Source organism: Malurus melanocephalus, unplaced genomic scaffold (assembly GCF_030028575.1).
Source record: "Malurus melanocephalus ecotype Western Australia unplaced genomic scaffold, MMel_1.1 scaffold_8, whole genome shotgun sequence".
Taxonomy (NCBI): domain Eukaryota; kingdom Metazoa; phylum Chordata; class Aves; order Passeriformes; family Maluridae; genus Malurus; species Malurus melanocephalus.
In genome coordinates, this window is record NW_026623240.1 from 4,308,599 (window position 1) to 4,579,799 (window position 271,201).

At 40.3% G+C, this 271,201-nt stretch overlaps 13 protein-coding genes and 1 long non-coding RNA gene across 25 annotated transcripts in view; 9 read left to right on the forward strand and 5 right to left on the reverse strand.

Annotated features, from left to right (window-relative positions):
- MCOLN2 (mucolipin TRP cation channel 2) overlaps positions 1 to 6,063 on the forward strand; it is a 28,016-nt gene extending 21,953 nt beyond the window's left edge. For 4 of the 7 annotated variants that reach the window (XM_057374634.1, XM_057374643.1, XM_057374653.1 and 1 more), the window contains one exon: positions 5,664 to 6,061. In XM_057374634.1, the coding sequence (XP_057230617.1) occupies positions 5,664 to 5,766 (103 nt within the window). In that variant the 3' untranslated portion in view covers positions 5,767 to 6,061. Of the gene's footprint in view, positions 1 to 5,663 lie in introns of all 7 variants that reach the window. The other 3 variants (XM_057374683.1, XM_057374672.1, XM_057374661.1) reach the window with 2 other exon arrangements.
- LPAR3 (lysophosphatidic acid receptor 3) lies at positions 6,034 to 18,204 on the forward strand. Its single transcript, XM_057374713.1, has 3 exons — positions 6,034 to 6,098; positions 8,598 to 9,355; positions 15,048 to 18,204. The coding sequence occupies exons 2-3, from the start codon at positions 8,620 to 8,622 to the stop codon at positions 15,395 to 15,397; spliced, it is 1,086 nt and encodes a 361-aa protein (XP_057230696.1). The 5' UTR covers positions 6,034 to 6,098; positions 8,598 to 8,619; the 3' UTR covers positions 15,398 to 18,204.
- Positions 18,205 to 44,499: 26,295 nt separating this feature from the next.
- SSX2IP (SSX family member 2 interacting protein) lies at positions 44,500 to 66,243 on the forward strand. Its single transcript, XM_057374726.1, has 15 exons — positions 44,500 to 44,568; positions 44,818 to 44,943; positions 52,467 to 52,600; positions 53,325 to 53,491; positions 53,738 to 53,938; positions 55,555 to 55,665; positions 56,917 to 57,052; positions 58,643 to 58,718; positions 58,796 to 58,967; positions 59,787 to 59,937; positions 61,110 to 61,246; positions 61,653 to 61,820; positions 63,929 to 64,040; positions 64,885 to 65,005; positions 65,187 to 66,243. Exons 3-15 carry the CDS (start codon positions 52,558 to 52,560, stop codon positions 65,338 to 65,340), a joined length of 1,749 nt encoding a protein of 582 aa, XP_057230709.1. The 5' UTR covers positions 44,500 to 44,568; positions 44,818 to 44,943; positions 52,467 to 52,557; the 3' UTR covers positions 65,341 to 66,243.
- Positions 66,244 to 69,902: 3,659 nt separating this feature from the next.
- LOC130578547 (vitellogenin-2-like) lies at positions 69,903 to 91,206 on the forward strand. The gene is made up of 35 exons (XM_057374739.1): positions 69,903 to 69,986; positions 70,100 to 70,120; positions 70,226 to 70,377; positions 70,879 to 71,130; positions 71,651 to 71,812; positions 71,897 to 72,045; positions 72,647 to 72,797; positions 72,930 to 73,087; positions 73,179 to 73,344; positions 74,190 to 74,315; positions 74,661 to 74,879; positions 75,796 to 76,013; positions 76,151 to 76,248; positions 76,522 to 76,646; positions 76,760 to 76,861; positions 77,482 to 77,601; positions 77,688 to 77,877; positions 78,577 to 78,670; positions 78,776 to 78,961; positions 79,498 to 79,642; positions 79,762 to 79,984; positions 80,063 to 80,238; positions 80,582 to 81,508; positions 81,986 to 82,036; positions 82,904 to 82,993; positions 83,796 to 84,008; positions 84,105 to 84,247; positions 84,638 to 84,776; positions 85,265 to 85,400; positions 85,845 to 86,031; positions 86,356 to 86,444; positions 87,499 to 87,596; positions 88,296 to 88,455; positions 89,858 to 90,019; positions 90,877 to 91,206. The coding sequence occupies exons 1-35, from the start codon at positions 69,917 to 69,919 to the stop codon at positions 90,993 to 90,995; spliced, it is 5,817 nt and encodes a 1,938-aa protein (XP_057230722.1). The 5' UTR covers positions 69,903 to 69,916; the 3' UTR covers positions 90,996 to 91,206.
- A 3,485-nt stretch (positions 91,207 to 94,691) lies between these two features.
- On the forward strand, positions 94,692 to 117,176 carry LOC130578563 (vitellogenin-2-like). The gene is made up of 35 exons (XM_057374762.1): positions 94,692 to 94,734; positions 95,086 to 95,106; positions 95,276 to 95,427; positions 97,161 to 97,412; positions 97,552 to 97,713; positions 97,830 to 97,978; positions 98,381 to 98,531; positions 98,637 to 98,794; positions 98,873 to 99,038; positions 99,531 to 99,656; positions 100,655 to 100,873; positions 101,282 to 101,499; positions 101,614 to 101,711; positions 102,130 to 102,254; positions 102,881 to 102,982; positions 103,569 to 103,688; positions 103,784 to 103,973; positions 104,311 to 104,404; positions 105,164 to 105,349; positions 105,555 to 105,699; positions 106,473 to 106,701; positions 106,785 to 106,960; positions 107,215 to 107,529; positions 107,816 to 107,863; positions 108,024 to 108,110; positions 109,419 to 109,631; positions 109,724 to 109,866; positions 111,142 to 111,280; positions 111,994 to 112,129; positions 113,356 to 113,542; positions 114,785 to 114,876; positions 115,354 to 115,451; positions 115,531 to 115,690; positions 116,760 to 116,921; positions 117,052 to 117,176. The coding sequence occupies exons 1-35, from the start codon at positions 94,695 to 94,697 to the stop codon at positions 117,162 to 117,164; spliced, it is 5,172 nt and encodes a 1,723-aa protein (XP_057230745.1). The 5' UTR covers positions 94,692 to 94,694; the 3' UTR covers positions 117,165 to 117,176.
- Positions 117,177 to 117,212: 36 nt separating this feature from the next.
- On the forward strand, positions 117,213 to 123,324 carry CTBS (chitobiase). The gene is given in 10 exon segments (XM_057374750.1): positions 117,213 to 117,298; positions 117,301 to 117,362; positions 117,364 to 117,436; positions 117,439 to 117,572; positions 117,872 to 118,010; positions 118,977 to 119,185; positions 119,809 to 119,980; positions 120,256 to 120,353; positions 121,035 to 121,196; positions 122,165 to 123,324. Coding segments are annotated over 10 exon segments (1,314 nt in total). The 5' UTR covers positions 117,213 to 117,219; the 3' UTR covers positions 122,351 to 123,324.
- A 1,246-nt stretch (positions 123,325 to 124,570) lies between these two features.
- On the reverse strand, positions 124,571 to 137,531 carry SPATA1 (spermatogenesis associated 1). The gene is given in 11 exon segments (XM_057373183.1): positions 124,571 to 125,246; positions 126,118 to 126,216; positions 127,233 to 127,402; positions 129,237 to 129,362; positions 130,158 to 130,275; positions 130,940 to 131,000; positions 131,406 to 131,412; positions 131,956 to 132,033; positions 132,036 to 132,064; positions 135,480 to 135,586; positions 136,449 to 137,531. Coding segments are annotated over 11 exon segments (933 nt in total). The 5' UTR covers positions 136,485 to 137,531; the 3' UTR covers positions 124,571 to 125,144.
- A 610-nt stretch (positions 137,532 to 138,141) lies between these two features.
- On the forward strand, positions 138,142 to 141,996 carry GNG5 (G protein subunit gamma 5). The gene is made up of 3 exons (XM_057374787.1): positions 138,142 to 138,327; positions 139,445 to 139,600; positions 141,754 to 141,996. The coding sequence occupies exons 1-2, from the start codon at positions 138,247 to 138,249 to the stop codon at positions 139,568 to 139,570; spliced, it is 207 nt and encodes a 68-aa protein (XP_057230770.1). The 5' UTR covers positions 138,142 to 138,246; the 3' UTR covers positions 139,571 to 139,600; positions 141,754 to 141,996.
- On the reverse strand, positions 141,827 to 148,140 carry RPF1 (ribosome production factor 1 homolog). Its single transcript, XM_057374774.1, has 9 exons — positions 147,705 to 148,140; positions 147,570 to 147,626; positions 146,389 to 146,469; positions 145,920 to 146,015; positions 145,512 to 145,665; positions 144,910 to 144,992; positions 143,904 to 144,085; positions 143,691 to 143,817; positions 141,827 to 143,350 (listed from the first exon to the last, which is right to left on the reverse strand). Exons 1-9 carry the CDS (start codon positions 148,011 to 148,013, stop codon positions 143,309 to 143,311), a joined length of 1,131 nt encoding a protein of 376 aa, XP_057230757.1. The 5' UTR covers positions 148,014 to 148,140; the 3' UTR covers positions 141,827 to 143,308.
- A 5,858-nt stretch (positions 148,141 to 153,998) lies between these two features.
- Positions 153,999 to 159,614, forward strand: LOC130578589 (uncharacterized). Its single transcript, XR_008965902.1, has 3 exons — positions 153,999 to 154,272; positions 154,604 to 154,682; positions 155,819 to 159,614. It is a non-coding gene; the product is annotated as an uncharacterized LOC130578589 (long non-coding RNA).
- Positions 159,615 to 161,846: 2,232 nt separating this feature from the next.
- LOC130578622 (uricase-like) lies at positions 161,847 to 187,031 on the forward strand. Its single transcript, XM_057374838.1, has 8 exons — positions 161,847 to 161,931; positions 178,783 to 179,001; positions 179,772 to 179,888; positions 180,016 to 180,094; positions 183,214 to 183,400; positions 183,874 to 183,997; positions 184,335 to 184,418; positions 185,424 to 187,031. Exons 1-8 carry the CDS (start codon positions 161,917 to 161,919, stop codon positions 185,553 to 185,555), a joined length of 957 nt encoding a protein of 318 aa, XP_057230821.1. The 5' UTR covers positions 161,847 to 161,916; the 3' UTR covers positions 185,556 to 187,031.
- Positions 166,001 to 199,694, reverse strand: DNASE2B (deoxyribonuclease 2 beta). 4 transcript variants are annotated; one of them, XM_057374804.1, is made up of 7 exons: positions 199,631 to 199,694; positions 177,315 to 177,467; positions 173,499 to 173,676; positions 172,185 to 172,266; positions 170,993 to 171,154; positions 169,272 to 169,469; positions 166,001 to 168,729 (listed from the first exon to the last, which is right to left on the reverse strand). In XM_057374804.1, exons 1-7 carry the CDS (start codon positions 199,645 to 199,647, stop codon positions 168,374 to 168,376), a joined length of 1,146 nt encoding a protein of 381 aa, XP_057230787.1. In that variant the 5' UTR covers positions 199,648 to 199,694; the 3' UTR covers positions 166,001 to 168,373. The 4 variants fall into 4 exon arrangements, with proteins under 4 accessions (XP_057230787.1, XP_057230804.1, XP_057230795.1 ...); XM_057374821.1 differs by lacking the exon at positions 199,631 to 199,694 and adding an exon at positions 189,562 to 189,624 and having other exon boundaries at positions 166,002 to 168,729; XM_057374812.1 differs by lacking the exon at positions 199,631 to 199,694 and adding an exon at positions 179,996 to 180,057 and having other exon boundaries at positions 166,002 to 168,729.
- Positions 194,278 to 205,317, reverse strand: SAMD13 (sterile alpha motif domain containing 13). Its single transcript, XM_057374852.1, has 4 exons — positions 205,201 to 205,317; positions 203,759 to 203,839; positions 199,631 to 199,742; positions 194,278 to 194,431 (listed from the first exon to the last, which is right to left on the reverse strand). Exons 2-4 carry the CDS (start codon positions 203,809 to 203,811, stop codon positions 194,288 to 194,290), a joined length of 309 nt encoding a protein of 102 aa, XP_057230835.1. The 5' UTR covers positions 203,812 to 203,839; positions 205,201 to 205,317; the 3' UTR covers positions 194,278 to 194,287.
- Positions 205,318 to 216,019: 10,702 nt separating this feature from the next.
- The window catches only part of PRKACB (protein kinase cAMP-activated catalytic subunit beta), a 72,829-nt gene continuing 17,647 nt past the window's right edge, over positions 216,020 to 271,201 (reverse strand). Inside the window, exons 1-10 of one of the 3 annotated variants that reach the window (XM_057374862.1) lie at positions 249,900 to 250,098; positions 233,247 to 233,308; positions 232,300 to 232,428; positions 229,189 to 229,287; positions 228,112 to 228,194; positions 227,456 to 227,582; positions 225,101 to 225,196; positions 223,462 to 223,584; positions 221,289 to 221,453; positions 216,020 to 218,306 (exon numbers count right to left, since the gene is read on the reverse strand). In XM_057374862.1, coding sequence (XP_057230845.1) covers positions 218,181 to 218,306; positions 221,289 to 221,453; positions 223,462 to 223,584; positions 225,101 to 225,196; positions 227,456 to 227,582; positions 228,112 to 228,194; positions 229,189 to 229,287; positions 232,300 to 232,428; positions 233,247 to 233,308; positions 249,900 to 250,083 — 1,194 coding nt within the window. In that variant the 5' untranslated portion in view covers positions 250,084 to 250,098 and the 3' untranslated portion in view covers positions 216,020 to 218,180. Of the gene's footprint in view, positions 218,307 to 221,288; positions 221,454 to 223,461; positions 223,585 to 225,100; positions 225,197 to 227,455; positions 227,583 to 228,111; positions 228,195 to 229,188; positions 229,288 to 232,299; positions 232,429 to 233,246; positions 233,309 to 246,297; positions 246,320 to 249,899; positions 250,099 to 271,201 lie in introns of those variants that run through there. The other 2 variants (XM_057374870.1, XM_057374880.1) reach the window with 2 other exon arrangements.

Sequence of the window (271,201 nt, forward strand, 5' to 3'; positions counted from 1 at the left end):
GGGCCGGGCCGGGCAGGCTGAGCCCCCGACAGCGACAGCGGGGCYGGGGCGCTCCTGGGGCGGCGGCGGCTCGGTCAAGGGGGCAGAGGAGGGAGCACTGTTATCGGGGCTGGGCGAGCTCCGGGAGGAATGAGCCTTTCCCCCCGCAGTCGGGCAGGCAAAACTCTTTGCGGTTCTGTACAACTCTTGGCGGTGGTGCCGGAGCGCCGGGCACGCCCCGGGCCGTGCCGGTGAGCGGAGCGGGCAGCGGCCGGAGCGCAGCCCGAGCCCGCCGGGACACAGCCGGGACAGAGCCGGGACACAGCCGGTGCTGCTGCTCTGTCCCGGAGACATCGCGGGTGTGCAGCCACGGACACGCTCGAACAAAAACATCCACGTGAGTTCGCATCCGTTTGAGGCTCCGCTCGCACAGCGCGGGTGCCGTGCCCTGCTGAGGCGCGGGCAGCTGGGACGGAYCGCGGCCGCTGGCAAAGGGGCTTCTGTGAAGGGGGCTTTTTTAGTAGGGTTATCTCAATAGTTATCTCAATCTATGCAATAYAGCGCAAGAATACACTGCTATTATTTTGCATTATATATTTTGATAAATTCTTTCCCTTAAGGAAAGAAAGTTGGAGGGGGAGGGGAGAGGGAGAGGAAGCAGTTTTGTACCCTTGTGTTTCCAGAGGCCATGTACTTAGGTCTGCTCTCCCATCTGTGATATGAGTCTAGAAAAAGACATTTCTTGTTACAGRCTGGCAAGGTGCATTGCTGTCGCTTTGTTCTTTAAGCTTTGCTGAGTGTGTGATTTATTGTATGTTCTTACGGTCTTCTAAAAGTTGCAGTAGGAAGCACAACTCAAATCCAGTTATATGGTGAAAAATCTGATTTCACTAAGCTTATCCGTGTGCTGAAATTAAACTAAAATCAAACAACCTCACAAAAGAAATTTGTGCAATCTGTAAATAAGCAACAGCTCTTACATCTCTCAGCTTTACATGCTGGTATTTAGCTTTTTTCAGAATACTGGGTGGAAGTTTCAGAAGAGTGAGACTGGCTGTGTCCTTATCCTCTTGTGCTACACTGACYGTTCATTAACCATTTTGGAATGGCTTCCAGCACAGGCTTTGTGCTATCAGATAATGAAGTAAGATCTCTGAAGTGTAAGATTTTATACTGTAGAGAATATATTTATCTTGAATATTGGTCTTAAAGGCTGACATACTTGAATTCTACTATTGTGCCATTAAGTTGATTCCTGTGCCTTGAGCTAATACATTTTGTAATGTGCCATTTTTACCAGTTYCACGGTAAAAATTACACACAAAGGATATACTTGCTTGTAAACCCAGGCTCTGAATCTGTTAACAGATCAGATACAGTCAGGTGACTTGTATCAATTAGTAGTGGTGAGATTTAGGTCCTTATCAGTATATGCTGAAAATAAACAGTAAAAGCTGTCTTGTTTCAGACTGTGCTGAAATAGTCTGTATCCACATTCTCTAGGTGTTGTGAAAGGATTGTGATTGTTCAATGATAAAATGGAGCTGGGAGTGATCAATGAGTGGAGCTGGGAGTGATCAATGAGTGGACCTGGAAGTTCTGCAGAAATGGGAAAATTACTTTAGAAGCAGAACAAGTATTTTCTTTTAGGCATGTTTCACAATGTATAGGCTTTTTGAATGACTTTTAAATACTTTAAATGCTGTGTCTGTTTCCGCATTATAGGATGACCTGCCAGCTCCTGCCAGAACCACACTTAAAGGAGACTAAATGAAGGCTTTGCAGCAAACTTTTTAGTTTGAACTCCATATATAGATCTAGTAAACCATAATTTCAGAAAGTCTTAAATTACCAAAGTCTGAAGTCTAAACTTGTGGTAACTAGTGAGTTACTTGCTATCTGTCCCTAACAACTTTGTGCAATGTATCAGAGCTTTCAGAAGCAATGTAGTGCAGTCGAGCAGCTTTGTCCTAAAGTGATTTCAGGAGCCTGTACTTTGTAATACCTTGGAGGAGGTGCCCCTGTACCTCTGTTTCACAGTTCAGCTATCAGTGTCAGTCTGCAGCAGTTTGCAGGGGGAACAGCACTGTCACATACATGCACAGGGTGACACTTGTGTGCCCTGACAGTGATTTTTGAGCCTCTTATCAGGCTGTGTGTATAGAGCACTGTCTGTGGCTGGTGGTACTACTTCCTCTCTCTGCAATTTTAAATATTTAGTCTTGATGTTCTACATTTTGGTAGGTTTAATAATTTTCTGGAGACTCTTTCTTTGTACCATATGGCATTGGTGTTTTATGCAGGATATATGATAAATAAAAACCTTAAATGCTGCTTCCACCACTGATATCTAAGTTGCCAAAGAATCATCTTCATTCCCTTTGCCCCACTCCCTTCCCAGTCCAAAAGATGACAGCATAGAAATGGGCTATCACTGGAAATATCCAGAACAATGGTGGAAATATGAGAACTGCTGTATTTTCCATCAAGTTAACATTATGTAGCTGAAGCAGGCTTGGAGGAAAAGTGGATGTGGCACTTTGCTCTCCTTAGTCTAAAAGGTATTGAAGACCAAGCTAATGGGATAATGCTGCTTGGGAATGCTTGATTTGATTTTGGCCAATATCAGAAWTTGGGGCTACTTCAGTTAAAGAAAAAAAATAGAGCCAAGCACAACTGTAAGTAGATTCCCTTACTAAGAAGTRAGATCTCTGTTTGAAAAACTTATTAATTTGGCCTCATAGTGTAACTTTTTTTTCAATTTTTAAAGCTCCATTTTAAAAATGTTTTTTAAAAATTAAATTCTCAGGTCCTTGAAGTGTACCGTGTACCATGCTGTTTCAAGTACAGGCAGTGCCTGCAGAATTTCTGTAATAAACAAAATGTGAAACAGTTACATTTCTGAGATAATTTGTCTCTGTAAAAGCTGTTAAATGAATGTTGGCTTCCATTACAACCTCTAACAGTACCAGATTTTAAAAAAGCTTTAGTTTAGATATATTTGTGTRTAATTTTGTGTTTTGTATGTGCGCTTCCTTTCAGTTTGTTTCTCTAAATTGATTTTTGGTTGTAATACCAATTAACTATTAAAGACAACCAAAAGTGAACCAGAGCCCTTACCTCACAAAACTCTTTCTTACAGTTACATATTAACATTTTTGGCCTCGGCTGTGTTACACRCCCTTTTCTGCCCTGGTATTTCTTTCTAAGCTGAGGTAACCTGAATGGGTTTCTTGGGTTACGGTGCAGTCATTTGGTTGTGTTTTCCTCTGTGGCCATACATGTAGCAGGGTGTGGAGGGGAACAAGGAGCCAATTCCCTCTCAGAACCAGGCTGCCCAGCACCCTGGCTTTCTTCTGCCTGTGCCTTCCTCTTGGGAATAAGGTGAGAGATAGCTTTTCAGTAATGAGAACGTAAAAGCAGCCCTGGTGGTTTATCCAGAAGGAGAGGATGGGACAGAGGGTGTGTGTGTCTGCCTGTGGCACGGGGTGCGGGGGGCAGCCCTGGACAGGGGCTGTGCAGACTGCAAGCCTCCAGACACTGCTTTGGTGGTGCTCTATCAAGGGCAATCTGCTGCTTGTAGGTAAATTAAAAAAGCTGAAGTGCTGTGTGCTAGCTGGCAATTGCTGCTGGTGTTTATTTGCAGTGACTGTCTGAATGTGAAGAGAATATTTCAAGCGACTGTGCTCCCTCTTCTGCCACCTCTGCCTGGGATGAGAGTGATAAACTCAGCTTTCTGCAGAGCAACTTTCGTAATATGTTCCAAAAGCTCTTGGAGATTTGTATTTAATACCTGGTCTTTGCCTCCCCCGTTCCTCTTCTCCATTAGCAAAGTGCTGGGGCAGAGCTGGCACCTTGCCTGCTTTGCAGGCTGAGCCTGGGCACAGCTTGCTCCTCTGCGCCGTCCCACGGACCTGCCCGGACTGTACTGGCTTTGKGATCTCTCCTGTTCCAGACTCTATCATTTTGGATGTTGAAATGCTCCGAAATTCTGCACAGAAATTCCTGCACCAGCTCAGGGAAGCCTGCAGTCAGCCAGGCTGCTGTTGTGCCTGGGCAAACATCTCTTCCTCTCCCCTGAGCTGACTTGCAGCCCTGCTGAAGGGTTTCACCACTCTTGTCCAGAGAGCAAGACAGCTTACGAGGAGGGCATTTCAGTCCAGCTCTAAAGTTGGCTTGAATCCTCTGACAGCAGTTTGCTGTGCCAGCCCTGGCCTGTCTGCTCCCTCCCTCTTGCATTGATCCAGAAACAGGGCAGAAGCCATCARTGTCCCCCAAACTGATGCCAGCCCTTCAATAAAGTTGTGGGCACTCTATTGAAACATCTTGGTTTTTAATGGACAGAGAAGAGACAGAAAATCATGGGGATGTGCCATGCATCACATTATGGCTAGCAGGCTAGATTTTATAATGACTTTATCATTGAAATACTCTTTGTGTTTTACTTCAGAAATATCTGCATTAATAATGAGTTACTTAGCTTAGAGCTGATCTATAGGCCAGATTTAATTTTTAATCAAAATTACTTAAAAGATAATTTTAATCACAGTTTCAATCAGTAAAATCCTTGATTTAAATAACTGATATTAAACTAATTATAAATGTACAGATTTTTAGTAAATTTATTGAAGCAAACAAGGTTCCAATTCYAATAACAACCATTAAAACATACTAGCTTGTAACTAGCTGAATCTTTTGTCCAAAACATTATCCTGGTGATGTTTTATTTCATTAACTCTTTATTTAGGTAGCTAGTGCAATATATTCCTACACACTCATGCAGATTCTTGATTTTTATTTAAAGAAYGGCAAAGAATGTATTCTGACTTAATACAAGTTATACTTTCATAGAGGYATTTAAAATCAATTAAAATATGCAAACTGTAATTAAGACAAACAAAGTTTGAGATGTGATTGATTGGAAAGAATTCTTAAAACATGCTTTTGTGTTTGAAAACAGTTTAACTGAAATCCCAAATCCTTTGAGGTTTTTTGGAATAGAGGATTTTTCCCACTCAAAAAAAAAAAAAGCTGGAATGTTTACTTAAGAGTGGTAGAGGAGAATGCAGTTCACAGGCCACCACTTTGTGATCTTTATAGGCACTGTTGGTTGAACTGAGGCAATTACATAGATTGAAATGAGGAGAAGAACCCTTTAGACAAGGGTATGCTTTTGGCGCTTGCAAAGTTTTGATGTATTTGCCTTCAAGTAACAGGGCAACCGTTAGCTCAACTCACCTGTGGAATCTGAAACATGGGATAGCTGCTGCAGGTCTGTGTGGTGGRATAGGAAATAACAAGTGGCATAGAACAAGAGAATAGGGATTGTTTGCTGTCCTTTCCATTAAAAAACCCCAAGAAATGTCAGGCTTGGGAGAGCCAATTTCAAAGCAAAATAAGGCGACTCTTCCTGAAGTGAGTAGCACAGCTGKGGAGCTCTCTGCTGTAGCCTCTAGAAGACTCTCTTTGTAAGTCTGGACTTACAAGTTTAGCTGGTTTTCTACTAACTTTGAACAATATTTTGCTTGAATATTCAAATTCTTGTGTATTTAATAATCAGATCTGAAATATGTAATATTTAAGGATTTTTTTTTTTTAATAAAGGGTTATATTTACAGGTTATTTTTTTCTTCTTAAGTTTAAACCCGCCCTGATTAAGATAAGCATCTCTGATTTGGCTGCAGGAGAGAAGACCTGGAGAAGAAGGTTCTGCCAGGACATGTGACATGCCGGGAACTATGGGCTATTTTATCTCGTGCCTGGTGTGGACTGGGGCAGGACCACTGAGGATTCAGCTGCACAGCTCTGTCAGGGCTGCACAGCTCCCCTGAGACCAGGCTCATTCTGCTGGAAGGATTTCAGATGAAGGTGTGAAGAAAACGACTGTCTGCAAGGCCCCTGGTGTGGTGCTGGTACAGACTGCATCTCCACTTTGAGTGCTGGGATGTAAACTAGCTCTGGTTCAGCTTCTGCTTTGGTGCAGCTTCCATTTGGAAATCTCCAGAGGCTGCCCTGTGGCCCTGAGACCTCAGCTGGATGTTTTTTACTCCTCACCATACATCAACACCTCAAGACATCTCTTTCAAAATCATTTGTCATTTGAGCTCTGCTGTGTGATAGTAAGTGTTCGTAGTGTAATGATGTCAGTGGAGAATTACAGATGTGTGAATATTTTTTCCCTTTGGTTGCTACTTCAAATGAGGATGGGATCTCATTAAGCTGAAGTATTTATAATAAGTTCATAGTTGATATTTTGGATTTCTTTAATATTTTCAGCAGATGAGATGCAAAAAGCATCTGCAGATTTCTTTACTCTCCTGTCACTGCAAGGGAAGATTCATCTGTTGAGATGATTACACAGTAAGATACAACATGTTCAGTAAACCTTCCCTATAATTTTCACAGTTTTGTTTTTTATTTTCTTTTTTACCCTGCCATTCTTGCCCAAAATGCTGCTTCTATTTGCAGGCATTTGGGCAGTTCTGTGAAAGCTTCRTGTCAAGCTCAGTCCTTTGCTGCCTTGGTGTGTCAGAGCAGAGGCTTCTCAGGGTTGGCAGGGTTCCCAGCACTCTGCTACTCCAGTAGCTGTTGTCTGCAGCTCCTCAGGGACTTCTGGTCATTATGAGACTGAATTTGATTTTTGAGTTCTTCCTAGGTGAGAACAGGGAATGTGCTGRCTGCCCAACTCCCCCATGTTGCCCTGAACAGGGAGCAGTGGGCGTTGAATTCCAGTTGACTCATCGCAGCGGATCCGCATTGCTGAGGCTTTTTTATTTTTAGATGGAGGGATGCTCTGTAATATTTCAGCATAAGGGATGATTTACTCGTTTCCTTCCACTTCTTGTCCTTAAGTAGCTGTTCTTAGTTCTATGTGCTTAAATTTGATGTTTAAAGTAATAGTCTTTCATAAAAAGTGGCTGGCCGAGTTTTTGAGGATAGTGAAGTGGACAACAATGTCAAATGGCCTGCTTTCATGTTGACTGCTGGGTGGGAATTAGGAAAAATCAAGGAAAAAAAAGCTAAGAAGGTAGTTCAGAAAAATGAGATATTAGAAAAGGTTACTCTGCTGGAAATATTAATTATGGAATAGTGTAATTTAATTTAAAATTAGTATAAACGTATGAAAGAACACAAATAGCATAACATAAATGACAAAATATGAACCTTTTTAGCTTGAAGTTTGGAAGGAACCTTTAATATAAAAGTGGCACGTTAGCCAGCCTGCTGGGGATTGTTTTAATTTGCTTCCCAGTCCCTGGGGAGATGAGATATAACTGTAAAATAATCACAGGGTAATAATAGACTAAGTGAACCTGATGTTTATCTGTCAGCAATTTTAGTTGCAGAGGTGGAAAACCTATGCTTTTTGTTAATCTTTCTGCCTGTTACTTCTTCCAGGTTTTTTGTTGGTTGCTATTCTGTATAATATCCAACGTGATTAGGGTCCTGTGCCATGGCTGTGTTCTTGGGTTTTGCCAAAACTATACAGTAATGTGAGAAAGTGATTGTGAAAAGCCCTCTTCAGATAGAGACAGTGAATGTGAAGGCTGGTGATGATCAGACACAAACTCTCCCTTCTGGGTTGTGAGACCTGTCAGATCTCCTGTAGATTAGTCCAGGTTCAGTTTGGTTCATAGAAAAGGTGGTGAAATTGCCAAGGGAGCTGACATTGACCTCRCCAGAGTAGCTGAAGTGTGATGTAATCTGGAACTTGGGCTCGCTTTCCATCATCAGGTTTAATAGCCCTGTGTCCCAAACAGTGCTGAGGGGGTATAAGAAATAAACCCCAGCACTACTGCTGTTTCTGGGGCTTACTTTAACTTGTGGTTGGGTAGGGAACTGGATTTTGGTTTTAAAGATCACTGGGCTGTGTGGTGCTCACAAGCCTGTGGGTTGACAGCCCAAGAAAATAATTCCTGGCTTTAGAATAGTCGAATATCTAAAATATAATTTTCTCTTTTCAGCACATTTACTTTAGYCCTCTAGTAGTAAATAACAGGTATGTGTTCAGAATATATGTGCCTGTAGTATCTTCTATGTATACATTTTTTACATTTATTACTATATAATTGAAAAAAAAAACAATTTTTTTTTCTATAATGGGCCTTTTATTGCTTAGTCAGTAAAATGGAAGAGTTATGATTTATGCTTCCCTATCCTGACTGGCTACACTGAGAAATGGAAATAATGATGGGGCTGTGGCTCAAACATGGGATTTCACAGCAAGAATGGCTTGGCTGTTGCTCAGATTTTCTCCATGACCTCCAGAAAGTCATTTTTAACTTCTTAACTTCCACCTTCTTGCCTGTACAGTATGACTGCTAGTGCAAAGGAACTGTGCTGGAGTCTTTTAAGTAGGAAAAATTTTTAAAATTCCTGATTCATCCAAGCATCATGCACCATGGTCCTCCAGAATATCTTCTGCATCAACCCCGTACAGTTTGAATGTTTATTTAAGGCCTCAAGTATATAATTTTTGAATTTTTATGTAAGACTTCCAACCTTCTCCTGCCCTTGCAACAACCCTTTGTCCCTCCAAAAAAGAAGGTATGGTGGTTGAAGCAAGGATTATTAGGTGATTGTTAATCTTCTTTGTTTTTCTCTTCCACCCTTGCTAGGATGCAGGGGCTTTAATCCAGGATGAACGAATGCTACTATGACAAGCGCATGGACTTTTTCTACAACAAGACGAAGACAGACACAGCGGATGAGTGGACAGGGCCCCAGCTCATTGTTGTTCTGTGCTTTGGGACATTTTTCTGCCTCTTCATTTTCATTTCAAATTCATTGGTCATAGCAGCTGTGGTCAAGAACAAGAGGTTTCATTTTCCCTTTTACTATCTTCTGGCCAACTTAGCTGCTGCAGACTTTTTTGCTGGAATTGCCTATGTCTTCCTGATGTTCAACACGGGCCCCGTGTCCAAGACATTGACGGTTAACCGCTGGTTTTTGCGCCAGGGTCTCCTGGACACCAGCCTGACGGCGTCCCTGGTGAACCTCCTGGTCATCGCTGTGGAGCGCCACATGTCCATCATGCGGATGAAGATCCACAGCAACCTCACCAAGAAGAGAGTCACCTTCCTAATCATATCCATTTGGGCCATTGCCATTTTCATGGGTGCCGTTCCTACCCTGGGTTGGAACTGCCTCTGTGACATTACCGTCTGCTCATCCCTGGCACCCATTTACAGCAGAAGTTACCTGGTGTTCTGGAGTGTCTTAAACCTGGTCGTGTTCTTCATTATGGTGGTGGTTTACATAAGGATCTACATGTACGTGCAGAGGAAAACCAATGTCTTGTCCTCGCACACAAGTGGCTCCATCAGCCGGAGGAGAACCCCAGTGAAGCTTATGAAGACTGTCATGACTGTCTTAGGTAAGAGCCTGCAAACCATGGTGGGCAAGGCTGGCAGCGCTGCTGGATTTGTGTTGATTTGGTTTGGTTTTTATTCAAAACAAACCAACAAACAAAAGAACCCATAAAAACAGCTCAACCCTCCTAACACAAAAAATCCTCGCTGAACTTACAAGTGCTGGAGGCATATAGACATCTGTGTGATTTAGACAGTGAAATAGCTGTTGTACTGTGCAGAAACGTGAGATAGAGGACTGGTCAGCACACAGAAGGAAAGTGTCCCTATTGTGTAGGCACCTTGTTACAAAACACAAATTGTGAAGGTGTTTTGGGTTTTGCTTTTTTTTTTTTTTTTTTTTTGAGTGGGAACATGCAAAATCACTTTGAAGAAAGGTTTCTGAAGGTTTATAGCTACCTAGTAGTATATTTTCAAAATAATGTTCATTAATATTTGCACAAGGCCATGAGCCCTAATGCTGGATGTCAGTAGTGTTCTTTGCACACCTTCCTCTTGGCTGTTTCCTGAACAYAGAAATTTCTTCCCCCTGGAAATGCACCTTCTCTAGCGAAAGGAGAGAATGTCTGGTGGGTCTGTGGCCTTGACAGAGGTTTGCTTTTCAAGGGAAAGATTCCCCCTCATTCTGTGGATATTGTGGTGCAAAATCTCTAAATCACAGCATGAGATTTGACCTGGATTCTGCTCCAAGACACTGTTCATACCTGAGCAGCTCAGATCACTTCATCAGGTAATTGTGATGTAGCTGCWCATTAAATTAGGGATGGACAGAGCAGATGACTGATCCTTGGAACGAACACCAGCTGTAGCAGCCACTTTTCCCTGGAATAACTTCAATCTGAGCAAGTTGTGTCCTGGAAAGCAGGTACCACGTGAGCAGGGTTCCAGGTGGGACTGGAGATAGACTGCTTTGAGGCAGGAGGATCGAGCAGACTCCCACTAACTGCTGCATTGGAAAGAGAACTTTTAAAAGCAGTTTTCTGCCTTTCTGGTGCAGGCAGAGCTGCACCCTGCAGCCGATGTGGTTATTGGAGGGAGAGGGATGGAGGCTGCCTTTTGTTCATCCCTCCTGGTCCTTGTCTGTGGTGTTACCACGCTGCTGTGTGAAAATAAATCCCACTTAAAATCTCATTTTGAAATTAAGCTTTCTTTTACTGGGAACCATTAGGACTATGGGTTTTATTTGAAGTTCAGCATTAGCTTCCTCTTACTCAAAGAATATGGCTTTTCAGCCATGAAATTGAACTACAGTTCAGGCAAAGCCTTTAATGATATTGTGTGCTGGGCCTGGCAAATTTAACTTAGAAAGCCTGAGTGCTACTTTAGAGATCATAATTTTGTATATTTACTTTGTCAGTCAGAAACAAAACCAAAAGAGAGCCTGCTTTCAGTCAGAAACAAAACCAAAACAGAGCTTGCTTCCAGAGATGTTGAATTAGTGCTGATGTTCCCGGGTGTACAGTAGACTTCAGACTCCTGGGTCAGAGGAAATGAATCTTGGCATATTCCTTTATATCACTTCTTGGACTCTGAGAAGCTTTTTAAAAATCATTTATTTCTAAGAATGAGAACTTTATTTTTTAAAACAGTTTCAAATGTTCTCTCCTGCACTCGGTGCAAAATGTATTAGGAACCAAACAGCTTGTTTTCTGGACTTTTCCAGTTACCACAAGAGTCACCAAATAACCAAAGTMAGTCTTCCAAAATTCTGCTTGCAACCACTGATGCAAGAGCCTACAGCTACATGCAGCACGTGGGTTTTGCCCAAAGCAGTTATTTTTAATGCTTTGTTCCAAAATATCTGAAAATKCTTTGGAGTACATGCCCAAAATGTTCTTAACTAAAAGCCTTTTCCAAGATTCTGTGCTGAATGAAGCATGAAAAGCCCCAGCATTCTTGTTCATGTGCTCTATTGGTTTCATGAGAGGCTCAGGACAAAATCCTTCTGCCATGCTGCTGTGTGGAAGGAGGCTGTGTGTAGCTGGGTAGTGCTGCCATGCTGCTCCTCCCAGCTTCTTCCTGGCTGCCCTTCCAGCAAAAYATCCTTATCCTCTCTGGGTGTTCTCCTGTGGCCCTACAGTTGAGAGYTGGGGAAATTCAGATTTTATTGTGGTTTCGTGGACTTATGATGATGGTGATCACGGCTGCAGGTGGCTTTTGGCACCATCCCTTAGGATTGGAGAGTTCCTTCCAAAGGCTGTCCTCTGCATCAAATCCTCCATCACAGCAGAGGAGTAAGGCTTTCCCTTTGGCATGCTGGACCACAGCAGGTTATCTAGCTGAAACTGGAAGGTGTGAAACAGAGCAAAAGGGACTAAAATCCTCTTGGGTTGAAATTGGGGCCTAATCCCAGCTCAGTCTATGACTGTGGCTTTGAAGAGGGTGGCTGCAGGTGTGTGGGTATGTGATTTTCAGGTGGTTGTGTATGTGGTAGCTCCTTTGAACCTGGCAGTGAGATTCCTGCTGAAATAGCAGCTTTGGGGTRGATGATTTTCAGTTTCAGTGAATTTATAGTTTAATTGGTAACTTGCTGTTTTAACTTGGTCMCACATGTGGCAAAGGCAGCTGGAACCTACTGCACTTCTTTTTTTTTCTCTCAGCATTGGCATGCTTGGGGACAGCCTTGATGTGCAGGGTTTTATGAAATTATGCTATTGAAGCATCAGTTCCTCCAGTTTCACAGGAATTAGTTTTTAAGTAGAGATGATGTAATCTACAAGAAATTCCRTGGCTAAATGTAATGGAAAATCCTCAAACTAACCTTGAGGCATTGTGACACCTGATCTACCATAATCTGGTGGAAAACTCAGAGTTGTTCTTCTAACCTATGTGGCAGCCAGGCTGTATTTCATGTCACTTTTGTGAATTTTAAGGACTTCCAGAAGTTAAATTATTTTTGGAGAGTGGCACTTTGTCAGGGAGAGGAGCTCCTATGGGATAAATATTCTGCAAACAAGAAAATTGAAAAGGGCKGAGACTAAGGTATATTTTTATGCTTAACCATGGTTCCCTCTGAAAGCTTGGTGGTAAAAATAACAAAATCCAAGCAAGGCTGTGAGTCTGAGACATGCCTCGCTTTCATCTCTGTGGTGCCAGGAGCAAAATGTGTTTTTGGTGGAGTCGAAGYGACAGCCCCACAAAAGCATTATCCAGTAACTTGGACACTGTTGCTGCATTGCTCTGTCCTTGTTTCCCGTTGTGCGAAATGCGCAGACTTTCCTGCAGGTGTCTTTTATCTTCCCTTACTTTTGCAGCTGAAAATTTTTAGGCTTTTGTTTGTGTAGGCAGACAGAGATATATCCTAGGATCCCATGGACTAATCCCGCTTGCAGTCTTGAGGTTGTGTTTGAAGGGGAGATTTCCGTGCCTTTTGTTAAATGTAGCTTTTGGGGTCTCTTTCCTCTCCTGCTGACTTCCATAAAAGCTTTGTACCTTGCACGCTTTGTGGTACAAGTGGTCAAAATGAGGAAGGTTTGTTGCTGTCTCAGTTTCATGGAGCTGGTGGGTTGACAGCTTTTCCAGTGACACTTGGTAGGGGGTGAAATCTCTGTGTCCAAATACTTGCTGAGACACTTAACCAGGCACAGTATTGTCTGGGTGGGTGGGTTCCAGCACTTGTTAAAACTGGTGGGATTTGCCACCCAGGACAGCAAATCAATGCTGTTTTCTCCATTGCAGATGATAAGAGAGAGCTGGTGCTCTGCTCASAGAGCATGCAGGAGCCAAACCAGTGTGTAGGACAGAGACTGACCAGGGAAAACAAGTGTTGTGGGAGCAGCATGCTGCTCCAATGCGATGCCAGTGGGCAATGGAGGAATGTTCCTGATGGCAACCAGTGTCTCAAAGCTAACACCAGGAAATTAGTACTTAGCATCACAAACGTCTTGCTACAGCAGAGTAGAAAATTCAGCTTCTGAACAAAGTGGTCTCTTTCTGTTCAATATTGCCTAGAACTGAGTAAATCARTTGGTTGAATTTTGTCTGTAGTCTGGGAGCACGAAGTTGCAGCCCAATGCACAATACCTTGTCCTGGATACGTTTTTCAGCAATCCTAGTGCTTGCTAAATCACAGCAATTCACTTAACATACCATTGCCTGTCCTGTGGGCAAAGTCCATTCAAGAGCTCTGTTGGGAGAAGTGTCAGTGCTGCTGGCACCCACCCATGGTGGGGTGGCTGAGGTGCCATTGAGCTGGCCCTGGCACTGCCTGGGTCCTGTGTGATCCAGGCTGCCCTCCCACTGCTGCCTTCCACAGCACGGATATGGGAATAACAGCAGCTTTTAAAGAATGAGGTGGACTTGCTTATTCTACCAAAATCGTTGAACAGATACCCACACCCCCAGGAGAATATTTAGTAATGTAAATGCTATTATTTGTTGAATTATTTTCTTCTCAGTTCCAAAATGGGGAAACTCTGCTGTGACAAGTTATTGGAATTTCCTCAGTACATTGTTCAAACTGTGACTGCTGGGCAGAGTTGTAATTTTCTATTTCTGTATGTCAGACAGCAATTGTGGCTTGTGCTAAGTTAGTATTATCATGCATATGGCTACTCCTTCCCTGGGCTCTGGATGAGGGATCACAGGGTGCAGTGCAGGGGGGAGACCAAGGGGCACATGGGGCACTCCAGGGCCCCTCTCCAATTTGTGGCCAAGGCTGCATTTGGTAGAGATGTTTCCCCTCCTCACCCCTCCTGCCCACACCCCTGCACTTATGGTGTGGCTGTGCAGGAACATGGGAAGGTGCAAATGCAATACTGAACATCCTTCCAAACTGTGGTTTGTTCTGTGTTGTGCTCAGTCTAAGGTCTCTTCTCCCTTATTCTCCCTCTCATGTTTTTTTTGTCTCTCTTGCAGACTCTTTTCTTCCCCCACCACTATGCACACACTTCCTCATACTTTTTGGTTTTGGTTTCTTCCACCGCCCCTTTGTGTCTTTGCCCTGACTGCTGTATCCTTGGGCTCACCTTCATCTGTTTATTTCCTCCTCTCTTTTCCTGTAACCAATTTCTTTTCCTGTAGCTGAGTTGCTGTGTCTCAAGGCTCAGCATGCAGAGCCTGGGAGGGAGCAGTGGAAGGAGGTGGCTTCAGCTCTGACTGAGGAGCTGACAGGGCTGCAGGCAGTGCCATGCTCCCTGCTCTAGCTGTGGGGTGCCCACCCAGGACAGGGTTAAATTATGGGATGCCTGTCTTAATAATTGACACTGCAGAGTCAGCTGTAGGGGGGCAGCAGATTTTAGGGCATGTTACAGCAGTGGTGGAAGTGAACCACCTGATGTGTTCTCCTCCAGTACGCGGGAGAGATGAACAGAGGAAGTGTGCTGTCAAGTGCCAGTTCTCTGCTTTTGTTCCAGAGCTCTTGTTTATTTATCGGCATGGATAAATCACTGTGTGATGACCTTTTCCCACTTGTGTTGGAGTTGATGCTGTCAGCAGCTCCGATCCTTGCTCCCTGCAGTCATCTGAGAGCTGCCCTGCSTCCTGCTCAGGGCTATCTTGCTTTGTAGCAGATATAATTTTGCTACTGTCATTAAAATTTTGTCCTCTCCTGCTTTTATAATTTTTAGAAGTTTGCAAGTTTAATTRCAGTGTAGATTTCTGATGAATTCAATAATATTGTAAGATGTTAAACACTCCAAAATCCTAGAAGTTCGAAGTCAGGTTTGGTTTTCTTTTTATTGTCTCCCATATCTCTAGGTGCCTTTGTTGTCTGCTGGACCCCTGGCCTGGTCGTCTTACTGCTTGATGGTCTGAACTGTWCTGACTGTGGGATTCAGAACGTTAAAAGGTGGTTTCTTCTCCTGGCCCTGTTGAACTCTGTCATGAATCCAATAATTTATTCTTACAAAGATGATGAGATGTGGGGCACCATGAAAAGGATGATTTGCTGCTCCTCTGAGGATAGGAGCCAGGAGAGACGCTCATCTCGGATCCCCTCAACAGTTCTCTGCAGGAGCACGGACACCTCGGGCCACTACATTGAAGATGGCATTATCCAAGGGACAATTTGTGGAAAAGGAGATCTTGGTGACAAAGGAAACTCCTGAGCTATGCAAGGGACTGACTTGGCTGGAAAAGGAGAGGGGGAAGGGAGAGGTTTTGTAAGAGAAGATTGACTGGCAAAGCTAGTAAACAATATATCCACTTTGTTCCAGAGCCGCAACTCCAGTGTTAACAAAAGTTCTTATAAATAATTGCCTGATGGAAAAACACTTTGTAATGAAGAAAACTTTCTGTGCTGCCATCCTTTTTGTCTTTMAAGTACATGAAATTGTTTTTTCGTGTGAATGGAATAAATACCTCTCAGAGACTTCTTGTTCGTGGAAACAAAATGTAAGCAACGTAGTGACACCCTCCTTAAGCTCCTACAGAGAGAATAAACCTGCCAGACTGTGCAGGTTTGGCATTGAGTATTTATGCTTTGAACAGTTTCTGTCCATCTTCCTTGAGGAGGATTGTAGGCTTGGTTGGACAGAATTGTGACCTGTTYTCTTGGTTTATGAAGTTCATGAAATTGTTCATACTTACCTCTTCTCTTCCTCGTCCTTATCTTGTTCTCAAAGTAGGTAGTTTGTTGTTTATTAARGCTATGCCAGAAACCTGGCTGTGATGGGAGACCCAGACCTGGCAKCAGCGTGTGTGAGTCTGTCTGCCCATGGATTGCCAGGATCCCAGAGTACAGAAAGCACAAAAGCCATAATTTCTTCCAGAGTGGGGTGAATGCTGCAGGGAAATGGTGCACACTCGGCTGCTGTTGTGTAGGCAGGCATTGAGGGTGGATTAACAAAAGCAGCGAGGCTGTGTTCATTATATTCATTTCTTACTTCCCCAGATAACATCAAATGGGTGTGCTCTCTCCTCTTTACCTGCTATGCCAATGAGAGAAATGAGATCCAAAACTCTGGCTTACAAGGGGACTTTTAAAGGAAGTTTAAATACCCATAATATACAGGTTCAATCAAGCTACTTAAAATAGAAATTAATTGACAGGCAAAAAAACCCTGAAACCAGTTTAAACCCCTACAAGACTACAGCATGCATTGATTGTCGGACCTGTCTGGACCACATTTAACCTCTGATTTGCAAACAGATCTTACTGGAGCAGGCACTTGAGGAAGAAGCCATGAAACAGCGAGCAATGGAGAGCTTTCAGCATTGGGACTGATGAAATCTAACGCTGGTGCAGCCACAAGCCAAACAGCTGGAGCTCTGACTCATGGACTCTGCTCTCACAGAGGGTCCAGCAATACAGAGCTCCAGGGTAAACTTCTTAAATTCAAACTTTCAAATTAAAAATGGGATTGTAGATTTCTCACTACTATAAAAAACCTGGCTCATGCTCTCTGGTTTCCACAGCAGTGAGCTTCCTGCTGCTGTTTTAACTTCAAGAGGATTTACCTGTGTTGTCTCCTGGAGAAAGTCTGATCCCTGGTATTAAGGCAGAGGTGACCACAACCTGAGATCACTTTGAAAAGTTTTGGAAGTTTTGACCACTTGGAATTATCAGAGAACAGCACCAACAACCAACACCAAGAACATATTTCATGAAGTTGAAAGATAAAGATCAGCTGTGGTTTGGACAAATTCTTCCTTTGCTGCCACTTGCTTGTGGATATCTGGATTGTGTTGGTCAAAGCAGAGTCAGATCTGGCTCAAAGGCTGAGTGGGGGATTTGCAGAATTCACTGGGGRACTTCTCAGCAGCCCTTAGGGTAGCTGACAACACAGCAAGGCTTGTTCAGAGAGCTYTCCCATAACATGCATTATCCTGTAGGGATGTGGTCCAGTATTCAAGGCACAGGCTGGTTTTGAATAATGCTGAAAACGTTTACACATTTGTTGCTATTATAGTGCAATTTTTTTTGTGCAAATACTACTTCACTGCTTTGGTGTTGTGAAAAGCGTGTAAAGTGGTGCTTTGTAGAGGTGGTGTGGTGGGCTGGGCCTGGCTGGAGAACAGGCACCCACCAAAGCTGCTCTGTCAYTCCTCTCCTCAGCTGGACAGGGGAGAGAAAATATGATAAAAGGTTCATGGGTCAAGCTAAGGACAGGGAGAGATTGATCACCAGTTAAAGACTTGGAGAAAAATTAAGTTATTACCGATCACATCAGAGTAGGATAATGGGAAATAAACCCRGACCTTAATACTTTCCTCCCACTCTCTCTTTTTCCTGTGCTTAGCTCTAGTCCTGATTTTCTCTATCTCCATTCCACAGTGGTGCAGGGGGACAGGGAATGTGGTCAGTCCATCAGTTGTTGCCATTCCTTCCTCCTATGGTGAGGTTTCCTCACACTCTTCCCCTGCTCTGTCTTGGGGTCCCTTCCACAGATGACARTTCTCAAACTTCTCCAACAGCCTGGGTCCCCCATGGAGTCACAAGCCCTGCCAGCAAACCTGCTCCAGCATGGGCTTTCCACAYTGTCACAGCCTCCTTTGGGCATTCCCCTGCTCCAGCATGGGATCCTCCACAGGCTGCAGGGGAACATCAGCTCTGGCACCTGGAGCACCTCCTGCCCACCTTGGTATTGGCAAAGTTGTTTCTCTCACACATTCTCACTCCTCTTTTCAACTGCAGTTTCACAGGTTTTTTTTCCGTCCGTCTTAAACACGCAGAGCCACCGCCACCGTTGCTGATGGACTCAGGTTTGGACAGGGGTGGGTCTGCCTTGGAGCCAGCTGGCATTGGCTCTGTCAGACACAGGGAAGCTTCTTGTGTGTTCTCACAAACCCAGCCCAAGGGGTATTGCAAAGGCACAGCGTGCAGCACCCCTGTSCTACAGCTACTGCAGTGCATAGTTTGTCTGAACCAGGCTGAAGCTCTGTATACAAAGCTAATAGAAAATAAAATGCTACTTCAAAGTAAAATTCTTGGTTTGCTTCCTGTTTGAATGGTGATTGAACAATGTGGGAAAATGTTTTTCCATATTACTGTGGGACCAGGGTAGAAGTGGGGGTTGTTTAAATGAAATATTCCTATTTATTGGCAGTACTAGGCAGTGTATTGGTTGATTCAGGCCCTGATGAGAGCTGGGATGAAGATCTTGAACATCTGCAGCAGTGGAGAAAACACCAGATCGCTCCTGCAGAGCTTGGGATTCAGGATGCAAAATAACCACATGCAGATGATATATCCAGGTAAGCAGGAAAAGGTGATTTCTGTGAAGGTAAAGGACCTCGTTATTTGTACAGCTCCTCATGCAGTGGACTCCTGGTCTGGGTTGGGTTCTGCCACAAGTAAGTGGTAGGGTTTGAAGTCTTTTATCCTTTCTGTTGTCTCATTAAAAAAAAACAAAAAAAAACCAAAATACAACAACAACAACAAAAAAAATCTCAAAAGCCCCCATGAAAACAAACCCAAAAATCTTGCAGGCTGGTGCTTGGAGAATGGTGCTATTTGCAATGACATGCCYTTTGTTCCTGCAGGATGAAATTCCTCGGAGCTGCTACCTCATGGTCTACTGCTATAAATTGCAATGTGACATGASTGGAACAGGAAACTGATCTTGCATCAAACTTTCCTACGAACTGCTGCAGCACAGGCTGTATAATGTTTCCAATATCAAACTGTCTAAACATCTACCTACTCACATAGCCAGGGATTCCTTATTAACTCCATAAACATTTATCAGAACAGTTTGTCTCAAGGAAACCATTAAAGCACTATTTATACTTGAGTAGAAAAAAAAATTAAAATAACAAAGGGCAGTTGGTGAAGGCAAGTTCTGTGGGGTTCCCTTGTTCCCTTTTTCACTAATACTCCAGAATATCACTACCAGTTGACTTTGCACGTGCCTGCTCCTATTTATATGTGTCAATGTACATTCTGCTGGGGAATGCTTTARGGTGAGCACCCACAGAAACCCCAGGACATCAGTTCTTAGGAGGAAGAGGAAGGCAAGGGAAGACTTCCCACTAAGTTAGATAATKAYGAGGTTCTGCACATTTCTGGTGATKCTGGAGGTCTTYCTGCRTCTGAGAGCCTTTGAGAGCTGTTCTATTGCAGTAAGCAGCAAGCAGATACTTCTAAGACAACATCTTCATAGCAATTATGGTTTGAAAACATTTGTGATATTCTCCTCTTTTTCTCTCTCCAGCTGCTCCCAAACCAAAGTTGCTTTTCCAGTTGATCACTGGGTCCAGGAAGAAACGCTCCATGGCTTTTCCCAGGGCAAAGATGTATGGTCTGTCCTCTGTGATTTGCTCTCCCATACAGCCTGTGTGGTCAGGATCATTAGAGATGCTTTTCAGAGAACTATTATTAAAAGCTGGGAACAATGAGGTTTTATTTTACACGATAGATCTTTTGAAYCTTTCTGGATAAGCAGCTAGACTGATCATTGTTAAATAGCTGTGTGCGTGGGAGAGAAGTTTCCCTAATATCTGTGCTGTCAGTTTGACCTAGGTGCTGTGGGTGATGAGTTCCTCTGGGACAGCAGCCAGATTGCTAAAGCTTGAGTGCCTCTACAATATGACCCTTCCACTACTTTGGGGCTGCTTTGCCATGACTGCTTTTACCTCTGTTTAGGTTTTTCTTTGCAAGCTTTTTCTTTTTTTTCATAATTCCTGGAGACTGGTGAAATACATCTTTGTGCATATGGCAGCTTGTGCATGTATTTGAACTGCAATAATTACTGCAGCTACATGATGGTGCCTTTTTCTGATCAGATCTTTATTTTGTATATATTGATGTATTTTTTTTCACTTRTAACTCTCTTCCAAGTAGCAGTTATAGGAGCAATACTTCTGATGTGATTCTTTCACAGTTTTAGTGAACTCTGCAGGGAGATTCTAAACTACTGGTTATTGGAAGATGATGGAAAAAGGGTCGTTTTAAGTTTTTCATATTTCTTACATTCTTTCCTTCTGGTTCTGGCTATTGGCTACTRACCAAACAGATTCAGGGCAGGATCAGCCTTTGGTCTTGTCCAAAGCAATGGCTGCTTGCAAGATTAGCACCAAAAAAATGAAAATCTACGGAAATGTTAAAAAGAATCCGGCAGGGAAATTCTGTTTTTTATCCCAATCTATAATTGTAATTAAATCTTTTGAAAGAAGTGATCCTACTTTCCCCTTTGCACCCACTCCTCCTTATTCTGGCACAGCCAGAACTGTAGTAGGTCTGTAAAATAACCCTGGATGACACATGGTGCTAGTAGCTACAGAAGATTTTTTCACTTGTCATGAGCCAGCAGCTGCATTATTTTCTCTGCTTGCTATGTGGAGTCRCACAGATGATTTGTTTTCTAGAAATCTCTGTAAAACACAGTCCTCCTGAAATGCTGTACTCTGCAGTGCTTCTACCRGGGAAAAAGAAAAAAATTCGTCTGGAAATGAGGAATTAGGTCATGGTAGTTTCTCCCCACCCACAAGGTCTTTTGGAAGATAGGGAATTTAGACTCTTACATGCTTTGAGCCACTCTTCAAAACATCCTGCTTATCTTTCAAGTACCATTTGGTCCCTGGTTTCTTTTGTAYACATTTTTATAATATTAAGAGTGTTTTTTTTCATTGCAGGCAGAAGCATCTGTCTCCTTCCAACCCACTCAGAAGTGTTGCTTTGCAGCTCACAGGTACGCTGTTGTGAATTGTCTTGTACGTGCATCCACACATCTCCTCCTGCGTGTGTTGAAATGAATCAATGTTCAAATGACCCTCTGCTGTGCTTTTCACAGACAGCAGTGTTAGGGACAGCTCTTTTTTTCTGAGCTAGTCTACTGAAATCGCAGTTGTACATTTAGGGTTCTGATATACGGCCCTATAGGAAAGGCAACATGCAGAATAAGAAAAGCACAAATCACTTGTTAATCTGTTCTCAGCAATAGCTGTATTTTAACTTAAATGTTATTTTTATTGAAATCATAGATAYGGCTTAACTTCTCTAAAAATATCTCAAAGAAGTAAACAAAAATTCCCATTAAAATAGCTGCAGCAAACCAAACAACAAACCCCTCCCCCCCCAAAAAAAAAAACAAACAAACCAAACTGAACATTGTGCATATCTGTAGGCCAGGAGTAAGTCAGCACRCTTGCTATCCCTGACCTTTAGTTTACCTGACTTGCTTTGAGATACATGAAATTAAGGAATTCTTGTTTCTGAGCACAAGTAACTGTTTTGGGGTTTGGTAGGTGATCTCCTGAGGATGTGCCTCACATCTAGACAGATTCTTTATCTTCCCTCCTAAAACTTCTGTAGAAGGTGGTTGTRTACTGGCCTGGGAGCATCATTGTCTCTCACTAATTATTTCATTTCATATAATAGTTAGGAATATGTATCTACTGTTAAGATCTATATCTATGAAATGWTAATATTATTTTCCTTGTGCTAGACTCTCACAGTTCTGTGGCACCCATTTTAYCCCCAGGTTCCATTTGTATTTATGCAAACAAGTGCTTGGTGTGTTGGCTTTACTTAGATTTCTGTCAGGAATATGGTCAGTTGCTAAAGGATGTCAGMATGCATGGAAGTGAAAAGGCTTGATCTCCAGAGATGGAAATGTTATTAATGCTTAAATGATTCTATTTGAATCCCAGTTAACGCATCAGTTGTTATGAATGTTATTGTATTGGCTTGTGCAGTGCACTCTGTGATACTGGGCTGGGATTTTCCCACAGGTATAAATGAGTTAATTTAATTAGAAACGTAAGGGTTTGTGCCCCTGAATGGTGAATTCGCAGTKTCTCACCCCATGCTTTAACTTTGTGCACAGTCACACTGCTCCAAGGGGACTCTTTCCTGTGAAAGGAGCCCTGTGTGTGTCGGCATTTGTGAGGTGAAGACATTTAATGGGTTTTAAAGATGAAACATTTGTGCCTATAAGCACAAATTTACAATGCTGKATTATGTCCCAAATTTGACCTACATTGTTTTGTCCTATTTTCTCCTTTATAATCTCTTTGCACAGTCCGTGCAATTTTTTTGTGTGTTCTGCTTTGTTCTTCAAAGCATAGATCAAACGACACTTCTCTCTAAACAGATAAATTCCAGCAGTATTGGGTCCTAGAGCAACCCTTCAATTTCACAGACCAGAGAGCCACAAAAAGAAATAAAGCTGGTTGAGCAGAGATTTTAGTCTTGAGTTTTTGCAAGRTCAGAATAATAACAATAACAAAAATAGTTATGCTTGCATGCATTAGTTAAAGATGTTGGAGAAAAATGCTTTGCTAGAAGAAAAGGAAACCCTGAGCTTATGACTGATTTTTTGCAGATAAAATCTGAGTTGGAGTTCTAAACTTCTAATTTGTGAGTTTTCTGGACAGAAGCAAAGAAATCTGATTGGCTTCCCTGAACTGGAGAGAAGCTGCCATGTGCATGCAGCTCTGTCCCAGCACGCAGGGATCCAGGCAGGAGGGTGAGCTCCTGAACCCCTTCTCCCCCCTAAGCCCACATTTCTGTCCCCATGRGCACCAGGAGCTTTGCTGATTTACAGAAACAGAACCAAGGATGGAGGAACTTGTGCAGAGCACAGTGTGAGCTGTGGCTGGACACTCTGTCAGGTGCTCGTGCCTCCTGTCCCCGGTGGTGGCTGAGGCTGCACCACAGTCCTTCCTTCTCTGGATCCAGGAGCACACTCTCTGTCCTACTGTTTATTTTCCCAAAACCTGTTGGTGATGCAAYACCTTTAGATCTTTGCCTTTCAGCCAAGTTTTATTGAAAGYGACTGATTTTTTGAGTGACTAKTCAGGTGAAAAGTGCCACACTGCCMATGCSTCATTCCATTCATAAATCAGGATAAAACTGTKTTATGGATGCAATTTTTTGCTTGCATGTGCATAGATGAGGACTGGCAGGAAGAGGATGAAGGCAATCCCCAAACAGCTTTCTAGCAAATGCCCAGCACCCTGATATCCTACCACTGCTGTGCATTTAGTGTTCACACCCAGTCAGTGCCAGGAAATACCAGAGTCTGCCATCTTTATCCGTTTTGTGGTCAGCAAAATTGTAAAGAATTATTGCGGTGAAGTAGCTTTGACTCCTTCTCCCTGTAGGGGTACGAACATGGCTTCTCTAAAAGGTAGCAGGATGACTTGCAAGGAGCTGTGAGTCCATCTGTAAACACAAAACTTTATATGCAGGAAAATCAGGCTCCCATGGTTGCTCACCTGGTGTATGGTCTGCTTACTTTGTGATGCCTGAGGTTCAGAGGTTTTGCAAAGTGACTCAAGGATTTATTTCTGTGTGAGTTCTGAGACCTTTTTTTTTCTGCGGGTAGTGGTTCAAATGAGCCAGAAATCACAGAGGGATTGACATGAGGGAGCCTCAGGGCATGCAGATGCTCACGGAAGATTCCCAATGTAGAGGAAAATTTCTCTTTAACTAAACCTKATGCCACTGACTCTTCATTGGGCTGTTCATGCACCAGCTGTGGTTGTAAGCCCTTTTTGTCTGAATGGGAGTGGCCATCCTGGTGCTGTGGGTCCTCAAAGCCTCAGCTGTCGTGTTCAGCGGCAGCAGGACCAGGTTCTGGTGTTCAGTGCACTGAAGGGTGGGAAGCCGGAAAGAATAGTGGGTGACACCTGAGTATCTCAAGGGATTTAAGCCCTAATGACTCAGTGAGGGTTGCCAGACAGGAGTTTCTGGTGGATGACAATTCACTTCKCTCTCTGTCCCCTTTTGTCTTGCCCTCTGTCCCTTCCCACCCTTTGCAACAGCAGTGCAAATTTCAGAGTTGAAGTGCAAAGAACTTCCAGCCAGTGAAGCCAAACGTTGATTAGAAGAGCTGCCAGGGATGAGATAACACTTGGATTTGGCATGAGCAGTTCATCCTCCCCTGGGGCAGTCAGGCCGAATATTTTGACTTGCTACAATAATTTCCTGTGGGCTGATRGCCACTGATTCGATACAAATGGTAGTAACAGGCTCCATCAGGAGCTGTCCTGAAGGGCTGTTGATTCATTTAATCCCACAATGAAGATTGAGTGAGCTATTATTTCGAAAGGCRAACTGGATCCAGCATGTATTTGTATCAACACACCAGAGATGACACAACCAGTGCCTCGCCCAGCCCAGCAAAGTGGGGTTTTGCTAATGTTTTATTTGGTCTCCATGTTTGGCTGGGAGACAAGCAAAKCTCTTTTGATGTGTTGTCTCTATGAACAGTAAACTAAAAACATTCCCTGTGAGAGGGTGGCACTGCTGTGTTCCGCCCACTTGATTTCTGTGCACCTCTCCTCTGCGTAGGCTCTAGTGGGAGATGTCACTGTGAGAATAAGGACCTGGGGCTTCCTGAGTGACCGGGACTGCCTGCCCACCAAATGCAGCTGGGAGCTCCTTACAGTTCCTGCCACATTTTGGGAGCAGTGAGGGGAGCCTGTGGGTGGTCTGGCTGAAGGAGTCCTGCTGGTCCTGTTAGACCATGAGCAGGAGCTGCTTCCCACCTGCATGTGGGCTCTTGGCAGGCTCCTCATGATTGCACTCCTTGGAGAGCTCACAGGCAACCAGACGTCTTTCCAGGTATGAGCTTTGAATTTTTTCCCCCTTTAGGTTTCAAGGAACATGTTTTACATTGTCAAAGTTGAACCAGCTTTCTTTGATCCAGAAGTGAAGTTGACTCAGCTCTGCTTTACCTGGCTTTATTTAAAGACCATGACTACTACTTCTGAAATGTTACTCATGAATGGTGTTATTGCATTATCTGCTTTTCCATCTGTTTGATGCCATGGCCCCAGCAGCACAAATGCCATCACAGTAGCAGCTGTCAAAGGTCTATTTAGGCATTTTCAAAAAGTAATAAAACCTGATACCACTAAAGATAAGCCAAGTTTTGTTATAATAAAGTTTTCTTTGGGTGTGATTTTAGAAATGTTACTACTTATAGCACCTCTGGAGTTTTAATGGGGGGAAGTTGTATTCATCTATTATTTTAAGTACAATTATTTGCTTATGCCTGGTTTAAACAATGTTACGTTATTGTTTATAACCCATGCACAAATGTATAACCCTGTGTGTAAATAAGCCCTCAGCATTCTGTTTGGTCACTTCCCAACTCTGGAAGTTCACACAGGATAAAGAAGTATCACTTGGGCCAAACTCACATCYCATCTTCTGGGCAACCCCCACGACTTCATGACAAATCAAAAGTCTAATTGTAAACATAGCTCATGAAGCAGGAGACGCCCTGAACCAAGTCCTGTGTATTACTTAAAAGCTGTAAAATGACAATTCTGCAGTGAATAGTGCATTTAAATATGAATGATAATTGGAGCAACGAATGAAATGAAAATGTGTTTATATTAATTGAGGAGATGTGAAGACTCCTTGAAGACAGGTGTCCTATTAATGAGCACTGCCTAAGGGGCTGCAGCTCCTTCAGAAGCCTCGCAGCATGGACKGGGCACAAGGAAACAACCGAAGAGTTCTGCAATGCTGCAGATCCACAGTGCTGCACACAGACAAGCTGMGTGTCTGCAGGAGGCCTGGGCACCCTGGCCCTGCTCTGGCTGCTCTTGCACCCCTGTGGAAAGCTGCAGGAGAGCACAGTTCTTCCAGTCACAGCCCAGCAGGGGCAGGGGGCGGGATGTAATGTCCACCAGCTGCTCTTGGGGTTAGGTCTGTGCCATGAGTAGTCACAGAGGTCAGGGGTGCCCTGTGGCAGCTTCTTCCCTGAGAGCTGAAGGACACAGCGGCTGCACCGGCAGCTTTCCCGGCATCTCAYGGGCATGTCCCTGCTCCCCACTGTGGGTGTCTAAAAAGCGCACTTGGACAAATGCGTTTGAGGGCTAAAAACAACGGGAGGCGGCTGTGCTGGGGCGCAGGCTGCAGTCCGCAGSCTGTCAGGTGAGGTGCACTTTGGGGGTGGATGGTTTTGTTCYCTGCCAGGGGGCAGCCGGCAGGAGCCGCTCGGGGCGGTGGCACGGCACGTTCCCTGCCCGGTACRCGGCACTCCCGGTCCCCTCCTCCCGCCTGGAGCCCGCCGGGACGGCCCAGCACCTCGGGGGCATCGCTGTGTGCTGCCTGCTGGCCCTGTGCCACCCCAGGGCTCCCTGACTACCCTGGGGACTCTGCACGCAGGGCTGATCGTGCCCAGCCCCTGGCAGCCCCTCACCGGGGGATGGCGGGGTGGTTTAGGGAGAGGGCAGGCAGAGGAGTGTAAAGATGGGGCTGTCGATAAGGCTCCAACCACCAAACCGGTCTGGAACCGTGTGATTTGGCACAGCGCAGGGAGCTGTAGCTAACAACACAAAAGATGAATGATTGCAGGTCATGGCATTCATTCTCCGAATTTAAAAATGATTAAGCTGTCGGTGAGGACAGGCAGCTGCAGGTTCGGGCTGCCTTTGTCCCCCCAGCCACGGCTAACATGACGTCTGGCTGGCGAGCGGGCCCCTCTCCTCCTGGCCCGGAGCAGGGCTGCTGCAGAGTCTCCTGTGCCCTTCCCACCCCGGCCTGGACGGGATCGTGCACCGCACGAACGCCAAGGGCTCTGCTGCTGCTGCTGCTGCTGCTGCTGCTCAATCCCCGCCCGAATCAGCCGAGGTGCGAAGCTGTGACATGACACGGGGTAAGTCACAGCCACCGCACCTGCCCGGCTGCAGCAGGTGGAAAGGGCACGAAGAACAAACGTGGGCTCCAAACAGCCCCGTGCTCTGCTCTGCTGCCGCCCTAAGTCACRTCAGGCCACAGACACAGAGTCTAGAGGCTTCATGGACCTGCCTAAAYTGAGTTTAGTTCTGTATTTAAAAATACAGATATGTTTAGTTAAAGTGAAATAGTTAATGACTAGGAGCAGGGAGGTTTTTGTAATGTTATTGAAGGGAAAATAAAAATAAAAGGGCTGGTTTACAATTAGAAAACTGTAACCTRTATAAAACTATAACTTATCAGGATTGTCTTATCTAATTTTACAGTCTCTCTCAGTGCTTGAGGGGTAYCACATGTGTCTACAAGTGAATGTGTCCTTGGAAAAGAAACAGTAGCTACTGTCATTTCCTGCAGAGTGCTTGGAGTGAAATCCTGAGAACACTCTAATCAGTGTAAAAATTATGACTTTGGAATTGATGCTGCATGTTTTGAGCTAAGAGTCTGTGTGAGTTTTGCCATCAATCTGCAGGTTCAATGCTTTGGTACAGTTAATGTGGCACTTCAATGCCTGAATCCTGTGAGCAGGAGGCTGAAGCTGAAACAGGAAAAAATGAAACCACCAATATTTGCTAAATGGTCCTTTCTTCTGATTGCTGATGATCCTTTAGCCCTTTCGTTTGTGGAGTCTAAATGTCTACCAGCTCCTTTCAGAGCTGTGGTACTGCTGACCCAGGAAAATTAATTATTTAATTTTGTCCTCCAATTCTTTATCCCCATTTCACTGAGCAACCCTTTGAGAGCCCCCTTACTGTCTGTGCATCTGCTTTTAATGTGCCTTTGCTGCAAAGCTCGCAGAGGTGCCCCCCAGCTGATTTTTTACAGCAACAAGGGATGGTGCACAGACCTTCGGTGCTGTCAGTTGTGGGGAAGAGGGGAAGTCTGGGATGCTGAGCAAGGCTTAAGGCTGCCAAGCATGGGAGAGAAAATTGTGCCTGATGGAGCTGCAGTTTCAAGTCAAGGGTGAAAGGAGTGCGTGACAGCAGACTCAGAGAAGGCCAGTGTTTATCTGCCTCTTGCTTTGTCTGTACGTGGGAGAAGGGTGGGATGTATCAAGCAACAGCATCTGTACACAGGCTATCAAAGTGCATTTGACACTGCATAAAACTCATCAGAAAGCCTATTTAAAGTGCTCGGTGATGGCCACAAGCCTTGAACTAGCTATGAGTTTCTCTTGAGGGTTCCTCAAAAAAGGAACCTTCTGCATGAGATTATGGCCACAGTGTCCAAGCACTGTTGCTGTTGCAGCCTTCTTTGGCTTCCCCTGGAGAAAGTTGACTGTAGTTGCATTTCAGTTTACAAAAAAAAAAAAATAAAGCAAAAAGAAAGAAAACACCCAAATGAACAAACAAACAAACACCCAGGGAAGTAATCAAGTAMAAAAATAGAAAGAACTGTCACAAAAATAAAGAATTGAAACACACTGGGTCACAAACTAGATAGAAGCCATTGGTGTTGGGGTGTTGCAAGTAGAGMAAAAAAATCCAGACTTTTTTCTGGTATCTGTTAATAGAAGGATTACACCAGCAGCATGGGGCCTGACAATGGCAGGTCACATCCAGGACATTGGGTTGAACTGGACAAACTGGGCGGTCTCCCGAGGAGAGCAACAAACCTGGCAGCTGTAGAAAATATGACTGATAAAAGTGTGAAGTAAGCAAGCTGGGTGCTAGACCTCTCTCATTAGAGAGGACAAGCACCATTRCTGAGTGTTTTAAAAAGAGGTGAATATGCATGTTGGAGCCTCAGGTGTGGTGAGCTGTATCTTAAAMAGAGCAATCTTAGTTTTCATCCAGTACTGTATTCTGGATATTCCTGTGTTATGACAGGTGCTGGATTGGGGCTGTAAAGTTTTCACCCCTCTTGTTGTGCAGGATGAAGGGGGAGGAAGGCAGGCTGGCAGCCACAGCACGAGACCTCATAACCACTGCTCCCACTTCTGCCTCCACTGCTGGTCCTGAGCAGCATTATCTGCAGGTAATAATCTTATAATTCCTGTCCTTCTTGAAAGGGTTAACAGCTAAACTCTTGAAATGGGCTGAGGTCTCTGTGAGTGGAACTAAAGATCTGCAAAGTARTATTAATGTTGCTGTTAAGGCGGCAGGATGGATAAACTATCCTGGCTCATATATAAATATTTGCACTTACAAACAGGAGCAAGGGTAACTGGAGAAAAATGTGAAAGACTCATGTTGTTACTGTTTTTTGAAGTTTGCTGTCTTGCAGTGAAATACCTTTTAACTAATTCTATGGCAACCACTGTATAACAAAGCCCACATCGCCTTCTGCTCGGTTACTTTGACCAGCACYGAAATGCAGGTTGGTCACGGAATGTTGATGACTGCCAGTATTTTAGCYAAAGAACAAGTCTGCAGGAGCTGGGTCCTGCTTCTTTCTTTGCCCAGTTTAAGAAAATAAAAATAAAATGMAAGTGTTATATACCAGGCAGTTACAGCAGGGAAGATGCAGAAATAACCTGCTTTATCACTAAAAGATAGCTCTGAGCATCTGAGTGCTAGGCTACTCAGTAATTAAAAATCATCTTAGACCCATGAAGCAAGCTGTGCCCTACACACTCCCATTTCAGACAAAACAATAATAGAAAACAGCTTTAAACAGATACTAAAAACACCAGACATCCGGTTAATAACCATAGGGTACATTAGGCACATTAGGGTACATTAGGAAATAAGAGGTTTGCCTGTTTATTTGCGCTTTTTTTGGCAAAAAGTAATAACATAATTAATRATCCTCTCCTCTCCAGGGCTGAACRTGCTGCTGGTGCAAGGCTGAGATGGAGAGCAGCAGAGGTTCAGGAGTGCCAGTAGCAAATCCTGTGGAAAAAAGCAAAGGCAGAGTTGTAAAGGATCATCTTCTCAGAATCAGGACTGGGAGTGGTGAACCCCAGACCATCCTGCTCTTTTACCAGCGCCTTGTGGGTGGGGTGGGGTGTGATGGGATGAATGTAGACAGAATTCTGAAAGGAGAGGGTGCTAGGGCAGGAAACCCTCCGRCACAGCAGGAGAATGTGGATGCTGTGGCTCGGGTGGTGCAGAGCTGTTTTCTTGCTGCTCTCCACAGTCATTGGTGAGGTGGGTCCGGTTTTGCCAGCCTAGGGGAATGCAACTGCCCTTGGAGACTGGAGGCAGAGGGTGAACAGGACCTAGGGACCACCACCACCTCTGAGGCAGAACTGCTCCTGGCAATATATTCCCAAGCACTTAATTAGATTTAATTTTAAATGCCTCTCTCACTGTGATGTTCTCTGCTTCCTCCAGGAGGTTTGGTTCATTAGGTCCATTAGTGCAATTAGGAATTCAGCACAGCAGACCATTGGAAAAACATCAGTGCAAAGGGCAACCCATGACAGCTGATGTGGCTTCTGTCTTACTCCACCAGAAAAACTGCAGGGGGAAAAAAAAAAAAAGTCTGAGTGTGCCCTTTTCTGACAAAACTTCCTTTTGCCATGAAAAACCGAGGGTGTTCCTGTGGTGCTGCAGTTTGATGGCAAAGCAGAGCTTACAAGGCCCTGGCTGCAGCTGGGCTGGGTGGCAGCGCATCCTGGGGCCCAGCCACTGTTGTGTCTCCCAGTCCTCACACCCTGGGGAGACCAGCCATGCACAAGGAGCAAGAAAATGAATATCTGGAGGAACAGAGACACTGCTGTTCATATAAAGGGTGTCAGCATGGGCCCTGCATTCCCTAAAATGTGCTTGTGGGTCAGTGGCAGCACACACACTGTCTGCTGGAGGTGGAGGATATTTATCATGAGCCGCATCCCGTCGTGGCTGCTCTTGGAGAGGAGGGGCCTGGGAGTGAATCAGGAGTCAAGTTTCAGTCTCCCTTAAGCATCACTTCTCTTGTCTCACACCTGGAGTGTAGCTGGGCACCATTTTGACCAATCTGGAGGCCAGAACGGAGTTATTTCTTGCTGGGTGCATTTGGAAGAAGTGCATTCTCCACGTTGTCCTGCTAGTAATCTGCTGAATCAGAGGATAGTCAGTGCAATGAGAGGAAAACCACTTGTCAGGGAAAGAGTGATGGCATGTGCTAAAGCTGTTATGAGAATTTTGCATGGCTTTGGACAACTAGTTTTTGTTTGATAATGTGGGGGTTGATCAAGATCCACTTTTAGATTTCAGTACGGAATAATCTAAGGCARCAACTCTTGATGTCAGTGGGAAATGAGCCTATTTGTGCTAGACAGAATTTGGGCATGGCAGACCAGAACAGCCATATGTTGCACAGTATCTTGCCACCCTCCCATGTACTTTTCTAGTTAGTTCCTTACAATTCAATATGCTCAAAGTAGAAGCAGGCTGTGCTGTGTTTCAGGAACTTGTGCAAGCAGAAAATCCTGTTAGGAGAATAAAGCTGCCTAACCCACGGATTGCTTGTTGCATGCTCAGTGCCATCAATCACTGCTGTGCCACGGCAGCTGGGGAAGGTGTGAGGGTGCCAGAAGTGTTTTGGCAAGGAGCGATGCCATCAGGGCTCGTGGCCACAGCTCAGAGTGCAGGAGCCACAGCCCCTGGGTCACCACCTTGCCCCTGCCATGGATGAATGCTTTTGTGGGAGATGTGGCTGAAGGGAAGGTACAGCTTCACTGAGCCGCCACGTTTTACAGCTTGGTGTGTTAACCTAGAGCTTGGCAGGTTTCCTCTTGTGTTAGTATGCAGGGCAGTCAGCTCGGGTAGCTGTTTGGCTTCCAGGAAGGGCAGGACATTCCCCTGTGTCTGGATTGGCTCCAAGGGCCACAGCTACATCCAGCTGCTGTTCAGGCTGCAAACAGTGTGTGCAGGGCATGTACCTTTCAGAAGGCAGCACTGACTCTTCTATTAGTAGGACACTTAAGAATCTTCCAGACATTTGAGTATTTTTCTCATACAAACTTTGTTAAATTGCACAAATTCTTCCTGAGACCATTCACATCACATCCACAGTCTATTCAATTCACTGTCAGTCACCACATTCCAGCTTTTAAACTTGGCCAAACARCTACCCCTTGCACTATGTATGCACAGTGTTACATGGGCTGTCATCCYCTGCCAAAGACTGTGAACAAGTCAGAGCTGAGGAGAAACAGAAAAAAGCACTTAATTTAAAAAACAAATTGACAAACCATAGAAAGAAAGAAGAATCAGGTCAAGTTTCTACTGCAAAGGCTTGGGCTATAAYTAAAATGCAAGTATGAAACTTTCTAGACAATATACACTCCTACAAAGACGTCTTTTATTAAATCTTTAAAAAGCTAAATTGTACAATAATCCACACCCCCAATTCAATTAATAGGATATTTATTTTTCTATTTAATTTAGTTAAAAGTCTGCAGTGGAGACTAATTCCTACAGCTGTGTGGATTGTCATCAGCCATACTTTGCACAGGAGCCAAACATCACAGCCCTGAGAACTTTTCAGATGGCTGCATCTCATGTTGCCATGGAAATGGACCTGAGCTCACTGAAAGCTGGGTAATGGGCTTTAAAACCATCACTGCTTCTACTGAAAAATTTCTGGGGTGACCTTAGGTAGTAGTTGTGATATTAATAAAGTCTAAGCTTGTGGAACACTGCTGTTTGATGGTTTTATTTTGTAGAAGTGTTATGTTCATGTTTGTATTTGAATTATCTGGTCAAATATAACCCTTCCATTTGCATTGCACTGACTGACCACAGTGTTGCAGCAGTCAGACACTGCTCAGACCCAGCCACAGGGAGAGCATCACCAAGAAAATGGAACTGAGGAGGAGGATTGTTTGCTTTAACTAACCAGGCATATGGACACAACTGACCTTTTCTTTTATCAAGCCTGTCCTGTTGCACAACCATTTTCCATTAGTCCAGAAGTGTTTGCTTGATCCACTGCCATTACAATATATGATAAAGTTCAGTATTATTATGTCCCACATTAATGGCCTTTCACTTTGCTGTGTTCAGCAATCTTCAGCTTTGCCCTAGTTTCACGGTGTTCTTAATTGTACTGAAAATGTTTGCCTCTAGCATCATAGTAACATCTTACTAATCAAACAATACTGGCAAGGAAAATTAGGCTATGCAGATAAATTTGACCATGAGAATTTAAACTGTAAAAAAGTTAAAGCTTTTAAAGGAAAAATTGTGCCTTTAGTCAGCGTGAAATGCAGGACTGCAAACAAAGAAAATAAGAGCTGGAAGCCATTTCTCAGTCTATGGTTTTGTGGAAAAACCTTCTATACTTGTCAAGAGTCCTGTGAAAACAAAGTGCTTAGATGCCWGTCTTAACCTTGAGATATTTTAATAGATTTCTCTTAGGTAATTTACTTTCATTGAATTAGCAGAAGAGTAATTTTTGACTTTTATATTAACTCTAGAAGAACAGCACTGGCCACCAAAAACTAGCATAGCTTTTTTAATTAGTCTAGCATATCACAATATGATCTTGAAATCCTTTTAAATCTGAGTCYTGAGCGTATCAAAATATTATAGCAAATTGAGGTATACTCCTTTAATTCCTGGAAAAACTGGCCCTCTTAGAAGATCTGCAAACATCATACATTGAAATACTGCTGAAATTAACAGTGTGCATGTACTCTCCACCTTAATATGTAATCTCATGGCATGCTTATTTTTATTTACTGATCAGCTGATTTGTGGGTGGATTCATGGCATTTCAGGCTATTTGCTTTCAACATGTCCTTTGCCARTTCTCTGTCAAATTAACAGAAAATTCTGTAACCATTTCAATCCATTTCCCAGATCCGATTTGCCTCCTTATGGTGCCTAACAGCACTGCTCAGTAGTATTTCCAAGCCTATGCAGAAGGTTCCTGCTGTATTTGTTTAAAAAGATGCCTGAACTTGGTCCATTATAGTTAGAAGAGCTCTGTGGCAGAGATGGGGTTTGAACATTCAGAGGGGAGGCTGGTAATGAAGGAAGCTAAGACTTCTGTAGTAAAAGTCATTAGGCATGCAGCCAAATTCAGATTTTATAATCTTCCTTTAGGCCATACTTGTGAGACTCAGGGTTATTTTAATTATATTGTTTCTTTCAAGTAGATTTTGTAGGAAGAGGATTGCACTGTTTTCCTTCAGTGACTGCTTTTTTTTTCAGAGGCTCGGAGGCCAAGGAAAAGATCTCTGGTGGTTAATTAATTTCTGCAGAACCTCCTCACACCCATAATTGTATAGGGTTCATATTTGAGAGTCAGGATTGTGACAGGGAGAGCCGACCTGGTGCAGGCTGCCCCTGGCAGAAGTTCTCTGAGCCACTCTCCCATCAGTCACTCCAGCTGCTCCTGCCAGCCACTGCCAAACCAACACATGGCCTCTGGGTGCTCAGGAGACACTGAGCAGTGGGCAGGACAATGGTGATCCCCAGAAGAGCCAGTCAGTACAGAGTTCTAGGAAGAGCATTTCACAAAATTCATCTTTCTTTCACCATGATCTGAAAACTGCATCCCCTTTTYCTCATGTTAGCTCCCAGTTTCAGTTTGGATGAAGTCAGGGACAGATCTCCCACTGATTTCAAAGCAACAAAGTCTTGGCATTCAGARGAAAATCAATATGAAGAATAATGAYGCAATATAAACACTTCTGTTATAAATGCAGAATGTAAATAACACTCTTTTATAGCATTTATTTAAATCCCCAGGCACTGATTGAAAATAGGTCTCCAAATAAGCTAAATAGTTTGGCACATTAAACTCTCAGCCCTTACAAATATTGGTAGTGTTTCAAAGAATGCATTTTTAAGTGAGCAATAAAAAGCAATTAGGCATGTAATTGTTGTTTTAGAGTTTTAATCCAATTCCCACTGCAGTCAGTGGGAGTCTACAATCACTTCAACGGGGACTGAGTTGCGACTACACATTTGAAGTCAGGGAAGGGAAAAAGAGGGGGATAGGCAAACCTGACCAAAATCAGAATTGGGAATTTCATAAGCCTACATGAAATGGACAAAACATTTGAGATAGAAGACATCTTTTTGTGGGGCAGAAWGCATCTACTAACCACAGCTGAACCATATTTCCCTCCTCCCCTCCATACAATGCTGCTCCTGTCACTGAACATCCATACAATTAATTTATTGGATAGCAAACTTTTCTGAACTTCTCAAAGAAGGTAACTCAGTTTCTCTCAGTCAGATGTCACACCACCTAATATAATTAATTGTATTTCTGTATTTGTCAAATGTTGAAAGACMATATTTAAACCTGAAATGGGCTAAACACTGCAGGAGTTATATTTGACTTACATTTAGGATAGATATTATTGCTATCAACACAGGCAGATGGAAAGCTTCAACATACTTCATGCCAATACTTTCACTGAAAGTAAAAACTGTATTTCATTTTTAAGGCAGAAATATTATCTTAAAACCTCCTTTTAGTCTAGGAAGAAATGAATTTTCTACACAATGAATTTTCCTAATATAAACGATGGCTAGTAAGGAGACATGATGCAACTGACTTCAGTGACACAGATTCCAAGGATTTATAGCAGCCTAAGTATTACTTCTGGCGATTTATAAAGCTGCACACAGACCTTCTTTTAGACAGCCAGAGGAATCAAACACAGAAGATAGCTKCAATGATGTATTACTGTTTGTTTGACCTCACTCATCACAAGAACAGGGCCTTTAGAAAAAATGTGTTCACACCAAGGCCGACTCTGCCCTYCCTACAGCTACTTGCCAGCTGCAACAGGGCCTTGGAGAATTAACATTTTAAATACTGGACTTTAGAAAATGTATTCTACTCTTTCTACAGCAATGCAAATACGCTCCATTTCCAAGGAAAAGTACTACCACCATTCAAAAAAAAAGCAGTCAAGGACAGACTAAGAGGTGTATGAGCAGATCACAGTACCACAGTGAAACCCTGGAGAAGCAGTGCTTTGAATTTGCTGACTGACCACTGGATGCCACTATTGTTCCACTGAAATAAAGCAGTGTTCTGGCTGGCTTACTACCCCAAAGCATTTAAATAGCACCGGGATGTGCAATTTTCTGTTGAAAACAAGCAATTAGATTTGAAATTATTAAAGCATTTTACTGTTTTTAGAAATTTGATTTCTCTCCCTGTTCAGAGCCCCTTCCCTGCAGGAATCACAGCACYAGTCTCTCCCTTTGAAAGCCCTGGCAGGTTACCTTCGCGTTTTCACTAACGAGAAGCCATTTCAAATCCACGCTCTCATCATGCAGAATGTTTCGGCATTATTCAGGAAAAGAGGAAGACATGAATGACCTAACATTAGCCTCCAAAAWTTCAGAGACCTGAACTGGGGAGATGGTCATGGTACGGTGGTCCCCAGTTGGCCTCCATCAGTAATAAACTCAGTGTTGGATTAGACATTAAGATTATAAGACAACAATGTTAAAAAATTGTGAAATTTTCTCTATGTGAGTGGATCTGGGTTATCTTGCTTTTAAAATCTCTTTACCATTTTTAACACTTTAAACTGCATATATATATAAATATTTGAAGCCAGACCAGTTCTGTCTCTGCCTGCAGAATTACTGTATTTCTCACCATCCTCAGGTCTGTGTGTGCAGCTCCTCAAGATCTGTGACCTTCCACAGGGAAACCCTGCAGCTCCCAGGACAGGGAGTGGTGCTGAGGTTTTCCCATGAATGCTCTGCAGTGTTCCCCCCTGGAAGGGCTTTCCTTTGACCCCAAGATAAACAGGGGGTGTAGCACTGCCCCCAAAGGCTCCACACGCTTGCATCCTGTGACACTGGATCTCTGTACTATCTCATGCTGATGTTTTCCATGATTAAATTCCCACTTGGAGCTGGCACTGAGCCTGGCTCTGGTAACAGAAAGTGTGAGCAGCGATGCTGCTCGAGAGCTCCTCTGCTCCCAGCTTTTCCTCTGTCGTTTTCCTGTGTGTTCTCCACACACCAACACCATTCATCCTTCACTGTCTGTGACATGAAGCCATGTTGAGGGTATTTTTTATTTCCAGGAGACAACTCKTGTCAGGAAGGAATAGACATTCTCCTCTTAACTGCTCTACTTGATATTCCAGAGGCAGTCACCTCCAGCAAGAGGTGAAGTCAACAACTGCAGGTAGTAACGCCTTAAATCCTCTGCTCTAAAACTTTGCARTAAATCAAGGAATTACATTACATGCTGGCACCTCACTGTGCCACTAAAAAGAAGTTTTTCCCTCTTTCCTACAGAGGGTATAAGAGGGAAATACAGGTGCCTTTTTCCTTATGAAACCCACACACATTCCTTCTATTGGCAATTTCACACACACTCACAAAATACTAGATGTTTGAAATTATAATCAAGATTGCTTTATTSTAGCTGAGGAATCCCTAACCTCATTTTGCAACTGCCTTTCAAAACCCAGAAAGTGTACTTTAGTCACCAGGGAAAGRTAACTGTCAGCTATGTGGATATGGAGACAGAAATAACAGCATAATTTATGATTGAACCTAAAACAAATCACAATGATTTTTTCTTTTGCAGTTTTCAGTAGTTCAAGTGACTTCAGTATGAGAACAAACCTTTCCCACCATGCTTCCTGATCATATTTATATGAGAAAATGCCGTTTTTTAAAACTGTGGATTCCTTTTATGCTCCAACCCAGATGTTTAAAAATGTTTATTTGGCCTCATTTCAAAAGAGCACTATTTAACTTTTTGTGAATCCAAGTGTACAATGCAGAATATCAGTTTTCATTTTAAAGGGACCTCTTATAATAATAATAATTATAATAACAATAACAATAATAACAACAATTAAAAGTTCTAGAGCACATGTCACAGCCTGGCAAATGACTGCAGAGGTGCATAACAGAGTTGTTGCCTTGCCCACAGCATACAAAATTAGATGTTGTTTCTGCAAACAGAAAAAGAAAAGTCAAAGAAAAAAAACAAAGCTTGTGGAGTGGAATGTTCAGATGTTTCCTGAAATGCAATTTCTGATAACGATTTTACAAAAATGATTTTACTTAAGGACATTTTAAAAGATACATTTAAAGCAGTTCACTTTATTTCTTCAAATAAAAGAAAACCTTTCTTAAAGAATTACCCTAGAGACCTGTTAGAACAAGTTACTCGTCATTGTCTTTCCAGTTCTGGACAGAGAGTTATTGTACCAGCTGTATTTGGCTGCATACCAGCTGTGTTTAAACTGTGTGTGCCGGTGAATGAGAAGTTTCTTTGTGCAGGCTTCAGATTAAGAGCTAAGGAGAAAACAATTCACATTACCAAGATTTTCTTATTATCTTTAAATGTTTAGATTATAAAATATTTTCTTTGGTTTTGTTTTGGCCTTTGCATTTCTTTTGCAGGCCCAGTGTACAAGAAGCAGGCCAGCTATCTACAGAGACAGCATGTCTGGGCAGAGATAYCTGAGAGATACTGCTCACTTCCATATTACTGTCCTTTAAATTTATTTTAAACTATAAATCTTTGATTGTATTTTTAAGATATTAATTTGAATATTCCATTTTTGCTAAATAGTTAAAGAGTTTCCTTTCAGCTGGTAATCTGTCTTGAAATTTCCTTTTTTTTTTTCCTATTGCAGGTGATGGCACTAGTGCATGTGAAGTTTAAGTTGTACATAGGCACTTGAACATCAAAACCTGCCAGACTGAGCAGGATGGAGAATCACATACACAATTGTTTCCTAATTCTTTTGCTGAGCTCATCCTAAAAGAMAAAACAAAGGATTTTGATTTAAGTGCCTTTAACTCACCCTAGCTCAGACTATTCTCCAGCACAGTGACATGAAGCACCTCTATAGGGAGAGGCATTTTTCAAAACCAGTTGCAGCTGAGAATGCTTAAAAACTGGAGTATCAGCTGTGCTCTGTGGACAACTGTAGTTTAATGGCTCTGCAGGGTAATCAGAGATCAGCTAAAGAGAGWAAGGATTGAAATGATTACATTATGTTGCTTTTCTAGCACTTAGTGTTGCTTTGTGGGCATCAGAATGAAAGGCGTGTGCTGTGGGAAAATATGAATCTTGAAATTTTGTTTTCCTAAATATTTCACTGTATGGTTGATAGCACTGGGTGAAAACTTTTAATTCTTCTTTTTTTTTACAGTCAATAAATTATGCTACAGTAAACTTTYTCATGGAAGGAGAAGATTTGTGTTTGCATGGCGCATCACTCCTGGTAGCTCAGGCCTGTGCTGCTTCATAGGACTGAAWAATGAAGGGTAAACTCAGCTAAAAAACTCAGCTAATAAGGGGCATATTTCTATTGAAATGTAATGTTCTAATGACCTGAAATTGGAGCAAAGAAAATAAATTAGAGTCCTTGGTTATGGAATGGATTTCTCTATAGGTACACTCAGTAGTTTGGTGCCTCAGTTCCCACATGTTTAAAATTAACACCACTCCTCTTTTTTCTCTCATAACCCTTCAGAGTTTGGGGTKCTGTGTTTATTTTGGGGTGCTGAACTATGAAACAGATTTGTTCGTTTGATGACAGTAAAAATGGTTTTATTTTCATGACTGGTGAGAGATCAGATAAACCACACACTCTCTGCAGACACCAAACTAACACATTTCATTCATTGTTTTCCCCTGAAGTGCTGTTTTGCTGCTTTTCATGAGCTGTGGGAGCTTCTCTTCATTTCCCTGGTGCTACCTTTGGCTCTTGTTCCTTTACAAACACACCACAACCATTTCAAACACTTGAGTGGTAATGTTTGGTAATGGCATTTGCACAACAATCTCAGCAGCTCCTCAAATGAAGGAGAGCAGTTAGATGCACAAGATTCAGTGACATTTAGCCCTGTCTATAGTGTTATTTCACAAGTGTGGGATGCTGAACAAATTTTCGTGAAGCTTTTTCAGATGGAGGTTGAAGCAGACATGCAAAATACTGCACATTTTCTCTGAAGATGGTGTATGTGTAGTACAGGACAGGGTGGGAAGGGAAACAGCATAGGTTGCTATAGCTATTAACATCAAAATTTTTCATGAAGTATCTGCATCACTGAAACTCTTCAACCCAATTGAACTAAGTGCCATTATCTATGCTGCTCCTTACCTCATGGAAGAGGTCCTCTTGAACTACCAATAGTCTGAAGGATTTCAGACAGGAACCTGAGTTGCTGCAGGCATTGTAGCCATTTGATGTTTTGTCTTCCTCCAAAGGTCTTTGGGGAAAATCAAAWGAGACCTTACCTGGTGCCTGTGTCCCAGAATGGAAGGAAAAACTGAGTGCCTATGGTGCCCATATYGTGGGTGGAGACAGTTAAATGAGGCAAATATCTGCTCCCATCTTTAATCAGAAATAAGGTTGCAGAGAGAGAAATGGGTGRGTGTACCTCACTGAAAGGGATTAGTATCTAAGGCCTCATTGACACTAAAATTGGGGAGTCCCATTCCTTTTCCTGTTCYTTCTTTTCCTTCTCTTCTATCCTAGATTGTATTGTACTTGCTGTAACATATTTAGAACAYTCTGTGAGCCAAATCACTGGCTAAGCTGCTGGAACTGTAGCCCAACCAAAAAAATTAAAATAAATAGAATTAATGAGCTGAACTGACTCAGATGAGAGCGCAATAAAAACCAGGGCCTGTGCAAAAGCATAACTGTGAGACAATTTTGGGGAGGAGCAGCAAAATAGGGGTAGTCCATGTTTTACTTGGCATCTTGTCACTCACCCTGAGGCAATCTTGTTCAAAAGTTCTGGCTGTGGTTTCTTTTCTGTGGACTCAGCATCCTCTTTGTGTTGCACCAACTTGAATCCCTGAAGCTTAGTTTGCTTTCCGTGGCTTTGGCTCAGCACAAAGCCTTGTTGCTCTGACAGGTAACARCACCATCTCATCCGTGGATATTTTTGTGACTGTTGGTGTCCTTGGTCAAACCCCTGGGGAAATACAGACATCTTTTTCTCTGCTTTGTTTAACCTAACAGGGATTAGCCTGAAATCTCACTGTCCAAGTGCAAGAGCAAAGGAAAGTTTCAGCCAGAAGTTGAATGTCTTTTAAATACWGAGCCAAATGACTCTCATGAAGTGGGACACTGGGGAAGAGGAGGGACTGGATCACACATGAGAGCTTAAGAATGTGAAGTCCTGTAATCTGCCGCAGGTCTCTGCATCTTTGGATCCTCCAATGGGCTCCAGGGACATCTGTTAAGATGACTGCATGACTGGAGCTTCTAAAGTGTGAGCTGTAACAGAGAGCATTCCTTAAAGCGCTTACTAGTGCAGAGCACAACCCACAGACTGGCTTATGGGGTTATTTTTATGCGTCTCCACAAAGAGACATGAAAGCCCTATGAGCTGGGCTTTGTAGAGACGCAGTTCTTACACCCAGAGACAATAAAGGAGTCACAGGCTGCCACTGGCCTATTGCATAACAGGATCAGACATTTTAATGAGCTTCTGYTAGTCCAGGGTTCGTCAGCCCTGCTGATTTGTAATCAAGCAGGACACTGCTATAGAAACCACTCCAGCAAACAGCATTTTTGAATGCACTTAAGAAGATGAGTTTGAATTCAAATGCAAACAAACTGTGGATCAGTCCATCTCTTTCTGAATTGTAGGACCCTGTTGTCCTACTGTTCATGTTACGGTTTAATATAGCTTGAATTTAAATTTTTAGAGGTATTTTGTATATTTCACTTCATAAAACAATTTTATCTGGTTTTTTAGTATTTTTCCCATTATAATTCTTTATCCCACTTTTTGCAAATAATTGCAAAGAGGCAATGATAAATACATCTTTAAAATTTCTCTAATTTATTCTGCAAAATATGTTTATAAAAGAAATTGAAATAAAATTAATTTTTAGAATAACAGTCTATATGGCASAGTGGAACAGCTATGAAATAACACAAGTTGTTTGTTTATTTTTAAACTGAATTATAAAGCAAAATAAAAGGAATCTCCAGATAATTCAGTTGATTGAATTCAAGCAAGCCCAAGTAAAGAAGGGGAAAAAAAAAACTGTTTAAGGAGTTACACTCTTAAAATCTGGGTTATTGTCAAAGACTTGACATCCACTACAGGATATTTATGATATTAGTCAAGCGAGAACAAGAAATATTTGATGTTATCCTCTACTGTATCCCTTAGGAYCCCAACCTTCCAAAGACACCCCCCTTTCTCTATACTAAAATCCTCCTTATGTCACCCCTRTTATGAATCACTTTAGACAGCTGTAGTTCTCACTGTAGTTTACAAAGACTTCTTTGTACCAAACTGGTGCATTATCAGTGAAAGATTTTGTTGGGCTACAGTTTTTCATAAAATTTCCTCTGATACTTTTGCCTGAATGCATCCCACAAAGACTTCTCCTTTCCTGGCCAGCCTTTTAAAAAAACATAAGCCAAACCCGATCCATGATGCAGAGCAGAGTGCTTGGGGAGTTCTCCTTTGAATAGCATCAACTTCAGGAACAGCTGCTAAGATCAAATGGACAAAGGGAATTCGGCACCACCCACCCCTGTATTATGTTTTAAAGCTCCAGGAGCTTAATCCTTCCTGTGAACAAGGTCTGTTGTCCCACTCGCCATTACCACTAACATATTCTGTGTAAGTCTGCTTCCTCCTCAGAGTGCACCTGCRGCAAAGCTGCATTATAAAGGTCCAAAGTCTCTGTGTTAACCTGAGTAGTAAAATGAAAGCTTTCTTCTGCACTGTGAGGAATGATTCCCCATGACCTAAATAACACCAAAAAATTTAGTTGTTAAAAGTGTTTATTAGTACTTTTGCAAAAGTATTAAAAGCCAAGGCAATTATCAGTATTTCTGCAAGCTGACAGAACGTCCTTCTGACACAGCAAGAAATGGTCAGTTTACTTGCCCCATATTTTTTCACCTGCCTGGAGAGGTAATTATGGTCTGCTCATAAATGAGAGMAATAGCTTTATTTCCAATATATACGAGGAGTATATTTTATATATACTTCATATATAAACTTAAATTTTGTTGACTTTTGAAAGGCTGATTTTTACCTTACTCAGCATTTTTCCACTCTCAAGCTGACCTTTGAAAACCAGAAACGCTGAAAGAAAAAGAATCTGGWAACAGGGCAAGCAGTGTGTGAGACATGTAGGGAGATTTATCACAGCTATATTTGCAGCAGGAAAACCTACAAGGCTCATTTTCTTTGGCAATTCCATCCCTTGTTACACACAGAGTTTTGCTCTGTCGGCTTGGTGACCTAACAGTGAAAGTGCCAATGTACTACTTGTGTCCTATGTTACCTCTTCATTCTGTCTACTGCATTCTAAGCCTTTTTTCGGTCAGGATTTTTTTATTATTATTATTTATTTATTTTTTTTTATTTCTGGATCTGGTCTATAACACCCTAGCTTTTGAAGACAAAATGGCAAGAATAATAATCAATCTCTTCCCATAACCAAAAACCAAGAAATAGTCTCCCAATGAATTTACTAGGGTAAAAAGCCAACATTACTTCATTAGCAGTGCTGGATGCATGGGGAWTTCTCCTTAAAGCATTCATGAAATGCAGCCTAACAGACCAGGTTATAGCTGTGGAACTAATGCATATTCATCACATTTCTATTACATATTCATTACAYTTCCTGAATACATGTGCATATGCTAATTATTTCCATTAGCTTATTTGAATATGAGGTTTTTTGAGGGGGGTGTCTTTGGTGGTTGTTTGTGAACATCCCACGTCTCAAAATTTCCCTTTATGGTCTTGTATTTTCTGATGAATCTCCTTTCCTTGAGATCACTTTAATACTTGCAATTACTTGCACAGAATCAATCCTCCAAGAAAGTACTCTCCTCAAAGCTAAATGTAAAGAGAATATTAGACCTGTTGTGGTGACCTCAATTGAAAAAATACACACCAGATTAAGGTTGATAATATTGAAGATTATTATTTATTAACCTGGAAAAATTCAAATTTTGAAAGGCAACACATCACATATTTAGTGGCATGATGTTGGAAAGTTTAATCAGTGTTCCCAGGGCAATAAAGCATGTGCCAGGCTGGGTATCTTGGTGCTCCCCACCATCACTCCCAGCCACAGAGAGGGCTCTCAGGTCTTCCAAAGGAGGCATTTTTGTGATACGGGACGGGGAGAAGAATCCATGGGGAGTATCTGGGGAGAAGGACTTGGGGGCTCTCGTGGATGAAAAGCTGGACATTAGCCAACAGCGTGTGCCCAGCCCCGAAAGCCAACCCTATTCTGCCCAAGAACCGTGGGCAGCAGGTCGAGGGAGGGCATTGTCCCTCTCTGCTCCCGTGAGAGCCCACCCGAACACAGGAACGGCGCTGTCCGGGAGAGCGGCTCCGGAGGAGACACGAACATGGGCCGGAGCACTCTGCGATGGAGACGGGCTGGGACAGCTGGGTTGTTGAGCTCGGGGCAGACCTCACCGCACCTTCCCTTCCTGAAGGCGCTTGTAAAACAGAGAGAGTGACTTTTTACACCGGCCAGAGTGATGGCACAAGGGCACGGGTTTGAACAGTCGGAGRAGCCGGGCCCGCCCCCCGGGCCGCGGGCAGGTGGCGGAGGCGCGGCCGGGCCCCGCTGGGCCGCCCCGGGCGGGCAGGTGCCGGTGATGGTCTCCCGGCAACCGCCGGCCAATGGCGGCGGGGCGGGGCGGGGCGCGGCGCGGGTTTAACCCCGCGGGGCCCGGCCAGGGCCGCACCGGCCGCGGGGCTCGCTTCCGAGCCGCTTCCCTGCTCCTCCCTGCGGCCGCAGCAGGTGGGGGCAGCGCGGGCTCCTCCGCCCCGAGGCGGGCGGGGCGTTGGGCGCGGCGGGTAACGGCGGGCGCGGGGGCGGCGGCCGGGGCGGAGGTAGCGGCGGTGCTGCGCTGGGCTCCCCTGGCAGCCCGGGGCTTGCGGCGCTGCCGGGCTCTGGGCTCGCCCCGGGCCGGGGGAGGGCCCCGTGCGGGGGCAGCAGGCTGTGGCCCGGGCGGGGTTCTGGGTCCTGACATGTGCTCCCTTCTCTCAGGCTCCGGCTGACCCGCGGGGACGAGCGAGAGCCGCGGCGGGGCTGGGCTTTGCCGGCTGTCCCCCCGGCGCTGTGAGGCCCAGCGTTTGCTATCTCTGTGAAACTACAAGCGGCAGATGCTCGGAGGTGAGAGCCGTAAAGCTTTCTACTGAGTCAGGGAATTTGTGACTGCTCGGGCTGAGCTGGCGGCTCACGTGATGTGAGAGTACAGGCTCCGTAAGTGACTTGGGCTTTTTTTAAACGTGGTTTAAAATTTCATTTATTTGCAGCAAAGCACCTTTCAATTCGAAGATCAAATCGTAATGCGAGACCAGYTTGTAGTGTTACTGCATCCCCAGGTTATGTAGAATGCTCTGCTGCTTGCTGTGCTGAGTGAAATAGTTAAGCAGGCTCCCCAAGCTGCCAAGGTATGATAGGAATTTCGGTACAATCACTTAAAATAAGAGGCATTCAAAGGAAAATGTGAAYGTATTAGGAAATTTTGATAATGAGCTTAGAAAGGAGACATAGAGAAACGATTTGATACAGTTAATGGATATTTCAGATTGTAAGTGTTTACGGGAGAAGATGTTTCTAGGGATTTTTTGCGGGTGGAGGATGGGGGCAGAAAGCTGAGGCACTAATATCAGTTGTAATTTGGACTGGAAAGATCACAGGAGACAGTAACACTAGGCTCATGGGGCTCAGTGTCTTGGTTCTGAAGCTGGCAGCAGATGCTAAGGAAAAGATGTTGAGTATAGCTTGGTTGTAAAGCAATGCTTTTATCTGTGTATCCTCCCAAGATGCTGCAGTCTGGAGCTGAAGGATTTCTGAGCAGAGGCTGAATCTGTCTTTGTAAATGTAATAGCTGCTGATGGATTTTCTTTTTTTAAATTGGAAGCAGTTTATATATTTACTATTCACAGCACCTCATAGTGATGCAAGCCCACAGTTTAATTGTGTTTTATATGGAAAAAAAAATGCCCTTATTTTCCAGCTTTTGCACTGAATGTTTCACTATGTTAAAAGAAACAAACAGTATTTGTTTACTGTGTGTTGGTCCTGTTTCTCCAGCTGTTTCCTCTTCTAGCTGAAAAGTGATAGTTAATCAGTTTCTTGTGTGAAAGCATTGCTTGACCTTTCTTGCACCACGTTCAGGTATATGCTCTCCTTTTTTTACAGGGAAGGTTGTACCTGTGTGATATTTAAGGTGGAGAAGCATAGTGTTCATAGAGAGACATTATGGTGGTGTCTGTCCCCTGCTCTGGTGTTCTGCTGACTGCCTGGGAGCTGTTATTTCCAGAGGACTAATCACAGGGACCTGGGATCTCTTCCTGCATGATAATGCCTAACTAGAGCCTGTTGGTTTAAGTACATAGCAGAGTCGTCTTTTTCATGGTTAGTTCGTGTTTATGAGCAAGGAATTTCAGCTGCTGGTTTTTTATCATCCATTTGTTCAGTATGAGGGCAACCTTCTGCAGTTCATCATTTAGTCTGTGCTTATTTTTGTGAATAACTCCATAGTACATGAGTGCATCACCTGTTCATCACCTTTTAAAAATTTACTGAACAACAGAGATGCCTGCACAGACCCCCTTGGAACTGTATTTCTCAAAGTCTCTTTGGGACTTTAATACACTTTCCTTACCTTTCTATACCTTGTTCCTACACTTTGCCCCTCTTCATTTATAATTGGTCGTTAACAAATTAAGAGCTTTTGGGGGGAATATTGTGAAAAGCTTTTTGAAAATGTAATTATGCTGTCTTGCACAGGTGTGTTGGATTATCCCTTSTTCCAGAGCCCTGTGGTAGACTTGTTAGTGTTTCTTCCTTCCAYAGAACGTTCGCTGACACTTCACCAGTCCTATTTGCAGGCAGTTGCAAAGTCTGTTCTATGACATGTTTTGGTTAACAGAAGCCTAGAATTTACATGAGAATTAGTCCTTGAATTCCCTGGTAATCTCTAGAGAAAGGATGTAGTTATCTTCTTGCATTCYATTCCTGATTTAACTTGCAGGTTATGTGCTACTCTAATTTGTAAGCTTCCTAATTTCTGATTATCTGGAATACTAGTTCTGACACTGCCCAGTAAATATCTCACCAACTTTTTTTTATTAGAAGCTAATAAGATTGTGTTTTTTCTTTTAAAAAGTTGTCTGCTTCCAGAGACAGATAGCTCTAAAGTCTGGCTAAAGCTGACCTTGGGGAGAAGAGGAGGACATGCAGAAGATAATTCCTGAGATTTTCCTCTTGTCTGTGACATAGGGAGATTTGGTAACAGAATGTTCTGCTCCAGCTACATCTAATAAGTGGTTTGTGAAAGCAGAGAGAGAAATGCAGTTTTGAAGATTAACAATAGAGTTACTGTGTAGTGGTAGGAAAATGCTAAAGTGAAATCCATCATGTTAGTTCAAAATGAGGTAGGAATTTGGGAGCCAGATAAAATGTTTCCATATGTTTCATTTTTTCAGTGATTGMATTAACAGAATTTCAGTTATCTCTGTGTGTAAAATTTAGAGTTGAATCTTGAGGTAGTACTTCAGATCACATTCCTTGTAACTTGAGTGTTTGAGACAAAGACCATGACAGCACAATCATTGCACACTGAATTTTGTCAATGTAAGAGTATATTCTTGTGTGATTATATGTGTTGAGAGGATTGAATATTGATTTTCTTAAAACTCTTGGTAATTTTAATTTGTTTGCCTGCTTGCTTTTTTTTAAGTAAAATGGTGTGGAGAAATGTAGTTTGAAATCCTGAGTGTGATGGATTCAGCATGAATAGAGACTTCATACCCACAGGCTGGGTTTGACTTGCTTTTTCACATTACTTTAGACAGTTTTGGGAAGTCCAGCTGGAAATTTGGTATTACTTGAAGTTCCCATGGAATGTGGGTAAGTGGAGGGATTCTTTCACCCTCATTTTGAAGCTAATAGATTAATGATTAAATTACCACAATTTTGTAAGCGTAGGAAGAAAAATCTGGGCTCAGCTTTAATTGCAAGACCCATCATTAAAATTACAATATTAAATAAAGGTCACTGAAACTGTAGTAGATTTTTAGAGGGAGAAATTCTTTTTATTGTACGATTATCACTGGRTATAATATACAAGTTAGTGGTAATKATAAACTTATTTAAAAATCTGTAGAGACAATAAATAACAAAACTCTATGGAGGAAATGCAGGGACTTTCATGGTGACTACATGAATTAAAGCAAGTATATGTCATGACATTATCAGGGATGKATTTGTAAACCTACAATGTCATGACTGGAGTGTACCCTAAATTTACCTAGACTTTTGTATCTTTGTGTCTATCCGGATAAAAGCCATCTGTGTGACATCTGTGGATTACTAGACAAATGTAAAAGCTTTAAASAGCTTCATAGCTCCCTTTGGGTATTATTTTAGTAGAAAAGAATCACTTTGGTCTTTTAAGTAAATGCTAAGTATGTACCACCCGCAATTTCACAAGTTGAAACACATGCATATCACGAGTTATAGTATTTGAAATATACAGAAAAGGAATGTTAGACAATTTCTGGTTGATGCTATCTCTTCAAACTTTCTTCTGAGACACTGCACCTCTCCAGAGGTGCCTTTCCATATCCTCCCTGCCTTGGAGAGGTAAAAGTTTTCTGGGTTAGCAGATCCTGCATTTCTCACTTGTATCACGCCCTGTGTAGGTTGGGGGTAACCAGATGGTGCAATATGATCACAGCACTGTGCTGTGACAATTCTCTGCTGGTTGAGTGAGTCTTACAAACCCAGTTACAACTGCTCCTTTTCAGGTTTAAATGTGATACTTAGAAATTTTAAACATGCTGTGTTATGTTTACAGTTCTCCTTCTGCTGATTATGATTTTCAAGTTTTTATATGGTCTGAACTCAGGCTTTCTTAATCTGATTTCTGTCTTAAATCTTGGCACACTTATTGTCAGTTYTTCTCCTGTCCCCCGAAACATAAACCAGTAATTTTATGAACAGCTTCTTTCAACTCTTTGGGCTTATGCAATATGCTATTTTTGAACTTAAGTCTTGTTCTTGAAAAGAAAGATGTATTYATTAGTGAATTACCTAGAAGTTTCTGAAAATATTTCTGTAGGTTTTTGGCTGAAAATTCCTAAGGTGCTTTCAAAGAACTTCTAGTATGTTATTACCATGACAGCTCTTTGGGGGTTTTGTACTTCACTTGTTCCAGCTAGCACTTGAATGCCTTGGTTTAAATACTGCTTCCTTGGTATTAATCAAGCTCTCTGAGATTTTAGTGGGGTGTTTGGTTTTTTTGGATATAAGATTTCTTTTTGCAGTGAGATGGCTCTGCTGTTATATTCACACTTCTGAAGTTGGCTCATTTTTGGATATGCCGTCTATGCCTCGGCCTCTCCAGGAATTTCTTGCTTGGGAGAGGAAGCATCACTCTTAATTGGGGCAATTATCTAGAAAGCACTGGGTACTTACAGGTTTTTGGGGGAGTCATTGAACCTGCTAGGGAAGTAATTATAACAAATCCCTGTGTACAGGGAATGGTCACAGATGGAAAATCATGAAGTGGTTACAGCAATTTTGCCTGTTCAGTGGTTCTTTTCTCTCTCCTGCAGTCAGTCAGATTTCTGACATTAGTATGAAATGCTGGAAAACGGCAAAATAAGATTTTTGTTTCCTATTGCATGCTTTCCTTATCAGGCCTGAGGGGGAGGAAGAAGGATGGGCCCAACTTTCTTGCTACTTTGTTTGGTTAAAGCCTTTTCTGTTAACTATGACAGCCTAGGAAGATCCTTAAAATACATTTCAATCTTGTGAGTTATTTTATTATTCTTCCATAATTACATGAGATATTGCTTCAGAGTTACCCATTTTCATCCTCTGCACGAATATGTTCGCTGCTATATTGAGGTGGTTWAAGAGAGCATAGGTACAAGTGTACAAAGGTGAAGGGTCCCTTCTGAATATATTGTATCTAAATTTAACTTCACATGTACTCTCTTCATCAGGAGTGCTCATCTTTTGTTCTTGCATACTTCAAGAGATGCTTTTTTTTTTGGAGCAACACATCTCAATACTGGGCACTGGGAAGGAAATGTGTCTGTTGGATATTAATCACTGCATAGCTTTAGAGGTCATTGCTGAGGTGCTGATCTGGCAGTAGAAGCCATGTGGAACTTATGAGATGATCTTAGCCTGAGGCTAAAGGCTTGCAGCATTCTCTTTTGCAGTTGACACAGGATTGTCTTGTTCTTCACATCTGAATTTAATTCAAAATATAGTAAATAAAGATGAATCAAGTAAAAAATTGTGACCACTCCCTGAAWTGATTACTTCTTCAAAGCTACTGCACTTGTCTGATGACCCATACTGATTTGTGATACTTTGGGGTAGTGGTCTAGCAGACAAATGAAATTTTTGAGTTTGGTGCTTTTCAAATCTGAAATTGCTGAGGGTGTCTTTAAATCTGTTATATTTAACTGTTCAGTGGACTTCTCAAGACAAGAGGCTCTAGAATTTTCAAGGTTGAGAGGACAAGATGGTTGTATTACCTGGCACTTATTTTACTTATGTATTTTTGCTTCCTCTGTCTTTACTAGGCTTCCCTTCAAGCCTGAGTTTGTGTGTCAATTTTCTACGCGTCCTGTTGTTAACAGTGTGTCACTAGAGAGTAGTCTTGCTAAAGCATTTGCACTGAATGGATCTGCATGTGACTTGCAGGGTGCAGATTTAGAGAATCATTGCATTCCCATACCTGGATTAGTCCAGCTTGCAGTYAGACATTGTTTAGGGGGAAAGATGCTGTGTCAGAATAGCATTGTCAGAGCAGMGAGACCTGTGGGTCGATGAATGTGGGTGATAAGACCTCATAGTGTCTTAAAGAAGTCTTTTGTTTTTGCAGTAGCAGCATATCTGAAATGAAATTAGTATTTCTGTGGACTTCCCAACAGCCTTTGATGGAATATGAGTCTTGAGGTTCTAAATCATTTGAAGTTTCTTATTAGAGTGCAGGATTGCAATGTCAGTAATGAGAACATACTTGTACCTTAATTTGCTGCATTTTTCCCTTATGTTTGTGTGTTTATCTATCTGATGGATAGAGCAGAAATGAAAGTAGCATGTATGAAGTGTGTTTTCTTAATACTTACAGACTTTGAATGCCATTTTAAAAGCTTTTTTTAAGTTGTGGGCATCTTGGTTTAACAGGGGAAAAAATGAATAATATGCATCTATTAGTAAGTGTAGGGAGAAAGCAGAAAAAAAAAACCCCATTTCTTAAACAAGAACAGCAACTAGGTTGTTATATTGGCTGGTTTTTTTGCTGCCTTACGTGTACTTTCTGATCTGAAAGTTTTCAGAAACTACTAAATTACAACATAAGTGAAGAATAACTCTTTATCTTTTTTCCCATGTACATTTATGAACCTGGAGAAATCTCCCTCCAGCTGGATACTTATTTATATCGGGTTTTTTAGTGCTTAGCATTCTGTAACATGATTGTTCACCAGTATGGTGTTACTTTGGATACTGTATTTTGTGCTTTGTCATGTTGATAAGGATTTTTACTGTCTCTGTGTTCTCAAGAGATTTCAGGGATAACAAAACACTTTCTCCCCCTTCCCTTCTTCACTCCCCCCATTGCCCCCCCAAATGATAGCTTTTTTCCCACAATGATAAAAATGTAAGCATTTGGTGTCAGAAATTTAGAAGTTGCTTATCCAGAGTGTRTTTACTGGAACATTAGCAAGGGTTTAGGGAAGAACAACACTGTGCTCTTAAAGTCGACTGAATCTACTAGACTTTAGACTTTTGTTTCAACCAACATTTTGGAACAAAGGGCCTTTTCTGTCAGGTGGAAAGTTTGTTTCCCTGWAGTATCACTGTTCCCATAACAGCTGATGGGTTGTGCTGTCCAAATCTTAAGCGTCCAATCTGGATTTAAAGTTTCCAGCAGAGAGATAACTAATGCTATTATGTGCTTTCTTACTGTGGGGTGGAGGTGGGGTGAGAGGACAGTCAGTTTGTTCTTTYTTGTGAAAGGGTGGCTTGCCTTGCCTTTGGTTTCCAGAGGGACARTGCTGTACTGAGTGGCCAACAGGGTAAGGCTTGTCCTGTTCCCTGCGATGATTTTGGACTTTCTGCAAGGAAGCAAGTGACTTGCTAGGCAAAGGCAAGAAAACTAAATGTTTAAGTTAATTTAAATGGTTAAATATTTAATAAAACTTCCTTTGCAATATGTCCTCTCTAGAGCCTTTGTAATAMATCTCTTTAAGTAACAATCCCATTTAGACACACATATGTTAAGACTTCATGTAAGTTTGATGTAATAAAATTGCTTCCTGGTTATATGGCAGGAAAAAACTTACTATGTGGCTTGCTGTTTTCTCTGATGTACATCACTAGAAACTACTGAGTTCTCTACAGTGTAAGTCTTTATTTTCATGTGTGCATGGCATTTTGCCTTTAGTTAATGGTTTACAAGACAATTAAGCCTAAATACAGATAGTTGCATCATTTTTAGAATATACCATTTGCTGTACTTACTGTGTTCCAAATCCAGTGTAAAGAATTAGAAATTTTTCACGTGGTTCAAGTTCAGTAGTCACTCTCTCCTGTGCCTGCTYTAACCTTCTGGCTGTATTAGCTGCTTTTGTTAATCTAAAATGCTCTTKCTATTTTAGGAGATGCCTACGTAACACACGTTGCCAGCAATTGTACTAAATACTTCACTGCTGAACCAGTTGCTCAGGTAGCCAGCCTGTCTCTGTTGCTATGGGAGATTGGAAGTCTGTTACTGTGCCGCTGGTGTCATCAGGTAAACTGCTAATATTTCAAATTTAGTCCATTTGCTGATTTTACCAGTGATGTGATAGCTGCTAAAGAGAGAGAATGGAGGTTTTGCATTACATATTTGAGTAGGTAATCAGSATGGTAAATAATATAGTACAAACAGTTTTTTTGTCTTGGATTCAGTCCTTACAGAACTGTGTCCTTACTGTGAAATACTGTACTTTCACATATGTGGAAAGGTTTTAAGGACTTTCAGTCACAYTTTTATTTTTTGTGATCACACCCATCAATGTATCTTGTGTTTTCAAAGATTTCTTTTGCCTCATAAATTGGTTACAAATTTGTTAAAACAGTAAATATTTTCTTGCCTATTCCTGTCTAGTGGAAGAGAAAATGACAGCATACACTTACAGAATGTATGGCATCATTACTCTTAAAAATTTTACTGAATGCACATCTCTTGCACCTGTGTTGTAGTRAGTGAATAAAAAGGAAGTGTGGTCATTTTTTTCATGATGACTGAGTAAAATTTGAAAGATACAATACCTTAAAATATTATGGAGTCTTAATCTTCAGTGGACGTTTATATATTTTTTATATATTGTGAATTGTTAAATGTTAATCTAGATGGAATTCTGAGCTCTAGAATCTAAATGTCTGTAAGAAATAACTTGAGTACATAAGGATTTGATTTCATGTGATGTGCTAAAATAATAGCCCTGACTTATTTCTTAATGTTTAACCTTTAGATCTCAAACATATACTTTCATATACCTCAGAGAGAAAGAGATCTTCTACAAGCATGAACTCACAAGTGCTACATTTGCCACTGCCTTTGTCCAAAAACATGCACAGCTTTTACAGTGCCTTCTGCACAGAAGATAATATTGAACAGAGTATATCCTACATTGATAGGGTAAGCCAAATCTTTTTGTGTATTAGTGGTTGTGTTCAGGTGAAAATCAATTGTGGTAAAAAAGATTGACTGCATTAAGGTTTCTTCCTCAGTRCTCAGAAGCAGAAGTTGGTAGGAAGCAGGATTCAGGGTTTCCCCTTTATACAGGATTTCACCTGATACTGTTTCTGTCTTTTGGAGAATTGTGTGAGATTGATCCAATTATTGATCTCTTTTTTTCTCCCCCACCCCCTTGTCTTTTACCAGGAGTTAACAACATTGGGATTTCCTTCTATCTATGCGGAGTCCAAAGGAAAAGAATTAAATTTAGTATCTATCATAAATTGTATGAATGACTTGCTTATACTGCAGCACAAAAACCTTCGAGCTCAGGAAGAAGCAGAAATGCAGCATATGAAACTGGGAAGTGATATGGATCACTTACAGAACTGCTATGCTAAGTTAAAGGTAGRAAACAAGATCATTCCATTACTATTATGCAGATCTCTACATTCTTAACAGCAAGTTCTCTTTTGGGTTTTTTTTCTCCCCAGTACTAATTAGCAGTTGTCTTCTCACATGTATTTTGGGATTTTTTGAAGTCTTTTTTTCCAGATGAAAATGCCTTAAAGTTAGTGAAATATGAATTAATAAGAACTTCTAATTACTTAGAATTTTAGCCTTAATCAAGGAAGAGGGAAGACTTTGAATTGGAAATGTTTATGTACACTTTAGGTGGAAATGTTAAGCACTTCAGTTCCTATCATTTAGTATTGCTTAAAAGGGTATGCCCAGCTCTAAGAGATAAATTCCCAATGTAATTGTAGCAAGTAAAAGCATAGATAACTCTTCTAGTGCATTACARGGTTTTTATCTCTCTTTTCTCATATTGTTAGCTTTTTCAATTTTTTKTTGTTGTTGTTTTTGGATTCCTTGAACATCCAACTACAAAGTCTCTTTGTAAGAATTGTCAAACCAGAAGCTACTAAGCTTCATTTTATCACAGGAYAAACACATGCTCAAGGCCAGTCACTGTGGAGTAGCTGATATAGTGCAAGTTCATGGGTGCACCTRTATGTGCAGTCATATGAGAAAATTCTTTAGTTTCTCCTAATTCTATCAAGAAAATAAAATACAGAAAARGAGAAAATATTTCAGTGCATGATTTAGTGCTGTTTTAGGCTTGCTTGTCAYTTGGGCTGGTCAGCACAATCTCCTTGAGGAATATTTCTATAGATTTTCAGAATCATAATAGTACTTCTGCTGAGATTGTTCATCTATGTAAAAGGATTTTGGTGGCATTAATCTGTAACTGCATTGATTTTTATACAAACACTATAAAATGTTAGGTTCTAGAACACTCCAGTTGCTTTTCTTAGATGAGTGGCTTTAAGGGGAGAGAGAACTCGTTAGTACTACATTAATCCCTGGGCATTTAATTTGGCTGACAGCTTGTGAGGTTTCTCATGTAGATTCCTTCACATACCATACAGCAATTCTCTTGACTTCCACTCTCTGTGTTACTTGTATTTCACTATGGYTTGTTTAGAAGTTCCTGTTGCTAAAACATATCTACGCATTTTTATCTTACTATGCATATGAAGGAAAAGCTTGTATATAGTATTTGGCTGTCACTTAAGTTGCCAATTTCAGGTCTGAGTCTCGTTTGTGGACAAAACTTTCTAAAATGCTAGTTTTGCATTGTCATAATGAGATCATCTGTCTAGCCCTCTCTGTATATGTGAAACGTTCATTTGCATTGTTATGGTCACAGTCTGTATATCTGTGTTAATTGTACYTTTGATTATTCAACAGAAATGTTCCAGTAAAACTGCAATTCCAAATTCATACAGGTTGCTTAGTGTCCACCTCACTCTCAGAGTACAGATATGTTTACAGAATCTTGGCTTAATGAAGAAGTCCTAGCTGTAAAAGATAATATCTGTTAAATACCAAGCTATATCTCAAGTGAGGTGGTTTGGCAGTTTGGTTTACATGGCTTGTTTGTTTTGGTTGGTTGGGTTTTTAAAAAATTCTCTTGCTRTTAATTCTTATTGATACTGAACTATCAACGCTTTTTCTAGGATCAGTTGGAATTATCTAAAAGGGAAATAGTTGGGCTTCAGGAAAGAGACAGACAACTGCAAAGCAAGAACAGAAATTTGCACCAGTTACTTAAAAATGAAAAAGATGAAGTGAGTTGTTTTGTACATTAACACAAGTCATTATATAGATATTGAAGATTTTTTTTATTTTTGCATGGAGTCTCGTAACTGCTCATTTTGAATGTGTTTTCTTGTTGTTGGTAAACGTTATCTTTCAAGGTCATTGGCATGTTGCATATGGATAAATAGGTTCTATAAGGGATAGGTGCAAGTCACAACAATTATAGAGGGTATTGCAGAAATGTAGATGTGCAGATTACTGAGACTTTCTGTAAGATTTATCTGAGAATGTTCAGAAATATCAAAAAGTAGGAGGGGCAACAGGATTGTCACTCAATTATGTATGGAGGGGTTTGGTTTTTTTTAATATTGTAGGGGAGAGCAAAAGACCAATAAGAAGGGAGGTGGGAGGAAATCCATCTCCAAACCAAAGTCTCATTAAACTTAAATACCTTGAAACAATCAAGATCAGAAAACACTTTGACATCCATGGCACTGCTTAGTTTGGGATTTGTTTCCTGTGTGCTCCTTCCCTAGCATTGTACTTCATATGGCTCCTGTGTTTTTGTGAATGTGGCTCCTAAGTTTCTGTGAATGTTCTGTGTACATAAACCTATTCATACAGTTGGGAATGACAACACTAACTGTATATTGTGAACTTCCTTAAGTTCCAGCTTACGATATTGAATGTGCTGTATGTGTAAGGTTAAATCTGAAAATTTAAAGGTCCCAAACAATACAACCCTAGGAATTGATAGCACATGTCAAAAAATTTGCTTTATGATGTTTTAATGTTCTTTTTAAACCAAATGAAAGACTATTCCAATGTCCTGCTGTCCMAAGGAAGTGGAGGTTTTTTTTAGTGTAAGCCTAACAAACAAACTTTAAGTGTAAGCCTAACTACTTTATAGTTAGAGTAAACCTAGATCCTGAACATGAATTATGGAAAGTAAAGACAGACCTTTCTCTGCTCAGTTCAATAAAGGTATTAAAGTTATGTGACTAATCAGAACATAAATTCAGTTGTACTTCAGAGGAATTATAATATTATAATCTGTTGCTTATGATGTGGGCTTCTGCTGAAAGGAAAACTACCTCTCCTGAGATAAATCAGAATCCATGAGTTGGGAGAACTCTTCTGATTCCTTTTGTCACTTCCTTTCACCAGCAGTACAGTTTAATAGATGAGTTGTTTTGCCTCGTGTTTTGGCTTTCTGAAAAAATCTGTGTTTATACTTTAGGATAAAGAAGAAACACTTTTTTTTGTGGCATTGCTTTTAGGTTCAGAAATTACAGAACATAATTTCAAGTAGAGCTACACAATACAATCATGATATGAAGAGGAAAGAGAGAGAATATAACAAATTAAAGGAACGTTTACATCAGTTAGTCATGAATAAAAAAGACAAAAAGCTAGGTAAGTAGCTCTTTGAATTTTATCACAGAAAAATTAGCATATTCTTTATATTAACCAGAGCCAATTTTAAGCATTTTTATCATTAAAGGCCATGAGGCTGTCTTGCAGACTTTTGTTTGGGTGTTAGAACATTAGAGAAAATATGTAATATTTCATGTTAACYGTGTAAAACTTTTCTATATTGTTTTCCATAAGATTGCTTACCAAACACAAACCAAATGCTGATCTTTACAAAATTAGTTGGGGTGTTGGGGGCATTTTTTTTTGTTTGGTTTTTTTTTTCCTTACTAAGGAAATTTATTTGGATTCAATTCCTATGCTAGAGCCATGTCTCTGATTTTTTCCTATTGTTGCCATTATAGGATTTTGGATAATGTCATAAACACTGTATTGTTCCGAGCAGTTGCCTTCAGGAGGGTACACTGCATGAGCTTTTTACTCTGGAGATATTACACTCTGCTTGTGGTTAGCACAAGTAATGAGAGGTTTTAGAGAGGAAGTAACTCAAGGCAGATGCACCATCCAGTACTATGTGAAATGAGGAGAAACCAGATCTCCTTTATCATAAGAGTACTTGTATGTTATATTGCCCCAAAACTGTATTCAAGGCATTCATCTGTGCTGTTTGCCATAAATATAGTTTTCTGTGAGAAATGGCTGAAAATGGGTATTATGTATTTAAAAAAAAAAAGTTACCTTTTGGTTCATATATCTGGCCTTAAAGTATTTTATCTCCAGTGGAAGAGAAGTCCTGCTCTTTTCCACCTGCCACCCCCAAACTCAGCTGTTTGCCAGCTGTAGTGCATGTTTTAGTAAGCTAAACCTGAAGAAAATTATTCATGTTGTTGCCAAGATGGTTCTCTGCTGATTTAGTTTTCTTACCCACAAACCAGGTTAGGACACAGCAGGAGGAACACCTGTTTTTTGGCTGCAGAGTCTTTAGCTATCAGTTCAGTAAGCTCTAGAAACTTCACCCTGAGGTCAGCAAAACTGAAGCATTCTGGACCTCAGTTGGCTGGTATTAGTTCAAGTATCAGGGAGGTGAAAACAGCAGTCCTTTAAAACTAGTTACCATTTGCTTCATAGCTAAGTAGCTTGGATCAGTAATCTGTAGTCATATATTGGGTTTGGATTTTTGTTGTTGGTGTGGTTGGGGGTTCTTTGATTTTACTCTATTTTTATTCAAAAATAGCTAGAGAAGTTTTTGTATTGAGGAATACCTTATAAACATTGGTAAGTTCCTTACCCTAAACAGGAGATAAAACTGGCATTATTGCCAGAATGAGCATAGAGTTGATGCACTGATATAAAGGTTGAGATAGGATGGTGTCATTAAAAATGCATAAAAAAAAGATGAGAGGGTGTATTCTCATCCTTCTGAGTTTCCAAACTCAAAAACGATCTTTTTTTTATTTGACTATGTTATTTTTGCTTTAAGCAGGGCAATGTGGTTTCATATGGGTCTGAAGATTGAGGGGGATATTTGAGTAATGTGGGCTCTGTAATAACTACATGTAAATGCAATGTCATCTAAAAGCTTTWTGTATTTGCATATTGTTTCACATTTTGAAATATCCTTTTCATTTGTAGCTATGGAAGTTCTAAATTATGTTGGTAGAGCTGATGGGAAGAGAGGTGCATGGAGGACTGATAAGACAGAAGCCAGGTAGTTGTCTTAGAACAACATTAATTGAAGCATGTAATAGGGCTGTTATGTTGTTACTGTAAGATTATTTCTTCCAGAAATGAAGAAGAAATGTACAAAGTTCTGTTAAGTGATTATGAACAACGCCAAAAACAGCTTTTACTGGAAAATGCTGAGCTAAAGAAAGTTCTTCAGCAAATGAAGAAAGATATTATTTCACTWCTTCCACCACAGAAACAGAAACCTAAAGAAAGATCTGAAGATGGGCTGGTGAGTGCTCTTCAGTTAATTTTAAGTCTCCRTAGTAGTTTGGTATAGTGCTGGAGTAATTTGATAGTTATTTAAAAAAGTGAACTTACTTATGAGACTTTCAGTGGATTGCACATTTTGTACTTTGCTTGAAATGCACCCATGTTTAAATGTTCTACTCTCTGTGAATTATGCACAGTGTATTCTTTCCAGTCAGTCAATGAAAAGACTGTAAATATTCTTTGAATTAATTTTAAATGTAGTATCTACCATGTAGATAATGTATGTATGTAATGTATTGTATGTAATTCTATATTTCAATGCATATTGGATTTTGCCTGCCTGGGGTTTTTTGTTTGTTTGCTTCCAGATTTTAAGTATTTCTTTACACAGCATGTTTTTATAGAACAGTTCACTGCCATGGCTGTGTAGAAAAGTACTAGATTCTGTCCAGTTCTTTGTAAGGTGTGAATAAACTCTTCTTAACTTGACTGAATGACTTGGCCCCATACTGGGGCAGCTGCTGCTTAAGTTTGACAGCAGAACTCAGCACTCTGAACTTGTMTAGCTTGAAGATATGAGCATGAGTGAGTGAGTCTTGCTAGGGACTGCCTGGGCACTTGTCTCCTCAGCATTGTGCTGTCAGGGAGCTGAACTCTCAGAGTCAAATTTCCCTGGATGGAAAAATATTTCCTTTAAATAAGGGTTTTCCTTCTCTTCTTCTCTTCAATTCTGTAAATTGAATCTGTGCACATATTAGATAAACAAATTATTATTATTATTAGATAAACAAATATTTGGAGTGGTGAAGTGGTTTGCATCTTATTTCTGCTCCTACAGGTGCTTTCAGACCAGGAGGAAGATATTGGAGAGTTAAATAAAGAGAATATGTGGGAATTATCTTGTGAAACTGTGCGAGAGCAGCTTACCAACAGCATTAGAAAACAGTGGCGAATGTTGAAAAATCACGTTGAAAAGCTGGATAACCAAGGTTGGTGCCTGACTGYATTATGTGTGCCTATAAAATAGATTTTTAAAAAAGTAATGCAGATGTGCTGGTTTGAAATAATTGGATGCAAAATATGTAATTCACTTTCAGGAGTCTTGTCTTGCCTCTGAGACTTCTTGTGGCATTCTAAAACTAACTGATGGTGTGGTGCTGGACTCTCCTCATTTCCAGCTGTTAAACAGCATTAAGACAGCTAAAAATATATAAAATTCTTTCCTAGTATTAGTTTCCTATGCAAGTAAATGCAACCACCACCACAGAGATGTTTGCTGTCAAGAGTAAGAAGKCCATGCATGCAATTGCAAATAAAAGAGCAGATGGCCTTTGAGRGTATGTTTACACCCTGGAAAGGATTTCAAGAATGCTTGTAATACTTTATTTGGTGTAAGTAACTGAATAATAAGCATCAGGAAAAATGTTACAATTTGCTCTTTTCTTGGAGTAATTTTCTAGGTTTTCTTAGTTTATAGGGGTGACTATAATATAGGCCTTTAGGAWTCCATTAATGTTCAAATACTGGCATCAGGGGATCAAAACTTGGCTCACTGCAATCATTGTGATTTAGCTATGCATTAAATTAAATAGAACAGTATGTAATTGTAACAGTACAAAATACAAGCATTCCTATAATTCATTCCCTTTATGGAATGAAAACATGCATCCCATGTTWGCTAGCTCCATTTCTCTTTCACGGGACATGAAGGGAAAGGCTTTCTTTTTATATCTGTGATAAATATAGTTACTGTCATATTTTTATGAACATATAAGCCCTTCAAAAATGGGCTCAGAAGAATAGGCTAACAGCATGTCAGTGAAAAAAACTCTTTAATTGTCTTGAATTTTCTTTTAAATGACTGCTGWAACAAGTGAGGCTTTTGTGTAACACTTACTGCAGTGTAGATACTTCAGGGAGTGTGAAACAGCCACATTTTGATTGCTGGATTTTTTCTGAACTAGATTAGATGGATAATTACATGTGCAGCCCTAACTTTGGATCTCTTGTCTCTGATAGAAATGCCTTTAACTATGCTGTGTATCTGTCTTTCAGTATGAAACAAATAGTCTAAAACCTTTTGCTATTCCTAGGAGCCTCTGATGTGAGGTGTTGGGRGTTTTTTAATTTGTTTTTAAGATGCCTTTTTTTCCCCCCTTAGTGTCACGTGGACATTCAGGAGCTCTGAATGAAAAAGATGTCATTTCAAGAGAAGACCATGAGCTGGAAACTGAAAAGCTAGAGTTAGAGATTCAGCAGTGTAAAGAAATGATCAAAACTCAGCAACAGCTCTTACAGGTAGAAGGCTTTATTTTTTCTTTTCTTGATTGAATCCAAGTGTGTTTCATTTAACATGCCATGTTTCTTGCCTTTTAGCTTTTCTCCATTCTTTGATACTGCTTTTAAAATAACCACTTAGGTGGTTGTCTGAGTATTGGTGTGCTAGTGGCTTGGTTAATGATTTAATGACTTTTTAATCCTGGTAGGATTAATTCTGGGGGCTAAACAAAGGTAAGGCTGCCTGAACAGGGACATTTTGATTGCTATCTGAGATTTGCCCCCACTGTCCACCAMCTTGATATTTACTGCATTGTTTCCATATTAAACTTCAACAATTTTTCTGATTAAACTGAACCTGTGGAGGCCCTGTTCCTTTAAGTCACTCCCAAATTAACATTTGTCTTTTGTTGTTTTATATCTACAGCAACAACTTACATGTGATGATGACACCACTCTGTTACTACAAGACTGCTATTTGTTGGAAGAAAGAGAGCGTCTTCAGGAAGAATGGAGATTGTTTCGAGAACAAAAAAAGAATTTTGAGAAGGAGCGAAAAAGTTTTACAGAAGCTGCTATTAGATTAGGACTTGAGGTATTAGAAAAGAGAGCTCCTATGGAAGATGAATTACAAGTAGCCTTTCTTTTCTACATGCTAAAGTGCAGCCATCCAACAATTATCTGTTTGCTGATGTCTGTAGAGAAAAATAATTTCCACACTATATATCTTTGGTCATTCTCAAAGATGATTCTTTTGGCAATTCAGAAAGCCAAGGTTTTTATKTGTATTGGAAAACAGTCTCTCCAGCTGGAAAAGCTGTTTCAGCTTTTGAAAAATCTTAAATACTTCCAAGATCAGTAATTTATTAACTCAGTTCCTTAAATACTGCTTAAGTTTGGTTTGCTACAAAAGTAAGGCCTATGCAAATTTCAGTCAAATCTGGCTGAAAAATTGAATCTCAAAAGTTATTGATGATGTTTTTGCAAAAATCACTGGTTTTCACAAAAGTTTAAGTAATTGCTACACTTCCCTTAGTTAGGGTCATTGTTCTGTTTTTGTAGTTAAGCTGGCCAGAAAGCACGGCCAGGATGGATGTGTCTGTGAATGAGCTCCAGCTCGTGTGTCCTTTGGTCTAGCCCATGGGTAGKGTCAAAAATGAGAAGGGGCTTACAAGCTTGACAGGGAAAGGTCATGATGATGTGGTTGTGAAACTAGGATGGTACAGATATAACAGGGAAAAAAAGACATTGAAGGAAAAAAGAAATGGCCTCTATTGCTTACAGAACTGCTTGCTTTGATGTGCAGAACACAAAGTTGGAGTGGGATGTGATTAAAATTTATAAAGCTCTGGATTCAGTTTGAGCAGACGAAAGCACTACTTTTGTTCACCAAGTCCCTCAAGATTTAGACTAGAAGGAACTCGTAAYTTTGAAATTAAGTCAAAAACATATCCAAAAAGGGACTTCTTGAAATATATACCCAGTAGATGACTTCTGGATTTTTTTCAAAGGAGCTTGTAAGGGCGATGTATACCATCAAGTTCAGAAAGCAGTTGCCTGAGTTTATGGGCAACAAACACACTCACAGATARTAAAAGTGGGGCACAAGAGGGTGCCTTCCACCATCTGTAATCAAATAACTTCTGGGACTGGGAACCTGTGAGGGAATGMACTGCAAAAAGCAGCCATGCTCATAAATAGCATCTCTTGGGGCCACTGTTGGAGACAGAATATGGAACTAAATGGACAGTCTCTCTGACCCAGAATGTAAAATACTTTTGGTTTTACTTAAGATATGGGGATGGCAGTAGTTCACATGGTAACAAATACTGACTATGACTAGTTTAATKTATTTGCATTTTAGCAAGTTGGTTAACTTCATTTTGCACCTTGAATTCAGCTTTAAAAGTCATGAGTGATAATAAATGATAATTGTGTGGAAATGTTTGGTACTACATTGCAGCATAAGTGTAACTGCTCACGCTTCAGCTTGTCARAATGCTAAAGTATGAAATGAGAAGCAATACTGTAAGCTTTGTAGGTGTTTGTGAAAGTTTGCGTTGGAGTTCAGCTTCCTCTCTTTCTACTGACATAGAATAGGAGCATCCTGTTTCACTGATGGTTTTGGAGATGAAATAGCTTGTTGCTTGATTCCAGAGCCTTTGGATCTCTTGGAGGTTGTCTATTAGGCATTGTTTTCCTTTTCTGTGCTTAGAGGGGCTGGAAAGTGAAACAGGTTTTTTTTTTTGTTTGTTTGTTTTTTTGGTTTTTTTTTCCTCCCACCAGTTTTAGACAGGAGAAATCAGTGCTATTTTCAATTTAATTTTTTTCTCTGTTTAGAAGGTTTAAGCAGTAATCTGTCCTGGTAGCTGCCTTGGATGAGGGCTGTCTCCAAGAGGTAGTGCTGCACTGAGGGGGAAGGGCAGCACAGGAGAATGGTGTCACTGGAGGGTAGAGCAGTAAAATGAAAGGATTACTGCTGTGGAACAAACCGTGGGACTTGGCTTCTAAGTGCCTCCTCAGCCAGTCCCTGTTGGGCTCAAAAGCCTGCTCACAGACAGCATTTCTGTGTTAAGCTGCTGGCATTCCTTAGTGACATGGGCATGTTACAACTTTGGCTTTCTGAAATAGAGTGGCATCGGTTTCATGTGGGTTAGGCTTGTTCCTGTGGCCCTGAGTGTAACCTGTCATTTCTTTTCCTAGAGAAAGGCATTTGAAGAAGACAGAGGAGCATGGCTGAAGCAACAATTCTTAACTATGACTGCTGATTGCAAGCAGTCTGAAAATGTGACAACTCCAAGTGCCTTCTTAAGAGGTATTTGTTTCAAATTATGTTCTTGCACAGCATTTCTTTTTCTTCCTTTCAACTAGAAGATGCAGCTATGAACAAAATTACTAAACTAAAATGTCTCAAACRTTTTACCACGTATCTGTGTGCCTCCACATGTCAGGGCAGCTGACGGTTCAAAATTTCCTTTTAAAAAGGCAATTTTATTTYCCTTCCTGATAATTACTTATGTAGTGAATTAATATTTGTGAAGCAATCTGGTGCATGTGAAATATGTGATAGCACAGCAAGTGCTTTCAGGTGCTTTCATAAATATGTAATCATTCTGTTTCTCCACTTCATATGAAAGCTTTGAAATCTAAATGTGAGAAGGGGTTGATCTGACCCTGCTAAATTTGTCATGTCTTTCCATTGACTTGAGTGATAGTTAAGTTCATGTAAATCACATTGACATGTCATCTGACTGAGTGCATTTTATTTTTGTTTTCTATATTCCAACAAGTTTGCAGGTTTTCATGTTGGTGTTAATTACTATTTGTGCATGCTGGAGAAGTCTTTACTTAAGAAATAAACGTTATCAATTGTAGTTTTTCACTTTACATTTGAGTGACTTCATGTGACTACTTGCAGTGGTGGCTGTGTATGCAAATACTGCATTTCAAATTTAGAGTTCTAATTTTAACACAATTTCAGCATCATTACATGTACTTATAAAATGTTATCCCAGGTCTATAACAATAAGATCTATTATTATAGCTATGCCTTAAGGTGTTTGTGCATTTTTTTTCTTTTAAAGCAGAGAACACAAACATTTGAAGGACTTGCCTGTTTCCAGCAGACTATAGTTTAACTGATGATGTGTCTCTCTTAGGTTCTGACCCAGACATTCGCTTAGTGAGGTCTGCATCTCGACAAAGAAAACCTCCCTCTGTGTTGAGTGCTTCTGTTGCAGCAGAATCCTSCCAGACATCTCAGTATATTGCACAAAACAGGTTTGTGAAACAATGTTGTAGATGGTTTTTAGGGTGCTGAACTCTATGTAGAGCACCGGCTATAATTGTAATCAAAGGCTTGTGGTTTAAAACAAAGGATACTAAACTCTGTTTCCATTCAAACAGTTTGAACATGATTCCTTTCATTTTATTTGCCTTGTAACTTTTTTTTTGTTTCCAGTGTTGCATCAGAAAAGCCTGCTGCAGATAACATGCCAAATCTGTGGGTGGAAAGTGATGACAAAGAAGAAACTGAAGAATGCACAAAGTCATGGGAAGACTCTGGAGTTGGCACTCTGCTATGCAGAAACTTGCACATGGAACAGCTGCCTTAGACTTCCTAGGGTTGCCTGCTGGGTTTTTTGTTAGAGACTTGTTCATAAACTTATCATTCTAAATGAAACAGAATGCTGTGAGTTTGATCATTCTTCTAGAGGATTATGTGGTGATCTGAATTGTGGTGTGTTTCTATGTGTGTGCACATGGCTTTTATTTTTAGACCATTTTTGCCTCTTYCTTGCAACTCTTGAAAGAAGATAATTAAAAAATATATAAAAGCTTTGATATTTTTCTAGTAACAGAAGCTCTAATTCTGTGAATAAAGCAATGGTCTGAAATTGACTGTAATGAAATACTGGATCCTAATGTTACCTTTCATCACAGACAGAGATAGCACTTTTAGAAATTGTTTAATTATTGGAAATGTTCATTTGTCTCAAGTGTAACTGGCATTAAATTCTCTTTTGCCTCGACTTGAATGTACAGTATACTGTAGATTTTTAACAAAACAGGTTCTATATTTATTGTGATTTGAAAATACCTCTTTGATATCTCAATGATTTAAAGTGCAAAATCTTTATATATTTGTAAATAGAAAAAGTGGTTATGCTGAGAAACCATGAAATGAAACACGTGCATACATRAATATTATTTTACATGGCATTTTAAATTGTTTTATAGTGATACTCAGTTTACAGATCCATTTGGTTCCTGACTGAACCACTGAAAGTCCTAAGTATTTCAAATGTGAACAATAAACACGTAATTCTATTCTAARAACCCCTGCTTCTATGATTTGTGTGCACTAAACCTTTAAGCTCCCATGGTTATAGGGCTGTATACAATGTCTGCAAATCTGGTGCTGCTTTTGTATTTTGTTTGTTTTTTTTATTTTGACTGCAGAATTTTATTTTTTGTGTAGCCTTTAGGAAATCTCTTTTGTTTATAATGAAATAAAAATAGCCAAGTAGAGATAAGATGTTTCAAGGTCTCCTTCACCTCACTCAGTACATGTAATTTTCCTTGCCYGGTACAAATTCATCTTCTCTTGTTGGGTTTTTGTGCACATGTGATCATTTATAGGTCTGCATATGTGATCACATGTATAGCTTTGATTCTTCTGTTAATTGGCCTTTGGGAAGATGTCTAAGAAACTGCCTTTCTTGGGGTCATGGGCCAAAATTAGCTTGAGTTTAGAATCCTTCACTGAAAAGGCATTGCTGCTCTGCTCATTTTCTTCAGAATTGGGTGGAGTGTAGTGATGGGACTGACTGGAAAAACATCGGTGTGGTAACAGAGGGAAGAGAAGAAACTGCAATTCTTCAAGCAGCTAAGGCAGAAATCTGCAGTTTCTGCTGCTGAATTCAGTACACTGAGTTACAGCTTGAGATGAAGGAGTAGCCAATGTAAACTGCAGAGGACACGTGTGGTTTTCATGTAGCATCCTAAGGAAGCAGAAGTGGAAATAATAATACTGATACCTTGGTTGGCTTTTTGCTTCATGCTGGTGGAAAGGCAACATCATATTTCTGTTTCTCCTGTTCTTCCCCAATAGATGGATGTTTGTAGTTGTGTCATTGGCTGCAGCTTTTTAGCAGTGTGCAGTTCCTGTTGGGTTTCACCTTTCCTAGCTATGGGGCAGCTCTTGCCTGAATTTTAATTGCGGAGGAATAGAACATTCCTAAAATTTAAGTAAATAAAGTGAAAAGTTAAATATTTAATGTGAGAACAGAACTTGACACATAGGATTATTTTCAAGCCAGTAGTGATTGAGGCAGGATCTGGGTGCCACCAGGGGCTGCTGCTGCTCCAGTGTGTGCTCGTGGGTGCCCTACTGGGACTGTTACAGGTCTTTATTTTACTTGGGCCCTCCTTCTTCAGCCTGGTTTTCTTCATGGAARTAACTTTCAGGATCATAATGCCTTGAAGAACAAAATAACTATTTAAACTGTTGTTTGTATCTATAGAGTGATTAGTAATTACTAAACATTTTGTTCTAATTTTTTGCTTTAGAATTCTRTAACCCATCTTAACAGAGGTGAGTGCTCTTCTTGAGGAGCAGGTAGACACTACCAGTGAGTGCTCACTGTAGACCTCTTGTTAGCTACCTGTGCATGGTATTGAAAAGATGAGTTGTTCTCTTAAACTCTGGTGTTTCATTTCACAAACATCTTTAAATATGATATTCATTGCTGCTTTTTCAGTCTGTGATGAGTGTGCTTTTACCATAAATATCAGTCTGATTAAGTATGAGTTCATACTTCCCAGGATTATATTGGAATGGTTCCTTTTTTCCCCTTTCATCCCTCGTGGCTCAGGCTGATACAAGGTAATTCGTGCAATACAGACTGTATAGCAAAAAAAAACCCTAATAAATGTAAGTTTTTCTTTTGGGAACTTTCTCCCTGAAAAACAGCCATCTTCCTAATTTGAAGAACTGCTTCCACTATATTCTGCAGGCACRCTTTACTTCAGTTGCAGCAGAACAAAAGAAAAATAAAACAGGCCCTATTCTAGCCTTTTTTCTAAAGCTTTTTCTATGTCCAGCTACTTTTCAACCAGGTCGAGGTAGCTGATATGTCTAGCTAATATCAATACAAACAATGAAAGGAAGGACGTACAGGATAATGACAATACTGTGCATGTTGAATCAGCTTAGTTATTACTTGTGCAGATTTTTTTAAATTTGCAGTTATCACAAAGCTTTTGTATATGAAGCCTTGTAARACATCTTGGGTTTTAGATTTGCAAGAGAAGTTGATGAGAAAATATGAAAGGTTGACATAGTTGTAGCAAATAACTGACCTCAAAAGAGGTGTGCAGATTATCTGATCATTTATTCATTGCTTTCAGACAATACATCTGATAACTAATGTTCACTATGCCCTACAAAACTGCACTGTAATGAAAATCTAAACTTTCATGGTGTGTATTTTGTGGTTTTCACACTGACAGTGTTCATGTTTCTTTATTCAAGTTTAGAGTTGTACAAGTTGTACAACAAACTGGAATGCATAGCAGGTAAGTTTGTATTAAAGAAATTTTATCAATAAAAGATTAGTTACAACTGTGTAAAAGAGCTTGTCCCCTGAGGCCCAAAACAAGCTTCTTCCTTGAACACTGTAGACAGTCATGAAAAAGGAGATATTTCTTAAAAATATCCACCCTTCACCCCTCAAGTGTCTTTTGCAATGAGCTGGGTGGCAGTTTCCAAAATAGAGTTCGTACAACCCAAGGTGGATTTACAGCCCACATGGACTCTGGAAATGCAAGACCCGGGGTACTGACAAGCCAGGAACAGCAGTTGCTAATGAAAGACTGTAAAAAAACTGCTGAAATAGAAAACAAATGTCCATTTGTGAGTGTTAAAATAGCAAATGCCACAGAGCATGCTTCTGTGCTCAATCCTATAATATAGGAGTTGTGGGAGTAGAAATAAAGTGTCTGATTAACTGGYATGTCATAGGTGTTGAATTTGGATRGGATTYGTGGTTTTTGTGTGATTCAAAGCCCACGGTTTATTGTGTTGCCTGAAGTTGCTCTCCCAGAAGCATCCTCCAGCTCGGAAGCCCCTGTGCATTTTTCTTGCCTGTTATTGTTGATCCAGATGCTCCCCAGCTCCCTTTGGAAGACAGTGTAGATTCTTTGGGAGGAATGAGTCTGGCCCATCCCCCAATCTCTTACCATACTCAAACAGGCCACGCATGTTTTGTGTCTCTCCACTGCCTCCATGGCCCACAGGTTTCTAGAAGAGAACCTTTGTGTTGATGTTCCTGGGCTCTCTGTAAATAAATGGTGAAGCTGGCTGCAAGCCTGCATCTGTTCAGGTAACTCAGCTGCATTTTGTGTTTGACTCCTTAGGAAATGCAAAAGTTCTAGCTGACCTGCACTCCCATTCCCCATCCTTTGCTGGGAGGAGTCTCTATGAGTTTTAATTGTTCAGATTTGGCTGTCATTTACCTTGAAAGGTAAAATATTTACTGATGGCTTATGAAATCTTTGTTCATTTAAAAAATATTCCTGGTCAGTGTGACCAGAGCTGAAAGGACACACCGACACATCCTCTGATTCRTTTGAATAAATATATWTATTCCATACATAGGGTTTTTTAGTAAATGTTAAATGTACTTTGGTGCACAAAAGAATATAAGAGCAAGGGGATATCTGTCCTTGTCTGCTGTCTACGGGGCAGCTGTAACCAATGCCAAGGAAGGGGAAGAGCCCTGTCACTGTGTGTGRTACTGACTCTGTTAATTGGGCCGCTATCAGCGAGATAACAGCTCGGGTCAGGTGCCAGGTCAGCCTAACCTGGGCAAAATCAACCTATGGCAGCACCAAATATCAGCAGCCAGCTGGGACACAACCTGCGAAATGAAGTAACATGTTTATTGTAAATTTATTGTAAATGATCTAGTAAAACTTATTAGGGTAAGTAGAAACTTCTAAATAATTCAGCAAAGGGCTTATGAGATAATCAGTGAGATACCAAGATATGATTTGGTTCACATTATTCCATCTGAAGAGAAAGTGTGATTGCAAAAAGGGAGGTGTTTACATAAACTGATAAAAAACTTGAGAATTCAGCAGAACACAGCCACGTGTTCCYGAGCTTTCTTCCATAAAAGTCTCACCATGTCTGGCAGAGCCCCATTCGCCTTCACTATGAGGGGAATCATACTTGCACTAGTGCTCACCCTCGTAGGTAAGGCTACATATGGATACCTCTTTCACCTTTCTTTCCCCAAATTTCCCTAAACTCAACGGCAGTGATTGGATCTAGATTGGACTTATCCAGTTTTCCATCTCTTTTTGCAGGTAGTCAGAAGTTYGATATTGGTAAGTAAATTTCCTTCTATAACCTTATTTCAGCGACTTTGCTGTTAATTCTATTTATTATCACGTGTTTGCAAGTACTGTGAAAATGGCTGTTGTTTCCCACAGACCCTGGATTCAGTAGCAGAAAGAGCTACTTGTACAGTTATGAGGGCGTGGTGTTGAATGGGCTTCAAGAAAAGAATTTAGCCAAAGCCGGYGTGCGCCTGAGCAGCAAACTGGAGATCAGTGGGCTGTCGGAAAATGTTTACCTCCTCAAGGTACTGTGTCTGCTAAATGTGCAACAGTAAGAGAAAATCACAGCTGTAATTGTATCTGGCTGAGCTGCGGTGTAGGAAAGGTGCAGGAAACACAGCTTGAGTTTTGTCAGTGCAGATGTCAGAGGATGGAATACAAGCTACAGATGGGAGGAGTCCCTTACCGAGTTTTTTGGGGAAGTTGTTTGTAGCAGGTGCTCCTCAACACTTTGTATTGGAAATTCAGCTGCTGGGGGTTCTATTAGAAAATGGCAAATTGCTTAAGAATGAGTTAAAACTGCTTCTGTAAGATAAAATAGAACTTTCGAGCCAACAAGGTTTGCACTGGTTTTACAATGGTGCAAGTACGAGACAGAAGAATAAACTGCTGTATAACTGTCCGAGCCTACATTTTGAAAGAAAGAGTATCTAACTCGTGTTATGTTAATTTCTTCCAATCTGTCTGCATATTAAGTACTAAGGTGATTTTATTCACCTAAGTATCTTTTCTTAATTTCCTCCCAGATCCGCTCCCCACAGTTCGAGGAATACAATGGCATCTGGCCCAAGGATCCATTCACTCGATCTTCCAAAATCACCCAGATGGTTTCCTCATGCCTTACCCGGCCCTTMAAGTTTGAATACAGCAGTGGACGGGTTGGAAACATTTATGGCCCAGAAGACTGCCCTGATACTTGCATTAACATAGTGAGAGGAATACTGAACATGATTCAGTTAACCATCAAGAAGGCACAGAATGTCTATGAGTTGCAAGAGGTGAGTTTCCTTCCATTCTAAAACTATTTTGCTGAAAGGATRTGTTTATTCTCTTTAGCTGCTMTTCCTTTGAGTTTCTCTTTATTTGMATCTACTTTTGAATGTTTGTAGTAAGAAAAAGTTGCTTTTCATTCACGTGGAAGAAAATGCGTGTGTGGCTGTTGAACGAATTATCTGGACTGAATTCTTTCTAAGACATCTGTCTTTAAGTCTTAACATGCAGATCTTTGGAGAAAAACAATTTTAGCTATGAATTTATTTGTTGTGTGGCTTATTTAGTACAGCTACTTGATCCATTTTATTTGCTAATTGTTKGTATTAATTAATTGATTACTTGTTATTTTAAAACTCCATTCCCTGACCGAGTACTGTTCACATGCCTATTTTTTTAGTTCAATAGGAATAATTGTATGTAATAGTAACAGGTTCATTGAGGATCTTCATTAGGTWAAACTTTCTCAGTAAATCAGTGAAATCCTGACATAATTGGGAAGGCTCATTACCTGTGTTCATCTGCCAGGCTGGAATCGGAGGTGTTTGCCATACAAGGTACGTCATCCAGGAAGACAGGAAGAACAGCCGAATGTCTGCAACCAAAACTGTGGACCAGAATAACTGCCAGGAAAAAGTGGTGAAGAGTCTTGGAATGGCTTACATCTACCCCTGCCCTGTTGATGTGATGGTACGTGAGGTGTGGGAGGATCTTCCTGACTGCAGGCACGGTCACTGTGCTCCCATTGACTCTTGGGTCTCTGTGCTCCCACAGAAGGAAAGGCTCATCAAAGGGACCGCAGCTTTCTCCTACAAACTGAAGCAGACAGACAGCGGCACCCTGATCACAGAGGTGGTGTCTCAGCAGGTGTACCAGATCTCTCCACTCAGTGAACCCACYGGCGTCGCTGTCACGGAAGCAAAGTAGGTGGGATGTGGGCTTGCTCCCCGAAGTGAGTTAATTACAGGTTCTGTCAGTCCTCTCCACCCCCARCTGAAGCGAAATGAGAATTGTACTCCACAGCAGTTGGACAGAGTTGTGCAATCACACTTAGGGTTTCCACAGTCCTAAAAGTTCAGCAAACCATTCTTTATTTGAAGCCTGATCAAACTGGTACTGCAGTTAGATGGAAGAAAAGGAGAAAAGCTGTTTTGCTTCCTTATACCATAAGAATTCAACTTTACTGCTCTGTTTCTCCTGAAAATGGGGCTGATTTATAGTGTCAGGAGGAAGGTGGAGCACACAGAAATAAGATCATTCATTGCACTGAGTCAGGAGCTCTCATTCAGCAGACAGCAATTTTGTTTCTACTCAGAAACAATTTCATTGTAGATAACTCAGACAACATTTTGCTTCTATTCCAGATAGAAGGCTTTATTCATCAGCAAAAGCTTTTCTTTTGATAAGAAAAATTATTAAAGAGTAAAACTGAAACCATGACAGTATCACTGAACCAACAAACAGCTAAGGTGCGTGGGTGAAGAGAGATAATGCCTTTCTSCTGTGACATTTGTCTCTTGACAGACAGCAGCTCACCTTGCTGGAAGTGAGGAGTGAACGGGGGAGCTCCCCAGACATCTCCATGAAGAACTACGGAGGTCTGCGTTACCAGTTCCCAGCAGCACTGCCACAGATGTCAGTGCAGCTCATCAAGACAAAAAACCCTGAGCAACGGGTACAGTATTTTTGGGTCTTCAAATTGCTTTCCGAATAAAAAAAAAAACAAAACCAAGACCAAAAAAGAGTAATGATCATAAATTGCAAAGAATGTAATTATGTATGCCCTCTCTCTTGTGCTTTGTAACAGATAATGGAAACCCTGCAACACATAGTCCTGAACAACCAACAGGATTTCCATGATGATGTTCCATACCGATTCCTGGAGCTCGTCCAGCTCTGCCGCACAGCAAGCGCTGACACCCTTGAGTCCATCTGGAGACAATGCTCAGATAAACCCCGCTACAGGTATTTCATTGTATCAACCTACAGGAAACTTYCCTGGTTTTGTGAGAATTGAGAGCTGAAATGAAGGATTTTTTTTTAAATCTATTTGCAGGCGATGGCTGCTGAGTGCAGTTACTGCGACAGGCACCACAGAAGCGCTCAAGTTCATTAAGAGCAGAATCCGCAGCGATGACCTGAGCTACCTTCAGGCTCTGCTAAGTGTTCCCCTTGCTCTCCATTTGACAAAAGCTGATGAGCACACTGTTCCAATAGCAGCAGTGAGTAAAGACATGTGAATCTTTCSTGTCTCACAACACAAGGAATGATAATCAACAACAGCCTTTGATTAAGTACATTAGAGACTGAATTCTTCTCTTGTGCACGCTAATTTTGTGTGAACGTTGACCCATAAATTTATTTTGGTGTAGTATTTATTAGAGGACAGTTTAGTGTCTTCATTTCTCTGTACTGATATAAAGCCCTTCTCTTAGAAGAGCTTCTGGGAATAATTCCCATTTTAGCTTGCTGGGATCACAGGCGTGCCTTCTACAGACATAACTTTATCCCCTTTAATCTCTTATTTCTGAAACAAATGATTGGTGTGTTAACATCATTTGAATGGTCTTTTAATGGCAAACTAGTCCRTGAACTGGAAAGTGCTGCAGGAAAAGTGCAAACATCAAATATGTTGACACAATAATGAATCATTTATTCCGAAGAGGATTTTTGCCATCTCTAGCCAATATTCATCTTATTCTGAAACAAGAAAAGAGGATATGATGTGAAAATGCATGATTAATATAAATGAGTTGCACATTTTTCTGGGGATATTCCATTTATACATTGATGTTTATCCATAATCCTAATTGTTTCAATTTTATGTTCAGTTGAGGAMAATCAAAATGTAGCTATGTAAGCTTATATATGTGTAAATTAGTGGGGAATTAAGCTCTTAAATGAAGCTTCCAAACATAATGTCTGCAGCCTACTTTAACGTGTTTGGATAAGAGCAGTGATCATTCTGAGACCGATCCCTTCAAATAAGATCTGATGATATTCCAGCTCTGAAACCCTTTGTGGAGCTCTGTATTAAATAACGAATTAATTTTTTTGKTCTTCAAAGGACTTAGTGACAAGTTCTCGAATCCAGAAAAATTCTGTGCTTCAACAACTTGCCAGCTTGGGATAYAGTTCTGTGGTGAATAGATACTGTTCTCAGATCTCAGCTTGTCCTAAAGAAGCCCTGCAGGTGGGTGGATTTTTGCCAAGTTTCTTTTATTGCTTAGTAATGTTTATTATATTAGCTTGATTATTTGAAGATACATGGTGAAAAAAAAGGTGATTGGAAATAATAAATGCACACCATAGGTTTTCTTCAGAACAAAGACATCAAATCATTTTATCACTGCAGTTATTTGGTTCACCATTGAAAACAGTTTTCACATTGCAAGGGTAAAACTSTGAGATAAACCACCATTGAGTGATTTTGTTAAAACCAGTTGCTTTATTGCAAGAGTCTTTTCAGGGGGTAGGGGGGACACTGTGGTCAGTCTGTAATTTGGATGAGGGGACTGAACTGTGCTTTGTCTACCAGCCCATCCATGACCTGGCAGACGATGCCATCAGCAGGGGCCGTGAGGACAAAATGAAATTGGCTCTGAAGTGCATYGGCAACATGGGAGAACCAGCCAGCATCAAGCGCATCCTCAAGTTCCTTCCCATGTTTTCATCCAGTGCTTCTGACATCCCTGTCCACATTCAGATTGATGCCATAATGGCCTTGAGAAAAATCGCTTGGAAGGACCGAAAAACAGTAAGTAGGATCTGGTAGATTTTCTTTTCTTAGTGAATTAAAATGTTTACCATAAAACTAACGATTTCAATATGTCATGTGTGTGGATTCAGCTTTTTTTTTTTAAAGATTATTTTAAAGAACAATACCATACAGTTTTACATTCAACTGATGTTTTTTGCTAAACTGTAATGATAATTARTCCCTTTTAAGCTTCTAGAAGGGTATCAGCAGCATTGTTTTTATCATCTCTCATAACCAAGTCCTGTGCTAGTTAGGTATAGTGGACACTTAGCTACTTACAAGTCAGACATATAATTTAAATTGCCTCTATAGTCAGGAGGAGAGACATTTTTTGTTGAACTCCTAGGCCAAATGCTGGCATTGTTCTGCCTCTTTAGACCCTTCCCTTGAGGATGGATAAGCCACCACTGAGCCCTCACTGAGGTGGCTGTCACAGGAAGTGTAGGCAAGCCTCTCAGATGGTTCAGGTACAGGACCTAGATGAGAAACCATTCTCTCAGACTGTCTTTGGTGAAACCCTTTTAAAGCTGGTCTGAAATAGCAAAGCATGCTCACTAAGACAGTGTAGTTACTTCAAAGAATGAGCTTTTCTTATTATCCCCTTTTTTTTCTTCTGAAGATATTCACAGATACTTGAATGTCAGTAATGCACAAAGCAATGCTGATGCATTTTTGATTGTTATGAATTGGCTCAGTACATCAATAGATGGACATTTATTATATGCCTCCAAGGGGCTGTTCCACCATGTCCCCTGAAGTTATATTAATAGAGTTACATGGAACCCTGCAGTAAAAAAGATCAGGAACCCTTTCTGCAGGAATAATGATCCCCTCTCCCACGTTTCCTGCCTGGATCCAGTTTGCAAGACAGTTTCAATTGTTGGTAATTCCAGAGACTGTTCTCTCTCTGCAGGTGCAGGGGTACCTCATCCAGATCCTGGCTGATGAGTCTCTTCCCCCTGAAGTGAGGATGATGGCTTGTGCTGTTATCTTTGAGACAAGGCCTGCCCTTCCCTTAATAACAACCATTGCCAATGTGGCCATGAAGGAGAGCAATCTGCAGGTGGCCAGTTTTGTGTATTCCCACATGAAGGCTTTGTCCAAGAGCAGCCTGCCATACACATACAACATGTGAGTAGATACAGGAGCAAAGCAGGTGCTCTTCTGCAAATAATGATCTTCTGCATGTGCTGAGAGTTGAAGTCAGTTTATTTACTGACAGGGTGCATCTTGTTTCTGAATATTGTTTCCTTTCTCGTTTTGTTTAGATCTTCAGCTTGCAATATTGCCCTTAAGCTGCTGGCACCCAAACTGGACAGGTTGAGCTATCGCTACAGCAAGGTCATAAGTATTGGTGGTTACTTGGGTGAGTAAGCATTTCGGTGATCAGGAAAATTTCACTTCAGAAATCCGTTCTTAAAATAATGAGTCCTTTGGAGAAATATGGCATTCTTCATTTCAATGAGAAATTAAATGTGAGACTATCATGTTTAGAGTAACATTTAATAGTTTCTGCCTAAACAGGGTTTATRTAGTGATAGATCTTAAGGTTGGCTGTGGAAAAAGCTGCAGAAATATGATCTTGAATGGTAAGCAGAATGGTTAGAAAAAAGATGTCTCTTGTTTACTTCTGCCATAGATAACTACAAAATTGGTGCTGCTGGAGATGTCTTTGTTATGAACAGCCCAGGAACGATGTTCCCATCAGCAATAATTTCCAAGCTGATGGCATATTCTGCAGGGTCGGTGGCTGATTTGGTGGAGGTAAATATTTACTTTATTTAAGTCAAATAAACCAAATTAAAATTAAAACTGCTCACAAAGTCTCCTCTCTGTAAGCATGTTTCAGACTGCTCCTTCTCATGCTGTTTTGGTAGGCTGGTGTCCGTGTGGAGGGCATCACAGACGTCATCATGAAACGAAACATCCCGTTTGCTGAATATCCCACATACAAAAAGATCAAGGAGATTGGAAAAGCTGTAGGTATTTTCAGTAATATACTGAATTTCAGTGTGGGTTATGTGAAGGAGCATTAGTGATGCTTCTCAATCTCCTTAAGCCCTGTCTCAGAAGGTAAACTCCTCTCCTAGGAGTCAGCTCAAGTATTTCTGTGAAGGACAGATGTGCAGTGGGACTGCAGGAGACATCTGCCCTGCAGCAGCTTCTGCCACTTGTTGCTCAGAGATGGCTGCAGGAGGGGCACAGGAGGCAAAGGGGGTGKCAGGCATTGCAGTAAGATGTGTCACATTTCTGCCAGGCCCCCTACTCCCTCCCTTCACCCACCTCTCCTAGTTTACAAGAATATGCCTTTGTCTTCAAGAGAAAAAAATTATTTTCTTGCTGTGCTTTCAAACTGGGTTTAGTGATATTACTGGCCCAGACCCTGCATGTGAATGTCATTGTTTTGGAATACCAAACATTTGTGGGCATCTCAATGGTGGAAAGAAGTCTGAATTCATGCCATCATGCTCTTCACAATTGGAAATTTTACAAAGGAAAAGGGCGGCTTGACCAGTGAGGGGTGTAGTCACCTGGATGAATTATCATTTGTGAACTATTGCATTAAGAAACTTTGCTTGTTTCTTTACCTGCTCCCCAGCTGCTGGGATGGAAGGAGCTGCCAACAGAAACCCCCTTGATATCAGCCTACTTCAARCTCTTTGGCCAAGAGCTGGCCTACATCAACATCAATAAGGAAGTGCTGCAGCAGGCTGTGAAGGTACCAGGGACCCCTACTTTCCTCTGCAGTATCAGACAGCGTTGTRCTTTGGTATCCCAGCCTGTTGGGTCTCTGTTGTGTTGCAGACCGTTCTGGAGCCTGCTGACAGGAGCACRGTGCTGAAGAGGCTCTCTGGCCATCTGCGCAGCGGCGTGGCGGGGCAGTGGACACAGCCCSTGTGGCTGGGAGAGCTGCGCTACATCCTCCCCACCTGCACCGGGCTGCCCCTGGAATACAGCTCCTACCTCACTGCCCTGGCCAGGGCTGCCATCAGCGGTCAGCTGYGACAGGGGCAAACTGGGCAACCTCTGAGCACGGGATCACAGGGACAGGGGCTGAGGGAGGCTGCAGAAAGGAATGGAGAGCYGGGAAGTTAGAAAAAGAGCTAGCTTTTGTATTGGAGAGTGGGGCGGGAAAAATGCTTGAAGAGAAGCTGGATGCACCAATTTGTGCATTGTCTTTGAATGGATTGAAGACAGAAAAGGTGAGATGAAAGCCTGGGAAACCAGAGAGGGAGAGGCCACACGTTTGTGGCTGCATCTGGAGTGCAATGTTCAGTACAAGAAAGATGTTCACACTTGATGGGAGGAAAGATTGGAGAGCAGGGGTTGTTTAGCTTGGTTCCCTTCATTCACTCTGTCTTCTGACTCCCTATGTTCTGAAATTTTAATGTTATACTAATTATCAAGCTTTCAATTTGGGTCAGCTCTTCATTTTCTTAGTATATTTTGATTTCCATTTTCAACGGAAAATTGCATCAGAGCCTTTGCCTACAGATCAAGATTTCTGTATATTGCTCCATACTCAAAAAAGGTCTCGCATACCCCAAAACCTGTCTTGTTTTCCAGCCATATTTGTTGTACCATTCTGTTGTACTAGCAAAAATACTACCTCCTACTGAAAGCTGTGTTTGTTTATGTTTGACTCCTCTGTTTTGTTGTTACCCTGTTTGAAGGTTGTTCTTGCATTTTTCAGTTGATGGGAAGATAACTCCCCCTCTAAGTGGAGATTTTAGACCCTCACAGCTGCTTGAATCCACTGTGCAGATTCGTTCTGACATAAACCCCAGGTAAGGCAGGTTTCTTCATGTATGAAGGAGGTTTTTAAGAGAAGGAAGAACCACGTAGGTGAAAAAAGCATCTTTCTCACCCCTGACTGCTGCACTCTGTTTCAGTTTATACATACAGAAAGTTGCAACAATGGGTATCAACACAGAATATTTCCAGCAAGCYGTGGAGATTCAAGGCAAGGTCCTGGCAAGACTGCCAATGAAGTTTGATGCCAAGATAGACATGAAGCAGAAAAATATTAAGATTGAAACAAATCCATGCCATGAGGAAACTGAGATAGTGGTCGGAAGGTACAGTAGCATTACTTCAGAATGTTTCGTGTTGCTGAAACCTGACAAAGCTCACTGTTGCCTGACCTCCCTCAGAGGTTTGCAGATGGGCACAGTGACTCTWCACTGTGTTGCAGAAGCTTTGGGATAAAGCAAGAGGAAAAAAAAATACAGGATCTAAAAATCAAAAGATACCTAAATTATTTAGCAGTGTTATTTTTATATTGAATCATTTGGTATTTTGTGTTCTTAGTGTYTTTTATTATTTTATTGTCTTTTAAGGATTTAGATTTTTATGTTTGAATGAATGTTTCTAATCTTTCAGAAATGTGTTTAAACTTATCCAGATTTTGAAAAATTCCTGTGATATAAGAAAATTATATTTGTCATGAGCTCTTACTTTTTTTTCAATAATATTTATATTTCTAAATTCATATACAAATCCTGTTCAARTATCATCTCTCTGTGCTGTCACGTGATACTGACAGGTTGTATTTCATTTAATCCAAAGACAAGGGTTAGGAATAATTCACCATTCTTTGCACATATCTCAACAGACATAAGGCTTTTGCTGTATCAAGAAATTTAGGAGAATTAGGTGTTGAGAAGAGAACCTCAATTCTGCCAGGAGATGCTTCATCAAATATTGTGGAAGAACCTTTCAAACCATCGGATAAAGCTTCCACTGAAGATTTCCCAAAGGTAACCCATTTCTTTTTGCTTATATAGTAATGTTTCCCCTCTCTGAGATGGATGTCTGCAGTTTTACCTGTGCCTGTGACACACTCCCAGTGGTATTCACATCCTCATTTCTAATGCAGCAAGAAGCTGACAGCACGTCAAGGAAACATGCCTATAGCTCTCAGGAGGATCTTCGCCACCTCATGGGGAGAAAAGCTCATAAACGAGGCATTTGCATCAAACTGCATCATCTTGGGTGTCAGCTCTGCTTTTCCAGGAGGTCACGAGATGCCAGTTTCCTAAAAAATACCTATTTGCACAGATTAATTGGAGAGCACGAAGCTAAAATAGTCTTGATCCCAGGTAAAATACTGAGCACCTTAGGTTTGTCAGTGCTATTTSAAGCAGTATAACCTTCTAATGTGTGCAATTGGTGTGTAGTTGAAACAGATGCTGGTRTTGACAAAATTCAGCTGGAGATTCAGGCAGGATCCAGAGCAGCTTCCAAAATAATTCATGAAGTAAATGCAGAGTCTGAGGAAGAGGGTGAATCATCTCTGTACGACAACATYCAAGCCAAACTGAAGAAGATTCTMGGCATTGAAAATGTCTTCAAGGCAAGTGACTTTGAGTAGGGCAGTGGGGAATATTTTTCCCTAAATTAAGGCAAGAATTCAAAGTTCATTGTGAAAAGGTGGCCTGGCAAAGAAAGGATGGGGCTTGTTTGAAAGGTGCCCCATGCTGAGGGATGGGTCCCATGGGTGCATCCAGCACRGTGGTCTGTGCTGGGCTGGATTTCAGCTGGTTGGAGTGGATCAGAGGGAATTCTGCAGTGAGGTGCTTTTTTCCTTGAAAGGCTGGTGTGAGAACCCAGCTTTGTCTGACCGCCACAGATGTTTTATTTTGTAAAACAGAACCAGATGTATTCTCTCTTTTACACCTCTTGGACTGTTTATGCAGGTTGCAAATAAAACACGACACCAGAAGAAGCGACCTTCAAAGAAAGAAAACACTGTGCTGACAGAGCTTGGGGCAGACCCCAATACCAAAMATCCCTCCAGCTCATCTTCTGCCTCCTCAGCTGCTTCCTCTTCCTCATCATCTGCTGAGTCTCCTCGTAAAGAGGCTGGTGGTGAAGATGAGAATGATCAAGAAAAGCAAGCAAAAAGCAAGGATGCAAGCAGCAAGAGCAGCAGCAGTAGTGGCAGAAGTAGCAAGAGCAGCAGCAGCAAGAGTAGCAACAGCAAGAACAGCAGCAGCAGCAGTGACAGAAGCAGCAAGAGCAGCAAGAGCAAGAGCAGTAAGAGCAGCAGCAGCGAGAGTAGCAACAGCAAGAGCAGCAGCAGCAGTGGCAAAAGTAGCAAGAGCAGTAGCAGCAGCAGCAGTGGCAGAAGCAGTAAAAGCAGCAGCAGCAACAAAAGTAGCAGGAGTAGCAGCAGCAGCAGTAGTGGCAGAAGCAGCAAGAGCAGCAGCAGCAGCAGTAGCAGCAGTGACAGGAGCAGCAAGAGCAGCAGCAGTAGTAGTAGCAGTAGGAGCAGCAGCAGTAAGAGCAGCAGTAGAAGTGGCAAGAGCAGTAGCAGCAGCAGTAGTAGCAGTAGAAGCAGCAGGAGCAGCAGCAGTAGCAGCAGCAGCAGCAGTAGAAGTGGCAAGAGCAGCAGCAGCAGCAGTAGTAGCAGTAGCAGTAGCAGCAGTAGTAGCAGTAGAAGCAGCAGCAGCAGCAGGAAGTCATCGAGCCATCATAGCCATGGGCATCACTCAAAGCATGTGAATGGCAGCAGCAGCAGCAGCAGCAGCGAGTCACGGAGCCACCACAGCCATGAACATCATTCAGGACACCTGGAAGGTGGCAGCAGCAGCAGCAGCAGCAGTGCATATTCCAAAACATGGGTAATTTTTTCAGTAAATCGACTGATGCTGCTAATGTTTGTGAATCATGTTCCTGATGGTGACTGGCCTTGCATGACAAATCAGGACATTATGAGTTGACCAGCAAATTYTAGCAACATAAAATTGCAACATTAATTCTACAAACACACCTGCAATCACTGGCWCAGATGTCTGCTTCAAAGCGTCTCAAAAGTTTCCACAAGTTTGCTGAAACTTTTGTTACAGGCAGTAAATRGGAGCTTTTTGACAATTAGATATTCATGGCATATTTCTGTCTTAATTTTGTGGTAGAAACATTAATGATTTACATAAACTATTTCATCTTGCRTTATGTGCCTGTGACTAAGCATACAGAACTATGTATGAATGATAATTAGTACGTTTCTTATTTAATTCCCAATGCTTAACTTTCCATATAATTGCAGCATTTCTTTTCATCTGAAACTTCTAATCTTCTTGTTTTTATCATTTCCAAAGGAAGCCCATGAGATTTATCAGTACCGCTTTAAATCAGCRCACAGACAAGAGGTGAGTTTTTCTTTCCTCAGTAAAAGACATATGGAATCTGTCAAGGGTCAAATGGAGACTTTCAAAGCAACTTGTTATCTTTGTTGAGGAACATTATGGTACTGATAACATTGGAACATGGTGGTTCTTCTGAGATGTGTAAACACAGAGAGCTGCCTTCCCTTTTGTGCTTTGCACATGAAGCTACTTGTGGCTCTGCAAAGGAGCTAAAAACCTCTACCAAAGCAATGAAAAAGATTGGAGCTGCACACTTGGGAGGAACCGTCAGAAGCTTGGTTCATTTGGCTGGCTTTGATCTCTTGGTTTCTTGGGTTGGAATCATTGCTGGTACACACAAGGATGGTGATGTGGACTAACGTGGGAGGATACCTTATTTCTTAGTATTTTGGTTTAGCAGATTCTTACTGGGGCGTGAGCCAGCCAGAGCAGTGTACTTGATATTAGAGTTTCTCAAGCAGTAACGTTTCAGCACTGTGTGTCCATTCAGACACTCCTTTCCATTCAGTTGGGTCATTCAGTTTGTCCTTCAGCTGATCAGRCCAGTGCAGAATTTCTGGTCTTTCATATTGATGCGAGAAGCTGATTTAATTTGACTTGCTCTGGTCCATTGATTTTCATAAAGGGAAAATAAGGACCATGAGGAGTCAGCTATGTTTGGGAAAATGCGATTTTTCAGAGTTAGCTCCTATGTACTAAGAAGGACAATGCTTATTATCATTGAGCTGCTCAGGGTTGGAACACAAGCTTGCCAACGCCAGGTGCCATGAAAGAGTATTGCTCAGCACTGCCTCCTGCAATTTCTTCAAGCATGCTTTAAAGTTACCCTCTTAAGCATGTTGTGGTTTTTTTTTTTTTGTTTTTTTGCAGTTCCCAAAAAGAAAACTTGCAGATGGCCAAATCAGCAGCGAGCATTCCTCTGCCAGATCCAGTCGTGCCTCCTCTCGAGCTGCTTCATGGGTTAGTTGCATCGGTTTTTAGGGGGCTTTGACAGCTTGGAATGATGGCAGAGTAGGTGTACACTCACAGTAATTGTGATAATATTTAGRATAAAGGGAAGGGAGAATTGCCAACCTCTGGAGTCTCAGGTATCAGTCAAGACATGCACCATAGTTCCCACATGCACTGGAGAGTGATGGACTGAAGATATTGAAGGTCACAGTGCCCTTAGGGCTGTGCTCAAAGGGAAGAGGTTCTTGATGTGGAAGACAATGTCCAGGATTACATTCTGGGCTGGTTGCTGTGCAAGCACAAACCTGAGTGCCCCACAGAGCTCCCAGCCGAAGCGTGTGGAGAAAGCCAACACAACAGCCAGACAGATAAACAAGAGGAGACGAGCTGGGGGWTGTGATTGCTGTGGGAATGAGTGACGCACACCACTGACAGCTGATGTCGTTCAAACTGAGCCACTTTCTTTTATTCACAGGCTGGATTCTAACAATGAAGCCCAAATCATACAGTCWTTACTGTTTTAATTATATGAGTATTGCCATGGTATCAGCTGTAGCTCAGGAAATGGCACAAATTTTGGCTCATATAAACACAGTGATAAAATCCATCTGGCCTGCAGAGGCACATGCACATCACAGACACATGCACGAGGTTTTRTAGGCATGTATGTATGTGTGATACATATGCTGGTGTATATTTGTGGTTCAGTTGTTTAGTTTTGATTTATCCATCTAGATCTTGCATCTGAAATGTTCCATGGTAACTCTTCTATAATTATACACTTCGCATGCTTTCTCCCCCTTCTTCTTAGCCCAAGTTTTTGGGAGATGTTAAAGCACCAGTGTTAGCTGTTTTCCTGCATGGCATCCGTGATGACAAGAAGGTAGGAGGTCTCCAGCTGGTGGTGTATGCTGATGTTGACTCCATCAGGCCCCGGGTGCAGGTATTTGTGTCCAACCTCACCGATTCAAGCAAGTGGAAGCTCTGTGCTGATGCTTCGGTCCTCAATGCTCACAAGGCAGCGGTAAGGCTCAAACCCAGCCACATACAGCTGGGTATGCATCGCAGGAAAGTTGTGCTCCAGGCAYTAAAAAATGGATCATTTGTCTCTCCATTACAGGCTTACCTGAAATGGGGRCGGAATTGCCAGGACTACAAGGTCTCGTCGGAGCTGGTAACGGGGCGGTTTGCTGCCCAYCCTGCTGTACAAGTGAAACTGGAGTGGCCCAAAGTTCCTTCCAGTGTCAGATCCATAGCAGAATGGTGAGGAGTTGGTCTTTGGTGACACTCATTCACAGTATCAGTCAACTGGGAAAAATCAGCATTTGCACATGAGGTTCAAGAGCTTAAGTACTGGATGGTATTTTATTCTCTGATCTGTCCAAGTACTGCTTTTGGGCATAAAAGATGAGTGGGATTACGTCCTGTTTTAATGAACAGTAGTTCTTTATACTGGACATAATTACTGAAAACTGAGGAACATATCCTTCCTTTCACTGAACACTTGAACAGCAGAACAGAGTGGGTGTGAGGACATAACCAGGGATCCTGAAGATTATTATGCTATTTACAGGTGTGAGACAATCTGCTTGGGATGTGGGCAGCCCTTTGTTTCTCCAGCTCACCAAATCTTTCTGATTTAAACTTTTGAAGGTTTTACAAGTTTGTCCCTGGGGCTGCATTTATGCTGGGGTTCTCTGAAAAAATGGACAAGAATCCTTCTCGACAAGCCAGGGTGATCATGGCTCTAACTTCTCCAAGGACATGTGATGTTGTTATCAAGCTTCCTGATGTAATTATGAAATATTTTTATCTTTTTAATTTTTTCCCTACAAGGAAAGTGTAATTTTTTAATTACGGTGCATCAATTCTGAGAAAGAAAAATTAAGTTCGCATCAGTTTGGGTGGAAATGATGAAAACTACTTTTATATATTTCCAACCTTTCAATATTGCATAGAAGGATTTTCATATAGTGATTTTGCTCATAGAGAGAGAYGTGAGCACTCATAATGATGTGAGTTTCTGTCTGTAGTATCTCCATAAGTGTTCACCTCATAACCTTTGAAACGGAGTAATTCATTCTCTCCAAAATAATACCTGAATTATTTCTCTCACACCATGAGAGAAAACTCAGCAAAAGAAAAAACCTCGTGGACAAGGAGTCAGATAAGTTGAGTTCACATGGAGTTTTTGCAATGAAAGTAGAAGAAATGGGAAAAAGATCTTAGCTGTTTGCTGGCTGAGGTGCATTTTGATTGTGCTTTTGAATTCCTTTTCAGATTACCCTCTATGAAAAAGCCATGAGGCTCCCCCTGTCACTTCCTGTAGGTCCAAGGATACCAGCTTCAGAGCTGCAGCCTCCCATCTGGAACGTCTTTGCTGAAGCCCCTTCTGCAGTGCTCGAGCATTTGAAAGGTCAGAGTCYAACTGGCTTCAGAGGCATGACAACCTCAGTCTCACAATTTACTGGAACACCTCCTTCTGAATTTTGCTGGTGCTGTTTATCGCCAGTTAATTAGGAAATGTTCTGTAATAAAGTGAGGATGTTTCAACTGGGAGAAAATATTGTGCATGTAGTACAGAAATCATCAGCATTTCAGGCATCAAGATACCAATTATCTGAATTGATAATATTTAAAGTCTCTGGCAATTATTTTTTATTAGATAGAGGAATATCTTTTCTATGCCTTTTAAAGAATTTATGGGCGCTTAGTAGCCAAAGTCCCTATAAACCAAATGAAAATATCACATAGTGGAAAAGTTACAAAGCTAAATTAATATGGCACTAAACATAAAGCACACCATTTAACGGCCTTCTCTCATAGAAAAGTAAATACTCACTGGCATTCTTTTAACCAGCTCAATGCTCARTTTCCTACGACAAGATCACAACCTTTAATGAAGTTCAGTTTAACTACACAATGCCAGCAAACTGCTACCACATCGTGGCTCAGGACTGCAGCTCTGACCTGAAGTTCCTGGTGATGATGAAGAATGCAGAAGAAGCTGTGAACCTGAAAGCAATCAACATCAAGCTTGGCAATCAGTAAGTAGCTTCTGCAGGGTGCTGAGAGCATGAGGGACCACATTTAGCATGAGAGGAGCTCCAATCTGAGTTTTACTGCAATGGGTTTACTTAGCTGCCCAGGGAGTTTCAGCACTCCCCTTATTTATTTTCCATTCATATTGAATGTGATGCTGATGCAKTTATCCCGCATCTCGGGTGACAAGAATAGCCCTGATGTAATTKAAGCATTTGAAATGAGCTTGTGCTCCCAGCAGTGATATTCAGTGAGCAGGAAAATGCCTCTGTCAGTGTGTGTGAGTGGCTGTGGCACAGGCAGGGTGTGAACACTCTTGTCCTTGGCAGTGAGGTGGACATGCGCCCTGCGAGCGGCCGCCTGAAGCTGCTGGTGGATGGGGCCGAGAGCCCGGCAAACGTTTCCTACACATCTGCTGGTAAGTGATGCAGCATATGCTGCTCAATTTTGACATATCTTTTAGGAGAAAGAAGGARAGAGAAGGAATCTGTGAAGGAGATTTGATCAGTTTATATGCAATAAGCGTTTCTTTGGTTTTAAGGTAATATTTCAGAATATGTGTTTTACTCACTTGCGCAGGAACATTTAGAAACATTGATTACAGTGTGAAGCTCTTGAATTAGCCYAAATAAGCAAGATGTAATGAACATGAAGATCCCTCCTTTCTGTACATCACTGCAGGTCCTACTGGTGCTCCAAATTTGAAAAGTGTTTTGGTTATGCTATCAAATTTTGCTTGATTAAAACTTTTTGAAGTAGAGCTTTTCTAAAATTCACCACATGTGACTTGTATATCAAAGTTTTTCCCCATTTAATTTGTMGGTATAAATCTGGCTTGCACTCTGCATTCTTCCCGGGATAGGTATAGAAAAGTGATGAAATAACATGCTTGACTCCCAAAGCAGGATAGTTTGTTTCTGTGAAAGGTACAGGGAGACCTTGTTTCATGCTGTGATGTGTAGCCAGCGGCTATATACAGCATGGCTATTMTGACCAAAGAGCTGCAATATATTCATTGGGCTAAAGGTTGCTGAAATTGGGTTAGCATGTACTAGTGCTGAGCTCTGTCCTCCTTGTTGTGTACTTGGGAAGTGATAATTGTGCTAGAAATGGCTCCAGTGATAGTCATGGTGTTCTTTGTATTTCCATATTCCAATACAGTTGTTTACCTGCACAACTACACAGATACTATGGACAACTCAGTAATAATTTCTAGACATAAATATGAAGGTTAATAACTTAAAGAAAAATTAATAAATCTGTGATCGTTAAAATTGTCTTCCCACCTTTTACAAACACTTATTTTCTATGTATGCACATTTCTACATTGCTTTGCTCTATGTTTTCTTTCTTGAAYAGAGTAACTGAGAAATTGAAGTATTTTTGAAACATGACTGTTGCTTTTTTTTTTTCTCCCTTAAGCTAGGTTTGGTTTGTTTTGTTCTGGTTTACTTTATTTTGTTTTTTTCTAGGTGCTACTCTGTGGATCCACAGTGAAAATCAAGGGCTTGTACTTCGYGCCCCAGCCTATGGCATTGATAAATTGTACTTTGATGGATACACATTCAGGGTATCATTATTTCYCTTCATAAGATTGGGTGTTAAGAAATTTCCATAGGACCCCCTTAAATTTATGTTTGTGAGCTCAAGGGTGTACAGGTGCCATTTGCACAGTCCTGCTCTTTATTTCTGACTGTGAGAAATGAGGATCTTTGATCAAYRGAAGKGCTCTGTTCTTGCAGTACRGGTGTGTGTTGGGAAGTGGGATTTYGAGTGTGCATGCGCTGAGCCAGCAGTGCCTTTGCAAGAAAAATGAGTTTTCAGCCCTTGATCAGTGTTCTTACAGCTGTTGAACTTTTCAAAATAGCAAAAATGCAGCCATTCTTTTTAGGCAAATGAATGATTTAAAGGCTGCACTAAAATTAATACAAAGCTGGAACGTGGGAGATCGGTGAACTGCACCGTGTCTGTCTCCTGCACTATCAAAACAACCACCAGACAAAAACTTCAGCATATTAATAGTCTAGARCATTAATAACTTAACATCCTAGACTGGCACAGTAGGTTATAAAGACTGCAGCAGTTACAGATGCTGCAGCCCCACRGGAGGTTRGCATCTGACTGTCAGACCCTTTTGMGTTCTTATCAAAGAGWTTTTAAATGTTTGTGCATTAACTTACACTGAAAGGCACCTGCGTAGCAAAAATGCGCTCCACAGGTATTTCTTTTTTTTTAACTTGAAATACTTCTCACTTCTTTTTCCTCCAAGATTCAAGCTGCTTTATGGATGGCAGGGAAAATGTGTGGACTGTGTGGAAAATATGATGCAGAATGTGAACAGGAATATCGGATGCCCAATGGATATGTTGCTAAAAGTGCAGTGAGCTTTGGGCACTCTTGGATTTTGGAAGAAAAGCCTTGTAGAGGAGGTATGCAARCTCTAATAAATTTAATATAAGATTAATGAGGTTGTTCAGAAAATGTAGAATCTGTTCAGAAAATTTAAAATCTGTACATATTTTGGAAATAAAAAGCACATTAGAAGATTCATTATGAAGTTAATATATTAAATATAAAAATTACTTTAGTACTTAGCAAGTTGAGAAAGAAATAAGAAATCRCAGGTTAAACAAGCCAAAATATACAGCTTAGTCAAAATTCAAAAAACAAGATGAATCAACATGTTTGTTTCAGTTTTGAAGTGTTTTAGAAGAAGATCAGAAAGAGGACAAAATTCACATGGAATGCTTTGATATAAGCCMAACAGCATTTTCCAGACACCAATTTTCAGCAATTGACCCATCAAAAAATCTGATGGGGATTAGTAGTCATTAACACGGCTGACCACCTGGTTTTTGAACCTGTGCAACCTGTCAAGCAAAGCATTCAAGTACATGAGCAGTTCCAGRGACTGTAATGTTAATTACATGGTTGAAATAAAAAAGCTGCGTTTTAAGTCTTTCAGGAGATTAGGATCTTGTGGTGTGCTGGTGCTCTCGGCTGAGGTTATGATGCAACATCACAGGGCTCGAGGGGAACAGGCACGTTGCATTTGTGGAGACTTGTCCTGTGGAAGGACATCCTCGGTCCCTGGAGATGGCTTGCACGTGTTTAGCTCTGCATTAGCTGTTATTCTTCCATGTTTTTGTCACAAATTCTGGACAACAAACTTGCTTTAGATGGGCATGGAGTGCCCATGCACGTACACAATAATACTCCTGTGCTTGGTTGTGACCACATTCTGTGTTYCCATTTAGCATATGGTCAAAATTGCTGAAATTTGAGGACATAAAACTCATAGTTAGGAATAAACTGTGGCCTGTTTAGCTTCTCACTTGTAACTGTCTGCCCTGGGAATCCAAATAAGATCAATATTGTTTGCTGGGAGCAGTGACTGTTGCTCTCTCTCTGCACCAATTCTGTGTCTGAATGAGAGTGATAATAATACAATTCTTTAGTGATTAATTATATTTGGTCACAAAACTCTCCTTTAATTCCATTGCTGAACATTCAACATTTTACAATGTGGTTTGACAGCTATTCAGTAAGAAGCCAATTTACTGTGAAAAATGTTTATTACTAGACTGTGTTTCTACATCCTGATCTAGAAATAGACCAGTTGCATTTGAAATTAACTTTCCAGGACTCCATATCTAACAAGCTGTTTTGAAAGCTTTACCAGTCAGTGAAGCTGCTTCATTTATGATMAAAACACCGTTTTCTCAGAGGGAGGTTGGTTGCAAATTGGCAGTGTTGGCAGATGGGTCCTTCTGGGGAGATCTGGAGCTTTTGAGCACAAGCACATAAGCTGTCCCCGCTGGTTTGTTGCAGCCTGCAAGCTGCGGCGCTCCTTTGTGAAGCTGGAGAAGACGGTTCAGCTCGCCGGCGTCGAGTCCAAGTGCTATTCCACAGAGCCCGTGCTGCGCTGCATGAAGGGCTGCTCTGCCACCAAGACTACTCCAGTCACTGTGGGCTTCCACTGTCTYCCTGCTGGTGAGCCAACAGCAATCCCACTGAATAGGAGCTGAGAAAAGTGTCAATAGCTTGTGATCTGACTCAGTTATTCCACTGTAAAAATAYTAATAACACAGCCATGGGTAGGCATGGACTTACTGCCCTATTGACTGAAGCATTTTCTGGTTTTATTTATGTGTAAATATCCCTTCTGTGAGAGAGATGATTTTCTGTTGTAGATTTATTTGTTTTCATTGTACTGGAATTTAAAATCTGAACTGAACTCGCCTTCATGTGCTTAGGGTAAACAAGGTAAGGGCAGGATAACAGCACAGACAACACTGAAAATCTGTGTCCTGAAGCCTGTGGAGACTGAGCCATGACCAYGTGCAGCACCCTGAAATGGGAACAAGGATCCTTGCATTGCCTTTTTTATTTATTGCCACCTTTGGATGCGATCCTATTTCACTGATTTAGGCACTAGAAGGGCAGGTGTGGACAGGATTCTTGCACACAGGCCCAGTGATTTAGGAGGATTTATTTTCTATAAGTATATTGTAGMTAATAAGAGATTAGATGAAGTAGATACAGATTATATAGAGCATAGAATTGTATCAGTTTTCTAAGTTTTTTTTCTTAAAGATCATAACACCCTTTCCTAAAGGTATAATTAATAAAATTCTACGTGGAAGTAGTAACTTTCAAGGTAGAACTGGCTTATTAATGAAGTGAGTTTCCTGGATCATCTCCAKGTGACTTAGACAAATATAAATATGTAAATCAGTGAGGAACAGCCAAGCTTGCTCTAATTAATGCCTACTGCATGGTAAACACTGTACCTTGCAGAACTGCTTGTGAAGTAAACTGTTTGCTTTTCCCTGCTTGCTCCCCATCAGACTCAGCCACCAGCCTGACAGACAAGCAGACGAAGCTGGACCAGAAGTCAGAGGATATGAAGGACACTGTCGATGCACACACAGCGTGTTCTTGTGAGCACGAAGACTGCACTGCGTGAAGCTCTATGGGGGAAACAGCACGGGAGAAAACAGAAATACTTTCATGTTTTTATTGTGTAAAAAACCTTGYCTTAAGGACTAATAGAGATAGTAAATTAAGTACTTGAGGATGTGTGGAATCTTCCCAAGTAATTTAAAGTATTAAACGTTATTATTGTAGAAATGTTATGATTGCACATAAAGATCTGATTTCATAATAAATCCATGCATGGAAAGAACTGTGAAGGCTTCCTTATTTCACTGGGGATGGAAAGAGGAGGTGTGCATAGGTTCTCCTTGTCCGCTATTTTGTAGACTTCTTGAGTTTGTGATCATTTTCTGTGCACCAGGGTGTCACTGGGAATTGGGTTGGGTAGCTGTGGTACCGCTATTCCTGCTTGCTCCCCCAATGCTTCCTTCCCTTGTGCTGTGATCCTGGGCACCTGGAGCAGGAACAGATCACCTCTGTGTGATTCCTCACCCTCTGCAGCAGCCACGCAGCCGTGGTGCTTGGCAAGAGCTCTGCAAGGAGCAGCAGGYTCAGGGAACAAGCCTGAATCTCGTRTCCCTGGGCAAGGATGCTCTGCGGGAGCCAAGAACACAGAAAGTTTCTGGTGCAGCACATGCAGAAGCTGCGGTGAATCAGGGTCTTTGAGCAGGACAGGGCAGGTTACCCAAGCCCACCACCTGCCACAGGGTCTAAAACAGAGCCAGAGCTCTGCACTTTGAGGGGATGCCCCAACCTCTGTGCCCAGCAGGATTCCTTGCTGCAGCCACCAGCGGTGAGCTCTGCCCCAAACCACAGGGTCTGTGTGGGCACAGTGTCTGCCCTGAGTGCTGGAGCCCAGGGATTCCAGCAGACCTGAAGGTGTTTTCTGCTTAAGGCTGTGTTTGCAGGCTGAGTGTGCACGCTGGGAGAATSTGATTTTGAAAACACTTGAGCACATTCTGTAAAAATTGTGTGTTTTGCTTTCCCCAGCAGCTTTTGCACTTTCAGTGGGTGTACATATGTGAGTTTTTATAGTTCAGAAAGGTAAAGGCCTTAGCACCAAAACAAATATATCTGAAAGGTGTAAAGGTAGGGTTCCATGCAGTTTAAAGGCTGCCATGGTAACCTGCACTGTGCAGTGACGGGGGCTGGCAGCAGCAGCAAAGCCAGGAGCTGGTGGGTTTGCTGCCCGCCTGAAAGTCACACGGAGGAGGGACAGAAAGCACAGACTCTACAGGAAACCTCAGGCTGAATCCAGCAGAATCCAGGGCTTTTTGTGGCCCCCAGAGCCTGGCTCCATGGGTGATGYTGTCATGAACTCCCAGCCCCAGTTGGGGCAGCCTGTGGAGTGTGGTTTTGGGGGATTGCTGTCTTCCAGCCTTGGCATTGAGGTGTGATGGACCCAGCAGTATCACCCTAACAGGAGACCCTGGGCGAGCATCACCGAGCCATCGAGGCAGCCAGAGCACCTGTGGGGCTGCAGGGCCATGTGGGCTCCAGTGCCCACCCCATGAAGGCCTGGAGAGCCCTCCATCAGCCTCTGCTCCTTTCCCCACTGCCATTGTGGAGCAGCTCCAGGGAAATGTTGTCCAGGGCAGGTCCTGGGCTCAGCAAAATTGTTTGACCCCCTCACAATTTTCTTATTTTTGGGGTTTTTGCCTCTCTCTTTTTAATTCAAGTTATGTTCTTCTGAGTAATATTAGTGTGAAAAGGCTCTGAGTATATGGGGGCAATGGCTGGGAGCTGAAATTGTTCTTGAGATACTGAAGAAATKACCAGGAAAATGAGAAGTTTCAGTTTTATAAAGAAATCACTAAAGCCCTCACCAGGAGTTTAGGTGACCCTTGAGGCAGAAGGACAGATGGCTCTGCCCCATGGGAGCAGCATGGCTGGGGTGAGCGGGGATGCAGCATCTGCTGCCCAAAGCCAGGGATGGGGTGTGATGGGGATAAGAATCTGCAGAATGCACTGCTGGAGGTTTTGGGGAGACCCTGCCCTTGCAGCTGTGCACAGCCTGTGCAACTCTCAGAGAGGACCCTCATCCTGAGGGTTTGACCMTTATTTTGAGCGTGGTGTTTCAGTGACACTGTTACAATTGTGAGAACACAAGCAATGTTGTATTTAATATTGCCATCACAGCAGCTCTCTGCTTGTACTGCCACTGACCTCAAGTCCTCACTGCCTACAAGCTGGGGTTTGTTTCTTTTAAAACTCAGACTTCTGCAGCTGCAGTAGTTATACCATAATATACCACTCAGCTTTTGAGCCTGAGTACCAGTGGCCAGTGGCTGTACACGCAAATCCTTGAAGTACATTTACCAAATCTCCAGACATRACACAACTCTCTAGCAAATAGCTTGCTTTCCAATCATGTGCTACCAGTTTTACACGGGAAGGGGTTAAGAAAACCAGGACCTGAATATAGTGCCAATAAAAACACAGTGAAGGTTTTGTCATGTTTCAATTTTCTTTTTTTTTTTGCCTTACAGATGCAATCTCTGATCTAGAAAAAAATCCACTGTTTGTCAGACATTACAAATTAAACCCCAACTGCTAATTATCAAAAAAAAAAAAAAATCAGCTAAACAGCACTACAAAAMCTAAATATCTTGAATAGGAGCCACTGGTCTGTTGATGAGAAACTGAATGCAGTCCCTTCCCACAGTAAGCTGGGCAGCAGCAGCTTTGGTTCCCCACCCAAGGACAAGGTTGGTRGCCAAACAGTGGCCACATGGTGCCAACGTGAACCCCTTGGTGCTGGGGCTGCCTTCACCCTCCTTGTGCCGGTCCTGATGGAGCAGCTCTGTGACCTGACTGGAGGGAACAGGGGGACTCGGGAACAAGGCCAAACCCTGCCAAGAGCAGCCTGAGAGACTGTGGGGCTGCCTCCAAAGGGACAGGGAAAATCCCCACTGATGAGAGAAGGGGACTCTACCAGACGTTACTCCTTGCTTTCTGATGTGAAGAGAATCTGGGTGATTTGCACGTTGTCCATCTTTGTTAAACCAGAGATTTGTGTCTGTAACACCTGTCAGCCTCGTCCCTTCCCCCTTGCCAGCACTCCACTGTGGCTAAAGACACAGCGAGAGGGGCTGGCACACCCAGGAAGAGCAGGCAGGTGAGGGGAGCAAAGACGTCAGCAGCACTCAGCCATGGCCTTGACAGTGACGGGAGGTTTGTGCCATTTTTGTGACAGTGACAGCAGGTTTGTGCCACTGGGGGATGTCCCTGTCCCCAGAGAGCAGTGCTGTGCTGACAGCCTGTCCCACTGGCAGCGGGGCAGGGGTGGGCACGGTGTCCCAGGAGGGCTTTGCACAATCCTGCCGGGGCACTATCAGTTAGATAAGCTGTGTGTCTTATGGCCAGGTCAGGATAACCTGCACAAAGTCAGCGCAGACTGCAACAGCATCAGGTGCTTTCAGGGACTGAGGATCATTAGTAGTTCTCCTTACACAATAATAAATGTTGGCTTTAACTCTGTTTTAATACTTTTAAGTTTGTTTCTAGAGGTGCTTTCAAGGCATTTTGTTGGTGAAGTGAGAGCAACAACTCCTGAGATGGTTTTGGCTCAGCAAAAATATCCATTGCCCTGACCCCAACCCCCTCTCCCTCAAAGGGTTTGCTGGGTGCTTGATAAGAAGTTGATAACTCAACAAAATTCACCGTGCCTGTTAATAATTCTTCTATAAAAGCCCCAGATTTTCCCCTTCAGTCTTCAGTCACTTTTAGCATGAAGGGACTCATCCTGGCCCTGGTGTTCGCCCTCGTGGGTAAGTCAGAGCTTTACCAGCCCTGCCGAGCTGTGACAGCCTCTGTGATCCTGAGCAAATTGCATCTCCTTGGGGCTTTTCAGGGRTATTTACAGCTTCATTTGCTGCAGCCCTTTTATAGCTTCAGCTGTAAGCTATTAGATTTCTGTGCTAAGCTCAGCWGCAGGAGCCAAGCCAGGCAAGCAGCAGCTAGTGAGCAGGGCTGGCATGGGCTTGGTGTCCTGGGGGTGTGGGGTGAGCCCCGTTCCTGGTGGTTTGCCAACCATTAGCACGCTGACTAAATGAATAATACATGGAAGGCTGTGCAGAGATGGGTTTTTTTCATGAACACTTCTCTTTCCTCCCTCACAGGGGGCCAGAAGCAGGACCTTGGTAAGTGCTCCCCTCTCAGCCAGCAGCTCCCTTGCTGCCCTCCCAGACAGCCCTGCCTTGCACATGGTTTTGGCAGTGGTGGCATTACCTTTCTTTGCTGGACTGGCCCAAGTAACCTCACATCAGCCACAGCCAAGGAGGTGTTTCTGTTATGCTTTTCTCCTGACAGAGCCTGTTTTCCACATGGGCAAGACCTACCTGTACAGCTATGAGAGCATCATTGTGCATGGGCTCCCTGACAGAAGCCTGGCYGTGGCAGGGCTGAGGCTGGCCAGCAAGGTGGAGATCAGCCGTGTGTCCCCCACTGACCACCTCCTGCAGGTAAATCACCAYGGCCGTGGGAACCCACCCATAAAATGTGATTCAAAATGCTCTCTTCCTACCTCCAGGCAGACAARATAAGTGCCAAAAAGGTGTAGGGCTCACACAAAACCCTTCCCACTGCTGACATGACCCTGTAAGCCCAGTGTCACTCCAAGCAGTGTCCCTCAGGCAGAGATAATTCCCCAGTGAGGGCAGAGGGGTGGGCTGGCACTGAGCTCTGGACACCCAAGATGTGATGGGGGAGCAGAGAGAGCTGCTGTAGGGTCTGCAGCTGCATCCAGAATGTTTTGGGTTATTGGCAGGGACCTASAGAGAGCAGCACAGGCTTTCTCTCAGCCTGCTCCCCCGCAGGAAGCTGCCATCAATGTCTGAGCCCCCTTGACTAAAGCTAYCTTAGGGTCACCTCCAAAAATATGGCAAGCAGCTGCTTGAAAGAAATGTCCTTACAATAGTTTTGCTAAGGTCACACTGAGTTTGAGCATGAAAATGAGCACTCTAGMAAAAAAAAATCCGTGTTTTTTAACCTGGTCCCCTGAGGAAAGCTCAGCACTGGAATCAGATGTCAAATGACAGAGGCCCAACTGCCTCCATTATCCCCCTCTTACTATTCTTCCCACAGGCATTAGTTCAAATGTGAAGAATTCTAATGGTAATGMCCATGTTTAGCATAATGATATCAGATCTGGAAGCACTGTTACTCATCAAAAAGATTAAACCAAACAGCTTAAAATACTGCCATGGCACGAAAGACCACAGAAAAGGGGTTGAGAAGGCAGCTCATGGGGAAAAGCTGTAAGGGGTGCCCTTAGCACTCGCCCTAGGAGTTTTCTCAGTCTGTAATTCGGCACATGTGTTAGGGAAATAATGTGGAGGAATACCTGTTGTCAAACTTCACACACCGCTGCAATTGCAGGCTCTGTGTAACCTCGCTGGAGTTGCTCCAATGTTAGCACTTGCAGACAACAGTCTTGAGTGTGATTTAATTTGAGAAAATGTGACGGCAGGCAAGCCACCCTGGCAGCATTGATTATAATTCCTAAAATAAAACAGAGCGCTGAGCCCACACCTTTTCCCTCCTCGCAGGAACTGTACTTTTATGCAGGAGGGTGGGCGGTGTGTGTGAGTAGGGACTGGATGGGTCTGGGATGCAGGCACACACTTCCCACAAGGGAGCAGTCAAGGACTTGTGCACAAGCTTTACAGCCTGGAAAGCTCAGAGGGATCTCAGCTGCTTCCAAAGGCTCCAGCAGCACCTCTGCTCCCCCCTCAGCTATGCCACAGCTTTGGTGCTCTGGGATATGCTGGACCTGGAGCAGCAGCAASATTAGTCCCTGTGTGTTTAGGCAGCAGCTTGGGCAGTAATGGCTTGGCTGCCTTGCAGAGTGAAGGGAGATCTCCCTTGTCATCTGTGGGAATGGGGTGAGTATYCTGTCTCTACTGATTGCTGGCAGCTGGCGTTTCACTCACCCTACAAGTTTCACCTGACTTGCTGAACTTTTGAATCCTCCTCACAWAATCTTATTTTTCTCACAGAAATCCTTCATGGAAGTTTGCCTTTTCAAAGGATGCTTCCTAGGCTGAGCACAATAGTCTGAGTTGGAAATTATTTCCTGCAATGTTGGACAAGTGGTCTTTGTCTGGCCCTGGACAGGAGGTGTCCACTTTCCCTATTWTAGCATTATTTCAAACTGATGGTGAACAGTATGATGGTTTCCCTATTTTTTTCACAGATTCGATCACCAAAGCTGGAGGAACACACTGGTTTCTTGCCCACTGACCCCTTCACTCCGTCTCCGAAGCTCTCAGAAACCATTGCTGCATGTCTCAGCCAGCCCTTCAAGTTTGAATACATTGAAGGAAGGGTTGGAAGTATTTTTGCCCCTGAGGACTGTCCCATTCTGTGCACTAACCTAGTGAGAGGCGTTCTGAACATGATGCAGATAACCATCAAGAAATCACAAAATGTGTATGAACTACAGGAGGTTTGTTTTTTCCATTMTGATTTTACCTTTAGTCTCATTTTCCCATTAAGGAGTAAGTTCCACTTCCCAGACCAYTCCCTTTGACCTTTTTATTGCTGTTTCAAGGAAGAAGTTCCTTGTGTTTAACCAATTCTTGCAGGCTGGGATGGAAGGCATCTGCCACACCAGATAYGTTATCCAGGACGACAGCACGAATAAGCGTGCCACCGTCTCCAAAAGCAAGGACCTGACGGAGTGCCAGGAGAAGGCGGTGCAGGACCTGGGGATGGCATACATCCGACCCTGTCCCACCTGTGCCCTGGTACGAGCAGCACGGGGCCACTGCCCGGCTCAGGAGTGAGCCACTGCTCAACATTCACACKGCACTGGTGCTCACCAGCCTGTCCCTGCACTGAGTGGGTCTCTCTGCACTTCCAGAAAGGCAGAAACATCAAGGGCACGGTTTCGTTCACTTACAAGATGAAGTATGACGACAGTGGGGTGACGTTGACGTCCGCTACGTCAGACCAGGTGTACCAGATCTCTCCTTTCAAYGAACCCAGCGGGGCAGTGGTCATGGAGGCAAGGTAGGCAATGGGCATGTCCTTACACTGCCATAGCCAGGAGGATGTGCCTAAAACATATTTACTGCTGATTTGTGAGAGAGCAAGGAGCAGCTGGCCTGTGGCTGCCAAGGGCCAAAACACTGTACAGCCCTTGGGCTGCCCAGGATCCTTCAGGTGGCCTGTGCCCTGCTGTTTGGGCCACCTGAAACATCTGTCCAACCTCTCAGAGACTTCAGCAAATTCTCACARAGGCTTTTGCAGTCGTATGACTTTTTCTGATAATCCTGAGCAATGGATAACCCAAGAAGTGCACCATCCATTTGCAGCCCTGCTGTCTGCCCCCAGTCTGCTCCAATGCTGCTCCAGTCCTCCATGCACAGTCTGGTTATGGGTTACTGAGGCATTTCCCTCTTTCCCTTGAAGGCAAGAGCTGTCTYTGGTCGGCACTAAAAGGCCTCCTGTCAGTGCACCAACATCTCCGCTGCAAAACCAGGGGASCCTTCGTTATCATTTCTCAGGAGAACTGCTCCAGATGCCAATTCCTTTAATCAGGATTAAAAATCTAGATTTACAGGTATGAGAGGCTTACTTTCACACACTCTCATTATTTATAAGGCTAACTGGTCATCACATAATTACTTTAGCCATGGATCCTTCCACCCRTCTGTTTTTCCCACAGTTAACAGAAACACTGCGGAAATTAGTTCAGAATAACGAGAAAGGAGCCACTCAAGAAGCTGCAGCCAAGTTCTTACAAATGATCCAGCTTTTTCGTGTAGCGAGCCTCGATCAAATYGAGTCTTTGTGGCTGCAGTTTGTCAAAGAGCCCCCCTACAGGTAAGCGCAGCMTCAGCCAGGGTTTCTGATCAGAGCACACTGGGCACGGGGAATTATGAATCCTCCTTTTCCTGGCAGGCCCTGGTTCCTGAGTGCCATCTGTGCTGCTGGGGTCACTGACACCTTCCGATTCCTGAAGCAAAAAATCCATGATGAGAAGCTGAACATCTGGGAAGCAGCTGCAATTCTCCCTCTCGCCTTCCATTTTGTTACACCAAACAAACAAACCCTGGATATTGCCTCAGTGAGTACAGATCCTTCTATTTTGCCTCCCACTCTTTTTTAGAGGTGATCCCGTAGGATAATAAGCGAAAGATAAAACATATTTCCATCTAAATTTGTAAAATGCAAGGTATTAACAAAAATAGTGAATGCTTCAGAAAATTTATCCAAACACTTGTTGCCATAAGTTTGTAATTATATTTGATGTTTAACCACACAAATTATAGGAAAACTGCTGATGATKCTTTTTGCCAAATCAGAAGTTTAAAAAAAAAAAAACAAACAAAAAACCTCAAGAAAATAATATATAACCAGTATCTAAAGTGCATACAGCATAACTGGAGCAAATCTACTTAATTTTCTTGTAGCTGAATCCCTAGCATTTGACTTAATTTCTGAAATTATTTAGAAAAAAAGCACAAATCAGTTTTTTCTCTTTCTCAAATGCATTTATTGCTAAATACCAGCTCTAATTACTAGAAACAGTAATTAACAATACTTCTTCCTTCTGCAGACTTTTCTGACCTGTCCCCAAATCCAGAAAGTACTGATGCATAGGATAATTGTTTACCTAGGATAYGGTAGCATGGTGAATAAATACTGTGCTCAGGCTTTACTATGTCCAAATGAACTTCTTCAGGTAGGTGACCCTCATTTCTTATTCATAAAGGTGAAGAAATTTTAAAAATGCCTTTAATTTAGCTCTCACAATGCTGGCAGTTAGGTAACCCACTGTTTGCATGCCTCACTCTTAGCGATGCAAAACAGAACGAAACACTGAGCTGATACTTTTGAAAGATCAGGTTGTAGCAGTTCACAATTTCAAATGTAGTGCTAGGAGCCCATGGGGATAATGCCTGAAACCAGGTTTAGGTGTGACAAAATTTGGATTAATGCAAAATATTGTGATTGTATGATTCTACTTTTACATTAGGTTGAGTGTACTTAAAAGATGTATTAAAAAGTCAGTGAAGTGTGATTATAAGCAAAGCTCTAGACATGTCACAGCGTAGGCTCCAAGGAGCCCCTGCTGCACAACTGCATTTCACTGTCAGAAATATCCAGGGCATTGTCCTCACACTGTGCAGCTCCAGCTCCTTGTTCTGCAGGACCACAGCCCTGAGAAGGCCTTTCTCATGTTTGACATGTTTAAAGCTTCCAAAAGAGTGAAATAGAGCCAAGCCACCAGAATGGTAATTCTGCTTTTCAGAACAGCATAACTGTTCGAGTAAATCTTGCTGTTGCTGTAGGAAGTGAAAAAAAAAAAAGCCAGTGCAATTTGGCAGGGCTGGCAGAGGTGCCCCAGGGAACGACTGAGGCTGGCATCAGCTCAGCACTGCCTTTGCACATGGAACAGACTCTCTGGTGTGGGCACCCACCTGGGATTGTCTCCTACACTCAGGCTCAGGCACAATTCAAAATCAATTACAACACTGCGGGAGGAGAAAACCAAGTTTATTTGCATGGTCCATGTTTGTCATCCTGATAATGATGGGGATATTTTTCCTGCAAGAAAATTCTGAGCAACTCTAGGGATTTGCAGCAGTAGTTGTTTTGCTTGCCATGGCAATGCATATTTCTGTGCATTATTACAAGATCGTTACCTGGTAAGATTAATGTGCTCTGCTCCATTTTCAGCCACTCCATGACCTCGCTATTGAAGCCACCAGCAAAGGTGATGCCAAAGACATGTCCTTGGCCCTGAAAGCCATTGGCAATGCAGGAGAGCCAGCCAGTATCAAACGCATCCTGAAGTTTTTGCCAACATTTGCCTCAGCTGCAGCTTCGTTACCAAACAGAATTCACGTTGATGCTGTGTTGGCCTTAAGGAAAATGGCAAGAAAAGACGCTGCAAAAGTAACTGAAATTATTATTTAAACAAATGTCTTAGAGGGTATGGATTGAGTTTRCTTAGTGATTCAGGAATAGTAAAACCAGCAGGCAATGTTAGCAGCCCTGGGCAGATTTCTCTGTCACCGGTCTCCCTCTTGCCCACACTGCAAACTCCTGACATCACCCCATCCGTGCTGATATCCTAGAAAAGGGTTTGCTTTAGTCACTGTAATACTGGGCCCATTCCTTCTGGCTGTTTCTCCCAGTCCTRTTCCTGTGMTCCCAGCAATATCTTCATTTTCAGTGCCAGGTGCTCAGGTYTGTGTTTGGGGCTCTGCTCTCCATYCACTGCAGAGCACATGTGCAMTGCTCTGGAAAYACTGCWCACTGRYGAGTTATGGGCTACTCAGGGGTTGTACCTTYCTCCTGTAGGTAAGGGAGATCACCCTCCAGGTCTTTATGGACAGCACACTTGCTCCAAATGTCCGAATGGTGGCTTGTGTCGTGCTCTTCGAAACCAAGCCTGCTCTTCCAACAGTGTCAGCTCTGGCCAGCTCTCTGCTGACGGAGCCCAGCCTGCAAGTAGCCAGTTTTGCATATTCACACATGAAGGCTTTGGCAGCAGGCAAGATCCCACAGCTCTATAAACTGTAAGTAGAGGAAGAAGAACATTTTTAGTAGCAAATGGAGATGTTTTTCTTGCAGTTTTCTAAGAATTTGGTYACAGTCGAATCTCTTAATGTGATTTTAACTCTATTACTCAGATCTGCTGCTTGCAACCTTGCCATTAAACTCCTGGGCCCCAGACTTGACARGCTGAGCTATCGTTACAGCAAGGTCATTCAGATCAGCGACTATTCCTGTGAGTACCAGCTGCCCTGTGCTCTTCCTCAGCTTAGGTAGCCAAATGCCTCTCTTGTGTTGTGTGTTTTTCATCCAAAATCCAATCATGAGCTGTGGGTTTAGTGCACTCTTGAAATAGAAAAAGYAGAAGAGCCTCCTAACAAGCAGAATTCCTTGAGGCTGTTCCATTAATCTGTGGTATCTGGTGGGGAAAGTGGTGCTTGCACGTGGATTTGGGGCTCCTTCTTCAGTCCCAGGGGTTGTGTTGRCTCTGCCCTAGAACAAAGTCCTCCTCTTGAGGTTGCAAACTTGAGGACTTGTGGGATTGAATCTTGCCAGAACCCCTTGTGATCTACTATAGCACATACCTGAGGTGGCTTATGTGCCCCAGACACCTCACAGACCCTTATTTCTGCTGCTTTTTATTCCTGTGACAGCTCAATATCAGGCTGGTGCCATGTGGAGGGTGTATCTAATGAACAGTCCCAACAACATGTTTCCATCTGATATAATCACTAAAGTAAGAGGATATTATGCAAACACTGCAACGGATATTATMGAGGTAAGCATTGCATGAAGGCAGCCAGCTTTTGGGCTGTGATGTGTGTTTAACTCCCTCTCTGGCTGTGAGGGCGGATGTGGAGGGGAAAATTTAGATAATGATTATGATTTTACTTAGGCTTCTTCTTTTATTTGGGCTTCTTGACACATTCGTTCATCAATGCACACATCCAGTATAGTAGGCATATAAATCCAGGAGCAGAGGAAAGCTTACACAGCAGAACATCCAWCTGCCCACCTAAAGTCACAGGGGATCCAGGGTACTTTGCATGAGCACAGGGAAATAGCAGCTGAAATTAAATTTCAGCCAGCAGTACAGCCAGGGCAGCACAAAGCTCCGTGTAATAGCACGCAGGAGTTTACACAGCTTCTTGGGCAAGCTTTGCAGCCTGGGCTGAGCTCTGCACTACCCCAAAATTATCCCCAATGACTAATTCAAGGCTGGCTGGCTCAGCACGTCCTCAGCACCTGCAGCCATGGCCTGCAGTCAGGTAGACATGTCCTTGTAACACAATGGCTTCATGAAACAAGTTCTTGGTGTGGCCTCAGTGAGTTTCGTATCGCACATAAGGGCTTTCCTGAGTTCTCTCGTGCTTGGGCTGTGACATCTGACTCTGTTTCCTGCAGGTGGCTTTCCGGTCACAAAGCCTAACCAAGCTTATCAGGAAGCAGAACATTCCCTTTGCTGAGTACGACACATACAGGATCCTGAAGGAGATGGGTAAATCGGTACGTCAGGGCTCCCTTCTGACCCGTCTGCARCAGACAGCTCCTGACAGCACCCGAGTTGCATCACCCACCCACTGAGCCATCCCTTTGATGTTTCTGGAAGAAAGGAGTCAGTCATCCTGTTCAGTCATGGAAAGCTGTACTTACATTGTACTCTCTCAACAGATGCCACCTTTTCACTCAACATGTGTCAGCTCTTAATGTTTAGTACAAAAGATGAGGATGCTGCTGGGAGCCAAAATGTTTTAAAGTGTATGTTAGAACACACTAAGTGGTTGCTCTTCTCTTTCAAAATTATTATTGAATCAGGTGTTTTTTTATTCATGAATCCTTGGGTGTCACCTACTACTTACTGCAGCAGAAATTACCAAGCCCTTACCTCATCCTTCCATGAGGAAACTCTCTCTGAAGTCAGCTATGCAATGTGAGAAAGGCYGTGTTGGTTCAGACTTCTAAGATGTCTATTGGGTTTTTGGCTATAKTTCTCATCCTTCAGATGGGATCTGCTCTTTGCTAATACATTACTCCATTTTAAGTGGCATTTTCTGCTTCTTCCCTTTCTCCCCATCTCTCCTTTACACCACAGCTTCTGGGATGGAAAGAACTGCCACCTGAAGACCCCCTGGTATCTGCTTACATCAAAATATTGGGTCAAGAGATCGCCTTTGCTGACATTGACAAAGATGCCATTCAGCAGATGATGATGGTATTGACAAGGCTGTTGACTTTTTTTGTCTGCAATACTGAATAATTTCCCTTCTGCATCTCCTTTTATCTACTTATCTATTTCTCCATTTCCAGAGTCTAACTGGATCATCAAACTGGCAGCCAGTGGTGAAAAAACTGGTGGAAGAGGTGGAGAGGGGCATTTCAGGCCGMTGGACCGTGCCGGTGATGGTGGCTGAGGTGCGGCACATCGTCCCCACCATCGCTGGCCTGCCGCTGGAGCTCGGGCTGTGCGGGGCCGTGGTGGCCCAGGCTGCAGCTGACGGTGAGCTTGGGGCGCCAGACTGAGCAGCTTCCCCACAACAATTGTGGGTCCAATCCCTCWGCTGAAATTAATTCCTTCTATGACCTTGAAAAATACCCAGTAATGTTGAAACATTAGTGATCAGCTACCTCCAAAGGGTTTGAGAAGTAATTAGCATATTTCACCTGAGACACATTTGTATAACTCTGATTTGGATGAGCAASCTTTAAATAACAATATACAGTATTTCAAAATGTAAAAGCACTGCCCTTGCATTAGCCACTATGCGTATTGAAAGCATTGTATCCTCAGAATTTATTGTTTCTCTGTTCATGTAACTTCTGTCTGTCTTTTTCAGTGGATGTACAGGTGTCACCACCAGTATCTGACAATTTTGGACCCTCACAGTTGTGGGAAACCAAGACGGATATTCACGCTGACATCAGACCTAAGTAAAAATTACATATATTTTCACATATATTACACATGTATTTTCAYGCACAAAAACATGTCTAGTTACAGTTATCTTTGACGTAGATATGGGGTGGCATGCACATATATAGGAGTCTTACTTGTCCCAGATTTGGGACAAATGTGCTTGTCCAGAGCAGCAAAGCTAAGAGAAAGCAACACAATCCCCTGATGCTTTACAGMCCTGCAAATGTGGAAATGTGCCTGGTATCCCACAGGATGCTGTGCTGTTCTGTCATTGCTAAAAATGCTCATATTTGTACCTGTTCAATGACTAAAGATACTAAGATGTGAAAATGTATTTTCTTAGGTGTTATGTTCTTTATAATTTCAGCATAGAATTGCATCATCAACAGGCACGAGCCAGAAGGATTTCAGGGAGGAAAGGGAAATGCTTCTGTATCTGCAAAAGACATAGTACAAACAATGATGATAATGATAATAATACTAGTGACAACATCCAAAAAATAGGCACAATCTGAAGCCACAACATTCTGGAATTAGCTTGTCCTCAAATGGCAATGCAGTCAGAGAGTCCATGTTAGCTTTGTTTTTCAGACAAATCACCTTTTCCTGTGGTATTTCAGCTATTTTTTTATCCTGCTATGATAAATCTATTCATCCATGAGTAGTGGGTCTTACAATAAATAGAACATCATGAAAATATAATTTTGCATTTCAGAGTTAAATTGTTGCATATTAATATGTAACTATGCCTGGTTTAATTTCCACTCTTTCAGAGYATATTTTCATATGATTGCAATGACGGGGATTAATACACAGTACCTTCAGAATGGTCTTGAATTTCATGCAGAGTTCAGTGCCAACACTACAATGAAATTTGATGCCAGGATAGATATGAAAGAGAAAAATTTGAAGATTGAAACCTTTCCCTGCCGTCAGGAGGCTGAGCTCGCAGCTGTGAGGTACAGAAGAGCTTTTTGCATTCTGCTTGCTCTGTGTTACTGATTATGAGTTCTCTGTAATAAAATCACAAGTATACACCTACTTGTTAAGGTCTGCCATAGCTTGGCAGCCCCACAAAGCTTAGTACTGTGTTTTTTGCACCAGCAAAGATGGGTAGAGCAAAATCAGAAGGTGTTACTTGTGTGCCATTTATCACCTGAACAGGAGTGAAGTTTATGCTATTTCAAGGAACATGGAAGAAGAAGAGTCTGAAAAGAAATCCCAGCTTTTCCCCAAAGGAGAAATACCAAGTGTCTCTGGCCAGCTGTTTCAGTTAACAGAAAGATCTTCAAAACCCAGTAGCTGGAAGGTAAGAATGCCTCTCACCAGCTGTACTGCAGACAGGCRGAGAGCAGAGAGCTCCCCAGAAGTGCTGGGCACCCCTGACACCAGAGCTGGCTAACCAGATCACAAACACAGGAATGCTGAGATTCAACAGGAGCCTGATATTTCCCAAGCCTCAGATTCACTGRGTTCTTGGCACAGATCATTCACAGTCCCCTTGCTTTCTCCATCACAAGCAGGCAGGGCTGCTTTGGCAGCATGTCTTCCTATTTCTCTACAGTCATGGAAGGGTGTCAGAAATTCACATTCTTTGTTCAATATCCCTATTTTTTTCTGAATCAGGACAACATGAAAAATGTGATTCTTGGGCAGGATACAGATTTTTCTTCCMAAATCCTGAGATAATCCCTGCAGTGGATTTCAGAAGCACATTCTTTCGTATGCTCTTCAGCTTCTGAGGCTGGTGTGRGATGGCTATGCAGGCTTGCAGCAGGAGGGCTGGCACCTGAAATGGATGCAGAGGGACAGCCCTTCCAAAGAGCCCTTCAGGTTCTCACTGGGAAGTGTGTTTGGGAAGCACTGCTTGAGAAAGGGTGAATGGGAGAGCTGTCCTCTTCCACAGAGCGCTTTGCAGGAAACCCCGCTGCTTCCAGTGCCTGGATCTCTAATTTTAAGCAGTGTTTCCCTATTAAGGCAGGACATTCATTCTCTTTGTTAACTGGAGGAATTATTTAGGAGCTGGGACAATTTTTTGTTGATGGAAAATGACTTTATCTGCAATATTTTTCTTTAATGCAGCAAAGCAGCATTCCTAATATGATATCCAAAGGATAYCAGCAAGGCTCAGAAGAGGTACATCACAACAGTGCAGCAAGAAGACTTTATGCACGCAAGTTCTGCAGGAAATTTGAAAGTTTGGGATGTTCTACTTGTTTCAGCCTTAAATCACGAAATTCTGCTTTCTTAAGAAATACTTATCTGCACAAATTATTTGGAGAATTYGAAGCAAAAATAATTCTGAAGCCAGGTACAGTCACGATAACAAGCTTTTGTGTCAATCACTATGAATAATGCTCAAGCAGCACAACCCTGGAATGCTTTTGCCTTTAGTTCACACAGATGCTGATATTGAAAAAATACAGCTGGAGGTTCAAGCAGGATCCAAAGCAGCTTCAAAAATAATTGAGGCATCAAGCTCAGGGTCAAAGGACGAGGGAGAGACATCTCCATATGAGGACATTCAAGCTAAACTGAAGAAGATTCTAGGCATTGAAGATGTGTTAATGGTAAGAGACTTTGAGCATCAGAGAGGGAAATATTTTCAGTGAATGTAACCAAAGGTTTCCATTGTGGAAAACTGGCATGGGAAAGCAAGGAATTGGGCTGGGAGGAATGGGCCTGAGCGAGCTCTGGAACAGCTTCTGYAGTGTGTGGGGACAGGAAGTTCTATTTCCTTGGAAGCCTGTGGTGAGCATCTTGTCTGAAAGCCAGGGAAATGTTACAGAGYATAAATCCATAATGTTTTTCACTGTTTTTGGAGGCTGCAAACAAAACACGGCGCCGCACAAAACGGATTAATCGAGAATACGAGGCTGCAGACACCGGCCTCTGGGCAGAACACAGTGCCTCCCACAGCTCCAGCTCATCCTCTTCTTCTGCTGCTTCCTCTGCTGATGGAAAAGAGCCAGGAAATCATCACAGGAAAGATAAAATAAGGCAATCTGGGAAGAAGCACAGCAGCAAGAGCAGGAGCAGCAGTGGCAGCTCTGCTAGCAGCACCTCATGCAGCAGCAGCCAAGAAGACCCCTCTGGGGACAGGCACTGCAGTGGGGACAGTGAATATTCCAGCCAACAGGTAATTCACTCTGGCTGGACTTTTTTATATTTCCTATAGTGTTTGATTTTGTACATCAGGAAATGGTGCTTATAAAGTATGAACCAAAGAAAGAGGAACTCTGGTTCTCTGAAGCATTTCAGATCAGAATTTTGACATTTTAGAATATTTCACTGTAAACTGTTTAGAAAATTTAATTTTGTTTTGTTTTTTTCCCCATACTCAGCACTGAAATTTTTAATGCATTTATCAAAAGTTAGTTCTTTATTTACTCTTGGGTCTTCTTACATACTATCTATTTTCACAGGCAAACCCACCTGTTTACCAGTTTTTGTTTRTGCCAGAGGATAAACAGGTACATTTACTGCATGTGGTGGGAACAGGGTGTACAGCTACTCTTGCTGTCTTTGCTGCAATTAGACCCCAGTTCTCTGAGAGCAAAATTATGATAAATTAATTCTGCAACAACTTCCAGTGGTAGGCACCTACTTCAAGGTGATTCTCTGCTTTTTCAGCACCCAGGAGGGGAAATCCTAAACATCAGCATCAGCTCCTCCTCTTCCTCAGCTAGTGATGAAGACATCTCTGGAGCCATGTCTCAGGTGAGTGTCTTAATMTGTAAGAAATCCAAATATTTACTTTGCATTTCCAGTTTTTGTATATTTATAATAGAATAGGAAAACCACGATGATTTAGTATATTAGGAATAGAGAAACTGATCTCTTTCTTGTTCTATAAAGGTAGAGCACATTGGGCAGTCATTAAACATTATTTAATATTCACTCAATACAGGCTACTTTTTTTACTGAAACTGGAATGTATTACTGTATTTGTTGAAATTGTCTTGCCCAGTAAATAATTCACTATAAAAATCAGAACACTTCAGATGCGCTAACCTCCTTGATCGGAAACTCAKTTCAGGTATACTTTTATTTACCTTTCTGTAAAAGTTTAGGAATTGACTCTGCTGCTCTTTTGTTCATTAGGCMCTCACTCCAGAGTCCTGCTCACATTAGCAGGGCCATAAGCCTGGAGTTTGAAGCAAGGCTCCAGCTCTGAGAAAATCCATGTGTTTATTCAGGAATGTCTGCATGGTACATAGTTAATGGCACCTGGTCCTTCTGTAAGAACTGATGCAATCGGGAGCAGATTTCAACAAAGGAAAATACTACACATTTCAGACAATAACCTACATGCCTATAAAATAATAAGCCTGACTTTGCTGAGGCATCCCTGCTGCACCAGCAGCTCCCAGTTGTTAGTGCAAGTAACTGATAGAAAAAAGGCAACCAGATTGACCTTCTCCCCCACCATTTCCATGCAGCTTAAATTCACCTCTCTTGTCCATCTTTTCACCACCTGAACTCATTCTCAGTCACAGCCTTGTTCTTTCCCCATTTCCCACTAAGCCCCACCAGCTGTCTCGCCCAATCCTTTTGCGTGTCTGTCACTCAGAGCTGGCAGCACAGGGAGGACCTGCTGCCCCACAGCAAATTCCCTGTGCAGCTGTGCCCTGGCCAGGTGGGGACTCTCCCCATGATTCAGGTGGGGCAGGTGCTGCTGCTGGGCACAGGAGTCCAGCCTTGAACAGGGCCATGTGCTATTCCTCTTGCAGATACCAAACTTTGGACTGCGCTGAACAGATCCCTCTGACAAGAAAAATCATCATGGTTTTAAGCATATGGTCAAGCTAATTTTATCAAAATTTCATTTGTCTAACTGCAGTTTGGTTAGAGAGCAGTGCTGAGCTGGGTAGTATCAGTTCTTTGTACAGTACCATACTTCTTTTGGTTACACTGAAATTACTTGACAAAAAAAAATTGCCAACACAGTTTCACTTGTGTAGGTCTTGCCAGTGGTTTTACCATGATTTATGCCTTTGGTCTCTATTTTCTCTCTACTCCATGAAGCCTAAATTCTTGGGAGACAGCAGGCCACCAATACTGGCTGCAATTCTTCGTGCCATCCATAGAAAYCAGCAGCCAACGGGATTACAGTTTGTCCTGTACACTGACACACAACACAAGAGTTTGAGAATACAGATGTTTGGTTCGAGCATCACAGGACCAAGCAGATGGAAACTCTGTGCTGATGCTTCAGTAATAAATTACCGGAAAGTATCAGTAAGTTTAAAATATTAATCAGCTCWAATATAAATGAAACATAATGATCTCACTATGCTTTATGCAAAAATTTATATATTTCTTCTTACTAGGGTTCTCTTAAATGGGGTAGAGATTGCCAGGACTACCAGATTGCTACTCATATTGCAACAGGGCAATTTGCTGCTTATCCAGCTATACAGATGAAGCTGGAGTGGCTAACAGTACCTTCAATAATCCGAACAACTGCAAGATGGTGAGATTTTATTTTAGTTTTTGAAAAATTCATATATGTCAATGCTCCAAATAATTAGAGGTTCAATTCTGCAATTTCCAAGCTGGAAAAGTTCCCCTTAATTGGTAGGATATTATAAAATCAGATTACATGTGTTTGCTTTCTCTTTAGTCATTYTCTCAAAGCATACTCCATTTTGATTTGCAAGAAAGCCACTGGATGATGGGATTAACCTAATCTATTGTAGACTTGTAATTTAAAGTGCCTGGATTAGGAGATTGGTCTTCTGATGCTTCCTGATTGAYGGAGGCTCAGAGCAGAAGTCTAATCTTGGTTCTCTGAAGAAGGCAGTCTCTTGCCTAATTTCCTAATGCAGGCACCKTGCCTCTGGCTTCTGAAATGATACAAATACTTCCTACAAAGGTTATGCACTCTAAATAMCAAATGTTGTATGATATTTAGTGTAAGAAAACTGTGCATGCTGGATTCAGTTCACAGGTGTCTCCACACATWTGAAATATCCATTGCATTCTTTCACTGTATCCCTTTATGAATTTGCCTGCAATAACACAGAGATCCCCACTGAAGTCTGATTTTTTTTGTCCTAGTGCTACCAAAATACAGAAACTCAACTAAATACGCACGCAACACAAGTTTTCACATTAAAGGCATGCAGGTGATTTGGTTAGCAAAAGTCTACTGAAGAGGGTAACTTTTTACTTTAATTTTAGCTGCAATCTGCTCTTACTAGAGGAGAGGAAACCGTCCAATTGACTATCCTGGAGCAAAGCCACAGAACATACCCTTTTTTTCTGCTTTGAGCTATGCTTTTTTCTAAAGGAATATTTTCTGTATTTCTCCATTTGAGTCCCAAGCCTGTTTGGAAACTCATTTGTAGATCTGTCCATCAGCTTGTTGACAGTCTTAGTGGGCAAAGGATCCTTGCCTAAAGTTACCACTGCAGGCCTGACATATTAAATTAATAATTAACATTAATATTTTTAGCATGTTAGTGTTTGGGGGCTTAGGTAATTGGTTCCTATTTAGTCTGAATGTGTTTAAAACAAGTTCCTCACATTTTTCTTCTCATAACACTCTCTCATCCAGTCTCTTGAGAACTTCTACACCAATTAAAAAACAAATTTGCCTGCCCCTCCTTCCATATGAAACATCATGTATCACCAAACCCACATTTCTAACAAAGGGTGCTGATTGCTTTATGCGGGTATTTTAGTGTGAATAACCTATTTTTTTTTGAAGACAGAATGTTTTAATTGCTTACTTCCTTTTTTTCAGGTTTTACTCATTTCTTCCAGGAGCTGCCTATTTTCTTGGTTATTCCCAAAGGCAACAGCCTGGTCCCTCTCACCAGGCAACCTTGGTTATGGCTTTGACATCTCCAAGAACCTGTGATGTTGTCTTTAAGTTGCCAGAGGTAACTATTTCCACTATCTTTTATCCTGAAGCAGGCAGTACTTAGGAAATGGATGATTAATAGCTTTTTTAACCCACTGGTTTTTTTTTTCTTTATTAAAAAAAAAAAAAAAACTATAAAAAAAGCTGCCATCACAAGATATTATATTCATGCAGTTGGTTTTGCTATGAAAATATCTTGCAATATATTTGGCTTTCTCATGCAGCATGCAAGCATATGAAGTAAGAAACAGGTTACAAAAACCCATCATGATTGACAGCATATTAACACTAACTTATTTAAAAGGGTATTCCTACCAAAATCTCCAGGAAGATGACAGGTTTTCCTGTGTTCTGGTAAAGACAGGAAAACCAGGCTGTTGAGACAGCCAAACAGCAAGACTTGAATGTGTAGGCAGAAAGAGGGTGTGCATCTCAGGTAAGCAAACTGCTCATCCTGAGAGCAAATGTGATGTACAGCTGTCCAAAAAGCTGCAAATTGGTGACTATCTAAATRCATTTATAGCACTGTTATYCCAYAGATTGYAGATGTGTCACACTGTAGAACTATATCATGCTGTAGGATCTTATTTCTTTTTCACTCTGACCTAAATTCAGATGCTAATTTAGATTTCAGTCAGCACAGTTCTCTTGGAACATTAGAGGAAAATGCTRCTTTATCTCTACACTGTGCTCTGCATTTCCATTCATGTTTGTTTTCTGCCTGATTTTCAGCTCACAATTTATGATAGAGCCATCATGCTTCCCCTGCCATTCCCTTCACATCCAGGTACCCTGGTGTCAACATCACCATCTTCTGACTGGAAGGTCTTCTCCCAAGCAACACTTTCAGTCATTGAAAGTCTCAAAGGTMAGCAAGTAACTATCTGCACAGGCACTGATTGACTTCAAATTTTGTAAACATAATTTATACTTTTGATGTAATTGAAATTATTTTACTCTTTTTACTTAAAAAATGAGTTCGACTTTGGATAGAAATAAAACATCTGTATGAAAATCTGTGAGGCTGCAAAGATGTAAAGAAAAGGAGACATAATAGGAAGATTAAACATTTTGTTCCACCCCAAATAGTGCTTCCAAAGACATCCATTCCCAAATGCATCCATTTSAGCTTCACTGCAGAAATTGTTCATGAAGGAAATACGTTACAAAATTTGTGAGAGGGACATCTCAGTGACCCCTGATTTGGGGTGCTCTGCTTGATTAGCACTGTTACGTAGAAGCTGAAACAGCTTCAAGAGTATACCCATTCATTTCAAAGCCTGTACTTAGATTTTGAAGGGATTATTGTTTGATTAATGCTGTATTAAGAGCTAATCACATTATACTTACTTAGGGTAAATTTTAAATTGAAAAGCTTTATGTAATCCCGCAATAAGTCACATTTTGCTTGGAATCAGCAGGCTAATATCATAYCATGCATATTTATATGGTGTCCCTGTCCATATRACAGTCCCTGTKWTGGGGGTTGGAGTTAGATGATCRTTAAGGTTCCTTCCAACTCAAGCCATTCTATGATTCTATGGTATTTCTTTGGTAAACACCAAAACTAATCTGTATTAATGAAAATTGTTGTAAAAYGATTTCTAATCAGAGCTGGTAGTATTTCCAACACAATACCACTACAGTGAAAAAGAGAAAACTGTAGTGAGGTATTTTTTCCTCCCCATCTTCTAACTATTTCTAATCCTGGTTATGACTTACAGATATCAGCATTTTAGTGAACTTCCTCCAGCATTAACAATATGTGAATTGTTATCAACCTTTGTGAACTTCTTTTTACGACATAAAAGTAAGAAAAGCCAAAATGCTGTAGAGAGTTGCACCAGCACCAGCTGTGAGCAGAATTCATCTCACACAATGGCTGAATCATGGGTGGATTTTGCTGCCTGGAGACTAGCAAAGTTTTCTTTTGTATTACTACAAATCTAATATTTTGTCTGACAGAATTAATTCACTTCTACATGGGAACATGTAGAACCACAAGATGTTTTTTTTCTTTTAATTACAAAAATAAAATAAATAGCAGTCTTATATAAATTGTAAAATGCTTACTTTTTACTGTTTCTTTTTCAGGTCATTGTAMAGTTTTCCAACATAAGATCACAACYTTCAATGGCATTGAATTTAACTAYRMRATGCCTGCAAATTGCTACCATGTCTTGGTGCAAGACTGTAGTCCAGAGCTTAAATTCCTGGTGATGGTGAAAAGACTTGAAGAGTCTGCTGACCTGATAGCAATAAATGTCAGACTTGCCAGTCAGTGAGTAATTGAAAACTTAACAAAAAAATAGATGCCAAGCCGTATATGCTATAAATGAAGATCAAATTGGTAGGGCAGGTTGGTGGTAGCATTAGATTCATGCAGAAAGTACTGCATGATCTCAATGGAAAGATATCTAAGACTGCCACTGGGGTTTGGGACTTTGTCTTTTAGAAGTGCTTTTGAAATATATCTGAGGTTCACAGTAACCTAAAGCCTTTCCTGCCCCAAATTCTTCATTAATTTGTTAGAATTSAACCATCTCATTTCAGTAATTTGTGATTAGGTAGACACATAAACTAYAGATCCAAGAGGAGCTGTTGTAATCATTAGTCTGGCCTTCTACACTAAGCTAATAATTAGAACAAATTAGAACCCACACTCATTAGAGCAGGACTGCTGAGAAGTGGACATAGATAAAAAGGGCATTACTTATCCCAGATTAGAGGCACTCTCTTAGGACATCTCTTAGTTGGTACTTAATGTTCTAATCTATTTGAAAGTCTTTTAAGACACACTTTGTTTCAGCCTGGAGCAATCACCCCTAAATTGTATGGGAGTATGCATGCTAAAATCATTGTAGTGAGTGTTCTTCAAAGCACATAAATAGACTTTGATCTGCAATGTTTCATTACAAGTAATTATTTATTTCTGAAAAACGTGTGCCCAACTGTGGCATAATGTCAGAAAAACAGAATCTATTATTCCCTGCACCTGTTTTGTGGAAAAACACAAGGATGCTTRTTTTATAGACTGTAGCTTTCATGATAAAGACATTCCTCATCACTGAATAATTCCTGATTGCTTCATACAATTGTATGGATGTGCTTTTGATGTGCTTGAGCTTTGTATTTCTTCATTAGCTGAAGAAAATATCACAGTATACAGACTGTTCAGRCTGTAAGAGAAGTGCCGTGGGGAACCCAATCTTCCTTTGAAATGCAGAGCACCTTCAATCGATGTGAAGGCAGTAGCAGTTAGGTTGTCCTGTAGCAATGCTCCTGTAGCCTGGTTTCTTCCTGCCTGAACCGTGGCCACAAGGAGCCATTCAGAGATGAGYACAGCCAGGCAAAGGTGTACTGGGAGCACTCCTCCTGGCATGCTGTCCTGGGCCCCTTCAATCTTCATTCATGCCAGACTGACATGAGCATCCTGCAGTGATGGTTCTACCAGAACAGGAAATTATGAGCTGAGTAGGGCAAAAGAGAAGCATTTGTTTACACTAATTTCCTTTATTTAAAGTGAGGTTGACATGTATGTTTCCGATGGACTCATCCAGTTGAAGATTAATGGTGTCCAAGCCCCAAAAGATCTTCCATACACATCTAATTCTGGTAAGAGACTCATCTTTGTGTTTCTTTTAATCTTTCCTGATCTTTTGAAGAAGGAAAGGACATGATCCTGCAAATACCTCACACGATAAAAGATGATGGTAATTTGAGAAACCATTAGGTGATGTTAGCATACCTGCACACAAGCTTTTATAGTGGGTGGCGAGAAAGACGAACAAAGAAAGAGATGCTTATCCTGTGCATCTTTGTACAGAACAAAAAATGCAGGGCTGTGGTATGTTTTGCTGATCCCAGAGACCCACAGAATGAGCATYTAGATGTCCCCTGTCACAGCCACCCTTGTAACAGGCTTCAGCTTTTCTCAGGGCAGGGAGCAGTAATCTTTCTCCTTCCCCCCATCTGTTTCAAGATCCTTTAGAATGTGCATTATGACCCCAGGAACTTAACAAATGGTTCAGGGTGGACMCTAAACCAGTAACTTCATTTTAGAAAAGATCATATTTTGCTTTTTTGTTGCAGCTGCAAGCATGCTGATCAGCAGTGAAAAGAAAGGACTGGCACTAAAAGCCCCAGATTATGGCATAGATAAACTATATTATGATGGGCATAGACTTGAGGTAATTTTTTAGTTAATTTCAGTGGGTTTATTTTTAGAAGAAAATATTTTACATGCAACTTTTCTGTATTTTGACAAAGATTCAAGTTGCTTTCTGGATGGCTGGGAAAACATGTGGCATTTGTGGAAAATATGATGCTGAGACAGAAAGAGAATATCAAACACCCAGTGGATATTTAGCTAAAGATGCTGTGAGTTTTGGTCACTCTTGGATCATCTCAGAAGACCCCTGTGCTGGAGGTACTAAGATYCTAACATATATTAATATCATTGTCTTCAACTAATTAATTAGTCACATGAATAKTAATTGTAGCACAATCACCTCATTTTTTGCTGTTTTTGTGGCTGCAGACTAAATGAAGAAAAAAAATCTGGTTTTCCTGTTTGGTAGTTCACTGCAAGTTCTGGCTTTGTTTTGGTTTCTTTATGTGTATCTGTATGCATTGTGTAATGACCTGGAGTTTCTGTGTTGAATTTAAAACTCCCAAGATGATAACTTAGTATGAAAAGGAGGTACTTTGACTGTTGACAAAAGTAATTTTATGTCATCTTTAATAGTTTCATTATTTATTTTATTTCTATTATGTCCAGGCTTTTAGTTTCTATTAAAAACTCATATCTAGTCCTGGCTATCAAACTAGAGGGCATTTGAAGTGGGAAAAATTTGCTTTCATTTCTTCAGGCTGAAGATTAACATAATTTGAAACCTTCAGCCTGGGAATGATTGATCTTGCTGTCCAGGGCCTACATGAAAACAACATGACTGTGTTGGTCACATTAGGGTGCATTACATATTTAGCGTGGAACACAACCCTCGGGGCATTTTTGTAATATGTTCTTAGACCAAACTTCCCTGGGGTGACTGGTCCAGGAAAGCCTGGATCATAGGCTTAAGGACTAAGATACTCAGCTGTGGCAAGGCAGATCTGATGCTGCTCACAGTGCAGAAGTGGATGTACAAATGTCTAGGAGCCACTACTGCCCTGAAATGAAGTGCTGTCTTAGTTTAGGTAAAGTTGAGTGTCAGTTGTCCAACATCTTTACATCTATCTTTTTGGATTTGGACATCACTGYCACACCTAGATCCCATCTGACAAACCTCTGTCCTTGTGACTGTGCTCTACGTGCTTCATTTTCCCACAGCCCAAGCCTTTGACAGAAAATTGATTCACTTCAACCAGATAAGTTCATCTAGCATGCATCACTTTGTTCATCCAATGGTCTTAGTGTCTGCTAATTCTGCAACTTAAGTCCAGAAAGTTATTTATCCAAACTCAGTGCACGCTTTAAGAAGGTTCATGTTTTGTAGCTTGTAAGCTGCAGCGCAGATTTGTCAAAAGTGAGAAGCCAGTTTCATTTGAGAAGACAGCAACAAAATGCTTCTCTGTGGAGCCAGTTCTTCGCTGTGTAAAAGGCTGTTCAGCCACCCAGACTGTTCCCGTCTCTGTGGGCTTTCACTGCGTTCCAGCCGGTGAGTCTCTGTGCACAACACGGCCAGTATTTTTGAGTGGGATTCAGAAAAACCGTGAGGTTCACCGTACTAACACAGGAGTACCCCGACATATAATCAAACCCGCTTTTCTTCCCGCTTTCTCGTTTAGACTCCGCTCTCAGCCTGGACGAGCAGCATCGGCTGGACCAGAAATCCGAGGATGTCGTGAGCTCGGTCCCCGCTCACACGGCGTGTTCCTGCCCGCAGCAGTGCCGGGCCTGAGCCCCCGCTCGGACCCGCTCCGGCTCGGCTCACACGGCTGCTTCGGGCAGCGGGGATGRGCCCTGTCCCCACCGGGAGACCGCTCTGCCTCGGTTCTTGTGACGGAGATCTTGGAAACAACGCGGGCACCGCTCCCGGGCTGACCTTTCAATAAACACTTTGTCTGTGAACGTGCTCGGCCGAGCTCATTTGTCCCTCACACGCGGCGCGCCGAGGGCGGGCCCATCCAGGGCTCAGCCCGCTCCGGGGCCGAGGCTGCGCGGCCGGGCCGGCATCAGAGCCATGGGACAGCCGTGGGGCGGGTGGCTGCTGCCCATCGGCCTCCTGCAGCTGTTGGGCCCCGCCGGTGCCTGTCCTTGCCAGGACCCGCGGCTGTGCCAGCCCATCACGGSCCCCGCCGCCTTCGAGGTGCGGGCGGGCCCCGGGCGCGGGCGGCCCAGGCGGGGCCCGAGGCAGCGCCGTTCGCGGCAGGTTCAGCGCCCCGGGCACCGCTCCTTCTTGGAGCCGCCTGAGCTCGGCCCGAGCCGGGCACTGTCCCCGGGGTGGGCTGGGGTGTGGGGCAGTGCTCGGGCTGTCCGCACACGGCTCCCCGGCAGCCATCCCTGCGGGCCATTGCCAGCGCCGTTTTTGGTTTTACACGCGGCTCTTCCATAGTCCTGCTGACAAGTGTTCGGGGCTAACGAGGGTGCTTTKTAACCCTTTTCCAGGTCTTTGTGTTTGATGTGGGGAAGGAAAGCTGGAAATCCTACGACTGGTCAAAAATTACCACTGTGGCAGCTTTTGGAAAGTACGATCCCGAGCTCATGTGCTATGCCCACTCGAAAGGCTCCAGGGTAGTACTGAAAGGTTGGTTACATCGGAAAAATGTGGTTGTTTATGATACATTAATAAGAAGATAAGGTACATAGGAGTGTATACCTTGACATTTTGCATTTAGTTGTATGCAGAGTATTAAAATCAGAGGATTGATTAATAAGGCTTTCGTGAACTCAGGACYGTAATACCTTGACATTTTGCATGTGCTGGTATGCAGGGTATCGAAACCAGCCGTGGCTTGTTTTCAACCAGCCGTGGCCACAGTGGTATCAAAACCATTCCAGTGACAATTAAATAAAAGTTCTTTAACAAGGAACATTACTACTAGGGAGGAAGAGGGAGGAAAGAAAAAGCCTGTAGAAGRTAGCTATTTGAGTTTGGATTCTGGATCTTATGTGGAGTACCCGAAAGACAAAGCAAGGAAAGGGATTTTAAGTAATTTTTAGCATTTTGCACTTAAATCAGTCCCTCTGTGTTAGGAAATGGTTGAGTTTTAAAACATGAGTACTCAGGAACTCTGCAGGTACAAATGCTGATTAGAAAGACAAAGTCCATTGCAGCTTACATGTTGTAATGCCTTTTGGCTCTGTTGAGAAGAAACAGAATCCAAGACTACARTGGGGAAAGCAACGAAGGTTAAACACAAAAGTGGTTTTTATCTACATAGGATTGGTGGAAATGCTAAAAGTACTTTGATTGCAACAAAAGGTAGTTTACAGTGGCTAAAAGAATATTAAGCAGAAGTAAGAAGATTCTAATTATAGAAAACCTAARGAAACTTAATTCTAACACTACTGCCTCAAAGAAGCTTGGTAATCTCTTCTGGGGTGGTTTCTCAAAATTATGTTTGGGAAAAAAGTTAACTCCTTTGTGTTTTACCAATATTGGTATGGGCACTTTTAATGCAGTGTTTATATTTGTTGGTTAATTAAAGACAAAGCTTTCCTCCTTACTACTATTGTGGTGCAAATTAACTCTTGAAGGCCTCTTGTCTAGGTGATGTACCTCTTAAGGACATTGTTGACCCTGCTAAAAGAGCAGCATGGATATCCCAGCAGGTGGACCTTGCTAAAAAACAGTATATGGATGGAATTAACTTAGATATAGAGCAGGAAGTTAATGAAAGCTCCCCTGAGTACTATGCATTGACASAGCTTGTTAAAGAAACTACAGATGCTTTTCACAGAGAAATAGCAGGATCACAGGTAATAATAATGTACTTTATACAAACATTACATTTAACCTTATGAAATGTAAGGATTTTTGGCAGTACTGTTTAGCATATGACTATGAAAAAGTTTATGCAGATCTAAATACAATATTCTAGTGAATGCTTAATTATGAATGTTAGGTGGGATACGATCTTGTACGAATCACTCTTTTTGATCYGTATGAATTTAAATGAGAGAGGGGCTTCTCTGAGATTTGTACATACAATGTTACTGCCATGTGTGAGCTGGCTGTTATTAGTATGGCATAATGAGTCCCTGAAAGTAGGGCAAATACAGCCTTCTGGGGCGAAAGCTTGACAGTGTTTTGGTAAACCCATCACTAAAGTTTTAAGTATTTGCATCGTGCTTCATACTTTTGGCAGTTTTCGTATTATATTTTAATTTCTTTCTTGCTATATATTTAGTAATGGGGTACTCACTTTATTGGCTTGTGTTTATCAGATGAGCAGCTTCTTCTATAGTTCATTACTGTCAACGTGTGCTAAATAGCAGCATTTGGGAAATACTGTCTTCAAAAGTTACAGATTTTATTTTAAAGGGATAACAAGGGCACCTAAGGGCCATACATGATACCAAGTTGTGCATTTTTCCTTCAGGTGACATTTGATGTGGCTTGGTCTCCAGCATGCATCGATAAAAGGTGCTACAACTACACTGGGATTGCAGATRCCTGTGACTTCTTGTTTGTGATGTCATAYGATGAACAGAGCCAGATCTGGACMGACTGTATTGCAAAGGCCAATGCTCCTYACCTGCAGACTTTAGTTGGTGAGGACAAAATGCCTCCCCAGAAGTCAGAACATTTCCAGCAGACAGAAAAGATTGCCTTTTCTTAGGTTAATTTTGTTATTGTTGTTGCAGTGAGGCTTTTGAGTGTGTTCAGATATGTGTTGTCCTAATGTGAAAACAGTGTCCCTGATCCTTTGGCCTCTGTCTGGGGGCCRTGCAAGTCCTGTAGTGCTCTGGCTCTAGATTAGTAATAAAAATAAAAAGCATAGGAAAAGTAAATAATGCATGTTAATTGTTATTTCCCTCAAAACTAGGATATGAAGAGTACATTGCTATGGGCATTGATCCCAAGAAGCTTGTGATGGGTGTCCCCTGGTATGGCTATGACTACGTCTGCCAAAACCTCTCCACGGTAAGGTGAACATTATTCCTTTGCAATAATTCTGGTAGTTTTTTCCTTGGAAAGACACAACTATATTTTGATAATCTTGTTTTTGGACTAGGGAATACTGTGGTGTGATGGATAAGAGCACAAAGCTGGGACACAGAATCTTTTGCTTGGTTGATAACTGATGAGCAGTGTATTACCAGACAAGGCCTTTTAGCTCCTTAGGCAGCCTGGACCCTGTGATATCCAAGCACTGTGTTTGACTAAGCAGCTATAAATGTTGCCTGTATGAGAAGAGATGATGTTCAAAGGCCCTGCAACACTTGTATGTGCCTTCCCAACACCTTTACTTACACTTCACTACTTAAAGACAGCTGCAACAAACYATAGCAAACCCATGACTGTTGCAGCATAGCAGTCTATGAAGTCTCAAATATTATATTTATGGAGAATGTAAGGGTCAATTAAAGGTGGAAAAGATAAGACAACTGTGTAAGATGAATGATATCCATCCAATCCTGTATTACTGCAAAGAAAATGTATCTATTTTAATTTACTTTTCTCTACAAATAGCATCTGCCAGAGTTGCTTGAAGATTTGGGGTTTCAAGGCCCTAATACCTTTAGTGAATTGTTCTTGGCTATACTTCTATTTTGGAGGTCAGTATATCTAACATGAAACTCATTCCTTCTGTGTTTTTTTCAGGATCACGTTTGTTCACTTCCCAAAGTTCCTTTCCGTGGGGCTCCTTGCAGTGATGCTGCAGGGAGCCAAGTTCCCTATGGAACCATRATGAAGCAGGTGAACAGTTCTCTTTCAGGGGTGCTGTGGGATGAGGTACAGAAATCTCCATTTTATGAGTACAAGGTAAGAGTGTTTTTCCAAGACACCATGGTGTGGAGTAAGCATTCATGAACCATGTATCTGTGACTATGAAGTTATCAGAATTAGGTTCTTCCTTTTATGTTTTCTACTTGGTTTTGGTTTTTTGGTTTTCTTGGGGTTTTTTGTGTCTTTTGTTTTAATAGAAAAGGATTGAGGGAATTCTGTGTTTTCAATTCCAAGTCTGAAAGGGGTGCAGTGCCTAAAGGCTGCAGGAGTCATAAAGTTCTTTATTACTCTGCAGTCTTCCTTTGATACTGTATCATGACAAAAARGACATTTTGGCACACAAACATCCTCTAGCTTCTTCGTTCCATGTTATAGTTACTTTTATGTGTTGATAAATGATTTAAACTAAAGAAGATTCTGAGATGCTCTTAAGTTTTTCTAGCTCAGTGCCTTGCATGCGCATTCTCTTCTGCATTTGTTTTCCACACAGATACAGTAGAAGAATCCATAAATGACTGTGCTTACAAGAACACCAGTATATGCATTTTGTCTTGTTTCTGTAGACATGATTTAAGTTTCTCATGTAGATGATTAAAAGATACTGTGAACAATGACCAAGTAAAAGCAACATAACCTTGATAAAATTTTATAAGAGTTTATTGCCTGTAAAACCCCACAATTTGTAACTAAATTCACCTGTTAGGTTAGATATTGTATCTGAAATTTTAGCCATATTTTGAAAAATATTAAAATACAAGTTAGATAAGTCTTTTCATCTAACTTCAGTTAAATCATGTCACTGTTTTATAATTTAGAGTCTACAAGTAAAAAATAGCCAAGTATTTGACTTAGAATTTTTAATTGTCCTGCRTGACAAATAATTAGTAAATTAGGAAAATACTGTGTAAATTTACATAGCTTGTACATCTCAGTTTTTAATTGTACTTTAAAGTGTGTTCAAGAGAAAATGYAATCACTGACATAGTGTTTAAATGTTTCTATAGGATTCTGTTGGTCAATACCACCAAGTATGGTTTGATGACCCTCGCAGCATCTCTCTAAAAGCAGCRTATGTGAAGAATCAAGGTTTAAGGGGCATTGGCATGTGGAATGGAAATAGTCTTGACTATTCAAGGGAAGCTGTAGCAGAACAACAAACTCAAGCAATGTGGCAAGCTTTGACACCATAAAAACTATGTGAACCCTTCTTTTAGAATTCTGAAAATTGSTAATTTTTATTTTGGCTTACACTATCACAGATATTTATATAAATATATTGTGATTACAAAAGTTTTAAAAACTAGGAAAATTAATCTTGTTATTTCCATTCTTCAGAAAGTTCCAATGTTGCTTTTTCTGTAGGGTTTTTTTTAAGCCTGCTTATCTTTTTAATTTTTCACAATTACTGTAAGTTAGTTAATGCTGAACCCTGTGTGTATCTGGTTACAAGACCAATTGATGAATTTACAGTAGCAGTCTCATAATGATGTTTTGCTAAAGCTGCCAGGCGCAGCAAATATTCATTCTGGGGTTACATGGTGCAGCCTCAGCCTTCTGACTTCCCAACCCAACCTCTATTTTAGCTAAGCCACTCTAGAATCAGATTAAACAGAATACTGGAGAGACAGATTGTTGATTACATGCAGCTTGGTTACTCTTCTAGATTAAAAGATTTTTATARACTGAAGAAATTACATAACATGAAATCGTTGCCATTAAGATTTATATCAAACCTCTTGTTAGAAAGGAATACCCAATAAACTCCAGTTTCACTGTGCTTTTGTATCACATAAATTGTTTAGCTTCAAAAGCAAAAAAATTCAGACCTTATCTTGAAGAGATTACTATGGCGAAGATTTGAATGATGTTTTCTTCCATTTCAAACTACTTTATTTCCTGAAAACTAGAATTCAGAAGCTTATTTCATGAACTGCATATCTATTTTTTACACACACTACTACAATTCATTCATTTTTGTTTTTATGGGGCACTGCCTCCAAGATAATAGGAGGTTATTTTTCTTTCTGGTTCATACTTTCATAAAATCATTTACCTAGAGAAATTGTGTAACTTTTTAAAATATCCATGGTGATGTAAAGATTGACTGGTGTTTACAGGACTTTTTGTTAAATAAAATGCTGTTCTTGGTAAGGCTTGTAAAGAATGTTGCCTGTCTGTGCTTTACTTGTTTTACAGCTTACAGCCCACATTGCTTGTCTGCTCCTCAGAACTGTTTCACAACCAGATTAAAGTGCAACCGGGCCCTGCTTAAATGACTCCATTAATTACAAAATGGATTTAATTAGGTAGATGTAGTCAGTTGTGGATTTGRTGGGTTTTTTGGTTTGTTTGGGTGGGGAGTTTTTGGGGTTTTTTGTTTGATTGGTTGGGTTTTTTTGCTTGCTAAGGAGTTACCATAGTATGGCAGCACTGCCATAATGGCTACTGAGAAAAAGAATTGATGACTTCATCTGAATTGTCTGCTTTAGACTACAKGTGATGGAAAGCAGAAGGTGAAGCCTTCTTGCAGAAACTAAAAAATTCCCTTGACAAATCAGAAGGCTTTTCACTAGAACACTGCTCTATAAGTCTTCAGAGAAACTGCCAGATTTTATATCATATATATATACACATACATACATACATACACACATGCGTACTTCAGAATGTGTATCACTACTTACATGCTTAAATACTGGATGGRTATTTGCTGAATTAAGAGTCTTCTGGAGTATCTGACCTGCAAAATTCTAACGGAGGGACAGATGATTTAATAATAAAACTCTCTTTCCTGCAGCAGGCAAGAATCCKGAATTGATGATATTATATTTTAAATTCAGGTTTTGATTTTCCAGCAGCTAGTAGCAAACTCTTGTGTCCTAAATAAGACATAATTCTGAAATAGAAAATGTGAGCTTCAACCGYGAATTAAGCAAAAGTAGGTGTAATTTTAACAATTTACTTAATGCTTTAGCACTAAAATCTTTGTAAAGTCCTAGCTATAAAAAATTAATTGGGTAATGGGTGGTTTGAATTAAGACATTTCAAAGTTAGTCCTTTTGAGAGCTGCATAATTTTCTGATCATAACTTATTTCCCATGAGTGTTTCACTGCCAGTAATAAATACAGCCTTGACAGCTTTTTAGCTGAGATTAATACCTAGCAAGTTATTCTTCTGCTTAATATAATAACATCTGGTTTGCAAAGAGGCAAACAGAAGAGCTAGAGAAAAAATGCTATGAAGAGGTTTCTGATTCTTCTTTCACAGAATTCTTAATCTCAGCACCTGCTTGATCTTGGAATTAAGGAGAGACAGAATATGCAATATTATCCTGGTCCAAGAGAAAGCTTTCAGGCAAGCTTTCAAACTACCTAAGACAGCCTAAGACAGGCTTTCCTAATAAGAGAGAGAACAAAACCAGCTAGATATGACATAAAGTGAGATTATCTGTGATTTTGTTTATTCTTCATAATAATATRGTAATGATACATTGGTAATTTATAGATAGGCATAATGCTCAAACATACACCAGTAAAGAGCTAAATAAAGGATTACTCTTGCTGTARTTCTACAGCAGCTATATTTTAATAATTTCCCAAAAATGAAATGTGTGTGCCTGAAAATAAGAACCAGGTTACAGATTTTAGGTTTATTTGCTTAGTAGCTGTTTAGTTAATYAAAGAACATCAGCATACCACTGGGCTATCACACACTTAACTAATTTGCATTTTAAAAATAACAGCTTAGTTTTAGACACATTACTAGCTTAAACTGTATGTTTAAGTATGTGACTAATYTTACAGTAAGAATGAGATTTAAAAAGAAGCAAGCTGCACTGCCTCAGTAGCCTAATATACAAATTCCACATTTATATARTTAATGACTTTTTACATGATACCTTCAAGAACATACAAATGAATGCTCTGAAATTCTATATACACTAGAGAGCTGCTGTAGACTTCACAGATGTTAGTCATGTCATCTTAAACTCSTGATCTTCTGGACTRGAGAATTAAAGCTGAATGAATCTTYRGTGYCAGTTCCGCTCTCAGTGCTCRTAAATCAGATGCTGCCTGCTTTCTCATCTGCAAAAGAACCCAGAATTTAAGGAATGGCAATTTAAGGAAGCTTTTTTTGGAGCTGACATGCATACAAGTTTATATAACAGATTGAATTTTATACAGGATGGCTGAATACAGGATACAACTTTCATCTTTAAAATTTTACATGTCTAATTAGATAGCCTAGTTCTTGCACTACTTTGTTTTGTACTTTGCCTTGATGTTTTTGAGACAACTGCAAAATTAATTGTTCTTTCCATTCCTTGCTAGRCAATGAAGGAGTCATAATGAGCAGATCCACCCTGGGATACCCCGTAAACAGGGGTATTGCCAACCTCTGTAATGTAGAGCACTCCAATTTCAAGCTTTCAATGCTGGAAAGCTATCCAGTGTGAAGGCCTGTACCATCATCTTCCTTCCAAAAAGTCATAGGCAGTACTGATATGGAATAAAGCACATGAAGAGGTCTGCCATCTGCTTGGAGAACCATTCTTTCTTTTTCTTTTTCTTTTTTTAGTTGATTTTTTTTCCTTTATAGCATTTCTTTTCTTTAGCCACAGTCTATTTATTACTGATCAGTGCCTCACCAAACCAGGTGTATTTCTTCAGTTACCTTTTGAATGAAATGGGAACATTATGAACAAGACTGTGAACCTTAGCTTACATAGTACATTGAGTATCTAAGTTTTTTGAATGCCATACATTCCAAATMATCTGATAACCTGATGCTCTGGAGTAATTTGGCTCAAGTGACAAAATTGCAACACCTAACMCCTTAAAACTAACAGCATAAAAGAACTGTTTAGCAAATGATTACATCATCTAGTAATGGGGAAGTTCTGATTTTTTTTATATATTGTCACATTTTGACTGTTCTAATTAAAAGACAGAGTACCTTAATTTCTATTATGAGTTTCATTTTTGCATCATCTAGCTTCTTCTTCAGTTGATGGAGTTCATGCTGCACTGTAGTAATCCGGATGATTGTGTAATTCTGCGTGAAACAACAGCAACAAAACTTGAAGTGCAGCATTAGTGCATCTCTTCATTTTTGGGTGCAGCTTCACCACTCAGAAACAATCCTCTAACCTCTTTCCCACCTGACTGATGCCTGCCTGGCCAGCACGTTGCTCACGAGGGGTGGGGAGCACCCTTGTGCTGAGCCTGACAGCTCAATCATTAAATCCTGGCTACCATCTCTGGGCGCTGGACAGGACAGAACTGCTGTAGGAATGTTAACTTGAGCACATCCTACATGTAAGGCCTCTTTGTGCCCAGCCAGGGAGACCTAAAAAACCCCACCCCTGATATGCCCCTCAAAAGGAGCAATGACAGATCTGAACATAGCCAGTAATGCAGTGTCAACTCTAATCATATTTTTCTTTTTGTAGATATTTCAAGATAGCTCAACACCTTTGTATATGATACCCACTCAGATTGTACATACATGCACCTTTCAGATGTAATAAAGGGACATTTCTTTTTCCCTGGCTTCAGTTTTTGCTAACAGTTGTGCTTAAAGCATTTAGAAAATTAGCAGACACAGCTGTTGGAAAGGGTGTTTCCCTCTTTTCTTTTATCTTTTCTTCTTTTTAATCCCTCTCTGAACTTCCTATGAAACTCACAGTTGCACARTAGTTCAGGTGCAACCACTTTGAAAGCTACAGATATGTTTCCTGTGCTTCAAACATTCATTACCTCCATGTATGAAATTTGGGATGATGGAAACAATGTAGAACTGAACAATTCATACTGAACCATACCCAACAGAAGGGGATTTTGTTACAAGAAGGTACAAACACAAAGCAGAAAGAATCAAATGYTCACACTCAAGCATTTCTGTAGTCTTTTTGAGACAAATGGCCTGAAGGAATTCTGTCTCTCAGATCATTGAGCCAAAGCTAGTTCACAAGCCATTGGCTGGCAATAAATTTGTTTCTTTAATTTATACTTCATACAAAAAACTCYCAGACTGTGTAAAAAGAGATAATAAATAATACAAGCAAATACCTTGGAGTTTGTTGTATTGTTTGGTCATTTTCGGCTCTCTCTGGTTTCCAATTGCAAGAGCAATTTCCGGTGGTAAAGCTCTAAATCTTGTCGTAGTTTGTTCCAAGTCTCCGCCAGTGAAACTGTAGCTTTCTTAGTTTCAAAGTACTTCTTTCTCCATTCCTCAGGAACTGCACAGGAAAACAACAATAGTGTTTGGTCTGGTTCACCTTATCATAAAGTCTGCTGAAGACAGTCGTGGCCAGCTGATCACACAAGATTCAGCTGGCCAATGCACACATTAGAATATGGCAGTAGGTTTTGTTAAAATAAACATTTAGTGAAAAAAATCTTCATTGAAATTACAGTCACTGTAAATGCAACTGCATTTTCACACAAACACTTGCAACAAAAGGCACTATCTGTCCACTGAGATAGAACACAAGAGTCCAAACCCAAAATTTTATTCAGCCTGGCTGTTCTGCMGGTTCAGTAGCACGTAAGTGCTCCTGGCCTGTGAAGACTGATATGCCCAGCACAGTAGCAGAAAATGTAGTGCTGTAGATTTAGGCAAAACTTATATTCTCCATGGCCAGAGATTTTGAACAACWTCATTCCATACTAAGATCCCAAATTATGGCAAAGAGTTAGTTACCTTTACACTTAACTATGACTCCTCCTGTGTTGTTCATGTGCTGTCAAGAGCTGGCATGTAAATACCCCTRTRCRTGATGTGGCAGTCTTAYGGCCACATGTGTCCCCTATACACAYTGCATACCTGTAGTGTCTTAAGTGAAACTCTTCTTTCAAGGCATATTTTATGGAACCAGAACAGCTTAAACTTACCCAAAAGAACCCAGCTGCTGGAGGACTCTGAGTTGTGAAACTGAGAGTGCCTGCCAGCATGGCAGTCTCAGGAGGATATTAAATACAGACTGGATGGCTGTTCCTGTAGCAGAAAATGCTCTTTCCTTAGTACCTTGTAAAGAAACATGCTTGCAACATGCCTCACTTACAAAACTCTACAGGTCTGATAAAAAAAATTCAGAGGTACAGACGCTTCTTAAAGAACCCGCAGAAGCTGTTTGAATGCTTGTGAAATAATCTTTATTTTACCTAAGTGGGTAATATAATTTAAGACAGTGTAGGAGCCTGTCTTTAAGGCTTATCTCAGCAAATAATAAATTAGGCTGCATTGCAGTTCCATACTACTACAGGTTTATGTTTCAAGTACCCAAGTTTGGGGTTTTTTTTTAAATACAACTTCCCCATGCTGTGGAGTGCAGTGCAGTCATGTTTGTAGAGAACAACTGAAAAAACTGGCCTGTTGTCTCTGTTCAATGATCTACAAGTAATATTTGAGGCTCCTAATGACTTAGCTGCATTTAAGCACAAAGAGAAAGCTTCCAAAACATAAAAATGATTAAATCTCATCACTSTATAACTGGGATKACTTARRRWRKMYWYYYTAAGTMTAAACTTGAAAATAATTTTACAAAGAAAATTCATGTGAGATTTCAATRGGATTTGACCTTGTTAAAAACCAAGGTCTGTCAAGCTTGTCCCAACAGGCTTGTAACTTCCATGTCATAAACAGAATGTCATTAGATAGGAGGAACGAAAATGATTATGCTGCAATTTATCTGAACCTATGAACACAGTGCAAGCCTCTGTAAATACCAGCTAAAGGCAGGATTAAAATATGTCAGCTGCCCCGGGCTCAGGGAGAAGCAGCTCTCTAAACACTGCACGTACATGAGACACAATTGGGATAGTTCATAAAAACCAAGATAATCTTAATTTTATAAGATATGCCACCAAAAAAAAAAAAAAAGTGGAAGGAAACATTGCAACCTTGAATTTTTCTAGCATGCTATTACACAAAATGAGTCTTCTGGGAGCTATTGGTTAACAAACTGCTCTCTCTGTAATTAAGCTCACTGACAAGGACACCAATATTTTCACATTGGTTTTTCAGTGTCATTTCTCAATCATTCCAAATTCCAAAATAAGTTAAAAGTGTACCACGGTACCTCCTCAGCTTGTTTTGYTCCAGTAGCCCTTTAGCTTTTTTGATCAGTTCTTCTCTAGTTTYCTCCATGTGCTTTGTGTCTTTCTTCATTTGTTGTAATAGTTCTTCCATCTTGTTTTCTAAAGATATTACGATTATATTTAGCAAGCATCTGAATACTCTAAGTAGGAAGGATCAGTCAAGATTTTTGTAATGCAYTCATCACAAATTATGCCAAAAGCTCTGTCAGAACAAGCAGTAGAAACCATTTCATTTTAATCAAGTATCTCTAACTTTTCAAAAYGGCTGGTGCTTTAGAAAAAGGGAGAAATCCAGTGTACATCCATTCATACACACACACAAACTAACASCYTTYTATATGTTCAGACAATSTATCACTAAAACTMTATAATCAAGAAACAYATATATATACTCTGCACATKGAAAACTCTTGCCAATAAAGAAAAAAAGCCTTCAAAAGACTATTTCCTTCTTAAAATACATTGCAATAGAAATTGTAGMGAAATTTTGCCTTAAAATCCAGCTGGTAAAACTATACCTCAGACTTTCACTAGTCTGCAACAATAGATCAAACATTGATCTTCTCACTGTTCCCCTCCTCAGCAATACTAGTCGTGGTTTTCTTTGTTAGATTCTCACTCAAGCCTGCAATATCTCATCTGACCTCCCTCCTGTTCTTCCATCCACAACTCCACTCGCTGAGTTTTCCCGTGCTGGGAACCTGCCAAGCTCGAGGCCAGCCCATGCAATCATAAATGCCCGGAATTTTCTAACCATAAATTAACTTTCATAATAATACTGTGAATGAACGTATGCACAAATCCTTTTATAAAGTAGGTATTTACATCTTCATTAATCCTTCAGTCTTGATTAAATGTTCACTTCCTTGCAATTTCTTGGAATCATGTACTCACTTGCAGCCTGAATTACAGGAACTTGAGCTGGATTTAGAGTAAGTGCCAAAAGAGGTGGACTAGGAGGTGAAATACACTCTTTTGGAGAAGTAAGATGATTTTGCTTGTTTCCATCTGCCTATAGAGTCAAAAGACATAACTATAAGTACATAACCATAATGCTGAATAGTTACATTATATATATATATATATATATATATGTGTGTGTGTGTATATATATATATATATATATATATCTATCTTACATTAGTTATATATGCCCTGAAAGCAGCCTGAGTGAGTGGGAGGGCTGAATTTGACTTCTGCACATCAGTTTTTTTTATCCTGTTAGCAGTACACAGGGTAACTAAATTACAAACAGCTGGACCTCTGCAAATAAAATGAGAACACTGAACACTTACATCACAGAGAATGTACAGACAAAACCATAGATTATTGCTAATTGTTCTCATCCATGTCCATAACCCCACAAGTTACCAATATTCCCATGCAAGACCAGGAACTAAGGGCCTTAAAAAGGCCACCYGGTTCATTGATTATGAAATAAAAAACTGCCAATTTCTAAATTAAATTTGTAGTTGCAGATTTTAATTGTTCAGAAATACAGTTAATATTCATTAGAAAACCTGCTAAGTAGCAGTGCATGAATTAACTTTTTTCAATTATTCTCAAATTTTTCATATTTATAATGAGTCATCAGTCCTACAAAATTAGACTGTTTCTAGGTGGAGGACTATATTAAATGCTTAAGATTACTAGGCATGTCACCTTGAAAAACATACCTGATTTTCCAGTTTTTCACCAAGATCAGCTCTAATCTTCCTAGTCCTGTTCTCCTGCAAGCTAAAAATAAAATTAAAAAAAAAACCAAGTGAAAAATCATTGAGTGACTTTTCTTTCATTTATTTGTCTGTAAATGAAGTTTAATTCAGTGAATTAATATTATCCATTACTTTGTACAGGCTGATGTACATTTGAAAGATGTGCTCCAATGTAAGGAAAAAAACCTTGAGGTTACATTTAAATAATTACGTTTAATTAAGCATACAAGTTATATGCAAAAAAAGGAAGAGGAAATCAATATGATTTTGGTTATGCTTATTTTTTCATTCAAAAGACTCTTGCTTGCAAATAGGGCACAGCTCTTAGTTCTGCTTACATTGTTAGTGTTGTGAAACAGAASACTGAAGGTGGAGGGGGAACACTCAACAAATATTTGATCATAGAGACGTAATTCAATGAGGTTACCATGACCCTAAACAACAAATAAACCAGTTGGTTTATTGCTTTACACTTTGTTATAAAGTTCAACATCAAGCAACATTAAATACCTCAAAGTAAAACTATATCTTTAATTTGTCTCTGTAAACCTTCACGTATATTACCAGTATCTTTAATTCTCTATTTACATAAAATATTTTATTCATTTGCTGACATTATTAAGGAGGCTGGAAAATTTTTCCCTTTATCTCTGAACTATGTGGGGAAGAAAATACACCATCTTAGTTATTATCATCCAGTTAAAAAGACCTGAATTCATTGAAAACATACGCATTCTTTCCAATTTAGATTGTATCACAGTCTTTTAAGTTTCTTTTCATGCTTTTCCACCTAGTTTTTGCATATTACTTAGTATTTATTCTAGATGTGCTCAGACAAGAGCTTGTATTTAAACCAAATGCTAACAGTGCTCCTGAAGTTATCTCCACTTTATGTGACATGATCTCATCTGCAGGAATGAAATCTCTGGTTTACATTATAAAACAAAAGAGCACTAAAGAAACAAAACTTAACTTACCACTGCTAGTTTTTTTCCCAACGCATTTTAGAAATTTGAATTTATCTGCAACTCTCACTCCACCCAGGTACTCTCCCGCAGCACTCTTAATGTGACATGAGGAGACACCCTAGAATGTTGCCATTCATCAATACATCTGTAAGATCAAATAATGATGGTTAGTTAGTAGGAGAGGGAAGATAATGCTCTATATGTGCTGGCTTGCATGGACAGAATGACCAAAACTGGGAACTGTGTCCTAGAACCGACCCCGGTTACAGAGAGGCTGGAGAGTCTGGTGAGGCAGCCAGAGCACTGCACTGCAAGGGCTGCCACAACATTAACTAGCAACACTCACACTGGATCAGCCTCAGACAAAGGGACAATATGGAAGCAGACTAAATTTGAAAGTTACTCCTTCAGAATGCTGTTCCTCATCTGCAGAGGAATAACAACACCACTGGAAACCACAGCTGTGCACTTCCATTGAAGTGACCAAGTTTCACAAGTTTGGTCCAGGACTGTTGAACATCCCCTTCAGGCACCCAGGGCCAGAGGAGAATTCATCAYTGTCCACTTTAAGTAGCAGGCACATTCCTCTGCTTTTGTCTTCTCCAACAAAAATTTACAGCTGGGTGTGTGCATGTGTTCATGCAAATGTATTTTAAATAAAAACCAAACACTGCAGTGTGAACATTTCCACCATGGTTTGAGGATGAGAATGCTGACACAAATATGAAATGCATCATTTAATGTACTACTTGAAAGTATGCAAATATTAAAGTAATGAGCTCAGTAGAAAAATCACTACAGAATAAAAAGCATCTCTGCACAAKAAATCCAAATGTRCCAGAGGGACACCAAAGCTCTGCAGCACAGCACAAGCAATTCTAATTGTTCATCTAATTCCATCATGTAAGATAAACATGAGAGACTGTTAATCACCCACTCTGACTAARTGTAGGATGATTTTGGCCCAGGCAGCTCTCACTCCTCAAGCAATGCACAGACATTGTTTGGGGGATAGCACACGCCATTCTCAGCAAACACTACAGACAAGGACTTGCCAYGTGTTCCATTTGAACAGATCTTCAGCAATAACCTGGCCAAGGTTTGTTTGCACTTGCAAGCAGCCCTATAGGCCTTCMGTTCCCACCTCATGTATGCAGTAAAACGCTGTCATTTTCACAACACTTCTGTGGGCTACAATGCTTCCCTTGTATTATTTCAAATACCTTGGACTTCAAGGACCCTCCTCAAGATCATGAAGCTGCTCTGGAACATAGGCATGCAGCAGAGGAGACCACAGTCTGCAGAGTGGACATGTCTAGGCCATATTACTCAGTAAATCTACCCTGTAGATTTGGCTCCTGCTTATTTCTTCCCCAGCCATTATTTTGCCCACATTGGCTGCAGCTATTAGTGTTAACATCCTTCATTTTAACTGTATAAAGACATATGTGAACGATGGATACGTAATTCAATACACATCCTTACGTGACTTATGTGAGAACACAGATGATCTGTAATTCAAATTCCTCATTCACTATGATTTCTTCAAGCTGATGACCCAGAGAAGATATGCCCCTTGAGTGGTCTTCTGAAGTCATATAAATGCAAGCTCTTTCAGAGGCAATTTTAACTCTGCCCAGCCTTCACTGATAAGGCCTGTCCAAACCAGCAAGGAATCCTAAAACTAAGCCATTTATGAACAGCAGGGAAAACATCTAAGTAACTGCAATGTACAATGAGACAAAAGTAGGTATCCAGATCCTGAGATACAGGGCAGAAATTTATCTAAAAGTTACTTGTCAATGCAGCTGCTAGGAAATTACAGTAATATCAGTTTGTTACTTGCTGCCACTGACTGGCAGAGAACAGTCACTTGCCTCAGGGTGTCCCTTCAAAAGTAATGCAAACTAGAGTTCATTGCAGCCATCTCATCTAGAAATAACAAAAGTTTGGTTTCTGTGGTGAGGAATGAGAAATGAAAAAAAAAAAAATCACAGAAACTGAGAAATTAAGTTCATGGGAACAAGAACTCAGGGCCATAGACAATTACACTCTTAATATCTTCCTCTAATTTCACAGCTAATGGAAGTGGCCTGTACTTTGACCTAGGAGTCCTTTGTAAAGCTGATTCAGACAGTCCTGGGATCGTCAGGCTGACTGAACAGAGCTATCAACAACGTCCAAGCCAAGGAATACAAGCAAGGCTCCTGTTCCCTCTCCTGGTCTATAATAAGTTTCTTAAAATACTTTTTGTTTTTAAAGACAGTGATTCACTGGCCAGGTGCTAGTTATTGTTAATGGTGATGTACTGCAGCATTGCACAATATCCATAGAATAATGAATTAGCAATTATTTAAGTCATTAGCAAGCAACAATACCCAGTCAGATATAAACCCACTGAAATCAGTGAGGATTCTAATTTAATTTGATGCCTCAGTGAAATAAATTTACACTACAAAATACAGGGCAGTGACAAATGTCCATGACATGAAGTTACCACTTCAGATATATATTCTTCACCTCTGTTGCAGACTAGAACAGCAAACAAAATGGGTGTATGTACTTATTTTCTCTGGTTTTGAGCAGCGTTTCAACAAAAGCAGTTGGGAGAATGAATGCATTTTGCCCTACATGCTCAAACCTGACTGCTGTCAATCTTTTCAGCTACAATGTATATTGTCTTAAATGGATAATACAAGACTCAATTTAAATTAATTAAAACCTCTGTTCCCTGCAATTTAAGCTGAATTGACAGGTTTTGCACACAAGTAGACAAAGTGCATGTAACAGCTCTATTTCAATACACATCTTTACATTATTTGATTTTTCTACAACTTCTAACCACACTAGATACACAYAGAWTGTGTGAGTAAAGTGTTGAAGAGCATAAATAAAACTTTTCAAGTTATGAAAGATTAAAGATGCAACTCTCTGWGCCAGGTTTGAGCCTAGGTCTGGGAATCAGGGTATTCTTCCATTAAGTCCTTTAAACAGCTACTGGAGAGCACACATGGTGTTGTGCACAGCCTTTCAGAACTCCTGCTGAAGAAGAAAGAGGAAATGCTGCTGGTTCATGGGCTGCAATGCTTCCCCTGGAGAAACAAGGCTTCAGCTCTTTCTCTGAACTAAGAAAGCTCAGATCATCATATCCCTGTTCCAAGGAGCTGACAGGTACCCTATCTTCATCAAGCCACAGTCTTGAAGCTGGCCTATTGCCCAAAAGAATTCCAGCTTCTGATAATCAGGYTCAAAGAGGCAGAAAGAATATAAGGTATGATTTTACAATATAAATTATTCTGCAAAAATACTAGTGCTGCTCTGAAAGTGCTTTTCAATGGTCTGCACCATGGGCTGATACAGTACATTTTAACACAATGCTAGTTATGGTCACCACTTACCCTCCAGAGATTTAATYAGACATCAAGTTTCTGCTGACCAATGGAACTGTGTTCCCTACAGCAAGAGCTGCACTAAAAAACTAAAGGACAGTGTGAAGGACCYATCACATACATGAAACCTGAGACTGCACTCACCTGATGAATCCAGCTGAGATGAATTTGCTATTAAGAGCTACAGGAACTGTATTCAGCTGGAAGTTCCACACTTCTGCTGGGACATAAAAAACATGAAGCTCCACCAGCTAAAAAAAAAGAACAGAAGTAAATACATTATAATSCTCTTCCTATACACTTTGTTTTGTTCAGGTGCACTTTTAATTTGTGTGGGCAGGAATGGTTCCTTTGCTATTAGCACAGGGACTAGAACAGTGAGGCCCTGCCTCACAGAGATGACTAGATAGTGAGAACAGTGACAGCAAAGCAATTTGTGACTGAATGCCAGCTGACAGCCCCAAAATACGTCACATTAGAAGAAGCTCCACAATGGAAGTGAGATAATGGAGAGCCTGTGCTACTGCTGTGTATCATTGTGACAGCAATGGAGAGMTCTTACCAAACACAGCTGATACTCTGGAGAGTGTCATGACTAAAAGAATCCCTAAGCTGAAATCCTACCTTTGTTCATCTCATAAAAAATGCAAAGCCCTGAAAGCTTGTTTCAAACAGCACCACAACTGGATCTTGTCATGAAGAAAAAAATTTCAAARTATTTTCGACTGTCGTTARTAACATTAGCTACCTTGGGAACACAAAAATGCTCCTGCYAATGTCTGCAAAAATAACTAAGCTGGCTCTGAGCAAGGTTCACTTAGATTGTGTTCAGACTTGTGGTAGTTGTTGCACTGTTAATATCCAGATCTTGATATCAGAGAGTACTGACAAGGATGATACGCTTCCCTATAACCAGAAGCCATGCAAATAAGCTAGATTAAATGTTTCTGCAAGTGTTGAGTTACTTAATATGAAAGAGAAAACAATGCTTCCTATATATACTATTTTAAAATCACATCTTTTTTTCCTCTTAGGTCTCCTAGAACSTTATTTTCATATATTTTTATTTGTGAAATCTAAAATATCTTTATGGAAAAGTACAAAAATTCTCACCTGTGATGTTTGAGGTCTCATTTGACTGAATGACATTTTGGTCCCTCTGTTTGACCACAGCAAATGCCAGGTGGGCTTTCTAATTTTCTTTTTGATTGAAGCATTCTTTAAGAATTAGTTTCATGATAATCTGTTATGAGGGAAGTTGCTCTATAAATATCCTTTAATTTCATTTACTGATCTTCATTCCATTTAYGAAAAATGGAAGTCCTGTCTGTGCTGAGGCAGAAAACTTCCAGTTAACTGCAAACAGAATCAACCACACCTTCTACACAAGTATCACCTAAGTAACTGGGGGAATTGCTAAACCATAGCCYTGCAGCTCTAAGAGACCTGCCCCAGAGCATTTCCTCTTAACATTTGTTCCCCTTTCATAAAAATAGTTTGGTTGTATATAATTTCCTATATGAGTCTACTGTTTTCCTAAAGACACAGACCTAAATCCCCACAAAATGAGACTCTTGCAGGGCCTAGATCTGATAAAGTGAAGATCATTGTGAATGGCAGCAAACAACACATTGTGCTGGCCAAACGCAGTGTACTAAGGAAACTTGACTATGCTGGGCAACCATGTCAGAAAAGTACTTCCATAGATTATAACCAGGGTTCTGTGCAAACACTGTTACAGAATCATGGAGTGGTTTGGGTTGGAARGSACCTTTGAAGGTCAGTGAGCCCAACCTCCTGCAGTGAGCAAGGACACCTCCCACTCGGCCAGGTTGTTCAGATYCCCAAGCTCAATCTGACCTTGAATGTACCTCTCTGGTCCAGGCTTTCACCAACCTTAGTGTAAAAAACTTCTTCCTCATATTTCTAATCAACCTTCTTTTAGTTTAAAACCATTCCCCTCCTACTATTTCAACAGGCCCTGCTAGAAGTTTATTTCCATCTTTCTCTTTTTGTTTGGACTCTCCTTGGTGTTCYCACTTTGAAGGCTCTTCCAGACTCTCTGAGGTTACAAACCTTCTGTGGATTTTCTGCCTGCTGAACTCCCTTGCTGTTCTCCAGATCTCCTCAACAGGACAGCTCTGTCCTCCTCCTGCCTGTACCCCAGCTGCTTCCAATTCATACCCCAACTGCTTCCAATTCATACCCCAGCTGCTTCCAATTCAAACCCCAGCTGCCTCCAATTCACCTGTTCTGGAGCACGAGCAACAGAACTTTCCAAGCGACCTTCTAGGTCTCACCCTGGCGCTGGTGAAATTAAGATTTCCTCTTGTCAGTGGGAAACACCTACTYAACAGGGCCTGTGTCTTTATTTGCAAGCTCCCACAAATGACCTGAGTGTAACACCCCATCACTGCTCCGGTCATTCCCAGCCAAGGTCACAGCAGGGCACAGCGCAGTCCTGCCTTTGGTCCTTAGGACATAAAAGATGGTGCACTTGCAGTACCTGATGTCGCTCCAGGCTTCACCRCCATTCCCGGGCAGTAAACCAGGACTCCCAAATTTATCCTCCAGGCTATAGTCAACACTCAAGCTGCTAGCAACAGCAAAGTTAGGAACTTCATTCACTGCATCTCAAAACAACCCCCAAAGTTGGACCTCACTGGACATTGTCCCCAAGACTCGCCAGCTCGGTGTAACGCAGCCTCCTCTCCCACTCCCCGTCAGGAAAGCGCGGGTTTGGGCTGTTTCGGTGCCCGCAGGCGGTGCCCCGTGCCCGGCACACGGAGCGGCCCCGCCCGCCGGCCCGGCCCCGGTGCGCAGGCGCCGCGGTCCGGGGAGTTGTGGCCGCTCCGGGAAGTTGTGCTGGGAGTGCCGTGAGTGCCGAGCCGAGCCCACCGCCAACCCCGCCATGTCGGGCTCCTCCAACGTGGCGGCCATGAAGAAGGTGGTGCAGCAGCTGCGCCTGGAGGCGAGTGTGACCCGCGTGAAGGTGAGCGCGGAGCCGCGACGGAACGGAACGGAACGGGACGGGGCGGACGCGCCGCCATTTCACCGCCCCGGGGCCGCGCCCGTCGCGCCGGGGCCGCYGGCTCCGACCCGCCCCGCCCCGCGGACCGGCTGGGCGGCGGTGCCCGGGCTTCTCCCTGGCTCCGTCGGGGCTCCCCGGCCGAGGCCAGCCCGGAGCGGCAGCTCAGCCGTGTCCCCTCCGCCTCCGCCTCCGCCCTGCCCGGGGCTCGGCCGCTCGCCCTCCCAGCCCCTCGGTCCCTGGGCCGCTCCCCGGCCGAAGCGCTCCCCGGGGCCATGGGCGCGGCCCGCGCTGCCCGTCCGTGCCCTCGGTGTGAGCAGCGCCCTTCCGTCGGGCTCCGGGGAGAGGCGGCCCGAGCCGGGGCGCACAACAGGCTGCGCTGGCCCCGGAACGGCAAAATGGAGATGTCGCTGCCAGGCACACAAAGTGCATTGAACTTGTGCCGTGCCGGGGTGAGACTGCGCCTGGCACGCCAGAGAAACTCTGGGCAAACCGCAGATAYGAAGTGTCGGTGGAAGATGCAACTTTTTCAAAGTTGAATCGTTCTGTTTTACGAATTTGGAGTTACGGCATGGAAAGCGAGACAACGAATTTTTCACTGTTCAGTTTTTAGGAAGGTGCAGCATGCCAAAATCCCCATATAAGGGTGCTCAGAAACCCATTAATTATCTTATTATAAGGATGGCTTTCCAAAGGAGGATGAAATGCCAGTTCAGTCGACTAGATCATGTTAAACCATAGACAGTATTTTTGAATTGTTTATGGTAGGATCTTTATATATTTAATTAAGGATCTTTATGTATTTAATTAAGCCATCTCCGAGATATTGCATATGTGTTATGCCTCATAGTTAGAAGTTTAACATGGAGATTAAAACATCCAAAGTAGTTCTTATATTGTACAGCTTCTTGTCTTTAAGAAAGAAAAACTACAATGAAATGATTGCATAAAATCTACAAAAGCAATTTACATAAACTGTATTACAGAATCATTTTGTAGTATTTTTAATACTTTGCAATTKAGTTACACCCTCATTAAAGAGTGTTCAGTGAATTCTAATGCCAGTTTTTATTATGACTAGGTTTCTCAAGCTGCAGCTGACTTGAAGCAATTCTGCCTGCAGAATGCGCAACATGATCCCCTACTTACGGGAGTATCATCAAGTACAAATCCATTCAGACCCCAGAAAGTTTGTTCATTTTTGTAATTATGTGAACTACTTCAGTATCTTTCAGTGGTAAGTTCTTGATTTACAGCTCATAAACTCTCTTGTCATTTAAATGAGACAGGCAGTATGAAAGGCACTCAGAAGCATCTGACTTGTGCAGCTGGTGTTGGTCTAAATCCCTGTTTTGGTCCCTTCTCCCCTCTTCTGGTCACAGCTCTGTACTGGACACATGCTGTCCGTAATTACTATGAGCAGCTCTTTGCTATTGCAGAGCTTCCACTGGTTTTGTTGCTTCCACCAGTTTTTGTAGCTAAGTAGCGGGGCCACCTGCTACTGAGCTGCTGTTTGGACTAACATACTTGCACAGCAGTTCTGCTGTATCTTCCTCTCTGTAAGGGTATTATTTCCCTTTTCTCACACAGAATTAATTGCCTGACAGGATCTGTGGTGAATCCTGATTGGGGCAGATAAAACAGACTTTAGTTCTTAAACTTTAAAAGTGCAGTTCCAAAAACAGGTTAGTGGTGGTGGGCCCCAGGAAGAGCACTGATCACTGGGGGCAGGGGAGATGCCCTCTGTGCCAAAAGTCAGAAGTATATACTTTTTGAAAAGTGTTTACTTTTAAAAGCCCACATTCCATTCAAGTAAGCTACTACAGGGGTAGCARTTTAAATAACTAGAAACAGTGGAATACTCATTTGGATTTTCATTYCAAAAGTTTCATAGGCTCAATAGCACTACTGCTGTCATCAGAAAGACTACTCACTCATCTGGCATTTTGGTGATTAGATTTTAGGCTAACCTCTTTAGAAAGGTGAGTTTTARATCCACAGTCGTTTCACCAAAACTCTGGGAATCACAATAACTTGGTTTTTTTGACCACAGTAAATGCATGATAATTTTACCATGTTCCTTTTTCCTGTTGCACTTTCACTTGGATCTGTTGGAGGTGAGACCACAGACATTATTTCAAAGCATTTGATACACAGTTAACCATAGTTCACAATCCTTAGAAATCTCATAGTGAGTCTTTACCGTGAAAAATTCTGGTTGTGTAGCTGACTTATATCATCCAAAGAATTGTAGTCTGCTAGATTTAAATAGTGCTGTTAGGCAGCTTTACTGAAAGGTGACCACAGTCAGACTGATTGGTTAAAATTGTTCTCCCCTCAAGCAGACTTTAGAAAAGTTCCAGATGTGCATATTAGCATGAATAACCATGTTTAAAGACCAGAGTAGTAACAGTAYGTAAGTTGATTCTTAATTATTRAACAAACAAAAMCACTTCCCATGTTGTTTAAGCTGTGGATTACAGCAGTATAACTGAAATGGGCTTTAGAGTTCTTGTAGGTTTAAAGCAACTTCTATTTGTGAGTATTTGCCAACTGCTGTTATTTAAAAAATGCTCTTGGATGCTACACTACTGTAGCTTCAGCTGTAAGCACTAACCCAAGGAAGAAATCAGACCATCTGTAAGCATTATAGACTGCTAATTTATACAAAGCCAAATAAACTGTACTTAATCACACATATAATTCCCCACCAAGGTTTGCCAAGGTAAAGTAATTTCTGGATTCCTGGGTGTGGATGTCAGGAAACAATGTTTCCTCTGTCTCACACCACAGATGCATATAAGGAGTATAAAAGGCTTAATGTTTTCTTTCTGTTACTGCCATTGGAATGGAACTCTTTATTTCTGTTTTAGTTACACCACCTGTATGTGAAACTCCTTCACGTTGCAGTATCTGTTGCAAGCACTTCCTGAGAAAGAGKCATTTATTAGTTGTAATTCCTTGTGTTTTCTTGATGAGCCAATAGTGTTCATGTCTGCACAGTCAGCACCACCTCAGTGAAGAGGAACTGTAATTTTATTAGTTATCTAACAAATTTCCTGCTTTTCAAAGGCAGAATAGATACCTGGTGTTTTGGCAAACACAAAGTGACTGGGAACAACTTTTTCTACCCTTCCATTTACCAGTTTGATTTCCAGGAGACACTAAGCTTCATGTTTTTTTTAAGAGCTTCGTTTATSTTATTGTGTCTTTGGGGATGGCTTCATTAAAAATTTGAGGTTTTTTTTAACTAAAAATTTGTTAATGTTTTATAAAACACCTGTGTTTTCCTAAATAGTTGTCTGTGGTGTACACTGAAGATACGTGTTCTTAGTGTTGCTTCATTTAGCAGTGATACCTTTCTAACTAGATTTTGATTTTGTTTTTCAGATCTTTTAGCATCTTTTCCTACCTGCTGATGTGTGTATGGGCGGCGTGCCTCAAGGAGTGGCCTGGTTTGAAGTCTGTACAAAAGCTTAGCTTTAATGTGCCAAATCTAACTCTAAAAGTGCTACTGTCGTCGAACTTCTTACCATCTACCTCTCCAAATGAACTGTATGCTAGTTATGTACTTCTTTTTCATAAGGGAATCAGTTTTATATGCCAAGCAAAAAATAAAAGTGTCTTGACTTAGTCTGGTCTTGAAATTACTGTAAGTTGATTCGGGGTATGGTGGCACCTCAGCTATCAGTGCATCGCTCTGTAGCAGCTAGAGAGCAGAGAGAGGAGTGTAAATATTCTGTGCTGCTGCAAGTCTGCTTGGGGTAAACAGTCCTGCAGAACARTGAGGCTCCAGCAGTACCATACTTAGAAGCATAATAGAAATAGAAAAAAAATTTTGGACTGTTTATAATTCAGTTATACAGCTGTCCCATATCATAAACATAAGATGCAGACAAAGTGAATTATTCTTTATCTTAACAAGTAATTCTGCCCTAGGAGATAACTCTGTAAGCCTTCTTACTCTTTAGGTAAATATGAAAAAGCACTTACAGCTATATGTGAAAACAAAGTAACTCAAAGAAAACTTGACCTTTTGGCTGCCAGTRAATGTGCCAACTTAAGGCAAAACAGTAGTTTATAATGCAGATAATACGAACKCGAGTGTTGCTGTAAGGCTGAAGAAACGTTTTAAAAATTTTAATGGGAAAAACTCTGCTCAGAGACCTCACATAGTCACTGAGCAGCATTTTTAGATTATAGTTTCATGTACTTCCTGTGAAGGAGTTTTACTAATTCTTTGCCATCTTTTTTCTTTTCAACTGCTTTGGGTATATACATGTCTTGTCAATATGGTATTTACAGAAGAGATACCAGCAGGAGTTATGCATATTGTATTTGTAACTTCAGCAACATGCCTCTTTTATGCAAGATGCTAATGAAATAAAATACCATGGATTTCATGGATTACAAACTGCCTTGTTCTCTGGATAGGAGAACCTTTGTGGAAAACTATCCCCATACTGTCAGGGAACGGCATACTGTAAGTTAGAAAAAAGTTTAACATATTTGTCTCTTACCTGATTAACTGAAGATTTTTGGGTTAATGGAAAAAAATAAAACAAAACTGTAAAACTAGAAATACTTTATTTTGAAAATTTCTTTAACCAATATATTTGCTGTYTTTGATGTTGTAAATCTGTTTCTACAGCACAGCAGCACTTCTGGCAAATCCTCAGTGATAGCTTAATGATAGGTTGCTCAAACATGGCCATAGTTTTTCCTGCTAAACTGGAAAAAGTCATTGTCCTTGTCACATTGGCTACGAACAGGAACAAAGGCACATCCTACTCAATCTGCTGCTGTAGAAAGTTTTCATGTTTGCTATTTGTCTTTCTGCAGACAGATACTGTTCAGTATCAATATCAGTAGTTAGGAGTCCAAGATCATCCATAGTTCAAAGTAACTGCTGTATTCCTGGTCACCAGCAACTGGCAGATTTCACTTATAGGTGGAATTTTCTTCTATTTGTGTCCATTTCTCGACGCTGAAATTTAAAAGAAGAATTGTTTACCACCAAGTTCATGCAACAGGATACAAACCAGGATGACCACACCATTTTTAGCGAGGTAGACAGTGAAATGTAGTTACGGTATAGTASAGTAGTCATGGTATATTGACATCCATCATCCTTGCTAGTTTTGACTTGCTATACAACAGAATGTTTCTGCTTTGCACATTTTTCAAAATATATATTAAATACTTCAGTTTAGCATTCCCATACTAAGAACTGCATTTCAGCTGTTTTTCTAGGGTAAGATTTTTGGTTACAGTTCATGTCAGATTTGGTCTTCCCAAGCAGGGCTATTATCATTACTAAGATATACCTTATGAATCCACTCATATTCTCCAAATTTGGAATCAAAGGTTCCTTTTTGAAGTGACCTCAGCTTTAATGTAAAACGTGGTCCCAGTTCTTGAATTCCCACTTTCTTTTCACTCTTGAAGATATATCTTGGGGAAGAAAATAATTAAAATTAGGAATTAAGTTACAAGAGTATTCTCTCTCACTCATAAATGAGTTTTGTGGAAAACATCACCTGTGGAATCTGAAAAAGATATAGTCTCTCTGATTGTGAAATGTAGCTACTTGTCTTCCAATGAACTGAGGATCATGTGGGAAGAGAGCAGCAAACATACGACCAATGGAATGGCCAAGGCGCGTTGTGAAATTATTCAGGATCACTTCAGGGACGTGTTCTGTGGGCTCCTTCCCTTTTCGCTGGAATGAGAATAATAAGAATGCAAAAGGATTTTAATGTATTATCAAAGAAGTGTTTGAAATAGGAAGACAGGGCCAATAACATGTCCTAATCACTTATTCAAACACAACGTAAGTTCATAAACAAGTAAAGGAACAGCTAGTATCATAAGGCTCTTTAGTTCAACAATATAAATAAAATGAAAAAGCACAAAGAATTTTTCATTTTCTTCTGCACTACTTTTCACTCTTAGTAGAACCTGTTCTAGCAGATAATGCACTCTAACTATCATAGGAGTACTCCCTCTGTACTAATACCAACTAAGCATATATGGGCCTGAGAATACATGGGATTCTTTAATCAGAACTGATTAAAGAATACTGATTTCAAAGAAGAAAAGCCACTTTACTGCAAATTACTTAGAGCTAAGTAAGCAATACTACGGAAGAGGTGACAGGGCTATAGGAATAAGAACTAGGTATTTTTCAAGACTATGTATATTGAAACCTTTTATACTGCTGATTTTATATACCCTATTGTGAGTATGCTAGACGTGGGGTATTTCCCATTGATGTAGGTTATCATCTGCTTTTTAATGACATGATACTTGTCAGATTTCAGATTATAAAATATTTGGCAGTTAAAGAAATTCAGCAAGTAAGTTTGAAAATGGAAATATGCTGCTTATGAAGTAGTCCTTTGCCTCCTGTTAGCTTACCAAAGAAACACCTTTACAAGATCACCTGAATCATATGAAAATGCAGTTCTGACAGTTGAAGTAGACTGGATCTATTTATCATTAAGCAACAACTAACCCATTTTTCAATTTTTTTTTGAGTCTCACCTTTATTTCTTTACGCAAACGCACGCTACTCATTCTGAAATGAGCAGTTGGACCATCAGGCAGATGACTTAAAACAAGACCATCTGTGCACCACGTTAAAAAAAAAAAAGGCTGGCAAAATTCAACATGTAATTTACAGAGGAACATWCTATGCAAAATGCAGTATTACACTAGAGACTTAGATCCATAATCTATCCCAAAAGTTCTGTTATATTTTCATTCTCTTCCCAAACTATACTACCTTCCCAAGCATGTCCATTCTGTTTCAATTGCTAACAAGTTATTCTCTATTGCTGTCTCACTCATGAATTTGTAGTATTTTATCTAGTCAGAAAAATTAAATGGAACTTCCTGGTCAGAAAAACTTGTTAATTAATCAAACTTAAATTTACTGGAATTTAACAGTGCTTATCTGTGTATTACAAACAACAAAACAGTGCCAACATATMTACACACTTTGTTTAATAATTCCAAGTTCCATTAGCCATCATGTTGGCAGTGATTTTTAGCTCTGTCGTTTGCACTAAGAAACAGAATACAGTAGATCTCTGATGCACACTACAGAACTGTTTTCTTTCCCTGATAAATACGCAAAAGGATACTAGGTATTTTGCGATCTTCATTAATAACAATTAAATCTGTGAAGTCCCTTGCAATACACTGTGGAATGATTCTTTTCAAAGCCAGTCCTCTTCGATAGTAGACATGTGAGTTAGGTATAACAGTAGCCAGCTGCTCACAGAATCTCACTGTTCTCTGCAAAACAGGGGRGTTAAATTCCAACATGAATAATTCAGTTATCTGGTTGTTTTTTGTTATGGAGGAAACAAACAGTGCTAGAGAAACCAACAGATTACATACACATATATTGTTGAGCACCAAATAAAATGACAGAAAATACCCATGTGAATGCTATTATTTTCTGTTTTAATGTACTAATCATAGTATGAAAACACCGGTATCTTGTAACCAGTAGGTTGCTTAGAACTTTCCAAGTAAAACACACATACCCCACGAGGTCTGTCTGATGTTGTAATAAGAATTTTGGGAACTGTCAGTCTGTTGAAGTATGGTGCAAATTCATCAGTTGCTTCATCAAAAGCAACCTGGAAAAACAGAAGTCTTGTTAATCCACCATGTATGAAATAATTGAAGAACAATTGTTCAATCTGATCTAAATTTCAATTTACAAGATCTATTCTGTAATTAATCATATGAAGGCATGTGGTYTTTGCATGTTTAAGAATCTAGTGTGATGAACATGAGCAGCTTTTACTMTCAATATCAGTAATGCAAAAGGCAATTATTTAATACAGATAATGAAAGAATGACATCTTAGTAAGCCAATTGTGTAAAAAGTAATTCATCAACAGATTAATGGGAAAGTGGTAAATGTTCAGTTTTATCAATCAGTTTATGTCCCTTCTTAGAAAAAAAAATGGTTAACTTAATAGCACATGCAGAAATTACAGCAGTTACCTCTTCATCATTGGGATCTACAGTGGTTTCATCATATACTCGCTGATTTTCAATAGTCTTTGGTATGGCTTTTGGAGGTGCCTAAAATACATAAAGCTTATTAACATAACACATTCATGTAATTATTACATACATTGCAAATACCACATTCATATTACCCCAATATTGAGTGTATTTCTACACAGAATTCAAAGGATTATTTATTTGATGCCACTTTTTAAAAAGAAGTTACATCACCTCAATTCAAAATATGCATGTGTATTGGGACACCAGAGAGCATTAGAGAGAAGAACCACTAGAATAGTGTCRCTTTTCAATACAAAACAAAAATACAGGGGAACTTTCTATCCATTTTTATTTCTTCCATGGAAGAAAAGGATTCTCCTGTCACTTTTTAACCTCAATATCTACAATTTAATGACTAATAGCTTTTAATGTTTACCCTATTACTTGTGAGACTACTGTAATACAGGAACTCATATCTGACTATCTTCAGTCAGTTCAGGAAAAGTTCCTGTGTTCATGACTGGACTTAGAATGCAGGAGATAACTGATCTGGGCATTGTTTGGTCTGATCTGATTATTAAAATTTATACAGAAATTACTATTAAGAGTGTAATTCCTAATAAGATCAACACAAATGCCATAGCAATCCCATCAGAGACAACTTTTCAGGAGGTTTTATGCTTTTATGTCACCAGCTTAAAATTCACCCTGTCTGTTCAAGCATCATTTAACACAGGAGCAACAATGTTTCTAAATCAGCTGTTTGATACCTCTGCTGGACAACAATGTYTCTGAAGGCTACTACAGCCTGCGAGCACAGAGAACATACAATCATAGAATGGTTTGGCTGGAATTGATCTTTAAAGGCCATCTAGTCCAACCCCCGTGCTGTGARCAGGGACATTTTCGACCAGATCAGGTTGTTCTGAGCCCCTTCAACCTGGCCTTGAATGTTTCCAGGGATGGGGCATGCTCCACCTCTCYGGGCAACCTGTTGCAGTGTTTTATCACCCTCACTGYATTCATTGCTCCGCTTCTCTGCAGTCTGTGGAGAACCACTTTCACTCAGGAAGCTGAGGAGCCCCAGCTCCGGACAGAGCTGCAGGACCCTCACCCAGGCGAGCCGTGCCCCATTCGGGGCGGAACACACCGGCTCCTGCGGCCGGAGCCCTCACCTTGTCCCCGAGGGCCTCTCGCTCCTTCCTCCGCTTCTTCTTGAGGGCCAACTTCTCCTGCAGGCAGAGAGCGCTCCGTTAGCCAGACCCGCCAGACCCGGGCCGCCCCCGCCCCTCGCCAACAGCCCGCCCCACCTTCCTCTGCTGTTGCTTCCAGCGAAGGAACATGAAGTGCCGCCGCTGCTTGTTCTTGATCTCGGACACGCTGAAGGTGGGCGGAAAGAGCACCCGCTCCGGTGCGGGCGGGCCGGTGCCCTCACCCGGCGCGGAGCCGCTGCCATCCCTCTCCGCGGCCCGGCTTCCATCTCTCCCTCCAGCCCCGCTGCCATCTCTCCCCCCGGCCCGGCTGCCATCTCTCCCCCCGGCCCGGCTGCCATCCCTCGCCATGGCGCTGCTGCCGCGGGGCGGGGCCGGCCCCTCACCCTTGCCCTCTGACCCGCGCATGCGCAGGGCTCGGCGTTCCCGGCGTGGCTGAGGGCGGTTCCGGTGCGGGCAGCGCCGGGATGGGGGGCCCAGCGTCGCTGAATGGGCCGAGTCGGAAGAGACCGGCACACATCGTCCGGTGCAGCTCCTGCCCTGCACAGCACCACTGTCAGCATTACACTGTGTGCCTGAGAGCTTTGTCCAAACGCTTTTGAACCTGTCATTGGTGCTGTGACCGCTTACCTGGGGAGCCTGTTCCAGTGCCCAAACACTTTCTGGGGAAAGAACCTTTTCCTGATATCCAACCTAAACCTCCCCTGGCACAACTTCAGGCCATTCCCTCGGGTCCCGCCACTGGACACCCGAGGGAAAAGTTCCGTGCCTGTCCCTCCTGTTCCCCACATTAGGAAGTTGTAGCTGCAGTGAGGTCTCCCCTCAGTCCCCTCCAGGCTGAACAGACCAAGTGCCCTCAGYCGCTCCTCACGGCTTCCCCTCAAGGCCCTGCACCACCTTTGTTGCCCTCCTTTGGACGCTCCCTAATATTTCAATGCCTTTCTTATATTGTGGTGCCCAAAATTGCACACAATACTYAAGGTGAGCGTGCTCCAGTGCAGAGCACAATCACCTCTCTCGACCCTGTGCTCATTGCTCGGCAGACAGCAAGCCTGAAGATAAGATCAGTGTATTTCATAGGGATTATTGSTGCAGTGTAATTTATAATCCGGGTTAGCTGTCAAAGCTGGAAGCGTTGAGCAAACATGACACATTGAGGGGTTTACATTAATGCAGGTAACATCATGGCCCAGCAGTGCCCATGTGCATGCTTTCACATCCAGACTTCTGCTCACAATGACCTAAGCTGTGAGCAATAATAATAAACATCTGCTTATTATGAACCATAGGGGTTTTGATAGTAATGTTTCCAAAAGTTATTTTTAGTCCATTAAAGTSTGTTAAAACTTGATGTTACAATGACAGAAGAACTGCAGCAAATTATAGATTCAATTTACATAAAGCCAGAAATTAGGTTTTTATTCCTGAGTTGATTTTCATGCTTAGAGGTGTGCAAATGTTCCTGTACAGCAAAGACTACACTATGTTTTATAGAAATTGAGTACTCAGGGATTTTGGGGGACCTGGACTAAATGAAAGGCATTTTTAATCTCAGACTGCAAAATTCTGATGGGACTGATTAGTTCCATTTGTCCCAAGCATTTTTTCAAAGCTTGATGTGTACTAGCTTTATATACAAATAGTATTTGTCCTTAGTGTGTTTCTCTTAGTAGAAAAGGAAAAAAGAAATCTGTTAACATAAGCATATGAAGATAATGGAAAAATATCTATAAATAACCAGAACTAGACAACATCTTAAACCTTGTTCTGTCCTATAAACACATTTTGTTCTTCAACTCAACTTGCCTCACTGAGATTACTTCTGCTTAACACAGATGTAAATGAAAGATCAAAGGCCTCATTATGCACAATCCCATWTATTTCTGGCCTCATTCCCATTTTTGCCAAGAAAAATATTTCAACTATCCTTACTGCCTTAAGGATAAGTAGTTTCCATGGTAATTGAGGTTTGGAGGATTTTGTTGAGTATATTTTAACCAAGGACTTACTGTAACTTTATCTCTCAAGCTGATGCAGATGTCAGAGATTGCAAGGGTATCTCTCAAAATCATTAGCAGAGATTTTCATTACTGCTATTAGCAGAGCAGAGAGGAAATCCTGTGTTGTTTGTAATTTCAATTTGCAATGCTGCTTTTGTTGGGATCACTACGTGCTTACATGTGGAAWAAAACACATTATCTTTCTCCCTCCCAGCAAGAGGGATGACAACCTCCTAAAATTATTCAAATACCTTTCTTCCAAGGACTCACAGGAACAAAATAATGATACACAATCATAYAAGAACTTCCTAGGGCAGGGGAGGGACAACAAAAAGACACCAGAAACACATTGTGGACTTGGTAGAGATCACTGACAAGCTACAATTATAACTTCAATAGAAAGCCCAACTAATGCATGCACACATAGTATTACTCTATTTTTTTTTTCACAGAAACTTCAAGGTATTTTTCTTGTTTGAGCTATGGACTCTGTTCTGTGCAAATAACATTTWAACCAGGATACTCTTATTTTACAAYGTAAGYAGCATTGTCAAGAAACCATCTTGTGGAAGAAGCTGCTTGGTTAAAAACAAAACAACTGAAAAAARAACCCCACAAACAACTCTCCTCCGCCATCCCAAAACCCTCAACAAGAAAATTCTCTAGTGAATAGCAATGGATGAARACATTCATCCCATCTCAGAAATTTTGGAGGAAAATTTTCTGTAAATTGACCCACCTCAATAGTGAGGCATCATTTTGAGTCATATCAGTAGAACACTGTTTAGGTTTTTTCTGTCCTGTCATTTCAAACAATTGAAAAAATATTTTGTGGTTCAGTTGAAAGGACAAAAGTTTATCTGAGAAAAGGAAATTAAGTTAGAAAACACAGAAAGAGGTTAGAAAAGAGGGTAAGGTACCCCTGGATTCAATAATTTATTAGAGAACTGTTTGGGGGGTGTGGGGTTTTCTTGTTTCTCTTTTATTGTTGGTTTGTTTTTTTGTTGWTGGGTTTGGGTTTCATTTGTTTTTATATAATAACCAGCATATTTCTGTTTTCCTGTTTTGTTTTTCTTAATTTCATTGCCTGAAGTTCAAGAGGGTATACTACTTGTCTTCAACATTCCTTATACTGAACAAAGTGCTTCAGAAAATGCAATGCTCCAAACCAGTCTATGTCAGAAGAGAGCTAGGCTTCTTTYTTTCTTTCTTCCTTCCTACMGAATGCTGTTTTTCACTTGAAAAAGAAACCAAARAGCTTTAAATGGATTAATTTTGACTGTAGTTACACTGCCTTGTTAACATGGCAAAGCAATTCCCCTCTGAATCAGTGGGCCAGAATTCTTTGTGGTTGTTGTTAAAACAGATAATCACCAATGGGCAGCAGCAGTCCTCAGCGAAGGTGAGCACACTCTCCTTGTTCTTGCATTCAAAATTGGTTCTCTTTCCCTTCACAGTGCCGTGTAGATAATGAGGTGGTACCCCAAAGGTCTGGTTTTGCTGTGCCTGTAAGCACCTCAGCCTCAAGACTGCAGAGCAGTTGTACAGCTTTGATCACGTCTCAATCCTTAGCAGGCCCCTCATGCTCCTGCTCACAGCTTCTCTCTGTAGGTGTTCCCAGGGACTGCCTAATATCATGCACTGTGTAGCCAAGTTGGTGATCGTGGCTTTGCTTAACTTGTCATTGAAAATTTAAAGAAGGATAYGGAAGATGGGATTTTCCAGCCTCTGGAGATTATCATCTGGCCTGTCAATGGAACAGTGAAACCACAAGCCTGCAGGTTTTTCTGAGGTGAGAATTGTCTTCATTCTTCCAGTCAAAGCTACTGCTGTGTATCAAATAAGATCCAGATAATGCTGGACCAAATAGGTAGGCTGAGGCACTCTCCCCTGAAAGGAAGGAAGATTCAACTCCTGGCCAGGTCACAGTATTCTCCCTGTAGTTGACTTTAAAAAGTTACACAGCAGAAAACAAGTTAGAATGGATTGTAACCAGCGCCAGTTTCCCTGTGTGTGTGCCCTCATCCCTGGGCTAAAAGTCTGCTTCCTTCTACACTCCTGGCCTGATGCTCTCTTGGGGCTTTTTGCACAGTGAAGAATGGACAATGTGGTCTCAGCAGGGTGGAATAGTCAGAGTGGTGGGAGATGCTCTGTTGGCAGGAGAATCTGTCTTTGGGTCCATCTCTCTTCAGCTAAGGAACAAGCTGAGCATGGGCTCACCACAACATGCAGTCCTATGAAAGATGGACACCCACACCATCACTTTCTGAGAGAAATCCTGCAACTGTGTTTTGTAGAGAGCCTAAGACCATGGTGCATGGTATCTATTACTCCAAGCCATCTGGGGCCTCTGCTGTAGAAAAGTCTTGTTTACACTGCTTGACGTAAATGCAAAATAAATGCTAAACTGCTGAGCTCTTTCCACACTGTTCCCAGACTTAGGCATATCCTGAGCTGTTTCTGCAGGGGTGCATTTCATAGGGGAGCAACATGAAATTACAAGGTACCTGTGCAGGACTGCGTGGGTAATTTTCAGGATCATTCATTTGAGACTCTCAGGCTTGCATTCCTTAGTGGATCTTGTTTACARTCTTTTAATTTCAGTGTTTTCAGTCACCCAGGGCAATCTCTGTAATGGATAAAATGGGTATCACGTACAATAAAGTTGGGTATTATCTAACTCTTCAGGAAGAACTCTAGAGCTTACTATGTGGTCTCAATGCTTGTCCTCATCCCRTAATGCAACACAAAATTATTTTCATATGCTTTTCTGGGTGCTCTTTCTTACTCTTTGTTTTTACACAGTTCAGTATCTGAACTGTGTAAAAACATTAAGGTGCTTATTGAAAAGAAGGCATGATGTCAATTTTACAGATKGGAAAATTAAATTAAATTGTCAAAACAAAATTTATCAAACATATTTAGAATTCCCAGTGTAAGACACCCAAARGTCATTTTACAAATATTTAGCATCATGCATCCAAACCACAACTATATTCAATTAAATTCACAAGTTATGTCAGCATCCTCAGAATCATTCGAGATACCAGATTGCAGGTACATCAAGTTCACCACCCAGMAAATGAGGAATGCAGAAACAAGGAGTGCCTAAAAGAGTTTGGTTTACTATAGGTAAATAAGGAGACCAAATKAATCTTTTTAGTTTTCTTTCTGTAATGCTCTTGCTTTTTAGAGTTTCTTCACAATCTTCATGCTTTTGTGTAAATATCCTAGGTTTAAGAAAGCAAACACTGGTAAAAAAGAACAAAGGCCCCTCTGAATAGCAGCTTTATCTTCCCAAGACTGACACCCTACCCACAAAAGGTATCACATCTAAACATGCTGAGAATGCCATTAAAAAGGAGATTAAGAGATTTTGATTCTGTATAGGGCCCTGAGGAACACCATTACCAACCAGCCTCCTTTTTATGTGGACTTAGCACTTCTGATCAAGACCTTTTTCACTGCACAGCCAAGCTGATTATCTGTCCACTTTGTTAATTTTTCCACTCCTTATTTCACCCATTTGACTGTAAGGACACTGTGGGAGTTCATGCTGAGGGCCTCCCTAATGTCAAGGTAAATAGTAAGCACTGCCCTTCCTCCTCTGTTGAGCCAGTCTTYCCTTCAAAGATCTGCCCTTGGCAAAGCCATATGGCACCATCTGTTCTCAGACACCTTTGTGTCCCTCAATTTTTAGGAAATGTAAACCTGCAGTATTTGCTCCAGAGTCATCCCGGGGACGGAGGTGAGGCTGACAGACCTGTGGTTCCCTGGCTCTCCCCTCCTGCTCTTCTTGACAGTGCAGCAGCTCATAGTGGAACCTTCTTTCTGAAACACTGTGCAAAGAGCAGTGATGGGTTCAAATGGTCTGTGCCAAACATCTCAAAACATGTGTGTGAGTGGATGTGCATGCGAGAAGGAAAAAGAAGCAATGCTTTTGGAAACCCAACTGAGCAAGATTTAAATAATCTAAGAATTATGCAAAGCAGAGGATTTGAAAAAAAAGGCACTTTATGTGGTATTCTTGCAAAAAAACCTTTCAAATGTATTACCTAAAAATGATGGAAATTCCATAGTCTTCTGCATATAAATGTCCAGTTCCAATTTGTTAGAGTTTTTAAAAAAATTACTTTACAGTTGCCTAATGTATGGATGTCAGCACAGAAGTAAACATGTAGTTATAACCAACATTACAATGAGTTTTTCCCACAGGGCTCATCAAGATGGCACAGCTGGCCATTATCTTAATCTGGACAGATCAGCCTGGCTAGTACTGGGTGTTTGATTTACTACAAGCCTGTCAGCACTTCTGGTTAGTCAGTAGATAATAACTACTAGATAATGCATTAATTGTATATTAGCTAAAGAAAAAAAATGAGAAGAAGATAATGGAGGTTGCTAGAGTTTCAAGTGTCTAGTGTAGAAAACGGGATTATTTCCCTAAATGGAAATTCTATAGACAAAAAAGTTCTATTTTGACGCTTTTAGAGTTTCTGAGAAGTTTATCCAATAGTTACCCATGGCAAAGTACCAAAGACTCATCTATTTTTTCCAGCCTGATATTTTGCTGAATTCATTGTGCTACTTCAGGAGATCACTACCCTTTTCTAAAGAATTGTCCCGTAAAAGGGAAGATCAATGGCAGCATTTCATCAACCTTGTGGGTATGTAGAAAAACTTGTGTTTCTTGAGAGGTGTGGTTCTCTTCGTAGAAACTGATGCTTGTATCTTTCTGCTAGTGCAATTACACGTAGCTTGGGCTGCCTTAATAAAACATTCCTTCATGTATGGAAAAAGAAAGAGTCTATCCAAGATTAGAGTATGATTCATTTCTAGGCAGATATTTTTCAGAATATGCTACCTCATGTTTTCATTTTATTTATTAAATTCCTGTTATTTTATATTAAGGCATATTTGTGCAGTMGGGGAATAATTTAGCTGAAACAAACAGAACTTGGTATAGCCAATAATTTTACTTCTTTTTCTGCATGCCAGTTGCCCCCAGATGGAGAAGAATTTTTGCCTTGCCCGAAATCATTGCAACACAATTTGTAGGTGCTGCTACTGAAAGAAGGTAATTACTTTGTTACAAAGTAAAAGGTGTCAAGTGAAACTGTTGCTCCCCTTGAAGATCACTCTTAACTCCGTGATATCAACACGCATTTTATCGAGAGTAAGCAAATTATATTGCTTAAATATTCCTCAATTTAAAACATTTAATTGTCTGGCTATATTACACTTGTTTCTTAGTATACACTGTACATTTCAAATCGGCAAAAATARTCAGAATAATTTTTTACTTGGCATTATTAAAAATGAGAAGTATTTATAAATAGCTAGTGACAGATAMTAGTTATTTTTCAAATTTGTAAGATAATACTTGAGTACGAAACAGAAGTAAGTGATATATGCTAATAAATTAGCCCACAGAGCTCCCAGAATCTTTAGTAAGGTGAGCTAACTTGAAGAATGTGCCTTTCAGAATAATTAAGTGCAGGATAATATTGCTAGGAATGAAAAATGTAAYTTAATCATCTGAGGGAGGGCTGCATCATGAAAAGTAGAGATTGAGAAATGCAAATAAGAGCACACATGAATCCCATCCATGTAAATAAATGTGGGGAGCACTATAGGAATRGGGATTTTGTTGGTGGAGCAAATGGACTCTTACAATGATTTAACAGGCATTTTTAGCTACATTACAGTTGTTTTTTTTCCCTGTTTGTATTGCTATATTTTGATGAATAGTCATTAGAATTGCAGTAGTTCTTTTATTCAGGCTACCAAGCCCCTTCTCCGATAAGATTTTCTTTCTTTATTGGTTTATCAAATCTTTTAAGATTGATATTTCAATGCTGGGTGTTCACCTCAGGCTAACTTTCTGGAAAGCATATTTCTGTATTTGGCAGTGATCACAAACAATATCAAAAGCAAAATTACTAAAGCTAATGAAAACAAATGCCAATGCAAGAAGTAGTTCCAAAATATTACACAGAMTAGTGGGATAATATGAAGATTTACAGGATTTCTTTCTCTTTTATGTTAAAAACCCTCAGTAACTGTATTTTTTTCTTATGTGTTGATAAAATATGAGCATGCTTTTGGACATTTATAAGTGCTAATCACAAAATAACAAAGATAACAAGCAATGTAAGACATTTATCTCATAACATATAATCCCAGTGTCAGATAAACTCTTTTTTTTTCCAGCATGCATATGTAGCCCTTATTACTGAAACTCAAGCTGCACCTAATTACTGGTAACAGAAAAACACTGGCGTTCACCTCCCACGCACAGAGCCACACCTTGCCCTCCAGGAAATCCACAGAGCTTCCTAAGAATAATTTCTAACTGTGGCCTAGATTTCAGCCTCTTTTGTATCCTTTTACAGTGGAAGCTTGTCAGATCCAATCCTGTCTGGTGCACAGGGTTTGACTGAACCAAGAAATGAAACTCATTGTGAAATCTGGTCTTACATTGGACCTTTTGTCATGGGATCTCTTCTGCTTGGTTGCCATGGTTCAACAAGTTTGGTGCTTTACCCAAAGCAGATGGATGCTGGAGACAGTCTCTGTTCTCTGCAGTAGGAGACAGAGGACAGAATCAAAAGCACCATTTCAGTAGAAGTTACTGTAGAAATTGACAAGGAAAAATTAGATAAAATAATATTTCCTTTGTCTATATTTCAAAATTGATCATATTTTCCTCCCATTTTCCCTAAGTTTGCATGGAATTATTTATGAAAGAGAAGGCACAGCACGGTTACTTTTGGCAGTAGAGAGTTAGSTTCAATGGTTCAAGCCTGTTTTTTTATTTCACTAGGAGACTTTTAGATATATCTGGAAAGAAATGACAGCATTCAATCTTATTGCAGGATTGTATCCATCAGCTGACAATGCACCTGACCATGGCCTTTGTCATTCAGCTTCACTGTAATGCCAGTATGAGATTTAGGACATGCGTCCTGTCCTCAGTCTCCTCTTTCATAAATACTTTGTGGTAACCTCTGATAGATCCCTTTGTACCTTATTCTACAAAAATAATGTGAAAGCATTTTTGCCTTATACAAATAAATAAGCAGACAATATATTCTAGAAAGAACAAGGGCCCAGCTAATCTCAYAGGAAGTCCTTTGCTGGGAAGCAGAGTCCCTGGAAGGGAGATGTGACTATCAGATCACAGTTGCTACATCTCTGACATGGTGACCAGAATGGGGAAAATACCTCTTATTGTCCAAGCAAGTGAATACTGAGAAATGATAAAGAAGTTTATTTATTACGGCACCAATGCAGAGAAAGGTGGAATGTTATCTGGGGTTTGGGTCCTAAATTCAAAAAGACCGATATAAAATTAGAAGGATTTCATAGAACAGAGATGAGACATGGTTGAAGAATACTCTCCCTTCTAATGTGGGGCTCAAGGAGTTCTACCCATTTAGCTTATCAAAGAGAAATTTAATGGGTCCCCTTTATGTACCATTCATGTTGTAAATACTCATTTTAAAATCCATGCCTTAGCTCTGGCAGACAAAGATACAAGACTTGCAATCTTAGTTTATAGTTATCCATAATTAAATATTGAGTGGGTTCCCAAGAATTAGGGTAMATTTTCACTTGATATTTATATCAAGAGATATATGTACCCCTTATAATGATACAATCTAGTTCGGACAGGGATGAGTTCAGGAAAATCTGCTCTCCATTATGGCTGAAATCAGACTAGAAGATCACCCAGGTCACATCAGGCTTTCTAATATGTTAATTAGATATTTTATATAAATTCAGTTTAATTGSTTCTGTGTTTTTTAATAAACAGCAGTTTTAATGTTTTGTGTTTGACTGCAGCCTCACYTAACCTCAAGTATTTCTTACTGTATATGTGTGGTGGGACTTTGTCATCCTACCAGCACCTCCACCTTCATCCTTCACTGTTGCATCATTAGCTTGTTACACAACCTGCAGGGTTGATATTGTTGATATGATGCTAACCACAAAGTCATTTAGAGATGGAGTGATAGCATTGCTGGAGATCCCAACAAAACTGCTCTGGATCCTGCTCAAAAGTTATTTATCAAGACCAAATTATGTTGTACCTTTTTTAAAGCTTAAGTAGAATATACTGCTCAGATTATTGTAGTGTCTTTGCAGGTCTTTGTTGAGAATTTTCAGCATGTCATTCCAGATCTCTTTTTTTACCAACCAAATATATAATTTTCCAGGCTTTTATCCAGGCTGAGACTAATATTTTAAAAAGGTTTGTTCTTTCAGCTGTGTTTTGCTCAGTAGTCCTAGGAACCGCCTGCCACCCTGACAAGGATTAACCACATCCATTGGACATGCTGTTGTTTCTCTGGGCACCCCTCCAGCTTTTCATGAAGAGCAGCCTGTCCTTAGCCCCTTCTCTTCAGGAAGCAGTCCATCCTTTGGGGGACACTGTGATTTCCTTTCCTTTGGGCTCAGGATCTTTCATTCCTTTGAGCCTGTTGGCAGAAATTAAAACAAGTACCTCTGCTGTTTCAGCAAGATGTCAGAGCAGTGCCCTCATCTACTGGTTGAATTTCTAGGCATTATTCTGCCTCAGGAAGAGGCACTTACTCCACTACTCTGCAGTTCAAAACTCTTTAAAACTGCTGCCCCCTTCATGTTTGCATTCATAAATTGTTTCCATTTTTCTCATCTCGAAAAGCAAGCTGCAGCAGATAACCCTCTTCACTCTTTTTGTTGTCCCATGTTTTGGTGCTGGTTAAACTCCTGCTAGCTTCCTGAACCCTCTGGCCTTTACATACTTCTTACATTTCCAAGAATTTTTAAAAGCCACTGCCTAAAACTCCAGGGGCTATTRGATGTTCCAGTGTAGTCTCAAAGCAAGCTTCTACCTACTGTGATTTGGAAAAGACACTGCATATATCCATTCCCTATCCTCCAATAGCAGAGGRCTGTGTGCAGAAACCAAACTATGTACTGAGGATGAAAACCATTCCACCAGGTTTTGAGAAAAGCCTTGTTACTAAGCCYAGGTAAAGGCTTAGCATGAAGCCAGGATAATCTTGTGACTAATATAACAGATTAAACTCAGAAAAATTATTTAGGAGCAGACCTGCTGTAGTGTACTGGAAAGGTACCAACAGAAGAAAGGAAACAAATAGTTTGGGTCTGTTAATATTAAACAGTYTTTATCCCTCCACCCATAGGCATACATCTTGTCTGTACCACTCCTACATATCCTAGATCAAATGTGAGAGTCATCATATTTCAGGGAGCTAAACACTTTTGAAGGCTTTGTTTCACAATACCAGAGCTCTTCAGGTACAAGTTTCTCTTTTTATATAGTGTCACACATACACGTACAAGACTTACTGGAACCCTTTCCACTATTAAGCTATTGGGGACAGGATGCTATGGGAATCTGAAGTACTCTTTTTGGGAGTAACYAAATCAAATTCAATGCGGTAAGATACAAGCCTGTATCAGCAGTGAAAAAAATAGCATGGGTGTTTTCTTTAAGAACAGAAGCACGTATTCTAATTGACAATATTGGCTGTCTACGTGTGAAATATTTTAAAGGCTTGTCCTTTGAATGTTTTAGGTCCAATCTCCAAGGCTGTTGAGAATTTGCCAACTGCATAATTTTCAGCTGTAATTATGAAAGATTACTGTCAGAAAGGCTGACTTTCATTTTTGAAGGCAAATCCTGAGAAGATTCTGAAAAAAACAAGACTCACCCTGAGTGTTTCTGATCAACCTTTTACAGTTCCTTCTGACGAAGGAATGCTGGTAACATAATGGCTTTGCTAGAGAGCTTTTGAAAACTGGTCTCTCAAGCTTAGAAAATCTGTGTGAAGAAAGTAATAGTTATCATTCAAACTTGACGCCAGACTCTAATTATTACTTCAAACACAACAACAGGATTTTTTTTTTTTAATCTCCTTGGTAAACTGCAGTAACCACACCTACATCCTTTTAGAGGAAACTTATTTCTTTCTTCTGGATACTTTGCACGAATATGTATTAATTTGTACAGTGCACTCATAAATTTGTTAAGATTTTAGCTCTTCTCATTTTTACTTTGTTGATCTCATTGTAATGCTTTATGCAGTACYACATTTAAATTAAACTGGACTTGTTTCAAATGCTGTGAGCCCTTGGAGCTTCCCTTGCTTAGGAAAGGCACCTCATTTATGGTAAAAGTGGTAAGGGCCACAAAGCTGCTCAGTTTCACTTTGCCTTTACCACACTGGTCCAGCTAAGCCAATCAGACCAGTTGTGCTCAACAGTGTTATGTTTAGGAGTGTCACTTGATCCCACAAAGTGCTGGGCTCATATTCCCAGACAAGATGGGGACCATGAAATACAGATTAGTTCCTTATCTGAAAGACTGTGTTTCACCTTTCCTGTACTGTCTGTCTAGCTGACACTCATTTCAGTTGGACTACCAAGCTAAACCRAGAGACTCATATAGCATCATTAGATGATTTTCAAAGCAGTCAAGCCACATGCTTCACTCCTCCTTTCTTAGATTGATTATAGACATGGTGGTTATTAACAATGACGGCACTGAAAACCAGAGGAATTYATCATTAAAGAAACAGTGCATTTTATAAAAAAAAAGTATTGAAATCCCAAGTTCATCTGTACCTACAGGGTCCTGAGCAATGCTCACTCTCACAAAAAACCCCAACTGTATATTTTAGTATGCAACATGGATCTGACTTGTAAAAAGCACAGGTTTTGATGCGTTCTTATAGCTTTCCAGGAGAGCCATAGGATTCCTTAAGAAATTTAATGCATGGAAAACATGCATGAACTTGTACTTTGTACTTGTATTTGTGGCTTTATTAAAGGTTGTCCATGAAATTCTTTACAGTCACGGGTGGAAAATCATCGCTGTATAGATCACAGGCATACAAACATATGTTAAACACAGCTCTTTCAAAAGGGCTTTTCTGAAAGTGCTTGCCATCGCTTTCTTGATACGGCTGCAATGGTCTGGGCGTGCAGACACCATAGGAAACATTCGAAACAGAATTTGAAATCAATGGAGAGGCCTTAGGGTACACATTCTCCCATGGAACATTTTCCTACCATTCTTTGGGATTTGGTTAATTTGAAAGAGYCTGTGTTGTGAGACTTATTTTGGTAACCAATAAATAATGAAGGATAGAGGAGGACTTTTTCTCACAGAGCTAAAATAGGACTATGAGGAGCAAATAAACTCACTCAAGAGTGTAGCAACCTCTCCAGGTTGTACATTACACACTTTATCATCCAGTGACTTGATACCATGTCATATTATGCATTCCCAAGAATGAAGAAGCATAAGGAGCCATCCAMAGTGAAGAGAGGGGAACTAATTCTGCTGTTAGCAGAGAATTAGTTCTCTGTTCTTTTAATTTCTATTTTGCTGTATGGTGCCAGTACCAAAACAAGACCTGGGCAGGCATGCCCAGGAATGAGTTCCCTCATCCTGACTTTCCCACATTCCCAGCATTTAGCAGGCTGTGAGYACCTAAAATATGTTCTTAGTCTTTCGGGGAGATCTTAAATCTTCCTAGAGAAGAAACTATTCTTTATATCCACACCWTTCATCTTCCTCACTTCTATTAACACAAAGCAGGACTGAGGAGACAGAGCTTACATTCTGCCAGAGACAGGCTTTAAAATAATATCTTAATCTATTGAAATGTAAAAAATGAATTTGTAGAAGTGGGGACATCACTTCTTGATTTGGGCACTGAGAGTACAGCCATGAAAAAAGGAGGTCCGTCTCTCTATCAAGGCAGCTGCCCACACATGAAGCCTCTCTGAGGTCTGTCTCAGCACCACCCTGGCAGTGCCAGGGACAAGGTCGTGGTCAGGCCAAGGTGGCACAACTCCTGCTGGGGACATTTTCATYGTGTCGGGACTACACCACCACCCTCAAACACGGTTTGTGTCAGAGACTGTGGAGGGTTCMGATTTTACCCTTCCGGTTTTCTGGGTGATTSCCATGTCTTTGAAGTTCTGTTCCCRCTGAAGATGAAGGCAAATTCCCACTGATATTTATGGGGTTAGGACGTGTCCTTGTCTCTGTTTTTTGCTGTTGTTTCCTTTGTTGCTGTAGACCTATTCCTTTATTAAAGKTTTTGCCTGGGGGAAAAAGAAAAGCCACGTTGCTAAATAAATTATGAAATATTTACATTTGTGAAGCCAACCCCTTATGCCTAGCTCCTCCTCTGATATTAAGATGACACTTTTTATAGAGCTACAGCTTCTATACTGCCAGTATTCCTCTGTGGGATCCGAGACCAGGAGGTGACAAAACAGCCACCATGAGCCAAGTGACAGTAAGTAATACCCAGGAATGACTGCTGATTTTGACTCARTATTGGACGAGTGGTGGTTTCTTTAGTGCAGGAGAGCAAAGTAGGATCAGAGATGAAACCGAAGAAAACATAAAACTGGGGAGGTTTCTAAACAAAGCTTGATTTTTAACCTGACAATACAAGGCCRTATGTTGTACAAAATACCCATAATAATAAAGATCACAGGAGCAAAGTGTTAAAGGCATCAGTTTGCTAATCCCTATGTATGTTTTTATCTTCTTTGTATTTAGTTTTTTTTTTGCCTGCAGTACTCTCAGTGGTACAAGAATGAATGCAGCTCACTTTAGTGTCACCAGCTGTTGAAATTATCTGCAGTTACTCTTGGGAATGTTTTGCATCTCATTTTTATTGTATTTGTAGATTGCCTTTAAAGCTTAATAATAGTTTCCTTCTTTAAAAAAATGGTTTAGCATGTTATTCAAATATGTATGGTTCAAACTGGTTAGCCTAGCTTATGAATTTCTCCCTCCTACTTTTATCTGTTTAATGCATTTGACTTTGCCTTACCCCACCTCTTGTAGGTTGGAAACAGAGAGGTAATGACTTGCTCGGGTGTTGGTTTGTGCTGTGTTTTTTACTKCTTGGCTAAGTTCACTTCAGTCTATGCCTTTTGCATTTATCTCCGTGCTGTAGCCTCTGGAGACTCTGTCTGTAAAATGGGTAAATGTTAGGTAACTACCACAGTAAATGAAACATCCCGTTCACTAGATTTTTGCACAGCTAACTCCCAAAGTTTCTCAGTCACCACACKCAGGGTCTCTGACCCCTTTGGTGTTGACCATCACAATGTTCCTTCTGCTTTTCCCTCACTTCTCCTCTCGTGCTTACCTTCAGCTGCCTTGTTCCTTCTTCTCCCTTTCTCCTGCAAAYTCTTTTCGGTCCCATTTCTGTTTCTTCCTATCTTTTGGCAGGTTGGTGAGCAGCTGGGAATACAACTGCACAAATTGTCCCTATTTGCTGTGCAGTTTCTTCCATGGTCTGTCTTTGCAAAATGTTCCATACTAAATTGTCAGTTCCTTGTCTTTCCTGAAAGAAATATTTGGARTAGTTAGAAAGCAAGAGGTTAAAAGACAAGATTTTCCTTACACAGTGCCTAGGATTTACAAGGTCAGGTGTAGCTTTCAGAGCAGGGAAGGGAAGAGTTCCTAAAATTGTACTGGGCATTTTCAGTCCTTAACATGAAGTGGAGGACAGTGGTGCTTACCATTTTCATACCAGTGCAAAAATACATTTTTAAACTGCACTATAGCAAGRGAAATACTGATATTTGGCTGGCAGAATGTTAGCCCAAAAAAGAACCCTGAAAAAAGGCAGACACAAAAGTGCCCTGGAGCTAAACACTCTCACTCTTTAGAAAGTCAGAAGTAAGCAACAAAAAGAAAACACTGAGTGACACAGCTTTTAGTGAGCTTTTGGCAGGTTTTGAAATGTAATGGGGAAACCGTGCAGTGCTATAATGTGATACTTTTAATTTGAAGACATTAATACATGTGAAGACAGATTTTTGGATTACTGTATTATAACACACAACTCTGTGGCTAATTTGCATGCAACATTTCTATGATTAATAAATGAGGCAATGCTGGTACTACTGTACTACAGTGAGCCACTTGTAGCAATTGCCAGCACTCCAGCATGCAACATTAAATACTACACTCTGCTCCTGTAAGCTCTGAATATTTGAACATCACTTTGCAGTTCCCAAGATGCAAAGTGATCAAAGGAGGGGAAGGATGTTCCTTACTTTCATCCCTGCTACAGGAGAATCAGCATAGTCACCAGATACTTTGTGTGGAAATGTCAAGCAAACRCAAATGAAGAAAATAAAATCAAAAGGACTTACTAAAAAAACTTGACTAAAAGTGTAATGTAGCTATTTATAAAAAAACAAGATATATTTTTCAAATCCTAGTGTTTTGTAGTGTACCATTTTAGCAATGTGAACATAACACATATATGCATAGAATAGCATACTCTCAACACTGGGATAAATCATTTAAAGATGATAAAGATAAGCATACAATGGCTCTGCATTTAAAATTTRTATTATGCTGTCTGAAGCCAAGATCTGAAAGTGCTGCTATTGATTTCTAGGTGCAAACACAACTTTTTTTACCACATTAATGCAAAATTTGTGAGGATTATGAGAAAATTCAGCTGATTAGATCTTTAATCTGGTATCTCCAGTCTAAATAAAAAAGTGTCAGATATGGCTATGCTACTCAGGGTGTCAGGATATCTAGAACACACCRATATTGCTATCCTAGCTTGGAATTTCAGATCAGATTCTCTGTCTTGTACTATGAAGTATTTTTTCCCTGCTACAAAGGGAAGCAATTCACACTTAGCCTAATATATTCCTGTTCCTCTCCATTCACATTTTTTAATTCCTTTTAAAGAAATCTCTTGTGAAACTAAAGAGGTGCATCATATTCTTGCATCACCCTCTGAGCACAGTTAGGCTTTGGCTTACYGAGCTTTCAGATGACGCTGCCAGCACCACTCTGCCTCCTGAACATTTTACTGCAGGCATGGGCAGCTTACACCTTCTGAAGCAATTACTATATTAAGTACCCAGTGATGTATCCTTCCCAGAAACTGAAAATAAAAGTTTAAAAGAAATCCATATAATAATTTATGGGCGTTAACATATGGGTGTAAGTTTCTCTGTGGATAATTATGTGACTATGCTAATAACGCCGAGGATGCTTTGATACATTAAGAAAATTTCTCACAATGATGTTATTGAGCATTTCATTAGTMAGAAGTACGCCTGTGGACCCCTGTGACAAGACCAAGCACCAAGCCATGTTAGCATGCCTTGAGAAAGTTCCCASCTCAGAGAAATTTCTCCCAAAGCTYCCTTTGATTGCTGKYAGGCAGCTGGCATGGAGCCCCAGTGCCCTTGAGAAATTCTCCAATACATTGCTCATCACTCCCTTCATGAGAGCTCAGGGTATGCCCAGTCATTGTGGAGACACCAGAAGCAATTCCAGCACAAAGGCTGCCCTGTGAAGTGGGCTCAGGCTGCAATCCCTTTGGCTGCTTTCCAGTATTTTAATTGCACAGCTGGAATTAAACTTCACACAGGTTAAATTTTAACCCTTCAGGTTTTTTTTACATTTTTAGCTTTTTTTTCATTGTCTAATCCTTTGACCTCTTGCACTAACTCTGTGTAAAATTGCCTTTTCCAACACAGCAAACCACTGCCCTACTGACACACAATTACAGCTTTAGAGAAGCATCCTCAGGGACACAGGGGTTTACAGAAGAATCAGCCAGGTGTTTTGAGCAGTGTCAAGGAGGCAGAGTCCTTGCAGGCCCTTGCTCTGGGATGGTGGTRGCTGTGGGGAGGGCAGGAGACACCCTGGCAAGGGGAAATGTGTCAGGATGGATTTGGAGAGGCTGYGTCTGCATTTCCTACACCCTGCCAGTGTGCCAGGCGTGCTGGGACCGAGCCTCGGCCTGTGGAAATGATTACAAGGCAATTTATACCAAACAACCACCCCTACTGCTGTGTTTGTTACAAACTTGGCTGCAGTACAGTAATGTTTAGTGGATTAATAATGTTTGCTTTTGGCCTCTCCTACTCCCTCGGCAAACAATTTTCATGTATAATAAATGCTCTCATTTAGTCTTACTAGAACAGAGCCCAAGGGTCAGAATAGCCAAACCTGCATGCTGAGAAGGGACTCCAGGTTTCCAGAGCAGAGAGCAATTTCTTCCCTCTCCAGGCCAAGGTCYGGTGTTTGGGCCCTTTTGCAGAGTCAGTTTTGCTGAGCAGGTTCCCCTGAAATTGCAGAGGGGCCATGCCACATGTCATTGTCTGCAGGAACCACTCTGTCCAGTCAAAAGGGTCAGTGGGCAGCAGAGGCAGCACAGGATCACTGGGACAGGCTGATCTTTCTTGAGTGTTTGGCATCTTAAAATAGAACAGCGTATTAGAAATTTTAAAACTTTATATATATATATATATATATATATATATAGGTAACAGACAGTAAATATTTCACATTAAAATTGATCACAGGGCATGGTGAGGACATAGGACATATGAGGTTGAGTAAGTGGCTTATGGTCTTGCATTTGCAAAGAAAGCCTTAGAGTTATAAATCCTTTAAAAACCTACACGGTTTATTTCGTTGGTTATTAGCCTCTTTTGGGAAACAGTGTCTGCCCATGTTTCATAATATGTGTAGCAGAAATATTAGGATATGCAAATACAGAAGTTACACAACAAAAGCAAAACTGAATTAAAGCTGTTTACAGTCAAAAAATGAGAGAACCAGATCTGCAGCCTTTTTATTGCTACACCACTGAGTGTGTGCACAGCCAGGCTGCTGTGGTGCTCGTGGTCCTGTACGGTACAGCTGTTTCTCTGCATCTCCCACTGCTCYTTCTGCCTCCTCAGTTACAGCCAAAATGGAAGCAACCAGTCTTGGGTCTAATGAAAGAGGAATGGTTAAGTAGTCTTGTAAAACTTTATGACAGCTATTAATCAACCAAATAACTAAGAACAGCAATCAGCACTTATTTCAAGAGATTCACTGGTAACTGCTGGCCTGGGGAGCAGGGAGCTGGCAACACTGTTGTGACAACCAGTGGGACAGAGACTCTTTGCTATTGAACCCAAGACATTGCACCCAAATGCTKTGACTCAGCATTAGAAAATACCACGAGAAATACAGGTTGTGCCACAGACCCAGGTGCTCTCTGACACACACACGGAGCTTGCCAGCGCCGTCTCCAGCAGAGGATTTCTTGCCAGTCCTGAACACTGAGGTCATGCTTACACAAACTGTGGGCAAGATACAAGAGCTCAGACAGACAGGTTAGGTTTGTGTCTGTCATGAAAAGATAGGCAAGAATAATTAATTTTGTCTTGGCTTTTCTGAGTGATGCCCCACCATCCCATGGCACCGTGTTCTGTGTCACTGGCAATTTTCACTGCCACAACAGGTGTTGCTTGACCACAGCTAGCAAAACRAGACGTATATATGTAGAACAATTGGACAAGTATCAGAGAAAGAACATTATGAAGCAAATTATCAAATGTCATTGGGTCTTATGYGGAGAAAAGAAAAAAAAGGTGTGCAGGATATCTAAGCAACAMCCCTATTTTCCCTGARCTAYGACACTCGGGTTTACCTTTGGTCCRGACTGGCTATTCCTGTACARYTTCCTTCATTATGCAGGCCATATAAATGATTTCTATTTCTTCAMGAAAAATRCACAARTATTTTCTGAAATTAATTTCTTTGRCACTTTTGTACASTTTGTTGTTTGGTTGATTGTTCAGGCTGAAAAGGGAAGGAAATCTTTGGCAACCTCTTGTGGTTCTGGGGCATTTCTTTATACCTGCTTTCTTTTAAGACATTGTTTGTGGAGAACCTGTGGTAGGGACTAGGAACACAGGAAAACAAATACAATGAGACAGACAACTCTTCAGACTGGAGTTACATTAGCAAAAGAGGGAAAAAAAAGGAGAATGAGATAGAAATACATATTTAGGAACATATTAAACAGAGATACACTTTTGACATCTGAACACAAGAGTATCAGGATTTTGCAGATCAGCTTTGTCCTTATAGAAAGTCCATGAAAACTTCAGGTCCAAAGCCTGAGACTGGAAATATTGAAAATACTGAAAATTAACAGCCACATTTGTTTGTAGATTAAATGACATATTTCTTCAAATATATTCTTTTCTTTTTATTTTTTTCCTAATAGTCTGCATTTTTTCCTTTGGCAATATAAAACATTGTAACCAATCACAAATACCTATACAGATGGAAGAGGGAGACTGTCAACAGAATATTTTTTCTCTTTATTTTGCTTATTCATATTTGAATATTCCTATTCATATTTATTTGTTTATAAAATTGCTGTACATGATTAAAAGCACTAGAAATATTCCCAAGCTATTGGTTACAGATAATTTAAAGATGATTCAAAGTTCATTTATTCTCTAAAAATGAATCATGTAAAAATTATTTCTGTCCACAGACGTACTCATCTCCCTGTCTGGATCTAATTTTCTCAGCTCTTCTAGCAATTCAGTTCAAGCTGAACAGAAATGCTGTGATTTATCTCAACAGTGCCAGAAATCCAGGGCAATTTTGAAWTATTTTGGGGTGCTTATCCCTTGCTACCTGCCCAGTCCCAACAGCTCAGCTCATGAGAGAGGTTTCTGYTGTCCCTCCCATCCCCTATCCAGCCCCACTCCCAAGCTGCCCAGGGATGGCTTTGCAGGGTTTTCACAGAAATGTGCTTTGGTGCAGCCTCGTGCAGCAGCATCCCTCCTGTCCCATTCCAGTGTGGATGGTGAGAGGAGCCCTCCAAGGGAGACATTCCCTACACTTTCCACAYAACGAGGGCTGTGCTGGCTGGGAGGAATGGTTTCTTACAGCACCCTGGGAGCAGAAGTGCAGCTTTCGTAGTGGATTATCAGATGCCTGAAGGCTTTGTAGATCTGTTCRTTCTGGGTACAGATGAACCCACCACTCCTCCAAGCTTGCTCAGCAGCACGGTTCAAGTCCCCAATGCAGGTCCACTGATCTTTGTATTCCCTTGAAACAGCCCATTTGGAATGATCATTAATGGAATGAAAGGTGGAGTTCAATGGCATCCCTATGACATTGATGTTGTAGACGTGGTAGTCGAAAGAGCAATTGGAGTAAAGCTTTTGGCCAGAGCGCTGCCAGGATTCAGCCAACAAATCAGTCTCCAGCTCCTGAGCCATCCAGGCCACATAGATATCTGTRGAATAACACAGGGTGCAGGAAATCAGTGTTTAATGTTAGACTGAAAAGCATCATCTAAACTGTGTTAATGTCACTGTAATGCATAAAGTCAGCCAGAGGGGATTTTGTCCCCTCCCCTTATTTTGACTTTTTCAGAAGTTCATTTCTACTTTTTCTCCTTCCAGAAAACATATTACAAACCAACAGCAGGAAAAAAGGGAAAGGACAAAAAAAATTGCAAGTCTTCTTCATAACAAAAAAACCCCAGATGATTCGAACCCCATATTTCTTCTTTGTTGTTAGTGTTGAATAATGGGAAATAAATTTTCTGAAAATCTCATTGCTGAAAACTTTAGGATAGACCAGACAGCTTTTTGCTTTGTGGGGCAGAGAGAACATTAAGATGGGACACCATCCTTGCCCTCTGTGACATTTCTTTCTGAAGCTGAACTTCTTTTTTCTCCCTCAGAGAAAATATGAAATTTAAAATAATTTATTAAGTCATATTTTAAGAATTAATTGAGAATGTATTATAGAAAGAGCAACAGGTTCTCTTACCATCTATGAACAAGTGTGACTTTGCAAAGTGGAGAAAGGTTTCCCCACGAGCTGACTGGAGCTTGGAGAGGTGGCGCAAGGGGACCGAGGGCAGCCTGGACTTTGCACAGAGCTTCTGCAGATTTGGGAGATCAGCTTGGAAGATGTCAGGGATGGAACAGCTGTAGACTCCTGGATTATAAATCAGCATCTGTTGGTCTGAGAAAAACCCACAGAAACAAACACAGTCAGAATTAAAATGGGTTAAAGCAAAGCAATCAAGAAAGCAAAGTTCTGTCTTAGACAGGAAACCTAAAACCTTCTTAAACTTCACAGGCTGTCTTCTGGAAGAGTTAAGTGTCAAAGTATCTTATTTTAGCAACCAAAAATTTGTGTAATTGCTTTGTGTTCTGACTGGTCCTGCAGCACAAAGACTGGCTGGCAGAGTACACTCAGGTTTTCCACTAACACCTCATTATTCTTAGCAGAACTGCAGAACTGTTAACTGGTGGTCTTGTTTCACTGCCACTTCCACCCAGGCTCATCTCCGAGCCTCTCTGCAGTCACACAGCACTCAGACACCACGAGTAGATCCAAACCTGTCTGTGTTTACAGGAGGGGCTTCCAGTCAGTTACAGCTGCCAAGCCAAATGCAAACAGAATGGCTGCCAAAGGGTCTCGTTTGGGTYTAGGGAGAACAGACCTTGACGTTCACAGTGTCTGGACTGAATCTGCAAATTAAATCTGTTTTCCTGAACTGTGCACAGCTTAACTGTAGAAGTCCTTGCCATGGATATAAAGAGCAAAGGAACAAATGGGCTCATTAGATGAGTTCATGGAAGACCAGTCCATCAGGAACATTCCAGTATTTCTGCCTCAGGAAACTCCCGAACCACAGATTAGCAAAAGATGGGAGGATGAGGCAGAAAAAGCATTAATGTGTGCATCTCATTTTCTTGTCCTCTTTCCCTGCACACATGCATAGATGCATTACCACAAACAGGAACCTGGGTTAGACAGCTCTGAGGTGTGTCCAGCCTGGCAATTTGCACAGCATGTATATTTCATTAATATTACTTGAGGTTTTTAACTGAGAAAAAGGTGAAAAACAGTGTGAAAAGAGTTGGGAAACATGCCAGGATGACTTCTTGTAAAGTCAATAGTCCCTTTTCAGGATTCCAGTACCAGCTGCCAGATAATTCTGAATCTTGCAGCCACAGTTTGCTGGGTTTAGGGTTTTTTGTATATTTAGTATTGGCAATTTATGCAGCAAAGAAATACCTGGTAAAATTCCAGGTGAATATTTATTCCATACTTCATATTTCTGATGAATCAAGGCTACTRCTTAGCTCAAGCAGTGGTTGCCTTACATTTTCAGAACAGCAGATGACTTGCTGAATGAGCTATTACTGTTAAAAATGATTAATCATCCTACTTTGTATTTCCAAAGCATTTTGTATGCGTGGACTGAGTTTACTCTTGATATGCACTTGTGACTATTATTATCTTAATAGTCCCCATGGGGAGATGAAAGCAGAGTGGAAGAGCGAATTTCCCACATTCACACAGGAAATCATTGGATAAACATAGCTTGAGCCCAGAATGCTCCTTCCAGGCCCCACTTGGTTTCCCAATATGACAACAAAGGTCAAGAACAAGGAATTTTTGAGGTGAAGCCTCAAGAAAAACAATCAGAGAGGTGTAGTGGGACAAAGGCTTTCTTAAGGAGAAGGTTTTCATACCTATKTCTGTGAACTGGTCATATTTGAAGGTTATACAGATGGCTGTCTGTCCAAAGGACTCCCCAGTAGGTGGATACCCATAACCATCCTCAGGGCTGGGAGGGAACAGGGGCACACTGTGAATCACCCAGAAGCCTTGTGATTTGTCCAAGAGCAGAAATCCTGTGGGAAAAAAAAAAAAAAAAAGAAGAAAAAAAAAGAAAAAAGTACTGCAAATGAATTAAGGAGGAAAAAAACCCTGAGAAGATAGAGCTGTGCCCTACTTTGGTTTTGCTGCTGCAGACATTTCAGTGTGTTAATACCTACAGTAAACTCTTCTAGAGTCAATTGCTAGACTGTAAGAGATGCTAATATTGTATTAAAATGGCATCAAGTCTTTCCTGCAYAGACTAACCCAAACTGTCACCATGTTTCATTTGAAAAAAATCCTTTCAAAACCTCTCTCTCTGATCAAATTTTGTCTCYACAAGTTCTGATTATTTAGTGGTTGTGGCCCTCTATCCATTGTTCATCTTTCTTCACTTCAAATATTCACTGGATAAAGASAAACAGATTCTGTCAATAGCAAGTCTTCTTTCACAGACCAAATTCTCCCCTCATGGGGGAGCAGCACAGAGATAGACTGTGCTTCTCCCCTCCAGGATGGACCATGGCTCCTGGGCTGTGCCCACTGCTGCAGCCTAAAAACACAGCCCTGCAAAATGTGCTCATTTCCACATCAGGCTGGGCAAACCCCAGYTGCTTCCTCAGGGGAACATTTAGACCTCCACTGAGGTTCACTCTTATTTAAAGTCTTGATTTTCTGTAACTGCATCCAATAGTGCTTTCCATGATCTTGGCAGCAGTTTCTTGTCCCAGAAAGTTTGGAGGGGTTTCTGTTGAGGGTGTCTTTCCTGCATATCTTGTACTGCTTTGCCATCAGGCACAGGATGATGGGATTTGTATTTGCTAAAAGGACCTGTATTAGTTTGAAACAAAGAGTCCGTAGGCCCCAAGATACTTCACACAGCACAGACATAGCAAAACCAAAACAGAAGCTGCAGCATGGGTAACTACAACAAACCACACACCATGCAAATCACTCTTCAGTTTTGCTTTAGGCAGGAATTTTAGATATGCAGATAGACAGRCAGACAAGCAGATGCTATCCACAACTTTAGAAAGGAGAAAACAGTTGGGACTCTCCCTGTACCTTTGGTGTGTCCACATTTCCCCGCTTTGGAGTCTGATTCAGGGATCTCATCGTTGTATATCACATATGCAGTGGTGTTCCTCTGCAGGGAAACACGACATTCAATAAAAGGAAGGCATTTCAGCAAATGTCTGCTGGGAACGGAAGAAAGAATTCAGGAGTCCTCTGTGCAAACATCACGAGCATAATYCTGCTCCCAGTTCAGCTGACCCAATCTCCACAGATATTACAGTAATATAAACCTGAAGACGCAGCATTAGGGCCTCAGCTGACAGGACATGGAAGTTCTCTCAATCGCTGCAGTAGCCCTTTCCCAAGGGTTGAATGTGCTTGCTAAGGCAGTTTACATGGGCTTAGAGTGTGTTTGCTTGCAAAGAAGTTCCCCTCTCTGTTTTCTGGGCCTCTCTCTGATTTAGCAATCAGATCCGGTGAAAATATTTGCTGAGTAAAAATAAGCATGACAAATGTWCTTACGAAGGGAAACCAATTAAAGCTTTTTTTGCAAAATGTTTGCATATGGCCACACCTTATTTCCCCTGAATAGAGAACTTCAAAGGGGTTGGGGCACACTTGCCCTCCCGATGTACTGAGTTTGTAAACAGTTTATTACAGCTACAGTGACACCTGGAACAGGAGTTTCCTGGACTGCCAACATTGAGTGACTTCTGCAAGTCTCTTTTACATACAAATTGATTGCACCTTACCACAAAGCCACAGCAGAAAGCAGACACACCCAGACTCACAGCAATAGTACTTGGAYGGGAAAAAATAATTATAGGCAGATCTTGTAATATTTTACAATCACTTCACACAAATATCAGTGAGGTGTCTGACTGTGGGAGCAAAAAAMGAAGGCCAACAAGCAGCATATCACTGCTTGGAGCAGTCCCAGTGATTTCAGGGGGAAGAGCAAAACACAGATTTGATTTGAGTCAGGATGTGAAAYACCTGCACACAGGAGGGCTTAGGACAAGTGTCTGTAGTAATTACCACTGACCCTGGKCTGAGTTCACAGACCCAGATATTACTCAACACGAATTACAGAAACAAAGACAAGTGAATACTCCTTTTTTGATGGGCATTACTCTAACTGTATGAAAAGCTTGACTAGAAAAAGAATTTTGAGGACTATTCCTAATTGTAGCCAAAACTGCAGATAATCTGCCCAGCWGTCAGGGTGCTCCTCCCCTTGATGTGTTTTAGTAGATCTATCAGCCAGGTTGGCCTTATCTCTACGTGCTTACTTTGGCTGCTTTCATTTCATCTGCAAACAATATCAAGTAACCATACTAAGAAAAATKAAATGTCACTTGCCTTGGATTCATAGGCCTCATAGAGCTGCTGCAGTGTTTGTCCCAGAGCCCCCTGTGTCATGTTGATGAGGTATTTACCAAGCTGCCACTGCGGGGCCAGGGCATCCATGTACAGGTATTCCAGTCCCAGCGCAGGAATCTGTCCTTTGGCATGTTTTGGCAACTTGTAAAGAGTGAACCTGCAACAGTGGAGAGCAATTATTTTTTTACCACCGCCCTGTTTGAATGTGTAAATCAGTATCTCCTTCCCTGTGGAAGAGCAGGGTGAATGTGGGGATGCCTGGGCTGGAGGGGGAGCAGAGTGGACATCCCAGCCTCAAAGCAATGAGCCAGCCCAGGAACCAGCTGCAGTGTGGCAGCACACTCCCTGCTGCAGACAAATTGGTTCTGCTTCTCAGCAAGCAAGGGAGGCTGATTCAGCACCGAACTCCTGTTGCTGTGGACAGAATGCTGTTGATACCACTCTGAGGTAGTCTTAGATGAGTCTATGAAYTCCCTGTTGTTCCTGGTTCTGGTAAAAAACCTCAGGTCCCAAACCCAGTCTAACATTCCCCCAGGTCAAACAATTTATGTGTTTTCTAAATATGGCTTTATATGAAACAGACAAAATTATGTATTGAAACTAAAAAATGCATTCTATTATGTTCATACATACCACAATCACAAAAATAAGTATAAAGCAATGTAATAAAATGTTGTTCCAATCCTACKTTTCATAACAGGCTTGCACTCTGATGAACTCTTGCAGACTGGAAATTTTCAAACCATTAGCCAAGAACACAAATCTCTTCAAAATTGTGAAGTACTCAATATTGTCAGTAAATGGCTCAGTTGACACTAAGGTTCCTGATATAGTAAACAAATTTTCCCAGTGCGTAAATCCATGGGATTAATCACAATATAATTAACTCAGCCACTTTCTCTGAGTGCTGTAATTGAGTAACTTAATGTCAGCAGTAAGGACTGAGTGGCATTATTTTCAATCTATTCTACTTAGCAAAAATGCAGACTGTGCTTAACCCCTCAAGTACATCAGGAGGAGTAAACCTTGCCCAGTTGACTCAAGGTGGTCACAAAAGATATCTCTGAACACAGGTAAGAAGGGGCAGGAAAACATTCTGCTAGAGAAGAACATTTAATCCATGGGAAACGTACATGTGCAGACAGAAGAGAAACACACACCAGTGGTGGTCCTGGTAATCCACCTGCATTGCCACTGWCTGAATGATCTCCCAGAAGCAACTCAGGAGAAATAATTTCTGATGGCAGATCACAAAGAGAGTGATTTATATAACTAGGCTGGGGAGAGATGTCTGTGCCTATACATGCACSAGGAATCACTACAGTCCCCTTATTTGAAATAAAGATTTGGAAAGGAGCAGAATAGCAGTAGTTASAGTAGCATGAGCTGATCCAGGAATTAGTAGATGAAGCCTTTCCAAACTACTTTGAAATGTACTGAAAGATTTATGCTCTGCAAGTGTTTACAGCTTTGCATCTGACAAATCCACCTTAGCATGTGTGCTTACGAAATGCTAGTCTTTGAGCTATCAGGAAATTGCCTGCCAATTCCCAGTGGATACATGTTTTGGCTCTTTCCAGAAAGCCAGCTGAGTGTATTACCAATTAAAGTTKTATAAAATCTTTACTGCAATTTGTGCACGGGAAATTTCTCAAGAGCTTAGGCATTTGTGGGAGCAGAGTAAAARTTATTTTCCTGAGAACCAAGGAAAAGCAAATCCGCTTAGATCCGATTAGCATTGTCACATTCTTTACCTGTGACTGAACACCARCTTACAAATAATCACATCTTTACTTCTTCCCCTCCCCCCAATTAAAAAAAAAAAACTCCAAACAATGCACACCATGCCTTCAGTCCTTGACTCAACACTTCTCAGAAAGCAGTTTTGGCTTTTATTTGGCGAGGAAGGCTTCCCACAGAATGCACTGAGTTTGGGTGAATAAAGGAGCGGCTCTGCCCCCTTAGAGAGCCAATCCTATGGCCACGTGTCCTGCAGCCCCTGTCCGAGGTGCACTGAGGATGGTGGGATGAGATCTTGAGAGGAATGAAAACACAGCAGAGACTTCTGCCTGCCCAGGCACTGCAAACGGGGAGGAGCTGCCAGCCCAGCTGGGGAGCACAGATGGGATCAGSTCAGATAAAGCAAGTGATTCCTCTGGTTCAGCGGCAAATTAAAGGGTGTGTGAATATTGAGCAATTATGGAATACCGCAGGRTGAAACCACTGCAGAGTAGAAACTCACATAAACCTCTTGCTAACTGATAATAACACTTGCAGGGCTGTTTGTTTGAAAGAGCATTGACATATTTTGTTGAAGAGAAGTCTCTTCTCAGCAGTTTCAGTTCTGCTTCTCCTGTCAGCTTCATAGCAACAAAATCCAGAATCCAAAGGCTTTCCTTAATAAACTAGGATGACCCTGGCAGACAGGCAAGTTTCTTTTTGTTTGATCAGAGCAGGAAATCCCCCTGCCCTACCTGAATTTGCAAAAGGGAATATGGATTTGCCTGTGCAGACCCCCAAGTTCCCTCCTGGAACAGCCACAYGTTACTGGCATTCACACATGAATTACTCTTAGTCACAGCTTTCAAAGAATTTCTCAGAGATTTTTAACACAAAAAATTGTCTTCATTTAAGAAATGGATATAAAAGTTCTTTTTACTTTATTTTTTGTGTTTGTATATATTTTTATACTTTTTAAAAATTTTTTTTAGCTTTAGCGCAAAAGAACTCATTCAGGAATAATTACAGTTAAGGGAGGAAGGAACTATCTCATAGTTCAAAGTTGCTGGGTAGCTGCATCAACCAAGAGTCCAACTCCTGAAAAAACCCACATTATCCAGAAKGGCCCTGGCAAAGGTGACAAGAGCTAGACCCTCATACATTTGATGATATGCCAATACAGAGCAAAGCCAGCTTTGTGCTCCTGCCTGAGCAGCCTGCCTGTGGTGTGAGGAGCACCTGCCTTCCCTGCAGTTAGCTCTGTGTGCATGGGAAGGGATGGGCCTTCTTCTTCAGCCCTTKTAKCCAAATTAATCSTTGCTCATGWGAAAAACACTTTTCTTTTGAAATTGGTTGGTACTTATCTTCAGCAAGCTTTTGTGCTGYTTTTAAAGAGCCCTCACGTCACCTTTTTAAACCTGGGCTGAATACCATGCAATTGTATTTTGCGTCTTTTCATCTTCAAAGMGCATTAATCCAATTAATCATTGAATAGCCAAAGCTGGGCTGGCTGCTGGCAGTGGGATGGCACCGGCGGTACCGTGACGGCAGCTGCGGGCAGGGGCAGAGCTCGGCTGCGGTCACAGGGCACAGGGGATTGGGGGCTCAGCCTCMGCTGCCCCTCGGTGCCGGCAGCAAGGGCCGAGTCCCCCACGCTGCAGCTCAGCACCCGGCCAAGGGCACACCGGGCGCTCTCCCCGCTCGGTTTTTCCCCGCTCGGTKTTTGTTTCTCCCCTGCCCCGAGCCTGTGCTGGAGCCCGGCCGGTGCCCCGCGGGYGAGCGCAGCCTTGGCACCCCAACACAGCTCATGCTCCCTTTGATCATGAGACGTGAACGCTGTGTAAAACGGCGATTATTGTGCAGTTAGTCATAATGCAGCACGGCGGTTGGTTCGGGGAAATGAAATCACATTTCAGTAACTTATCCTAGGTTTTAAAGCGCACAATTCAGCCACTWCTCACAGGCAAACAGGACTGAACCAGGGATTGCCTTGCATTGCTTCTCGGTGACCCACCCACTCCCCGCGGTTTAATCKCGAGTGTTTTTATTTACTCACTCARCACGGTATTTACTCACCAATCCACCGTCTGCCCGTCTTCATTCCTGCAGGAAATCTCAGCGGCCCACAGGGGCACGGCGGAGAGAAGTAAGAGCAAAGCAGCGTGGCACCATGCAGATCCCGCGGGCATTTTGGTTTCCCGGCTGCGCAGGGCGAGCCCTGAGCAGGCTCTAAAAGGAGAAGTTGTGCTGTGTTAGTGTCAGCTCCTGCCCACGGAGCAGCGAGCACACCCCGGCCGCTGCCTGGATCCGGGTTCCCACAACAGGGACTGCCACAGACAGAGGCACAAGGGCTCCTGGGAGCTGCGGGAAACTGCCCACCATTTCTTTGGGCAGCAAAATGACAGTTGACAAGTTTTGTTTTCGACCAAAAAAATAAATTAACCATTTAGAATATTCATGGATTCTGCTTAAAAACAAAACAAAACAAAACAAAAAACAACTCCAAGCTGCAGATACCGAAACGCTTTTTGTTTTCTTTTTACTGCTGCATGACTGATGTACTAGTTTCTTTTTTACAACTATCTCAAAAACGCTGGTGTTCAGACAAGCGAACAACATAATTTCCATCTCACCACTCCTCCTCCCAGCCCTCGTGGTGAGCGCAGTCCCTTCCGTGCAGAGAAGTTCCCGGTGAGCGCTGGGCCCCGCCCGATCCCGGCTCCGGCGCTGGGCACCTTCGGTCACCGTGGGGCTTGAGAGCTGCACAAACGCTCTGATCTCTGAACCAAAGTACTTTACTTGCAACTAGCTAATGCTTTTTTAAACTATCTTTTAAATGCATCAACATTTCTCTTCGGAACAAACATGTCTGAATTGAGCAATTTCACATCTCATAATCTTTCAGCAACTTACACTTAAAGAGCTTTCATTTATATTTTGGTGTGTAAAATGGTCTTTCTCTGTCCTCATTATGCTCGCATTAAAAGGGGCTGATTTACATTAAAAGATGTTGATCCCGATTATGGGATATTTCAGCCTCAAGGAAAGTCTAGTGCAATGAACTCTGGATATTTTAGCACAACAGAAATCCTCACAACCTTTGCAGTATTTTGTCACCTTGCTAGTGCAGTCTCTCCAACACCGTAAGAGACGTGTAACCGGGGTGTGTTTGACAGAAGCAGGGTAAAACTTGCAACAGGGCTCAATGCAAACAAACCCAATGATCCCAGAGAACAGACTCAGTGAAGGTCTATATAGGCAGGACTAAKTCAAAGATGACAAATGAGAAATTAGTTCACTGTGACTCCTGCTCTATAATCTGTCCCCCAGAAAATTTCTGAATTTTATCACAGCTGCTGCTAATAYAGTAACAGTCTCCTAAAGCATTTTTTCTTCCCATCAGGACTCCGCCATTTCTAACAAAAATATTCTCATTATCATAGGCAACCACAAAAATAAAGTYCATAAGCACTGTTTATGTTTYGTGACAGTATAACTCAGGCTTCCACTGTGTTTCTTTACAACTGCCAYGCTTTCTTTGCAGATCAAGGACCTTGAAGTCCTCAACTGTGAATATGGCAAGAATACMATTAAGTTCCTTCGCCTTCATAAAGAGGGAAAGAAGGAGTTTGTTAAAGAAGTGGAAGTGTGTGCACATCTCCGGCTGACTTCTCCTCAGGAGTACCTGGATGGAAACAACTCTCTTGTGATACCTACAGACACCATAAAGAACATTGTCCTTGTGTTGGCCAAAAAAAATGGGGTATCTTTTTATTTTTTAACTAGCCTTGCTGTTTCTTACAAGTTCATTTGGAAGTATTTAGTCTACTAACTTTTAATTTTCAATTGGCAATTGGCRTATCAGATAATTTTCAAAGTCCTTTTCAGTGATTTGAGAAAGATATTTTCCTCCTCCAATGCTTGTCCTGTGGACTCTTTCTTAGTTTTCCAAAGCCTTTTTTTCTCAAGACCTAGCACTGTTATTTTGTGGATTTGTCATATAAAAGCCATCTCTTTTTTCTTTTTAAATTCAATAGCCCATAATCCTGCATTATTCCTGTATTTTAAACAGAAGGTCTCAAAGTATGAGACTCCTCTTAATTCTTTTGTGCTCTTACTGGCATCAATTGCATGTATCATAATGACAATCTGTAGCACTAAACTTCTCCATAATGAAATCCCGTCTTTACCCTGTAAAACTTAATTAGAATATCACTGTATCAATCAGAATAATCACTAAAAATTATTTTTCAGCATAATATCCTCAAAGCTTAAGGCTCCAGCAGCAGTTTCTCTCAGTCCAAGTCCTGCAGCTCACTGTGCCACAGAATGGGAGATTTTTGACACAACTGTAGYTGCTATTTGCAGTGTATGCTGCAAGCTGGTCAAATGACTGAGTACAGTGAGCCAAGCCAGGAATAAGAGAAATGTGTTTTTAACCACACTGATTCTTCCCTAATACAACAACCAGAAAAATCTACTTTTGTACACGARGTAGTTGCTTCTTTCTAATTATACTGTTTGCTGTCTTAGATCCCAAGTTTAGAACAATTTGCCATAGATATCTGCAATCACTTCATGACAACATTTTGCCAAGTGGGGTACGTCAAAGCCTACGTTCAAGAAGTACCATGGCAACGTCTGCATGAGGTATCTAAAATATACTAATACATTCCACTTGTTTATGCTGTTGTCATTCCTCACTCTCTTAACCCCTGTTTTCAAATTAACTGAATATTTATGACACTGTTACTTACACGGCTGCTCTAAACTGCAGGATGGCGTTCCCCACATCCACTCATTCATATGTGTTCCTGATGGGATCCGCTTTTGTGAAGCTGAGCAGTGCCGGAACGGTGAGAAAAGATTTGGCAACTTCCCCTACTTCTCTGTAAATATTTCTGCCAAAGAGAGATGAAGATGGCTTTAGAGATAGCTACAGGTGTTACGGGGCTTAGGGCACAGCCAAACTGCTCCACATTATAGTGGAATTTTGAAATTCTTGATCTCTGAGACGTGGCTGAAGAACTAACATAGCTCACATTTGTATGCATATCCTAAACATGGAATAGCCAGAACAGCACATCCAGCAGAACTGTTACATCTTGCCACAGGATTTCATAGCTTTCTGACAACAGGCTGCTTACTCTTCTGCCTTATACTGTATCCTGCAGTCTCCTATGATTGTTACCCTATCCCACATTGCTGCAGGCCAATTGCCAGTTATTTTCAAACCCCTGTCAACATGCCCTCATTTTTTTTCTAAGAAGGCAATTTCATTGCTGCAACAATTGCTGAACATTGTGAGCACTCAGGTCTATACGTGAACCACTTTTCACATGAAAAATACTTCAGAGTGTGCTTACTGTTTTTGCACACCTTGCATAAACAAAGCACTATTTGACTTAACCAAGAGTTTTGTGATAGTTAAAAGACAGGCTTTCAAGTTCAACTTTCTGTCCATAAATTGTCCTTCCAAAGGGAATAGCTACCTAACTATAGCTCACAACAAAAGCCTAAATTCAGTCTCASTGTGATGGTGTTTGGTTTAATGTGTCTCCCAGATTACTGGGAATTGAGCTGAGGCTGCTATGTTRTTTTACACAATGGCTTTAGAGGGTTTAGGCATTAGTTCAGTACCTATCAAAACTGCACTACTGTAGCTCAGAACTATTTCCCATCCTACCCAGAACCAGTGGCAAGACCAATTTCACTTGCAGACAAGACATGAGTTTTGAAAGGTCCATCTGAGCACAGTCCCTGTGCTCCTGCTGAAAGAAAAGAGAATGCCTGTACAAGTCTCCAGCTCCTCTTGGCCTCATCTTTTTAATGTTACTGGTAATGTTAACTACTGCTGTACTTTTGGCAGTCTCAGTCACACTGACTTTATTTTCTGGAAAATGTTAATAAAAACATCTTAATTTTTAACAAAAAGGAACAAAAAAAAGTTTATACTTTCTTGAAAAGCTGCTGCTTTTAATGTGGTTCAAATAGAATTTTTCATCACCACRAAAATTTAGCATGAAATTCTGCCATTTCAGATTCTACATAAAGAGAAAGCCTTGATGGTTTACTGAAGAAACCACCTTTCCTGCTTAGACTTCCCTTAATGTTGCCCTTTAGTTGTTTCTTTAGAATTCCCTGCCTAGGTGAACAATAACCAAAGTGAAGATTTTCAAATCACTTTTATTTTTCTTCTAAGAGAAAGTTCTCTATATTTAGCATCCTCCTATGCACCTATCAGCCAGACATGGGAGTTMATTTCTCAGTTAATCCTATCTTTTAGCAATTTTCTTGCCATGAAAAAAAACCCTAGTGGAGTTTAATAGAATTATTTTTTGCCATTATATCAGCTGATAAAAGGCTCAGTTTTTTGGAAACTCAAAACATMATAAATAACTTAACAGAATCAACATTTGTCAACTGAAGACTGCATGAGCACAAAGCCTCCTGAAAGCACAGCAGGAGCTGTTCACCTTAGAAACTGTCCCTGAGTGCTGTATTCTTCAGAGTGAGTTTCAGGTTGATTGCTGCACAGCCAGCCAGCCTTTCAGTCAATCATTTGTTGCAAGGAGCTCTTTCAAACAAGGCTAAGTATTTGAATATAAGATWAATATCTATCCAGGTTCACTGATAGTATCTGCATTACATTAATACCTGTGTGTCAGTCTTACACCTAAGTGATGAATTATTCAAGATCTGAACAAACCCCAAAATATCCTGTCCAAGGTCAGTCTCTTCTTCGKATTTTTTATACAACTTTAGTAAATAACAGGGGGACATAGGGAAAATGATAGGTACACCTCCTTATAYTCATCCAAAAATAAAAATGAAAATAAACAAGCAAAGAAATAGACAAGAAGCAGTTTCAATAATACCCAGTCACAGAGCAGTTTAAAAACAACCATGCAATTTAGAAATGTCTACCACAGTGGAATTATTTCCAGTATAAATTCCTTCAAAGACATAATTTAAAGACAAAATTTGTCATGCTTCCAAGTCCAAGGAAGGAAGATCCAGTCCAATACAGGATTACTATGCACTTGACATATTCAAGGATTAATTTTGAACTAGCTACTGTGAGCCCAAAGAGCAGAACAAAACCAGCAGCTTGGGCTTCAGCCACTGACTATCTGCACAGGTCCTGGACAAGCCTGCATACAGTGAAGTTTCTCTTTTCTGAATCAGCTTTTTGGTAGCTCTGGTTAGTGAAATTTTAACTTGCCAGCTTGGTGTGCTCTAAATGAGTGGCTGCTTTATATTTTTATCTGCTGTTCAAAAGGTGTGTCAGAAGAAAAAGTTCAGGTCACAATTGCTTGGTCTTCAGAAGAAAATGACCCACCCAAGCAGCAGTGATCCTCAACAGCACATTTTATAAATAGCAGCTAAGAGCAAAACTACTGTCAGTCTGAACCTGTGGGTGGCATCTGTATCAGTGCCAGTTCCTGCTCATTAGCTGAACTGCCGGSATTTGCATTGGCTCCTGGCTCTCATTCCCAGGGATGCAAAACTCCCAACTGGATGGGTATCTAAAGCAAATTACTGACCGAGGCTCTGTCTTTGTACAGAGAATTTTTACACTTGTTTACGTTCTTGGGAAAGGCGCCACATCTCTTACTGTACATCACAGCACTAGTGGCCTATTTCATTTCCCTTTAGAGCCATTCCTAAATTGACAACAGTGAGAGCCAGCCCAACACACATCCCAATTCAAAGCAGGTCAGATAAAGACTATCCYCAGTTTTCCTTAACTGCAGATCACTTGATGGGATTCTCCATTTTCTATTGATTCTCCATTTTCTATTTCTATTTCCATTTCCATTGAGCTCTGACTTCAGTAGTTTCTGTCTTTTATCTTTCTGCTGGTATCAGTGTCTGCTTTCTGGCTCTGGWGCTGTCAGTGCAAGTACGCACCCAGAGATTTCTTTCTCTCCTTGAAAAGCAGCTCATAATTTCTTGTAATTTTCAATCACAGGTCCTCTCCTTGTCTTTGCTGGAATTAAGGACCTGAAACTTATGAAGACAACACAGTCTGGATTTGAAGGCTTCTATAAGAATGAACACACCACACTTCCTGAAAGACATGACAGGATTCTATGTGGAGAGCTCTTCTGCAAATGGTCATATGGCGAATGCAAGGATTTTGACTTTAACTGCATATGGTATATGTTCTATCAAGTAATATTCATTCCCTAATCTATGCTCACAAAGTCCCTGCATACARCACAGAATGGCCAGATCTGCAGCTGCTGTGCACCAGCCACACACAGCTCTCAGTGGCAGCACTAARCTCTGTTATGAGGGGTGAGAGGCTTGTCTTAGGGTGGTGCATCAGAGGACAGCATATAAATGAACAGTTCTGTGTCCAGTACAGAACRCTTTAGGAGAATAAAATAACTAATTTGTTAAATACTTTTAGCAAAACCTATTTGTGAATTATATATCTGRGTGGTGGTGGGGAGAGGAAACAGAATTTGGGTGACAGGACAAATAATTTTTCCACAAATACCATGGGCTATATATTTGTCAGCAAAGACATGAAAAATACAAACAAAAACCACCCCACAATAGAGCATTGTGGATCTAAGCAGAGATAGCTGATACAAGGTTTTGTAAGAACCTCTATTACCTCTAGGAAGAAAATCCGTGAATGTATCCTTGAAGCCTTTGCTGGACCACCTGACTGTGGGGAATATTCACCCTCTTACCAGAAAACTGTCAACTGTATCCAGATGCATGTCCTTTCCAGAGTGTCACAGGTATCTTCTTTCCTCCTAATGATATTTTACTTCAACAATAGTGAACATTAATTAATTGCACCACTGAGAAGACCAACATGAGACTATTATTTCCTGTCAGTTCTAAGTAAGAATGGAAACTCCCCAGCTATGAATACAATGGGGCAGAACATCACTTGGCAGCACTTAAATAAAAAGGAAAGGTGTGCTACACATGTTCACTAGATTGAATTTGATCACCTGAACTCGGCGGGGGGGGGTGGGCATTGTTCCTTTTTACACTGAGTGAAAAGCCTGCCAGGCTGTTGCCTGGAAAGGTGCCCTAAATGCATTGTCTCATCCATTTTCATGGTTTCAGGTTCAGGTCATAGAAGTCGTCTTGAACAACACTTTTTATAATGTTGTAGACATGAAGAATCTAGGCTTGACCAATGACAAAGAAGTAAGTAAATGTTTCAAACACAACTTTACTGCCCTATTTAGAAATACTCAGCCTTAAAGCATAGCAGCAGTTCTACACGTAACAAAGTTAAAGTGAGCAAACTTTCTCTCCCAGTCCCAGTAAAAGCTCCACATTACCTCTGAAAAAGACTTACACTGATTACAAAGGGAGTATAAATGATTGCCTTCTTGTGTTGTTGATATAAAAACTAAAGGCGCAAGTGGAATACTCTGGACATCACAAGGATCTATAACAGAGACTGTCTCTGAAAAATCATTCTTCTTTTCCCCGCTGAAGTTGACTCTCAGTTTTAATGTCAACCTGTGCAGTTTTACCCAAGTAGAATGCACTTCTGCATCCCTTCTCATAGTCAGGCTCAGTGAAAACTGAGCCCACTGTGGCTCTTCTTTCTGCTGCACTGGCAGCCCCACTGAGGKCTGGGAGCATCCTTGGTGCAGGGGTTACAAGGCAGTGAGCTTGGCCATAAGCTAACCCCAGGTGACAGATGACCAGCAGCCTCAGGGAACAGCAGAGGGATGATTCTGTAGCTGGAGGAACCAAAGCAGATTGGCCCAAYAGTGGATGAATTACAAGCCTGAGATCAGGCAGAGGGCAAGAGGTGGAGGATGAGATGCATTTGCTCCTCCCCCCACAGCTGCTCCAGCTGCCAGCCTGGTCCAGCTGGAAGTCTGTTACATTGTCCTCACATGGAAGACAGAAATGGGGTTATTCCATTTGGTGTTGATAGTCAATAGTCTAGCCCAGATAGTCCAGACTCCCTCCAAAGTCTTGTGATTCTGCTGCCATGCTCTCCTATCCTGGTCCTCCTTCAGGTGGACATTACAGGTCCTCTTTTACTTGTGCTGACATCAATATCTACCACAGATGTTCATATGAGAAAAGAGGGGCCTAGGCATGATTTTATAAGGAGGTGAATAGTCACAGTTTCTGCTGGCACATCCCTGTCTCAAACATAACCTTTGTGTTTGTGTTCATTCCCCTCAGGTTTTGGTTCCAGTGGAAGCTCCTTATGGTTCCTGTGCTTGCACACTTGGCAGGAAGAAGTTTTTTGAAGCACAAGGCCATATGATGAGAGATGAGAGGAAATTTGGACTGGCAGCTGCCCAGGGAAACTAAACCGCTTGGCTATACTCACACCTTCCTGATAAACTTAACAGCATGGCTTTCCTATCAATGTTTACTCCTTATTGGCCTCTTCCATTGCTGACTACTTTTCCCTCTATAAACTCCTGAATATGGGATTTATAAAGGACCCTCAGGAAATCAGAAATCGAAGTCTGTCCCTGAACTTCAGTGTGATTTCCAGACTGAAATCCCCCAAGCTCTTTGGAAAATCCTAGCCAGAAACATTATAGTCAATGAATTTTTAAACTGGCTATTCCCAGACCTTTTAATGAAACAATAAATTTGATATCTGTAACATGTTTCTGACATGCAAAATCAGCAAATCTCTATATTCCATTTATTAATATTTCTTCAGTTTCATTGACATAATCTGTCATGACCCCTTCACGCCACACTGATCTACAAAGCTGAAGTTCTGACTCAGTGACTGAAAAGGCAGTCAGAATCAGGATTTCTTTGCACAGGAAATGAAAAACAACAAAAAAAGTGTCTCTCATATCTCCTTTGTGGTGTGAATAGTTACAGCTGTTGACTACTTTCTCTGCATGTATTCTGACTGCATGACTACTACTGCTACTCATCAGACTATRGTTACTATAGTAGTTTTACATTAATCACTGAGGTGGTTTGAGGGTTTGGGCTGTCTCTGTAGTCTTAAATAAACTGTTTCCTTTAGTCTAATAATCTTATAACTTCTGAGCAGGCAGGAGTCAACCTATGTAGCCCTATTACATTTGGGAGGGGTACTAGCATGCGTATTTTAAGTTAGAGTAAATGAGACAGTGCATATTTTACTTTAGTTACCCCAGGTGATAGCTTTGAACATAGAGGTAAAACAACTCAGTCAACGATTCTCATCTCACAAACTGTGGCTACCACATTTGYAACAGGAATCCTGTCAGCTTCTGACAGCTTCTAACCCTTGCTCTCATTCTCTCCAAGTGTCATTTTCATAGACTCCATGTGACAGGGTACAAATCCAATGGGAAGTGCCCAAAGAAACTTCTAAAAACTGCAGTTCAGTTGCCTTTCACCTCCTGAGTTTGGCAGATAGGCAGCATTGCTTTGGGTACAATCATTAAATTCACAAGCACCAAAAATGGGGGACATGTCCTGCACTGTGTGACATTTTGAGGTGCTTGCAAGATAGAAACTCGCCCTGGTGAGCAGGGCATTATGGATGCATGGGGAGAACTGTCCACAAACCTGAGCTATCTCCTGAACAACAGGAAAAATGACAGCACAGAGTAAGCTGTCCCACATATGATGATCTCTGGTCACCAGSCAATTCTGAAAGCTTTATTTACAACACTTCCAGCTTTTCCTGGGAACATTCTTGCTTACCTTCTTAGATTGTGTTGTATTGTACTTGTGGGCTTACATCTTACTACTTCTGTCACTACTAGGTGCTTTTAATTTATTAATGTACCTTTTAAAGGCAAATAAAGAGCAACATCAAAAAACAAACTAGTTTTTGACCACTTACTACTTATATATAAATGTAACCATTTAAAGTAAAAGAAGTACTTTAATTCACCCAATTTCACCTCAGAAAATGACCAACCTTCTCCAAATGACAGTTCACTACTAACAGTTGAAAAAGAATCTTATGGAACGTTTCAGCATTTACTTCTTTTCAAAACAAGGCAGAACTGCACAAACAACTTCCTTTCTACCTTACAGAAAATTTATTGTATCAGGCAGAATGTTTCCTTTGTTGCTCTTTGTGCTTCATTTGTGGCCCTACAAGGCAGTGGCGGACTCACCTCTGTGGCAGAATGAGGACACAAAGCAGTGAGCAGCTCTTAACTGAGCCTTTCCTGTGGCAACAAGCACACACGTACACTCGTTCAGTGTGGTTTGTAGAAACCTCCACAGACACGCAGACATTCACCAAGTCTCCAGAGCATCTCAGTGCAGCTCCATCCAGCACTGCAAACCTGAGTCATTTACGTGGGCAGATTGCTTCTAAAGAAAGTACTTAGGCAATCGGAAGCAGCCCAAATTTCCCATATGGCAACTAGATTAAGATAACGGTGGCATAAATCATTCTTGAAATGAGAATTAGCCAGACTTGCTTGGGCTTGAAATCTGACCAAATTCCAATTGGCTTCATTAGGTTCAGTCTCCACAATGGACTTGCATTAATTTCATTGAGACAGGTGTTTTTTTCAGTTCCTGTCCTAAGGATCTATTCAAGTTGCTTACTGTGTTTTACTCAGAAGCAGCTGTGATGCTTTGCTGACGAAACCACACTTGATGAAAAAGAGCAGCAGCTAGCAGATTGCAAAATTGCTGTTTAAAATACAATTTCTTGCTGATAACATGAACCTTGCTGGTCCTGGGCGACATCCCAGTAGATCACAGTGGCTGAAGCCTCCTACCAAGAAACAGGGTATTTCAAGTGCACAAACATATTATCTTTGTAGTGTTTGATTCTCTCCCATCCTGGTTCTGATCAATKCTGATAACTGCTCAGGACAGTCCAACACAGCCCTCCTCAGCTGCTCATTATGSTCCACACACAACCAATGTCACACAGATTAAATGCACCAGCTAAACTCATCAGCCAGTACYTAAAATAGAGAGCAAATGTCACTGTCAGGGTCAGCACAAGGGATCTGTCTTCCCTGACTGTATTATTCTGCAAATATTGCTACCTGCTTGCCACTATACACTTAAACCTGCCAGTTTTTACTATTACAGCTACTTTTTTTTTCTCCTTTAAAGGTGTCTTTTTCCTTTTTAAATTTAATCTTGCTTTTATTAAGAGTACATAATCCAGACTCTAAGCTGAACTGAGCTACTTAAAATGACCAAAAAACTGTCTCTGGCTAAAAATCTCAACATAAATACTTCTGAATTTAAAATACCACTCTTTTTATACATACAACAACCAACCATATTCCTTCTGGAAAGTGCACAGCTGTATCTAGAAAGGAAACTTATTAAATGTTTCCAGTTATTGGATCAAAAATGTCARTTCACATCTCAGCTATAATACAAACTGTTTTCTGAGAGCCTCACCATTCATAGCAGACTGAGAAAGATAGACACAGTACCTGAGTGCATTCATGCACATACACACACATATGGATATAAATTATGTGTATAAATGACACTTACTAGATCAGCTGATGTATGACTAATCTATKGCAATCAGATGAGAAAAAATATGATCTGGGGTTAGTTGTTGCTAAAACAAAAACCCAACCCAAACAATACTGGAGAGGCTCAAAAATCAGTTAAATAAGGGGGTAGAGAAACCTTTGATACAGAGGGAAATACAACAGAAACCAGAGTGCCTGARTACTGTGGAGGCCTTCTGCCACTTCTCAAGTGTGGCATGAATTCCTAGTTTATACCTGACTGAAAAAGGCAAGAGCTCAAGTYGTAATGGCCTCATACTCCTGCAACGTTTTAAAATCCTCTAGACACATACTTTCAGGTAGGAAAGCCCAGGCAAACTGCTGGGTGTTATTTACAGAGACGGGAGGAAGCAATTTGAAGAGTGTCCTTGTGAAACAGGGTTGCTACACCCAGGCACACACCCATTTCCACACTTCTGTCCGCACAGTTTGGCCACCAGCTTGTGAACAAACTCAGTAACAATTTCCTTACTCTCTACTTCCTTCCTCCTTCCACCACCCACTAGGACAAAACAAAGCAATGTTACTCTTGAATCCAAGAGATCAGTGCAATAATGAGCCTTCCCTCCCTTTTCTGATACAATTTAGCTGCCAAAATCAGAAGCAACCTCAATATATAAGTACCAAAGAGTGTGTATAGAGGGGCAGCTGGATTAYAGCAATCATCCAAAAAGGGAAAGAGAACATCCTGAGATGAATGCAAGTGTGCCAATGCCAAGACATTTGCTGCTGCCTTATCAGCAGATCAGCTGATGATACAGCAGTTGTAAGTGCTGACAGCTCCTTYAGCAAGGATGCTCACGAGTGCAGCATATAAATACAACAGTATAAATACAACCAGTACTCACCAGCAGCCTTCAGMAGCAATGAAACTCTCACATGGAGACCAAGAACCACTTACAGTCTTCAAGGTGCTCCCCTTGGGCTCTCCAGGTGCCTGAGGTTACAGCTGCATTCCCCAAATTTATAGCAACTACCAACCAATGTTATTCTGGGAATGGAAGACACATTGAAGATCTAAATAAACATCACTAAATCAATTCTCTAATTATAGGGGCTAAGCAAAAAATAATTTAATGATCTTGTTACATTATCATATTAAAAAAGAAGACAGACTTTCCCAACAGGAATGAAAGCTACTTATTAAATCCATCTGCCCATGGTTCCAATGGAGACTGCCCCTGCCAGTGGGCTAATGACAGCCACAGTCCTCTGCACTCCCCCTGGGGAACTGTTGCCTAAACTGAGCAACACAGATKTGAAGGTGCATAAATACTTTCCACGTGAAGGAAGGGGACATGGATGAGATCTCTTGGATGGTATCYCCAAGCACCAAGTCCTCCTGTCAGATGAAGAACCCAATCCATTGCCCATATAAATTGCACAAGGTGAAGGAGAGAGTGGAGCAGACCCTTCCCTGAAGTGCTCCACTCACCCTGCTGCTAATGAGCCAGGGATTGTTACCCCAGCCACATGCACATTAACAGTCATCTCATTTCCCACGTGACTTTTGGGCCAAAACCATTCCTAGGAGAGAAGGAACTGCTGTTCTGACTTGTAAGTAGAGAACCAGAATGAAGATCAAGTAAGGTAGTGTTTTTCTGGTCCTACTCAGACTCAGCCTTCAAATTTAGACGATTTTGCCATTAAAAAAAAAAAGAGAAATAAATCTGCAGCTTCCCTCAGACTCACAGAAAATAAGACTTGATTTTAAAATAACTGTCACTGTAACTTCARTGTGACAGTGGAAAGAGGTGTGTCAAAGACAAAAGATCAATTAAATGGTTTTTAAAAAGAGAAAGAGTGAAAGGATTTGGCAGAATTTGTACATGTTGGAAAAAGCAGGGAAAAGAGGGAAGAGTTCATTTAGCAATTAATCSCTGAGTGACAGCCTAATGAGACATTTTGCCTGGGCCATTTTTCACCAGGAGTTATGCATGGGGGGGGCTAGTCCAAATTTGGCTACTGCCAAATCTTGTCTTATACAAAGAACCTTCTGCAAACTGATCAAGTGCAGCACATTAGAACAAACTGGAACAATACGGTGCAGGGGTAGTAGATAGCAGCAAGTAGTCAGAACAATTTTTTTCTGGGTTGAGAAAGTGATCTTGGTGGACAGGTACAGCCACAGATCCCATACTTTGCTGACAGTTGCTTTATGTATGGTACTTGGCTCTGYTTGGATGCAAAGAGAACATGCCATGTTGTGTATCCACAGCTTGAGAGGAGAGTGACCAGAGCTGATGAACAATTTCAATACATATTTCACACCCATCACACCAGAAAAGACACACTGTAATGCTTCCAAATAATTTTAAAAGTGTATGAAAGATTCTGATAGATATGCACTACTGASATGAGGAGGGAGGAAGGACAGGGAAGAGGAAGACCTTGGCTGTAGCATGACTGATTTTGGGCAGACCAACAGCAGGCAGGGGAGCTCAGTGCTGCTTTATTCCTTAACACTGCCTCTAGGAGAAGAAGGGCATCTCTGAGTTGTGGTTCGGTGTGAAAGCCAAGAYCCTCATCACACTCACCCCCATATCAGCTCAGCAGTTGGATGCTGGCATCTTAACCCTCACCCAGAATGCAGGGAGGGCTTTTAAGGAAGAGGGACTCTTCCAGCTGCGGGCACAAAAAAGGGCATGATTTAAATTGGATTCCTGCATAGCTCTGCGACTCAGAGCTGCAGTACTGACATGATATCCAGTAATGCCTATCAGTTGCTTCCTCATCTCAACAGCAGCTGTGTTTTCTGCAAGAGGAATGACAGCTAAAAATAATCTGGCTTTGGCTTCCTCTTTTAAACCCTCCAGTCTCTTAAAAAGATTTTTTTGTTCTCCCAGAAACAGCAAGGAGAATGTAAGAGACAAAACCAGAACGGTCAACTGCACAAAGAGAACAGCAGCATTAGAAAGCTCATAGAAGAGTAGGAAGATACAATAAAAACCAGAGACAGTAAAAATATTGTCAGTTTTGACCAATATCCTCCAAATTCCCTTTTGCACTTGCAGTGAGATTGCTGTTAGGTGTTTACTTGTATGACTTAGTGGTGCTGAGCAAAGGGAAATACAATCTGGATGTTTCTCTGAATGCAATTCATTTGTTCATTAAAACATATTAAAAGAAAGAATTGTGTTCAGAAGTCATCAAACGCACTCTCATGTCTGCACAGTGGAGATTTTTACTCCCTCCTGCAATACGTATGTTTTACTTCTAATTCTGTCTTCCATAGGTCTACAAAATGTAAATCCCATGCCAAACATGCAAAWGGAAAAAAAAATCAATTAATCTTTCAGTAATACAGCACTATGTAATCTTATCCAAAATAATTCTACAAGTACAGTACTGGTTAGCATGTCCAGACTGCTTTTATGATATTTTTCATAATCATACCAAATTCTATATTAAAATATTTAGGAATTTCATGTATAATTTTTAATTGCAGCCCAAAATTAGCCAGATACAGACTATAGCTAAAAATTCCCATAGGCAGGGTTGATTATCTCTATTTTGGTCTAGTCTTCCAGAAGATCCCTACTCCCAGCAGGTATATCAGGACATGACCAAACTACAAATAAAATCATAAGCAGAATTCACACCATGACTTACAAACCTGCTGCTAACAGAACAATACCTGAAGTAAGCACAGTATAAGGGACAGACCACGAAATGATGAATACACCTCTGTCTTATTGTCTCCACTTCCAAATAAATACATTGTACAATGTAAAGATTAGAAAGCATCCAAGAAAGCATGCTTCTGCGTATGTAATTATGTAATATAGTGTATACCATGAGCTTTACCTGTGGCATAACAACTAACGTGGCTTTGTCCTTTCTCTCCCCTTTCTTCCTTCAGCACCAGTAACCACAATCAACTCTCTGAGCATTGCAGCATGAACAGCCACCTCACATTTGGCCAAGTCAAAATGAACACACGGCCACTACCTAAGCAGGAGATTACAGGAGTTTCTCCTTTCTCACCCTGAATCCTGTCCTCACTTGGCAGAAAGCAGCACCCTTCTCCTTTCTCAGATACACCCCCTCACCATTTTTCCCATACCATTTCCACTTTCACCACACTCTCATGCTTATTTCCTACTTCCCAGTTCTTTGCTCAGCATTGCTGCTGCAGCCCCATATCCCCATTTCAGGGGTCATCACAAAGCTCTCTGGGCCAGAGATGGTGGTGATCCCAGACAGGGCTTAGCACCATCTGTGGGCTGTCTCACAGACATTCTGGGGTAAATCAAACCACCCTGTGTACCAGGGCCAGCACAGCAGCTCTGCACCACTGATAGCTCCAGACAGGGCTAAGAGAAACAGATGTTATTGGAGAACTGTGACAAGGGCTTCTCCTTTTGCAGTACGTAACATCAGAGCAGAAAGAGCAAAAATAATTAAACCTTTAAATATTATGGTAGGTGATGTTAAAAGTAATCACAAGAACATAGAATATTAGGTAGGTTTTGGTACCTTTTTAATAGGAAAATGGAGAAAAGGAGCTCCAGTATACCACAACAGAGAAAGTAAAAGATCTGTAAAGTAAACTGAATCGAAACATAAGCAATGTTTTATTGGGATATAGCAAGCAACCTATCAAATAGGGAACTGGTACAAACAGATTGAACATGACTCTCTTTTAACAGAGATGTATGGTGACAAGACAGCTTCTTTCAGTTCTTAAAACAAGTATTCAAAGTGTTAAGTAAAGCATTAAAAATAAATCAATCATTACAACACCAAAGACAGACAATATTAAAAATGTGCAGAATTTTACTTTTTACAAACTTCTGCCTTATGTTAGAAAACAATCATAAATTAAAAAAGGAATAAAATTAAACTTTTTTTTTGTTTGCAAAGCAACACAACCTTTAAAAACCAACTATATTTTACATAGGACTACCATTAAAAACAGGTGAAAAGCTGAAAATTTAAAGGACAGCAAAAAATACACAACCCAGTTTCACCTGTCAGCAACACCTTCTGCTATCGAAGGAGTTATGTTAGTCATATGTACAGCTTTAAACATTGCAGCATACCACGAGAAAACCTTAATAAGGTCAAAATAGGACCCTCTGCAAAAAAGGGTGACTTGGCAAGTGTTAGTCCCATCCTGAAATTATAAGCAGTAATAATTTTAGTAGGTCTTTAGAGTAAATCAAAACCTACTTTAATTGGTTCCTCTCTCCTAAAGATGCTTGTAAACTTTGGGGTTGTTTTTGTTAATTTTTTTGGTATTTTAATTAATGAAATCAAGAACATGTCTGGCTCAAAAATGAGAATGACATACCTCCCTTTCGTTCTGGAAACAGTGATGTAGCTATCTCAACATGCTCATTGACACTTCCTAAAAGAGAAAATCATTATGTACTATGTAAAAAATACACATCACCTCTCTCTGTTCAGACTTGGTATATAGTATATTGCCAACTCTATCCAATAGGATATATAGTGTAATTTGGTTTAAACTCTTAATAGATATATTCTCTCTTTACAAAGTTCCATCACATGAAACCAAATTGCTTATTTTTCCTTTGAGGCACAGCATGACCCCAATTAGACAATTAGCTATAAAGAGTTGTTCTTTAGATGTTGTGTCTGTAGAGGTTTTACGTGATATTCATAGATTTTCAGCGCAGGCCCCAGTTTTAATGAAAGTCCAGTCAGTACATCATTTCTTGTCATCAACAGTAATGATTTGCCATCAATTTCCTATAAGAAGAATTAGAGAGTTGATAAAGACAAATATACAAATCTAACAGATGAGAACAGTCATGCAATAAATGGAAGACTACTAAAGAGAATCAGTGAGAAAAGAAATAGTAGCCTTGATTTTCCTGAAACCATGTTTACAGCTGCTAAACTCAGCTGTCTGCTTTTCAAATGCTCACCTGTGCTGACTAAGGCATAAATAATATTTAGTCAAGCACAAAATCCGAATGAGCCTAATTTCAAAATCCTCTCCTTGTAAACCTTTTTCAAATGAATAGGTACAAGTGCAGAATGCCTAATTATCAGCCATTAAGGGAAGGATACTCCTAAGAAGGTGGCTTATGAAGTGCTTTTCAGAAGAATTACTACGGACAGCAATATGCAGGTTTAGACTAGTCAGTATCTGCTAATAACTTCAGATGCCTTCTTTAAGAGGCCAACCTTCCCAGCATCCTGTGGGGGGGGAAAAGGAAAAGACTCTTGCAAGCAGAAATGTCAGAAAGGCCTAACTGGAGCTCGACACTCTGAGGGAACTTCTCTTCCTCCACTTACAAGGGAAGAGGAGAAAAGCAGCAACTTGCCAGCTTAGGTCTCAACAGCCCCTACAATTTCCTGATTAAAATACCTCTTGTAAATCCTAGATATGGTGGGATTTTTTTTCCTCTCAGACCTTGACTCTCTGACCTGTTTAGGTTAGAAATACCACAGGCTTTGGGGTTTATTCCATCTCAAAACCTTTCAAAATGGAAGAGAATGAATCCACATCTCTTAACTCCCTTCTGCTTTTCGGACATGGGACCATACTTTTCATTACACATTCTTAGAGTTCAATCACACTGAACTACTCCAGAAACAGGAGCTACAGCTACACAACAATGCACTGATTGTTGTCTCACAACACAGCCAGATCTCCAAAGGGCATCATAGCCCAAACATGTATATAGCCTTATCTGGCATTGTCCTGCACTGGACTCCACTCTGCTGTTTCATTCCTTTTAATACTTTTATTTAAACCCCCTCAATATTAACAGTTGAATTTGTTATCAATAGGCAACAACTAATTAAAATGCTGGCCTTAATGGTTGTTCTCTAATATACTGCCAAAATTTAGTATTTTAGTAAGTATTATAAATACCACACATCAGTTTATCCCACTGCAGCATATTCCTTCTGGATGTTAAATACTATTTTGGGAATCAGAGATCCCATCCTTGATTATAGCTCAATGTGAAAAAAAAGACTTCTTTTACAGTTCAGCAGGAATTTGTCCAGACTGATCTGTCCTGTGATTTGATAGAGTTTATAAATACAAAATACATGGACAAACCACAACATAGTCAAAGATCAGCTGAGAGTGGCATTTCTTTAAAACATCCCCAAGACGTATGTGACTACTAATCCCTCAAGGGAACCCAAAGTAACAGTATTTCTAAAAGAAAACAAGTTTCCAATAACTTTTTACCCAATTATAGCAGGTGCCTCTTTCCAATTACTGTTGAGAATGTTAATGGTTAAAACCAGTTTCTATCCTCTCTTTTCCATTCGTCACAATTCTCTCTGTGGGAATTTTGACACCAGTGAGTATTTTGCTCATTGCTATGACCGATCTGATGTTGCCTTTTCTGCTGCTGTTCAACGATGCTATGGAGGAAGAACAGCCTCCAGCTTGGTAGGATCCAAATGAAGTAAATCCAGTACCTGGAATAGGAGAAACTCCAAGAATAGGAAAAAAGCATCTATTCCTTTCCCTTCCTCTTCCACAGGATTTCCTGTGGTTTCCAGAAATGCTGGTAACTACTAAGACTTTCACTGAATAAAAAACTGATTCTTTAAATACATTTGTGTAGGAATGAGCAAATATGTATTCAGAGTTCAAGCATTTTGTATCTTTGTGTGTATTCTAAGCTTTACTTCTTTCACTTTAAGTTTTCCGCATTAACCTCCTTCTGTACAATTGTCACTGTTACTCCTTTTTTGGTACCAGGTAAGATTTGTATGCTCTATGAACTTCTCTGATTTCTTCTCGGCTACTTCTCTGTTTTCTAGATATTTTTCAGGATGCAATTTTGATGCCAGTTCTCAGTATGCCTTTTTAATGTTCACCGCAGAGAGACTTCTCTGCACAACTCGACCTGACAATAATTCCCCACTGTGCCAGGATGACCTCAACAGCAGTATCATGTTGTCTTCAGCAAACAACCAGGGGACTGGTTAAGCTTCACACCCTCCCACTCTTTCTGCCTTTTCTCTAAGTGACTGAGAAATGTAAAGTTTTACAGTAAATGAGCACAAGAGCACAGCAGCCAGCACACTCATGTGCTTCTCCATACCATGGCTCTACCAGAAAGCAGCAGCAGACACCAGCCAATGTCAAACCCCAATTTCCCTTCTGGTGAGGCATTGCAGTGAGGCCAGCAAACCAGCACTGGGTTACTTGGGCATATCTGACTATCACAACACTGATGGTCAAGAAGCCACATGAGCAACAACAAAGATCAGAGTGTGAGCGCACATTGAGACCTTGCAAAAAGCTTCAATTGTGGAGTGAGCTAGAGCCCCTGGGCTTCCAGGGCTCCTAGAGAAAGCTCAGCCACATACTGGCAGGCTATATTTCTCTGAAGGTGTTCACACCCTCATCCTGCAACTCGTGCTATTCCTCCCTCTTTATGTATGCTGTGTCCTTCTTAGCTTGTCTGATTTGTGTACTGATGTTACATTTTTTTGTTATTGGGCAACGTTTTTCAGTTGAATCTGTGTTCATCAGTAAGCTCTTTGATTTGGTGAAATCAGTGGAACTTCAAGAAGGAATATATAATCATCATACAAGCATCACTTCTCACCAGCACTTACAAAACAGTTTTAATAAAACATTCTGCAGCCCTTAAAATGTCTTCTCATATTCCTTAAAATATTGTAAGAAAAATTCAGATCTTAAAAATTTTTTGAGTCACTTGTTTTAGGTGAATCCAGACATATTCAGATTCATCAAAAGAAAGTGTGGACTCAGTTACTGTTGCGTAAAAGTTCAATGTAATGACAGATGTCATGATTACATTCTGGGCTAAGGATATTTTGTAAGGAAACCATTGTGCTTCCCCTACTGAAGCAGTTCAGTGGAAAACAATTTCCCAGTGTTGCAGGTGAAACTGAATACTTTCCTTTACCACTTACAAATGCATTCCTCTTTCAGTACATATTCAGGGCAGTAGATCAAATGAAACTAGGTTTCTGGGGCCCAGGCAACTGCAAATGACAGAGGGAAATACAGATGGCCAGAATAGCAGCTGCATGCCTGGTGCTCTATAGACACAGGATGGCAAAGGATTCAAAGTGAATCTATCTACACTGCCATACCTGGAAGATCCTAATAAAAAATACTATAAGAACACAGAGTTAAAGCTAGTGGTAGCAAATAGTGTAGAAGAAACTGAACAGCACCACCAGTAAGAAGTTAGGGATAAGGTTGTTTATGGGGCTGTTCCAGGTGCAAACAGGGAATAGGCTGGCAAAACTGGCATATAGAACCAGGCACTTGCTGCTCCTCATGCTGCTAATAGAAAGGAAGGGGAAGGAAGTGGCAATGACTTCTGCTGTGATTATCCATCCCTCAGCTCCTGGCCACATCCTGGTGGCAGCTGTCAGCCTCTCTCTCTCCAAGGTTTTACCATAAGGTGAAGTTGGCAGTGGAATCACACCCACATTTCTGCACATGGCTACCCTAGCAGAGTCCTCAGTTACCCTCCTGAAACCACTTGCCCTCACTGCAGAATACTGCAAATAAAACCTTTCCACTCCTACGCTGTTTTCCATAAGGTTGTTGCAAAGTGATTTGCCAAAACTTGTAAGTTAGCCTCACCTTCCTGTTGCAAAATCAGTAATTACTGCAGTATTATAGACAAGCCAGCTGTGAGGCAGAGAGGTTAAGATATTTGATGAAAGTCAGAGGTATCTGTCAGTATAAGGAAAAGACTCCCAGAGACCACAATTACTTTGCCTATGTCGTCTTTTTCAGCCACATGTCCATGACAGTTGAGATGTGGGTGCTGGTATTAAGGAATGGACATCCTCAAATATTTTCTTTTTTGGCCTCTTCACCCACTTTCATATTCTGATAAATGAGTAACAGCTGCAGAAAGAACCTCTCTCTGCGACCTGCCTGAGAGTCACCCAACACCAGGCTTTTCTCCCTCAAGAACAAAGAACTAAATTTAGATACTTAGTTATATGCATCAATTACAATCAGATGGGATTTCATAGACATTGTACTGAAGGTCAGCAACATTAACCTGACCAACCATGATGTTATTGCATGTGCAATGTGCAGTGTCCTGCAAAGCTGCCAATAACTTGCACCAGCTTAGTACCTTGGAAGGTCAAGCCATCTATTTTGATAACTAATTACAAGTGTGGGTGACAAATTTCCTGGAAGTCACATTCAAACCTACAGACTTATCTGAGGAGGTGCTGAACTGCCAATCTGATGTAAATGACTTCTCTATGGAAGTGGTAGGCTGTAAACCAGGTAAGCTGACTGCTCTGCCCCACTAACATGCCTTTACCAGCTTCTGGCAGGTGAGTTACAATGGGCCATCTGACTGTTAAGCTCTTTGCTGATCTAATCTACCAAAAAGAAGTCTTCCATCAGTATCAGCAGTTACAAGGCCCAGAAACAAAGACCCAACCTCTTTCTCAGACTGAGTCCTACAAACATGCTGCTCCTCTGCCAAATTGTCCTTTCCATGTTCACTTGTACTGCAAAGTTCAATGCAACAGAGCAGCCCCTTTTCCACCCTACACCTTCAAACTCAACTTGTTGCTTAGATGCCCTAGGTTTCATAAAAACTCATTAGTGTATTTTCGCATACACTAAAAAAGAAGGGAATTCACATTTTAAATAACAAGACAGTGAAACTGAGTGGGTTGTATAGGGAGAGTGAGTTCAAGCCAGAAAATTTGTTTTGATTTCTCACCTTTCTGAATCCTATTTTAAACAAACTCCAACTCATTATCCACAGCTTGTAGAACAATATTACTACTCAGAGATTACAGTCCCATATATTGTCACCCAATAACACATTCAAGTCGCCCCATTAATGTGGGATTTTCTCTCTCATTTTAGAGTATATAACCAGGCCCATGGCAAAATTATGCAATCTGAGAAACTGGTGGCAGTCAAAAGGTGTTTGCTAACAGATTTACCTGTTCCTGAAAAGCATTGGCTTGTTCTTCAAATCCAGCTGTTCTGAAATAATTCACAACATCGGTAACAGCCCAGTCAGCAGGATCCGGAGGTCTCCCATTCTCTACTGAACTGCAAAGTGCAAATCCAGACAAGTAATCACTAAAGATGTGCAGAACATCTGCTGCTTCTTTGTGCACACCTCATATACATCCCCTCCTTCCCTGTTTTTGCAGCAAAAGGGCTCTTTGAAACACCTCGCCCCACCCCAGTACAGAACAGTCACACCAGTTCTTTTACATTCCAAAGACCTGATGCTAGGGAAAATTGAGATATCTCTCCTTTCAGAGAAGAAGGAAGTACATGAATCTTCACATCAGCCAAAGGCAATCAGTTAAGAACTTCCTATAACTGTGCTGCCTTTGCTGTTGGAGAATGAAAACTGCCATAACTGGGTACCAAATTCCTGCCTCCCAAGCCTAAAGTTTGTGTTCAGCTACCAAGTACATGAAGACTTGTATGTAGATTATTCTTCACACAAATGAGACTGTCCATATAACATGGGTAGAAATTACTGGTAACCATCTTCACCTTGCAAAACAACAACAAATTGCAAACAAACAAAACTCCCCAACCAAAACAAAACAAAAGAGGCACCAAATGATTGCACCAAATGATTGCACCAATTTTCAATACAGAAAATTTCCCAAAACTATTTCTGGACTCATCTTTGGACAAATCTATGGACTTCTAAAATAGCTGTGCATTGGTTAAACACAATCAAAATTAATGCATTCTGTGATTAACCTCAGGCAATTGCTTTCCACAGTAGCAAAACCAACAAAACATTCCTATTATTATCCCTATCCTGCATTTCTTTCCCTCAAACTGTAGCACCCTATCACAAAGATAACCTTTGTGTATCTGAAAATTTTTGGTAAAAAAGACACACAGTGAGCTTGATTGCCTTTTCAACTGCAATTTATGAGGATGAAGAGAAAGACATCAAATAACTTTTTTAACAAGTTTCTTCAACCATAATTCCTGAAGTTCACGCCAAATATTTTCCACTGTTCTGCGTGCTTAACCATAATGCTAATGAAGAAATATCAAAAAGGTACAGAACAGGGCAGGTGTCAGAATCCTGCCCATTTTCTGATCTGAAGCTTAGAGGCAGGACTTTAATTTCAACAGCACCAGCTGGAAAAGAAACAGATTATACTCTACTGACACCATTTGTGTTCTAGCCTTCAATTTTTTCTTTTCCAAATGTCACCATCTCTACCTTGTCTGGACTTGTATGTCTTTCAGCAAAATAACTGGGTGAATTAAGGGCCAACCATTCTTCAAAGCAGCAAAATGGAATCTACACATAGCGTGTCTACCATCATGGTTTTGATAACATTCTTATTTCTACAACTACCTGAGGCCTGGGAAGGAGGACTTGTGAAAACAATGATTTTTGCATCTCCCTGAATTCTTGAAATGTGTCTGTCAAAACACAAATCTGGTCACAGAGATCATCCACAACCTGTGCTACACTTGGCCTTCTAAAAGCAGTTTCCTTCATTTATCACATATCTCCAAGAAATGAGAAACGGAGTTTCTTACTTTTGCTCATCACATAATGACTTACTTCATGAATTGCTTCACTGATAGTGATTACATAGAAAGCAACACTCAGCAAAATTGAAAATGAGACGATCTGGCTTTATCAGTGCTGCACTTCTTTCCTTCCTTTTTTTTTTAATCAAAGATTTTTTTAAAATTTCAATTAAGATTTTTTGGTACTCTGCACATTCTGATACCTAAGTGAAATGTGAAAAGCACCACACATAATCTGCACATATTTACAAAAACAGCATTTGAGAAATTATATTTAAATCTTTGTATTTTCCCTAAGACATAATGTCCCTTTCAATTATTCATTTTCTACTTAAAATTAAAAAAACAATAAACAAAACTCCAACAACTCAGTTAAAAAAAAAGAAGATACTCAATTTAACCCTTTCGAAATAGAGAATAAAAGATTCAGTCTGTAAAAATATCACCTAACTGTAATTTGCTAACTTCTCCAAACACTTTAACTCATAACTTTCAATATGGTCCCAAACCCTCCTTTCCATAATTCTGTATCTCAGCACAGGTGCCTTAGCTTTTCTTGTAGCTCTTCTTTTATCACTAGGGAACTATACCTTAGTCCAGCCCCATCCAGGGCTCAACTGCAATGACTTCAGGGGCTCTTCCTCAATCATTAATTTATCATAGAAAATAATTGTAAGTTCCTGCCTCAAGGAATAGCATCATGCTGGACCTCAAACGAAGCCAATTTCCACAACGACAGTTGTGGAAGACTGGAAGGCATGTGGCAGACTGCAGGAGGCTGGCTGGATTTTAACCCATCTACCCACAGAGATGCTCATTTTGGCTTGTAGACTTTGTTAGTCTCCTCTTCAGCCTGCTGTTGACATGGCTCTATGCTTTAGACAAGAAAAAGGAAGATACAACATCCATGATTTAGCCATACACTGGCTTATGCCTGACATCCTGGGTACTTTAAAAGCTTAAGAGGACTGGCATTTTGAAATTAAATACTAGATGCACTGACAATGAATAAGAATTAGGCTTGTCTGTTTTTCACCACTGTCCCTGTGCCTTTATTGCCATCATGTGGCAGAAGCAGCAAGGTCTGAAAGGATGTATCTGAGAACAAACAGATTTTATCCAAGCTATTTATAACCACTTCAAGAAAGTGTCAAATACTTCCTTTGTAGATACACCCACATACATACTATATACATTCATCTAGAAACCACAGCCCCACAGTTTAATTAGAATTCCCATCAACTGTAAAAAGCCACCTCAGTAATCAGTAGTTGAGTCCTTATTACCCAAGCCTTGGGGAAAATGATTAAATGTAAGCTGTCCTTGCTTTGACTGCCTCCCTTCTCCCACCACAGAGTGCTCATTGTAGAAACCAGACTCTCACATGGAAGGCGGTTTCTGAGGGACGCACATGATATTTATTCATAGTCACTGAATAGGAAAATGCTCTTTATGTTGGTGTGCTGTAGCCAGCATCTCAAGTGAAAGGGGAGGATGCTGATTTTAATGGCTGCCATTGGATCTTTTGATGCAATGTCATAATCAGGTGTTTTATCAGTAGCCTGAAGTGACTATTATTATTTACATTATTCTAGTGCCTGGTACCCTATGCATTGTCACATTTTCTTGGACAGCTTATGTAAAAGAGATCTGAAGGAGAATAATGATGTGCAGCTGCACAGAAGTGTTGCTGTTTGAGAGAACAGAGTAAGAGCTCACTCTAGTACCTTTCTTTGTGGTTTTTTTTTCCTTTAATATAAATACATATGTGTACATCTTTCTCATCATGGCTTCTATTACCCTAAAGCAGCAAGGCCAGATTTTGCACACAGAAATTCACTTCTCAGATCATAACTTCATTCTGAATTGCTAGTCCTAATTTAAGAATTTCTGATCTTATGTAAATGCCTACAAAAAAAGTTCCTATCCCTTAACCAGCAGTTTACCACACAAAAGAAAGCAGCAGAACAGTACACACCACGACTCTGCCTTATTCCCACCCTAGGTCTGAAATAAAACCTTAGCAACTTAGGGCTTCTCCAATAAACAGCTTAGAGTATCTGTTTCAAAAGGGAACTGACACCTAAGTGATATGCTGCTACTACTTTTCAGCCCTAGACAGGTGGCTGTCAGCACAGAAGGGCACAGAGAGGTAACTTCCACAGAGGACACTTTTCTCCATTAGGCACTGGTTCTGCAAAAGCCACTAACAGGTGAGCAGAGGCAGAATATTGGTTGCAATTCTACATCTTGTTTTAGTCTCTGGTTATTACAAAATGAAACAATGGAGAAAGGTGTACTCCTAACTTAAGTTACTAGCTTCTACATCTCTTCATTGTTAGACAGTGCTACCACATACCACTTTCAATCAACTCAGTACCTGGGACTCTTCTGTTTCAAAGTTGAAATAAAATAAAAGTCATTAAGAACAGGGAGGGTTTGGAATGAGCAAAGAAGGAGGTGCCCGCTATTGCCAACCACATTAATCCAAAGGAAAACTCAATTTAAAATCCATGTGCTGTTTACATAAAAGGAACACTTACTTTTTGACATCCAGAGAGCCATTTTCCTTGTTTTCCATGTCAACAGTTAGCATGGGGAGGATAGAAGTTTTACTTCAGCAACTGATCAACAGGGAGGAAAAAAAGAGCTGTGTTTAATTACTGGTAGTAGGACAAGAGCATAATGTAATAGAACAAACATTCTACAGGGACAAAAGAGTGTTTCCCCTCGAGAGCAACAGTGCTGTCAAAGACTGATTTGACAAGAAGCCTGGCAAAGCTGATAGTAGCTAATGAATTACAAAAAAAAGGTTGACCTGTTCTTCAAACACAAGAAATACTTCTTGCCTGAAAATCAAGGAAGGTAATACTACGTTTGATCCTTTTCACAGGTGTTAAAATTTTGATCAAACTGTATGTACTCATACGCATGGAGATTGACCTGAAATATATAGCTATGCATTGAGAGAGTTTAATAAGCCTTCTGTCGTCCTGTGATACAGAGAATCCAAAGAGATGGAAGATCTCTAGAGACGTTTGGAAATCCGTGGCCTTGTTTGCAAATGTGGACAGACAAGCATGTCTCTTACACCCATTGCACACATAAAGCTGGTAAGCAGAGTTACTAATTGAGTACCAAACACCTAAGGCCTAAATCAGTCTGTTATTCATAAGACTTCCTTTCCTGCACTAGAGCAGCTTCTTCTATAGGTATGCTATGCTGAATGCCAAAAAGGAATGGAGCACAAGAATGTCACAGGAGAAAATCCAGTTAATTTCCTTCCTTGCAGCATGCTGGAGTATTTTCACCACATAGCTTTTTCCATCACTTCACAGAACACGCAGAAATGACCTGAGCCTTTCCTTTCTGTTCTCAAGAAAGCCATTTCTATTTCAGAGGGCACCAGAGAACGGACCAAGGACTCAGGATGTTCTTGCTGTAGCATTAATGGATGCCAGTGAAACGTCTCAAAGCTCTGGGAAGTACAGAATAGGGAAATTACACTCTTCAGCTAAAACTTTGCAAAAATAGAGAACAGCAATTAATACTGCTGTGGGAAAAGAAATAAAAAAGGAAAAAGACCCTTTATTATATATGTAGCAGCATGTAAAGCACCAAGAAAACAGTAACAAACTAATAGAAAATATGCTTCTTCCTGCCCGCTGACCAAACAACTGCACGCATTCCCTGGAATCACTTCTCGGTTCACCTGAGGTGACGGCAGACGACACCCGCAGCAGCCTACCTGCGGAACGCCCCGCGCCGCGGCCGCGCACGACCCGGAGCCCCCGGGCTGGGGGCGGGCACCTCCCGCGGAGCCCACGGGCCCGGCGGGCGGGGGCTCCCGGGGTTCCGCTTCCCCGCGGCGGCGCCGGGGCTGTGACACGCGTTCAGCATCTCACGGGCATCCCCGAGCCCGCTCGTACTGCACCACATTGTCAGTTTTCACTGGGGGCGGGGGAAGCAAGGCAGAAAAACCTACCTACGAGCAACTAAACCAGCGCATGGCTACCGGCTGCTGCGGAGCGGCGGAGCCCGCGGCCCCCGCCCCCCGGCGGCAGCGGGCGCTCCGCGGCGGCTCCGAGTGACACCGGGAGCGGCCCCGCCCGGCCCCGTGACGCGCCCGCCACACACGGCCCGCCCGCGTCATGGCCGCCGCGTTAAAGGAGCCGCGCCACGGGACCCCCGCCCGCTGCGGGAGGGCACCGGGGAGCTGGGGACGGCAGCGGGCTGGGGCACGGAGCGACGCCTCCGCCGAGCGGCTTCCCACCGGCAGCGCTTACCTGCGGGGAGCCGCGGGCAGCGCGGGGGCCGGGGGGGGACCGGGAGGGGCGGGCGCGGAGAGCTGCGCTCGGGGCTCGTTTCATGACCTGAAGTTCCTGGGGCCTCCTTGTGGACATTTCTATTCCTCCTACCAAGCGGGGTGCGTGAGGTAACGCAAAGGAAACAAATCTCAGATAGGTATTGAAGGAACCGAGGAAATTTTCTACTAGGTAGGAAATAGGAGTCATCAGATCTCGATAAATTGATAAAGTTACAAACCTTGTGGACATTTCTATTCCTCGTACCAAGCGGGGTGCGTGAGGTAACGCAAAGGAAACAAATCTCAGATAGGTATTGAAGGAACCGAGGAAATTTTCTACTAGGTAGGAAATAGGAGTCGCCAGATCTCGGAAAATTGATAAAGTTACAAAAATTAATTCCCGGAATGTGTTCGTCAAGGCTCATGTGAGCAGCAGAAACTTGGCTTTCTGTGGAACTCGTGCAACTGCAGGCTCGGGGTGATGGSAAAGAGGAGTGACCAAGGACAGCACAACCGAGTCACCCCCACCGTGCCACCGCCAGCACCGGGGAAAGAGAGGACATGGAGGCACTGAGTCTACAGATCTTACTCGTTTAAGCTCCAGATTTTATTGCCCAAGGGGACCCTACCTCGCGGGATGTACTGTACAAAAAGATATAACTCATAGAGCCTACAAATAGGACTAAGTCTACCGGCACTAAAATCTTACCCACAGAGTTTAATATAAAAGTTGTCAAGTTTTTTTTGGCAACACTTCTTTTTACATTGTTTTTCAATTTCTTCAGTGTTTCCTTGAATCCTGATGTTTTCTAATGACATAGAAGCATTACATGAATGCACTCTCAGTGCAAGGGAAATCAAGCAAGAAATATAAACACACCCTGCCTTCTTCACGCATGGGCTTTGCAGCCAGGGCTGCATCCCAACTACTACTCAGATGCTGTGACCTTTTGACTATTCTTAACAGGCTGGCTTACTTCAAATTTGTTGTAAATTTGAAAAATATACTTCTGAGTCACGCCACTCAACCAAGCTCTTGCTGTTTGCTGCAAGGCAAAGGGGACATTACAAATTACTTGGGGATTTGCACAGGTAATTGCCAAAGAGCTGTGACACGAGTGCCCAGCTGGCACGGACAAGCAGAGCCTGCTTGGCCCAGAGTGGGCACATGGGGCTGTCCCAGGCACTGCTCATCCATCTCACTCCTAGACAAAGCTTACTGTACCCTGGCTGCATGGAGATCCAGGTCACCTAACTGCTAACTGGACACAGTTACAAGCACTAAAATTACCAGAAAAGTGGACTTTCAAAGGACTGTAGACACGACTTCCCCAACCACTTCATTTTGTCTGACTTATGTGCTGTCAGATAATTAACCAAAGCTCACAGAMGCTTTGCAAGTAACAGGGCTCAAGTATCGACAGAAGCATTGAGAACAGAGGGCAATAGCAATCCTCGCTGCTTTGGGATTTAAATAAATGCAGATAAGCAAGATAAATAGAGTATTAAGTGTACTGTGCCCTAAAGAACACCCTCTTCCAGTCCCAAAGCATTCTGTAAAACGTGGCATATTTGTGTTGGACAAGTGAGCCGAGTAAGGCAATTCTTTTCTGTCTCTCAAGAAATAAATATTCTAAATGAAGCCATAATGAGTTTTCTGCATCAGCTGGTTTCTAACTTTGGTAATGAACTGACATTTGAGGATACAAATATAAACGAGCTATTTTACTCACACTCTCCCTTTCATCATGTTCTTCAGTTAWTCCTTTGAGTATTTGAAGTGAGGCTCCCACAGTGCATGCATTCCTTCTAGAGGACCTTGAACAGCCAAGAGAGGAATTTTAAGGAAATGGGTTGTGGAAAAATTCAGTGTGGAATATGATCTGCAGCTTGTATTCTCATTCATTGGGGTAAGATAATTTAATTATAATGAAATTATGTCTGGAGGGAGATAAAGAAGAAAAATGAATTAGCCTTTTGCTTGACTATTTGCATCCCACTTCTGGCAAAAAAAGACCCCAAATGTTTCCAAGCCATGCAGGAAATCAAGTGAGACCAAACAGACCCAGGTTAAGGGGTAAGTCCTGTTTTTGTCTGAACTTCTACTATCACACAAGGGGAGACACGCAGGTTGGTGCAGGTATCGAACACCAGTGGACCCTATTTTCTGGGTAATGAAAAATGCCAGTTTCCTACTGAAAAGCTATCCTTTTTGTTTTGTCCCTGGCAACGAAACAGTAGAAGACAAAATGCACTGCGTCTGTGGCAAAGGAGAGCATAGCACCCTGTTAGCTGTGCAGAGGGTACTGAATTTCAGCTCCTCAGGGCTAAATAAAGCCCTTTGACCCTTCTTTATTCCAATATCTTGGGTAAAAACATGGTTAAATTCGTGCATTGGGGAAGTTAAGTGAGCAACACAGGACCAGTGTGGTTCCACRCTGAGTGAAGCCCCTCTCCATAAGCTGGCCTTATGCAAAGTAGAATGGATCTATCTCTGTATAAAACACTTATTTCTTTGCCAACAAGGGCCGAATGTTTCAGAGCTCTCGGGCCCGAGGCAAAGCCCGCTCCCCTCAGCAGGACAGGCCGCCGGGCGGCGCGGGGGCTGCTGGGAACTGTAGTCCCGCGGGGCCCGCCCCGGCCGCGCCTKCCCCTCACGGCCCCGGCGGGAGCGGCTCTGAGGGCTGCGGGTGCCGCCAGCGCCCAAGCGCAGCGTGGAACAACAGCTGRAGGCTGCTTGCTTCTCCTCTGGGTTTGCAGGGAGACATTTCGGGGCTGCCCGCCATCCTYTGTGGTTCCTGCTGCTCACTGTGAGGAAGAAAGTAAACCAGAGAGGTTTCATCCAAATGTGGCTGGCGGCCAAAAAATCAATTCCTCGTAATGCACAGCACCGGCGGCACGGAAATCCAATGGGAGCACAGGCTGTTTCCAAGTAACTTTTGTGACGGGTGTGGAAGTGACATGGGTGAAGACGGCAGCTTGCCCGGCAAACTGAATTAATGCATAGCTATGTCCAGTGAATKAATAACAACAGTCTAAAAATCCCTTTTGCATAATTTCTCTCCTAGCAATACAAGATTGAAAAGGGGCTGTCCAGGCCACGGGGTATCCGCTGCGATCACAGACAAGCCCTCACACAACCCCACCCACACTCAGCGCTGGCTTGGGGCCCATAGGGAATCTCACCCCACTCTGCCAGGCAGAAAAAGGCTGTGTCCAGCTCCTCTTTGCTGGGGATTAAGAGCTTTTAATCTACAACTTTAAATATATATCAACAGTTTATACCTGTTTGTTCCTGTAGTAATACTCTAGTTTGATATTGTTTAGTTTAATATTTGGATTCTCTGGTTCTCTGGTGTTCACATTCTTATACAGACTCAGCTATTTGAATGACCAAGCCCTTTTACAGTGTGCATTTTCTGATCTTGTTCCTGAACCCTTTCCCGTTCCTGTACATTCACCTTCCAGGGGAGGACCCCTGGAGGTTTGGAGCTGCACCCTGGGCTGCAGTAGGGTCTCAGCAGTACCTTCTACCTTTCTGATCTGCTCTGAATGGCCCCTTGCACACTACACTTTTAGAACACCTGTATGGTACTGATCATTTGAGACATCCTTGGACTGATAAGTGACTGAGGGTTTTTTCCACAGTTCTTGGCAACCACTGTATACCCAGAAAGAGGCAAAATCCCTGTTAGTGGTCCAGTTGTACCTCTCCAGTCCTTTACTCTCAGAAAACTCTCTTCCGTTAAGTTTTTTTCTAGCCGTGTCCAWAGTATTTTTAGTTTGCTTCAATGGAATTTTGCCACTTACTGTTCTCCACAGCATCGGCAGCTTAATACCTGTTGTCCTTCTCTCCCTTCCCTACTTCAGCACTGCAYAGAGGAATGAGAGACAGTTCCCAACCCATAGAGTCCAGCAATGAAGTGCCTCTTTTCAGTTCCCGCCTTGGCCGGCCAGGARTGTCCTCCAAAAACCATGCGGTGTCTGCTTCAGTGCCCTTCAGAGCTGCCAGGGTTTTCTACATGACTATTGTCATGCTGCTCTGAAGTTCTGCATAAAGCCCAGACAAAAGGCTAAAGATAGTGGTGTTAAGCAAGTGTGGAGAGAAGAGAGGCAGAAAACCAAAGGCCAGAGTGCAGCAGACCATCTTGGTACCAGCCTGGCACTCATTTTCAAGGCAATTAAGTTACAGCATGTGTTTAAACACTAGGTCAGAGCACAACAGCCAGTCAGCCTCAATTCCATACAGTTACCTGGGTACCCCCGTACAAGGTAAAGAACAGGGTCTGTAGATGTGCAAAACCTTTTGTGAAAGCTCTGGCTGTYGGGTTGAGAGCCCTGYGRGTGCAMAGTGCTGGATCAGTGACAGGTCCTGGCTGCCATCCTGCAGGGCAGCAGCACTGCTCAGATTYACTGACCAGGCTGGGGGCAAAGACCTTGCTTTTGTCCTGGTGGGGAGGCTTTGAAACCTTTGCTTTAGTATTCCAAGATACTTTTTATACATTGCGTTATCCAACTTTCTTTTTGTGATCATATGGATCACCAATGAGATGACCAAAGTTGCACCCTCTTCATGCCAGCCTAAAAATGAACATGTACAGCAGCTGACTAAAAYGCAAGGCCACTGATACCTTTCTGCTTTTGCTTCCTCCTTTTGCCAAGACTGAATTGCTTAAATAAATCTTCCTGCACGTGAATTATATCCACTTCACTGAGAATTTCCTGCCCTACTTATTTTGTTGTGCAACTCCTTATTGTGGTAGGTGCTCATATGTAATAAAGCTTCTGTCTAGATATAATCCTTTGTTATTTTAAAGCTTACATTTTATATTAAAAAGTCATAGTATAAAACACAGCTCATTGTGCCCATACTAGCAGTAATACCTGCCACATATTTGCCCAGCTTGTAATAATGTAGCAAGAAGCTTATAAAAAGTATTCATAAGAAATACCAACACTGTTAAACAGAATCCAGCCTAAGAAAAGTATTTTGTATAAACATGGCTCAGACATCTTAGTGAAATAGCTACTACCTCTCTGGAAAATCTAAAATGTAGCGMTTTGGTTGTACAGAGTGGAGCAAATGAGAAAGCACAACATGGTGATGCATGCAGGAAAGCACAGTAACAGASAGAAATGTGTCAACAAAACGCAAGCAGAAATCTCAACTACATTTSAAATATTACATTAAGACATTTGTGYTAGATTTTCCCYGTTTTCTGGGAAGCTTTYCCCCCYAGCAGTGAAGAACCCAACTGTCCAGATTTTTAGGATTTGGTTGTATTTTGGTAAAACTGCCAGAAGTGGTGCCAGGTGTGGAAGACCAGAGTCTGGGCATTTCATTCTTTGCTCAGCCCTGGAGGATGCTGCTCCTTGGTCCTACGAAAGCAGCCCAGACACAGGGAAGGGCATTTTCTGCAACTSTCAGTTACTATTTCCATTGGGGGAACTTATGTGGGCTCTGTCTGCTCTTAGGCACTGAAACCAAATGAAATGATATCCCTATGATTTGTATGTAAACATGCAAGCTCAAAGGATGCACAGGTTGCTTTGGTGGTTGCTAAAATAGACTGCAAGAAAGGAACCACTGTTACAGTAGGGCAAATGTTCCAGTTACACATGAGATGACCCTGTTTGCCCCTCTACTGTGTCCTTTGATATAAACCAAACACAGCTGAACATGAGCAGACATGACATTCAACAGTTCTGCATTAAGGTTATAGCTGTTAAACAAATTACTTAAAAACTTACTCAGCTCTTAAATTGGTTGATGAAGCTCTGATCACAGGTGCTCTCACGAGCACCTTTGCTGTAACTTGCTCTCCAACTGCTCTGGTGGTCACATAATTCAGAAAAATATGAACAGTGGTTCTTTTGCCTGTAAAAGTAATTAGCAGAGATACATCTAAATTTGGTTACCATGCAACTAAAAAAAATATATATCCACTCTACTATAAATATTATTTACTTAACAAATCAGCTTAAGAGCATTTCTCAATTGCTCAAGTGCACATTATACAGAAATGTGGCTGTGGGCTATTAGAACAGACACTCCTCCCTGATTCTAGCTTCAAATGAAAATAAGAACTATCAATCAGGATTTTTTAGGGGACTTTTCATACAGTCTGTGCAATAGTATTATAAAAAAATGCTTTCATTCAATTTAGTGTTAAAACCTTCTTTTCTGCTGATGCTGAAATGAAAACCAGTAAAAAAAATGCAACTATTACCTCTWAAAGTATTTAAAAAACAAAATCTACTAATACACAAAGAACAAATACTCATAGTTAGTATTACATACACTACCTGACATATTACGTAACTAGTACAGCCTAGATTTTTCATTCCCTACTGCTCTTAAATATTTTCCATGTCTCTTGTTTTTACTGTGCTCTGCAGCTGACATGTCTCACACGAAGTGTTCCATACCATGTAAATGTGACATCTACTGGCAAATAAATGTAACTAGCGCAGTTGGTTATGGAGAGCTCCTGAAGGCGCAATCGTAGAATACTTTRTGTTGGAAGGGACCTTAAAGATCATCTACTTTCATTATTTTAGTTAACAGGATTTAGWAGTAATCCGAAACATTAAAAGTTCAAGAAAATTCAGAGTTGAGTTCTGTTAGTCAATAAGTAGTAGCAGAATTAAGACYAGTTAAATAACTTCAGACATAATATGCCCTAAAACATAGGTTTGTGTTGTACAAATCCCAAGCAGAAAAGCATTTGTGCTGTTATTTCAAGTTTCCTYGAGGGGCTTTAAAAAAGACCAACTAAGTTTATGAGACTTCAGGAGTTATTTTCTTCCCAGCATTCATTGCAATACTTCTTTTGGCAGGCAATATCCTTTGCAGCAAACTCAAACCTGCTCTGAAATTCCTTTCCAGAATCCATGAGCTATGGTGCTGTGGCCATGGGAGGTGGCTCTCTTGAGTGCAGGTCCTCGTGGAGCCAAGGCCCTGGTTTATGTCCTAAACACAGAGCAGATGCTTCTAYGGAAGTAGAACCACTCTGGACATGAATTCATGTGCTTGCACTAACAAACAGGACACGACATACACATTACATCACATTACATGTTCTGCCACCATGATCCTATCTCTGGTACAATGTGATGTTCTTACTAAGGCTTCCTGCTCAGTTCCTKTCTTAGTTTTTCCCTCTGGTAAGCAAGCCTGTCAGATGCATACTTCCCAATGTATATGGCCAGAGAGAAAAGGGAACTAAAGATAATGTATTAGCTGAGGACACAGTGTCTTTTAGGGGGGCAGTTGAAAACAAGTATTTTATAAAACCAGGGATTTAAAAAATTTGTAAGTATTGATTGCTTAACCTGAAATAACACACCTGTGAGATAGATGAATCATGTTTTACTTATCCAAGGTGTTACCTATCATTAGCAGAGTCTGGACACCCAGATCCCTARTTCATGCAAACATCAAGTAGAAAGATAATGGCAAAGACGGAAGAAATCGAAAGGATATCCCAATCAAGCATTCATTTTGTTGAACTCTTATTTCAATAACTACAAATATWCATTCAAAGTAGCAGTGTAGATACAAAGTAAAATAAAGAGCAATACCTCTGGTATTCTTGTGATATTGCTGTGTAGACCAAAGCATTAATACACCACTAAATAGAAATGAGGACTTGGATATTTTTTTTTTTCTTCAATTGAATCCAATTATCATGGTGAGGGAAGAATTTTAGTTAACAGCATCTTTCCAGCACTTTAGTTTTCTCTTTGTTACCCTAGTCAGCATTAATTTTTCCTGGAACTTACTGGATTCACTCAGAACATACCACACTGCTTGTCAGGCTGCTGAGACCTTGCTCCATTTGTGTCAACATAGCTGCAGCTGTGTCCTCTCTTATCTTCCACAGCACCTTGGAAGCAAAGGCAAAAATTTCTGCCAACAACCTCCCAGCAAAGGAAAACACCTGTTACTGTGGTTGTGTGCAGATGGGCCCAGATCAGTAACCTCTCTTCTCAAACTCCAACAACCTTTCATCCTCAAGAGTTTTTGTGCTGCAACCTTGCCATCAGACATTTGACTGTCAGTGACCCATCAAAATCTAGTCCTGTAAGCTGAGCACCAGTAAGAAATGTGCAAGTTTGCCACTGGTCTTCCATTAATGCTTCRCTGACCAGGAGCTCCTATCAATGAACACAAGTATATTGCTTTTATACTTTAACGCAAAGAGCCACACATACACAATTCTTAGAAATACATTTTTGCAAAGACATTTGTACTTGATCCTCCAAGGGAGGGAACAGCACAATGAAGATGTAAGGATTCTAAAGAAATTTTTGCTGGCTTTGAAACACTGTTGGGAACTGATGCAAATGATTCCATAGAAACCTCAAGCTGCTTTTATCCCACTGAGGTAGGCACTTTTTGTAAGTGTCAATTATAAGAATAAAATAATTTTTCAATGTATGCAAGTTTCCTTCAGGCATCCCTTTTTGAAGGCTGAAACCCTTCCCCAAATCCAAACTACAAAAACAAAAAAAAAAGGTAAAACTGTGACTAGACCTCAGATTTAATTCATACTTTTACTCGTCATCAAATTCYGAAGTTAGAAAGGGAAGATATCTTGAGATCCTATCTTGCCTCTAGGTAGCCATCTTATACTCCTAACACTTCACACAATCTCTGTGTAAGATGACAAACATTWACTATCAATAAGACATTCAAACATCCTTGTGGAGCACTAAACCTTTTATTGCCCAGCCTGACCTTGGATGCTTGTATTTTACCCTTTCTGTCAGAGGACTTAAATCAGCCAATACCTCAAGCTTTCCATAAAAAACATTTTTAAAATGTATGCAAGACCCACACCTGTAAAACTGTGGTGGTCAAACTTTTTTTAATCATCAAACACATCCAGATCCAGCTACATACACCTCAGGAGAATGGAATTGTTTTTTTACCAGTTTCTTATGGAATGGTTCTCAAGTTCTGATTTGGGAAAAGTCCTCCTTATGCAGCAAATCAGAAGAACAGATTTGAATGACACCTTCAAATCTGTGGCTCAGCATGCTGTGTTTGTTTAGGAGCTGTAGTAAAAGCAGAAGAGAGTATTTTCACAGGTTTTTTAAGCTCAGCTTTAGAAAAAGTACAAAGGTCTTTAAAATGCAATGTAGCAGTAGTACCAGGAAACCAAGAACACAAGACCTCAGTTGCAGGCAAACAGCAGCAGAAGCACAGAGGCCACAGCCGGGCTCAGACAGCAGGAAGAGGAGGAGCTGCGTTACAGAACAGGCACCAGAGCCTCTCCAAACACCACTTGCAGAAAAAGCTTCAAGACAGACAATGCCAAGACCATGAACAGTCTTTACTTCTATCAGTTGTTTCACAGCACAATGAGACACAGCACAAAGTTTGTACAGCGGGATCTGCAGACAGTTTAAAAACAGGCAATTATCTTTAATAAAAAGCATCGAGTCTGAATGAAAATAATATGAAGACAAACAATACTGAAGCTAATGATCGCCTTGCTTGCTTTTGATTGTCCAAGAAGTCCGAGACTTCTCATAGTGCCTTTAATRTTCTCCACACCACCTTCTCCAGACACCCTAGTTAGTGTAAAGCTTAATGCGCCCCAACTCATAGGTGTAGTAGGTTTCACAACCTTGTCCTCTCGCTCTCAAACCCTGCTCACGTGTGGGGAGGTGCARCAACTGTCATCATACAACATTCTGATTCACAAAGAAGCAGCACAAGTGTTGTACATAATTTAATTTGCACTTCTGTATATAAATGTTTACTATTGCACACTATTGCAGCACTTAAAAACATCTAATTATTTGCAAAAATTAGTAAAATACTTTAAAGGATTTAAAAATAAGGGTTTTAATGCAACTGACAAGATAATAAAAAAAGCAATTTACTTAATGAGATACAATCCTTTATGTTGGAAATGAAAGTTACATACAACTAGAGTACAATTAAAATATACCATATAGTTCAACACTTAATTCCTCAAATGTGTAAAATTAACAAGCTTCTACTGTCATAGATATACAATTTTCCATATTGTGAAAAGGATTTTTCAAATTAAATACACGTAACATAATATTCTGTAGTTATATTTCATGACTGTGTTTAAATGAGAGGGTTGTATAATACTCACATTGTCAAATGTACTCACTAATGCCTTGGAAATTGCACACTTCCCCTCCTTTTCCAAAATAGAATCTCATTTCCATACTGAAGTCTATTATGCCATATTGGAAAAGTGTTTTACTTTCTAACAGGATTTTCATAAAATTAAAAAATAGCATAATATCATGGCATTATGATGACTTTTCCACTTAGGCCCGTGTAGAATTGAATCGGGATATCAGACAGACATGTCAGAACCAATTTCCTAGACGTTTGTCTTATTGTACACGCAAGATGATTACAGTATTTTACAGAACAGAAAAATCTCTGAATCTTTCTAGAACTATAAATGTAATGATTAAAAATTAAAATCATAACAGAATCAAATTGTGATCTCCAACATTTATTAAAATCTTTTAAAGTTCATAAACGACAACAAAGTTACTGTAGAATTTATCGCATACAGCTAGCATACAGCAGCATGTCCTTGGTCTAAATGAAATACAAAAGATTTTAACATTTTCATACAAAGGATTTCTTTAAATTTATTAATGTGACGATATATCTTTGTTACATAAAATTTGCTACAGCAAAGTATCTTATACTTTTCTTGCATGTATGTAAATATGGGTGGACAAAGACTGCATTCAGTGTCAACCTCCTAATGACGTTGTGCAAAAATGCTCAACAACCTAAACATACAGAACATTGGGTGGTACGTTTCATATTCTTTTGTAAAATGTCTACAAAGGCTTTTCTTTTAGGAGTGTCGTACAGATTAAAAGGARGGAATGCCAGCTGTTTATTTGCACTGGCACTCAAACGAATTCAATGGCTATGTATCAATATAGCTCATTTTTTTAAAAAACAATTAATCCTTGTATGCATGTAAATTTATCATAAAACATGAGTCTAATTTAAACTTTTAGATGTGCTGTTTTAAGACAGGTCACTGAGACAGCCAGAACCAAGTGTACAAATAAAACTACTATGAATAAGTTTAAAAGCAACCCCGAAAAAAGTGCTGAGCCGCTGATTATTAACATTGAAATAAATGTGTAAAAGTGCCCAAAGCTAGCACATGGTAGCAATATCTTTTAAGTCAGTTGGTGAGAGTATACAAAACATAATTAAACCCAAATACTTGTATCTGTGTGACCATACATTCTGATCGATTGAAAGAAAGGTTAGAAATGAAGACACAATGCAACTAAAATAAACTCAGCTGTTACAGTTTTTAAACTTGATCTCTTTTCTTCATGAATGAAGTGCTGTAATTAAAAAGAAAATGATTGTAGCAGTACTCCATCCTCAGTTTACTAATATAGTATACCAGAATAAAAACTTGGCAATAACCTCTTAATTCTTAACAGCTAACAAAAAATAACCGTGTTCATCCAGCGATGCATCTAGAACATTATTTTGCATTTGCTAAACCATTTGTGTTTTTCATAGCTAATGGCAGAGCGCATTTTGCTTTTTGTGGCATGATGATTTTTTATTCTAATGGATGCCTTTTTTTAATCAAAAAAGGCTTGAAGCAAGGAATACTTTGGGAGCCCAAACACTGGCTACTTTTTAAAAATTGAGAAAAAAAAACCAAGAAAAAGTGAATCAAAATGAATTCTCTACAATACTGACCAAAACTTCCTTTAAGARTTTAGGGTTCTTGATCTTAAACAAGCCACTTCACACCTGCCAACTGAAATGCTGGTAAGTTGACTTGGTTTATTATGGTCCAAAATCCAGACCAGATGGATTTACTCCCTCTTGAGACTGTAAGCTTTCCATGGTACAGTCTAGTTATGGCAACCTGCCTACTGCCTAGGTGGGAAATACAAAGGAAGGAGGCAGTGACTAAAACTGCAGGGATGTAGAAAACCAAGGCACGGGGTCTAGCTACTGTCCCCTATTTAAGCCATCCAATTGATTCTACTGAATTTTGGTCAGCCTCCAGGAAGAAATGTTTTTAAGTTAATTTAGCAGACATTTATATGGCGATAAATACTACCTTCAAAAATGCTAAAAATGTTGGCTAGGTTTAGTCTGAGCTACTAAAAAATTATTATAAATTGTAGCATCAGACACAAGACAGACATGAATTATTGGCTGGCACAGACTAGAAGCAACATTTATCTTTCACTTCAGTCTAAATCACACTAGCCGCAACACCTTCCATTTCACTCACACAAATAATACATTATTCAAAATAAAATGGAGCATTCTTGGGTAAAAAACTACTTCATTTCAAAGGGGGGAAAATGAACAATACACAGAAACAAAGAACGACAGAAACCAAAGTTAAGTAGGAAAGTGGTCTATTATTCTGTGTTACTGCACAAACAGTGCTTGCTTAATTGTGCCTAGTTAGAAGGGTTGGTGCAAACTGCACACATGGAAGATGGCAATAAAGACCTCAGTCAGCTTTGTGGAATGAAGTAACTAGGTAACTGTTTTGACATATGATGGTCTCAGCTCCACCTCATCTGTTAACAGAGTGCAAAGATCCCAATGTGAGCCCTGATGTCATCTTGTCCTCTTACTCCTACTAAAAATCAGCAAATTCTTTTGCACATTTTTCTGTTAGAGACGCACGAATATCTTCTTCTTCATAGTCATCAAAGTTGCTGGTATCTCCAGGACCTCTGCACTTTGGTATGAATGGAGCTTCTACCTGTATAGGTGGGAGACACAAAAAGGCACATGAAATRTTACTGGACTAATATCAATTGATTGAACATTGTAATAATGAGCACAGGAATACTCCCATTACTTCTCAGGTCCTGTCATGAAATCAGGTTTCAGTTGGGGCACATAAACAAAACCAACCCAAGAAGGTACAGGCCTAGATRAGTAAATGTAAATCGAAAAAGACCAATCTCTTGCTGACAGGCATCATTAAAAAATTACTTCCACTTCAAAACAAAGATTCGTTCTCCTCTTGTAGAGGCAATCCTGTTTTTTTCAGCTCATTAGCACAGGACACAGAGTACATTAATTGCCACCAYCACTACACAAAAATCTTAGGGCAGTTCAGTTACTCCCTTAAAACAAAACTCAGAGCACAGAAAATCTCTCATTTACTTCTGGAAATTCAGAATGCTTTCAAATCAGACACATCCTATTATTTTCCCTATGGAACTTAATAAAAAGAGATTGCAGGAGATAGCACTGGTTTATAGTAGAAATACCTGTTTGGCGCTAAGTACAATCATCTTTATCAGGCAGGGTATTAATAAACATAGAAAAACAAAGGAAGACTTGATTGTACATCATGCAATGGGTGAGCAACTGGCTCCCAGGTTGGGCAAAGAAGGTTACAGTGAATGGGGTGACATCAGACTGATGACCTGTCACTACTGGGGCTCTGCAGTGCTCAATCCTCTGCCCTGTGCTCTTCAACATCTTCAACATAAAGGATTTGGATGCAGGAGTGGAAGGGATACTAAATAAGTTCACAGACCATAGAAAACTGGGAGGAGCTGTTGACTCCCTGGAAGGCAGGGAGGCCCTGCAGAGAGGCCCTGACAAATYAGAGGACTGGGCAATCAGCAAGTGTATGAAGTTCAGCAAAGGAAAGGGCCAGATTCTGCACTTGAGATGAGGCTACCCTGGATTTATGGACAGACTGCGGGACAAGAGGCTGGACAGCAGCACTCTGGAAAGGGACCCGGGGGCCCTGGTCGATGGCAAGTTGGGTCAGCAGTGCCCTGGCACCCAGGAGGGCTAATCCTGTCCTGGGGGGCATCAGGCACAGCATCRCCAGCCGGGCAAGGCAGGGAATTGTCCTGCTCTGCTCTGCCCTGGGGCAGCCTCACCTCCAGTGCTGGGGGCAGTTTTGGGCGACATAATATAAGAAAGGAATTAAACTGTTGGAGAGAGTCCAAAGGAGGGCAACAAAGGTGGTGAAGGGCCTTGAGGGGAAGCCGTGAGGAGTGACTGAGGGCACTGGGTCTGTTCAGCCTGGAGGGGACTGAGGGGAGACCCCACTGCAGCTACAACTTCCTCATGAGGGGAACAGGAGAGACAGGCACTGATCTCTGCTCTTTGGTGATGAGTGACAGGACCGGAGGAATGGCCTGAAGCTGTGCCACGGGAGGTTTACACTGGGTATCAGGAAAAGGTTCTTCACCCACAGGGTGGTTGGGCATTGGAACAGCTCCCCAGGGCAGTGGTCACAGCATCAGCCTGACAGGTTCAAGAAGCATTAGGACAATGCTCTCAGGCACATGGTATGACTCTTGTGACTCTTGGGGTGTCCTGTGCAGGGCCAGGAGCAGGACTCAGTGATCCTTGTGGGTCCCTTCTAACTCAGTATATTTTGTGATTCTGTATCCGAAATATTAAGTAATTGACTGGTTTACTTATGACTGTAGCATATAAAAAAAAGACACAAAAATCATTCAAATGACACTAGCTGCTGAGAAACACTATGTTTATTCAGGAGAATACGTTCTGTGGTAATAGCCACTGTGAAAAACCAGTATAAGCCTAAAGTTTATTGCTGTATTTCTATGACTTCTTGAATGATATTACAATCCATGCTGTTGTTTCAGACCCTTAGTATTAAAGTATTTATTCTTTATACTTAGAAGCTTCAAACTTATTTGGCATCAGTTTCCACAACCCTTTAAATCTAGTAATAGCTATTCTGACCATACTACTTGTTAACATCTTAAAATATTTCTTATTTCTGTGAAGGTAATTCACTACARCAATACACCAGCAATGCTGAGAATATTTAGCACAATCTTAAAACACCTGCTTTAATATTATGGAGCCTGGGTGTTCCCAAACAGCATACTGGCAAAATGAAACTCAGCATATAAATCTGCCTTGCAAAGAGGCATTAAAAAAGCAAAGAACAGATAATTAGAATTCTGCAATGGGGAATATTTTCTTAAAAATATCTATACTTAATGCAAAAAATACAGGATGCATTAATTGCACCCTGTCTTCTAGTAATTAATACATTAGTGAATAATTCAACAACTGTACTGTCAGTTTGTGTAGCCAAACAACCAGTTTCTTTTTATAAACTATTGTTAGTATTTAGGTTTGGCCCTTAAAATACTGCAGTTACAGCAGCAAGTTCATGCCTGTGAGTCAAGACTGTTAGCATTTCAAATTCAAACTAATTTCTTTAAATATTATCACTTATCTAGCTTTTTTTACAGTAGCAAGACAAAGCAAAACCAAGAAGGAGGGAAAAGGCTGCTTTAGGAGAAAAAAAGAAAAGCTCTCGCTTTGGCTGGAGCTTCTCCACACTGAAGCAGTCTGAGTGCTAAGAGCTCGCTGGAAAGGAAAACAAATTCATGTCTGCTGTGGAGGAGTATTTATAGATGCCACTATAGCAGGGGTTAAATAAAAAGTGAGAGAGGCAGGAGATGCCTCATCCTGAGATAATCCAGAAATAGACTAACAACATGTGTGTCAAAGAGAATATGAATGTACAGAGATCCAGAATAAAATACCAACACGAAGCAAACACAATGCAATGAAAACATATCCTTTGGAGTTTTAAAAGATTAAACTACTGTCACTCTTTCTCAATTTAAAGTCACAGATTTAGGAAACAAAATTTCTCATGATTGGATTTATTTTTTATTTCAACCCCTTAAAGAGCTATAATTGTTTTGATCAGGAAGGGTCTTACCTTTCTCTGATAAATGGCAATCCAATCTGTAGTTGCAAACCACTTGTGATTCTTTATGTCATTTACACCATTCTTGAGATTTCCATATCGTTTGGTCAAATCTACCTGGAGTAAATTTCTTAGAAGATCCTTTAGGTCTGAACTGAAGTGTGATGGGAACCTCACCTAAAATTATAGACCCATAATATTAAGAAACATGATACAAAAAGATTCTTCCCCTGTGAAGGGAAACAACTTCACACAAAAGGAAACAGTGGGGCCATTTTCTTCCTTTCTTATGAAACCAAATCAAGCAGGAATGCATGAAGAGAGACATCATTATTGTTGCACATGTATTTCTGTTTTACAAACTCTTTATCAATAGCATTACGTTGACCATCTGCAATTTCTTGAACTGAAAGTTTCTAGTGGGCAAAATATTAACCTAAAGTTACAGTGGTCTAAAAGCTAAGTTTAACTTGCTGTCTCACCAACACATCATCTCAAGACATTCTCAGCTACTTTCTAGGTAAAAATTTTTAGATTATAACACATACATGCACACAGGAGACACAGTATATAGCATATACACAGCATATAAATAGATAGATATGCTCTGAAATAACTGCACATTCAGCAATCATTTATGAAAAGTCAATCTGGAACTTCATGCTGCAATCTGTTTCTGATAACTACGTACACCAGCACTGAAAGTCTTACATAACTGCCAGCACTATTTGAAGACAGCACACTACTGACTTGCAATTCATTCAAACCTGGCTAAAGGATATTTGAAGATGATTCGTGGGATGTAATTACAAAGGGTTTTACTAACAAATGATCTACTGACACCATTTGAGATGGCAGAGAGAAGGCGGGGGAAAAGAACAGGCAGAAAACTGTCATCCTCACAGTCTCAATGTTTGACACTCCTGATATTTATCTGATCAGCTATGATGTAAATACAGATATGGGATTACTTAACATAAAAACATTTCAAGAAATCAAGAAGACCCTGCCTCAGTGTACCTACCATGATGGTTCTACTGTAGATTATGAGGAATTCACAGGTTTGAATGACTATAACACTTAGACCACTAAGCAGTAAGGAAGTATTAACTCAAATTTTAAAGTAGAGAACTAAGCAAATCAGGTTGAATAAATGAAACACCCCAGGTTATAAAGAACTGCTAGCTGAGTTTTGAATTCGAGTCTCCAGAGCTGATGTCCAGTGCTGTTTCTGCAGCCATCCAACTATGGACTCAGTAAAAAAGGTAGACGACCAACAGTACACACGTCAAGCCAATTAGATAAAACTACAAAAAATGGCCAACATTTTGTTTTTAGTTTAGAAAAAAAAGGTATCTTTAAAAATATGCCTTTGTAAATTAATTCCCATATATTCATGGACCAACTGAAGGTTCACAGCATTAAAACCTTTCCAAGAGCAACCCCCAACCCTGTTCTTTATTTAAACAGGAATCAACCTCAGTGCAGTGCACCACAGGCCTACTGAAGTACTGCCCTTTATAGAATTAGAGGCACCTGAGATGCAGCACAGCGTGTGTCTATGCAGGGACAAGGAAGAGAACAACTGTAACAAACCAAGTGAGCACAAAGAAACAACACTGGCTGGCAGGAGAAACAACAGAATGGTTACAGTTTGGTGCTGTCCGGCACACTAAGAGATATTAATGAAAACTAGAAGGGAAATACTGGAAACACTTTTCAAAATTTTATATAACAATGAAAGCCAAACAGAATATTAGCCATGTCTTGAGCTATAAGACTGTAGAAGTGGAGACCTACTAGAAATGATGGAAACTTTTCAGAGCTTCTCAAAAATTGCAGAATTTTCTACAAAGAAATTTCTACAAAATAGCTGAGCAAATTAAGCACACAGCTAAGTAGCTGTTAATAGTTGCTGGATCATTTTAATCCAAGCATAAAAGGATATAATACCACAATGTCTGTAAATTTAGTAACTTGCATTTGAAGGCAGGGAACAGATTTTTATAACTTGGATTTTCAAGCAGCAATRTCTGTACTTATGAAATGTGCGTTACAAACTTCTCTTATGTCCTTTTCAAATTGYTCACTGTCTAATGGCCAGTAAATTCTGCATCTCCTCCACCGAAAAGCAGGTTCTACAAAAATAACTGCGTTTGTGAAAACACCCAGAGCTTTAACTCACCTTGCCAGACACAATCTTCTCATAAATTTGAATGGGCTGATCTGCAAAGAATGGGGGATATCCAGCTGCCATTTCATAGATTAACACTCCTAATGCCCACCAATCCACTGCCTTGTTGTAACCCTGGATAAAATGAAATGTGCCACTGTTAGCACAGCTTCTAACACAGTTCAAGATTTTCAGTATACATATATATATATATATATGTATATATATATGTTTTTACGGAATACAAAAAAAGCAAATATATTTTTGTTTGTTTAATGCAGAATTTACAACCTAACTCCAAGTTGGCACTCACAGATTCCAACACCAATACACTTAAAACCTAATACAGCGATGACAGTGATGGAAGTGAAACATTTTGCACACATTCCTGTGATGAGTGTCAGTGATTTCTTTACACTCTTGTGACACGACTTCCTAAGTGACAGAAATGGGCACAACTTATTTATTTATTTGAAATCRAAACAATCTTGTTACAGAATGACAATTCTTCAAAGTTTAGGGAAACTGCATTATAACAACATATATAACAATACTTCCTATTGCACATTGTCAGCTTTTTCCTTGATTATCCGCATTTTGGAACATTCAATTTCATATGTAGTTAACTAACTACAAGAGCTTAAAAGTTTCGTTAATTGGCTATTATCTATAATCTGATATTAAATACCTAAACATTACATCATTAGTAGGTCCTATTCAATGTTATGAAAGACAAAGAAACCACCAAAACCATCCATTTCATATATGTTCTCTGAGATCTTTTACAAAGCTCAGGGCTCAGACTCAATCTTTCAGGAAAAATCTAYTATGAATACTTTGTAGTAGATGCATTGCACTTTGTTCTGTTTAAGTAGCACAGGGGTAAAAAGCTGTGCAAATAATTAACATTTTTTCCCCAACAGATGTATTTTTTGTTCACTTTTAAAGATCTGCAAAGGGCATTTAATTAAACCACGTTAAATGTGTAATKTACCATTATGCATTATGATTGCTTTATAGCATAAGCAGTTCTTWATTTTCCACTAGCAAAACATACAGTGCTACATCTAAACAGCTATAGGATGAATACTTCTATGCTGGAACACTTAGTGCAAGCAGTAGACAATCAGATCTACAGTCAGCTTAGACTGCCTGTACTTTAGGTGTAAAACCAGTGGATTGTCATGTTTGATTTGATGTCAACTGCCTTAAAYCTGAACCACTCTGCAACACAGAGTTATGTAATGACTACTGATTCATCCCATATGCACTTTTTGTTACCTTTGGAGTTCTTGTTCTAGTCTGTTAACACTTGGGGATGTAATCACTCAGGTCTGTTGTTCASATAAGGATGTTAGTTTAACAACCTAATTACAGATTCTTTTAATCTCTTTTCCCCTCACAAGTTATGTGGCAAACATATGTAGAAAATTCTGTGCAGTTATGCGAAAATTCCTTATTTGGCTTACTTTTTGGCCTACTAAAAGAGTATTTACAATGCAATGACTGCATTTTGTGTAATTCATTAAGAATTGACTAACCAAGATTTGATTTTTGGAAGTATCAGCAATTGTTTATCCCTATGAGCTTAATAACTGGGAGAGAAGTTTTAACTACATCAAATGCATAGCTGAATAACAAGATAAAGTACCTTGCTGAGAATTATTTCAGGTGCCAGGTATTCTGGAGTCCCACATAACGTCCAAGTTCTGCCTTTTACTCTCTTTGCAAAGCCAAAGTCCGTCACCTGTCATTGGAAGAAATAAATTAATTGTAAGTGCACTACTACGAAGAAATTTAAAATTAAGTTATTTTGAAATATTTTGGAAAGCCATTTTTACAGGGGAAAATGTATTTCTCAAATCACATAGTATCATATAGTCACATGTACCTTCATTAGTCAGTCCTCCTGGTACTTCTAATTCAGACAAATAGAAGGTCTCATGACAAAATTAATAAAGAACACAAAATATATATTACCACCCTGACACCAGCTTCTATTTATAATTTAAAAATCACTGGGAACTATAGCTTACTAATCTCCCACAAGTACTGCAATGGCATTATTAATTTTTCTTATACTTTCAACATCAGAGTKTTTGTAATGCTGAAAATTTGAAGAACATAAACAAGATACTTATCTTTTCCTTTAGTTAACAAATAAATGAATCACAAAAATGGTCAATATATCCCCTAGTCTTGTAAATTTAGAATTTTATTGCATAAGTGTATAAAGGTCATATGTAAAATTAGTGTGGGAATAAGAGAACATAAAAGCAGTCTTCCAGTAATTTCTGATTTGAAGTATCTTTGAAAGCATCACCAGAGTAAAGTTTGTTTATTTGAGGTCTGAGGGGGAAATGTAGCAATAATTGTATTAACAAATGGCAAGCACTTGGACATTATAAATTCTTCATTTCACTTGCCTTGTTTTCTACAGTAGGTTTTCAGACCTCTGTATGCAATATCATACTGTCATTTTTCCTGGACCATATCATGGAACATATAGAGAATCCCGGTAATTACATGTGAAATTCTGGGATCAGTTTCAAGCTCCCAAGTCTATGCTTGCTTGGGGATCCTTTTTTTTTTGTCTCATCCTTCTTGGTTTTAATTTCAACCTATTTCCTGAGAAAACATACTGTACCACAATGAGAATCATTGCTAATTATACAATAACCCATGCTTATGTTGCTGTACGTTAGTGTCACAACTAAAGAAGCCAAATTATCAAGGCAGCTTTTCCTCATTTTTAGCAGAAACAACAGCWTTAACAGCTGGAACTGAACGGAGTGGGTAATGTGCTGACTAGACAGACCTGCTTCAGTCAGCAAAGAACTGTTTCTGTGTTTGGGAATGCACATCAGTCTATAGAAGAAGAATACACTGCAGACACAGGACAAACAGTAAGGGCTTTAAAATGCAAAAAAAAAAAAAAAAAANAAAAAAAAAAAAAAAAAAAAAAAAAAAAAAAAAAAAAAAAAAAAAAAAAAAAAAAAAAAAAAAAAAAAAAAAAAAAAAAAAAAAAAAAAAAAAAAAAAAAAAAAAAAGTTGGAGCTGTGGTATTAATATATGAACACAAACCTCCTCTGCCACCATCACAAAAGCCTACTGTTGCATATAGAGTTGCCAGTTCTGGAGGAAGCCAGTCATAGCTTTACATTAATGATGCTCCCCAGCCACATTAAAGGAACTTGTAACCTTCTCCCTACAGTGTTATCTTACACTCCATGCAAAATTATTTTACTGTTATAAACAACATAAGATATGAATCCTTTCTTCTTCTCTCAGATTTTATTATGTATTTTATTGTTTCGATTTTGCTGTGGCAAAAGCTGACACAATGAGGGAAGAAGAGCTTCCACAGTTTAAGGACTGTCCAGCATTGCAGAGTGCTTGCTGCWGCATTCTGCCTTCCCATTTGCCATTCAGTTAAAAATATAAGAGCTAAGAGCAAGATCAGAAGGTGCCATGAAAGGCTGTTGTAAAACTAAAGCTGTCATTTCAGCACTGGAGTGCTGATCTGACCTCGACTCAGCTCATACTCCAGATGTGCTGGGAAGGCTAGGACTCTGCAAGGTGAGATTCATCTGATGGACATTAAGCACTATAGTGTCAGGGTTAATATCTAAGCTGGTTTTCCTAAACTGCTTATACAGACAATGCAGTGAAACAGACATTTTAGGGCACCTTTCATCTTGTTCTAGGGCAGACAAGATAAAATAGGTCAGATGAACAGAGCCATGTAATCACCTACTTCTCACCACAGACCCCAAGGGAAATCTTGACAACTGGCTCAACTGCAGACAGCTCTACTGTGCATACTTAATTTTAGTCAGAGGAAGTACAACCCAATGCTTTTAACCATTACTAGGCATGCTCCACACAAACATGCTAACATGTCAAACAGCTTCAGACCATTTATTCTGAACACATTTTTCTAGAATTACCTAAATCTATACTGCAAGATAAACTTCACTCCCTAAATATATGAAGAATATCATACCTGGATGTATCCTTGCTGATCAATTAAAAGATTTTCAGGCTTTAGATCTCTGTAGATGAGGTCTAATGAATGGAGGTACTCAAATGTTAGCACTATCTGAGCTGCATAAAACCGTGCATGTGGTTCACTGTGAAGAATTAAAAGAATATTAGGTATATCCCAATGCTATGCTACGGTATTGAAATCACCATCTAAGTGCCAGGGATAGACAAATTAAGTGTCTTTTAACTGGTTCTTTTACTGTGTAACATGAAAAAGCAAAAGCAAACATTTTCAGAATTGATACATGCATTCTCTAAATTTAAGTCTCGAGGCTAAGATACACATGCAAATCAAGATGAACATATCCCACAATGCAGAGCTTCGACTTCAAATTTTACTTTTAGAAACTACCATGAATTTCAGTGACAATATGCATAGGAATTCCAAGATTCTATCATGCAAAGATCACTGTATTAATCACTGCCTGTATTAACTAACTGAAAAATAATGAGTTCTTCACTGCCTGACTAATTTAAATCCACTGAASAAGAGGTAAGTAAAATGCACTTAACCYTTCAGAACTTCTTCTTCAATGCTAACAAACTTTATAAAACCCTCTTCCCAAATCAGCAAATTAAGTCTTTTTAAAGGAATGATGTCATTAATACTCTYACCTGAACCTTCCGATTCTTCTTAGATGTGAAAACATTTCTCCACCAGGAACATACTCCATTACCATGTATAAATTAGAATTGTCCTAAAGAAATTGAGGAAACAAATAAAAACACACAAATACACATTGRGTATGCTACAGTCTCTATAATTCTTATGTGAGTATATTTTATTAATGAATGAAAATGAAAAATTGTAGCCATCCAATGACATTGACAMATACAATGCAACATGGTAGAAATTCTTGAAAAACTGCAAAAGAAGCATCATATAGCTCAAAAAAATCTCTTTTAAAGCAAATCTGAATAAAGATAATTAGTGAGTTGCAGACACAGAACGGTGTGTAAGAGACCTGAAGGAAGAGAGGGCAAACTGCACACTGCAGGGCAAGACCTTGAACTCTTAAATGTTTATAACTGACAGCCTGAGGTATTCTTGTCTCCACAGGCCCTGCCCCACAGGTCAAAACTCTAAGGATTAAGATACAACATACCTGCTCATTTAAAATTTTATTAAAGGAGGGAAAAAAAAAAGAGGACATATATCACCCTGTAAACTAGAAACCTATTCAATTTCTTTACAGACTGACTAGCACGTACTGTCATGAAATTAGAAGCTAAGCTCAAAGTTCTTTCCTACATGGTTAAAACTCTCACTAAGACTTGCCTCGAGCAGAATAATCCACAGAACCATTAGAAATTTACCATCCTATATATCAGTACAGAAGACATGCTTTGGTACATCTCAAAGATAAAATCTTGCCTAGAAGCACCCTTACTGTACAAAATCCAGCTGCCCTCCAAAAGAAGCGAAAACTCTGAAGAGTTTAACTTCATTTAGTTTTTATTTTTTTTATCTGGAGATATCCTTCCAATCATTACCTAATGAACGGGGGTATATGAAGTGTTTACATGAGTGCATTCCACTCCTACTCAAGCCCTGGCAAGAGTGCCAAATGAAGCATCTTTGAAAACAAAAATACTTGGACTAYTGTACTGTAAAAGTTTCATATTTTAATATCTGAAGTGTAAGCATGCATTTCCCCAAAACTCAACAACTACTTTGAAAATAATGACTACCTTAAAAGAATACTCCAGTTTAACAAGGAAAGGAAAGTTCACTGCTTGTAATATTCTCTTCTCATTCAGTGTGTGTTCTATCTGCTTCAGTTTGACGACCTAGGAGAGAAAAAACAATCTTCAGCTTAAGTGTGATATTTTATAGTTATAGATAAATTGTTAATGTTCAACARTTAGTGGAAAGCAAGCTTGTAATAAAGAAAAAGCATATAGATTCCTCCTACAATAACAGAATCAAGAAAGGATTAAAAAGTAACATTTTAAAGAGTAACACTTGTGCAATGTTGTTGGCAGACAACCCTACCAATAGCATTCCTTCCCACTTGCTGAGTATGAGAGTCAGTAAGGAAAACATCTCTGCATTTTCTGAGAATTGCTTATGTTTGTTACGGAGATACGTCCTCAGCAGTTCAATAAAATCCATTTGATATTTGTACCCTTGGCTGGGAAAGGCAGGAAAATTCACAGGACACATTTAATTATGAATTTTGTTACCTGAGGAGTAAACAGGCTTATGTTAAACAGCTCACACATCAGTGAGAAAACTAAGGAGAATACAAATTCAGAATCCCCATTTTTATAAACAAGYTACTTTTTGCAATTCATTGAAGTGTTAAGCTGCTAACAAGGCAGCAAGTGACAGATTTCTGATCATTGTTCTTTCTCAGCAATTAATWATTGATTTCCTTGTGTTAAACCCCAACATTGCATAATGAATTATATCCATTTTACTTAATCCCTATTGCACAATTTATCTATAACTAATTTTGAGATTGGTATGATTTCCAAGTAAAGTCAGGCTTTTTCCCTCGTTCCATAGGAAACAAGAAGAAAATGTRCAAGAGTGATCAAAACAAGTCTGTTTCTACATTTGGAAATCAAACCTAACAGCTACAAATAAGAGATAACCAAGACATTCCAACCCTGACTAGACTGTAYTTAAATTTAACTTTTAGATGCAAAAGGTAGTACCTACAAAAAATTCACTACTGTCTTGAAATAAATGTCATACAAAAAAAAAACCAACTTAATAACATTAAGTCTCTTTTGAATTCCAGATCTTTAGGGTACAAGTAAAACTACTCRCTGTATCAGCATCTACTACATTCTTGTTCATGTTCTATGAATCAAGGATGAGATTGGATAACARAAACACTATATGCTGTCTCTTTTTTCAAGTAAAATGTAAATGAAAAATTATAAGCAGCCTGCCTATCGTCTTATTTCAGACATCTGTATATTTTCTGTAATAAACAAAGTGATGGAAATGTGTTCTCACCRTCTCCTAATTTTTAACAATTAATGGAAGCTACTAATACATTTGTAATAGAATACATAAATAAATAATTATGCTGAGTCAAAAAGCAGRTATTATAAAGGAACACATCAAGATTTCTGATTATAGACAGGACCATCTAATTTACTAAGAGAAGACTGATGTCTGGATGCAAACACCTTTATAATCCTGTGAATCATTTACTGCAAGTCCATTGCAATTGTTAAAAATGTGACTTTTTGCTTTTTCCAGATAACTTTCCAATTTTGAGAGGTAGTAATGAATTTAATTAACTTTTTTTTTTAATCTTTGAGTATTTTTATGGCAACTTTCTGAAGTAAGTTGTTATTTCCTAAACTGCTCCAGTGATGACAGCTCAGCCWKTCATGAAAAAGGGTTCRAGGAAAAAAGCCAGTTGAAAATCTRAAATTTGGTGGTGGGCTCTTTGTGCAGCACTGGGATGTGATGGTAGCTCTGCCTGTGGGATGCCACCAGCCATCCTGAGGTAATGCTGAGGTACATTTCCCAATGGGAGGAAATGACTGGGCTCTCTTCATTTGCACAATGCTGGAATGTAATATTAACTTATATTTTTTAAAAAATCCAATTAAGTTAAAAACTGTCATAATAGGATTAATGCTTTAGTTGCAAAAAATTGAGCTTTTCTGATAAAAAAAATCATGTCCAATTTGACACCAAAAGGTAAGTTTAGTTTCTGTTTGTCTGGCCAGTATAAAGCAGTCATTTATTAAATGAACCACTATTCAATGTCCAGGACCCCAATCACATGTCCAGGACCCCCAAACTCAGGCCAAACAGTTTGACTATGCCACTGCCATAGTTCCATTATATAAAATTACTAAGAAATGTAATAATACTTAAATACAAAAGTCCACACTGAGGCAACGCTGACTGATTTTGTTGATCGCTGATCATTAAGCTGTCTTTGCCCAATTAATATAGTCTTAATAAGATTTTTTTATAGAGCAGCAAAATTATGTACAGTGTCTGACAATGTRAAAATAGCTTTTACATTGAGGACCTTGGAATCTGTGAATCTAAATAATGCACTTTTGAAAAACTTGTCAAAACCACTAAAAACTACTTGTATTGATAAATTCTGTTAAAATACTTCTTTGCATTCTGGAATCCTGTACATTTAAAATTTAAACTTTATCAAATGACATTGCTTACTTAATCAAAGAGTCATAAACTGCCAAAGAAAAAAAAATCAGGCTGCAGCAGCAATACAGGTTCTGACTACAGCACTGAAGTTTTCAAGACAGAAAAATCCATTATGTCCATTATGTGACGGCTATTCTGAGACTCCTGTTCTGTCTACAAGGTTACTACAAATGCAACAGAATTATTACATAATTAAACATACAGAAAGTAATACCTCATAGRATCAAGAACAGAAAATATTTTTTTGTGAAGAGAATTTTAATTTCAATTATGTTTCACAAATAAAAATTTTGAGAATTTCCCATCCAAAGAGTCTTCCAGAATTTTGAGCAACCCTGCAAAAGTTTATGTGTTTATTTGAACTTTAGCACTATTTTTGCTAAAGAATACATAGGTCATCTTACAAAATCTAAGCAAAGAATTARTGCCTTGGACAYTACTTAGAGCTTCTTTAGACTGTTGTTAATGTYACTGGCCATTGTACAAACTCTACASAATCCCAACAACTGAACCTACTGGTTAAAAGAGACAATAAAGCATTTTATCCAAGTGTGATAAGAAAAAGCACAGTATGTGCAACTCAGTTCAACCACAGCTTCATCTACATCCAACTCTCTTGTAGCACAAAACCCACTATAAATTACACCAACCTTCTGTTTGTCCAGTATCTTCATAGCATAATACTGTTCTGTGGATTTATGTTTCACCATCATTACTCTCCCAAATGATCCTGTTCCAAGGGTCTTTTGCCTCTCAAAATCATCTAGGCCAGCAGTATTCTATATGTAGAAGGATATAATCACATTATTAACAAACTAATACCCAAAGACAATTTTAGTAAKAGATTTTACATTGCACTCATTAAAACAGAGAAAGACTTAACTGAATTAGATCAACATTTCAGTGATTTGTCCATACATGCTTAGTAAGGAACATCTAGCGGTAAACAGATCATGAATATAACATGCAGATAAAAAACCCCCTCATGCTTCATGATCAGGAATTTTAGAACATGCCAAAAAAACCCCAAGCTCTAGAGACAGTTCTACATGACAGGTGTCTGGAGAGCATATGCCTGAGTACATTTTCTCAGATATTCATTGCCATAGCATCTCAAATGTTGCTTTAGAACAAGAACGATCCTTCCTCAAAACCCCAAATTTTATAAGGTCTCTCTTCCACAAGCTCCTTAACCTGCTCCCAAGTGCTCTGCAATAGTCTTAATATCCTTAATTCCACTTCATGGGGGAAATGACTAGGATGGTAAATTACAATGTGCCAATGTTTCTGGTTATTAAAAAAGCCACCTGAAAACATGTTAATAGATTTTAAGTCTGTCATGTTGATTGTGAATATCATTCTCATAAGAGAAATTGTTCAGTGGGAGCAGTTCATCAGCCCARATCTGGAGAAGACCTGAGAATCTTTGCCAGTGAACTTCAATGAAAAGTGATACAGCTGGCATTAAAAATGAAATCTCCTTTACAAATTGCACTAAAATAATTTCAGCACTGCTCATTACAGACTGACAACACACTGATATCATTATCYAAAACATGCAATACAGAAAATTATGCAATGCTTAAATGAGTGATACCTGAGGGGGGCTTTCCCATTTTCTTAAAAAGTCTTCTTTGGCTTTGGCTAGGAACTCTTTCACTGAAAACACAAAAAAAAGTGTATTTTAATTAATACAATTCACCCTGGATGCAATGGAGATGYTTTGTTCACAAAGTATGTAAATTTCATTATCAACTTGTTTCTCCAATTCATAATATGCTATTTTCACCATGGATGAAAGCAAGCATCGATGTCTCTAGAACTTCTACCATGTCTCCAGGTGATATCTAAGATTTCTGGAGTAACTACATMATTCTACACAAATTACTTAAACTTTATCACCTCTAATAGCTCACAATACTCTATAGGCAAGCAGGCTTTAAGGTGATGTTAGACATTCTTAATTCAACTGGGAAAAAACCAAACACCTGACATTTATAAATAGCCATTCCATAAAGATTGACTTATCTCTGTACATAAATGCTGCGTTTTCTTTCAGCTGCWTCAGTGTAATGTCAATCTCATTGCTTTTTCCCCTCATCACCTTTATTTAAAGGCTGTTTGCAAGCTCAAGGATCAAATGGACAGCATTACAGCAAGCAAAGACAAAGCACAGGGCTACAACAACACTGCACGTTAGGCATGCCCACAGTCAGAGAATATGCAGTTTTAATATTGATTTTCCATTGAAATTAAGGAACTTATAATGGCAAAATTCTGGATGACTGTTTAAAATGTGCACCAACATATTTTGTTCAGATCATCTCTCAGCTCTCCTCTTTTATTTGAATATCAATGCTCAGCCAGATCAATGCAATTACTTCATGCACAGTCACTAATGGGAGGTGTTTCAGACATTGCTGTGGTTCTGAAAGAGTCACAGAATCAAGAAAATATATTGGTTTTGTGTTCTCTGAATCACTTCACGTAATACAACACTAATAATAGTGTTTTTTTCTGTACTGTGACGTTCTGCCACAAGCAATTGCTAAAAATACACAGCAATATGCCAAGATTATTCTGGTCAATATCTAAAAAATCTGTGTTTTAGCAACTGTATTTTACATTCTGACAGCCAAAAAATTAGGTTTATAACAGGTTCTRAAGAAATCACCTGATGAATCAGAACTTCTTTGTACTTTTCAGTGAATACTAATGTTGACAAAGAAAAATTTTCAAAAATTCTCTTCTTAATACTGGTACAGTTCCAGCAGCAGTAAAAACAGCAGCAGCCCTGGAGAAGGCTGGTTGTGAGTTTTTTTTTCCTATTTCCCCCCTCTTGAGTGCTATGGGACTTCATTATCACAAAACACTCAAAGGAGGTTTATGGCTCCCACCAAGATTGGCTCTGATGGAGCAGTAAATAAAATGGAAATTTCAGAAAAGTTGTCAAAAGTTCTGGCAGACCTCAACATTAGAAAAGTGTTTAAAGCATAATATCCACTTGGCAACTTTACTTTAAGAGAAACAAGCAATATCACAGAGGAGAAACAAATTCAGTATTCTAAACTTATGGTTAAGCAGAGCAATAAAAACAGTTTATATCAAAGGAACTATTTTTAAATGGTCTTAAAACTAACTGAGAGTTAAAAATATTTTAATCGCTAATCAGCAAAAAATGTTAACATATTTATCCTGTGTGTAGAAAATATTTCCTTTGTTTCTAAGTTATAGATGTTATTCAAGTAATGACTTTTAATTATCCTAATTTGAAGAAAGGACAGGATTTCCTGTGGCATGAAATAATTTTTCAACACAAAAAAGGGAAACTAGCAATGTCCAAATTCATGTTTGATGATCCTTCTTCCATTAGAAGAACAGAGATGACTTGATCAAGTAATGAATATAGTTTTTCAAACATAAATTTATGTCAAAGTAGCACAAATATTTTATCTGAATGACAAGAAAAAAACTAGAGATCATTAAGATTACCAAAAGCTGAGCCTTCAAGCTTTAGTGGCTGTGGCTTAGAAGTGWACATTAATACTTTATAGCACAACCAAAGCATAAAGTAATTGGTGTTGTTTTTTCATGTTATTATAGTACATGTCTTTAATATCCCTCATGCCATCTCCGTTGTTCATATAAATATATATTTTAAGTTTCCCCATATTTTGCACTGAAACATGACTATTCAGTATTTATAAAAATATACAATGACATTTACAGTCTTTTTTTTCTCTGTTCTACTTACGGAATAAAGAATGCTGTTTATGAACTAAATGCGATCCAGCTGGAAATATTCAAATTGTGGATTTGTGAGAAAAATCATTTCTAGAACACAACTAAGCCACAAGCTCTCCTGCAACAAAACTCCTACTTTGCTCTACTTTACTTTGGCTCTCTTTTCTTAGAAAGCAGCACTCAACACAGATTTTCAAAATAAAGCTACCCAATGATACTAATTTATCTGAAAATCACTAGCTTTTATAAACAATTTAATACTTTGTGATGTGTTTCATTAAAATCACAGTTTCTTCCTAACGACATAGTAGATCAAATTGTGCCTGGTTCTCACTTTCAGGTCACCTAGGCTCCTGCACCTCAACACAATTCACACGGGTGKTTTCAAACAGATCTTAGGTAATTTRAGTGCACACACTTCAGTCATTCTCAAAATATGACATGRAATTTGAAGTTTTGAAAATTATCTCTCAAGCATAAAACAGCAACTCTTGCTATAGGAGAACACATTTAATTTCTATTTTTCAAGTGCAGAATCAAAATTTATGCCAACTGGCTAGCAATGGCTATTGGTCTTACTGTGATGATGCAAACAAATAGGTTATTAGATGATGACTTTGAAGTTTTCCTCAAGTGCACATTTTTAGCCACCTTWCATTGTGATGATGTGGCTCTTGTTTTCTTTTCTAGTCTGAACTGAACTGTACCTAGCATCTGTGACTTTGGGCACTAATGAAGGAATGAGCATACCAAACGTCTCTATAGGTTCCCCAAGGGTTTGCAGGAACATTCACCCACACAGATGAGATGATGAAGAGAGGAAAGAAAGAGAAGAAGAAAAAAAAGTTTTATGCATTTCCACAACAAACACATAGAAAACACAAATACATTCCACCCTTTCCCCTCCCCACTCAAGAACAGACCCTGTAATAAACCAGCCCTTTCCCACACAGACAGAATGACTCATGCTAAATCACAGAATGTTTGAGCAAAGAAAGAAAAAACCACCAAAGGCAGCTAAAATCAGTATGAAAAAAAAGATGATGCATCACAGAAATAAGCACAGCTTAGAAAACTTCAGGAGATCAAGTTGGCATCTTTAATAATTAATCTATTCCAAGACATACACATCCACGGAACTGTTGCTAACAATAGTGTACCTATCTTCATCACAGCATGCTGGATCACAATAAAACCTGTAATCGGGTGATCTTCCCACTACTTAGCACTTTGTTCCAGAAGACAGCATGTGTGAATTGCATGGCATGTGGTAGATAGCACAGAAGTGGCAAGCAGTCTCCAAAAAAAAAAACCCACCTCAATGCAATTTCAATCCTATTACCCAATAACAGCAACTTGAGAAGTCTCAACTGCACAGCTGAAGTTACCGTATGCAAAGTGGAATGTACACAGGGATCCGGTATGGACACCACATGAGTATGATTTCATTTTGTAAGATTGTCAAAAACCAGGAACTAAGGAAAGCGATGCAGGTATACAGGTTCCCATAAACATTAAAGAGCAAGGATCACTTGTCTGGCTGAGCACAGTGAAGATGRCACTGGGGCAAGGACGGTAAGCACAGACCAGCAACAGACCCTACTCAGACTGGGTTTACTGRCACAGCTGAAGATGGAACGTAGGAGGCTGAAAGCCAAGCAGGAAGAGCTGTTGCTCAAGAAAGGAAGGCACTGGAAGRAAACAGCAAGCACAGGTAACAGCACCAGCACAAGGACCACAGCAGAAACAACTGAACGCGGCAGGAAGGGCACCAGCTGGAACTGGAGAGGATGCACCAGCTGTCCAGGGATTAGGCAAACACAATCACAGCACAAACCCAGCCCTTTGGGATCAGCATGAGCAAACACTGGCAGGCCAGGCAGGTTCTATGCAGTGCAAACATCCAAAGCAGGAAATCTGATGAGATTCAGAGGAAGCTGGGAAGAAATGGAGTAATGGCCAAGGAGCCACAACTGAATGACTTGAAGCAGTTTTACAACTTCCTCCTGCTTCAGTTCACCTAGGTCAGAAGCTGTGCTACAAGTGCACACACAAGATCTCAGCTACTCCTTGAACATCACAGGAGGCCTGTGGAGAGCTGTACTTGGAACCAGAGCAGTGTGATGACAAGCAGGAAAGTTTGCTGGAACAGTATTCTAAGGGAAGAAGAACCCAGGATCCAGAGGTTCCTAAGTAATGCCAGCATAGGAGGAATTCAAAAAAACCCCAAGCAAACAAACCAATAAAACCCCAAACAAATGAAAAAACTCTACTACACACAAAATCGAAACACCCCTGAACCCACCCCCAAACAAGAGGGGATTGCTCTCTATTAGTATATTCACACAGTTCACAACATGTTTGCTTGTTTTATTGATCAACTTTTGTATGAAAAGTTAGCATGCTTATAAAAAAATTAATTAAGGGTAKGAGTACTTCAGTGGAGTCCTTTGACCTAGAACACAGTTTAGGAGCAAGTGAATCAGAAGGAAGTTCCTGAAAAAAATSAAAAGGGTGAGGACCTCTCAGTTGCAGGGTTGCAATGACAGCAGAGGGAAAGGGGTCACAGATGGAGCAGTCCTGAGAGTTACCATGAGTTACTCTGCCTTTCTCCCACCTCCCACATGCACAGTATTTGTTATTCTCGATCACATCTCCCACAAGAGCCAGCAAGCCAGGATTTTCTTTTTTGTAAGGGGGGGGAAGTATTTGGCTAGGATTCACGGCAAGAAAGCAAGAACTAAACTGATTAAGACTAAACATTGGACACCACTACAAACCCCCATCTGCTGTGCTAAATGCCAATCTCTGTCTGGTATTTAAAATGCCCTTTATCAAAATACAATTCAAATTTTCTTCCAAAACTGTAATATAATCATTTTAAGTCTGGAGTTAAATGAGCTATTTAATTAAATCATTTAATGGAAAAATGAATATGTATGAAGAGATTCTGGTAAATGCATATTTCRTTTTTATAAAAATAGTATTTCTAGYCTTAAACTTTATCAATTCATATATAGATACCTCAGTGAATCCTGTGGTTATGGTACCATATTTCAGAAGYGAGAGGCTTCTGATTCCAGTTCTAAGTCCCATACTTACATCATGACCCTATAGTCTTAATTTTTAAAATTTTCTCTTTTGATAAGGAGAATAATATAACAAAGCTCAAAATAAGGTTTCTCCACCCTGGCAAGCATTTCAAAATGAACACAGCTAAGTTTTAAGTATTATTATATGTACAGAGAAAGCAATGTGAGCACCAGTTAACATTTTAATAGCTGGAAAATACTGCAATAGTATCATTGAAACAGACTGTCAACATAACCAAAACACTTTGTTTCTYACAATATGGAAATGGTGGTGAAAAAAGTCCAGGTGATATAAGCCTGGTTGMGGGCAAGTCCATCTTGTCTGAGCACTGCAGTGAGCACAGTCCTTGGCCCTCTCGTGAAGAGCTGRCCAGCGAGGAGTCTGTCTTGTTTCTGCTACGGCTAGATAAATGAACTGCATCAATTCATCAAGGTTTTAACTTTACATTTCTGTTTGAACACTTATTATGACAAAAGCAGGTGATGCAGAACAAACTAATTCACCAGCCAGAATGGGTAAGAGCCTTCCTTCAGTTAAAAAAACCAAACCAAAAAGTCAAAACCCAACAGTACCCCAAAACAAAGAGCCAAACACATGGAGCAGTTCTGAAAGAGTCCATTTGCTGAAATACAAAACCTTAAGGTTCCTAGTAAATATATCATCATATAAGAATTATTAACTGCATGTAAGCTTGCTATTAAAATGGAAGTGCTAATTATCTAACTATACACTGTAAATGCTGTGGAATACTGGAAAGGACTGGGAAGAAGTGGGCAAGAGAAAGGCATGGAAAAAAAAATGTAAGAAAAGGAAGAGGAACAGGATGAAGAGTAAATTAAAACCAGTTACAGCTCTTGTGCCTAAAAACTAGAAGAGAGCACTAGAATCTGTTCTTTGTAGGAGCACAGTCAGGAATTAATTTAAAACATGCAGCAAGTGTAAAATACAAATTGCTCTTATCCATTACAACTCAGTTTTGGAACACAGGCAAAATCTTATTTTAATCCTGTCCATAATTTTAATGTTTTGAACTAAACAATATTCTGTGAATTTTATAAAAGCCATTTTARAACAGTTAAGAGCTCTGTAAAGAACCCAGTTCACCTCTTTACTTGGCAGGCTATACAGCAACAGYCTGCACAAGAGATGTGACAGATTAAGACACACCAGAACAGGAGCCAGGTTTTCAGCTATCAAAGATAACACTGATCTTTTTTGAATTCTGAGCAGTAGATACTCTACTGCACACAACTGCCACAGTCAGACTGACTTCCTTTGGTTTTTATTACAGATAATATAAATAATTTCATTTCCAAACCCAATGCTCAGTCTTTCTCCCTTGTTCTTCTCTTAAATACCAAAGTACTGCTTCAGAAGTGGTAAACTCTGTTAATGCCAAAAAGTACAACACTTTTTGTACTTTGTGCTGCTACTCTGGGAAGATGGGACCAAACTCAARTAACAGTCACTTAGGACATGAAACCCTGAAATTTGGTTTAATGCCCCTCTCCCTGCCAAATGCATAATGTAGATCAGTAAAGTCAAATGTACAATGCAAAGCAGTAAAGCTTTTCAGAAACAAATGCAATCAAATCTTGCACTAGCACTGCTCAGAAGAGTTGTGCCTGCATATATGTCCCAGTTCAATCATTTTCCACTAAAAATATACAGATGAGAGAAAAACTCTACTTGCTTAATYTAAAAGAAATCCCAGACCCAATGTTCATCAAAAGTTATAAACAAATACACTTTAAGAAGTGACTTCTCTCTCAACAGAAGATAAACGCCAAAAGCCCCATAGCAGAYAATCAAAACTCCTGATCCAACTTGGGATCTATTCCTCAAATCCTAAAATCAATAATTACATGCAATATGACTTCCTCAATGCTGACAAGAATAATATTTTCATCTGAGCATCTAGGTACAGGACATGGCAAAATCTACTGTAGATTCCTGGTGGCCAAGGGTTGTTCCACCCCACCTTCAGGTATTTTGGTCCTTCATGAAGGCTGACACCCTTCTTTACCACCCTAGTTTTCCTTTCAAATAAAGTGCTATTAGCAACCTTTTGCTGATTGATTCGTGTTGGGGTTTTTGTTTCAATTCTCTAAATGGATCAGTTAGAACTGGTTTTCAGTTTCTGGAATGTGTTAAAACTATGCTTTAGCTTAATGAAAGGGGTCTCTCKCATACCTTCTTTGTGCCCTTGAAGCATTCGTTGTAGGATGACATATTCATACATCTGCTTCCTCTCTTGCAACAAGCCATGTGATTTGAGATTTAAAAGCCCAAGAAATAGCAGTTTGGTTTGTTAGCCTACAGTTTGGTGTTCAGTATGGACTGAAAAAACCCCTTCTCAGTCCTGTCCTCTCACAGTCACTCATTCCTGCCCCTGTAATGCCCTTCCTCGAAAGAGCAGATGCTTTCTTTTGTCTAACTGCTAAGCCAAACCAGGGAACCAGCCCAGACTAAAAAGTAATGGACAGAAGGCAGGGAATGACAGAGAAKCAGTTCCCTCTTCTACTCTTCCCATGAATGCTTCCCCTGAGGTGAGGGAAGGGAGAACTGGGGTGGAAATGGGCAAATAACRGGGACAGAACCTCTTTTCTGAAAGGGTACCAGCTTGTGCTAGTGTAACAAGACCATGAACACACCACATTAGACTGCTGAAAAGACTTCTGAGAATTAACTCTAATTTTAAGTTATTGGTTTTCAATTATTGTATTGAATAATTCCATTATCTTAAAATTTAATATGAATGAATGAATGATGTATTTAATACAATTACTTTCAAATGCAGTACATAACACTTCCTACCTAATACATTTGTTCATACAGAAAAATATCTATGTGAAGAATCTTAACATGTAATGTCCTCAATTATCATACACTGAGGCACTTTGTAAGCAATTAAGAATTAAGCTGCAGATGTGCAGCACCACCTCTATAGTTGTTGCTGAACTTTATCTAGCAAATAATTTAAAATGCTACAACTACAGAGGACCTGTAGTGTAAAAGACCATCTTCCTGTGTGAAATATAACAGGTATTAACAATACAACATAGAAAACTGAAAACTGTCTGAGAATTGTGAAAATTCAAACATCTTTTGTTCCTGCAGTGCATATATTTCCATGGTTACCATGTGGGGAGAAAAGAAAAGAATACAGTTTAAGAATGAGTTCCAAGAACAACAATTTTTAGGGCACTACTATAAAATTTCTTGTAAATGTATCACATTTTTGAACAAAGGTTTTTAGCAAATTCTAGTAGTTAATACAAATACATAAATTAACTAGATTTTCCTCTTACAGTCAAAACCACTTCCCAAGAAAAAAATGTTTACAGCTCCTGCTGTAGATTCCCTCTAGTTAAGCTCTCTGTCCCTCTGCCCCATTAAGATTCTGGCTAACTGGTCAGCTCCCACCTCCCTCTCCATATTACTGCCCCACATTTCCTCCGCACAAGTTCAGTGCCGACAAAGGATAACACACTACTATCTCACTATCCCTGAGACAAGGCTTGATGGCTAAATTATCAGCAACAATAAGCACAAATCCGCAGGTAGCTGATCTGATCTGCATATTGACTAACGAACTCCCTGCAAGCAGGGACTAATACCACATAAACTCATACACAAATATCCCTTCCTTTTAAAAGTAACCTTCAGAAGTTTTACTAAATTAACTTCTTCCTCATACTCCAAACAAAACAACTACATGGGGCTGTTGACTGTATGAATGCATTTAATAAGTTACTTGAGAAGACCAACTCTTTYGCTGCTTTTTCTTTTTCTCAAATATTTAATATAAGGCATAAATAGCAGATACACCAATCTTGGTCTATGTGCACTCATGTCTAAGTCCACTTCCCATAAGCTACCTTGTCCCAACTTTTGAGTTAATTAAACTCCACAAATTTTCATATAGATACTTTGAGATCAGCAAGACWTCTTCACAGCTGTCAGGATAAATCAGCAAAATAGCTCTTCACAAGATCTGAGCTTCTGACACATCGCTGCACTGACATATCTCCGCAGAACATGCTTTCAATATTTACAGGAAAGGGTTGTCTGCAGTAACCAGCCAAGCAGGAGAAGTTCATTTATACCCTTAAATAGCAGAGACTGGCTTCCTGAATAAGGAAGTCTTATGTAAATAAACACATTTCACAATTCAACACATTGAATTTAATAATAAGTTTTTGTTTGCCTCAGGATTAAGGTAAACAAAAAGTAGGTAAGAGTGTTTATTATGCATTCTGATAAAGAATGAGGTTTTAGGAAAAACTGGGCAAATTCAGCACTTATTTGGCATAAAAGCAGACATAAAACTTGTACAGAACTGAACTGGAAAATCTGAAAAAAAATAAGCTAAAGAAATCAAACCACATTAATTCTTAATGGGCTGAGGTAACTGTCAGCAGCTAAGAATGAATAAAGAAAAATATGAAAAACATTGTGCAACTTACAAAACTGCCTGTAAGAACTTCCACAGTTAAAGCTGAGAAACTCTTGTGAACTTTGGCCTGCAACAGCAGGACTGACAGCAACTCCCAGAGTAACCAGCAACAAAYACATGAACAATTTGAATTGTAAACAAAAAGCCAAGGCAAGAAACAAATCTTTCTGGTAACAAAATATACGTAAGTAATGTAATGGAACTAGAGTTAGTCAGAGTTCAGGATTACAACAGCCCAAACAACCTTGACTTTGCAAAAGACCTCGATTCTGTTAAACTCGTTTTTTCTTCTAACCCAAACCAAGCACTGTGAGGGACTGTTCACTATATGGATACATTTTAAGAACTATGTCAATACAGCAACTTTTATGTTACCTTTTTCAAGTATTTTGTGCAAGAACTGTAACAAAACATGAATCCAAGTTAACACTCAAGAAATTGCCCCAGTTTGCTGTCAGAGGCTGATGGGTAACAGTGGTGAATTTTTGAAAAGAAGAATGCATTAGTCCTCTGAGACACACATAGGGAGATGCATGGTTATGGCACCCGGAAATTCCATGGCATCCTTCCATTTTCTACAATCTTTTGAGCAGTGGGAATAATCAGTTGCTACTTGTTGTCCCTTGCCCTTAAAAATGTTGCCAGTGAACATAACAAAGATATTTACACTACCTCTCTTCACCYTTCACTCCCTACACATGCCTGTTCTCTAGTGTGCACAAAACTGGACGATATTTCAGCAGAGTCCATCAGCGTGGCTCACACCCTTTCCATGTTCTGCTCCATCTGTCTCACTCACATCTGGTAACTGTCTTTGGAGTGTAAGTATCTGTATCAGCAATTACCTCTATTTGCAGTATTGGAAAGTAGAAGCCAAATCATGTAATCAGTGACACTTCAGAATATTAAGCCTATTCTTAAGAGAAACAGAAGATTAAGCAATCTATATCTTCCACACATGGGAGCTGGGGTTATTAAAGTTACCTGACCTTACAGTTTTATCTGTTCAAGCTGTTCAAAACCAGAACACAAGTCCAAAGAAATAGAAAACCAGTATTCTCCCTTGAGTCTTTCTAGAAAAAAAAATCTAATCACATTATCAGAGCATTTTTAGGGAGGGGGAAAAAAAAAGAAGAAATAAAGGGAGAAAACATCAGCCACTTGTACTTGCAATTGAAGAAAATACATCACTTTTTCATCAAGGTTTCACTTGCATCTTGGCCATCTTTCACAAGAAAAGCATCTGATTTTATCTGCTGACAGGGTGTAATGTAACACTGCTGCAGTGAAGACAGCCACAAAAGTGAATTGAACAGCACAAGTGGTTTAAACAGGGAAACGTTTACAGCAGACTTAATCTTGATAAAGCAGGACATAGTCACCTTTCCCTTGTCAAAATTAGGCTCATTTCTAGGTATTTTTCATTGGGAATCAAGACCTGTTAAAAGTTGTAGCTATTTATTTCTAATTTTTACTGGAATTGGGAGCTTGCATGTCAAGATGAAGGAAATCTACAGATGCAAATTGCAGAATAAACCCTCAGGGGAAAGAAAAAAGAGCCCAACCCTAAAAACAGCCACCACCCCCCCAAAAAATCCACCTCACTAAACAAACAAAAACCCAACACAATTGTCGAGGTTACAAACAACTATAACTTCTTTCACACCTAGCTTGTGTGAAATTTATTCCTTTATGTCTCAATCATAAGAGAATATCCAAACCAAAATCATGCAAAAATTCAAAATTCACAGAGCTTATTTCCACAAATATCAATTCCTGTGGAAGCTACAACCTAACTGCAAGGAAAACAGAGGAAAATGCGATGGAGAACCCAGCTGGTAACAACTGGTGAAAAGCAGAGACTTTGTGACCCCAGGAGAGACCTGTCCATGACCAGACAGGGCGGCCGTGTGACATGGAGGAAGTGCAGAGAGCTGGTGYTTCCCCCACTCCCCAGAGGCTGAGMAGGGCSARGKGCTGGCGGGRATGTCGAGGTGCCATCGTGTCCCTGTGGGGCAAGTGCAGGCCAGCCATGGGCCTGTGTGGCCACACCAACTGCCCACCGGCTCCATGCTGGGCTCCCCTGCCAGCATCCCTGCAGGGACGTGGGGAGCACACACCAGGGCTGGGACAGCACTTGCAGGGACAGCACTTGCAGGGACAGCCTGCATTTCCGTTCCCTTAAACAGCCATGAATGATGCTGTACCACGAATCTCCATGTGTATGTAACAAGTACTGAAATGCTGTCCCAATAACTGTATCAGTTTTGACATTTGTACTTTGTACACCAAGGAAATGACAGCCACACTTTCCATTCTGGGGAAGATGACCTCAACACATTTGTATGAGATAAGTATAGACAAGCTGATATTAGATAAGGGAGTGGGTAACTCCTCCCAGTCTTTATCTCATGCCATGTACACAAGTGARATCTTTGTAAAAATGGTCCTTCAAATTTGCAGGATTAAGCAAAACCACAAAGACACACATGCACACAAACACCACATACATGATTAACTGCTCTTTTTTTCAAGAAATCTCTGTTTCAAGTCATTTTCCAAAGCTCCAGACTATCTGTTTGAAACAAAAAGGCATCGTTTTGGAAGCTAGCATATTTGGGCTTTTTGCAAAGAATTTTCAAAGGGTATCTTTTTCTAAGGAAACAAATTTACAGAGTCTATATATTTAAAAAACAACTTCCAATAATATTACAAGTAGAATATACTATTTCATTACTCCATTATATTCAAAGTATCTTGTAATAAGYAGYCAMAGTGCTTCTGGAAAGTAAATACCTGCCTGATGAGTTTACTAGATCTATTATAGTATCTCATTTCAAATGAGACTCCCCTCCCTTACTTCCATGAATGACCTCAACTATTCTGCCATCCCAGCATTTAGAAGATTAAAAATCACAGCGGAATAAGCTGGTTCAGATGAAAAGCAACAAAAGCCTGTTTAGAATTTTTAGGTGGTTATTACAATAATTTCAGAGGGCCTCTCTGATTTGTATCAATTCACCTAATTTATTACGAGTGGCACAGAAAATTCAGTGATCAGACATGTAWATATTCCATTACAAAATTGCCCAAATCAGGTATTTCTAAATGAAAGCTTTAAAATAAAATTTCAAACACTAAATACCAGTCATGAAAAGCAAGCTGTTTAATAAAAGACCGCAAATCTCTAAGACTAATAATTTTACAYAGAAACCCACAGCGAGTCGATTACAAAAACAAAGAAATCAGCAGTCGATGCAGCTCTGCAGACAAGAAAGGGAAACCTGGTAGATTTTTCCKGATTGGGAAGACGGAACAAAAAACGTGTCAAAAGGGAATAGAAAAGACTTACCATTCATGCTGAAGAGCTAGTTTTCAGAAACATATTGCTCCAAATATTAATCCAACAGTGGATGAAGTATGTTAATCTCTACCAAATCAATGCTTCAATCTCTAAACACACTTATATACTAAGTAGAAAGAGAGCACACAGAATCCAGAGAGCTGCTCTTCCTTATGAGCTCCTTGTGATGCAAAAAACTACGAAGCACAAGATACCAGTAGAATATCAAAATCAATATTCAGGACACGGGTATTTGGATTTTCTCATTAACTACTACTGTTCTGACCAATGCTACCTATTCATGTCTAAAGCAACTCAAAATGGCAGGGGAAAAAAGCATGCAAACACCAGGAGGGTTTAAGATGTTCTCAATTATATCAAGCACTGGTTGTTTCCATGGCAACCTTAGACCAGAATTATCTGTTGACTTGTACCCAACTAGTAGTTATTCTAAAGCTTTAAGCAATTCATACAGTATGCTCTGTACATTATTTCATATTTCATATGCATTTTTCTCTATATATACACAYATATACAAGTAACTATTCAGCTAAATCTCTATAAATCATTCCCCTGTATTYGGAAGTATTCTGGCATTATTTTGAATCAGTTAGACACCAAATGATACTCCTTTGACTGTTTGTCTCAATTTAGGGGCTAGGAAGATGGCAGRTGCACTACTGGTGACTCTCATGACCATTTCAGTTACCCAAGTTGTTGATAYTGTTATGCAGAATTTGGAAAACACTTGTATTGGTCCAAGAATGTAAGATTCATGCTGATCTTATTGTCTCTACATTCAAAACCATGCAGCCTCATTCTCCTTTCCTTTCCCATTTCCGTTTTTCAAAGAGCAACAAGCAACTAAGAAAACAAAGCAAAAATCAAAATATAGGTCCCATATAGTTGCAAGTGGTCRCAGTCAAGACATCTAAACAAAGAATGAAATGCATTGTTCTGATGGCTCCCATCATGTCCCTTTCACCCTTGGGCAGTGCAGCACAACTGACCTGGTTACCAGTCCAGGCTGTACCAGCACATGTGTGCTCAGTCAGCTTTTTAAAACACATTTCGAGGCCCGCGGTGCCCTGAGTCACCTCTGCCCTACTGGACTCWGAGGATATTACAAAACACATTAATTTCATGCATCAACCTCAATGCAAGGTCCAAGGCAAGCTGGAGAAACTGTATGCTTTATATATCAAAATACCAAAGCAAAGATGTTAAGTTTCAAACTCAGCCACTGAAAATCCCCAAAGGCCCAAGACCACACGGCAATTTACTCAAACCCACAACACTGACAAGAGCGACTGACAACACAAAGTCCACCCAAATGAGCAGCAGCTCCTTCCCCTTCAGCAAACCCAGTGTCAGCAGAAAATGCTTGTAACAGAACAGACACGGACCTGCTACTGTATTTCATTACAGCAGAAGATATAAATACTTTAACTTCCTTTTCAAATGGATTCTACCTGATGCCTAAAACAACAAAAATTCTGAGACATCACTTTTCAAATTTTTCAGGAATTAGTGTTTTTRCCTTGAAGTTCAAGAGTAATTAATGTTGTCTGCTAAGTAGCTTCACCTAAAACTTCACACCAACGTTTCTAAGTAGCAGTGATATTGGCAAAATAWTTGAGAATACTCAAATACCCTTCCAAGACAAACAGCAGCATGTTTCTAACACTGCTTATTCATTAAACTACCTGTGAAATTAATCTACAAGCTGAATTCAGTGACTCCAGCCAATTCTATCACATTGCACTCTTGGGTATAAATATATTTACGCCCTTTCTTCACAACAAAACAAAATGATCCCCAAACAAACAAACGAACCAAAACAAAATGAACAAAAAACCCCAAACACCTTGCTTCTCTTTCATGTTTTACAAGCTACTTTCACAGGTGATGTATTTTTCTGAAGAAYTAATTAGGAGTCAAGAGTAGACAGAAATACTTCCTCCAGTGTACTCCTTATCTCCTCTATCATTCTTGTCTACAGTGGTAGTAAAATAGGAACCTTTAAATATGCACTCAGTTCATGCGTACCTACAGTAATTAAAATTATTATTAAAAAAAAAAAATCTATAGAGATTGGAAGTAGAGTTTCAGGATAAAGATTCAGAATTTCACCCCAAAACCAAAGCCATACAGTCACCCACCATTCAGCTACCAGCTCAGCAACTTCAGCTCACAAAACTGCATGCAACTGCTCTGCTTAATTASGACTTAAAATAGCATTCACGGAACAGCCATTTTCACCATGTTTATCAAGAGACACGACAGTCCATTTCCTCATCCAACCTGTCACACTAGGAAGCCTGCCTTAAACAGAGGGGGAAAAAGTAGAGACTTGTACACAAACAGGTCTCAATTTGTGAGTGTCAGTAGGTCATTACCCCTTTTTTCTTCACCTTATATAAACAAAAAATGCTTCAGTGTTATTTTTTTCAAATAGCTATTTACATAAAAAAGAGCTTCCACATAAACGCAAGTATGCGCCTATTTTTACCAAGCTGAAAATATTTTGGAGAAGTGAAAGCTCAGAATTTATGCACTTTCATCATTTATCTTCCCAACAAAACGAGTCAATTCTTTCCCATCTCATTTAGGAGACCTAGATTTTATCTATTTTAGACCACTGCAMTAACACCTTTTTGTTTCCATGTTTACTGCATATCCTTTGAGAATAGATTCACTCCCTACTCATACAGTATTTTAAATTTCAAGTAAGTACAAATACTGATTTTCTTCATGGTAACACTGTGATGCTAAGCATTTCCAACATGGCCTATCTTCAACTGAAATAATTGTGCTATCTCAAATCCATCAATGAATCTGAATTTTGGAACAAAATTATCATAAATTATCATATTGTAACATTTTAAAATGAGTATTTAACCAAAGACAAGAACTGCTTTGCAAAATACTACACAGCTTTAAATTTGAAAAAAAAGAAAATCAAATGCCAATTTATTTAGATTGTGATTTAAAAAAAAAAATTATTACTCAAAATACAACTATGAAAGCTTTTAATCCATACAAATAATACTGTAAACTGTTCACTAATTAAGAAATTAAAGCTAATTAGCATRCCCACACTAAGTTAATATGCAATAGTAAAAGCCAAACACTATTTTATATTGTTTACCTTTATATATAGCGTTTCTGATGTATAGATCCCTTAAAATAAAACTATGAATGAAGAAAACCTCTATAACTGAAAGTTCAACTTGTGCAGCAATGTCTGCCTCTTTCAAAGTTTAAACATTCTAGTCTGTAGTTAGAGTCTTCTATTTCTGCTGAACTCGCTGTTTTAATTTAAAATTAAAAGAAGTAATTTAGAAATAAGAAGTGGAGTGGGGGCTTGCTAAAACAACTGTCTTTGTTGAAAGAAAAGGAGRAATGAGGGATAAATTCTCCAGCTAGTCCATGAACCAGCCCCCATCTCCCCCGGCCTGATGCAATATGCTCTTCTTCCCATTAATACCTTTAGGTAACCAATTATACAACTGCCCCAGAACGTCTCACACATCAGTGTTCACACTTCATTTACAAGGCAAAGTGAAGAGCATTACCTATAAAAGAAACAAACCCCTCCCCACACTTACTTGATTCGTCCCACTGGACAGTGAACTCAGAGCACTGTGGGCTCTCATCTTCCACGGCCGCTCTCTGCTCATGCGCACCATTCTTGTGCCTATGGAAGAGGCGGTTAGCAAACCCTTCCAGCCTCTGCAGCGCCGTGGCTGTCCCCGTGCACTGGCTACAAGGGACCTCCTTGTGCCCTGCCATCCACACGCACCAGCAACTCTCACAAAAGCAAAAGAGAAAACATCCAAACGGAGCTGGACAACCCAGCGCCACTAAGAGCTGTGCATGTGTCAAACTTCCTGCCTGCAGTGTTTGCTAACCACGACTCTCTTCTACTTCCTGTTAAGAAAAACACTATGATGTACTGGTTTATATGATGAAAAGTCTCTTTTCATGTAAATTGAAAAGTGTTCTTTTTTAAAAAAAACCCCAAAAAGCAATAATTTCTACGTTATATGCCGTACGTGTTGGCATAGCATTTTAATGTGTTACATTTTAAATATACATTTTATGTTAGAGTACTCTAAACAACTTGTTCAGAAGTAAAGATCAGAAAGCAGGTATTTTTTTTAATTTACCACAACCATGTGTGAAAAAACCCAAAACTATTCTGCAGTTCTTCCTCTGTTGTTAAGATGGAGTACTGCATCACCACAGCAAGCATAACCAGCTGGAATCTAATCAGTAACGTCATGCTTTCAACTAATCAACTGTCTAAGTGAGAAAGTTACTTGCAAACACTACTGAATAAACTTMTCTTATTATTGGAGGAAAAAWAAAGTATTATTTTCCTCATTCATGGAAAAAAGTCAGTGAAGTTGAATTCTATCACACATTTAAACACAATTGCATTGTACCTTTCCAAACTGGGTTCTACTTACTCAGCAAACAAACCAAATGCATTTAACGTTTTGCTGATAAGGTTCCATTCTTTCACAAGAAATTTTAGTATTTTCAACTGTGGAATAAGTCTAGAAAGTGTAATTTTTAATGGTGCAAAATATAAGGAAAATAAATTGAAAGCTGTAATCAACATCATATTAATTTGCAAACTATGTAATTTTGCATCTCACAATGGGTAACACTAAAAACTCATTTTTGTGAAAATGGAAACCTACATTTCTGCACATCTACGATGTGGCTTCTTAAAAATTTAGGCTATTCTTAAGRAAGATTGAAATATATTTTCCACAATCTGTCTCCCGTCTTACAGTCAACACGTGTTAAAGACATACCTCTCATTTTTCACCACCATACTTCTCAATGCATAGTTTTCAAATGTCAGCAGATACCCACCCTTGGACATTATATAACCATTTCATAACAGCCCTGTGCCTCAGGAAAAACCCTCATGCTGACAAACTGCCCATGACAATGATAACACAATAAAAATGCCAATAGACAGACTTTACTGATTTGGCTACGTGCCTCCTAATGGGCACTGCTACACTTGTGATCGGGCCTGGTCAGCACAACACATTACATTTCCACACTCCACACAAAGCCCAGGAACGCCCTGTGCTTTCAGGCTCCAGATACTCTGGAAACGAAACTTCTTTCTCCAGACCCTGCTCAAAATTTGAAGCCACCTGTCTAAATGCTTACATTTTACCCAGCCATCTGCCAAAGTGGGGGATCATCAGCTATCTTGGTGGTGACCAGGCTGCTCTTCCATCAGGGTCTGGTGCTGCAACTTTCCCTGGATGCCACCTCATGCCTTCTAGACTTTCACCTGCTCTGTTCCAACACCAATTATGACATCCATAGCAACCCATTGGTTCAAGGCTCTGCTGCCAGAAACAAGAGGCAGTGAAGTCATGAGGATCTGTTKGCCTTACCAAGGGTCACAAATAGGCAGAGGGAAAATAATACATGCCATATATAACCGAACACTTTAAAATAGAGTAAGGCCATGAATCTCCCATAGAACAATATAAAAAATATTTAAGACAACATCAAGATGCTTATTCCCTGCCTGGAGAACTTTCTGAAACTGAAGAACCTCTCTGGAATTGTACAGATGTGCTCCCCCTGTCGCTCACCACAAGTCTTCAGGCATTCAGGGAATCTTCCAGGACACTAATATTCTCTCTAATCTTGGCTGTTTTCTCCAGTAAATAAAGCTACCTTCTATGACGGTCTCTCTSCTGTGCCATGGTTCTGAGCCTTTACACTACTGTTGTCTTATCTTTCACACACGTCTTCAACTAAACCACTTTGTTTCCTTCATCTGAAAGACAGTAATTCACATGATGTAAGTTAGAGTCAGCCACCCATCTCAAGTCCATGGGGAGATGTGGAAACTGCCACAGAGCCACTGTGACCAAAATTTACAGCTCTTAATGCACCCAGATGTCTAACCTGGACACTAGAGGTAGGTGCCAAAAATAGGAATCATAAATACTCATMCTCTGACATCACAGAAGTAAGTGGTTSCAGTGAAAACAGGTCACCAAAAAGGAATTGTTAGAAGAGATCCTAAGAGAAAGSCTGAATTTGCCAGAATTTTATGAACTCCTGCCAGTATAGACAGGTAGAGAAGTTCTGCACACGTAAAAGATGAAAAGGTAGTGCAGGTCATATTTTCACAGATAGTAATACACTTTCCTAACCCAGGAAATTCTTGGCATTGATTGGCGTTGCCTGATGACAATACAAAAAACTGCCCTACAAACCCACATCCCACATGGCTTTCAAYGTCTTCAGATGAAGTCCACAATTTTTAATGGCAGAACTTCCTATTTCCTTTTACTTAATCTTTCATCTTATTGACACACTGATCTTCTAACTAATTATTCACACCAAGTAATTTATATGTTATATAGTAAGAACAGAATGCAAAACAGATTCTGAAATTTCTGTTCTGTAAGAGACAACAAAGTTCCAATTTCTTGCAGCGAAAGTCAACACTGAAATGGTAAATTCCGTTAGACAAARGTTTTATTTTTGCTACCTTCTGGCCACCAAATCTTGGTAAAATTTAAAAACACATTAAAAAACTCAGACTGGTGGGTAAGACATTCAACTATGAATTTGAACATTGCATCTGCAAATTCCAATATTTTGATGGTATTTAAGTAAAAACTCTCCCACAATTTTATAAAAAGCAACATGATGATAGGCAAGGACAAGGRCTAACATTGTGGTCCTCTAAGCTGATAAAGGCAAGAAGGCCATTTTTACTTTTCCTGATGGCCAACCCATAACCTTGGGCAGATTTCCCAGAGCATGATGCCCCAATGCATGTTACACCAACACAGAGCAGTATAACCCAGCCACAGACCTTCCAGCACTGTACTGAGAAAGAATCTACCAGGTAGCTACATGGACAATTTAGTTTTAATAATCTCTGCTAAAATGATATTTCTCAATTTCTAAGAAGAAACCCTAGCAGTCAAGCCTTAAAAATGAAGGATTAAGAAAGAGAGAACACTYCTCTCCTCAAAGGACCCAGATGGTTGAGTAACAGCATGTTACCATGTGTTGTAACTTTACTTGGAAATTGTTTTAAGTATTTTTAAAGGATAATGTGTGCATTTTTCTATATTCAGGCAAAGCAGGACTCTACAAATAACACCATCCTCTAGTGTTTAATGAAGATTAACCTTGAGAATCTTGCAATCAAGAACAAGATTTTTAAAGACAATTAAAGGTATTCCTTGAAAGGACCTAGAAAAATGGGTTTATGATACAAAACAAATTTCAGATCACCTACAGCTAACTAAAATTTAGGTTTGAATTCCAAAACTTGAAACTTAGTATTTTTCTGGTTTCATGTTCTATTTCTCTAAATAAAAATATTCTTTTCTATCTTACTTTAAACATCAAWCTTATTATTTTAAATTGAAATATTTAATTCTTTTTTTCACAGGAGGCCTTTGTCTGCATTAGAGACACAGAACATTTTCTGCCTATTTTTTTTTTTTGGTAATCAATGGAAAAAAGGACTTAAATCTTATACATGACTAATAAAGAGCTTTTTTTTCCTAGAGGTTAAAGAAAGTTTATTTATTTGCTTTAAAAATTGATGACTCGATGAAACACATTTTCTCCTTTATGCATCAGTTATTTCAAGAACGAAGGATGAAAATCCAACTTCAGCATTTATTATTTATTACAAAAGGAATAAGCAATTACTTGATACAAAGTGTTAGTGAGGGATCCTCCATTTTTAAGAGCCTGGGGTTCTTGCTAAATTTTGAAGGTCTCTTATTGGTCTCTATACTCTTACAAAGTATTTGTAAGTTGAAAGATGCAGCCAACACAWTTCATAAAAAGAAGCCAATTTGTCTAATTTTGAATTATAAAATTCAAAAATTTTATAAGCATTTAATGACACTCAAATTTATTACACAATAAAGATATACTAAAAAACCTAGAGTGTCTGTGCTAAAAGCCTGAGGCAATATGTGTGGCATTTTWCTAGTTATTACAAAAACCTTAAGAGAAAAGGATGTAAAACAAAGTATACAGATAGCCATTTTGTAACTTAAAAACCCCCTTACATTTTCATCCGAAATTATGTAATTGAACACAAGCCATTTTGAGTCTTGCCAGGCATGCATATTTCAGAAGGAATTATGGGTAGAAAGAGAGACAGAAAAAGGCTCTTGAAAAAGCAGATGTGTTTTGATTTTCACTATACATCCTGCACTACTCCACTGGGTTGCATTTCTTCTTAAACASGCAGAAGGAGGAGCAGTATCTGCTCACAGCTTACAGATTTAATGGTTCTCCATTTTGATATAAAAATTTTTCAAAACAACATAAGGAAAATAAACACAATCAGTATCTGCATTGTTTAATAAAACACAAGAAAGCAAACCCATACGGTCCTAGTGTACCTTTATGCCTACATTTTTTGTAACAAGGTTAACCCTTCCTAGAGAGTCCCTCCGAGAGCTGCACTGAGGCTGGGACTGCAGCACTGCTAAAAATAGGACTGCCAGGAGGAAGTTGTTGCTATGGAAACACTGGTCATATTTCTATTTTCACTCAGTAGGTCTCTACTGGCATCTACTGTACACCCGTTTAACTGCAGCACACATTTCATACCTTCAGCTCTAATCAGAAGCATTAATTTAAGCTCACATGGTCAAACGGCATCTTATTAACCATGATGTTACAAAATGAATTAAAAAAAAATAAGTGAGAACTCGGAGAAAAAAGAGGAAAAACGTCAAATTCAGCACCTGATTTTTCATATGCAAGCTAAGAGTTCTTACTCTTCCCATCAGTTTTCTTCTCAAAATTTGACAAATTMATTATCTAAGATGGTGTGATTTTCTGTGGACACACCATGGCAGCAGATCAAGTTTYCTCATTTCTACCAACACATTGCCTGGTCATTTTGAAACCAAATATCTTGCAGTAATGATCCCAAATCTAGTGCTGACAAGAAAGGGACAGAGAATTCTCTCAGTCCAAAGGTCAAATCCTCCACAAAACTGTCACATTTGCCAAAGACAACTGGATTTCTCTCCTAACACATCAYCCTGCTCCATGCTTTTCTCACACCTTCCTTCAAGGTGCTGTGATCACTGGYGCTTGCCAATGCAACAGCTCAGACTGCAAGATCGACACTGGCAGAATGTGAATAAAAACTACACAACTGCTCCATAATAAAACAAAGGTTAGCCAGGAACCATCTTTGAAACAGCTGCTTTCATGTAAGTACGAGAGATCTGAAAGTACTTGTGAAATATGCTTGGTCCACACCATTCCAAATCATACACTGCTCACATAATCTTCCACAGTTACTTTCTGGCACAATAGTTTGACAGCTATTTACAACAGTAAATACTACAATAGTAAATTACTTTTTACAATAGTTTGACAGCTAATCAGAAGTTCTGTACAAACCCTGTTGCTTTTCAGCAAGAGAGAGAGTACCCGTGTAAGTGGTTTTTGTTATATTTACATAAAATAATAGTCTGCCAAGAGTAAGGTGTTTTTCTTCTGAACAAACCAATGAGGTCTAGAAAAAACATGTAAGTGTATGGACTTTCAAAATTAGATTCCAAGGTTAAATTCTGAAGCAATTTAGCATGACCTCAGCAGCTCTGCCWCTCTAAGAAACCAAACAGCAAATAAAGGTTCTGGTTCACTTGATTTACATCAAACTAATTATTACTGTTGATTAATAATGAACATTAATTGGTTATTGATCCAAAATGAATAAGATGAAGCTCCTGAATTAGAAAAGCCCACACACATTTTAATCAGTATCTGACTGGGTTCAAGGAGAAGCTAGCTCCCTGCTTCCATTCTGACCGTTCTCCCATCAGTACAAGGATCCTGAAGTTCTGGCTGTCAAAGGAACCATAAAGGCTCCTGCAGGTGAGCAGCTGCTGTGGAGAGATCTTGGCTACAAGAMGCTTTGGGTAGAGGAGCTCTACTTTGTCCAAAATCTACAGGTTTGGTCTATCCTTCCTTGGTTTAGCCACTTGGTTAAAGGAACTTTTAAGGAACTGCCCCATATGAGGCAGACTTAGGTTTGAAAATGCCTTCCSAGGCACATTAAGCAGTATGTGTCCCAAATCTGAGTGCCTCATGTAACAAATTATTATTAACCCTGAGTTCTGCAGTCACATTTACAGATATTTTTGACACAGGATAACACGAGGAAGTAAGAGAAGGGAGAGCAGCAAAATGTTCACCTAAATAAAGTCTCACAGGCAAAAATTATTCAGTGTATTAGCAGTTACGCTTCACTATCAGATCTGTACTGTACAATAAAAGACCAGAATGCTAAATATTAGAGTAACTAGAACCATTTTAGTAGCTCTTTCAGGAAGCCTATATGCATTTTAAATCACCAGCACACCTCCTAAAGGAAAAAAYGAACAAAAACAACTGACTCCACCTTGAGCTAAATATTTTAAATTCRTACCTTTGTTTTCCTCCAAAACTAGAGTGTTCCTTGATTTTATGACATTTAGATTCAATTAGAAAAATATCTAAATAAGAAAGAAAGCAAGCCCAAAGTAAGTCAGTTGGAAGGGACAGTAGACAGTGCTTTTTCATAGAGTGCAAATTAGAATACAGTAGTGGCTTTCATAAAGTTGCGTCTGAAGAACAGAGTATTTGGCCATGTGCTGCAGGGATGTGCTCACCACTACACGGCCTCTGTATTCCAGTGCCTTATCAGACTGCAGGCTGCCCCAGAGTCCTGGTCTCTCCACTCCTACTGGCCAGCTCAGCTTCGGATACCCTACAAACAGTGGAACGAGTGAAGCACTGTGCCCCACAGCAGCTAGAGCAGAACACTGMCATTGCACCCTGAAAAGCACAGAGGATGCTGCTGGCCACAGGACAAGAGGCAGCAGAATRTCTAAGAGGGCACTTCAGAGTTCTCTACGTACCCAAATACACTTTGTGCTAAGTAAGTGGAATCTCAACTACAGGAACTTGCACGAATGCAGAGGCATCAGAAGTACAGCTCAGAAAACAAGATTTGTCCAAATACTGAAGTTAATTACACTGTGTTTACAAAATTTGTGTTAGTCTGCACTTAAATGGAGTAACAAATGCCATCTGCTGGTTTAAGACCAAACAAAGTGTTAGATACAAAAACTGCAATACAGAACAGAAAATTTTAAAAGTACTCAGTCATTCATCTGTAATGTGTTGCATAAACACTACTGAATATCTCAGATTTTTTAGAGGGGAAATAATTCACACACCAACGTTCTATTACTGGCTATTTTTCTTAGTGAGACAGCAACAGATACTCCTTTTTCCCCTATTTACGATAGGTTTTAATTTATAAATTCCAATTTATACTGAGTTTATTTCATATAAGGTGAATTTAATTATTAGTGGTCTGAATATATTCTTCAATAGTATTTACATTTGGACAGAATAGAAATAATTCACCACGATTAAAAAACATTATTAAAATTAAACATTTCCCTTTGGCTATTTATTAAATGTGCTTACCAGTAAGCAACAGGCACTCTGCTTCTCAGTCCACACTACCCTATGGCATTTCCAAGTGTTACTTTACAAGAAAGGCCAAAACAACTAAAGCCTGGACAGGTAAAATGGTCAAAATATCTCTTACRCTCTTCCATTTACAAAGAATGAGATAAGTCCATGACTACAAGTATATTTAATTTGGTTTTATATTTGTTAAAAGCAAAGGAAAGCAGAAAGCACTTCTCAGGACAGAAACACTTTAGATTAAATGCATAGTGTTTCTTTGTTTTTTATGGATAAATACACCAATCTTTGTAATTCTCTGAACAAAGTCACACAATTCACTCGGTGTGCCAGCTCCACGTGCAATATGAATATCAGCAAAGATACAATTCCTTAATACTGTATCCTCAGCCTTTCAATTGCATTTTCCCTTTCAAAGCCATATGATCAAAATTTTTTGAAAAAGATCAAAAGAAACTAGTGATTCCTTAACCAGCTTAGAGAAAATAAGCTACAAGCTGTGCTGAACATAAAATTTTTGCTTATTTTTAGTGCAAAATGAATGCTTTATAATACCYAACATTTTTATTCTGAGAAGTTTGAAAATTTTGCATTTTGTTTAAAAACAAAGTATTTTCTTTCTAAAAAACAGGCTTTCATTATGCTGGCTCATTGTAATAGAGCTCASTCCATTAGATTTCACAAAGAATAACCTTTTCCACAGTAACAATATTTAGATTAAATACCGAAATAATTTTAAATCATGTGTAATAAAAACTTTAAACTGACAGGTAAACCCCAGTAAATCTTCTTGAAGCTATTTTTTAATTAGATATAAGAACATCCATTAGCTGTAATTGTATTTACCTTTAATTTTCTCTAAAGAGAAATAAGAGCAAAGAGTAATTAAAAATGCATTCTGAAAGTCACTGTATTTCATACTGTGAATTGACACTAAAAGCAGCTTCTCAAAGCAGTGACAATCAGCTCATACCCTCCTGAACAAGGACACTGGGACTCTTCTGTACCACCATGTGCTTCAGTGCTCACCTCCACGGCAGACTGTGCATAGGGAGAGCAGATCATTTGTGAACAGGCTATACCATCTAGGGGRCTCCTGCCAAAAACTGGGAATGTTATCCTTCATCTGGCAGTGGTCATGTCATAGATGGGCCATCCTAATCATGATTACTCCAAAATAAAGAAAATGTTTTGAATAATCCTATTTTGAATGGGTGAAATCCATCTTATGATAGCACATACAGATTCTTCTTATTTCTGGGAATTAAAAAGTCTCTCTAGTTTAGCAGAGCTGGAAGACATCTCTTGAGTTTTAATTTACTTGAACCATTTGGAGAAAAAATGCTTAGAAGTTTGTAACTAGCCAGAAGCTTCATTTGTTCCTCCTGGAAGAACAAACACGTTTCACTTTGAGCCAGTCTCAGATGCTCATAGCTCTTCCTAACAAGCTCAATACAGAATTGTTATTTCTGGGAGTCACATGGCATGTGGGAAGGTTCTGGTTTCCTTCCAATTCCTCTCAAGTTAAAATCTACCCAAGAAAACTGCCAACTGCCAAAATGAGGTAACAGTTGCACTACATTGGGCAATTTTTTCTAAACTTATTTCCACTAGAAGATCCACCTTCCTCCACTCTTGGGAGGGTGGGTGGAAGGAAACACATGGCATCCCATTTAAGTGAAGTATCAAAATAATGAACTTAGTAATTGCAGTAACTGAGCCCTCCCTTCACCTTTCTAATATGATAAAAAAAGCCCAATACTTAAATTGCAAGAAATAAAAGCCTAAAGGAATACTTACCTGAAGTGAAAATGAGTTCTTACGTATTATTAGGTAATCTATAACATTTGCATTCCTTTGTCTCTGTAAAGYTGACACTTTCAGAAGAAAATATCAGCCTTAATCTATCAGCCAAATAAGGCAAAGGATTACTGCAATTTTTGAAAACACTGTGGATACAAAATTTTTTCTGGAAAGTTGTGCAAAGCTAACAATGCATTTATGCATTGCTGGAAAACTTGCAGCCTCATATCACTATTCATACTGAAACACCAAGTTTATGCTCATTCCTTGCTCTAAGAAAAAATGGGTGTGTATACACTCACTCTAAGAAACAGGAAAGAAAGGCTGATATCCTGGGTACCAATTCTTTTCTACTTAAAGCAACCAGCTTTAAGGATAGAGAAGGAATGGAGATAAGAAATGCATACTTTCCGAAGAACTGCAAACAAAACCATAACTAATAACCCTGATAACAAAATRCTGGCAGTCACCTAGAATAGGTATTAAAATAACAGGGCAACAAACTCAGCATGAACCTTTAACTATTCTCCTTTTCTACAAACTCTCCTCAATACAACTGAAAAATGCAACTCATATCTCTAGGTAAAYATTTTAATTCCGAACGTTGTATATGAACATCATTACATAAATATACTTTATGCAGTATTTTTGAAAAGCAGACTTTGGACAGTTTTTACTGAAAATATTTGTTTCATTCCCTTAAAGGCGTGAACTTACATCTAGAGATACAATTACCCAGACWTGTGACTGGACAAAGCCCCCCGTGAGACAAGAGGCCCTTTACTCATGTCCCATACAGTGTGCAGTGGAGGCTGAGTTCAGATGTTCTCTCTGCTTTCACAGAATCCTTTTGCACCTCTGGTTTTACAAATACCTCTTTGATATATTTTTGTTCTACATATTATACATTCAAGTAATTTTCAGTTCAGCCTGATTGCTCAATATGCCAAAATTTCTAATCRTACTTTCCATCTGTTCTCATTAATTTATGTAGTCTAAAAATAATTAGTAGCCTGAAATTTAGTAGAAAACTCAGCCACAAACATGGAAAAAAATTCAAATAAAATTGACTGTTTTTTGTTTAAATTAAAAATAAAACTTATTTTGAGGTTTCATGCCTAAATTGGCATCCTCAAGTTGTTACTCAAGTTAACAGTTGTTAATTTTTTTTGCATCAGACAAGAAGGTGGATTAACATCAGACTTCTGACAGTAAACAATAAAAACTGGCTGACATATTACAAATTAAGAGAATTATAAGTACACATAAAAAAGACACATTTAAAGAGGTCTGATTTTTGTCCTAAATCAAGTAAACCCCAAATTAAGATGTCCTAAAAAAACATATTGAGTGAAACATATCTCTTCAAGACATATTTACACCMGCAATTTTAATTATTATTAAAACGGGTTAAAAGACAAAAGATAAAGGAAACTAGGCTTGCTTCTTTGCTTACAAGCAATTAGTGAGCCACTAAAACACAGCTTAAAATTAAAATACTCTTCTCTGCCAATATGTGTCCACTTCAGGAACAACTATGACACAAGCATGGGGAACRCAACAATATTAGAAATACAGCAGAATGTCACCAACGCTTGGTCAAAAATTAGAATTTCGCAACAGAACTGGGGAGAGGAAAGGCAAAAAAAGCAGAGGAAGGGCTAACAGGCAAAGAACTGAGAACTGATGCAAGACTGCATTAAGGAGCTGGCACAAGGCAGAAGTAAAACTGAAACAAGGAGCTAAGGAAGGACAGAATGAGGGCTCTGCATCTGAAACCACTACTGTGAGWGAAGGTAAAACCTGAGCTTGAGGGTAAGTTATAGAGCAAGAAAAAGCATCTTCACCAGTTAGTCTCAAACAACCAGAAGAGTTTTATTCTCTCGTGTTATTTATTAATTAAAAAAAAAGCTGTACAATGCAAGCCTCCAAGGGTGTAGTGCAGGCAAAATTTTTCTAGATAAAAAGATCTGGCCTATCACTGTACATGGAGAAGAAAATAGTCTAACCCCTCACTGCCCCAATTTTTCAGCCATTTAAATTTAAAGGACAATACTCCATGTCTGTATGCAACCTCACCCTTAATTCTGTTTTAGACATTCATTTGAGAAGGTGAAAGGCCAAAAACTGATTTAACACAATCTTATTATCTCAACTCTTTTCAGTTCTCAAACTGAAATGAAAGCTTAATTTAGTTACTGACTACCAACTGGGCATAAAGGAAAGATGAAACACCCATTTCTTTAATATTCTTCAGTATTTTAGCAATTTATGACTTGGCTATAGCTGACTTAGGATATGAATACCAAACTACAGATACACTTCAGGCATGCTGAGAAAATTAACTGCCCAAGCAGTAATGTCTGCTAGATCTTGTTATGTTATCCTTCMTTTTTATCTGATGTCACTACAGATACTGACTAAGACATTTAAGATGTTAAACTTAGTGGCTGCAGAATCATTAATATATTGATGTCTTCATACGAAATTTCAAAAAAAATAATCTGACCTTGGGGTGCTATCACTTCAGCCARAACCAAGACTGCAGCATGAAAAGTGACTTCAGAAAACCTACAGAGCACTTCTGCTCCTTGGCTCACAGGAGCTAAGCAATGGCTAAGCAATGAAAACACCTAAAGTTTATTGTGGATTGCATTTGTCAATGTTTGTCACCTAAAGGTACTCCCTTGGATTCCAAATGATGATGCAGCTCAGACTGCAAAAATAATTAATATTCCTTTATGGTGTTTTCTTAAATACYGGTATCTGTGGTGCTGCTTGCCATTGGTATTGTTGTCATTCTAACTCTCACACTGAATTGCTACAAGAAGCAATTACACACATTTATGCTCAAAAGCCTACTACAATCAGTGTTGTAGAACACCACTGCATGCTCTGACAGAGCCATGGTACTAACCAGTTTAGAAACATTTCACCTGCTCTCCTTAGATTTATCTGTTGTATTCTACAGCTGCCTTCAACCTAGAAATCACTAAAATTTTCTATTGCCTTGGCAACTCTCTCTTACTTTATCCATTTTCATGATTGTGATAATTTGGTGAAGTGAGATCCTGATAGAAAGTCCTAACATTTAACTTGGACGTCATGCAGTGGGGACAGAGATCCCAACTGGCCATTACAAAATAAATATTAACTTAAACATAAACTATGAGCCACGACTCCACGACTGCAGAGCAAGAATGGTAAAGACCGTTTGCTTTCCACTAGTTGATATATTTTCAATAAGAGACATTAATAAGTATTGAAAAGCTTTTAACACACAGAGTGAAAAAGTAATTCTTTCTTTGGTATTAAATGTAAGTTCAACACAGAGAAAACATTTTCAAAATAAAATACCACTACTATGATTCTGAGCTCATGACTTCCAGCATAAAATTCGTTTTCCTCTGCAGTATCTGAACATTTTCAGGACTGAAATGAAGAAGATGAAGTTTTCCCAGCTTGCTCATTTTGAAAAAGAATTAACACCTGATTTTATTCCAGGGTTTTGTAATTAACTAACGCAAAAGCCTGAAACATGGCAAAAAAAGACCAATGGATACTCCAGGACCCCATTAGAAGGCACTTTGCCCAGGAACACATGGGAAACCTGCTCTGCAATAGAAGCCAAAAGTTTGCAAAGTACTTTCCCAGAGTCCATTTAGGTTTAAAAATAGATATGTAGTATTATGATACAGCAGTCACATGTGGTACATTTGATCTATTTTGAGCTAAAATTAATAAGCACTTTGAGAACGTGAAGTAAATTGATATACTAATTGCCATAAAATAAGGTATAGTTTTCTCTCTGTAACAGACTGCCAATTTAAATGTATGACTGGCAAAAAAATGAAGATACACATTATTYTAAATTACTATAAGTGCTACTATAACCCTACAGTAATTTTAAGAAGTCACTTCACTGTATTGCTGCGTGCCTAGCTCTTCTAAAGAGTTAACTGTTCAATAAACACTTGCAGTTACTTGCCAGTTCACAGAAGAAAGGTGATTAATAGTGACAACTGATTTTAAAAGCTAATTATTTTCCCAAAAGCTACACTTTCCCTACCAGGAATTCAGAAATGGTTAAAAGCAACAGAACTGTTAAGCCTGATTGCATTGCCTCTGCSTTGTTTTTCTGGAACATCGCGAATGAGAAGTAAGGATTTAGACAATCATATGACTCCCAAGTTTAACAACCCAGATTTTCAGTGCATCAAGCCTAAGTAGGAAGGTCAACAAATACTGCAGTTTGACCTCGGATAAGAGCTGAATAGTATCTACAAACGATTTTCATACTGTGATATCAGAGCATGACACATTTCTGTTATTCTTACAAAACACTGATGGGTGGGCTTCTCATGAGGTTTTTAGGAGTACTTCTGAGTTTAGAGAATAGAACTCCCTAGGAGTTCCAGACGGCAAAGGCTTATCACCAGTACATATTCCCATCTCACAATCCCAAATCATCTTTCTTAAACTTGACATATTTATAAAAATCGGTATCTTAACAACATTTGAAATAAATTCCACTGACTTGAACATAAGAAACATAAGCTACAAACTTTGTCACTAAAAAAGCTACTATATTGCCTCTTATCTTTATTGTACATTCTAAAAATAATAACCAGGAATTCAAGGGACACTGGATAAAGTCAACTAAACCGCTGTCAACCTATTGTCATACTAATTATGAATATTTATGAGTAAAGACAATAACAGTAGTAAAAATTTAGTAGTAAAATTTACTGCCTTTTCATAGGAAGACATTTACAAATCAAACTATAAAAAAGTACTTGTCTATATAACTTAATTCAAACAGAAAATGATGTTTTAAAGACATYATTTATATTTCACTTTTTGGCATTCAGAAACATTAAAAAAATCAGAATTAGCATTCTTCTAATAACATCTGCATKGCCCTTGTTCACATGGTCTTTGCAACAAATGAATACATGACAGATAMAGTCATGTATTCATTTGTCCACAGACCAGTACTTCTGACACAACAACGATGGAACTATCCTGGCACTCATTCAGGATTAGGCAGTCAAGGAAATGTATTGGTTGAGCTCCTTTGTGGAGGATGGAAAGATCTACAGAACTCTGGAATAGGATGAAGTARCCTTCAACAGCATCAGGAAAAGCTGCTGCTGAAGGCTACTGAATACCAGCATTAAAGAGCAAACACTATTCCTTTCAAGCTACCTAAACCATGATTCTCAGCCATAGGTACTGATGCTTTTTTATCCCTACAATGATGAAATRGTATTTGGGTCCTATTTCAAAAAGAAGAAGAATTAAAAGCTATTAGAACAGGAAGAAAAAAAGAAGGGAGGAAAAGAAGGTTTTATTCTATTCTCTATCCACTGCATTGCTAAACCTTCGGTAACAAGTAACTTTAACTTAGAATTTCAACAGAATACAGTGTGAAACAATGTGTATATGTACTATTGTACAAATTCCAATTTGAACAAAACCATAATGGAGACATAAAACAAAACTGTCTGAAACAGATCCACATGGAAAGACAGGTTGGGGAAAAGGTGTAATGAAAAAACAGACAGGCTGTGCGTGTATGCTAATGACACCTGAAAGAAATTCAAGAGGAATTACAAAARGTATACATAGGAATGAGGGAAATAAGTTCAATTCCTTAATAAAACTCTTTCCCCCTTCCCCTCACGAGGCCAATTTTAGTTTGCCTAAGCAAGGAATCCTCTAATTGTTATTACAGCTATACAACCATAAAAATTCATTTTAAGATGACTCCATTATGGACAATAGAGCTCTGATAGAACTGGAATARTTGCATCAAGKTTTTTTTTAAAGCTTATAAATTTATGTAAGAATTGCAAACTTTCTTAGCAGCAAGAGAGCATCAGTTTTGCAAAATARAAGTGGCACACTTTGTATCTGGTGGTGTGTGATCACAAACTCTGTGTCTATAGAGAAGGCATATACTGATATTTAACCACCCAGGAAAACTTCATATCACCTGAAAAGTCACATTTCAACCTGTTTATAAAAATAATAAACAATAAAATGAAGGCAAAGAACCAGGTGATACAGTAAAAGAATCTCTGGGACAGTACGTATCATTACAGCTCTGCCARTCAAGAAAAAAACAAGCAAAGCCATGCTCCTCACACAAACACGTTTCCACCTACTTGACCAGAGCAGGTTACCTGCTCCCATCATCCACCCATCACTTAAACAGAAATAGGAAAAATGCTGCTTTCTGCAGATTTTCTTCATTCAATCCTGGGTATTTAGAAAGAATGTATAACATTCTACCTCTACAAAGAAATGAATGTGACAAGGCCATAATAAGCCTTCTTTACCCATGCTCAGTCAAGAAATACCTTGCTGTGTTTTTCACAGGCCGTCTTTCATTGTCTGCTCAAACTCCTGCTGGGGCTTTCTTGATGTGTCTTTGATTCCCCTCATTAACAACACACACTCATCTTCTGCAAAAGTTCTCCTTCCTGAAATATTTTACCAAGGGGCTTCCTGTTTTTTTATAATTTGAAAACATSAATTTGACTAGTTTGAGTTTTGGCAGACTTTTTGATTTATTTACCAAGAACAGGGAAATTGCATTTCTGTCCKTCATTTTCACTGGAAATCTATCCAGCCCATAATATTACAAATGTAATAATAAGAACAGACAGCATAAGAAGTGTTTGAATAATCTTACTTTTACCAAGCAAAGTAAGATCATGGAAACCACACTGAAATAATGTAACTTTTACTTCTAAGGAAAGCAAATTTTAACTAATATCTAGCACCTAAAATATTAAAATGCATAGTTTTTAATCTGTAATAGTCATCACTGTTTACCATTTAAAACAACACTATTATCCTGTAATATGGGAGAAAAATATCTTCTTGAAACACAAGATGTTAAAAAGTGTCCCATGACACCYTATTTCAACAAGATGTACATATCCTCTTTTTTAAATATTACCTGAAGAGGTGCAGGATTTGAGAAGTAAAGTTCAGTAAGAATGATAATCTTGCTAGTCCATGACACTTTCTAAACCAGATTTTAGAAGACAAAATGGTGTATAAACAGATGCATGGTGTATAAACACTTATTGGCAAGAAGGTGTTTTCTTTTAGTGAGAATCCTAATTGTGTTTGTCATTAAAATAACTCAATGGAAAAATGTAAAGAAAATACTCTACAGTAAGGAGATATTCACATATTTTATGTTGTTGTTACATTTACTAAAATAGAAATACTGAATTAAGACAAACTGTCTTGATGGTCATAAACTGATTTGTTCCTAAGCTAGATTCTCTTTGTTAATAAACCACCAAGTAATACTGCAACACGTAGCTTGAATTTATGAAAATGCTATACTTCCATTGTCTAACAGAGGACCAGAGTATCAGATTTCGCTTTAAAAAGATTTTCAGTTTCTTAAAGTGAAAATTTTCTTAAAAATGCTTTTATTAAGAGCAAAAATTCATTAAAAAATTCATTAAGGTAAGAAAAAAATGTTAATTGCMCCATGCTAGTATGGACAAGAGCCAACAGAAGAAGAGGAGATAAGCAGATCCCTTACCTATTAATGACATCATTTAAAAAACCCAACTTTGAACATAAATGTCCAAATTTTTCTACCCTTAACCAGACACCAAAATTCAGAACATAGCTACCACTAGACTGCAAATTATTTTTGGCCTATTTACTGGGAGCTTGCATACATATCATTATCTTCAGATCAAAATTAATGTTGTTTGTAATAGCAGTATGACACAGACATTCTGAGATTCACATTTTAAAAAAAACTAATCTAAGAGGATTTCAAATACACTTTATTTCCTTTTATATAAATTAATCAAATATATTTGCTTAAAAAAGCCCCCCCCCCCCATGTTAAAAGACCTTTCTTTGAAACAGGCCTTATTTTGGCTGCTTTATCAAAAATGGGAATGGAACAAGAACTGGCCATCATCTGCACTCTTTTGTGCATTTACCTGTGAAAAGATAAACTGGTGTTCTCTTTCCTGTAGTATTTCACATGGCTCCAAAGAATATTCATATACATAATGAAATTTTAAATTACTAACATATTTAACATATAAAAACTATGAATGCATTACGATGTCGATACATTAACTACCACTTTTTCCCATTTTTTCAACTCCAATCTCTTACCAACATCATACTTGTCAAAATGCAATAAAATGTTTACAAACAATTATCTTGGCTAGATCATAATTATATTTGTTGTATTGAAACCGTTATCCTTCTCCTCATTTTCTCCAACCTGAAAAAACAAAGTAATGGTGGTAGGAAAATTTCTTGCCCTTGTTCAGAGCTTTTCCTTCAGTTAAATGAATTCCATACCGATTTACAGTATGCATACTTCAGTAAAAGGCAGTTATAAATATTAGGTTGCCATYAGAATTACATTTTTGCCTTCTTAAATTGTAACAACTTCAAGGACCAGATTTGCATCTGCTTGTAGGTCATCTTTTAAACTATTCTAATTTTGCCATTCCTTCTTAAATCACCAGTGAAGAAGCACTTGAATAGAACAATTAGCTGAAAGCACTTTTTAAACAGCCATGGCTGATTCTAAGCACATTATTTTAGTACTTCACACTGCAGTCTTCTATGCTCAGTTMCAAATTATCCATATGGACCACAAAACCACCCCAATAAGTGCAGACATCTATGAAAATGAAACACTGGTTTTGTTATGGTTACATATTTTCTCAGATCAGGGRATACTGCAAAGYTGATGCTGCCGCAGSAGGCAAATGATTCTGATAACCCTCYTCCAACTACACAAAGAAATGAGAACCTCCCAAACAATAACAGATGTCAGCAGCATCTACAGTTTAATCTTTCATGAGAGAATATGCTCTGCCATGTGATGAAAAACAGAAAAAAAATTAATGCTACCTTTCATTCAATAGTTCTTGATGCAATCACAAATAGGGAGATCCTGTATTTCATCATATCCTTGGAGTGCAATAAAGGTCCATTGGGCTCTTATCAGCAAAGAAGTAAGGGCCCAAAGAGGCATGTCAACAATTTTGGTTTTTTTAAGCACATAACACTAGGGTACTTCTGTACTTTGGAAGAGGAAAAACACTATTCATGCTCTAAAACTATTGGTGATACCTGTATCATTAGCAAATACTTAAGAGGGACTAATAATATTATTTCTTAATTTTCTCACATCTTTCTTCTTCAGTCTTTACTATGACTCAGAAAATTGCCAATACTGGGACTCCCACCCATATACTGAATATATTTCATCTTTCTCAACTGAAGCATACATTTTCCCCAAACTCACTAAATGTCTCCTTTTCATTATAAAATGTACTTTCCACAAGAAAGCAAGTGTTTTTCATRTAACTCTGGCCCTCTTGAGACTATCCAACTGTGTTCACACCATTCRAGAGGAATCAAAATTCTCACCCTGGCTTTAATTCTTAAAAAATGTACTGATCTGYTGTCTCCTTCTGATCTTGCAGCCACTTTCTATAAATCCCTCTCTATTGCTGCACAAGTATCAAATAAACAATCTCAAACTCAACAGACTCGCTCTGCTACTCAACTTCTCCGTAACATGTCAGACAATCATAAAACCAGGCTGGAAGGGACCTTAAGGATCATCTGGTCCAACCTTTCTTGACAAAARCATGCCCTAYCCAAAATGGGCCATTACCCTGTCTAGCCAAACCCTAAGTGCCCTATTGTTGGGGAGTCTACCACTTCCATGGGGAGATTATTCTAGYGGCTGATAGTTCTCTTTGGGCTTGGACACAAATTTTTCACAAAGGGGCTGCATGTGAAAGGTTTCCACTTTGATGGTTTCCATACTGAACATCTACTGCTCAGTTTCCTCAGCCACTGTGCCTTGGGCTAGTCCTCTTAACAACAAGACTGGCAGCAGAACAAGTAAGTTTGTATGTATTAGTGGAAATGAATGAGTCAATTTAGTTGGTGAAGAAAATTACAGCGTTGTGAATAGAACTGTGGAAAACCAGCCAACTACTATTTTCTGTTTCAGATTATTTTCACACAAAGAAATGCAGAACTACCAAAAGTTATTTTTGAAAGATGGGACAGAAATGCTATGAACTTTATATGAAAAATACATCCTGCAGAAAACCAGTATTTTCACCATTAAGTGGAAAATTCAGTTCAACTGCTGAAAAGACACATGCAAGACATGCCTTCATTTTTCTTGTCAAAGATCATACTAACTTTGCAGTGCTTAYACCTCTAGCCTTGCCATACCACTGAGGCTAACTTCAGTGTTGGATTCTTTCACATCTCTCATTGTGTTGCTGCAAAATTCTGTATGTCTCTTCTTCCTCCTGTTACTCCCTACTCACTGTATCTAAAAGGAGTGTGTATGTATTAGTCATCTYCCAGTTTTATTTGTCCTAACAAATACTTGAGCACATTCTGGAGCAATTAAAAATATGAGGAGGAAGGTTGGTGATCCTTTTGATAACTTTGTCAAAATAAATTGTGCTCTGATGACCATGAGAGTAATCACATTTAAGAGAACTAAAATGATACAAACACTATTTTAGTCACTTTTGCTTTAGTTGTAAAGCAAAAAAATGGGACAATTCTTGCTGATAGTATCTAAAAATGGCATMGTGATGCACATTATTACAAAGTCAGTCAGCCACATCTCTGGACCAAGGGAAGGCTCCCAAGAGTCCCTCAAATTAAAAACCATCTCATGTTAACATATAGGAAAGGTGAGATCAACACCACAAAACAGTAGTATTTTCTTCTTCCCTTCAGTAAAATATGTGTGTTTTCTTCAACCTGACAAAAGCCACTTGCAACCCAACACAAGGTGGGGTGGTGTTTTAAGATAGAGCCGTGAAATAAAGGGTTAGAACAGCAGAGCCAGGTGGGAGCAAGGGTCTAAACCATTGTGGTGAGACATCAGAGCAGTCCTTGAACAGCTGTGTCAGCACAGGAGGARCAGCCAATTGTAGCTGTGAGCAGAGCAGCAGGGGTGATAAGGGCAGGCATTTTTCAAGTCAGCTTTACTGCCAAAGAAAATTGGTCATGTAAGTACGCCATAAGCAGCAAGTTGAAGAATGTTTCATAATTATAGCCTCAAACCTCAAGCTGCAGACAGTACAAACATGTTTTGGGTTTTTTTCAAAATATCATACCAGCAAAAATCAGGTTCTAGTCTGAAAACTCTTGCCCAGCGAAACTACAAAATTACTTCTAAAAGAGGTCCTGAAAAAACCACTCTTAAGTAACAACAAGTAATGGGGGCTATAACTGGTTTGAAAATTCAACCAAATCATCATACAACACTGYCTTATAGTTGAAAAGCACAACAGTTATTTGGCCAAATTTTGTTCTGTATTTCTGCTGTCAATTACTTAGCAAATGTTCTTCTTTTATAAATGGCATAGTTTCAAGCATCTGCCTAAAAACAGAAAACGCAAAGCAAAACTCAAAGATCACCACCACCACCAAAAATTCCCAACTCTTCTGCTGTGAACAACTTCATATCATTTTAGCTCCTGAAAGCAGCAAGCTTCTAAAGAGATGCCATCCA

Bases quoted from the DNA above. Each gene is read 5' to 3' on its own strand.
- GNG5 (XM_057374787.1), top strand. From the start codon at position 138,247: ATGTCGGGCTCCTCCAACGTGGCGGCCATGAAGAAGGTGGTGCAGCAG. The intron at 138,328-139,444 runs GTGAGCGCGGAG...TATTATGACTAG, and splicing joins CGAGTGTGACCCGCGTGAAG to GTTTCTCAAGCTGCAGCTGA.
- RPF1 (XM_057374774.1), bottom strand. From the start codon at position 148,013: ATGCGCGGGTCAGAGGGCAAGGGTGAGGGGCCGGCCCCGCCCCGCGGC. The intron at 146,016-146,388 runs GTAACTGCTGTA...CTGTTTTTCCAG, and splicing joins TAGATCCCAATGATGAAGAG to GTTGCTTTTGATGAAGCAAC. The intron at 144,993-145,511 runs GTATCCTTTTGC...CGTGGTGCACAG, and splicing joins TGAAGATCGCAAAATACCTA to ATGGTCTTGTTTTAAGTCAT.
- SAMD13 (XM_057374852.1), bottom strand. From the start codon at position 203,811: ATGCTAACTGTTGACATGGAAAACAAGGAAAATGGCTCTCTGGATGTC. The intron at 199,743-203,758 runs GTAAGTGTTCCT...TGCACTTTGCAG, and splicing joins GGCTCTCTGGATGTCAAAAA to TTCAGTAGAGAATGGGAGAC. The intron at 194,432-199,630 runs GTAAATCTGTTA...TTCTTCTTATAG, and splicing joins CCAATGCTTTTCAGGAACAG to GAAATTGATGGCAAATCATT.